Raw genomic sequence first — 288,358 nt, forward strand, 5'->3', positions numbered from 1 at the left:
TAAGAGAGGGGAAAAATAAAGAAGGAGGCAACAGTGCTTGATAAGAAATGTACTCATTACCTTGCTCATGTAATTGTAACCCCTCTGTGCGGTATTTTCACAATAAAAAACTTATTTTAAAAAAAACTATGTACAAGACGTTATGTCGAAAAGCGAACTTTACAACTTTGGCTGGGGTGGGGCGAGGTTGGGGGTTGGGGGCTGGGGGAGCGATGGAGATGGGAAGGGGAAACTAAGGAGGAGGCAACAATGCTTGATAAGAAATGTACTCATTATCTTGCCTATGTAATTGTAATCCCTGTGTATGGTATTTTCACAATAAAAAAAAAAAACAACCTAAAACTCAAAGGCAAAGGAGTGACTAATTTGAATACAGATAGTGAGTAAAGTGATGAGGAGATAAGTAGAATGAAGGACAGTAAAATAAATAAAATCCCAATAATAGAATAAAGTCATAGAACTGGAAAGGGAGAAACAAAGGCTAATCTCGGACAGGTGTGCACATTGAGGATTTGGTCGTTTCACATTTGAAGAAAATTATGCTCAGAGCGACGGGGTTCAGATGTTTTGGGTTCTATAGAGAAGATGTTGGCCCAAAGATCCACCAGCACCATACTTTTCTGGAAAACTTCAATTTGATGTTCTGGAGAGTTGCATTCAACCCTTCCTCTTAACAGGAGGACATGTTCTTCTCCTTAGAGAAGGCCTCATCAAAGATGCATGCAGTTTCCCTATAAAACATAATATGCTTATTTCCACTTTATTGTCAGGGTTCACATACCTGGTTGTGTGAAGCATTATGGTACTCACTGGTATAATAAACAGTTTCATTTATGAGTCTTCATGCCAATGAAAACAACTTTTACTCAAGCATCATGGTCTAAGGAATGAGAATGAGGATTTATGTAATATTTGAGTTCATGTTTCTGGATCAACATAGGAGACAAAGACTAGCAGCACCTTCTCAACTGCAGATTAAACTGGCACAGTAGGTCCAGTGGTTTGGGAGCATAGCTCTCAGGTCTTTGGCTGAATTAGACTATCAAAACCTTTTGATCACTGCTGCTTTTATCTCTACAGTTATTCACAAAGTTTCTTCATTTCATTCGGATTCTCTTGAAAGATGAAAAGATTGAGCTATTGGGGCTCTGTACTTATTCTTATGATTGAACAGAGAGCTTGGGATTGGGTTATGATTTAACAAAACTGGAATAAGTCATTCCCCAGCATCTCCATCAAAGAGGGTATTATATATTGTGAAATGCCCGAACAGTCCTGATCGATGGCTGCTGTGCTGGAACAATTATAATAGAGCCCCCTTTACTCTAAAGGGGTCTCACATTTAAATGATAACATCTGTGGTCATCCTACTGATAGTACATACTGTCCCTAGTGAGACTCTTTGTATTCATCACAAATGTTCTATATATAACAACAAGATACAGATTCTTTACTGAGTCCCATATCCTATTAGGTTTCTTTTCCTTCCTGCCTTGACAGGTGATAAATAAGTGAAACAAATGGCCTCTCAGGAACTCTTGTCAACTTTGCTCCCACAAGCCCCAATTTGGATTTTTTTTTTTTTGGTTCCTAGTCCCATCACTCAGGCCTTGAAAGCTGAGAGATTTCTGATTTCTTCCTTGAAACATGACATGATTAATAAGGCTGCATGCTTTCCTGCAAGAGCCAGGGAGAGAACTATAAATGGAACCATGCTGTACAATGGGGAATTGTATGTCAGCTTTGGCCTTTCGTAGGGAGAGAGGTGGAACCTACCACATAGTGTGATTTCAGGAGACAAGGAAGTGTTCATTCCCAGAGTTCTTCTGGATGGATAGCCTAAGAATGAAATATGCACGTGTACAACGAGAGAATGGACTTAAATTATAAACAATTCTGAGAGAGAGATGTGTATCCAAGTGAGACCATCATCTAGGGCAACTAAGGTACCATAAACAGAAAATAGAGCTACTGTCTCATCACAATATTGTCTGTACTTAGAGACGATTGCTTCTATTTTCTAATTTTTACCAATTAGAAGGTTTCTGAGTTATCATCAGTGGGCGGTAGGACAAAGGGAAGGATTACCAATGACTGTTAGAAACTTGAAAGGTCACAATTGTGTGACTTTGGCCCAAATGCTTTACTTATAGACTTTACTCTGGAGACCATTCAAGTGGCTGCTCAGAATCTTCAAACTCTTCAATGTACATCTCATTGTTGCAATGGGTCCATCTGTATCCCTAGATAAACGAATGTTTTTTTCCTTTCCCCTTCACAAATTATACCAACATCAAAATCAGTGGAAGTATGGGTTATACTATGGGGGAGGGACATACAAAGCAACATAGAAATCATCTTATAAATAGGATAGAAACAATTACATGAAAGGAAAAAATAAACATTTGAATTATCTTGGGGTTCATTCACCTAATATCAACTTATCTGACCTTTTCTGCCTGACTCAGACATATACTAGTTCTTGCAAATAAGGGAAACCATGGGACCTATGTTTCTTTGGGCCTGGCTTACTTCACTTAATCTAATTTTTTCCAAGTTTTTCCATTTCCTAACAAATGGGGCAATGTCATTCTTTCTGATGGAGGCATAGAATTCCATTGTGTATATATACCACATTTTCTTGATCCATTCATCTACTGAGGGTCATCTGGGTTGGTTTCATATCTTAGCCATGGTAAATAACCTCACCCCAGTTAGAATGGCTATAATCAACAACTCTAATAACAACAGATGCTGGAGGGGATGTGGACAGAAGGGAACCCTACTGCATTGTTGGTGGGAGTGTAAACTTGTTCAACCACTTTAGAAAGCAAGTATGGAGGTTCCTCAAAAGACTCCACATAGAGCTCCCCTATGACCCAGCAATCCTACTTTTGGGCATTTACCCAAATGATCACAAACAAGACCACACTAAAGCTACCAGCACGACTATGTTTATTGCAGCATTATTTACCATTGCTAAGATGTGATAACTTATTTAATGTGCATAAGCATCCAAGAAGGGAAAATATATTAATATCCACCTTTTATAATTTCAAACCTGAGACTTAGAGAGGTAAAACAGCCTATCCAGAACAGTAGTACACAAGAGAATCTGAGCTCAATCCACCCATACACTCAAGCCTACCTTCTACTGTTACTGGGCCTTGTAAGCATGGCCTTTTACTCTCACTTAAGCTGTTTTGCTCAAGACTGGTGCTCTACCACTTGAGCCATAACACCACTTTCAGCTTTTTACCGGTTAATTGGAGATAAGAGTTTATCTCAATTTGTTCATCTCAGTTTGTAGTTGCACATTCAGTAGTGTGATACCTTGATTAAATTTTCTTCTCATCTTTACTGTGAGCTCCTTCACACTGAATTCCTCACAAACCTCACAAAATTTTGGATACACTAAAACTTCCATACAAATTTAGTGTATAAAACAGCATTACCCAGAGAGAAAGAGGCTGATTTAAATAAACAAAGGAAGAGGCAACAATGCTTGATAGGAAATGTACTCATTACCTTGCTCATGTTACTGTAATCCTTCTGTACAGTATTTTTGCAATAAAAAACACACAAAAAAAAGGAAAGCTCAAGCATCCTGAAGGAAAATCATAGAGTTTACTAAACACAAGATTGTTTAAGGAAAAGCGATGGATTCCTCTCCAAAACTAAGAGCAAATTGACCATTTCCTATAACTTTAACTTACTTCAAGACACTCAGAAAATATCCTTTCACTTGGTGTTTAAACATTATTTTTAATTTTTTAATATCAAGTCAGACACAAATATAGGCATTCTTCTTTTGAAAATAGGCCAGCAAGGATGAACAAATACAACAGTCACTAGACACCATGTGGAAAATGAACTGGATATTTTATGAGTGGGCATGGGAGGGAAAGACTGGAGAAAGCGACAGGAGGGGAGAATTGTAATCAGTACTCATTGCCTGATTCATGTAACTGTAACCTCTCTATATATCAATGCTACAATAACATTAAAAAAAGATCATGTTGACATTAAGAAAATAAATACTACTACATTGGAAATAGCCCAGTTCATCTCTTTTTATTTCATCTTTACAACTGTGTTAAAGTAACTATGCTGGAACTGTGTTAATAATTTCATAAATAATAAAATATCATTGTAATTTTTTATTAACAAAAAGAACAGAATATGATGATTTGCACTTTTTTGGGGGGGGGAGTCCGGTCATGGGACCTGACCTCTGGGCCTGGGCACTGTCCCTCAGCTCTTCAGCTCAAGGATAGCTCTCTACCACTTGAGCCACAGCGCCACTTCCAGCTTTTTTCTTTTTTGCTTATGTGGTGCTGAGGAATCGAACTAGGGCTTCATGCATGCAAGGCAAGCGCTCTACCACTGAGCCACCTTCCCAGACCGATTTGCACTTCGAGTAAGAAGACAACTTTTTTTTAAACAGGCTTTTTACTATAAAGAGATAATTATATTTTAAGTGACAGATCTTTGAAAAACAATTAGTGGTTGTAAGATGAGATTTGTAGTGGAAATAACTTATTTTTTTAAACTTACAGGTAATACTTTGTCATTTGTAAGGATTTCTAGTATTTTATTCGATGGATCCTAGTATTATTTTGAATCAATAGTATCTTAAGTAATTACATAATGTTCTAAGAAACATCAGTATCCAAAAATCACTGTGATTTGTAGCTAAGTACTTTTAGCCTATGATAAAGCAGATACTGGGATACATTTGTTCATTTAGTGTGCTTATCCAGTATTATCCTATAGTTACTGTCCATTCATTTTGCCTTAAATCTAGTAGAGGGGGAGGATTAGTGGGCATGAAAAACACTTGCAAAGACTTCTTTAAAATGTGCTCTACCATCATTTTCAAAAGATATTTGGTTTTCTTCTAGGTCAATTTTAGTAAACTAGTAATCCACAGATAGGAAATTTAAAATCCCTGTATAAAAAGAGAATAGACAACAATGGGATATTCACTTTCATGGCTATTTTGAGTTCCCAAAGTAAATTGTCTTTTCATTTTTCAACACATATTCACACATAGAGTAAGTAAAAGAAAATTTTCTGTTGGTGATGAAAATTATATATATGAATAATACCCAGAAGATAGCTTATCACTGGTACATCCTTTACTGGCCTATGGACATTTGTTTAATGTGCACTTTAAGATATATAACCAATCTAAGTTTATTAGCCAAATTCCACCTAATGAGGACAATTTAAGGATTATGAGTTTTCTGAGACACTTGTTTCTAGGCATTGTGGCCAGTGTCTTTGTCATTGAGAATCATGAGACTATATTTTTTTTCTAAATTGTGACTTGTACCTTCTAAGGAAGTCCTAAAGCAAAGATGAGGATGACTGTGAATGCAGACACGATGGTTGGAGTCATTGTTACATTGATACACATTTAGAAAGTTGTGATCTAACAATGTGTTGTGCATAAACAATTGCATGAAATACAATAATAGTATAAATAAAGCCCAATAAAGTTTAGCATATGTGAACATCAAGTATTTCCAACATAGAAGATACAGAATATGTTTATTACTTGAGAAGAGTCTCCTGTTTTTAAATTAATAGTGCCCTCTTCCATCCATAACCATTAAATATGACAGAAACATACATTATGCAATTTATATGTTCAACTTTTTTATTCATTGTATCTGTAAAACTGCATTTGTCAGGTAGGTTTTAAAATATTATTGATCTGATATTGTATAGAAATATCATGGATTAGTTTATCTTTTTGTTGATTCACAATTTAAATACGTCTATTTTCTAGGCATTATAAAGCTATTATTATACACATCCTGTATTATTATATACATCCTGCTATATGTATCCATTTCTCCTTAATAAGTATCTAGGAATATAAGCTTTTTATAGAGGGGTAAATAAATTTTGAATTTATTAGATATTGGCAAACATTCTTCAGCATCTATTTACCATTTAACATTCACTAGTGTGTGAGAGTTCTACTTGTCCTTGCTCATAGTTCATATTGACCGTAAGTTTAATTTTAGCTATTTGATATGCAGGCCATTTTGTCTTGAGATTTATCATTTGACTTTCTCAGTGTCATCTTCAGATTAAGTATCTCTTGTTCTGATATCTTGATCTCTCATCCTAACCACCTTCTTGACATATTTTTCCATTATTAGTTATTGTTTCTTTTTGTTGTGATGGGTCTTGGGTTCCCACTAAGTTTCTTTGCTCATGACTCCCAATCTACCTACCACACTTCCATGCCCAGCTATTTCCTGGTTAATTGAAAGTAAGAATCTCATTCATTGGCTTGCGTAGGCTGGCTTTGAACCTCAGTTTTCAGACCTCAGCCTCCTGAGTAGCTAGAGGTTTAGGCATGAGCCACTAACATGTGGCTTATTTGTTTCTTCAGATAATCATTCTATCTATAGCACTACACCATTTATGTTTTATAACTATGTTAGGCATTAATAGGTCATTTTGGATAGATTTTAAAAATAAGGCAACCATGATATATAATAGCCATTGCAAACACGACTGTTTAATAAAAGATTGTATGATAAATTCTGACATTTATATGGTACACTTTGTCACTGGTCAAAAATCCTATGCTTTTATATTTTCAGTTCTGGTAGCAGAATTGTAAGAAATAGAATTAGCAGTAAAGACTTAATCAGGTCATATAAAGAGAGGGAAATTTGATCAATTATATCTCATGGACAATGGAGAACCAAAGCCATATTAGCACCTTTTTTGTCAAATTTCTGTTGGGCATTGTTTTAGTGTCCACATTTGTTTTATGTTTCAGTAAGGATAGTCTATTGAATGTGATTGATTTTAGTTTCTGCAAACTGAGGATCTTAAGGAGCCTTGGTGACATCTTAATGGCTTTGGATTCTCAGTGTGTTGCATTAAAAACAGAGACAGAATATGAGAAGCTCACAATGAGTTTATAATAATCACAGAGTTTGCACTTGATTTTTTGAGACAAAATTGCTTCATTCTGGTTTCCTTGCTTTCTGTCTTTTAATCCATTGAGTTGAAAAAAATGTAAGTTTTCCAGTGGTTAACTTCAGTTTTAGTTAACTGAGGACTTACCATGATTTTCCTTTTTTTAAAAAATAAAGGGCCTTCCCAAGGCAGGAGGAATGAAAACAAACAAACAAACAAACAAAAAACCAAATAAAGCCAAACAACAACAAACCAGAGCCTAAAATAAATTCACATGAGAACATACAAAGCTCACTGAAGTCTATATAAATTATGAGTTCTGAACTTGTTTTAAGACGGGAATAATTGACTTTACCAACAATATTTATGACTAAGAAACTAGCATAAGAATTAGAGTGCAAAGATCAGGTTCTAAATCCCAGAATGAGGCTGTCATTCTGCATAATATTAACCTATTTTATGAAGTAGCCTAATAATGGAAAATAGAAGTAGTAATACTTACCTTAAATACTGTTGTAAAATCAAATTAGAAGATGTACATAAAGCGGATGCTTGAAACCTTCTGACAAAAGATGTCATAATCTGAAGTGTCAAATTGATCTTAAAGAGCTGTGGCAGCGGGGAGGGGTAGATTGGAGGAGTGGTAAGTGGTGTCTACTCATCTGACTGATCACATGTATGGAGGTGAGTTGATTTCATTTTTATTGAACAATGAGTTACTCAAAATCTCCTTAAGCTGCTTGTTTGATAGGAAGCAGCTGGGTTCACCTTCCCAATTTTTGACTTAATTTCTTGTGTTATAAAAAAGAAGCAGAAGCTCACCTATTCAAGGTTTATGTCTGATGAGGGAAACATTACCTTTAAGATACCTGATTAAGAATAATTGGGGGGAGAAAAATTAGCCACCAGTGTCTTACTCTGAGAGTTAGCGAATATCCCTTGGTTATACTTAAAATACGAAGCAGGTGAAAACCTGAGTTCTGCAGACTTCCAGCAGAGGGGAGAGGAAGGTGCTGTTTGCACTGGAAAGAATGTTGGCCTGGAAATCTGGATTTATAAGAAATAGAAAGCTACTCTGGAGAATCGGGCTCTATTCTTTGGATTTCATTCTTCTCCTTTACCTCTTTTCCTGAACATGTCTCTTATTGTATCTTTCTGTTGCAAGTTAAAAATGCTCAGGAATGGATTTGAAACCTGTCCATTCTAAGGTTCAAGTAGCTGGTGTGGTTTTGGCTAATGGAATAAAGCTAGAATTTAAGACCTTCAACAGAAAGTAGAGGAATTACTTTGGAAGCAAAGGGAATCGTTCCAGTATCACCACTTAAGAGATAGATCGTCTCATTTCCATGCTATCATCTGACATGAGTCAAAAGACAAATATGGAAGAAAAAAACTAGCTCCAGTTGCTCTATGATAGTATGTGTGTAGTATATGGATGCCAGAAAAGCAAAAACAACTAGCTATTCTGCTAGTTGGATGGTTTGTTTCCCAACTTCCTCTTTAGGGTTCCAGAATACATAGTCTACAAATCACATTTCTGAGAACAAAACTGTATTTCCAAAAGAAAAGAGTTATGATTAAGCATGTTTAGTCTCTAGACCAGTGTTATGAGCCTCATTTCGGGATTAGCTAGCAATGCAGAATTGCAGGTCTACTCTAGACTCATTGAATCAGAATCCACATTTTAACAAGATCCCTAGGAGATTTCTGGGTGCATTAGGGCTTGAGAATCATTGAATTCATTTATTAGGACATTTATTCCCTAGTAATTAAAATCCCCATTGAGTGCCTCTGAAGGCTTTTTTCTTTAATTTAAGTGATTCTTCGTGCTTTCATCTTCTGGCTACTAATATACAGTTGTCAGATCCTTCGGTCCATTCAGAATGGCTGTGGAGCTCAGCCTTATTTAGTTCTTTTAATGTTTTCTCATAAATCATATTCTCCATCTCGTTAATCAGTCTAGCAAGTCTCCATTGAATTTGCAGCCATTTGTCACATCTTTCCATATCTGAGAAGTTTTAGGCCTGAATGTAATTTTCCTTGAACAGATTCAGGTATTATTTACAAGACTGAAGATTATTTTAAGTTATGTGGTCAAGGTTAATCGCCAAGCAATACCAAGATGGTGTACATGAAGGGTCAAAACAGTCAATCTGAACCCCATTTGATAATCATGATCCTTGAATTATAGCTTATTGAGTACAATAAGCTTATAGCTTATTACATTGACTATATTATATAAGAATATAAGCTTATAATATTATTATACTGACTTAATGATTATAATAAGCTTATAGCTTATCAAAGTAACTCCTCAACTTCTGAGTGCAGCCCTGATTCTCAGCAAGGTTTGCCAGGAAAATTAGCACTGAAAAGCCCAAAGAAGCATGTACTATGTATGAAATACTGAGTTGAGGGACAGAAGAGATGGGAATTACTGTAGATCAATGGTTCTCAGAAGAATTTCAGAGAGATCTTAATAATATTTAGCAGTTCATATTAGTGGAGAAAAGTTGAATGTACATTTTAGGAAGATAAATTAATGGACAGCACCAGTCTAAATGAACACACTAAAGTAAAACCTTCAAACTTTTTTCATACAGTCATACCATGTTTTTCTATGTTCCTCATAACCTGCAAATAATCTTTAGGAATCTTATCATTAAAAATGAATTTTTTGAAAAATGCCTTGTGAAACAGAATAAAAGACATTTACATTTCTTAAATTTACACTATAATTTGCACCCAAAGAAGGAAGAATATGCAGAATATAGATGGGAAAACAGATCCCTTTCGTGTGCACCCCTCCCTCTTCTCCTGGTTGAAGAACAAGACAAGATCACTAAAAATAACCTCAACACTTTCTTTTGCAAAACTTGAAATAGTATTCAGCCAGTCCTGCCATGACAAGTTGTGAGATGCTGGATGTCACTTACTTTCCTGTGTGCCAAAGGGAATTGTGTTATGGCCACTCTATGTTTCACATGACCTTAATAAGGGACTTCTAATGGTCTGAGCTCTGTCTAGGAAATAAAAATATTAGATGAGCATATAATGTACTGCTCAATGCCTTTCAGGACGAGGGGGGCTTTTGTTAATATACCAGAACATCTGGTATCAACTAGGACTGTCCCTAGTCATCCCTTTGTCTAATCAACTCACCTAGCCCATAAATGACCATCACTAAAACTCTATTTGAAGGAAAGAAGCGTTCTTCGTCTACATAGGAACAGGCTGTTCTGTGTCATAGCTCATTGTTTTATTCTCTAGTGTGTGTAGCTTGCCCAGAATCCGTATTTTTCTTGCAAGGAGAGAAAGGGGTTTGCTGGGTATAACAAATTTCCTCTTTCTCCCTCTCCCCTCTCCTCTCAAAGATTAAGTTAGACTTGTGCTCAAGGCCACAGACTCGATTGATGCACACACTAATTCCTAATGTCTGTGGGCAATAATTTAGGTGGATTCCTTCAGCTACAATAACAAGGTTTATTTTATAGCAGTTTGAATGCTGTTTAGGGCCTCAGAAAGAGAACCTGTCTCATGGTTCAAATAGGCTAAACATCTGCTAAGCTCCCTCCTCCCCTCCAGAACCTCCAACTTTCTTCTTAACTTTGCTTTATTGTTATTACCCTCAGGAGGCCAGTAAGCCAGAGTTTGAGAGAGAAAGAAAGAAAGTGACATTTGTATCATTATTCAGCACATTTAAATGTTTTATTATCTGGGAAATTATTCCCCCTCACTCCCCAAGGAACTTAATATGAAATAATATTAGCACATTAAACACATAATGTGAAGCTGCATTCATTAATACAGTGTCCAGATTGCCTACAAATTGTGGTCCAACTGTGCTTTTATTACTGAGGTCAAATGAGGGAGTGGGTCTTATCTCCATGCTTTGTAAGAGGAAGCATGGCAGTCCTGAGGGTGATCAGAGTCGTGAGATGCTTAATAAGAACTTTGTTCAGTGTGCAGAAGAACAGACGTGTAGAATTTGTCTTCTGAAACTTGAAGGGCTGCCATATGGAAGGGAGTATACTTGTGTTAGTGAGACTCCAGAAGACACAATGAAAGCAACAACATGCACTAACAGATGAACTTTGAGCCAGTCTATGCCTACGTGAGATATTTTAAACAAGGTTGCTTAGTAAGGCTGGAGAATGTTCTCACGTGTGTTCCTGTGAGGACACTCCAAATCTAGATGGATTTGAAATTTATTAATTTTCTTCACTCAGAAGCACATTTGAATCTACAGTCGTTTCTTGCGATTGTTAGCTAACCTTTCTCATACACCCTTTCTACTCTGGAGTAGTTATTTCAGAAATTTCAAGAACATTTTTTTCTAAAGTATAATAGTAGTGAACTTCCAAATGTCTATTTTCTCTGTTGATAGACATTAGGTTTTTCTCAGGGTTCATTGTTTTCCCTTATGAAGTTGTTACATTAAAGAACAGCTGAGCCCATCTGCAGTTTTGAAGATGGACTCTGACTTGCTAACATAGTCACAGGGATCTCTAATTGGTCTTTCGTCTGGGAATGGTCATGTAACATGATTTTATTTTAGTTTTATATGAACAATAAAATCTTTGGAACATTAATATATGCTAATAAAATGGACCGAGTGAAGTTTGGTTTTAGAGGAACTGCAGTTTGAATTCAATTTTTCTAAACTAGGGCATTTCTTTAACATATGAGCCATTCTCCAGCCCTTCCTTTGTTTTTGATTTGTGTGTGTGTGTGTGTGTGTGTGTCACTGAGTTTTGAACTCAAGACCTTGTGCTTGACAAGCAAATATTATAGACCCCTTGGCCACTCGACCAGTTCCACTATTGAATTTTTCTTTTACTTGTGATACTGGGGCCTTAACTCAGGGTCTCACATGTACTAAGCAAACACCCTGTCACTGAGCCACAACCTATGCCCAGGGGAAGGTACTGAGTAAGGAAAGGTGAAGAGAATTGAATGATGTTACATTTGTGTATATATATGCAACATCATATATATATATATATATATACATGCATACATACTTTTATGCTATTTGTATATGTATATATTAAATTGTATATATTCATATCCATATCTGTTTGAAAAGGGGAGGTAATAGAAGGAATATGGTACAGGGTGGTAAATTTTTTCCAAGTACACTATGTGTACCTATGGAAATATGTATGTGCAAATGTATAATAGCTTTCAAATTAAACAAATATGAAAGAAGAAGAATGCAGAGGACTAGCGTTGCTCTCTTAGAAAGAGCAGGAGGAATCAGCCTTTATGATGCTGGCATCTGTGTTAAAGACTTAGGCAAGTCACTAATGAGAAGAGGAAAAACCACAGAGATGGGCTTGGAATCCAGCCTGAATCAGTACAGGGCACTTGGTCTGAACTTCTAGGAAGTCAGTATGGCTCCTGATTGTTTAAAATAATATCAGTTAGATTTCTCTCACTTGCATCTAAAAGCATCCTAACTTGTAAGTTAATTATTTTTTAATAAGTTTTTTTTATTGTGAAAATACTGTACAGAGGGGTTATAATTATGTGAGCAAGGTAATGAGTACATTTCTTATCAAGCAATGTTGCTTCCTCCTTTGTTTTCCCCTTACCATCTCTTCCTTCCCATCATATGGATGCTGTCTGCATTTTTGTGTAGATTTCTGTTTAATTCAAATTAACTTTTTTTTTGGTCGGTCGTGGGGCTTGAACTCTGGGCTTGGGTGCTGTCCCTGCACTCTTCAGCTCAAAGCGAGCGCTCTACCACTCGAGCCACAGTGCTACTTCCAGTTTTCTTGTGGTTTATTGGAGATAAGAGTCTCACAGACTTTCCTGCCTGGGCTGGCTTTGAACCATGAGCTTCAGATCTCAGCCTCCTGAGTGGCTAGGATTATAGGCGTGGGCCACCAGTGCCCGGCTCAAATTAACTTTGGACTGACAGAAATGTTGACAAAAACAGGACAGTTCTAAAAACTCCTCACTTACTTCTTTTAAGACTGTAAACCTATATAATCACAGTGATACAAAACCAGAAAATTAACTTTCATCCAACACAAGTAACTGCACTCCTCCAGTCTTTGTTTGTACTTCATTAGTAATTTTTCACTAATGCCCATTTTTCTGTTCCAAGAACCTGTCAGAAATCCCACATTTCATTGCATTATGATTTTGGCCTTCTTTTCTTCCAGTTGGTAATAGTTCCTCAGTTCATCTTTGCTTTTCAATATCTTGACATTTGGAAATAATACCAGTGAGATATTATTATTTTTATTATTTATGATCATGACTCCAATTCTCTTCAGATGTGGCTTTTCATGGAAGAGTGTTGTATTGTCATTTTTGACACACTTAGTGTTCTTGGCTTCTTTGGTAGTAGATTGTTCTGGAAGCATTTTCATTTTCAAATTTTAAAGGGATATCAATCAACACAGTATAAGAATTTTTTAGAAATGTCCTCTAGTGTTCTAATAAAAGTGGATGGTTCATGTTTCTAGAAAGTACTTGGAAGGCGGCTGAAATTGGGAAGATCAAGGTTATAGTGCAGCAGTGGAGTATATACATGAGACTCTTTGCCAACTGGTAACTGGTTCTGTAGTATACACTTGAAATCCCTGCCACATGGGTGGCTAATGTAAGGAAGTTTATAATGCCAGGCCAGCCCAGAAAGGTAACATCTTGAGACTCCATCTCCATGGAAGAAGAAAGATGTAGTGCATATGCAATTACAGAAAGATTAAAATTGTCAGATTGTAGTCCACGTGTGCACCAATGCAAAAAAGATCATAAGGTGTGGGTCAGCAGTATAGTGGCTAGAAAAGGAAAGGCCCAATTTTAAACAATAGTATTACCAAAGAGAAATAAAAAGATGATGTTATGACTTTTTTGTTTATTTCCAATGATTATTTTTTGTTTTCCAAATTTTCATTGATTTTTAGGCCACAAAATTCACAATGAACGTATACTAAATACCCACTCTGAGCAAAAATTTAAACATTGTGAAGGATACAAATGTCATGGTTTTTTAAATGATCATTTACTGTAAGAATCATTCCTAGATTATTGGAACAAATATAAATGTAATATTATTATGCTTTTGCGAGGAGACGCTATTAGGGAAATGTACCTTGCAACAATGTCAGGATTCTAATTAATTATAATAAGAATGTATATAATATTTTCCTAGAATTTATTGTCATAGGCTGAGGCTCTAAACTTATAGTTAAAAAATTATAATTTGTTCTGAAATAGCTAAAATGTGTGAGGGTTAATCTGTAATGCCTTGCAGCAAACGAAGCTCTGTCAAGTTGCTGCCATTGATTAAATGTAGTAGCAGAGCTGGAGCATTTAATCAATCATAAAAGCCACTTTAATGCATTGTATCACTCTAAAGCTGGAGCGATTAGTGCAGTTGCACTGTAGGCTAGAATGTACAATGTGGAACCAAAAAAATATGTGAAGAAAAAAAATGATTTCTTTCAGTGCTTAGGTCTTCATTTCTTGAAACATGCAAATATATACTTCTGTATGCATTATGTGGGTAATTTTCCGTGTGTGCGTGTGTGTGTGTGTGTGTGTGTGTGTGTGTGTGTGCGAGAGAGAGAGAGAGAGAGAGAGAGAGAGAGAGAGAGAGAAAGTGATTGTCTTTTTGTATTGTGTGTATGTATCCAGACACATATGGATGCATATGTGTATATATATATAGGCATGAACAAATGTACCAGTTTGAAATATATGGTAAAGAATAAATGAGGAATATTTTACAATATGTCACTTTTGTCTGAAAATTACCTGTTCTCTACAAGTACAATTTCAAATATTATTCATACAAGTCCCCAGCAAAGAAAAGAAGGTATTGCCAGAAGAGAGAAAGGAATGGAAGCTGAATCTATATTTCCCTTAGATAATTGGCCCCTGACTTCCTGTTTCTTTCCCTAGATGCTTTGCTTTTATTTCATACTTCTATTAGGTTTAAATGTCCTCATCTGGTTTCCTTTGTGTATGTATAGCACTTTTGATAGGATAAATTCCTCACATCTTATGTGGTTTTGGCATATATATATCTATGTATATATATATATATATATATATATATATATATACATAGATATATATATATATATATGAGGCAATTGGTCTTTGAGACAAGACTCTACCACCAGCAGTCCTCAGGCTTTGCAATACTCACAATTTGTCATCTTAAGTAGTGACTTCTCTGTTTCTTGCCACTGTTTCAACATTTGGGGGCTCATCTAGGATCCCAGTCAGCAAAACCCCAGTGCCAAGGGAGCCACTTGGGTTTCTTGAAGCCACAAATGTCCTCAGAAATTCTAGCTGCCAGGGGCCGGGGGGACTCCATAGGGCAGGTGCTGCTTGAGACTTTTCTCAGGGTCCAATGGCAGTTCTGCCATTCTAACAGTAGGATCATGGATTCCAGACAGGAGACCTCAGGAGTGTCTGTTTGTCTCTGTTTTCTGTTTGTATGTTTTCCTGGTATCTGGGGCTTGATTCATCTGGAAAATGGGAAGGTAAGGGGAGCAGACATGCTCAGATCTGCCTCCTGCCTCCCTATTTTAACGAGAATTGGGGTGCTGGTTCTGTGGGGCAGGTCTGTGGACCAAGACCACCCAGCAACTGGTAACACTCTCACACTGTAGAAAATCTTGGCTCTCAGGACAGTAGAAAGTTCAAATTAAGGCAGAGAGAGGTGGGAGTGTCCCACCCACTCACCTTTGATTTCTGTGGTTCTGTCTTGTGGATCCTTGTTTTCTGTGTCATTGTTCTTCACTTGGATATCTCTGGGAGAATAAAAGTTCCAGCTTCCATCTGGGCCTGATCCTGGGCCTGCTATGTCTCCTCTCTCCACCATGTGGAGTCAGTCAGGAGGGTGTGAGGGCAGGCGGCTGTGGGCCTGGTTTAGACATCTGCCTGGACCTGGCAGTGTAAAATGTTGTAATGTGCTCTTTTGTTAGGATAAATAAATTCCTCACATGTGGTTTTGGCAGTTAGCTTTTTGGTAACTGCATTCGAGGCTGCTGGTCTTGGAGACAAGATTCCACCTGCAGCCCTCGGGCTCTCTAATAAGGACTTACAATATGACCTTTTAAGTGGTGGCTTCTCTGTTTCTCCTGGCTGAGTTTCCTTGCAGCACAATATAGGAGAGAAATAGAAACAAGAGGGGAAAAGAAGATCAAAGGTGGTGTAGGACTGGTATGTCATATTTGGTATAATAAAATGGTCCCTTCTGTAAATCACCATGGAATCATGCATGGAATGATCTGAGATCAAGATAAATAACAAATAACTAAAGAATATGTATGGATTATCTATTCAAATATATGAAGGAGAGCCTTTCCTAGAACCCAGGAGGAAATGATCAAGAATTCTGTAATAATGTAGGTATTAGTAAACTGATTTGCTCTATAGAAATATAATATCAACAATCTTTAGAATTGTTTCTCATACTACAGAACATTTGCAAGTTTAATTATAGATATAAAATATTTGCAAATTTAATTATTGCTTTGTGATAGTTGAAAGTCTTGAGGACCCATTGAAAGAATGAATGGGGAGAGATTGCTAAAAGAGTTGAATCAAAACTGACATTTGAAATGGAAACTTCTGATTCCAGAACTTACAGCAAGGCAAGCTTTCTCACTCAACAATGGCCTCTTCTGGTATTATTCTTTACTATTTACTGAGCAAATGTTTGCCTATCTGTAGAACCAATCTTAACAACAATTTGGCTGAATGATTCTAGGGAGCTTTTAGCTTCATTTTTTTTCTCTACCCAACCTGTCACACACTTGATATTCATAAAATTTTGGAATACATTTGGATTTTTATTCATTAAGTATGTAATTTTTTTCTTTTATTATTTTCATGAATGTTAATTTTGATTGTGCAGTGATAGTCATATAATAAACACAAATATTTCAAAGCAAACCCCCTAATCCATCAGGTTGAAGTTTTAGTTATAACTATGATAAATGATTATTATCTTCATGCCATTGACAATATTCAGAAAGCAATGCTAATACATGAGCTTAATACAATTACTAAATGAATACAATAATACAATTTATTAATACTATAAATAACAGTGCAATGAATTGATAACAATACAATTAACATAATTAATTAATGTTAATAAAAGAACTGAGAGAAATTAAAATGAAAATAGGACTTTTGACTGTTAAACTAGCCTAGGACAACTGCAAGTATTATAAGATTAAATCCAGGCCAATGAATTTGAATTGTTAAAATAGGAAAACTGACTAAGAGAATCCACAGAGGGATTAGAACTAAAGAAGCTTCCCCATATTTCTGATCAAACCACTAAGGGACAAAGGTCTTTTTGTTTTTTTATTTGTTTTGATTTTCAATGAGACCAGCGAGGTCAGTTGCTTATAGAACAAGTTAAGGAATGGTTTTACATGTATAGAGGGCCATCCTGAATGCCTTTTTTTGTTTGTTTGTTTTTGTTGGTTGTGGTGCTTAAACTCTGGGCCTGGGAACTGTTCTTGAACTCTTCAGCTCAAGATGAGCACTCTGCCACATGAGCCAGAGCATCACTTCTGGTTTTCTGGTGGTTAATTAGAGGTAAAAGTCTCACAGACTTTTCTGCCCCAACTGGCTTTTAGCTGCGATCCTCAGATCTCAGCCTCCCAAATAGCTAGGATTACAGGCACGAGCCACTGGTGCCCCATTCTGATTGCTTTGTTTTTGAAGAGAGTGTTTGTATTTTCATGCAAAGATATGAAAAATTCTTGCCCATTTTCCTTAAAGAACATGTCTTAAAAATTCAATACATTAATTTGGTGGCATTTCCTTGACTGAAACTTACATGAATGGCTATACCTATGTAAGTCCAAGGTGGTGGAGTTGTATTAGGTCATGGAGGTGTGTAGGGGGAAGGACTAAGGATATGGACGATGGGTATTCCTTAGTCAATATTTCATAAAAGGTTCCAGCTAAGATGGTTCTCAGTTTTCATTCTGAGATGGCTATTTTCTTTCTGTTTTCATTTCTGAAAATTATCTACTATAAATTTGAGATGGATGGATAGATGCCCCAAATAAAGGCTACAATTTCAAATCTTCATAATGGGGTCATCTTAAATTACATTCTCCTCTTTCTCTCTTCTGATTAGCTTATATTGCAGGCCTGAGCTATCATGCTTAGCCCAAGATGTCCAAATTTTGTTGTGCTTACTCCGGACTTACTGATTACTTGAGTAAATTAGAAAAACCTGTTTAGATATGCATACACACAGCATGTAATTTGATCACATTTTGCTTGTGAATAATCTGGATTTGTTTTTTTAGCCTTCTACAGAATTCACTTTACAAGAAAGATAGCAAGTTTATCCCTATTTCTTTTCTTTCATGTTGAGAATAGGGCAGAGTACCAGCCTAGTCACTAGATGAATACATCTGCCTAGTTCATAATCTTTATTTTGGAAGTTCTTTTGAAAATAATTTTAAAACATGAAAGTTTATCATGTCTCTACTTGAACTTTCAAAAGGCCACGAGAGAGAAGCAATCATTTACAAGCAGCTGTTTTGTGCGGTCATTCATGTCAGCTAAGTCATCAGAGTGACACAGAGGCTTTTTTCTCTATTGGGTTTAATAATTTCATTTCCCTGACTTCATTAACACCAATAATTGATGAGTGACATTTTAAAAGGTGTGAGTATAGAAGCCAGTGAAGTACAGACTTGGATGGTGTCCTCAGGTTAACAAGGGCTTTTTATAAGTCACTGGGTGGTAGCTCTGTCTTTGTTTTCTTTTCTACCATCAATTAATTCCAGATTCATTTCTGACTGAGACGAACAGCAACCTCGCCTTTCCAGGTTAGCAAGGAGAGAGCCTCCATAACGGCTCTCTAGAAAATTAAGGAAGAGCAGTGTGGTTTCAGTCAGGTTATAAAAGAGCTGCTTTTGATCTAATTAGAAGTGAGACATCAAGAAGGGAGTTCTTGAGCCTTCAGACTCTGTCAGAAGCAAGAGCAATTCCTATTAACAAAATATCAAAATTCTTATAATTTTTAATGAACTGCTTTGTTAAATTGCAAAAACCAATTCATAACTTAAAATTGAGATAAGTAAGTGAAGAAGTAGGTTGGGAGGGGTGGGTGAAAATGCTGACAGGGGTGACATCGATTCAACTGCAAGGTATTCATAAACTTCTCTGGTAAATTGCAACTCCCTCATACAACTACTTAAAAGATGATAAAAAATATTATAAAAAAATGAGCAAGGTGAATTTATTGAATTCTTGAGAAACCACAAAATGGTAAATGTTCAAGTAGAAAATATTCTGTTCTTCTCACTGAGATAAAAAAAAAATAGAACGCTGTAACAAGGATACAGCTTGACCCATTGTAACAATGAGATGTACAAAACACCATGTAGAAAACAAACTTTACAGTCTCGGGGCAGGAGGAGGAGTTAGGAAGGTGAGGAGGGAAGGGATGGTAGGGGAAAAACAAAGGAGGAGGTAACAATGTTCAATAGGAAATGCACTCATTACCTTATTCATAGAACTGTAACCCCTCTGTACACTATTTTTACAATAAAAACATAAAAAAGATTATTGCTTCTATTTATGCCTTTATCCCTTCACTTTCTTTTTGATCATTTTACTATCTCCTTACTGATAAAATGGGCATTCAAGCCATTCGGGTCTAGTAGGAAGAGGTCAAGGTTCAGTAATCTAAGAGTACTGTAAGGTGAAAAAGATGGGTAAACTTGACAATGCAGCTACCTGCCTCAGAAACCATCCTGCAGTCTTCACAATCAGCAAGGTATCCAGCAAAGATTCAGTGACATGCAAGTATATCAAGCAGATTTCCTAATTTATAGCTGTGGGATTTGCAAGCTTCACCATAATGCATTCTGAAATTTTGCATCCTTTCAACAAGATATATTGAATCTCTGCCCCTGTGATGTGATTGATCCCAATGCTGGGGTAATATGTTAGAGTGTCACACAGTATCTGACAGGCTTTTACTATGGATTTTAAAAGGCTAGCTGGCATCCTGGATGAAAATACTCAAAGGTCATTCCTGGAAAAATAATTTAGGGGCCTTGAACTTGCGTGTGGAATATTTTTCCACGCACAGTGTGGGAAGTAGCAATACTTAGTGTTGACATCAAGAGTCTTCGCACAAGTGTATAAACCATTGGAAGAAAGATGCCTTCACCAAAGCCCTGTGATTCCTTCTCAAATGATAGAAACTGATTTTCTTATTCTCGTTCTATAGCTCTAGAATGCTTACAACATAAGGCTGTTCAAACAAATATCCTTGGAAAAAGAAGATCCCAGAGAGTGGTTAAAATACACATGAACAGAAATATCTCTTGGGAAAAAAAATCTAGAAGGCAACAAAAATATAGATTTTATTAGTCTTTTTATCCAAATTCCTTATTTTCTCAGGTTTCTATCTAATGGTCATATCTTAAAATGTTCTGCAAAAAAATCTTGTTAATAACACAATTTGTGACTGCTAACAGGGATTTAATCAATGTCTTAAGGATTAAAAGCCCCAAGCCTCAAAGGAATAAAACTGTAATGATTGAATGAAAGCCTATTTGTGTAACATTTGAGGAGAGTAACTAGGGCACAGTCCCCATAAATCAAATGGTTGACAGCCTTACATCCAGTCTGGCTGACCCATTTTCTCCCTTGGGGTAAAGAAAACAAAACACAGATAATAGATCAAGAGAGCCAGCTACCTGCAAGGTCATCATATGTCTTAAAATGAATTATTTTAGAATTGCTATCGTGGGCTCTTTCTCAAGCTAGCTGAGTCATGAGGGTGGATGATTTTATCTAGCAATGTGAATTCTATCTATCCTTTGGCACAAAGAGAACTGAGTGAAACAATGAGTGGTAATAGGAGAAGGGCTGGCAAAAGTTTCCTTAGTGTGTGCCAGTCTCCATAGGAAAAATAAATCCTGTTTAGGGATAGTGATACGATGCTGCTTGCAACACCCTTACATTTATAGCAGTTCTCTCCTTACTTTGAAAGAGCTGCTTTTAACTTTGCCTACTGGGTTTTGAGGAATCACTGCAATGTGTCATTCTTTGCAACAGATGGTATTCCAGGTATGTGGCAAAATTACCCTATTTTATTTGAGCATCAATCAAATTTTAGGAGAGTGAAATGAAGTGGTTTGGAACAAATAAGGTATTTTTCCCCACTCCATCAAGTATAAACTTAAAAAAAATAAAATCATCCGCTGGAAAGCATACTTAAAGTTATGAAATGCTAAGGGAAACTTCCAATTGTACACTCTCAGTGTCTGTAGGCCACCCAAAACTTAAGGTGTGGTGTCAACATATTTTAGTCTGAAGGTGAAGAATGATAGAGACTAAGAATAGAGTTAGCAGTTTTAGAAAGTGTAGACCAACACTGACCTGTCTGTATGACTGGAGCAGGCAGTATCTTCATAGTACCAGGAGAATTTGTGAGTTATAGACCTTCATGTGTCAAAGATACATAATAATTGAACTGATACATAATAATAGAACATATTTATCACATGGTATGATATTCTAATATATGCATACAATCTGTGATGAACAAATGATTATAATTATCCTACCACATCAAACATTTAGTTTTTCTTTGTGTTGAAGAGCAGAAATCTTCCTTCCAGTTATTTTGAAACAAATATGAGCTAAATTATTAATGCTAGTTGCCCTACTGGGCAGTACTCCAAACTCTTAGGAAGACACAAGACATTTGCAAGTGTGACTTGTATATATGCCAAAATACCTGTCCTGCCATCTTTCCTGCAAGAAGACCAAGATGGTATTGATAGATTTATTTTGGCTAAAAATAAAAATAAATTACAGAGAGAAAGAGAGATGGGGAGAGGTGGGAAGGAGAGAAAGAGAATGGAAGAGAAAGGGAGAGAAAGACAGATAATAGATGTAGAAACAGTGTGAGAGACAAAGTCAGAAGTGATATCCTTTAAAAAGTGCTTCACTTTAGACAAGCACTGATGACTAATACTTGTAATCCTAGTTGCTCAGGAGAATGATCTGAAGGTTGCAGTTCAAAGCCAGACAAGCAGGAAAGTCTGTGAGACTCTTGTTCCCAATTACCCACCAAAGAGCTTAAAGTGGAGCTGTGGCTCAAATGTTAGAGCATCACTCCTTATGACAAGAGCTCAGGGACAGTGCCCAGGTCCTGAGTTCAAGCCCCAGGACTGGCACACACAGAGACTTAAAAAAAGACTGCTTTAGTTGGGAGATACTACCATTTAACTGGCATCTTGATGTCAAAGTGAATGTTGAACGATCTGAGAAACAACTGCAAAATATTAGTCAATCATGTCCAAAAGTAAGGTGCTAATGCTACTCTGAAAATAGAATATCATCGCGTGCTAAGCACAATAATTTCATCTACATGGAATTTCATTTTTAATGGATCACGAGTTTCCTAGAGCTGAAATGTGAAAACATTTCACTGAAATCTTCATTCCCCCCTATACACACTTGAAAACAACTCAGAGCTTAATGAAGCTTGACTTGAATCACAGACTATAGAGTTGTAGTACCTCAACTAACTTGTAAATATAACAAATAACCATCTGAAGGAAGGCAAAATTGAACATGCTTAAATGAGTATACTTAGTCTGTTGTGCCCAACACTAGATAATGAACAAAAATTTACTGCTTTGAAGTTCTAGAAGCTGGGCAGTCCAATATAAAGGTGTCTGCTTCTGATGAGGGCTTTCTTACTGCATCCTCACATGGGGGAAGACAAGAAGGAAGGAGAGGGCATGAAAACTCCTAATATCTTCTTTATATTAGCCCCGAATCTACTAGTAAGATTGAGTCCTCATAGTCCAATTACCTCTTAAATCCTCATTTCTTAATTCTGATAATGACTACTAAATTTAAGTATGAATTAAAGAGGAGTCAAACATTCAAATCAACTACAATGGCTTTCTTAATGTTAACTATTAATCTCCCTAGTCTCTGCAAAGATGTTTTTGACACATTCAAGGTTAATTAAGATCTATTAGGAAATTATCTAGTTTTTGAGGTAAAGTTGTCTAACCAGAATAGTAGTTTTGTGAGGGTGTAGATGAGACATAAATCTCAAGCGATAAAGAGAACTTAGAACAGATATGGGCACAGTGCATTCATAAATTCATTCTGTGGACATTTTTGATGATATAGCAGAGATGCATATATTATTTTTAGCATGAGGGTTAATTCTCATACTAGCCTTTGGACCTGTGGTGTCATAACTATTAAAATCCAAACAAGGCCACACTAAAGCTACCAGCACAACTATGTTTATTGCAGCATTATTTACCATAGCTAAGATATGGAACCAACCCAGATGCCCCTCAGTAAATGAATGGATCAAGAAAATGTGGTATATATACACAATGGAATTCTATGCCTCCATCAGAAAGAATGACATTTCCCCATTTGTTAGGAAATGGAAAGGCTTGGAAAAAATTATATTAAGTGAAGTAAGCCAGGCCCAAAGAAACATAGGTCCCATGGTTTCCCTTATTTGCAATATCTAGTATAGATATGAGTCAAGCGGAAAAAGTCAGAGAATGTGATGTTAGGAAAACGAACCCTCAAATATGTATTTTAATGTTTTTGTTTCTTTCATGCATGTGTTTCTAACGCATTTATAAGATTATTTCTTTGTTGCTTTGTATGTCCCTCCCCCACAGTGTAACCCCCGCTTTCACTATATTTGATGTCAGTATAACATGTGGAGGAGACGGGGACAAACAAGTCGTTTAAGGATTCAGGTGGACCTGTTGCAACAATGAGAAGTACAAAATGTCATGTCAAAACCAGCTTTACAATGTCGGTGGGGGGGGGGGTATGATTGGGTGGCGGGGAGGGGGTAGGCTGGGAAGGGAGGTCAAGGGTAAACAAAGGAGGAGGCTGCAATGCTTGGTAAGAAATGTATGCATTATCCTGCCCATGTAATTGTAACCCCTCTGTACAGTATGTTCTCAAATAAAATTAAATTAAATTAAAAAATAAATAAAAAAAATAAAATCCAAACAAAAACTTTTGTATTATATTCCTGAAAGAATTACAGAGATTAGTCCATCTTCATAGATTTTAAAGGATTCAAAGATGATTATTTCTATTATATTCCATTTAACTATCTTGCACAACAGAAGGAATTTGATTGTTTGTTTTTTTTGGGTCTGGTCGTGGGGCCTGAACTCTGGGCCTGGGTGCTGTCCCTCAGTTCTTCAGCTCAAGGCTAGCGCTCTACCACTTGAGCCACAGTGCCACTTCTGGCTTTTATTTTTCCTGCTTATGTGGTGCTGAGGAATTGAACCCAGGGCCTCATGCATGCAAGGCAAGTGCTCTACCACTGAGCCACCTTCCCAGCCCTAACAGAAGGAATTTGAGTAATGACAATGGATCATTATTGTATTATTAAATAACAACTTCAATGATAATAATTGTTCCAGTGTAGTATCATGGTTGTTAGAAGATTAGCTTAGCTTTTAGCACTTAGTATTTAGCTACTTCACTTTAAAATGTTTGTCATATTTTTTTCATTCATTCTATAAGCAGGAAATATTAGAAGTATCTTTAATGAAAGGTCTACCAAAGTACAATAACTATCCTGATCTGAGTATTATCAGTGGCTATGTGCTGTGAATTTGTCCTCAGGAACTTCATTGGTAGCATTATGTTTTGAGGACATGGTGAGCAGAAAGTAGATGTATCCTAAAGAGGTTCATAACAGATATATGTATTTGTCATTTCAATAAAGATATGTTTTAGTATTTTAAATATGCAGAGTGGTATCTTCTTTTTTAAAAATTAAGTATAACACTCTATTTCACCTGAAAACACTGTTCAGTCCTATTACAAAATCACTTCATAGATGTGGATGTAGAGGATGTGTATGAGAGAGAAATACAGACAGGACAGAGGTGTACTGGCATCAGGACCAAAGAAGATCCTAAGAGACATGTGGTTGACATGGCTCTGAGGTTTTTACGTCTCTTTTAAACCATATATTTCCTTCTTTTTAAATTTTTATTTTATTGCAAAGATGCAGAACAGAAGGGTTGCAGTTACATGAGTGAGGCAATGAGCACATTGCTTGTCCAGCATCGTTAACCCCTCCTTTGTTGTTCTCCCACTATCCCTTCCCTCCCCCACCTCCCTTTCTCCTTCCCTCCCCTGAAAGTTGTAAAGTTCATTTCCAATATACGGTCTTATAGGTATCATTGTTACAGTGGGTCATCCTGTGTCCTTGTTTCAGTGTCATGTTATTCCCCTTCCCCTCCCCAAATTAGACAAATGTATATACAAGACACAGGGTACCAAAATCAAGTGCAGTGATAAGAGGGGATGTATCATAGGGTGAAGAACATACAAAGGAAACAAGAAAATAATATAGTACATTTAAAACTACAACAACAATGAAAGACCTCTTATGTCCATATTTTGGAGTTCATCTTACTTAGCATCATCTTATATGGTCGTATGTATATGGCTTTTGAGCTTTTCTGCTCATCTGATAAAATTATTTTAATGTATACTAATTATTGCAAAGGAGGGAAACCATGGGACCTATATTTCTTTAGGTTTGGCTTACTTCACTTAATATGATTGTTTCCAAGTCTTTCTGTTTCCTAACAAATGGGGTGGTATCATTTTTTTCTGATGGAAGCATAGAATTCTATTATATATATATATATATATATATATATATATATATATATAATATCACATTTTCTTCATTTCCTTTTCTCTTCTTTTTTCCTTACAGTTTGTTAAAGAGGTCAGGTTATTTGTCCTGATTAATATATTAATAGGGCTAAGTTTAAGGTCATTATATAAGTATTAATCTGATCAACTGAATACATAGGTTCATTTATTTCATTTTGCCTTTAACATTTAATTGTTCTGCCAAGTTTAGTCAGTCATGGTGTTACCCACCTCTAATCCCAGAACTTGGGAGACAGAAGCAGGGCAATCATGAGTATAAAGCTATCCTGGGTTACAAAGCAATGTCAAGTCTCAAAAAACTTAAGTATAGCTGTAGCCCACCCCGCTTATTATGTTTATGCTTATAAATAATGGATTTGTCCTTACTTTAGAATTTGTCTTCTTTCCAATATAAAAAGTACATGCATTTGAGTATATTCCCTTCTGTTTCATAAACTTTTCTCTCCTTTAACCCTTCCCCCTTTTATGCAGTAGAGGTCAGAGCATTCTGCTTGCTAGGAAGGCAGTTGTTTCTTTTTTTTTTTTTAATTTTATTTTATTTTATTTGAGAACATACTGTACAGAGGGGTTACAATTACATGGGCAGGATAATGCATACATTTCTAACCAAGCATTGCAGCCTCCTCCTTTGTTTACCCTTGACCTCCCTTCCCAGCCTACCCCCTCCCCCCCACCCAATCATACCCCCCCTCCCCCCCCACACCGACATTGTAAAGCTGGTTTTGACATGACATTTTGTACTTCTCATTGTTGCAACAGGTCCACCTGAATCCTTAAACGACTTGTTTGTCCCCATCTCCTCCACATGTTATACTGACATCAAATATAGTGAAAGCGGGGGTTACACTGTGGGGGAGGGACATACAAAGCAACAAAGAAATAATCTTATAAATGCGTTAGAAACACATGCATGAAAGAAACAAAAACATTAAAATACATATTTGAGAGTTCGTTTTCCTAACATCACATTCTCTGACTTTTTCCGCTTGACTCATACCTATAGTAGATATTGCAAATAAGGGAAACCATGGGACCTATGTTTCTTTGGGCCTGGCTTACTTCACTTAATATAATTTTTTCCAAGCCTTTCCATTTCCTAACAAATGGGGAAATGTCATTCTTTCTGATGGAGGCATAGAATTCCATTGTGTATATATACCACATTTTCTTGATCCATTCATCTACTGAGGGGCATCTGGGTTCGTTCCATATCATAGCTATGGTAAATAATGCTGCAATAAACATAGTTGTGCTGGTAGCTTTAGTGTGGTCTTTTTTGTAAACATTAGGGTAAATGCCCCAAAGTGGGATTGCTGGGTCATAGGGGAGTTCTATGTGAAGTCTTTTGAGGAACCTCCATACTGCTTTCCAAAGTGGTTGAACAAGTTTACGTTCCCACCAACAATGAAGTAAGGTTCCTTTCTGTCCACATCCCCTCCAGGATCTGTTGTTGTTAGAGTTCTTGATTTTTGCTGTTCTAACTGGAGTGAGGTGATATCTCAATGTTGTTTTGATTTGCATTTCTTTTATGGCTAGGGATGTTGAACATTTCTTCATGTGTCTATTGGCCATCCTTCTTTCTTCTTCAGAGAAGTTTCTCTTTAAGTCTTTCGCCCACTTACTTATTGGGCAGTTGTTTCTTTGAGGATTTGTTGTTGGGTGGTTTAATTTTTTGAGTTCCAAGTATATTTTAGATATGAGACCCTTGTCCGTTGTATGGCTAGTAAAGATCTTCTCCCAATCCGTGGGCTTTCTATTGATCTTGCTAGCTATGTCATTTGCCCTGCAGAAGCTCTGCAACCTTATGCAATCCCATTTGTCCAACCTTTCTTTGATTTGTTGTGTTTCCGGGTCTCTATTCAGAAAATTTCGGCCTGAGCCAAGGAGACCTAGGGTTTCTCCTATTCCATCCTGTAATGTTTTCAGAGTGTCTGCTTTGAGTTCAAGGTCTTTGATCCATTTGGAGTTGATTCTGGTGCAGGGTGATATATAAGGATCTAGCTTTAGTTTTTACATGTAGTTAACCAATTTTGCCAGCACCATTTACTGAAGAGGCTGTCTGTCTTCCATTCTATTGTTTTAGCTCCCTTATCGAAGATTAGATGGCTATAGGTCTGTAGGTTCATTTCTGGGTTTTCAATTCTATTCCATTGGTCCTGAGGTCTGTTCTTATGCCAATACCAAGCTGTTTTGATTACTATGGCTTTATAGTAGAGTTTGAAATTTGGTATTGATATTCCTCCAGCCGTGTTCTTTCCGTTGAGGAGCGTTTTTGCTATTCGGGGTTTTTTATTGTTCCATATGAATTTTTGGATTGCCTCTTCTATTTCCTTGAAGAATGAGGGTGGAATTTTGATAGGTATTGCGTTGAATTTGTAGATAGTCTTGGGAAGTATTGCCATTTTCACGATGTTAATCTTTCCAATCCAGGAACATGGGAGGTTTTGCCATTTTTTTAAGTTCTGTGTTGTTTTCCTCTTTCAAGATTTTAAAGTTTTCATCATAGAGGTCCTTCACTTCTTTAGTTAAGTTAATTCCTAGGTATTTTATTTTTTGTGGGGCTATTACAAATGGAGTTGCTTTCCTAATTTCAGCCACACTTTTCTCATTGTTGGCATACAGAAAAGCCATTGATTTTTGGGGGTTAATTTTATAACCTGCTACTTTGCCAAAGTTTTGAATCAGCTTGAGTAATTTGGGAGTGGAGTCTATGGGATTCTTTAAATACAAGATCATGTCATCTGCAAAGAGGGAGAGTTTTATTTCTTCTTTCCCTATTTGGATCCCCTTTATGTCTGCATCTTGTCTTATTGCTGTAGCTAGGCATTCTAGTACTAGATTGAAGAGAAGTGGAGAGAGTGGGCATCCTTGTCTTGTTCCTGAGTTAAGAGGAAATGGCTTTAGTTTTTCACCATTGAGTATAATGCTGGCTGTAGGTTTGTCATATACAGCCTTTATTGTATTGAGGAATGTTCCATGGATTCCTAATTTTTCCAAAACCTTCATCATAAAGGGGTGTTGGATCTTGTCAAATGCTTTTTCTGCGTCTATTGAGATAACCATGTGGTTCTTATTCTTGCTCCTGTTAATGTGATGAATAATATTAATTGATTTGCGTATATTGAACCAGCTTTGCATCCCTGAAATGAATCCTGTTTGATCGTGGTGTATGATTTTTTGGATGAATTGTTGAAGTCGGTTGGCCAAAATTTTGTTGAGAAGTTTTGCATTAATGTTCATCAAAGAAATGGGTCTATAGTTCTCTTTCCTTGATGAGTCCCTGCCTGGTTTTGGGATGAGGGTTATGATGGCTTCATAGAATGTGTTCGGTAGTGAGCTTTCTCTTTCAATTTCATTGAAGAGTTGGAGGAGAATTGGTGTGAGCTCTGCTTTGAAGGCCTTGTAAAATTCTGCTGTAAAACCATCTGGTCCTGGACTTTTCTTAGCTGGGAGGTCTCTTATTGCTGTTTCTATTTCAATGCTTGATATGGGCCTGTTAAGCTGGTTTAACTCATCTTGGTTTAGTTTTGGCATGTCAATATTTGCTAGGAAGAGGTCCATTTCTGTCAAGTTCTCAAACTTATTAGCATAAAGTTTTGAGAAGTATTCCCTTATAATGTTCTGAATCTTGGTTGTTTCCGTGGTGATGTTTCCATTCTCATCTCTGAGTTTATTAATTTGGGTGTGTTCTCTTCTTTTTCTGATAAGATTTGCTAAGGGTCTGTCAATTTTGTTAAGTTTTTCAAAGAACCAATTCTTTGTCTTGTTGATTCTTTCTATAGTTTTTTGGATTCTAATTCATTTAATTCTGATTTAATTTTGATTATTTCTTTCCATCTACTGGATTGGGGTTTATCTTGCTGCTCTTTTTCAAGGAGGTTTAGATGTGTCATTAAATTGTTAGTTTCAGATCTCTCCAATTTGTTGATGTAGGAGCTCAGAGCTATAAACTTGCCTCTGAGTACTGGAAGGCAGTTGTTTCTGAGCCATGCCTCTAGTCCTGGTTTCCACTAGGTATTTTTGAAATCATATCTCCCTTCCTGCTCAGGTGCAGGCTACATGTGATCTCCTTACATTAGGCTTTCCTAAGTAACAGGGTAAAAGGTTCATATTACCAAGCCCTGTTTGTTTGCCTTGTTTCACTTTTTTTAAATAATTTACTTTATAATAATAATAATAATAAATAGTGTTACAATAATAACTAATAAATAATAATAATGTTAGAGTGATTATAATTATACGAGTTGGGTAATCGTATCTTCTCAAGAAAAAGTGCAAATTGTATCACATTTTGTTTCTTCTCATTGAGATAGAAGCACAATATTTAACTCATTTGGATTTTGAAGACAACATTCATTATACTTACAGGCAATAGCTCAAGTTATTTTCCCATAGCACTGATATCCTTAACTACACTGATAGCCAGTGGTGCTACTTGGGTCTCATAGTCCAGAGAACTAGTGATGCTAACAAACACATAAGACACATCAAAGTGCTCCATGACCCTTAAGACAAACTTATTGTAAACATTGTGTGTGTGTGTATGTGTGTGTGTGTGTGTGTGTGTATGAGAGAGAGACAGAGAGACAGAGAGACAGAGAGACAGAGAGAGAATGGTACTGGTGTATTTTAACTCAGGGCCCTGAACTTGTTATCAACAAGAAGTTTTACTCAGGTTTTCAAGAGTTTTGGAGCATTGTTAAATCCTCTTTGGAAACAAACACTTTTCTTTAGAGTCATATTTTTGAGTATACTATTGATATTCAAAAAGAAAGAATCATAAGACATTAAGCTAATCTACTATGTTATAAAATAGGAATGGGCTAATAAAATCTTATCAATAAATTGTACTCCATCTGAGGATATTGTGCAGAGAAGTCCTGGCACAACTCCAGCTGTTGGAAATGATGCCTAAAATACCAAAGTGCCTGTTGTACACCCATGACACCCTCTGGAGTCATGCCCTAAGTCACAGCCTTCTCAATGTCTTTTGCACTGACTCTTGAAGGATGGGAATGTTGATTGGGAGATCAGTACACTCTAAACCGTACCCAATGGGGGTCAAGTGTATTTGGGTCTATGATTTTTAGAAATGAATAATGTGACTTTCTTTCCTTTCCTTTTAGACATATGAGTGATTTAGGTTAATAAAGGTTAAATAAATTTACCAAAGTGATAGTATTTGAGTACATAAATAGTCTCACTTGACATCTAACTTATCTTCCACTTCCCTTTCTACTTCCCTTCAGCTTTACTCAACCTTTTTTAAAAAAAAACATCTAGCAGAAGATGATTTTACAGTGCTCAAAACTATTTTAAGAACCCCTTTCTCTCCTATGGTAGGGAGCTCTTTATTTTCTGATTACTGCTCCATCTTCTTCCTAATACCTATTTCTTGTATCTTCAAATTGAGCTACATTTTTTCTTAAATTTACCAGCATAATTCTTCCTTCTCATATTAGATGTGTTGGTTTCTGTTCACTATTTAATTTGTCATAAGTGGAGGGTTTATAAATTAAAGAAAAATATATGCAAATGTTAAGCAGGTGAATCACTGATGATAAAGCTATGGTCTTGGAATAGGAGAAACCTAGATCTCCTTGGCACAGGCCAAAATTTTCTTAATAGAGACCCAGAAACACAACAAATCAAAGAAAGGTTGGACAAACGGGATTGCATGAACTTGCAGAGATTTTGCATGGCAAAGGACATAGCTAGCAAGATCAATAGAAAACCCACAGCTTGGGAGAAGATCTTCACTAGCCATACAACGGACAAGGGTCTCATCTAAAATATATCTGGAACTCAAAAATTAAATTCCCCCAAAACATATCTTCAAAGAGATAACTGCCTAATAAATAAGTGGGCTAAAGAGTTAAAGAGAGACTTCTCTGAAGAAGAAAGAAGGATGGCCAATAGACACATGAAGAAATGCTCAACTTCCCTAGCCATAAAAGAAATGCAAATCAAAACAACATTGAAATTCCACCTCATCCCAGTTAGAATAGCTATAATCAAGAACTCTAATAACAGATGGTGGAGGGGATGTGGACAGAAGGGAACCCTACTGCATTGTTGGTTAAACTTGTTCAACCACTTTGGAAAGCAGTATGGAGGTTCCTCAAAAGACTCCACATAGAGCTCCCCTATTACCCAGCAATCCCACTTTTGGGCATTTACCCAAATGATCACAAACAAGACCATACTAAAGCTACCAGCACAACTATGTTTATTGCAGCATTATTTACCATAGTTAAGATATGGAACCAACCCAGATGACCCTCAGTAGATGAATGGATCAAGAAAATGTGGTATATATACACAATGGAATTCTATGCCTCCATCAGAAAGAATGACATTGTCCCATTTGTTAGAAAATGGAAAGACTTGGAAAAAATTATATTAAGTGAAGTAAGCCAGGTCCAAAGAAACTTAGGTCTCATGGTTTCCCTTATTTGCAATAACTAGTATATGTCTGAGTCAAGCAGAAAAGGTCAGATAAGTTGATGTTAGGGGAATGAGCCCCAAGATAAGTATTCAACTGTTTTTTTTGTTTTTGTTTTTTTTTCCTTTCATGCAATTGTTTCTAACATATTTATAAGATGATGTCTTTGTTGCTTTGTATGTCCCTCCCCCATGGCATAACCCATGGTTTCACTGTATTTGATGCTCGTATAATTTGTGGAGGGGAAGGGAAAAAACAAATCGTTTAGGGATACAGGTAGACCCATTGCAACAATGAGATGTACAATTCCTTATGTTGAAAAAATGAACTTTACAACTTTGGTGGGGGGGTGGGAGGAGGGGAAGTATGGGAAGGAATGAGAAGGGGAAAAAAGAGGAGGCAAATGCTTGATAAGAAATGTACTCGTTATCTTGCCCATGTAATTGTAACTCCTCTGTACGGTATTCTCACAATAAAAAATAAAAATAAATAATGTCTATTTTCTCTCAACATTTTAAGTCAAATATTGCCATATTATTAAGTAAAATGATTTTTTCTTTTTTCTGCAAGATTATAATTTGGTTAAGAGATATGGAGTTTTAATATATATCGATATATACATATTCTCATATATGTATATTCTCATATGTATGTGTACATATATATGCCTAGTCTATATATGTATTTATTTATGTCTTCTTGTTCCTGTATTTGGCATTCTGATGATGTAATATTTAGAGGCTGTCCAATGTAGTAGAAAGAAAGCCTTTGCATGGACCTAGTTTTCTCCTACACAGAAGACAGAGTCTTCACAAAGCAATACGCTTCTAAAGAGACACACATAGGTAAACAGATGTTCTGCATTCCTGATTAGATACATATGCATTTCTTTTCATGTATGGATATGTAATTGGATACAGAAAATTATAAGCATATACTAAGACTATACCTTACTCATGTAAGTGTAACCCCTTTGTTCAGTATCTATACAATAAAAAATATATATTAAATTTTAAAAAGGCAAGACTGAACCAAGGATAGAAATAACCAGGCAACACTGGTTGTTCTTCAGATAAATGAGCTATGGTGTGAGATAATAAACTAGCCTTGAACACCAAGAAGAGAATTCACTGGAGGTGTTACTTCTTGAATCCCTTCTGTGGGTGTTGTCTTGGCTTCCTCACTCCCTCACTTCATGTATCTAATTCCCTCCCTAACTATGCCCTTACTCTGTTTACATTTCTTCATCTTCAACGTTATCACTGTAAGAAGCCCCCACTCACTGTCAGAAAGACTGTTTTAATCTCTTGTTTGGTCTTCTATTATGTTAATGAACAAAATGGCATTCATTGCCTGCAAAGCAGAATTGCTACATAAATACAGATTAAATTATGTCACTACTTTGCTAAATGCTTAAGGACTTCTCTTTGTAGGATAGTATTTTACTACTGGCTTTCAATCCTGGTCTTATTTTAACCTAAATGCAGTATTACATATGGATGGAGGAGGATATTTGTAGAAGAATTGATTCTGATGATTGAAACACAGATGGACATCAGGCTGGTGCAAGGCCATTCAAGACTTGAATTTGTATTTAAAATAAAAGCACAATCTAGGTATCTAATGTGGAGGAATATTTGATTCTGACATGAGCCATATCAACTATCCTTACGTGAAGAAAAGGACTGACCCAGAATAACAAAGAGAATTCTCAAGTTATCTATGATATTAACTTTCCTGGCTACAGTTCCTTGCCCCCCCTCATCCAATAAAACCATACTACGATGGTAAAAATAGCATCTAAGTTTTTGTTTGAATTATCAAAAGACAATAAATAATGCAATGTAGTGAATCCTTCTGGTGAGATTCTTTATTTTTATTCAGGGGAGTGCTCTTTGTTTTACCTAGGTTTATTGAAAGCTTCTTGATAATTAAAGAGAAGACCTGAAAATAGATCTTTGGGTTTTCCAAGCTAAGAAATATCTTTAGGTCATCTAAGCAGCCTCTGTGAGGATGCTCACAGCAAAAGTGAAATTGTGTGCACACCCTCCTCACTCCTTCCCAACATACCTAAATCCTTCTTGGGATGGGAATTCAGAGTGCTTCAGTTTTTGGCGATCCTATGTCCAAGCAGATTGCTTTTTAGGTTTTAATACATTTTGTATCTTAAGTGGGCCTTCTCCATTAGACAGAAACTGCAACTTCAAATGCAACACAGTGTTTTATGAGTGTTCACTACAATAAACAATGAGTAAGGAAATACAAGTGTAGAGTTATCTTCCAAGATCCCAGGATGTAAATAAATAGCTGGGCTTAGAGAGGAGAGAAAAATGGAAGTGCCATGCTTAGAGATGGAAGAAAGATTAACATTTCTCAGTGAAATGTGAGTGTAAGACAAAACTACGCAACTGTATATTACTGAATGAATCTAACATATCCTAATTTACCCATGTTTTCATTTAGAGGAGTAATTAAGAAACAGTATTAAAATAATATAGGGCTGTCTCTGTCACTGTTGAAATAGTCTTTTTCTTTGAAGCATACTTATGCAAAATTTGTTCTGTACAGTATACTAAATCATGCAGAGGCCAGGTATAGCAATAAAAATGTTGCATTCCTAGTATTTTTCATGCTCTTGGATAGGTAATGCATAAACAAAAATGAAATATAAATATTTTCTGCTCTTTGAGAGCTACTGTCTTCTAGAGCATATAAGTCAATATACAAGGCAGGATTTCATCAAAGGCTGGGATTTTCATGACAGATTTCAAATCACATAAATATATATTTATTAGGAATCTGGATGGAAACCATAGTTCTGGACAAAATATTAAGGTAGGGAAAAATCTGTAAAGTGTGGCAAGATGTACCTGTCCAACCCTCTTTAAGGAGGTGGTATCATATATCCCCTACGCCATAAATTCAGGATCCTGAAAGGGTCACAAAATTGCTCTCAAACAAGCTATTTAACAGTTACTTTGTTTTTTTAAAAAAGTTAATTTATTATCAAGTTAATTTTATTATCAATGATGTACAGAGGAGTTACATTACATACATAAGGTAAAGAGTACATTTCTTGTTGAGCATTATTACCCTCTTCCTCATTTTTCTCCAATTTTCCCTCCCTCCAAGCCCCCTCTTCCCACTTAAAAATGGAATTTTGATCTCTCAGTCTAGAAATCTTACAATTAATTTTGGCCACTTCCTTGTGTTATGTCACCAAATCACACAATGTTCATGTCTGCCTCATCACCCGTCAAATCTCCTGGAGTCCTCATACACCTACAGCACTGCCAAGGGGTTCTAGAATTTGGTAAATTTATTTCTCAGTGCCTCGGGTTTCTCACTTCTCAAACAGGAATAAGGTGTTGTATATGCATACAGGAATCACTAAGGTGAAAGTTCTTTGAACAGTTAACACTCACTTAAAAAAAATTGAATGACAGAAATTGAAGTAGGTCCAGTTGGGATTTGGGCCTAGTGGAAGGGAAGGAGGTCAATAGAGAGGATACAGTGGGGCAAATGTGTTTAAAATCCTTATGTATATGTACGAGAGTGGAACGACAGAGCTTTGCGAGACTGGTTTGGATGAGAGTAGAGAGATGGAGTGTTTAAGCGTGGCTACCTCCTTAAACATTCATCATTTCTTTATGTTCAAAACACTCAAAATTCTATCTTCCAGCTTTTTAAATGTATACAGTACATTGTCATTAGCTTCAGTGCCTATACTATTCAATAACATACCAGAACTTGTTCCTCCATTATAATTATAAGGTAATACCCTGGGATCAATCTGTTCCTCCCTTTCCATGGTCTGGATAATTGTCTTCTTATTCTGATTAAAATGAAAAACACATAGTGTAACCTCTTGCTAAAGAACAGGACTCTCTGTGGTCCAGGATGTCCATCTCTGCCCCTAAGGCTACTTTGGGAAACTTTGGCATTAATGCTTTTTAACCAGATAAACAATATTTCTGTTTATCTCTTACATTGGGATTCTTTGACGTTTTGCATTGTAAGAACAAATTATGTGATTCAAAATATTTAATTTCATGCTCTATGAAATGTATCTTCCTTATTTTGGTCAACTTGTCTTAAACTTGACTCAGGGAAAAATACTACAAACATTTGGATTAACTTACATTTTAATTACATAAAATGTTAAACATTAATAAATATTACATATAAATATTTACATCTTGAAAATATTCTATATCAACCAAAGCACAAAAGGATATCATGGGTCTCATTAGAGGTTAGGAGAATTTATACAATTTAATGATACATAAAATGCTTCAAGTAGTTGAAGTTAATTCACATGTTAATTCTCACAAAAAACAGTTAAATTTAATTAGTTTTATTTTAAATATGCCCAGAGATAATAGTATGTTATTAGATCAGTAACCCAGTGAAGGCCAGCAATTGTCTATATAAAAACTGCATTTTTAATTTGAAATTTTACTTTCAATTTGAAACAGAATTCAAAGAATTCTGTAGAACACTGTGAAGTGAAATAAAGATTCCTGTATTTCCTTCATTATTATGTGATAAGACTTTAGTATCCATTCAATAAATCTTTTGCAGATAAAAATTTTTAATCTTCACTGATGTACATTATCTAGATAGGTAATCAAAAAGATAAAATATCATTTTATTCTTAAGCCATCAACAAATAAGCAACATGTTTTAAACATGAATATTCTTTTTGGAGGGGTGTTTAAAAGTTGTCATTAGCATACATTAATATTCAAAGTTGGTATAACATGCCAAACTATTCCCAGGAGTAAAACTCATAAGATTGAATTATAAGATATTTTTGTGACTTCCAATATTAACACAGGTTGGGCTTAGAGTAGCTTGAGGGGTGAGGTGGAAAACTGACCAACAGATCACAAGAGGAGGAAGGAAGACAAGGGGAAAGTCATACATCCTGATTGCAATTCTGATTTCTGGGGAAAATCATTGTACACACACAGTGACTTGTTCTCAAGCGAAGCCACAGCTGAATGTAGCCCATGCAGCTTTCTCAGTGGGGAGGAGTTGTTCTCTGGATCCATTTTCACCATTTCCACTCCCTCTGCCATGGACAGTCGTTCTCCTTAATAAATCGGATACCGTTGAATGAGTGTGCAATTTCCATCTCTCATCTGAAGCTAGGCTCAGGAAGAGATTTATCCCTATCTGTGTGGCCAAGCTGCTCTGCAGACAGTGTCAATAGGAAAGGTCACCCGCTGATTCGCTGCCAAATGGCTAGTTCTTCAGGCAATATCCATGACTGTTGCACTGAAATGTGCTCAGTACCTCCTCAGGGGCAGAGGCATTAAAGTTAAATGCTACAGATGTGAAGCGATGGCATTGAGCATGTTGGGAATGCAAAAAAATAAAAAAAAATAACTTGAGGGAGGGATGAAAATGTTGCCTACAGTGACAGATTTTATTTTCTGAATAAAAGGAGTTTGTAAGGACAAAAAGAAACACAAAGAAGAAAAATTCCCTGTCTCTATAATCCAACACCATCCTATGTGTTCAACCTTCTACTTCCTACTGCATGTCCTTAATTCTCCAGTTCAGAAAACTTGGATGCATTTTTATTCATGGCATCTTTAGGTACCTTACGGGTCTGTGTTTTGTTAATAATCATGGCAGATATTGGTGACTTGATCTGGTAAGATATTTTATATGGTCATGTTCAAAATCAAGATTATTTATTTGTTCTGAGTTTCAAATTGTTTTTTTTTTTTAATTGTGAAAATACCATACAGAGGGGTTACAATTACATGGGCAAGATAATGAGTACATTTCTTATCAAGCATTGTTGCCTCCTCCTTTGTTTCAAATTGTTTATTATTTTTAATTGTAAGGATATTTTCTAATGTCAATACTTGTTGAGTTACACATCTAGGTAATACCGAACAACCAAGGCCATAAAATAATTTCTTAGTATGCACTAATTGTTGAAGTTGTAAATGAGTTGATCATGTATAACTGAGAAATGTCAGTTCATAGACTTCCCTTGTCTAAGGTATAAGAAAGTGTTTACATCTTCTTTTCTCACTGTCAGGGTTGGGGTGATGAATGAACAAACTCCTTCATATAGAAAAGGAAAATGTCTACTCTTTATTAATGGAGAATGGATTTGTGCTGATTCTTCAGTGATGGAGAAGGTTTAAACATCCTCCATCTCTCACACAGTATTTTTTAAATCAATATTAGAAATTTATGAAGTGAATGATTAGGATGTGCCAAAATAAGTATAGCAAAATGGAAAGGGATTTAGTGACAAATATGAATCAAATGTGATCAAGGTGCCAAAAGTAGAAATGAAAAGACAGCCCCCCATAAATGAGGAATGAGTACCAAGGAATTTTTGGAGCATGTGGATTGGGTAGTGATCCCCAGTAGAGTTCAAGTTCTTGGAAGAGAAATGAGTGTGTTATAGTTTGTATGCTGAATATTCACAAAGGCTCTAAGTGTTAAAGGCTGATTTCTAAGAGTGGTACCATTGAAAGGAAGTAGAATATCTGAGAGTTGGGGACCAAGTTAGAGGCAGTTAGGCCATTCTGGGTTTTATCTTGAAGGAGACCCTGGAAACCCAACCCCTTTTTGACCAACTTACTTCACCATGTGCTCCTGGAAATTGCCATCTGGTCAACCTACCTGAAGATCGAATCAATGATCCTATTCTGTCTTGGATTAGCACCTCCAAATTTTTGGAGACAAAATAAGTCCCTCTCCCATGGTATAACCTCTGTTTTCACTGTACTTAATGTTGGTATAATTTGGGGACCAGAAGGGAAAAAACAAATTGTTTAAATAGGGATACAGATTAACCCATTGCAACAATGAGATGTACAAGGTGTTATGTCAAAAAATGAACTTTACAATTTAGGTAGGGGATGGGGTGGAATGTAGTTGTGGATATGGGGGGAAGGGATGGTAGGGGAAAAACAAAGGAGGAGGTAATAATGCTTGATAAGAAATCTACTCATTTCCTTACTCACGTGATTGTAACCCCTCTGTACAGTATTTTCACAATAAAAACTTATTAAAAATAACTCAGGCATTTCCTTGTAGTGATGAAAAACTAGCATAGAGAGTAAGAGTGGGACCCAGTTTAAAAGAATCAAGTATCTATTGAGGGCCTCATGGTAACTACATATGTCCACACTAAGACAGATATACAGTTGCTGGCGCTGAAGAAGAATATTCATCCAGTTAGGAATTGCCATACTCTCTCTATATGTAGATATAGGACAATCCTAGAGAATACGCCATATACTATCTAGTTAAATTCCAGAGTAAAGAAAAAAACTGACTTCTTTCCTTAACCCTGTATTCCCAAACTAATCTTTACCAATCATATGTGATTGTGTGTGTGTGCATGTGATTCAAATATACACCTGTCAACTTTTCACAGAATTAGTATGCAACAAAATATACTTTGAAAATGCTAGTATCTAGGAGTCCTTTGTGTCAACTGTCTTGAAGCCTAGACCTAAAGTTCTAACACTTGAGGGGGTTGAATGGCTTCAGTTATAAAGGATGAAATATTCAAGGAGCGAGTGACTAAAACGATAGCCTGATATGAAAGTTGATAAACATAAACTCTTGTCATAAATAGTGGAAAAGTTATGAATATGGGAAGCAAAGGGTGGTGGGAGAAGGAAATATTTCTCTATGGATAAACCGTGCAGGTATAACTAGAAGTAGTAGTTGGATACATTAAGAAAGAAGAATTATGATTTTGTCCAGAAAATAAGTGTAAAATTACATTAGAGTGTAGTCTACTCGGGATGCAGCACATGATGGACTGAAATAGCAGGTAGAAGATTGGACAGACAAATGATATCAAATTAACAAAATATGGGATGATAGAGTTCTGAACTCTGTTGATAACACTGTGAATGGAACCAGATGTAAAAGAGAATAACTTGTAAGTCCAGGCAAGGAGTCTATTATGGCAACTGAAAGAGAAGAGAAATATAAGTGATGTTAGAATGTAAAGCCTACGTGATGTTAAGAAAGGCAGGGACCATTTTAAAGAATAATAGTGTTACCAGGCCAGAGTTTGGAATATTATATATAAGGACTGAACGTGGGTAAATGATCACATTTTTATAAAGTGTTTAGCAGAGATTAAATAAGAATACTAGAAAACAAGAATGGAGACATAAGCATATTTAAAGGTGTGAGACATCCATATCAGGTTATATATTAATTATGCTATGTATTAGCTTATAGTTTCTTTTATTGGGTGGGGATGATTTTTTTTTATTGTAAAGATGCTATACAGAGAGGTTATAGTTACATAACATAATGAGTACATTTCTTGTTGAGCATTGTTATCTCCTTTATTTTTTCCCTACTATCTCTTTCCTCCCCCAACTCTCCCACTCATTCTCCCTCCCCCGAAGTTCTAAAGTTCATTTCCAACATAGTGTCTTGTGAGTCTCATTGTTACAATGGGTCATCCTGTGTCCTTATTTCAACCCCTTCCCCTCCCCAAATTAAATAAATGTATATACAAAATACAGGGTACCAAAATAAAAAAGAAATAAAAGAAAATCACATAGTACATTAAAAACAAAAACGGTAAAGGAAAACCTCCTGTGTCTATATCTTAGAGTTCATTTTGTTTAGTATCATCTTATATCATTATATATACATAGCTTTTGAGCTTTTCTGCTCATCTGATAAGATTATCCTAGACATATACTAATTATTGTATCATAAGGGAAACCATAGGATCTACATTTCTTTTGGTCTGGCTTACTTCATTTAATGTGATTTTTCCAAGTCTTTCCATTTCCTAACAAATGGGACAGTGTATAAGCAGAAGCCCTGAAAACATTACAGGAAGCAATAGGAGAAATTCTAGGGCTCTTTAGCACAGGCCGAAATTTCTTTAATAAAGACCCACTAACACAAGAAATTAAAGAAAGGTTGAACAAATGGAATTGCATGAATCTGCAGAGTTTCTTCACAGCAAAAGACATAGCTAGCAAGATCAATAGAGAGCCCACAGATATGGAAAAGATCTTCATTAGCCATACGATAAGGGCCTCATATCTAAAGTATACTTAGAACTCAAAAATTTAAATCCTCAAAAAACAAATTCTCAAAGAAACAATCACCCCATTAATAAGTGGATTAAAGACTTAAAGAGAGACTTTTCTGAAGAGGAAATAAGAATTGCCAGTAGACACATGAAAAATTGCTCAACTTCTCTGGCCCTAAAAAAATGTAAATCACAACAACATTGAGATTCCTACTCACCCCATTTAGAATGGATATAATCAAGAGATCTAATAACAACAGATACTGGAGGGGATGTGGCCTAAAGAGAACCCTATTGCACTGATAGTGGGAGTGTGAACTTGTTCAACCACTCTGGAAAGCATGGAAGTTTCTCAAAAGATTACACATATAGCTCCATACAACCCAGCAATCCTACTTCAGTGTATTTACCCCAATGATTACAAAGCCATACTAAATCTACCAGCACAACTATGTTTATCTCAGCATTATTCATCATAGCTAAGATATGGAACCAACCCATATGCCCCTCAGTAGATGAATGGATTAAGAAAATATAGAGCACACACACACACACACACACACACACACACATACACACTGGACTTCTGTGCTTCCATCAGAAAGATTGGCTTATATTTTCCAAATTATCCATGTTGACTATACAATTCTACCACAATATGAAAACTATGGCTAACTTCTTTTTTAAAAGTCAATTTAAAAAAAGAAATTTTCCTTTACAGTGAAGGCCAAAATGAAATTTGAAAATAGTTTTCTGAAAATTCCCTAAACTTTTCTGTTTTGGGTGTATGGCTTAAATATTTTAGACAAATGTACCATTTTTTACATCTTGAAATAATATTTTAAAATATTTACTCATTACACATTTAATAAGCTGAATATTTATGAACATATCAAATTCCATAATTATGAATATTGAATATTTATCATTTAATTGCTTCACTGATTAGTACATTTATTGGTTGGTATCCACAGTGTCATTTTCCCCTGTAAATATCAAAATCCATAAGTGCTTAAATTCCATGCAAAATGGCATAGTATTTGCATATATTGTAATCTACAGTAATCTGTGTAACCTTTTATTCTTAAAATCATTTCTGATTATTTATAATCGCTAGCAAAATGTAAATAAATGATTGTCAAAACTATATTGTTTAGAGACTATTGACAAGGAAATTTTCTATAGATATTCAGTACTGATCAACATATTTTTTAAAAATTTGTACTTGATGGAAATAAGTCTATACATTGGTTCCTCTTAAATGCTTAAAAATGCTTCAAAGTCGCTTAAAAATGCTTAAAAGTCACTTAAAATGTTGAAATAATTTAGTTGATTAAAAAGTTCTAGTGGAGAAAGTGAAATTACAAACATTTGATTTACTTGTAGAGTTTTGACAGAGTGTCTGTATAATGAATATTGATTCTGCTATACTTAGATATTTGTGGGAAATTCTCTAATATCCAGACAAACCTGTATTCCAAGGATTCTTGTGAAGAAAAACTTTGTTTTTTGAGAATCTCCTAAATTGAAGGGAAACAATTAGATTCAGTCAAATAATTGAATGGTCAGGCCTTCACATTTTCATTGTTGCCAAGTACCCGATTATTTTATTTGCACTTTTTCAACCATTTTGCTAAAGATAAATGACAATTTGACTGGATTGTAGCTACTTACAAACATAATTGCATTTGTTTGCCTTCACAGGAAAGGATCTATTTGTAAATTGGATGAACAGAATAGGAGTCTGAAAAAAAGAATACAATATAAGGAGTCCTGTGAACAGATGCTTGATAAATGAGTCCAAATTTAAAGATCAATATGTATTCTGGCTTTGAATTGGCACTTCAATATTTTGATCTGGGTGCCTTATGTATAAAATGAGGTCATTATTATTTTCTTATGTGGTGGTGATGTAATTAAATTAGGTAGTAAATATAATATTACCTTTACACTGCAACTAAATACACTGTCATCCTATGCCTTATGAATAGTATGCTAACAACTGATGCGATTCAATTTTTTTCAATTAAATAAAAACTTGAAGTGAATGCAAATGAATACTTAGAACTGTTTTTTTTTTTTTTGTTGTTGTTGTTTTGTCGGTCATGGGGCTTGAACTCTGGGCTTGGACTGTCCCTGAGCTATTCAGTTCAAAGCGAATCTCTACCACTTGAGCTACAGCAGCACTTCTTTACAGTTGTTTTATTGTAAAGTTATGTCTGTGGTCAAAATCAACACCACTTATTTCTTTTATTTGCTTCTCTTAAAAACCACAGACTTTCTGAGATACTACTTTTCCTAAAGACTGAGATTCTATGCATCCTAGAAGCCTCACAGGTATTAGAGAACTCTTGATTTTGAGAAACAATTCCAAGAAACTCCTCAAATCAAGTCGAATGAAAGCTAGAGTACCACTGCAATTTATTTAGAGCAAGTTAACAGGTATAGTTCAAACATTAGTGGCTGATCTTGCATTTCTATGACAATTCATGCTGTGCAGAAACTTTTGAGTAGAAACCATTATTTATTTAGGTGATTCCCTACCATGTCCAAGATAGTATCCTTTAAAACAAGGGTAAAAATTTAGGTCCCTTTCTGAAGATTTTGATTTCACGAATGGAAGTAGCAATACAATGAATTATGTGGAGTCCTTACAGGTTTGGTAAAGAAATGCTGTAATTTGGGGCTGAGAAGGTGGCTCAGTGGTAGAGTGCTTGCCTTGCATGCATGAGACCCTCGTTTTGATTCCTCAGCACTACATAAGCAGAAAAAGCCAGATGTGGTGCTGAGGTTCAAGTGGTAGAGCGCTAGTCTATAGCTGAAGAGCTGAGGGACAGCGCCCAGGCCCAGAGTTCAGGCCCCACGACCGACAAAGAGAAAAAGAAAGAAATGCTGCAATTTTCAGCATTTAAATATTTCAGCTTGGAAAGGGAAAATCTTTGCAGCTCACAATGACCAGAATCTGTAGGGTTTCTCCTATACACATACCTGGTGTTTTCTCTCTTTTTTCTTAATCTGTGTGTTTCTGAAAATGTTCTGGCAGCCCTAAAGTAGTAGAGAGAGGTCAGGCAGGTCCTGGAGGGCTTAGTCAGTATTTTGGCTTTTGTTTTAAATGATTTGAGAACTGCCAGATGTTTGTGTACAGCAGAATGATATGATCAGATGTAAACTATACCTTTGGCAAAATAATGAACAGATGGTAAGGGAAAGGATCAGGAAGAGACTAGAAGAAAGACAATGAGGGTTAAGATCAAAGTGAGACTCTAGACATATTTTGGAGTTGGGACAGAGAGTTACTGTCAGTTTGAGTGTGAGAGCTAGTTTGATATTAAGGATTTGAGTAGCACTTGTGTGTGAGTGTGTGAGTGTGTGTGTGTATGTGTGTGTGTTTAATTTGTAATTGAGACTTATAGAGAGGTACAAACAGTAAATCCTCTTTTGCAAGCCAGGATTATCACTTACGAACAAATATAGGACTGATGAATCAGTCTCAAAGGAAGATGTTCAAATTTAGATGTGCTAAAGTTCGAGCTGTCTATTAGACATCTAATTCATCTTTATCAGTATGCTATTGGATGTATGAATTTGGAATTCATCAGTAAAGGTGGGTATGTTGGAAAGGCAAAGGATCACAGGATGCTATTTTGTATGGGGTGTTTAATAAGCACTTGTCTGTTAATGTAACATTTAAAACATGTTTGAGGAAAAATAATTACTGACCCACTTATTTAAGAGTTTTTCAGAGCATATTTTTTATATTACTTCCACTTGACTTTGTGCGATTGTCTAGACAGCTAAGAGAGCTACAGAAGAAGAAATTCAAGTGTTAAGCCATAGGGACCTCTTAAACTAATAGGCTGGAAAAATTAGGAAAAATCAAAAGAAAAAACTGAGAAGGAGTAACCAGTGCAGAGTAAGACAAATGAAGAGAGGGATGTCTTGTAAACCAAGTGAGAGATATGTTTTACGAATAAAAGAGACAGTCAATGTGACTAATATTACACCAAATTTTTACAAGAAGACTGAGAGCTCAATGTGAAATGGACAGCATAAAGATCATTCTTGATTCTGACAAGATTTATTTCTGTGAAGTGGTAAGGGTGGATGGCAGAGTAAAGATATTTTAAGAGACAATCAAGAATTACAAAAGGGGAATACATTGTTTCAGAGAGCTATGCCATATAAAGACATATAAGATTTCATGAAACAAATATAGATCTAAGAAAAATTATTTCAAAATGGTACAATATTAAGCATGATACTGATGAGATTGACCCAGCAGAAGGGGAAACATGATTGCTATATTGGAGAGTGGGTGATTACTGAAGCTGAGTTGGCCTAAGATATGAAGCATATAATTGAAGTCTTGATTCTTCATGGCTGAGTACATGGCAGACTTTCAGAAACTGTGTGTAGATTTGAGTTATTTCTTTTCTCATTGCTTTATGTTTCACCTAGAGAAAGAAGAAGCAAGGCCATTATTTTAAACTAAGGAAAGAAAAGGAAGGAAAGGAAAATTTGATGGGGAAATAGGAGATAAAAGAAAACAACATTATAAGATTCCTTAAGAATCTAGTGTTGGAGGCTCACATCTGTAATCTAATCTAAGCTGCCTGGAAGGCAGAGAAAAGGAGGGTAGAGGTTCACTATCCTGGGGAGAAAAGTTTACAAGACCTCTCTCAACTCATAACTGAGTGCCATGGTATGTATCTATCATTCCAAGGTACCTCGGAGGCCATGATTGGGAGAATCATGGTACCAGAACAGCCTGGACAAAATCCATGAAATTCTGTCTCCACCATGCCTGCCATCCCCAGGGATGTCAGAAAAAATCATTGGATTGCAGCTCTGCTATACCAGTCACATGCTCTTTAGACATAATTTCAGGGTATGTTCAAGCCTACAGTTGTAGCTACTTGGGAGACTGAGACTGGGGAATTACAATTTGAAGTCAGTCCAGGCATAAAAGTTTATGAGACTCCATTCTACCAATGGATGTGTGAGGTAGTATACTCTCTCATGATCAGTACAAAGGGAAACACAAGTAGGAGGGCAGTAATCCAGGCTGGACCAGATATACATCAAAAACAATGTACAAAGGTTGGGGAATGACTAAAGTGATAGAGCTCAATCATGAGTTCAATCGCTAGTACCACCAAAACAAACAAGTATGCAGGGAAAATGAGAAACAATATAATGAAAATATACCCCCTGGACAGATGCAGGTGGCTCATGCCTATAATCCTAGCTACTCAGGAGACTGAGATCTGAGAATTGTGGTTCAAAGCCAGCCCAGGAAGGAACATCCATAAGACTCTTATCTCCTATTAACCACCAGAAAACCAGAAGTGGTGCTGTGGCTCAAGTGGTAGCGTGTTAGCCTTGAGCTAGCTCAGGGACAGTGACTAGGCCTAGAGTTCAGGATCCATGACTTAAAACTACTCATGGTCAAAGTGGCAGAAGCACTGGCTTTCCTTGTAATATGACCAAGATGTGGCCATAGACTCTTTTATCCACAAAAACGTATGTAAACCTCTTGAGGACAGCTAGTTCCTCATTTCATAATATAGAGGCAGCATAGAATTCACACTTTATAAACACTCTATACTGTAATGAATTCAATTTATTAGAATCTATAATGTCCCTCCAGACTAGGCCTAATCTGACTAAAATATGGTAATCACATGTATAATGTTGACAGGCCCCAGCAGAAATAGAAATAAACTCATGGCAATTGACCTGTCAGCCTGTTTTCCTTGAGTGTATTTATGTCTGATTTAGCTCAAAATAAATGTTATACCTTCTAGTCCAGGAAAGAGACTTAATGTTCACTGTTACTTATGCCCAACCCTATTCCAATATGTTTGTGATTCTTACACAATACATTTCAGCAAATAATGGAATGAACTATTAATTGTTTGGGCATTTGTGAGAATTCTGGGAAAAGGGAAAGAAGGAAATAGAGTCAATTTCTTAGTGATTTTTTTTCAAATAAACATTGGCTAAGTTTCCACAGAATTAAGGTGAAATTAAATATTACAGTAAGACTATTATCAAAAGAGGTCACAATGATGAATGGGCTATTTAAATGAGACCACCAGAAGGAATTAACGCTGAGCCTATTCATCCAAGTCAGCTTCCAAGACTCCATTTTTATGCAGATTAAACCATATTTCAGGTTGATAAATCAGCATGATGTGTTTTGTGACAGGAGTCAAATTTCTGTCTCCTTCTTTATTTCCATGCAGTTAGGGTCACAGTTTATAGAGATCATTCTAGTAATGGGGAGCAATGATTCAGATGAGTGGCAGATGATCATTTGGTTCATATTCCTAAACCCTGGACATCTGGTCTGACATCCTTTTCTTTCCAGATGACAGACAGTGAATTGAGGGCTGTCGATAATCACAAAACTATTTATAATGTGTGTGTGTGTGTGTGTTGGTACTGTGTAACTGTTTCTGTCATCCTGCTTTTCTCTAGGAATCTGTGGCTTATACCAGATTCTTTTTAATTATCACTAATATATGTATTCTTTTTTTAAACCAGGACACATACACTGAGAGTTTTCTAGAATAACTGGTGGTCTTTCATAGAATTTTGATGGAATAGTTGTCTACGTAAGGCAGAAAAGCTTATGTTATTTGCTCAACTGGTTGTAGAACATGTGATGGAATGGGATGATGGATAGCATAGCTGGGAATGAGGGCAACTAGTTTAGCCCTACAATAACCAGCTCTCTGACCTTGGACAAATGACTAAAATTAAAAAATATAGCATAGTATATTGTGCTTGATAGACTCTCAATGAATATTTAGCATTAGATGGAGTGAACTTAACTTCTCTGATCCCAGACTTCCTTCTGAATTAGGTCACATATCTTGTATGGATAAAACGTATGACAGCTGCAATTGACCCACCTGCCTAGAAAAATGAACCTGCTTGCTTTCAGTGGTCTCTACAAATGTTGTGGATGAACAACTTCCTGCCTTAATTTACTATTATTTTGGCTTTTCAAAGTTTTTAAAGTGCTTTTGTCTTTCAAATATCAGGCAATTCTGGCAGCCAGAGATGAGTGAGCATGGTTATTTGCCCCCAGGGGAAAGCACAGGGGCAGGTATGAAGACTTGTGTAAAATGACAGTTAATCTGCTCTCCTGCAGTTCTGAACTGCAGGTCTCCAATGTCTAGGGCTGTGTTCTCTCTTGTGTTGCCTTTAAAACAAGTTGAAACTGTCCTATTGCATAGTATCTTAAAGGGTGATATTACTTCATGAGAATAAAAGGGATCTAGAAAGCATTACCTTTCAGACTTGAAGGCCATGGACATCAGGGAAAGGTTTGCTGTGGTATTCTTTACCATCATCATGGCATGGCTCATCCTTTACCATTGTTATTCCTTGTTTCTATGCTGTCGATTGAGCAGTGAGTGGGCTGAGGAAGGGAAAGAAATGGCATGGTCCCCAGAAGCATCACACTGTTGTGGCATGACCCATTTGTGTCTTGAGCAGCATATCTCACAGAGGGAAATAGCCTGGAATTTGGCCAGGGCAGGAGAGAAGCCACATGGTCATTGAGTACTGGATGCTATTGCTGTAGTGCGAAGTGGCTTCCCAGCTATGCACCATCTTGGAAGTCTATGATGCTGCCAAAGCAAAGCGCAGAATCTGCTTTTACATGAAGGAGCAGATTATGTAAGGACTATATATATATATATATATATATATATATATATATATATATATAGTGTGTGTGTGTGTGTGTGTGTGTGTGTGTGTGTGTAGACATTTGACTGATATCAGTGTCTGAAATTCCTTTTTGAGGGAGCAAAGATTTATGACTGTTGTTAGAGCTTAGTTTAAAAGTGCAAAATCTTTGACCCAGAGCACATACTGGGTTAAAGTTTATTGGTTTCAGGTTGACTTCACAGGGAATTTAAAAGGTGGGATTCCCATGCATGCAAACTCATGAACACCTAAATGTAGACAAATTTACATATACTTTTGCCCTTTCTACTGATGTGTCTTATACTGGAATCTAGCTATAGTTGATTTTAAGTCATCTTTCAGGATAAATCTTCCTTATGAAGCCTGATCCCTATCCTATTGCCTGGGTTTGTGTGTATCCTCCTCCTTCAAACTCCTCCTATACCTCACTTGTGTTCTTATTGTGACCATCACTGTGATATATTTTCATGCATTGTTACTGCCAGACATACGGCATTTACAAAACATTCCGTTGGGGGGGGTAATATCATTTTGAAAATTTTTATTAAATTAAAAAGTATAGAAACTTAGTTCCAAAACATATTATATTTGTTATGGCAAAAGCTAATGACAATGGAATACAAGATGTCTTTATATTTATTAATGATTTTTTCATTTTGTATTGTATATTTTGAAATTATCTTTAGGTAGTTGTACAGAGGGGTCTAACTCAATGTGTTTATAATACAATGCATCTTGATCAGTGTCATCCCTACCCCTTTCATCATTCTCCAGAATGGGATTTTGAGAACACGGTTCTGTGTATCAATGGCATTCAGATCCAAGTATTATTATGGCTGCTCAGAACCACTTCCTTCTAGCTCACATGCAGCGAGAGGCAATAAATGTTCCTCATGAGATGAACTACAGACTTATCACACAGGAGGACACTAAAATTTGAAAACAAGATCTTATCCAGTGTCTGAGGTTGCATATTATCATTCAAGGCATGATAATTTAATCTGCTTGTCAACTTAATTGGGTAAAAAATACATCTCAGTGTCGGTGAAGATGTTTTCAGAAAGGATTAAATAAGTGGAAGGAGATTCATAATGCATCACAGTGACACCATTCTACAGGCTTTGGGTCCAGGTGGTATATAGAGGAAGAAAGCACGCTATTCCTACAGGCTTCATGGCTGCCATGTTGTCATCTGCTCTTCTCAGCTTTGCCCACTTTACAACAATGGATGTACACCTTTGAAACCCTGAGCAAAAAAATCATTATAATTATTCTCTTTCTTAAGTTGTTTAAACAGTATTTTGTCACAATGACCAAAAGTTTGACTAATACAAAAAAATGGCTAACATAGGACTGGCATTATTGATATGACTCTCTAACAAAGAGGTTCAGAAGCACTGTGGGGAGGCAGTTTAGAAAAGTTTGTAGATCTTGAAGTAGAGATGTCCAATTACATTGTAAGAAGCTGTTTATTGGTGATTCGGATGGAAATCTCAAAAGACCAGAATAGTGACAGAAACTTGGACTGTGTGATGGACAGGTTTCAGTTGTGCCTGAGTGATTTATAGGGGAATTAGATGACATACATTTTTCATTCTATCAAAATAAGACTTGTTTATATTTTGTCCAGGATCTCAGACTTTGTGGGAGCTAAATTTAAAGGTAATAGAAAACTTTGTTTGGTGCTGGACATTTCCAAGTAGCCCAGCATTGGTGATATGGCATGGTTATTGTGAGTCAGGTTGACAATGAGACTCAGGAGCAAAATGCAGAGTAGAAATTTTTTGAAAAACATGTATGTTGGTCAGAAACGCTTGTGTAAAGCTTCAAGGAAGTCATGTCTTCTGAATGTCAGGGTCATTTAAAAGGAGGCTGATAATTTGCATTGAATAAATAGGAAAGATGCCTTGAGGTTATATCAGTCATAGAGCAGACTCCACACATAATAGGTAAGAGTATGAAGGAGTAGTAAAAACTAAATAAATAAATAGAACTTTCCTTTAAGAAACAAGTACCCTTGGGTCACCTTGGGAGCAAAATGCTGCCTAAGGAATAGTTTTCCAAGCATTTATTGCACCATGCTCAGCTGTAAAGACATGCAAAAATGAAGGCAACTCAGGTCCAAGGTGATTCAGTTACTCCTTGAGTTGGCAGTGAAATTAATCATCACACACTTGAGGCTAGTGTACAGTGTGCAAAATAAAAGCAGTATAGTGCCATGGAGAGTTCCACCCAGAGTGCAAAGGAAAGCCTAGTGTGTCTTGATTCCCAGATGTAACACCTGAGAGTACAGGCATGAAGTTGTGAGAGTGAATGTGAAGGAAGATGCAGTAGATTCCTCAGGAAGCTGGAAAGGCAAGAAATGTGCAACATTTACAGGCAGTGTGCAGAGCCAACTTAGGATAGAGGATAGAGGACTTAGCAAGGCCATGGAAGTAAGGCTGTTGAAGACCTCGGACGTCCACTGGATACTGGCCAATGAAGCTACATTGCCCTGCTGAATTTCAATCTGTCTTTGGTCCCATTGCTCCTTTCTGTAGACATATTGCATTGAAACAATAGGAAAGATGTATTGAGGCCTTCTCAGTTATTGACCAGACCCCACTCATAATAGGTTTTGTTGTTGTTTTGTTTTGAATGGGAAAGTTTATTCTGTGTCTCTATATACTTCAAACATGTAATGTCCTTTTTGAATTTACAGAGGCTTTCAACTAAGTGTGCACAGACTCAGTCTCAGAGAGGAATTTGAATTTGAATTTGGACTCTTGAATAATATTGGAACTGCTAAGATTAAGTAGACTCTTGAAGGAAGACTGAAGGCAATTTGCATAATGAGATGGATTTGAGCCTTTGTGGGTCTGATATATGACCTCTGTGGGTCAATATCATGGTGTGTGTTAGAGTGTCAAGTTGAAAATGGAGTACTTATGGTAATTATTTTTTGCTTTCATACCTCTTTGAACTGAGTTTCCAACCTGTGGCTTAGTTACTCTTCTGGACTTCCTGTCCACTTGACCTGACATAGGATTGTTCAATACCAATCTCAGTACTATAAAAACCAGTAAAAGATAAAGAAATGGTAAGTAAGACTAGTCTCATAGTTTGGACCTTAATTTTTAATTTTCTCTTATATTTCCTTTGTCCTGAAAAGGACACTTTAGTTTTCTATTTTGTCTCTTAAATCAAGTTGTACTATAGTTTCTACTTGCATTTAGTGTGGAAATAAATGCTTTCTTTTGAAAATCTCTTACTACAAGTCAGTGTGTTAAATCAAAGCTAAGATAGATTCAAGAATGAAGAATGAAAGAAAAATGACATGTCCACAATACGCTGTGTGTATTAGCCCTAAGGATATGAGAGTACATTGTCCAGCTAGGAAAGCTGAAATAAGTAGGGAGACGAAAATCATGGGTCAAACAGGGAACCTGAGGCAAGTTTTTAATTTGACCTCCATTTCTTTTTGTGACTATTTTCTCTGAGCATCTAGGCTTTTCTAGTAGACCACCTATGATGCCCTAGGCTAGTTACTTGGGTTTGACATTAAGGTTAGTGGAATCCGGCTGAACTTAATATCCTGATTTTTTATAGTGAGCTGAGATTTTCATGATAAAGGTAATGGAGCAACTGCCAAAATATTACTTACATTTTTCACATACCTGCTATATGCCTGAGCAAATGCTTCGTATACATCTCACAATTCAATTCTCACAACAAACCTAGAAAGTAGCAAATTTTATTTTTTAGTTTCATCTATTGGGGGATATCCCTAGAGGTGCTCAGAAAATTATCTGTGTTCACAAAGGAATTTGTAAGGAATTTCACAATAAGTCTCTCTTTCCAAGCTACCTTATTCAGTGATCACTACCCTGATTCTTTTTTTTTTCATGTTCAGTAGCTTTATTTAGATATGATTCACATGGCATATACTTTACCCATTTAAAGTATACAGATTAGTAGCTTTAAAATATATATGCACAGATATGTATAAAAATTACCGAAGTTACTTGCAGAATACATCAAAAGAAAGCATGTTCTCTGTGACCATCAGCTGCCTAGCAATCAGTTCTACCCTTTTCCAGGGCTAAGAGACCACTTAACTCTTTTCTATGTGTAGACTTTGCCCTGTTCAGAGTATTTTAACTAAATTATTCTGATTCTTTTCCTTCCTTTGTAAATACTTTATTCTTTGTAATAACCATAACATAGGCCCCTTCCCTGGCAACCAATGGACTATTAGATATGTCCCTACAATGTGGGCCACATCCCAGCACTCTCTGCCCTATCTGGGCTGGAGTTAACCCTTCTCATCACCCATTATATCAAGGCCTGAAAGAATGCCATCCCGCTGCCTATTTCTCTAGGTGGTGGCTGCCAAATCTTTAGACAGTCATTTCAAACTCTTCATTTGTCTGGAGAAGAAAGGGATAGAAAGCCCAAGCCTACAAGTTCTTGCTGGTGCTGGACATCAGGCATCAGCAGCACGATGTGGTCTGCGGAGGAGTCCTCTAGGGGGCAAGACACCCCAGCCTCTACCTGGGCGGGTTCCACACTATCTTTAAGTTGCGCTTCTTCAAACACTTTCTGCTCCTCCCTCAATTCACGACACGTCTGAAATGGCATCAGCAGCAGTGGTCTCAGTGTGTGCTGACATCGTACCCTGGCACTTCATACCTTCATCTGCAAACGGCAACAGCAGCTCCTGCAGCTCTCTCCGCTCCACCTTCTCCTGGGATGACCTGTGGATGCACTCATCTTTCTCCTGCTACAGCTCATCCAGGACTTCCATCTGTTCTTTACGGAAAACTATGGACTCTTCAATGGTGCTGCTGTGTTCTGACAGCTGGCTGCATCCATGTTGGAGGTCATCCACTTGAATCTGGAAGTCCATCTTGTCAGGCAGGTCATAGATGAAGCAGATTTTCAGCTTCTTCTTGGGCACCTGAGGGTCCTGCTTCCTCTCTCCAGACATGTCATGGTTCCAGCTCTTGGGCAAGAGGGCCTGGTGCTCAGCTTTGTCTGGCACTGGGCTTCCAGGTTAGCCAGGCACCTGAAGCGGGGCCTGCTTCGCCTGTAGCCTCTTGCTGAGTTTTACTTTTGTTTTGGGTTGAGCAACTGATAGCACTTTAAGGTAAAAATCCCTCATGGTTTGTGGGTTGTCTACATCCTCTGGGACAGTCATGTCAGGAGGAGTCATCCCATACCCTTTTCTTCTTCATTGCTCCTTCCTTAACCTTCCCTAGGGAAAGCCAGGAAAAGCTCAGCTAGGCCTGCAGTTGCTCTCTCTGTTGCTTAGTTGCTTCCAGACACTTCAGAATGTCTTACAACTTTGGAGGCACCATCTGGTCCCCCAACTTGGTCTGCATTTGCACTTGCTTCTCCCAGCAGCTGGGTCTGCCTCAGCAGGTGCTGCTGCAGGGCCTCCTCCTCTGAGGTCAGCTGCTGATTGGAGGCCGTGTACTGACCACAAGTGGCTCTGAGCTCCTGCAGCTGGGCCAGGGAATGGTCATGCAGTTCCTGCAGATCCTGAGCTGGTTGGCTCTTTATCTAAGCCACCTCTTTCCATTCTTCTAACTTTTAATTGGTCCAGCTTCTCCTGAAGATGTAACTTCTCTCACTGCTCTGAGTTCAGATGCTGGTGAACTCTTCCTTCTCCCCAGTCACCCTGTGAAAAGCATCCTGCAGCTGGGCCAGCTGATCTTTCACTGTCTGTTGTGCATATGTGTGCATCTCATGGTCTCAAGGATTTTGTGCTGGTCCTTGGCATGCTGATCCCATTCCTCAACCTTCTTCTCCAGTGTTCACAGGTGCTCCTGCTGCTCCACGTTCTGGAGACTGAGACTCTGGTTTTCTTGTACCTGGTAGTCCTGGGCCTACAGCTGTTACTCGGCCTTGAGATATCCTACAGAGGGTTGTACCTCTGACAGCTTCTTTTCTCAGTTCCACCAGGTTGGTCTCTAGTACCAACTCTTACCTGCCTCACCTCTCGCTCCTTCTCCTCTCTCAGTTGGTTCATCTGCTCTGAGAGCTGATGGACTTTCTCCTTCCACATGGACCTCTCTACCCTCAGGTCCTCCACAAAGCTGTCTCTCCAACTTTAATGTTGTCACCTGCCTCTGCATGTTGTTTAGTTGTCTTTTCAGTGCTCCACTAGTACTTGTTGAAACTTGGGAATTCTGTTCTTCATGCTGATCTTCTGTGTCCAGAGCACTTCTAGCTTCTTCTGCATCTCAGTGTTCACTTGAGTGAACATGGTGGTGTTCTGCATGGTGGTGACTGCAGACAATGTCATCTCTAGCTCTGGGACATGGTGCTGTGAAGCCTGCAGGCAGCTGGTGAGACCTTCATGCTCCATTTCTCTTTCACTGGCCACTTGTTGCATGTGGGCCAGGGCAGACAGTAAATCACATTCTTCTAAAACTAACATCTGCATTGATGGATTTCTGGCTCTGTTTTCAGTGCTTCTTGCATGTGGGCTATCCTCTCATTCTCTTTCTCCTGTTGATCCTGCAGGTCTTTCTTTTCCTGCTTCAGTTGTTTGATCTCACTGCAGAGCTGTTGGTTTCTTATTTTGCTGGAGTACAGGGCAAGCACCAAGTGTTGGTAGCGCCTGTCCAGATCCTCAGTGTTATTGGGACCTGTGACACTCTTGACCCTGGCAGCTCTGTCTGTGTCCAAAGGCAGGGGAGGCTCAGGGTCAGCGTGATCTTCGGTTCTATCCCCAGGTGAAGTACAGTCCCCAGTGGTGTTTGTCTTCTTTTTAGTTGTCTTCTTTTTCTTGAATTTTTCAGGTCCATCAGTAATCGCTCTGCTGGTATTCTTGCAGTAGTTTCTTTCCTGCAGCTATTTTTATTTCAACTTTTGGTTCAGACATTTGAGCGCTGGGATGGGTAAGATACGCGGACCACATTCCCAGGCTCTTTGAAATCATCTCTATTCTCGCAACCACTAACAACGATGTCTATTTCCTACTGTATCTCCAAAGTTACCTCCATTCTCTCGTTCTCCACTCAGCCATCTCTACCTTCCTCAATGGCTGGTAGTGGTGTAAGCCAACAGAGGGAATACCAGTGCTATTAGGAAGCATGGAATGTGGGTGTGGTCCCAATTCTTGTAACTCATTTGTCAGAGAGAAGCATGAAATAACAAGGGGTATGGCCAGGATCATGTGATCCAGGTAGAATGGGTGGAGTCATAATGACAGCTACTCCTGCAGCCCCAGACCATCTAACTCTGTAGTTTGGTTGGGGCAAGAGTAGGACCTGCTTTAGCTGGATAGGTGCACAGTTGTGCATGTACCTTTCCTGGCTTGCCTCACACACTTGTGGCCACCAGAGTTTCCCCCAGGCTTTCAATTGTCCTCCAGGAAGTGGCACCAAGAAACACAGCTATTTGCCCACATCCATTGTCTTCCTGTTGTTACTCCATGCAGAAGTAGCTCTATTGTATTCTGATCAGGGAGTTTGATGTTCATAATGCTCTTTTTTAGGGGAGGGGAAGGGTCTGGTCATGGGGCCTGAACTCTGGGCCTGGGCGCTGTCCCTCAGCTCTTCAGCTCAAGGCTAGCGCTCTACCACTTGAGCCACAGTGTCACTTCTGGCTTTTTTCTTTTTGCTTATGTGGTGCTGAGGAATCGAACCCAGGGCCTCATGCATGCAAGGCAAGCGCTCTACCACTGAGCCACCTTCCCAGCCCCCATAATGTTTTTGATATAACCTGTTCTTCTAGTTCCAGAAGGACTGGAAGGTTCAGGGACATCACAGGTCCAGGGCTCCTTTCCATAAGTATTGGCCATGCTGCTCACCTAGGCCAGGCCTAGCACAGTACATGTTTTACATATGTTGGCTGGTGATCTCAGAGGAATCAGAAAGATAATCATGGGAGAAATGAGAATGACCGAGTAGTCTATGCTGCTGCTGCTCAGGTGTATGTGAAATCCACACCAGCACAAAAAGAAGAATAACTTGCACATGACTGAAAACAAATCTGGTAGCCAAGCAGGCTTCTTACCCAGCCACATTCAAATGATGTTATGTCCAGAATCCAGGTTCTGGGGCAGCCCTCTACCACTCCAGAGTTGGACATCTATTTCAACATGGGAGTGATTGGTTTACCCTCATAAATTGGCTGAAGTGATTGGTAAGTTCTTTGTGTGTGGCCGGTTTTTCCTTCCAATGAAAACTTATGCTGGTTGGGGTAGTACACACCTTCAGGTCTCTGTTAAAGTCACTTCTTTGGATTAAGGCATTGTCTCCAGAAGGCCACTGTGAAATACCTGTTGCAGGGACTTGGGGCGGCGGTGACTCCTCAGTCCTTTGACTAAAATGGCAACTGGTTCTGACCCACCTTTGGGCCACTTGACCAGGGCACTCTTCTCTCTGCTCTTGGCCTGGGCAGCACCTGAAGAGGCTTCCTGTCCAGCCACACCATCCGGCTCAGCCACGTTGCATGAGGTCTATCCTAATTCTTTATATGTTTACATCACCTTAATTGGATATTTGTAAGGTGAATATATTCACAATATATATAGATATAATGAATATATATGTGCATATATATAAATATATTCACATATTATTTTACCTTTATAGAGAATGAGGTAGATCTGGATACAGGAGATGGAGATTTCAAAGCTCATGGAAGATGATTATATCTTAGAGAACGGAAAAGATAATAAACCTTGTGAGCTTTAGTTCCAAGTCAGAGCAGTTGTGGGTATATAGAAGGTGAAGCCATTGCAATGTCTAAAATTGAAAAACCTAGAGAGATTCTGAGATGTCATCTAATACCTTCCTTGTATTTACATAACTTCAGATTTAAGCTATTCTTAAAGCATTTATGTGGAATTTGAAAGAAAATGTAGCTTCTCAGTCTTTAATAGAAGGCAAACAAAATGCAGAAGGCTGTGGGTCCATTCTGAGCCAGGTATCTTTTTTTTAATGCTTCACAGGAGGGGGTGAACACATATTTGAAAGGACTTAAAATGTACATAAAGGCTCCTGTTCTTTGACCTTGACTAATGCCAGAGAATGCAAATCCCCACAGCATGAAACCACTACACAGATCTATAAATATACTGAAAGGAAAAGGAGAAATAAATGAGCCACATTTTGGTGTGTTGTGACAAATCCTCTGGATTGATGAAAGGAAAACCGCTGGAACTCACCTTGGAATGCTGAGATCTATAACATATGTAAAAAATGCAAAAATCATTCTTCCTAAGCCTTTTTTATGGGCTGCTTGTCCAGGGTTTTGCTTTGAAAGAATGTTTTGGGGAGGGGAAAAAAAAGAGAAAAAGAAGCATCACTCTAGGATTTTCACTCTGCAGTGATTAATTCCTTCTCACAGTGACAAACAGAGACCACAGTTGATGCTTTTGAAGTTAGTTTAATCTAAGGAAAGATTCATAAGCTTTTAACAAGACCTCTGGATAGAAAAGCTGTATCAGGATTTTTTTTTCTTGCCTCTGAACTTCAGTGAACAAAAAAGCATTCAAAGACAGGGGAAGTATGAGGCATTATTAACTGGAGGAAAAGTGATGACTTTTCTTTTTTTGGTCCATTCTTAATAAATTATGTGCTTTCAGCTAAAATAAATGGCGCTCGGCATTCATAACCATTTCATGCTTCATGTTAACACTTTTGCTCCGTTGTTCCTCAGCTCTACACAAGCCAGCTTCTTTGTGAAGCCTAGCTTTTATTATCTGAGGTAATATGTACAGTTCTAGGAAATAGAGATTATCTCCTCGAACTAAAGATGCAAGAAAAGGGATACAGGTGAGATGCTATCCTTCTGGTCCTAGGCTTAATTGCCAGGGGCAATTTTGAGGACCATTTTGTTGGCAAGTGTTTAACAGTTGGCTCTCAGAAGAAAAGAAAAACAAGAAATGAAAAACTTTGATTTTTTTTCATGTTTGACATTATCTTTGGTATATTCTTCCCAGTGCTGATTTCAGTCTACCAGTGCTTTGATAAACTAGCTTCAAAATTTTTAAAATTTTACCAGTTGATAGGTTTAAGGGCTGATATAGAGACATTACTGACTTTGTCTCTTTGTAAGAGGTTTTCCACTCCTAGGTCAGTCAATCACCGATGAGACTAACATTTTCATAAGCAAAACAACCACCACCACAACAAGAAATATAGTAAGAAGACAATACTAAATATTGAGCCTTGCAGCATGACATTAAAGGACTTAGAGGCTGCATTTGCCAAAAACATCACCAGTGGGTGATTAAAAGTAAGGTGAACCTTGAAATCCTTTCCTTCATTTTGCCTCTCTCTCCTCATATTTCACCTCCATTCTGCTTATGGCCATGTCAATCATCACATAAAGCTGATAATCTTCCCACTTTGAGATGGAAGATATCAAGATAAGAGTAAGTAAGGTATTTTCCAACAACATGATGAAAAGACAGTCAGCTGCCAACTTTTTAAATCATCTTATTCCACATCTCTGGAAGCAAGCAAGTCTCCAGCCATTGTTCTAAACCTGCCAGGAACACTGAAGTCTATAGGCAGATCCTCCAGGATGAGACAGCTTCTCTTCCTCCATCCTGCCCCTTCTAACTCTGAGCAGCTAGGTGGGAACTGAGGCTGCTCCCTAGGCTGAAACAATCACCTGTTGATGTGAATTAGATTGTCCTTTCGGTGCTAACAACTTGTGATTTTTTCGCCCAGATCTATTCATTTCCCTGAAATGACATAATCTGACTCATGGCTTAGAGCTCTTCTTAGCTTGTGTCCCTTAAGACTCAGGACACAGATTTCTCTTATCTTCTAAACACACTATTACCATTTTTTTTTGTTTGAGTTTGGAGGAAAATGATCTAGTCTGATAAACTGGACTCTCTGGAATAACGTCACTAGGGACCATATCCCAGAATTATGCCCATTTAATGTGTGTTAAAATATATATAAGCCAGTTTTGTCTCCTTCATGATTGCAAATAATATTCAAATGTGTTTCTTTTTCCCTTTTTGGAGTTTGTTAAAAAAAAAAAAAAGCAAATCAGCTGGTGCTTGTAGCTCACGCTTGTGATTCAGGAGGCTGAGAGCTGAGGATCACAGTTCAAAGCCAGCCAGGGCAGGAAGGCCTGTGAAACTCTTATCTTTCATTAATCACCAGAAAACCTAAAGTGGTGCTATGGCTCAAAGTGTTAGCATGCTAGCATGAAAGAAAAGAGCTCAGGGAGAGTGCCCAGGCCCTGAGTTCTAGCCCCCATGGCCAAAAACAAAAAGCAAATCAATTCAACCAACTTCTATTTGAACAAAAGTCATTTATTATTTTTAACTGAAAAGTTTACACATTTTGACAGCAATATTGTACATGTCCATCATTGGACAATTCCAGCCCCAAGTGTCTGTTTACTCTCATGGAAATGCTCTCTTGACTTCCTTCTCTTGACTTGATTTCTCTGCTTTCAGATCCACAGTCAAAAATTTAACAAGATTCACCCATGGCTGGTAATACAACCTGTACATTGTGACACTGACCATCAGACCTTGGTAGACCTTCACTATGTGACTTAATTAGGCATGAGACTGACATTCTCAACAAGTTCTTAGTCACCAACAAACATCAGTGAGAACAGCTGCTCATTAAGGGAATGGGTATAGTTTTTCTTTGGATTGGAGACTACTTGTTCTGTTCCAGTACTGAGCAGAGGCAGAGTAGCATTTAAGGGAAAAGTAGGGAGGTTAGATCGCATATGTATTAATCAAGAGCAATAATTGAAGCAAACATAGTAACTCTTGTCCTAATTAATAATGAATACATCTGTGTGTTATCTCTATCTTGGAACTGTAGTTAATTACTTAGTAACAGAGCCAAAACACCAGGGCAGATATACCCTGCTGATAAGCAGAATGCACATATGTTACTCTGATAAAGTGAAAAACGTGTCCCAGTTTACCTAAGATTGTCTAGATTAGAATTAAAATCAGCACATTCCCGGATCTCTTTCATATCCCAGAGGAAGAGAGATAGTTGGTCATCCTACATCCTGTGAGTTCAGGAGACTCCATTCCTGTTGAAAATGTATGCAAATATATTGGATGAAATTTCAAATTTCTGTATAATTTTTCAACAAACACTTCTGAGTTTCCGATCATTTAAGCACATATTTTTCATTTGTTTTTGCCAAATTAAATTTATATATTTTCATTTTGTCCACAAAAATCATCACAAGACAAGAGGGTTGTTGGTCTGAAATCAGTATAATTAAATATACTAGTTTTATCATTTAAGTAGAAACAGTAAAATGTCATAAAAGGTCATGAGGTGACATTGTTGGAATTTTGACAGAAATTATGAAACCCTCCCTCAACAGAATATAGAAATAGATATGGAACCAACCCAGAAACCCCTCAGTAGATGAATGGATCAAGAAAATGTGGTATATATGCACAATGGAATTCTATACCTCCATCAGAAAAAATGACATTGCCCCCTTGTTAGGAAATGGGAAGACTTGGAAAAAATTATATTAAGTGAAGTAAGCCAGGCCCAAAGAAACATAGGTCCCATGATTTCCCTTATTTACAGTAACCAGTGTATGTCTGAGTCAAGCAGAAAAGGTCAGATAAGTTGATGTTAGGGAAATGAATCCCAAGATAAGTATTCAAATTTTTTTTTCTTTCATGCAATTGTTTTTAACATATTTATAAGATGATTTCTATGCTGCTTTGTATGTCCCTCCTCCACAGTATAACCCCTGTTTTCACTGTATTTGATGTCGGTATACTTTGTGGAGGGGAAAGGGAAAAACGAATCGTTTAAATAGGGATACAGGTGGACCCATTGCAATAATGAGATGTACAAGATGTTATGTGGAAAAACGAACTGTACAACTTTGGTGGGGGGGAAGGATTGAGTAGGGAGGGCAGGGGAGTTATGGGAAGGGATGGGAAGGGGAAACAAAGGAGGACACAACAATGCTTGATAAGAAATGTACTCGTTATCTTGCCCATGTAATTGTAACCCCTCTGTATGGTATTTTCACAAAAAAAAAAAGAAAAAGAAAAGAAAAAAAGAAATAGAATATAGAAACTAGTTGATTATGTTGTATCAAATGAGTTGATTTTGCCATTAGTTTTTGCTTTAGGTTAGGCAAACCTAACCTTGCATTTTGTACCTTCTATTTGCACAAGTCAAAGCTTTCCTGCTCAACCCCTCACCTTGTGTTACAGTTTCCTCTGTGAAGCTATTCTTCAATAAGGGCTTGTAATAATTTAGTAAGAGTCTGATCCATAATAGATGCAATGAACCTGATCCATAATGGATGTTCAGTACATATTCTCTGCCTTTAACAATTCTATTTTAAGCCATATGCTAATTCCTGTGTCCTCTCATATCTTTTTGTTGTTGTTGTTGATCATGGGGCTTGAACTCTGAGCTTGGGCTCTATCCCTCAGCTCTTCAGCTCAAGGCGAGTGCTCTACCACTTGAGCTACAGCACCACTTCCGGTTTTCTGGTGGTTTATTGGAGATAAGAGTCTCACGGACTTTCCTGCCTGAGCTGGCTTTGAACCGTGATCCTCAGATCTCAGTCTAAGTATCTAGAATTACAGGCATGAGCCACGGCACCTGGCTCCTCTCATATCTTTTCTGTAATTATAAGAAATATTTTTGTAACCAGTTTTATAGGCCAGCAAGTGCTGTACAAACAATGAACAATAGCAACTCAAAAAACTCCCAGTCCTACACACTGACCCTTCAATCTGCCTGGCAGATCATGTCTATAATCCCAGATACTCAGGAGTTCAATCAAGATAGTAGAGATGAGGTCTGAGGTTGGCTAGAGAGATTATCTGAAAGACAAAACAAAAAGGCAAACCAACAAACTGGGTTAGTGTACTTGCCTAGCAAGTTCTAGGCTCTGAATTCAATCCCCAGTGTCATTAAAAACAAAGCCAAATACAATGGAAAATAAATGAATAGAAATCTGTTTGGTTAAAAACAAACAAAAAACCATCAATATCTGAGTTTGGCTAACACTTTATGCTCAGTATAAATTTAAACACTTACTTGATATATGAATATAACTTTGATGAGGAGAATGGATTCTTGAATCTAGGCTCATCTTACAATACTTATAAATATTTTGCCAATATCTGTGTACTTTAGCAACATGAATCTAATTATAGTAAACTAAACTAACCTGAAAGATGCTGAGTGGCATACTATTTGACTGACTTGATTGGAATTTCCTATAGTTACCTCTTCATATATATAGCAGGCCAGAGTAGAAATTAATGTGAACCACTAAGTGTAAATACTATTTTTTAAGACTATATTTACTTCATATAACAACCTTCTCCTTCCCATTTGTCTTACAAAACAGATAGACATCAGAAATTAAGATGTTACATGTCTTAATCGAATTTGTTTCTTCAGCATTGCTCATTTTAAAGAAGTTTAGAAAGGGGGTGGAAAGAAACATTTTTTTCCTCTAACAATGAAGGTTCTTTCTTTTTGTTTTTCTTTGATAACAAGTATTGATAAGAAATAAAGGTTATGGGAGGGTTTCTGTATTAAATGCATACTAATATTTTAAAACTATTAAATATATGGACATTGATTTGCAGAGCGGAAAGAAAACTCACTTGACAGTCCACACAATTTTACTGCAAGGTTAATCTACTGATTGGTTTTTAGGGGTGGTTGCTTTGATCAGTTGAATGTTCCTCATCAGAGCCAGCATTGTGTAATGGATATCCATTCTTATTCTTTATCCTGCAACATGAGTTACTGTCTGTTGATACCCTTTAAACACACACACACACACACACACACACACACACACACACACACAAAGAAATAAAGAGGATAACCTATTGAGAAACGTCAAGACTGAAACTTTTCCCACATGTAAAACAAGAAATCATCAGAAATCACCAAGAAATCTGTGGCCCTGTAATAAATAATGTTACTGAATTTTACTCTGAACAACCAGAATATGCTTTTTGCAAAGACTTCTTTCATACCTTTCAAGACAGGTATGACAGTGTTGCAACTCAAGCTAAAAACAGATAAAAGAGAAAGCCTGCATTACTGAAATGGTCAGTAAAAAAAATGGAGAATGGTACAAATCTAGACTGAGAAGTGGTCATATTTCATAAGATCTTTTGGCATTGCTTTTCTTCTTATCCTTCTCTTTACTCTCCTCATTATAAACTTCTAGGACTGATTTTTCAAACATATTGTTGAAAGATCTTTGAGGCTAGTAAACAATTGAAAACTTATTGTTCAGATGGTCAAGGACAGACAAGATGAGGAGAGGTGGCTGATAGTATATAGCTGGAAGATCTTTTAGGCTTTCTGGTAGTTTTCTTTTTCATTTTAATACTTATGGAGCACTACTATGGACCATGCTCTTTGTTAGGCAAGGAACTGGGTTTGGAAAATCACTTATTGCAAAACAACTCCAAAACAGTTACTTTAAACACCAACCATTTATTATTGTTCGAGACTTCAGGAAGAATTTTGTTGCTCTTGTCTGTATCCATAAAAAATATTGGTCTCAGGACTTTTCCATTTCTATTCATTCTTAGACCCAGAATATTGACTCAAAATCTACCCATGGAAAACTTTTCTCACATTGCCAGACACACAAAAGGACATTAGAAACACACCAAACCTCAGAATGGAGCATGCATATACCACCAGTATATTGATCACTTTGCATGGCTAGCCCAACATCAACCTTAGCCTACTTATGGAAAGAAATGCAACCTCACATCACAAAGTAGAAATACAAGGGTGAAGAGAGAGTGCTGATAATATTATCCAACACAGATGGACTGAATATATGAATGTGAATAGTATGTATTCCCTCTTTTGGGGCAAATAATAATAGAGTAAGAAGAATACAAGTAGCTACAATATGAATAGCCAGGTACTTGAGACGTGTGTATAGGTAGCAAATAACTGAAAATTATCTTTAAGTCAAAATACATGTGATGTATTACAGAAGTGTTTTCACTGCTATGGTACTCTTGAAATTTTATAGGCTGCAGGAAGTTGACATTGTTTGTTTAGAGTTGAACTCAGATCTGTAATGCTAGGCAAGTGCTCTACCAGTTGAACCACTACATGGTGGCCTTCTTTGGTTTTATTATTTTCAGGCAGTATCTTGGGCTTTATGCCTGAAGTTGGCCTTAACCATGATCCTTCTGAATCTAGTTGTCTTATGGGGAGATTACCGACATGTACTAGCTTGCTTGGAGGAACAATCATTCTCAAGATCCCTGCTGATGTTTACCTCAGAAGATATTGGGATAATTACAAGGACCACATATGCTACGAGGCACTAGCATATGTATTGTTACATGACTCCCTTAACACAGCTGAAGTGTCTTGAAGCTATAGCTGGAAACCTAAGGACAAACTAGCAAACCTAAGGGCAACACTGAAGATCGGTGAGGGTAGCATGGGATGTCTACTTTTTCAAGGGTTTCTTTAACATCTGCCTGTAACAATGTCTAGTAAGTTCTATTAAAACAGGTTGGCAAAGCATAGCCAGTAGACCATATGATCCAGTGTCATTTTTCTTGTAATGTTAGTGTCACATGGCTACTTTCATTCATTAGCTGACTGCTAATAGCTGTTTTAATGTTGAGACAGCAGATTCAGTTGATGTGACAAGAGACCATATGGCTTACAAAGCCAAACATATTTACTGTTTGACCATCTACAAACCATACCTGCTGATCTCTGTGCTAGAGACACATTTCTTTGTACTGAACATAAATAGGTGAATAATTTTGCTGACTTATGGCTGGTGAATAGAGTAGAGAATATGGGTACTCTTTGGAGGATAAGGCATAATAGTCATCTTACTTTTGATGTGACTTAACTTTGCGCCTCTGTACATTGAGATATGAGTGTCTCTAAACCTTTACATATTGCTCCTATGTATTTCCTGGCCCAACCATTATTATTCACTCAATTCAGCCAAGTGAGGGCTGCCAAAATAAATTGTTTTCTTATGGAGGTGGTACAGCATCCATGGAAGTGTTCAAGTCCTTTGGAGTCTCAGCTATTGCATTTAATGGTGAGGAGACCTTGTACAAATTACTTAATTCCTCTGAGATCTAGTTCATTACATTGTTGTTGTCAACTTTACACTGTAGTAGAAATTTTTATGAGTATTAAATATAATAGTATGAGATAAGAAAAGAAATAACTGCATTAAGAATGTGAAATAATGTAATTGAGTTGAGATGAAAAATATTTATGCATGAGTCATGGAAACTAATTAGAAAATCTACCTATAAAATATGAAAGTCACTAAAGTTTAAAACCCTCTCAGACATTATGCAAATACTTGAAAAATGTAAAAGTTTCAGATATATAATTGTACACAGATCTAAATATATATTTATAATGAATATAAAAGTTGATGAATGGTAATTATTAGCATAAAGCTAACAACGTATTTTATAGACTCTTATATGCATATATGAATGTGTGTATGTATTAAATAATGACCTTAAATCATGCTTAAGAATGGTGGATTGAGCATAAGGGTTTTCTTTCTTTCTATTTGTTCCTGAAGTAGCACTTCAGGGGGAATAAGGAATATAATATCTGCTTTGGTTCCAGAGATTATGGAAGCAGAAAATAAACTAGTACTTGATACATATTTGTTATAAATATTATTATTCAAACACTTAGGTATCTGTGGAGACTGGGAAGAGACACAATAATTCATGAAAAAGTGAAGAATGGGATTAAATGGAAGGAAATGATCGGAGGCCTCCATGGAAACACTCACAGTTGGGGGCAGTGGAGTAACGAAGCAAGATGTATAAAGACTATTGCTAGGAAAATAAGGTATTAGAAGGTTTAGAAGGTCACTCGACTGTGCCATTATTATTCCTTCTGTTGCCCAAGACAGTAATAGCACTGTAAGACAAAAATTGAAAAGGAAAAACATTTAGTTTGTGTAGAGTTTCAGAGATTTTGGACCATCAAGCTAGTAGATGTCTGTTAAATCTAGTTGATCTATGCAGTTGTTTAGATCTCCGGTTTCTCTGTTGAGTTTTTGCCAAGTTGATCTATCTAGTGGGAATAGTGGTGTGTTAAAGTCCCCAACAATTAATGTCTTTGGATCTATGTGAGATTTGAGGGAAAGTATTGTTTCTTGGATAAATTTGGGTGCTCCATTGTTTGGTGAATAGATATTTAGAATTGTAATATCCTCCTGAAGGAGAGATCTCTTAATTAGTATGTAGCGACCTTCTTTATCTCTTCTCACTAATTTTAATTTGGAGTCTATTTTATCTCATATTAGGATTGCAACTCCTGCCTGTTTATGGGGGCTGTTTGCTTGGTAGATTTTGTTACAGCCTTTCACTTTCAAAATGTGCTTGTTTTTATGGGCAAGGTGTGACTCCTGAAGGTAACAGATAGAAGGATCTTCCTTTTTAATCCAACTAGACAGTCTATGTAGCTTAATTGGAGAGTTAAGTCCCTTAATGTTGATAGTTAGGACTGAGAGGTATTTGGTAGTTTCTGCCATGTTATCCACCTTCTTGGGGGCTGCGGCAACTGGGTTCTTCCTATGGCTCTTGGATTCTCAGTTTGAGTACAGTTTCTTGGCCTTTATTGTGGTCTTGTTGGTTTTCTATGTGTAGGACATCTTTAAGTATCTTTTGTAGGGCTGGTTTGGTGGAGATATATTGTTTCAGTTTTTCTTTGCTATGGAAGGTTTTTATTTGCCCTTCTGTTATGAAGGAGAAGATGTGGACAGAAGGGAACCCTACTGTATTGTTGGTGGGAGTGTAAACTTGTTCAACAACTTCGGAAAGTAGTATAGAGGTTCCGCAAAAGACTCCACATAGAGCTCTCCTATGACCCAGCAATCCCACTTTTGGGCATTCACCCATATGATCACAAACAAGACTGTACTATAGCTACCAGCACAAGTATGTTAATTGCAGCATTATTTGCCGTAGCTAAGATATGGAACCAACCCAGATGCCCCTCAGCAGATGAGTAGATCAAGAAAATGTGGTATATGTATACAATGGAATTCTATGCCTCCATCAGAAAGAATGACATTGCCCCATTTGTTAGGAAATGGAAAGACTTGGAAAAAATTATATTAAGTGAAGTAAGTCAGGCCCAAAGAAACATAGGTCCCATGGTTTCTCTTATTTACAATAACTAGTATATGTCTGAGACAAGCAGAAATGGTCAGATAAGTTGATGTTAAGTGAAACGAACCCCAAGATAAGGATTCAAATATATTTTTCTTTCTTGCTATTGTTTCTAACATATTTATAAGATATTTCTTTGTTGATTTGCATGTCACTCCCCCACGGTATAACCCCTGTTTTCACTATATTTAATGTTGGTATAATTTGTTGAGGGGAAGGGAAAAAACAAATTGTTTAAATAGGGATACAGGTGGACCCATTGGAACAATGAGATTTTCAAGATGTTATGTCAAAAATGAACTTTACAACTATGGCATGGGGGTGGGGGTAGGGGTGAAGTAAGGGGTGGGGGGGAGATAGGAAGGGATAGATAGGGGAAACAAAGGAGGAGGTAACAATGCTTGACAGGAAATGCACTTATTACCTTTCCCATGTAATTGTAACCCCTCTCTACGATATCTTCACAATTTTAAAAAAAGCTCCTTGCACACCCTAAATTACTATCTTATGGTATTTATTGTAATAAATGTGTATATATTGTAATTTTAAAAAAGGTAGTATAGCATGGAAGAGAAGCTAACATCCTGACAGACAGGAAACACAGTGTAAAGGCAGAAAGAAAATGAAGCAAAGAGATGGAGAGGGACCCAAGACAAGATTAAAGCCTCCAGTGGCAGTCACCTTTATTCTCCAGGTAGTCCCTACTTCCTTAAGTTCTCTGAATCTAGCAAAAATTGTTACCACTAGCTTGGTAGCAGCCTTTCAATACATGAGCCTTTGGGGATGATTTTTTAGATTCAAAGCATGATACTCATGACTTGGAGTTAAGGTATGTTCTGCTTACAGCAATGAGAGTGACAATGGAAGCCAGTCATGAATGTCATGTGCACTAGTACAGCCCCTCCAATGAGAGGTGTTGATGTGGGGAGCATTGTCCTCTTTCCAGGGTGATCGCTGGCAAGAGTCCCCTCACCTAGGTTCAAGTTCCTCATCTTTAAAATCAGTAGTCAAATTATCCCCTAAATTAATATAGATAACTCCCTTCATTATACCTCGAGTTTGTAATTGGTTAATTGCATATAAACTAGATTTGCATCAGCAAGTAATTTTCATTGCTGGGAGCTCTGGGTTTCTTATGATTTGATTTTTAGTGTTTTAATAGAGAATTAGGATTTTATATGAGGTATGACGTTTATTTAAATGGTTTTGTTTCTTGACTGCTCCCTTCCATGCCTGCTAGGCAAGTCTCCTCAGGGTCTGTCATCTAGTCCTGTGCTATTGCATTCATCACTCACAAAGTCATTAATTTGCCAGAGTAGCATTGCCTCTCGAGGTTTTCTGTTTCTGAGTCAATAGAGCTGAGAGCTAATGTGTATTGTACAAATATTGCTTGGAAGGAGCTTAGAGCATGAAGTGGAGACACTTTACCTTTTATTATAAGATGTCCTATAATAGTTCACTTCCCTTCTATAAGTATTTATGAAAAGAAAGCTTAGATTTGAGACAAGATTATTAAGTGAAGACTGTTATATTCAGGTCATTAAAAACCGTAAACAGCTTTTGAGCACTACAGGGTGCTGGACACTGTTGGACTGTGGAGAGGAAAGGAAGATCATAACCCTTGGGTTCGCTTCCAAGGTATTTATACTAATGAGGAAACTAAATACAAGCTAAAAGCCAGCAAGTGAATAAGGTTTTTTTTAAATAAAAGAAATAATATTTCTTCCTCATGAAAAAAGTATATTGCAAAGTAGAACTTAAGTAAGAGAGAAATGAATTATACATAAAGAAATTGCATTGGCCTTTGAAGGGAAAATGGGTTATGTGAGGCCATAATAAATTAGGAGGATCTTGAAGAGCCTGGTTTTAGATCTTATTGTTATAAACACATGTTTTATGTATGTGTAAGATCTGGGATAAAGGGAAACAAGACATAAGGTGGCTGTTTGTGAATGCCCTCAAAAACCTTCGAGAATCACAAGATGCATGCATGTCCATCATAGAAGGTGTGTAATGGAAGCATTAACATTTGGGCCAGAAATGGAAGGTAATCAAAACTAAGTTTGAAGGGTTGGGCTGACTCAATGCTTAATCCCTGCTCAGAGCAGGGAAAGTTTAGAGCGTTGATATACAAGAACATGAAAGCACGGACTCTGTAAGATTGATGACACTGTATAAAGTTCTAGTTAGTGGCTTTAAACAGAGGCAGCCCAGGAAGGGTGAGAGAAACCCTTGGAAGAAGAGGTCTGGCTGATGCACCGTGCCTGGCCTCTCCTGGTCCCTGTACACACTTTTTTCAGGGTCATTTCAACACTTGATCCTTCCATCTGTCATGCTTCTTCTACTGTGTTACATGGGTGGCTATTTTCTTAATTGTCTTCAAAATCTTGTTGTTGCAAAATGCTTCAAAGATTTTCTTTCCCATGGCATTATCTTATCTTCACTGTAATACATTTCACGACCTTTAGTCTCTTGTTTATCCTTCACCCACATTGTTTGATTGCTTATAATGTGACTCCCTTGGACGAAAGGAAAAATAGTATGCTTGCTAATCCTGGGCTACAGATGTTCACCACTATAATCTACCACACCATGAATAATGACAGCTATATAGTAGATACTCAATAAATGGTCTCAATGAATGAGTGGCAGTGGAGAGAAAGATACAATAGAGCAGGAGTAATTTCTGCAGGTTATCATCTTCATTATCATCATGAGAAGGCTTGATAATTGGTTTATGTTTAAGTGCTGGCAAATTAAAGTTTTGTGCCAATGACTAGCAGAGAATGTCACCCCCAGGAAATTAAATCTTGCATTCAAAGAAAAGAAATGAAATTTTTATCTTAAACTCACATAGGGCTGATAAAAAAAAACTTTCAGATTTATTGGAAGAATGTTTCCTACAGCTTCTAATATACAAGCAGTATCTCTAAGGTCCCCTTCCTCCCAACACTCTTATGATTTTAAGTTAGTGAATTCATAATCCAGATCAATATTACTTTCATATAAATGCTCAGCTAGGGTAGTCACATACTTATTCTACTAAAACTTCCAATATCTAAAATATTTGTGGATGTGACAACAGGGACTTATATTCATAGTATTTCCAGACCACAAAATATGTCTTATAAACTCATATATTCCAGCTCTAAGTTTTATGATAGAAATGACCAACTTTTCAAAATAAGGATTAAAATGCTTGCTAAAAATGAGATCAAGTTCTATGTATATCAAGACTGTATGCAATAATAAATGAGAAGTATAATGTGAAATTCACACAAAACCATTTATAATGAACCAAGGAAAAACTGAATCAAGATAAAATTCTAATACTTGTTTATATCCTTTATGCCAAGTAGCAATATCTTGACAGAATTCATATGGAAGATTTTATTATACTTATATTTCAGCATGATTAAAGGCTTCCAACAGAACTCTATTTGGAAAGGTTAAAGTTAAAGGCATCCATATTATTGAAAAGGAACTTAAGCTCATGGATTTCATCTCTACAGAGATGAAAGGCCAAAGGGATTCTTTACATGTGGGTGCCAGCAAGGGAGCAATAGAAGAATTTGACTGTTGGTGGTTAGTAGTGATAAAAAAAAATTGCCACTTAAATTGGTTAACTACTTGTAGAAAACTAAAGCTAGATCCTTATATATCACCCTGCACTAGAATCAACTCCAAATGGATCAAAAAACCTCGGAGTCAAAGCAGACACTCTGAAAACATTACAGGATGGAATAGGAGAAACACTAGGTCTCCTTGGCACAGGCCGAAATTTTCTTAATAGAGACCCAGAAACACAACAAATCAAAGAAAGGTTGGACAAATGGGATTGCATGATATTGCAGAGCTACTGCATGGCAAAGGACATAGTTAGGAAGATCACTAGAAAGCCCACGGATTGGGAGAAGATCTTCACTAGCCATACAACAGACAAGGGTCTCATATCTAAAATATACCTAGAACTCAAAAAATTAAATCTCCCATCAACAAATCTTCAAAGAGGCAACTGCCCAATAAATAAGTGGGCAAAAGACTTAAAGAGAGACTTCTCTGAAGAGGAAAGAAGGATGGCCAATAGACACATGAAAAATGCTCAACCTCCCTAGCCATAAAGGAAGTGCAAATCAAAATGACATTGAGATACCACCTCACCCCAGTTAGAATGGCTAAAATCAAGAACTCTAACAACAACAGATGCTGGAGGGGATGTGGACAGAAGAGAACCCTACTGCATTGTTGGTGAGAGTGTAAACTTGTTCAACCACTTTGGAAAGTAGTATGGAGATTCCTCAAAAGACTCCACATAGAGCTCCCCTATGACCCAGCAATCGCACTTTTGGGCATTTACCCAAATGATCACAAACAAGACCACACTAAAGCTACCAGCACGACTATGTTTATTGCAGCATTATTTACCATTGCTAAGATATGGAACCAACCCAGATGCCCCTCAGTAGAAAATGTGGTATATGTACACAATGGAATTCTATGCCTCCATCAGAAAGAATGAAATTGCCCCATTTGTTAGGAAATGGAAACACTTGGAAAAAAGGTCCAAAGAAACATAGGTCCCATGGTTTCCCTTATTTGCAATAACTAGTCTGAGTCAAGCAGAAAAGGTCAGATAAGTTGATGTTAGGGGAATGAACCCTAAGATATGTATTCAAATGTTCTTTTTTCTTTCATGTGATTGTTTCTAACACATTTATAAGAGTGTTTCTTTGTTGCTTTGTATGTCCCTCCCCCACGGTATAACCCCTGATTTCACTGTACTTGATGTTGGTATAATTTGTGGAGGGAAGGGGAAAAACAAATCATTTAAATAGGGATACAGGTGGACCCATTGCAACAATGAGATGTACAAGTCGTTATGTCGAAAAGGAACTTTACAACTTTGGTGGGGGGGGGAGGAGGATTGGGTAAGGGGTGCTGGGGGAGAATGGGAAGGGATGGGAAGGGGAAACAAAGGAGGAGGCTGTAATGCTTGATAAGAAATGTACTCATTATCTTGCCCATATAATTATAACCCCTCTGCACAGTATTTTCACAATAAAAAAATAAAAAAATTGCCACTTATTATAAGAAGTCTTTATTTATGCTTAGGAAACAAAGGCTAGCTTTGATTTAAAAAAAGACAGTTTTTCCTGATCCAAAATGATTTTGTTTTAAATCACTCACTGCTATCTGAACTATTTTTTTTTTATCAGAACTCTAGGATACCCTGATGTTCAAAAGAAGACATAAGCAGGATAGTAGCTGCTCACACTTACTCCTAGCTACTCAAGACACTGAAATATGAATATCTCCATTTGAAGCCAGCCACAGGAAGGAAATTCCACGAGACACTTCTCCAATAAATCACCAAAAATCCAGAACTGGATCTGTGGCTCAACTAGTAGAAGACTATAGCTTTAAGCAAAAATTATAACACTCAGGCCCTGAGTTAAAACCCCAAGACTTGCAAAGCAAGAAAGGAAGGAAGGAAGGAAGAAAAAAAAGAAAGGAAGGAAGGAAGGAAGGAAGGAAGGAAGGAAGGAAGGAAGGAAAAAGAACAAAGAAAGAATGAAAGAAAGAAAGAAAGAGAGAGGGGGGAGGGAAGGGGGAAGGATGGAGGGAGGGAGAGAGGGAGGAAGGAAGGATGGAGGGAGGGAGGGAAGAAAGCAGATGGGCAGGTAGATGGGCAAGCAAGCAGGAAAGAAAAAAGAGAGAGGAAGAGAGAGGAAGGAAGAGAGAGAGAAGAAGAAAATGAGGAAATACAAGGGAGAAAGGAGGAAAAGGAGAAAGACAGGAAGAAAACCATGACTTCTTATATTCATACAAAATTGTGGACGGCTGCTTCTATGTTAACATCTACACTAGGAGTAATTTTTTAGAAGTTTGGTTGGGGGACGAATGAAGTAGTCAAGAAGGGAAAAAGTATTCTAGAAAAAAATTGAATGAATTAAACAGGACTTTATTATTTATCTATCTTTATTTATTTATTCTAAGCTTGGCTCAAAAGTCAGTATCATCTAAGAAAGAAATTTTTAAAAAGTGATGAAAATGCCATTTTGTCCCCTTATCCAACATGAGAAAACTCCCTTGATCTAGAAACTCGTTAAATAAATTCTCATGAAGTACATTCATTATGAATTGATTACCTGCTTTGTCTCCTTAAAGGACCAGCCACCAAAATGTACTGTAGCACAATGAGTACAGTGCTTGTGGGCTGCATCCGAACTATCTCAGTAGATTCCGTGTAACAGTACTGTTACTATCCACAGAAGATCTGCTGTTCTGTAGAGAATTGTAATATCTCAGTTCACTGGCAAAAAGTTCCTCCTATCGTTTGGCCTCAGTGCCTCCTGCTATTGGAAATTTTCTCTCTCCCATGAACCCCCTTTCTTTTGGAAATGAAGAATATCCATGAGAACAAAAATGTGAAATCAAATACAGAACAATATTATTGATAAAGGACAAAACCTCTTGGTAAAGAAAAACCCCAAGCAAAGGCTGATGACTGGTCAGCTTTAGCCTTTTTTCCATCCTTGCTAAAAAACACAAGAACATCTCTCCCTCACTGAAGTTTACCAAGTTGCCAGCTTTGCCAAAGGCAACTGACAACCTTGAGGCTCATCACCAGCTGCACTGAGTGGCTGTATTTGTCAGGAGCTTATCATAAAAATAATTTCTGTAATAGTGTCAATAGCATTGATAGTATTGGTCATGCTGAGCAAGTTAAGATTATGTTTTACCTACTCGCCTGTGACTCGAGGCTATATTTTTGCTATGCTTTGCTTCTATAACCTTGCTCGTTTTCCTTAGTAACAGGGCCTTAAGCCCACCAATTGAAGACCACCACTGAGTGGTCCCACTATGAATGGGCTATTGCAAATTATTACATATGGTATTTACTATAAAGAACAAAAGAATTTAAAGGTTATATAATTATAGCCAATGAAAATGTGCCAAAAATGCTTTGCATAGCTCACCTATGTAACTCTATGTAACCTACCCCAATAAAAACTCATCCTTGGGGCTGGGAAGGTGGCTCAGTGGTAGAGCGCTTGCCTTGCATGCGTGAGGCCCTGGGTTCGATTCCCCAGCACCACATAAGCAAAAAGAAAAAAACGCCGGAAGTGGTACTGTGGTTCAAGTGGTAGAGCGCTAGCCTTGATCTAGAGCTGAGGGACAACACCCAGGCCCAGAATTCAGGCCCACGACCGGACCAAAAAAAAAAAACAAAAAACAAAAAAACCCCATCCTACCCTGAGCTCAATGCCATTTTCCTACTTTCCAGGTGGTAGGAAGCAGTCCCTGCATGGTGGTAATAAAGTTCTTATCTCCTTTAACTGGGTGTCTTGAAGTCTCCTTTGGATCCAGGATATAATAGAATAAGGTACATTTAATGCACACATTGTTTGTCAACTTTCCATAACTATAACAAATAATTAATGCAAATCAACTCATCAATAGAAAAGGTTTATTTTGGTCCACTGTTATTTTAGTTCATTGTTGCTTTGTGTCTATGGCAAGGTAGGATTTCACGGCACATGGAGAACAAATTCACTCATTCTATAACCAGAAGTAAAAAGAAAGGGGAGAGAAAGGCGGGGGCGGGAGGGGGGAGGAGAGGAGAGGCAGGAAGAGAAAGAAGCTATATAAGCCCACTGTGCCTTTCAAGACCCACCTCCTAAATATTCTGTCACAGCCCAATAACACCAAGCTGGGCTGTAAACATTTAACTATGTGTCTTTGACAAATTTTCTAGTTCTGATGTAGAGGAGACATAGCTAGAGGTACAAGGCATAAACATGTGCTTATGGCTTGACTGTATTATATGATATTCTGGGGTGCTTATAAATAATTGATAAGTGTTTTTCTGTGATGAAATTGGTTTCTTTTCTTTCTCATGATGTCAAAAGAACTCTGGGTATCTCAGTGGAACTCAGACACTGGTTGATATTGATAACAAACACTTTACAGGTTTATTCCAGGAGTGTCCCTTGAACACTTTCTTCAGAGAAGCCATGCATTCCTATTTGGTTATTTTCTTACAAGGGAAATACAACCTTGTTCAGAAGATTATTGATATTGGGTATTTGGTAAATGGTAATGTTGATAATAATGGTGGTGTTGGTGACGGTGGTGGTCTTATTTTGATTTAAAAATAAGTATAAAGGGGTGAAATACATTTCAAATTGTATTTAGCTTTGAGTAAAAACTTAAAACTGTAGATGTTGCCCTTTACACTCTATTAAATACTTCTTTTAGTTTCTCAGTTTCTGTATTCAAATTCCAGAACACATAACTGCAAACAGCTCACTGAAAATCCACCTGTTTCCATTTCTTAGAGTTCATTTCGATAATCATCATTTTATATGGCTGTATGTACATAGCTAGTTAGCTATTGTGATTCTCTGCTAAGAATATCCCGGACATTCTAGTTGTTGCAAAGGAGGGAGATCATGCAGACTATGTTTTTTGAGTCTGGCTTGCTTGGCTTAATATATTTTTTCCCAAGTCTTTCAATTTTCTTATGAATGAGGCAATGCCATTGTTTCTGATGGAAACACAGAATTCCAATGTGTATATTTTCCTGATCCATTCATCTACTGAGAGGCATCTGGGTTGAATCCTATCTTAGCTATGCTGCAATGAACATAGTTATACTTGAAGGCTTAGTTTGGCCTTGTGTGGTCATTTGGGTAAATGCCCAGGAGTAGTATTTCTGGGTCTTAGGGAAGCTCTAGACATTGTCTGTTCTTACTGGGGTGAGGTGGAATCTCAATGTGATTTTGATTTGCATTTCTTTTATGGTCAGAGATGTTGAGCATTCCTCCATGTATCTATTGGCCATTCTTATTTCTTCTTCAGAGGAGTCTCTAAGTCTTTAGCCCACTTATGAATGGTTTTGCTGTTTCTTTGAGGATTTGTCTTGGGGGCTGTTAATTTTTCAAGCTCTAAGTATATTTTAGATATGGGGCCTTTTTCTGTTGTATGGCTAGTAAAGATCTTCTCCCATTCGGTGGGCTTTCTATTGATCTTGGTAGCTATGTCCTTTGCCATGCAATTTAATGCATTCCCATTTATTCAACCTTTCTTTGATTTGTTGTGTTTCTGGATCTTCTCTTAGGAAGTTTCAACCTCTCCCAAGGAGCCCTAGTGTTTCTCCTAGCCCTTCCTATTTTCAGGGTCTCTGATCTTGTGTTGTATGTTCAATGTAAGCACTAGTAGTAGTAGCCATCATTTCTGCGCTTCACAGATAAACGTTTTTGCAAAGGGGATGCAAATTTATGAGTCCATCATTCTGGGCCAAAAATATTTTAATACTTCATTGGTTGGTAAAATATACTGAAATAGTACATTTTAAACTGTTTTTTTAAATCCAAGTCATACATCTTTTCTAAATCTTTTTTTTTTTTTTTTGTCATGGGGCTTGAACTCTGGGCTTGGGCGCTGTCCTTGTGCTCTTCAGCTAAAGGCAAGTGCTCTACCGCTTGAGCCACAGTGCCACTTCCGGTTTTCTAGCGGTTTATTGGAGATAAGAGTCTCACGAACTTTCCTGCCCAGGCTGGCTTTGAACTGCGATCCTCAGATCTCAGCCTCCTGAGTAGCTAGGATTATAGGCGTGAGCCACCGGCGCCTGGCTTCTTTTCTAAATCTTTAGAAGTCTTTAAACTTTACCATGTGCTGGGTATGCTCTTATGAAAAAGAGAAGTAGTAGGCATTCTTATTCTTCTCCAAGTCCTATGTGCTACAGGTAACCTAGAAAATTCTCATGTGTGGTTGGAAATTTCCATTTATTGGCTATTGTAGTGAAGGCAAGAAAAACTTTTTAAAATTACCTAGGAAATTATCCTCAAACTTTAGCATAGAAAGTAACCCCCGAGGTTGTCTATAGGGTGGCCTTTGAGCTTAAAGGACAAAGGAAGGGTGCTATACAGAAATAATTTGTCTGAGGAAAATAATTAAAAGAAATTTATTTTAAAAAGAGCAGCTTTCATTCAAGTATATCTTAGAAAGTAAAAGACATTTAAAAGATGCTTTGTGGCTTAATGAGTAAAAATTCAGGACTCTAATTTTCTTTCCCTTCTAGTCAGTCTGCATGATAGGCAGAGCTATCACCAATTCATTCATTTGACAACTATTAATTGATCTTCAAGTATTAGCAAGGGCCTGCAATAAGATCTACTATTTTACAGAAAATAAACCATGGTCCACAATCTTCATGGAGCCATCCGCTTATAGGAGAAGAAATAGATGCACACAGGGTAGATAGGGAAGTATGAGGTACTGACTTGAAAAGACCCAGGTGAGCACAAAGAATAAAGGAACTTATCTTGTGGAGGGGTATATTAAAACGTTTATATTTTTATTAGTGTCAGTTATTTGTACAATGGAATTTCATTTCATGTATACAATGCACCTTGATCAGAATCATCACCTCTATCATTCTCCGCATCTTCCTTCATTTTCTTCCCAAACTCTCAACAAGCTTTATTGTTCCCTAGTCCCACATGTAATACAGTAAGTTGACCATATTCATCCTCTTCTACCCTCCCATTTAGCCTCTCCTCTCCCTGAACATAGTTAGGACTAGCACCTGAACATAGTTAGGCCTCTTTTATTCATGTCTTTCAATTATTCTTGTGTGTATGTTACTTGTTTAAAGGAGTTTCGCTGTTAAATTTCACACATGTACATATGATATTTTGATCAGGTTGAACCCTTGTTGATTCTCTTTCCCCATTCCTTGGACCCCCTTTGATTCAATAGCTTTTAGTGAATGTGTTTTGTTATCTTGGTTTAGAAGATGCTGTGTATTTTGGTATTGTCAGTCTTCTAATATCCATTTCTCTTCCTGCCTTCTTAAAGCATCCAAAAACCTGTTATATGACATGTCTGTATGTGCCGATAAACAGGTTTGACCTTTAGGGTTAGCATCCACACATGAGAGAAAACATTCAACCTTTGCCCTTTTGAACCTGCTTTTCTTTGCTTAATATGGCATTTTCCAGTTGCATTCATTTCCTTGCAAAAGACATAATTTCACACTTGAAAACACTGATCTTTAAGGTGAGACCTAAAGTGTCAAGGGTATCTACACAGAGATGAAAAGTGACTGCCACTCCAGACATGTGTCAGCAGTTTGGGCATAAGCATCACGCAGCCTGGGTAATGTAGGAAGGGCAGATGTTTGGTGCAATTCTAATAGGAGTAGTTCTGAGACCAGTGAAGTTTTGATGTTAGAAAGGTAGCACACAGGGATTTATAAAAGATCATTTTTGTAAGGCTGTGGATTTGATCATCAGTTTTCACTTGCAACAAGTGGAATTCTTCTTAAAGTTTCATGGTGTCATATTTTCTGATTCACATGACAGCGTTTACTATTGAGAAAATATATAGTGTCACAAGTTATAGTTTATTTAATGATGTACTTAGAAGAATTTATACTTTTTTACAAAGTCACTGCTAAAAGGTTTTCAACACTTACTTGTAACATTTGTAGTACTAGGGAAGGGAGAAGAGAATTCTTTAAGTTGCTTAGGCATCTAGTGATGGAGTGATAGTTAACAAATCAAAACAATACATTCCAATAACGGACAAGCCTAAAAGTGTAAAAAGAATTTAAAACTTGGATCCTAAACTTCCTGGATGGTGTTAAAAATGCTATAGAATAAGGAACCAGCTAAAGAACAGTTTATTTCCTCCTTTGGAATAGGGATTTTTCATAAAGAAACGTTGTTACATAAAACAGTTGAGACTTATGTGAAGAGTTAGATGTAGGGAAAGGCGAATGATGAACTTTCTGGAATAGTAAGGTAGCTGAAGGGTTAAGAATATGAGTGCGAGAATCTAATTTTATCTGATTTGGGAAAAGCAAATGAAGAAACTGAGTTCTCCAACTGTGCAAGAGATAGTTTGAGTCTTTGACCATCTATTTTTGTATTTGCACTGATAGGCCTCAAAACATTTAATTAGAATGCCCAATTATGACTGGAATCTACTGAGATCCCTGCTTGGTTGAAATATTATAATGAAAGCAACATAGGAAGCAGCTTTGCAGAATTCAACAATATTATTGCAATAAGAATAAAACTGAAATTATATATGCCTCTAATTTGAAAATGCATATCAGAGAGAAAATATCAAAATGGTAATATCTTCATTTGAAAGCACTATTTATCTGCAGCTTACTATTATTGGACCATTACATCTATGATTAAACTTTTCAATTACATGTTGCATTGTATTAGGCTTTATGCAATCATTAATTAGTTCACTCTTATAAAACCTGGTGAAGAAGGAGAGAGATTTTATTACCCACTATTACACAGATGTGAAAACAGAAGCCACAAGGTTAAGTGGACCCTGCATTCTAGCTATTGGGTCTGGGATATACAGGATGGAAGTTTGATACCCAGTAGGGCTCACTGGTAGGGCTCCCTCAAATCTGCTCCTCTAATTGGAAATGGGTGTCCTAGTGTTCTTGAAAATTAATGATATTCCAAGCTCCTAGATGTATTTGTTTCTTACCTGTATTTGTGGCAATTAGCAACCATCTCCTCTGGAGGTGACAGTATTAGATGCTCCTTTGGAAATATTGGCTTCTAGGAAGGAGAGGCCCAGGCTATTAAGGAAGGAGAGATGACAAATGAACAGGACCTCTGGTCCTCCAGAGAAGTTCAGGAGGCTGCATGCCACACACAGAGGGAAACAAAGTGAATTGTTTGCTTTTCTTCTCTTGTGGCTTCTTCCTCCTCCTCCTCTTCCTCCTTCTCCTCCTCCTCCTCCTCCTCCTCTATCATTAATTCTCTCTCTTAAGCACATTTTCTTTTCCTAGTCAGATTCCTCATTGGACTATTAGAGAGAAAGCTGAAGAGGCAGTGTGATTTCCTGAAATTCAGCCCTTCTACTCAAAGACAACACAGTAATCTATTTGCAGTTCACTGACTCTGCATGAGGCATGACTAAAAAAATGGGGATGATATGGAGTAGCCAAGTACAAGGGCAATTTTCAGAAAGGAGACAGGAGTATGGGACAATAAGGAGTATCACTATGTACTAACTATGGGAAATTTCCAGCCTCTGGAATGATGAACTTGTAGCCAGGACTCTTCAGGTGTTAATAGTCTTGCAAAGGGACCCAACCAGAATAGCAAATGCAAAGAAGTCCTTTGTCTTCCCTTTCCCATTTCTCTTTCTTTCTCTTCCCAAGTCACTCATCACTTGATGGTCCCCTTTGGAGAGAAGCACTCATGTCTTGGAGTCATAAGTCCTGGAGATTTTCCTGTGTTCTCTCACTCGCTCATTAGAGAACACAGATCAGTTATGTCTGTGTTCACCTTTCTTATATGCTGGATGAAGACAAAAACTTACCCTTACATGACTCTTACTGGCTTATCTTGAGAAACATGTCACCCTTATAAGTCAGTTTTATGAACACACAGAATGACAAACAAGGATTTGAGAATGAGAATGAGAGGAACTTTCTTCAAAACCCGAGTCTGCCAGGTGCTGGTGGTTCTTGCCTTTAATGTTAGATACTCAGGAGGCTGAGATCCACAAAGCAGCCTGGGCAGGAATGTTCATGAGACACTTATCTCCAATTAACCACCAGAAAACCAAAAGTGGTGCTGTGGATCAAGTGGTAGAGCACTCTCCTTGAACTGAAGAGCTCAGGGACAGTGCCCAGGCCCAGAGTTCAAGACCCATGACTGACAAAACAAAAACAAACAAACAAACAAAAACCCAAGTCTGTCTACAAGGCACGCAAATATCTCCACTAGTTCAAGATGCAGCAAATGACAGTACCTTACAAAATTGGATACAATGAAAAAGGGAAATGACCTTTTAAAAATGTTCAACTCGGCTTAAGAAGCAGAGTGAGAGAGTTCCGGGAAGATGGCGGAGGAGAAGCTGGAATCTGAACAAGCTCTTGCATAGAAAACAGTTTCAGAGTTCCAGTGAACAGTCCCAAGCCAGAGAATCACACCAAGTGTGCCATCACAGGACAGAGAGTTAGTCAAGAGAGGGGAAGCCAAGCAGACACATCTGAGCAGCTGCCGCTGCGGCGGCAGGGTCGCAGCGGCGACCACCGCCGCGGAGGCATACCTGAGACGCAGTCCGGGACGAAGGAGCCAGACGCAGCGGACGAGCGGATTCTACTCAACACCAGCAAGAACCGACAAGGAGCGGACAACTTCATCCTGCACTTTGCAGACCAGAGACGACCCGAGATCCAAGACTCCGCGTGAGTAGAAGCCCCACTTCCTCACTCCTCTGGGAGCAGAGGAGGGAAGGCCACCCCTCCCCCCCCAGCACCGGTGATCTCCATCTTGGATACTGACAAAGCTCGGAGGAGCGGCTAGCTCCAGCTCAGGCCTTGGAATAGAGCTAGTCATTTGGCAGGTCACAGGAACTTGGCGGCGAGGTGACCTCACAGACTCAGTTCCATCCAGGGAGGGGTCGCCCAGCTCAGGCACCAGCCACTGGAGTGGCTCTCCTCGCTGGGTGGCCAGAGCCAGAGGCTGCCCCTCCCTCTAGCAGCCACCACAATCAATTGAAAAACAGAAACCCTGAGAATGGCTCCAGGCTGGGTGCTGTGAGTTTTTTTCACAAAATAGCCCCAGGGAAAAGCTACTGTTCGTTGAAAGGCCTCAACTCTACCCAGAACCTAGCCTCATCACTGCATCCCCCTCTTTTGTGATTCTCAAAGCAGATCACCCTCCCAGTAAACTAACCTGGGAGGGGGATCTCAAAATCTTGGGTAAAGCAGAGCATTTTCCTGCCTGTTCCAACAAACTGACTTAAGAAACCAATCAAGCCACAGGACCTCAAGCTGACCAGAGACTCCAACCAGACTCTGGTTACAGACAAAAGGGAGATACAGGACTCTTCCCACCCCTCCCAAAAAAAAAAAAAAAAATCAAAGAACTTTTTTTTTCTTCTTCTTCTTTTCTTTTTTTCTTTTTCTTGTTTTGTTTTTTTTCGTTTTTTGTTACCTTATATATATATAAAAAAATTTTTTTGCTTTTCTAAAACTTTTATTAATCTTTAATTTTTGCCTCTTCTGAAAAAATAATTGTTTTCCATTAACTTTTTTTTTTTTTTCTCCTCTTATAATTTTTATTTTAGGAATACGTGAATGTGTGTTTTCTTTTCTTTTCTTGTCTTCTTTCTCTTTTTCTTTCATTCTTAATTATCTTTTTGTTTTTTTTTCTAGCTCTACTGAACTTCTGATCTTTTCTTCTCACTTTCCTATCCTTTCCATCTTTTCCTCTTTGTTCATCTTTATGTGACTTAACTCTTGTCCTGCACATCCTCAGATAAACCCGTAGTTAACCAGTAGACCCTATCCCCCATTGTGTACACACTTAATCCACAAACTTATTACTCAATTCAAAACCTCTGAGACTTAAATTCACTAATAGCAGTACTTTATACCTATACAATATTTTAAGCATTTTTTTAAAGTTTTTCTCATCTCCTCTATGTCCCTCCCTTTCTCTCAACATATTCATATTCCTCTATAAATAGATGGTCTTTTAATCTCTAAAATAACATTAATTTTTACGTTTCTATTTTTTTTCTGGTCTCTTTTCATTCCTCTTTCCCTTTCTTCTTTTTCTCTCTCTCTCTACTTACATCCTACCCAACCTATTTCCTGCATTGTGATTAGGACATAGTTAACTCTCCCTGTGCCTCCCCACACCAATCTATTCCTATTTTTTACCCACATCTCTTCCTAACCCTAATAATTTCTGGCTTTCCAAATTCTTCTCTGCGGTTCGAAGTTCTTTAACATATAGTTGTTTGATGTCGAATAGATGTATCTGTTGAACTAGATTGTATCTGTAGACTATTGACTGTACAAATGCAAACTTTGGTTGATGGTTGCCTTAAGATAGTGTTCTAGCACAAAACTGGTGCTATCTTCATCTCAAATGGGCAGAGTAAGCCGGAAAAACACAAGAAAAATGGCAAATTCGGGTATCTCAATTCCCAATCCTGATAATCAGGGGTTAGAACAGATAATGAATAATCCAGAGGAGAGTTCCCAAACAGCTCTACAAACACTGGTGGCAAACATGATAAATGAAAAGTTTGACAACGTACAAAGGACTCTGTATGAGCGTGATAGGGAGAGAGAGGAGGCATCCCAGAAGTTTATACAGGAATATCATAAGCGTGAGGAAGCTACTCAAAAACTGATACAGGATTTGCGTGAACAACTTGAGAATACTCAAAGAGAAAGGGAGGAATGGCGTGAGCAGGCTGAGAACACTCAAAGAGATCTGCAGGAATCCCATGAACGGGAGGAAGCTAATCAAAGAGTAATACAGGAATTGAGAGACCAGGTAGAGAACACACAAAGATCACTAAAGGCATTCATGGAATCCATTAACAAAGAGCTGAAGGAAGTCAGGGAGACCACAAAGGGAATGCTGAATGGAACCCAACAGAAGGAATGGGAGCCCAAAGAAACCATAACCAATCAACTAAGTGATTTGAGGACAAACACTGAACACCAAATTAAGGAAGTAAAGAAATTCATACAAGACCTAAAACAGAGCTTCAACAAAGAACTTGAAGCCATCAAAGCTGACCAATTAGAAGGAAAAGAGATAAAAAACAAAGTAGAGAGTCTTGACAGCAGGTTAGACCATGCAGAAGATCGAATCTCAGGGATTGAAGACAGCCTAGATATTATAGAGAAAGAACATACAACCATCCAAGACAAGTCCAAGAAATATGATAGATCTATCCAACACCTGGAAGACACCATCAGAAGGCCTAATCTAAGGATAATGGGTGTAGAGGAACACCTAGAAACAGAAGTTAATGGTCTAGGAAATCTGTTTAACAGGATCCTAGCAGAGAACTTCCCAAACATGCAAAAAGATAGGCCTGTCCAGATACAAGAAGCCTTTAGAACCCCAAATAGACCAGACCAGAATAGGACATCCCACCGTCACATTATAATCCACACAGGATCAACTCAGAACAAGGAAAAGATCCTTAAAGCTGTCAGGGAGAAAAGGGTAATCACTTATAAAGGGAAACCAATTAGAATCACCTCAGATTTCTCAGCAGAGACAATCAAAGCAAGAAGAGCCTGGAATGATGTATGCCATGCCCTAAAAACAAACAACTATCAACCAAGAATACTGTACCCAGCTAAACTCTCCTTCATAACTGAAGGCCAAATAAAAACCTTCCATAGCAAAGAAAAATTGAAACAATACATCTCCACCAAACCAGCCCTACAAAAGATTCTTAAAGATGTCCTACACATAGAAAACCAACAAGACCTCAATAAAGGCCAAGAAACTGCACCCAAACTGAGAATCCAAGAACCATAGGAAGAACCCAGTTTTCGCAGCCCCCAAGAAGGTAGATAACATGGCAGGAACTCCCAAATACCTCTCAGTCCTATCTCTTAATGTTAACGGACTGAACTCTCCAATTAAGCGACATAGACTGTCTAGTTGGATTAAAAAACAAGACCCTTCTATCTGCTGCCTGCAGGAGTCACATCTTGCCCATAAAAACAAACACATTTTCAATGTTAAAGGCTGGAACAAAATCTACCAAGCAAACGGACTGCATAAACAGGCGGGAGTTGCAATCCTAATATCAGATAAAATAGACTTCAAATTAAAATTCATGAAAAGAGATAAAGAAGGTCGCTACATACTAATTAAAGGATCTCTCCTTCAGGAGGATATTACAATTCTAAATATCTATTCGCCAAACAATGGAGCACCCAAATTTATCAAAGAAACACTACTTTCCCTCAAATCCCATATAGATCCAAAGACATTAATCGTTGGGGATTTTAACACACCACTCTCCCCACTAGATAGATCAACTCGGCAAAAACTCAACAGAGAAACCGCAGATCTAAACAGCTGCATAGATCAATTAGACTTAACAGACATTTACCGAACATTTCACCCAGCAGCATCAGAATACACATTTTTCTCAGCAGCACATGGAACGTTTTCTAAAATAGACCACATTTTAGGCCACAAAGCAAACTTGTCTAAATTCAGAAACATTGACGTTATACCTTGCATTCTCTCTGACCACAAGGGAATAAAGTTAGAACTCAACACCAAAAGCCACCAAAGAAAGTCTGGTATCACATGGAGGCTGAACAACACACTGCTGAATCATGAGTGGGTCATGGAAGAGATTAGAAAGGAAATTCAAATGTTCATGCTATTCAACAAAAATGAACACACAAAATACCAGCTCCTCTGGGACACAGCAAAGGCAGTACTCAGAGGCAAGTTTATAGCTCTGAGCTCCTACATCAACAAATTGGAGAGATCTGAAACTAACAATTTAATGACACATCTAAACCTCCTTGAAAAAGAGCAGCAAGATAAACCCCAATCCAGTAGACGGAAAGAAATAATCAAAATTAAATCAGAATTAAATGAATTAGAATCCAAAAAAACTATAGAAAGAATCAACAAAACAAAGAGTTGGTTCTTTGAAAAAATTAACAAAATTGACAGACCCTTAGCAAATCTTATCAGAAAAAGAAGAGAACACACCCAAATTAATAAACTCAGAGATGAGAATGGAAACATCACCACGGAAACAAGCAAGATTCAGAACATTATAAGGGAATACTTCTCAAAACTTTATGCTAATAAGTTTGAGAACTTGACAGAAATGGACCTCTTCCTAGCAAATATTGACATGCCAAAACTAAACCAAGATGAGGTAAACTATCTTAACAGGCCCATATCAAGCATTGAAATAGAAACAGCAATAAGAGACCTCCCAGCTAAGAAAAGTCCAGGACCAGATGGTTTTACAGCAGAATTTTACAAGGCCTTCAAAGCAGAGCTCACACCAATTCTCCTCCAACTCTTCAATGAAATTGAAAGAGAAAGCTCACTACCGAACACATTCTATGAAGCCATCATAACCCTCATCCCAAAACCAGGTAGGGACTCATCAAAGAAAGAGAACTATAGACCCATTTCTTTGATGAACATTGAGGTGAAACTTCTCAACAAAATTTTGGCCAATCGACTTCAACAATTCATCCAAAAAATCATACACCACGATCAAACAGGATTCATTTCAGGGATGCAAAGCTGGTTCAATATACGCAAATCAATTAATATTATTCATCACATCAACAGGAGCAAGAATAAGAACCACATGGTTATCTCAATAGACGCAGAAAAAGCATTTGACAAGATCCAACACCCCTTTATGATGAAGGTTTTGGAAAAATTAGGAATCCATGGAACATTCCTCAATACAATAAAGGCTGTATATGACAAACCTACAGCCAGCATTATACTCAATGGTGAAAAACTAAAGCCATTTCCTCTTAACTCAGGAACAAGACAAGGATGCCCACTCTCTCCACTTCTTTTCAATCTAGTATTAGAATGCCTAGCTACAGCAATAAGACAAGATGCAGACATAAAGGGGATCCAAATAGGGAAAGAAGAAATAAAACTCTCCCTCTTTGCAGATGACATGATCTTGTATTTAAAGAATCCCATAGACTCCACTCCCAAATTACTCAAGCTGATTCAAAACTTTGGCAAAGTAGCAGGTTATAAAATTAACCCCCAAAAATCAATGGCTTTTCTGTATGCCAACAATGAGAAAAGTGTGGCTGAAATTAGGAAAGCAACTCCATTTGTAATAGCCCCACAAAAAATAAAATACCTAGGAATTAACTTAACTAAAGAAGTGAAGGACCTCTATGATGAAAACTTTAAAATCTTGAAAAAGGAAATCAACACAGAACTTAAAAAATGGCAAAACCTCCCATGCTCCTGGATTGGAAAGATTAACATCGTGAAAATGGCAATACTGCCCAAGGCTATCTACAAATTCAACGCAATACCTATCAAAATTCCACCCTCATTCTTCAAGGAAATAGAAGAGGCAATCCAAAAATTCATATGGAACAATAAAAGACCCCGAATAGCAAAAACGCTCCTGAATGGTAAGAACACTGCTGGAGGAATATCAATACCAAACTTCAAACTCTACTATAAAGCCATAGTAATCAAAACAGCTTGGTATTGGCATAAGAACAGACCTCAGGACCAATGGAATAGAATTGAAAACCCAGAAATGAACCTACAGACCTATAGCCATCTAATCTTCGATAAGGGAGCTAAAACAATAGAATGGAAGACAGACAGCCTCTTCAGTAAATGGTGCTGGCAAAACTGGTTAACTACATGTAGAAAACTAAAGCTAGATCCTTATATATCACCCTGCACCAGAATCAACTCCAAATGGATCAAAGACCTTGAACTCAAAGCAGACACTCTGAAAACATTACAGGATGGAATAGGAGAAACCCTGGGTCTCCTTGGCTCAGGCCGAAATTTTCTGAATAGAGACCCGGAAACACAACAAATCAAAGAAAGGCTGGACAAATGGGATTGTATAAGGTTGCAGAGCTTCTGCAGGGCAAATGACATAGCTAGCAAGATCAATAGAAAGCCCACGGACTGGGAGAAGATCTTTACTAGCCATACAACGGACAAGGGTCTCATATCTAAAATATACTTGGAACTCAAAAAATTAAACCACCCAACAACAAATCCTCAAAGAAACAACTGCCCAATAAGTAAGTGGGCGAAAGACTTAAAGAGAAGCTTCTCTGAAGAAGAAAGAAGGATGGCCAATAGACACATGAAGAAATGTTCAACATCCCTAGCCATAAAAGAAATGCAAATCAAAACAACATTGAGATATCACCTCACTCCAGTTAGAACAGCAAAAATCAAGAACTCTAACAACAACAGATGCTGGAGGGGATGTGGACAGAAAGGAACCTTACTTCATTGTTGGTGGGAATGTAAACTTGTTCAACCACTTTGGAAAGCAGTATGGAGGTTCCTCAAAAGACTCCACATAGAGCTCCCCAACGACCCAGCAATCCCACTTTTGGGCATTTACCCAAATGATCACAAACAAGGCCACACTAAAGCTACCAGCACAACTATGTTTATTGCAGCATTATTTACCATAGCTAAGACATGGAACCAACCCAGATGCCCCTCAGTAGATGAATGGATCAAGAAGATGTGGTATATATACACAATGGAATTCTATGCCTCCATCAGAAAGAATGACATTGCCCCATTTGTTAGGAAATGGAAAGGCTTGGAAAAAATTATATTAAGTGAAGTAAGCCAGGCCCAAAGAAACATAGGTCCCATGGTTTCCCTTATTTGCAATATCTAGTATAGGTATGAGTCAAGCGGAAAAAGTCAGATAATGTGATGTTAGGAAAACAAAACCTCAAATATGTATTTTAATTTTTTTGTTTCTTTCATGCATGTGTTTCTAATGCATTTATAAGATTATTTCTTTGTTGCTTTGTATGTCCCTCCCCCACAGTGTAACCCCTGCTTTCACTATATTTGATGTCAGTATAACATGTGGAGGAGACGGGGACAAACAAGTCGTTTAAGGATTCAGGTGGACCTGTTGCAACAATGAGAAGTACAAAATGTCATGTCAAAACCAGCTTTACAATGTCGGTGAGGGGGGGGGAGAGGGGGGTATGATTGGGTGGGAGGGAGGGGGGAGGCTGGGAAGGGAGGTGAAGGGTAAACAAAGGAGGAGGATGCAATGCTTGGTAAGAAATGTATGCATTATCCTGCCCATGTAATTGTAACCCCTCTGTATAGTATGTTCTCAAATAAAATAAAATAAAATTTAAAAAAAAAAAAAAAAAAAAAACATAAAAATGTTCAACTCAAAAATGGTTGCATCTTTTCTTAATAGTCTTTTGAAAATGCTAAGCAAACTTGGAGGCAGTTTTATTTCATCTCAAACTATGGATTATCTAATGATCACTTGTGCAAGTGCATGACCTATAACAAATGTTTAGTGATTTTGAAAGGATTTGGCACATTAAGTAGGGTTATTTTCAGTAATATTAAAATGCAGATGGTTGGCTTGCCTGACTTAACTACCACTTCACAGAGAAAAATACAGAATATTGGCTTCAGATAAAATATTTTTGACAAAGTGACTGAAAGTTGTCCTTCACGAACCTAAAAATCCTGAGTAAGTGAAGCAGGATGGTAATAAATTGCCTTAATAGATGTAAGACATTATAGATTTTGTCCTGGGGACTAATCATAAAATGGGCACACAGGTTCTAATTTCTCTGAGGACTGGTTGCAAGTGTTCTATTAGGAATTAACCTATTCACATTCAGGCTGAATAAAAAGTGAACCTGGCTAATTCCTCTAAGATAATGTACATTGAACACAATCGTGTGTTTAGGCAGTTCCACAATATGCAGTGGTACACTTTCCCTACCATCCCCAGCATAAAAATTGTTAGGAGTTTGACTATTATTCTGAGGAGGTACGGGTAAGGGAGGCTCTTATGTCATGAGAAAAATATCCAAACCTATCACGTTCAATTACTTTTTTTCCCCTTTAGGTTAATGTCTTACACCAAAGAAGAAATGAACCACAAAACAGTTACTAGGATGACAAACCATATGCTCCGGAGAAATACTGGACCTTTCTTTGAAGGAGGGGTGAAAAATGCTTCATAGAATGCTTGTTAGATGTGAGGTACCATAGACTACTGGGCAGTATTATACCGGTTCTTCAGTTTTGCTGTCCCAGTTCCTGATTTGAAATACAAATGAAACACTACTTTCTGGGCTGATGATAATGATTCAGTGAGCTCACAGTCAAGCAGTACAGTACAAAGCACAGATTGCCAAGCAAGGTAACTCCTCTAGCCAACTCCCAGAGGTTTTACTTATTAATGCCAAAGGATACATTATCCTTTATTTCTACAGAAATAATCTGCTCAGAGAAAGAACAGAAGAGACAAAAATAAATCATCTAGTGATAAAATGGTTGCCCAGAGCAGTGGGGATAAGTCTTGGCTTTCCAAGTAGCCTGCTTTGTGGCAAGAATGGGTGAATCACAAGAGCAGGGAAAAGGGGTCCATCTATGCCAATTGTTCTCTGCACTGCTGAGTGAAGTAAAGAAAGTTGGGGATGTTCTGCTCTTGATCTGCTGCAATTTTTAAATTTTAATTTTAATTAATTTATCGTATTGTTATTATAGAGGTGATGTACAGAGGGATTACAATTACATGAGTCAGGCAATGCGTACATTTCCTTTGGTAACAGTGTCTTCTGTTTTATCATTCTTTCCCAGTCCTTCTCTCCCATCTCCACTCACAAGTTATATAGTTCACTTTCACCTATGTCCAGTGAGCTCCTCTACTGTACTTTTTCATTCTTTCTCCTTCTAGTTCTGTACCCTTCCCCTTTCCCCACCCCATTTGGGAACTATATACCTGGATATAGATTACTCTTGGATATACCTATATAGTTAGGGAGATTGCAACTTGGATCACCTGCAAGAGGAAACAAATATATCTTTTTTTGACTTAGAGTCTCACCTCTAAGGTTGAACATACAGGAAAACAATAGCACTTTGTAACAGGTACTCAGGAAAATATACTTATTTTTAAAAAGTAAGCAAGACCAGCCATTTGGATGAAGATATATGGGTTAATTGCCAAACCTGCATCTCACCTGCATCTTTTATGTGACAGATATGAATGCTTTATAGGTAATGAGGTCCTCAACAGGAGAATTATGGCCTAACAGCCTGACATTTGTAAAGCTGTAAAATGTAGGGGGAGATCTAACAAGCAAGATGATCTGCCCTTGTGCATATTAACACAATTATGCACCTAGGCACACATCAAGGTGTAGTGTATTTATAGCATTAGGATTCTCGAAAGGATATTAAGCAGACATTGCAATTTGCATTTTAATTTTCTTACAAGAAAATCTTTCTATTTGTCATGAAACTTGCAGGGACTGTAAGTAGTTTCAGCTGCTTCAGTGGTCTCTGCTTCTTGCTGTGTTATGTTGCAAGGTCGGCTGGTCTGAAAACACACTGAGGCTCTGACCCCTATTGTACAGGATTGAGACTGGGGTGAAGGGCAGTTCAGTTTTTCTAACTTGAAGGTGATTTAAGTGGTAGGCTAGAGGTTTTGGAACACCAAGAAATGTCAGTGCCTAAGATGAAGTTTGCCTAAAATGTTTAGTTTTACAGTTCCTTGCTTCACTTTCTCCCCTAACAGTCTAGATACTTAATAGTCTGTTTAAACATAAATAGCTTAAGCTCTTTTAAAAATTTTTTTTGAATGGTATTGAGTTTTTAACTTAAGGCATCATGATTGCTAGGAAGATACTCTACTACTTGAACCACAGTTCTACTTCTGGCTTTTTGCTGGTTAACTGGAGATAAGGGTCTCTCAAACATTTATGCCCCAGGCTAGCTTCAAACTGAGATCCTCTGATGTTCCTGAATAAGTAGGATTATACTTGTGAAGTACCAGTATCTGACCATGTTTATAATTCTTTTTTTTTCTTTTTGCTTATGTGTTGCTGAGGAATTGAACCCAGGGCCTCATGCTTGCAAGGCAAGCGCTCTACCACTGAGCCACCTTCCCAGTCCTGTTTATAATTCTTAACTCCTGCCAGTCCAATAAGAAAATAGCCTCAATTTTTTATTTCCTCTCCAAATTCCACACCTTACCTACACTGAAATTTAGCTAGACTATTTTTTTCTGTTTTGTTTTGAGAACATCATCTACTCTCATAAAGAAATAAATATAAATGTATTATTTCACCAGCTTTGGAAGCACCTGTTACTGGGGGGGATAAAGGTGGATATTGTGCCATAAGTTAAAGTCAGAAACAAAAAATATGGCCTTTGTTCAATCAGAGCTCAGTTTTGTGTCTCTTTGTGTGGGTGAAGGGTGTAGCAAGGTGGATAGAAATCATGAGGATTAAAGATGGAGAAATGACAGTAGGCTGAAATAAATGGTGTAATAAGTACATAGTCCATGCAAATAGAATATTCACAAATAGAATCAATTTGCCATTTATTGTAAACAGAAAGACCAGGAAGGGCTTTCGGAACAAAAGAAGACTTGAAATGAACTATGAGACATTCTATACATATAACCACTCCAACTTGTGATATGAAGTTTATGGAAATAACACGTGGAGAGAGAAGGAGGTATATTTAGAGGCTAGTTATCAGTAGATATGCAATCTATTGATTGATGTTTTGAGCGGCCTTCTTTCTAGTCTAATTTTAGCTCAAGAAAAGAATGCAAATGCCCAGTGGGGTTCATTAAACTGAGTGTGAAATACATTGCACACAGAAATGTGAACGCATGCCATTGTTGGTTGTAGTGCATTTATATACATTCAGAAAGCAGAAAGAAAATCCTGGTTGCCTGTGAGGAGCTATGGGGTTCTTTTCCATTCAGTGTGATTAAAAGTATCGAATCAATGAAGTTTCTGTGCTGATTCAGATCTCTTGGGTAGCATCTATTTTCTTTTATTTGATATAGCACTGTACAAGGCCAAAAAGCCATGTGACATCAGTTGTAAAAGAGAATCTGAGTGATGAAACAAAACGGTGTAGTTCTGTGGAACTTTCAAGTTCAGGACTTGTCGTATTACCCAGTGGGTTTCTTTTTGTTTATTTATGTCTGTGATCAATCCTTGCCTTTCCAGTTAATGAAGAGAAATGTTGGATGTTATCCATTGGCTGTCCCGTGCTTTGCCTTTAAGTTCAAGACTGCATAGCTTGCAGCAGTGTCAGCAACGGTCTTTCCCTGCCATATCCTTGTGTGTCTTACTAGTTTCACAGTGTGAACGAACTTCCTGTGTGTGTGTGTGTGTGTGTGTGTGTGTGTGTGTGTGTGTGTGTGTGTGTGTGTGTGTGTGTGTAGATATATGGAGATGGTTAGGGTAGGAAAATCCTAGAGACCATCCACCAAATAATACTGAAGAGGGAGTCTGCTAAGTTTAATTGCCTGTGTAGAATGGCCAGCCATCTTCACACACACTGGATGAAGAAATGATTGTGAAGCAAAGGTAGCATCAGGGATGATAGAAAATGCCAGGGAAGCACTTTGTACGTTAAAAATAAAATATCATTTTCATAAGTGAGAGAAAGGATTGCTTACTGTGTAGCTCCAATCATCTTTTAAAATTTGGTATAGATGTTTTGGGAGGGGGGCGTATTTATTGGGAATGTTTCACAGGAAAACATTTTTCTGAAATATTTACATATTGAAGGGCATGTCTATGTTTTCAATGAGTGTTATTAAAACTCTACGTGCTTATGTAAATTCTGTCTGCTTTTCATTTTGCTTCTTCCTTTTGCTAATAGATGTAAGAGAAGGTGCTGATTTCCCAGTCTTGTTAGAAGACATGGTGCACCACACATGTCTTTATTCCTGCAAGTATGGTTAGGAACATTCATTCAATGTTTCCTCCGTAAATTGGCATTAACTAAGAAAATCTGCTAATCATCAGGTACTTGGAGATACATACGAAAGACCATGGGCTTTGCCACTTTTCACCTGAGTTTCTTGAGCTTGAGCTTGCCTATCTTTATTTGCAAACTGAGGGTGATAGCATTTTATCAGAGTCCAATATGCTGATGGCATAGCTGCTGAACCAACATATGGCAAGGCTGGCACTTAATAAATATTAGCATTTTTGCTCTTGCCATAAAACTAAGTCCCTACATGAGGTTCTGGCATTGCAGGGATTGGATGGATTTTGTGGTCCAAACCCCAGACTTCCACCAGCAGTGAATCTATAAGTGCAGATTCTTTTTATTTGTAGTGTACTTTCCTATTCTTCAGCTACTTATCAGACTCACCATTACCTCTCCACCAATTTGTTAGATACATCTTCACCCCAACCCCCTTCTTGTTTCTTATACAATCTGCTTCCAGCCTGGATTCCATGTCCTGCCCTTCCCATTTATAGCCCCTGATCCAAGTTTCTTTTTATCTCCCTGCCAAATCCAGCTGTGAGAAGCATACGAAATACACCAATAAAAGTAGAAAGTGATCATTTGAGCTCCCTCCTCCAGTTTATGATAGGCATTTTATAAGGAAAAGAAATACAACTTCCTGGGTCAGTGTTTGCCTGCAATACTTGACATTTGCATCTGGGAAATTTTGTCCAATCGTCTCTGTCATCCTATACTATTTTTCGTTCAAGATATTCTATATTGTTTTATATTGCTCTTTTCCTCAACCTAACACTGGATGTTTAAAGATTTAAGATTAGTTTCAATTTAAAGCAACCCCTACTTCTCATTGTGTGTGTGTGTGTGTGTGTGTGTAAAACTCATGGATAATAGGAGCAGTAATATTGTCATTTGTTTGTTTTAGTGTACTTTGAAATTGTAGTATGCTTATATCTTGTTAACTATTTCTTGATTCTTCAATGCGTTTACAAACTGGGGAATCAGGATTACATTCAGCTGCAGATAATAGAGATTTAAATGAAAGTATTTGGCCAAAGTAATCTAGCCAGCTATACTTATCTGAAAATGCCAAATAAATATCTTGCTTTTCACCACAATTTCACAATTTATCTAAAAATAACTTTTGATAGTCTCTGACAGACAGTGACAGTAGGAATCTTAGGGATGCTTACATGTTAAGCATGACCTTAACTAATTTTACTCAGAGAAATTACTTAAGTGTCCTGGCTATGTGCCTGGTCTATTTTTGTGGTGCTGTAAAAGAATAACTCACACTGGGTAATGTATAAAAAGGAGATGCATTTCTTCTGGTTCTGATGACTGGGAGGTTCATGACTGGAATGCCAGCCTTTGGTGAAAGCCTTCTTGCTGTGTCATGCTTTAGTAGCAGGCAGAGGGGCAAAACACAGCTGCAGAGAGGGCAAGAGGTCAGGTGGCTCACGCCTGTAATCCTAGCTACTCAGGAGGCTGAGATCTGAGGACCGTGGTTCAAAGCCAGCCCAGGCAGGAAAGTCCATGAGACTCTTATCTCCAAGAAACCACCAGGAAACCAGAAGTGGCACTGTAGCTCAAGTGGTAGAGCGCTAGCCTTGAGCTGAAGAGCTGAGGGACAGCGCTCAGGCCCAGAGTTCAGGCCCCATGACCAACCAAAAAAAAAAAAAAGAAAGAAAGAAACAAAATCTAAAAGCCTCCCATTAGGTCCCTCCTCTTAACATTGTTACATTGGAGGCAAATGTACCAACTCATGCTTTGGGGTAGCACACTCAAACTACAACACTTAGATCAGATAATGGTGATGGAATGTCCTGCTCTCACACAGTTGGACTGTTGTCTGTGTCAGGTTCTAGACTTGTTTATAATCTCAGCCACTTCCAATCATGTGTTCACAAATACTGCATAGACCGTTTGTACCGCATGCTAGATGGTTGGACACACTTAGGATAGGGAATTTTCACACATAATTTATACTTATGAGTTACTTAGGCTTAATTCTTTGGACATATGTTCACAAATACTACATAGAAAGATTGTACCACATGCTAGATTGTTGGGCATACTTATTACAGGGATTTTTCACACATAATTTATACTTACAAGTTCACTTATGTTTAACTCTTTGGATGTTGTTGATATCTTCATTTTTAAGTTATGATACCTGAGATTGAGACATGTGAATTAATCAGATTTTTAAATACCTGGTACTAAAATCTTCACACTCATGTCTGACTTGATCTGTGCAAGGAAATGCTTGCATCATTTCTGACTACTCCTGGTCTCATTCATTTCCCAGAGTCCCCAGAACTAGGGGATATTGCTGAAGGATCGGCAGACTTTTATGTCTCCTTTATACTCTGGTGGTTGATGTTCCCTTCTGTCTGCCCTGCAGTCAGGTACTACCTGGAATAGCTTTATCAGGTACAGTCCCTGTGCTGGGAACCCTGACCATATCAGAAATGATGCAGTGGAGATCTGATCTCTCATACTGACTCAGACATCTTTCTGTTGATGGCTCCACAAATCACAGACCCGCTTTTTCAGCTCCAAAGTAGAATATAAGTCTTTGGTGCCCTTTGACATCTGGTACCTTCTCTCTAAGCCAGACCATTAGTTGCAACTAGGTGGTTCTCTTTCACAGCAATTCAGCAACTACCATTATGCCTCTCAAATACTCTCAGTTTTTATAATGTTCAAAATCATATATATATATATATATATATATATATATATATATCTTTTAGAAGAGTGACATCCTCATGGCACAGTCTGTCTGTAGCTTCACCGAAGCAGAACAACCTTTAGCTAGAGGACAAGACGTTCACGAATTGCTCAGCTACAGTGCTCAATTAGTCTTTCAGTATACACCCTCCCATTCCCCCCTAATGTTCTGTCAAACATGTCAAAAACAGAGCAGCTTTGTGATGTGGACATTGGCTCATTAAGCCCCAGCTGAGATCATTAAATTCAGTTTCTTTAGGAAAGAACAGCAAGGGCAGATTTATACTTCCTATGATAGAACTAGTCTTAAATTTCCTTCCTATTGTGAGATGGATAGTGGGTGATGAATCAGTGATATTTCAGACTCCACTGGGGGCAGACTGGCTGCCCACAAGATTGAAGTTTCTAGGATAGAACATCAAACAAAGAGCTAGTGAATGAACACACATTTCTGATATTGCTTTCTGCTATGACCCAATCTTAGTGTTATTTGTTCCTGCTTTAAGGAAGGTTTCTCATCCCAGGCACTTATAGACATGATAGGTTAGGAAATATTTATTGATTGTGAGGACTGTCCTGAGGATTACAGGATGTGAGCATTGTGTCAGGCTTCTACCCACTAGCTGTCAGTAGTGTGTTTCTAGATATAATAAGCAAAACATAGTCCTAAAAGTGCAAAACAGTTCATAGAAGACCAAACAATCTCTTGTTAAGGACAGCTAATGTAAGATCTGATTAGATAGGTGATGTTGAGAAGGATGGAGAATGGCAAAAGGGGGGGATACACATCAAGATGCATTGCATTTACAACACTGACCCGCTGCCGGGTGCTGGTGGCTCACGCCTGTAATTCTAGCAACTCAGGAGGCTGAGATCTGAGCATCACAGTTCAAAGCCCACCTGGGCAGGAAAGTCCATGAGACTCTTATCTCCAATAAGCCACCAGAAAACCAGAAATGGTGCTGTGGCTCAAGTGGAAGAGTGCTAGCCTTGAGCTGAAGAGCTGAAGGACAGTGCCCATGCCCTATGACTGACAAAAACAAATAAAACAAAAAAACAAAATAACCCCAAAACCTAACATGTTGAACTGAGACCCCCTTGTACAATGACTTAAGGATTACAAAATGTATAATTTAAAAAAGATATTCCTGGTATTTGGCTCCCTCAAATCTGTTCTCTGGAGTGAATACACAATCAATGTATGTTATAGGATGGTGGGCATAAAAATATTGAATGGCTACTATCAACATGACCAGACAGGCCAAATTCTAGGGGGTAATATGTTCGCAATGTCCCCGAATTCTATCATTTTTTAGCATCTTCCATTCTGAACCCCTTTCTATGTTACTTCCTGATACATAATGCTCATCTGCTCTCTTGTAACATATAGAAGTCTCTACCAAAGTCAAGCAAGTTAGATCTCTTTGTGATACAGTGATTCTCCTAGCCTTACTATTATAACGATGGTATATTGCTTTTGTATGTTGTGTTCTCCAAGAATCTTGTGGGGACAGAAGCCCTATGCATGCTTGTAATTACTGATGCTAATGATTGTCCTAAGAATAGACTGGATTGACCTTCTTAGATAAAATATACATAATTGCAATGTGCGTTTCCTAAAAGTTCAAGTGTGTTGAGTAGCTAAGTGGATTCTTATGCCTTTCAGTTTGAGATAAAGCTGCTGGGGGGGCACCACATGTAACATGCACATGTTCACATACATGCATACATATGTCCAACTGAACAGAGCTATTTTTAAGTTAGGCAAAATGAAGAGGAGCATAAATATTAGTAACATCTTTGCTCAGACACTGTTATTTCAAAATTGTATGACTAAGAGCATAGAGTATTTTTGTCTTGTCTCGAGGCCCATTGCTTATCTCTAGTATTTAAATATCTGTGAGTATAGATAGAAGGCAGTGAGTATGAGATGTAATGCTATTACAGATGCAATGCTACTACAGATGCTGCTGTGTAGTCCACAAGTAGACTGCTGCTGTGACTCAGACATCTATTCCCTGTCCCTAGAGTTTATAGTTCCCATCTACCTTATCCTATTCGGCTTATTAAGGATACTTGGGGATTTATACCAGGAAGCAATTCTTTCAATGTGATATTCTTTGTCTGCCTAGCAAAGTGACCTTCTAACTAAGCTTGAAAATGCCTGACTTAGTCCTCCACTCTTACCAGCAATTGAAAGAGAGTAGTTTGACGATGGCCATCTCCTTTGATATGTCTGTACATCTGTTTTTCATCAGATAGTTATTGTATCCGACACTGAAACCTTGGCCTGTATTTGTCTATCTTAACAAGGAATAAAGGAGACAGTTTTGTATCTTAGCTGTACTAGTGTCTAGTTGTGTGACATAGAAAAAAGTTATTAAACCACTGTGGCTCAGTGTTTTCATCATGAATAGGGGTTGTGATAGAACCAGCATCTTGAATTTGATATAAAATTAAATGAGACAATATGCATAAGTACACATAATGACACATAAATTTATCATCCAGTCCATTCAAAATGTGGTTCTTGTGCATCTATTTATGAGAGGACTCTTCTGGTCTGAGTTACTGGAAAAGTAAGAGTCTCTGAACTCATGGATCTTTTACTGAGAGTAGTAAGATGGAAATAATGAGAAGATACAAAAAGTCAGACACTGCACATAAATGTGGGACAAAGAAATAAGCAGAAGTGAATGGAGGGATATGGGAAGGGTCATGTGAAATGGTAGTCAGACCTCCCAAAGGGAGCAATTAAGCAGGTGCCTGAATAATACAAAAGCGAAAGAATGAGAAGATCAAACCTAAGAGCATTCTAGGCCCTGGGACAGAGGGTTGAGTGTCATTATGCTTTAGAATCCTCTAGGAACAAATGGTCAGTATGGTGGGGGAGATTGAGTGGGGGAGGAGAATAGGGGAAAATAGACTAGAGATTGTAAATAATTATATTAACAAAGAATTGCAAGTCTTGAGCCTACAGCAACCATTTTCCTTGTTACATTTTCACCCTCTTCTTTTTCCTCATTCTCCTCTTTCCTTTTCTCCCCTTTCTTAGCTTTATCCTCCATATTTATCTCTAATATCTACTTTTTCCATTTACATCTCTTTAAAAAGTTTCCATATTTAGAAAAGCCACATATAGAATTACTAGTGCTAAAACTTTCTTAAGATCCAAGATTTTAAGCCTGAGGATCTGACTGAATGCAACTTCTGTGATTCTGCTTTGGTGATAGGGTTAAAATATTTGCATTTAAAATGAATGGGATAAACATGGTGAATAAGAAAGTGATTATGATAGATTATATCAATCAGCACATATCCATATTCACTCCATGTTTATTGATACTGAACCAGGCCATGTGTTTTATTTTTAACAATGGAATGTGCGTGCGGTCAAGCTATCCAATATGTTCAATCCTGGATCTCATAATGAGGAGAGCCGTGAAGAAAACTTGAATCTTATACTTAGCTTGGCACTAATCCTATAAAGAATAGTAGGACATAGCAAAAGGGAGCCATACTGAAATAAGCCTAAAGATGTATGAGTAAGGATCATCTGTTCATTGCTACAACTGATTAAATCTCTTCCTTTTTAGAAAAAATGCAACATAACTTCTGAAAAATGATTAAATAACAACTTACTGTGTTGCAGATTCTTTGGGATGATGGGAAGATGGTATTATATTCCAACGCTTTCTAATTCTGTGTATTTATAGAATAATGCATATCTGTGCAGGTTTTTCTATACGATGTATGAAATAAATAAAGTCAGATATATGAAGACAGGCAAGATAGCTTGCTCACATCACCTGTCAGGAGTGAATAAAATACTTGAATAAATTTCTGCACAGGTCTGGTATCTCAAAAACCTGTGTTTTTTTCTATCTTCACTTAGCTTGTCAATGCTACCTTTTCACACTCTTCTGACTCAAAGCAATTTCTGGGACAGGGAGCCAATAAACATTTTTTTCTTTTCATTTAAAATATTTTAAAACTGTCCTTTCCCCTCCACCTGACAGAAAGAGCAGCTTGTGGCCGAGAGTAGCAGGAATAATGTCTATCTAAGGAAACTCATGCTCCCAAGATGGCTGTTCTACTGTGGCAGCCTAGGTGTACTGTCATTAATGTTTCATTACTAGGTGAAAGAAACATTATACACACAACACAGGTTAATAAGGTGTTCATATACAGATGGAGATGTTTGTTCCCAGAAACCACCTAAGTATGCAAAATGGTGTTTCTCCAAGGACATGTCTCTCGCTGATCAAGCAGATCTCAGACTATCTGTATCTATTTACACAGTTTCACAATTTTCACAGGTCACTGGTGGTGGTGAAGTCATGTGTGATCTGGCAGGAAATACTGAGGGATGATGGGTAATAATTATGTAAATGCTTTCATACTTAAAATATCTTTCTTAAATTTCAACATATTTCACATAACACACACACACACACACACACACACACACACACACACACACACACACCAGAATTCAACTATTTTTACACAGATTACCTCATTTCATCCTTACAGCACCTTTATCATGTAGGTGAAACAGGGTTTATTTTGCAATTTGTAAGTAAGCCCAGAACTTCTGTTAATAGGCCATAGAGTACAAGTTTGGAACAGAAGCCTAATTTCCAATCCTCTGGATTTATATTCTTGGTGGTTAAAAAATCCTTAGCTACAATCTCCTTATCAGTGTTCTGAATACAGGAAGATTTCTACATTTTGTGTGTGTGTGTGTGTGTGTGTGTGTGTGTGTGTGCCAGTACTGAGGCCCTCCCTTAGCTTGGCTTTCTAAGTAGCTATGGTTACAACTGCAAGTTACCTGTGCCCTATCATTTCCACATGTTTTTAAAGACCATAGAGTTCTCTAAAGCAGAGAATTGTTGTTGCACAATTAAAGGACAGAGCTAGAAAGCCTCTGAAAAGGAAACAATTATGTTGATCAAGCTCCAAAGCAAGAGACTAGAAAGGTAAGTTTCCTAGACTGAATGGAAGATAAGTCTCCCTATATTTTTATCCTAAGTACCTAGTGTGATACCCAGGATAGAGCAAATACACATTTGTGCTAAGTGAATAAATAAATAAATGTATGGATCATTTGTTTAATCTTTTCTAATCTAACAAGTTTTTTAGCATGAAATTTTTGGGCATCCTTGCAATAACAAAATACTACTCAATACCTTGTGGAATGCACACCTGAAAATATTAATATTTTATTTGGAGTAGGATGAACACCCATATATAGACATATTTTTGATCAGTAATCTCAACCAGATTTCTATCCAACATCACTACTTTCTCCATTATTCAGCCAGGTATTTTTCCTGATGCTGAAATGCTGTTTTTGACTTACTCTCCTCATTACATTCTGTTTTCATCCGCTTTCTCTCTGATGTTAAGTTCTAAATTCACCTATCATTAAGATACATCTGAACTACATTTATGCTATAGCTTACCCCTGCAGTCTACCCGAGTTGGTTGCCAATGTTTCTCATTGGCAACGTGGAAAAATAAGTTGCCTCCTCTTAACATGTGTGCAAAATCTTGGTCAATCTGCTGATGAAACTCTCCTGCATTTACTCTCTGACTCCTCAAAAGTAAATGGGAGAGAGACAACCAAATACCAACTCGGTTCCCATCATTTACCAGAAATTTATTTATGTGTAGCTGACCCCCAAAAGGTTCAGCTGTTTGTTTTAATTTTTAGTTACACAAGGGAGTTAACAAAACAGTTTAGGACTACTATAGATCTTGATTGATGTCATCCCTTTCACTATTCTCACCGTTCTTCCCCTGCTCACCATTTCCCTTCCTCTATTTTGTAGAATATACATTGGATTCTTGTATGCATTTCCCTCCTCTTCTCTTCTTTTTTGTATTTTTTTATTGTCAAGGTGATGTACTACAGAGAGGTTTCAGTTACATAATAAGGTAAGGTAATAAGTACATTTCTGTTTGTTGTTGTTGTTGTTTTTGTCAGTCGTGGGACTTGAACTCTGGGCCTGAGCTCTTCAGCTCAAGGCAAGCACTCTACTACTTGAGCCACTTCCGGTTTTCTGGTGGTTTATTGGAGATAAAAGTTTCATGGACTTTCCTGCTTGGGCTGGCTCTGAACCACGATCCTCAGTGCTCATCCTCCTGAGTAGCTAAGATTACAGGCATGAGCCACCAGCGCCTGGTCAGGAGTATATTTCTTGTTAACCATGTTACCCCTTCCATCAATTTTATTCCACCTCAGCTCCCCCGCAAGTCGTACAGATCATTTCCTCTTCCTTATTTGTATATCCCTTTCCCCTAAGGTTCAGCTTTCAAAGATTGGATTTATAATATAAGAGAAAATACTTAGCCTTCTCTAAAATGTCCATTTGTATTGGAATGTAAAATAACATTTACTTTATCAAACATCCACATGCATAGAAGACAATTTTAGTTTCTAATTATGCAATCATAGAATCCTAAAATAGTTTTCATGTTACAGACTTTGGAACATAAATCTCCTATAGAAGGTTTGCCCAGCACCTGAATATTTGATTCTAGAGATCGTGTTCTTTTATTTTTTCTTTTCATTTCTTTTAGGTCTGAGATTGGGACTCGAATTCAGTACCTACCACTTTCAGTCATTGGAAAGCACTGTACCAACTGAGCCATACCTCCAACGCTTGTCCTTCTATTTTTTGAAAGTGAGACTCAACTCTGGGGATTTTATATCTCCCTATGGAACGTGATCTAAGCCCAGCTTCCTTGTCTGACAAGCGGGATGCTCAGAGCAACTGGCTGAAAGCTTCCATTTACGATTTCTGATCATTTGGTGTTTTTTTAACTTCCTAATATCCGTACAATATAATTTTATTATTATGCCTTCCCCATCCCAATTAAATCCAAACACCTCGTAAGCACCTGCCTAATACCTACTAGAGTGCTGAAAAAAAAAACACCAAGTCTGCTCTTGCTTATGACGAAGTGCCAAAGGAACTAAGCTAGTTCACACTAACATCCTGCTGTTTAAATAGATTTTTAGACTTGCCCTCCATTTGTTTGATTTTATTTGTGTGTTGCAAACTAAACTATAAACTCTGGAGAGCAGGTAAAAGTGGGTTTTTTTTAAAGGATTTCTCAGCACTCGTAAAGAGCTCAGAACTATAGGCAGCTTTATTCAATGAATTATTTATCCGCCATCTCTCATCAGGTAGGTTTTCCTCAGAAAGTTAACATTTTTGACTCTTCTTTGAGGACAGATATGTACTCCCTGAAGCTGTTTTTCTTTTAATAGAAGTTGACATATATTTAACACTACTGTATCTGTAGTATTATCTTCACCATTTAATCCATATTACAGCATGATGCTAGGTCAGTAAGTCAGAAGCAGAAAGGAAAATATTACATGATCTCACGTATCTGTGAAATACATACGCACGTATGGATGTATATGTCTATGTCTATATTTTCTTTTATTTTTTTTAACACAATTCCATTTTTATCTCCAGTAGCAAAATATAGATCATGAACTAATGGATTTGTTTTCTCTCCAAGGCAGAAGAGAAATGGACTACTTGAATCATTACAAAATCCTTTGAATTCTTTTTTTTTTTTGGTTGGTCGTGGGGCTTGAACTCTGGGCCTGGGAGCTGTCCCTGAGCTCTTCAGCTCAAGGCGAGCACTCTACTTCTTGAGCCACAGTGCCACTTCCGGTTTTTTAATGGTTTGTTGGAGATCAGAGTCTCACAGACTTTTCTGCCCGGGCTGGCTTTGAACCATGATCCTTAGATCTCAGCCTCCTGAGCAGTTAGGATTACAGGCATGAGCCAACGGCGCCCAGTTTCCTTTGAATTCTTTTATAGTGAAGTATACACTTGTTTGTGATTATCTCAGAATAGCTGATTTCCTCCAAAAGGTCTTAGCTCAGAAGCACCTTTTCCATCTGATGTAGGACACTGAAAGTAAGCAAAGAAGGATCACATGTCTATGTCTATATTTTCTGTGATCAAATATACACAGATAGATATGGAAGCCATAGGTGGTTACCAAGGTAGAGGTGGAGGACGAGGAAATGGGATCTGCAGGTCAAAGATGACAAATTAGCAGATACATAAGATGAACAATTTTAGTGATTTAATGCACAAGAGAACTAAAATCAATAGTCATGCATAGTATTAGAGGCTTTGTTAAAATAAGTAGATTTTTACTGGTTTTTGACATAGAAAGTAACTGTGAGATGACAGATATATTTGTTCTCTACCTATGCGTGTGTGTTCTAAAACATTGTGCTGTAGATCTCAAATATACACAATAAAATCTATTAGGGAAAACCCCAGAAACTCTCTAAAGCTGTTGAGTAGCAGAGTCTTGTTTAAATATTCTACACTCAATGCCTTCGTGTTATGTATTTGCTCAACCCACATGCACAGTCACTGAAGAAGATTTCTTCTATTATCCCTGTTCTGCAGATAAAGAAATTGAAGTCTCATGTCTAAATGTAGTGCCCAGGGCTTTACAGTTAGTGTGAAAATCAGCCAGCATACCTGCCTTCATGTCCTGTCATCTTTGAACTTTCTTGTGGCAACTGCAAACATTTTGAAGCTCCTTCCATTTGTATGCTTGTATCATGGTTTTCTGTCAGGGAGACAAAGACTACATACATTAGCATAATTAAAAGGCAATAGCAATGACTTTGCAGATCTAATAGACTATCTGTTGAGTCTGGAATTTGTAATTTTGATGAGTAAAGCCATTCTATTCTTTTGCATGAAAAAAGCTAAACGAAATGTTCCCTGACAAGATTGGTGGGGAACAGCAATCTTGGAGAGATCTAATATATATCATCTGACAATTATGAGTCTGTCCCAAAGCCAACCTTTTTGTCTCCCAATGCCACTTCTGTTCCTTTTTAAAGGTTCAAGTCATCTGTGAGGAGCATTTTTGTTCATTCAAGTTCATCCGTCAACTCACTGAAGGACAGTCAAAGGCTTTCCACTCTCAACTGTAGGAGACTGACAAGTCATTTCAACTGTAGGAGAAAATTACAGATCCCCCAAACCCTCGCAATTCTCTGAATTCAGCACATGTTCTGCAGTTTTCAATCTGATTGATTATCCTGCTAGTTCTTGCATTTGTGCTGAGGGCTATGCACTTTTGCCACATTATACAATTAAAATTTCCTCACTTATTCCATTCTTAATGAATTTGTCAGAGAGAAAGTATTTCAAGTGTTATTTAATATTAATGGAATCTGAGATAAGAAGGAAAATTATATATATATATATATATATATATATATATATATATATATATATATCCATTGAGACCATTACAGAGGGCAAAGTAGAGGCTGGCAGGCACAGGAGAAAGATTATTATAAGGTTTATTAGAGGGGCCATATTCCCCCTGGAGAGGCAGCATATGGCGTCTGCCCCTATGGAGGTGGCAGATAGGTCGAGGCAGAGAGAAGGAGTGGCCAGCTATCTGGTAGGAACCCTAAGGCAGGGAGGAGGTCAGGTCTGGATGGAGCTTAGGACCAGAGGTGGGGATAATGCTAATATATATAACACATTTATATAAGTATAAATTTCAAAACTTTACTTAAGTATGATGGAATAAATCATAATACTATCTGAATCTAGAACACCACATTTGAGGTTATTCAAGAGGATTCAAGATGTTAGAAACTTGATTTCAACCATATTTCAATTATGAATGTAGTTAAATGGCATATATCAGTTGGTTATAATTTAAAATGTAACTGTTCTTTAAACTATTCCCTTAGGATAGTGTATGTAATAAAAATAAAATATGAGTCATATATATGAATTTATATTTTAGTGGGCCCATTATAATGTAAGAGTAATAACTATCCGGCTTTCTGGTGGTTAATTGGAGGTAAGAGTCTTATGAATTTTCCTGCCTAGGTTGGCATGTAACTTCAATTCTCAGATCTCCTGAGTAGCTAGGATTACAAGTGTGAACCACTGGCACCCAGCTAATTATTTTTATGCAATACTCCAAATTCACAGATTTGTGCTATGCCAAAAAAGCACAGAAACAGATCGTATTTACAGATGTTTCAAAATAAAATAATGAAAAGGAAAAAAAAAGAATAGTCAGAAGCACAAATATGGTGAAATAGTTGGAATTAACAGATGAATAGCATGGGAATCATAATGGATAAAATACCTCTAAATAATACAAATAATTACACATTTTTAAAACATTTCTTCAACATGTTTAGAATGTTATTTGATTTATCCTGGGTATGTCAACAGGAAGGTGCCTCATACAATGGTCATAATCTGGGGGGACAAAAACCTGTAATTTAAATGGAAAATTAGTACAGGTACTTAAGATTTATTTAATTTTGAGATCCCATAGCTACAAGCGGAGTTGAGCCTTGCATAGTAGAGGAACATAGAACTAGGACTGAAACTCGAGCAATAAAGATCTATAGTGCCACACTCTTAGCAACTACAACATAAATTTGTATATTGATCACATGGCAGATAATTCACAGCCACTTGGTAATTTAAGCAATAATAAACAAATAATTTAAAAGGGATCTATGTAATTCCATACATCAAATGACTATTAATTTGACAAATTAACAATTAAAATGAAGCTGGGTGCCAGTGGCTCACACCTGTAATCCTAATTTCTCAGGAGGTTGAGATCTGAGAATTGCAGCTCAAAGCCAGCCCAGGCAGAAACATCCTCATGAGACTCTTACCTCCAATGAACCACTCAAAAACTGGAAGTGGTGCTGTGGCTCAAAGTGGTAGTGTACTAGCCTTGAGCAAAAGAGCTCAGGGACAGTGTCCAGGCCTTGGGTACAAGCCTATGACTGACAAAAATAAAATAAAATAAAATAATTTGAGATCACTTCCAATTCTGAAAATTTGGAATATGGAATAGTGATGACTTAAACATGTAACCGCAGAGTAGATAATATTTTCACAAGCTGAGGAGCACTAAAACACATTCTAGCAAAAGGAAAATAAGCAAGTGCATGAGTAATAAAATATATACTAATATATAACACATAATAAGATATATACTAATAAATAAGACAAGATACAGATAGGGCTTCAGTTTTCAGAAATCTAAGCGTGGTCTATAGCAGTGAAAAGGTAGTTCCAAGTGAGAATATGATTAAACTCATCTCATGAGCAGTGATAATTTATAGACTCCTACTTATTAATCCATCACCATTGGCTCCTTTAGGAAGGTAATAATATTCTATTGTACTTTAAAACCAATACCATAATGTAATGTAGAATAAGGTCAGTGGTCCTTTAAGCAAAATGCTATGGATGGAAAGGGGGAGAATGCAGAGGTTAAAAGATGGAGACACGGAGCTGGGAAGGTGGCTCAGTGGTAGAGTGCTTGCCTCGCATGCATGAGGCTGTGGGTTCGATTCCTCAGCATCACATAAGCAGAAAAAAGCTGGAAGTGCGTTTTTCGACATAATGACTTGTACATCTCATTGGTGCAATGGGTCCACCTGTATCCCTAGTTAAATGATTGTGGGGGAGGAAGATGGGGGGGGAGGTGAGGGGAGGATGGGAAGGGATGGGGAGGGGAAACAAAGAGGAGGCAACAATGCTTGATAAAAAATGTACTCGTTATCTTGCCCATGTAATTGTAACTCCTCTGTACGGTATTCGCACAATAAAAACAATTAAAATTTTTTAAAAAAGCTGGGAATGGTGCTGTGGCTCAAGTGGTAGAGCACTAGCCTTGAGCTGAAGAGCTGAGGGACAGCACCCAGGCCCAGAGTTCAGGCCTCACGACCGACCAACCAACAGACAGACAGACAGACACACACACACACACACACACACACACACACACACACACACACGATGGAGACACATGTTGTCCTACAAACTATAAGAAAGGCTTCATAAATCATGCTGTATTTAGAGAAAGAGCTATCCATTCATTGGAATTTTATGTCATGTAATGAGGAAAATGAAGGTAAATTGAATGGTAAGTGGCCAGACATTGTTGAATGACAAGTGTGGGTCATTTGCACTTCTTACCCAACAATGGCTCCATAGTAGGCTTCCTTAAAGTACCTTGAGCTTCAGAGCCTAGAACTATATATTTTCACATTAGTAAAATAAATCCCATAATTAGAGTTACATGAAGTACCATAGGTCAACTTATATCATAGAAGTTATATTGGTGGCTATTGAAGAGAGTTGAGCTAGAGAAAATGTTGTCCTAAGGTGACATAGTGGTCGAAGACATGGAAAGGAGAGGAATGAAAGCATTTTAGCTGCCATAAAAAATTCAGTTCTGACTATAATGAGGAAAACCACAATTCTGACAGTACGGAAATAGTAGTTTGAGATTATGTGACTTACAATTCTCTCTCTTTTCTCTCTCCCTCATGTCTATTAATACATGTTCACTCAAAAAATAAGGATGGGGAAAGTTGAAGTGTTTAGGGATGGTATATAATTTCTGTAAGAGTGACTTCTTTTTGGAAGGGTTAGGACAAGGTGTGTGAGTCATTTTTCCTGTGAACAAACACTGGAGTGAAACAATTGAAAAGGAGGAAGGATTTATTTTGGCCCATGGCTTCAGAGATTCCAGTCCATTGTCAATTCAGGCAGAATCAGTTAATATTCAAAAGTGTATGTTCTTAATATTTTCCTATTTGTATCTGGAAATTCTGAAGAACTGAAGGATCTATAGTTTTGTTTGTTTTGTTTTACCTTCACACTGGTAAGTCAGAAGACTTTAGGTAGAGGATTTGTGCTAGTAAGTATTAGGAAGAAGAGTGTATTAAGGATTTATAAGATCATTAGATTTTCCTCTTGTGGGCTCAACCTGAGCTTTTCAATGCAGTCTCTTATTGGCAGAATTGGTTTCCCGAAGACTTGTTATATCCAGACACCTTTGATTCTAGGAAGTTTTTTAAAATTTCTTTTGGTCTCTCCTATCATGCAGATCTGTCTAAAGAACTAAAATTTGGAAATGTTTTCACTTTCTCTCTTAAAGACAAGAGTAAGCCAAGCAAGAATATTCAGCTGTGTAATCCTTTTTTAGATAAGTTTTTTATTGTAAAAATACTGTACAAAGGAGTTACAATTCTTATCAAGCAGTGTTACCTCTTCCTTTGTTTTTCCCATACTATCCCTTCCCTCCCATCTCTACAACTATGTGATTCTTCTATCAGATTTTTTTCTCAATTCATATTAGGGAGTATATTTAAAAATGGTAATTCTAGCTTTATTGCAACACTCAGAAAGAAGAGGGAAAGGTAGAAGACAAACAAGGAAGAAGATTATCCTGATAGAGTTTTATTTTTTTCTTTTCTCCCAATATGAAAAATGAGCTGTTCTTTTCCAAGAGAAGAATCTAATTTTAGATTACATTTACTCTCAATAGATTAGTGAGGTACTTCACTTTTGAATGTGGAAAATATACACAGATAAAGAAGGTAGAGATGAATGTGTGTGTGTGTGTGTGTGTGTGAGAGAGAGAGAGAGAGAGAGAGAGAGAGAGAAAGAGACAGAGAGAAAGACAGAGAGAGGGAGAATAAGGGAGGAAAATAAGGAGGGAAGGAAGGAAAGAAAGTATATTTAAGAAAATAGTACTGAAAAAAGTTGGAAGATGGTTACCTTTTAAAATAACTAGCATAAGTCTTAAATCATGATTACATTATCATTTTGTTTCTATGAGTTTAAGATATACATAGAATAAACCAATCAATCCAACAAACAAAATTCTGATAAGCAGAGCCTCTGCTAACTTATCTGATACCTTTGTAACACTAGAGAAAACTATATCCTCTTCCCTCCTCAGGGCAGATAGAATCTTGTAACAAGAAGCAGGGCTTAATGAGTGCAGTATTGGCTGGGTGTCAAGTTCTATCCACCTGCCCATGACAGAGAGCCATTGTAGAATGTACACATTGTGCAACTAAGGGTATCAGCCCTATGCATATGCAGATAGATTGCAAAACTTCTTTAGGATCGCTAAATGATAAGGGCTTTCAAATATAAGTATCTCCTCTGTCTTCCCACATGCACGCCACAGCTCTAGAACTAAATTCCCACAAGCACTGCAGAATTATTTTTTCTCTTTGTCTGTGTCTGTGTACCATATCCCTGAATCTATCTTCATCTTTTCTAACAGACTATCTCCTCTCATGCAATACTCTGAATTCTCCAATTACTAGTCCATAGCTCACAGCTCCTCAGATACCACCTGGGAATTCTCGTTCCTTTCCACCAGCCATTTATCCTGAGATTAACCTCTCTCCAGAGATAAAGTGGGGTTCATTGGCCTTATTTAAATGGACTTTCAAAGCTAACTTATCATATTTTGTTTAATTTGTAGGACATCATCAATGGACTCACAACATTATATTGACCCATTACTTTGTCAAGTACTTGAGAGCTGGGAAGAAATTATGCCCTAAGTGATTTACTAACACTGTCAAGATAAAAATGAGAGGAGAGTGGGGACTTTTGCCAGTCTCAGCGAGTGATACATTGCTGTGTCTGAGTAAGAGAACAGTGCTGTATGCAACCATTATGCAGTTATGCTGCCAACTGTTGGAAAAAGCTTTAGGTAAATTTTTAATAAGTTTTTTTATTGTGAAAATACTGTACAGAGGGATTACAGTTACATGAGCAAGGTAATGAGTACATTTCTTATCAAGCATTGTTGTCTCCTTCTTTGTTTTGCCTTTACCATCCCTTCCCTCCCATCTCCACAACTCCCCCCCCCCAAACCCCCACCTAAATTGTCACGTTTGTTTTTCAACAGTGTCTTGTACATCTCATTGTTACAGTGGGTCAGTCAGTATCCCTATAAAACATTTTGTTTTTTCCCTTCCCCTCCCCAAATTAGACCGCCATCAAATACAGTGAAAATAGGGCTTATACGGTGGGCAAGGAGCATGCATAGCAACAACGAAAAAATCACATGGTACCTTATAAATACGTTAGAAACAATAGCAAGAAAGTAAAAACCACTTGTGTCCCTATCTTGGGGTTCATTTCGCTTAACTTCATCTTATCTGGTCATATGAACGGAGCTTTTGACCTTTTCTATTTGTCCCAGACATATAGTAGTTATTGCAAATAAGGGAAACCATGCAACCTATGCTTCTTTGGGCCTGGCTTACTTCCCTTAATATAATTTTTTCCAAGTCTTTCCATTTCCTAACAAATGGGGCGATGTCATTCTTTTTGATAGAGGCATAGAATTCATATATATATATATATATATATATATATATATATATATATATATATAAAATCTGGGCAACTGGGTTGGTTCCATATCTTAGTAAATAATATCTTGGTAAATAATGCTGCAATAGACCTAGTTTTGCTGGTAGCTTTAGTATGGTCTTGTTTGTGATCATTTGGGTAAAGGCCCAAAAGTGGAATTTCTGGGTCATAGGGAAGATCTATGTGGAGTCTTTTGAGGAACCTCTATATTGCTTTCCAAAGTGGTACCCTGCAACAGAATCAATTCCAAATGGATCAAAGACCTCGAGGTAAAAGCAGACACCCTGAAAACATTACAGGAAGGAAGAGGAGAAACCTTATGTTTCCTTGGCACAGGCCAAAATTTTCTTAATAGAGACCCAGAAACACAACAAATCAAAGAAAGGTTGGACAAATGGGATTGCATGAAATTGCAGAACTTCTGCATGGCAAAGGACATAGCTAGCAAGATCAATAGAAAGCCCATGGATTGGGAGAAGATCTTCATTAGTGATTCAGTGGACAAGGGTCTCATATCTAAAATATACCTGGAACTCAGAAAATTGAATCCCCCAACAACAAATCCTCAAAGAAACAACTGCCCAATAAATAAGCGTGCTAAAGACTTAAAGAGAAACTTCACTGAAGAAGAAAGAAGGATGGCCAATAGACACATGAAGAAATGCTCAACATCCCTAGCCATAAAAGAAATGCAAATCAAAACAACATTGAGATACCACCTCACTCCAGTTAGAATGGCTATAATCAAGAACTCTAATAACAACAGATGCTGGAGGGGATATGTCCAAAAGGGAACCCTACTGCATTGTTGCTGGGAGTGTAAACTTGTTCAACCACTTTAGGTAAATATTTTTAAGTAAGTTACCTTATATTTTCAATTGTGAGATAATGCTTACACTGGTTTCTGATGATGCCAATCATGCTCCTAAGAGAATATGGAGAATGTGGAGTTCTCAGTCATATATTTAAGGATAAAATAAATCTTGCTTATGTTGTTTTCAAGTTATTTGCAAGTATTTTGTTTCACTGAGGCTTTGAAGTCTTCTTTCACATTAGATTCTTGAACCACAAATTTCTCTAGGAACATTTTCAGGTGATAAGATGAAGGACTGAATTTGCCTAGGGCTACATAGGTACTTGCTCACAAACCTAAGGCAATCTTCTGAATGTTCATCTTCTATGTTTTTAATCATGTCATGTTCCATTTGGCTTTACCCAAATGTTCTTGTTAGTATTTTATTCAATAATAAATAATTGTAGCAGAAGCCACACAGTAAGTATTCCATGCATTAATATAAAAATGTATAAGCATTCTGCCAAAAGAAACTGTGGGATAAGAGGCAAGATTAAGACATTTGAGAGGCTGGGGATTTAGCCCAGCAGAAGGGCGCCCGACCAGCGCGCGCAAGGCCCTGGGTTCGGTCCTCAGCCCTGGAAAAAAGAAAAAAAGGAAAAAAAAAGCTACAAAAGACATTTGATTGTGTATGCGTATCTCTATGTATTGTTGTCTCTTTCTACATATGCATATATATATGGAGAGAAAGAAGAAAAGGAAGAAGGAGATGAAAGAAAAGAAAGAAAGAAAAGAAAGAAAGGAAGGAAGGAAGGAAGGAAGGAAGGAAGGAAGGAAGGAAGGAAGGAAGGAAGGAAAGAAAGAAAGAAAGAAAGAATAAGGAAGGAAAAGTTAAGGAAACAGGCCAAAAGTGAAGTGTGAAGCCTTGATGTTTAAGGAATTTTGGATTTACCTGATTTTTAATTTTGGTGTGAACTTAGGAAATGGAAGGAGTTATATGTTTAATTGCCTGTCTGCCAGGACCAATGTATCATCACTATATTTACTCTCTATAAAGCTCTACATTGCCATTACATTTTATTCTTATCTCTTTTATTGTGAGGAGGACAAATAATTATGCTACCATCCAAGCAGGGCATACCATCTGTGAAAGTGTTCTGCTTCCATGAGTTGGTATTGGTGATCTCTTAAAAAGAATTTTAAATCAGAGAAGACTGTCAACTGTCACAAAGAGGAATCCTTTACTTCCATGAGTGCCCACCACCTTTTCTAATGTGCCACTGCTGTCTACTGCTGTCTCCATATAGCTAAAGGAAGTCAGGCATGAAATGGTGTTCTATTTAGTTTAATGGTTAGCAGACAGCTTCAATGGCTCCATTCAGCACATTAGCCTGGTGCTGAAAGACATGATCATTTTTAATAAGGTGAAAAACTATTTGGTAGATAACCTTACTGTGTAGCAGAAGTATCCTTGACCCTCTTTTTCTCTTCATTGTCACAGACTATATTGGAGAGAGATGCTTCATAATAGTGCTTTTAGAGCATTGGCTAGGAAAGAGTAGCTCATGGCTCTTTGGAGTGCAAAAGCAGAATTAAAATGACTGAATCTCCTGTAGATTTGAGGGAAAAACTCAGCTACTTTTAAGTCCATATCCTTTTAATTCTCAGTTAGAGATAGCAAACCCATAAAAGTTCAATGACTACAGTAACTCAGCTAAATGCTAAAGCTAAAGCATTGTCTCTTTCCAACCTTCTTTCCTCTTTCTTTTCATCTTTCTTCTTTCCTTCCATTTCATTATCTTCCTTTCTTCCTTATCCTTTCTATGTTTCTTAAATCTATGAGAAATTCTATAAATTCCATAGCTCTAAAATATTTTCCTCTAAAATATTAAAAAAATGATTTTACCCACATGTAAATGTGTATTTCCTTAATAGATACATTTTCATGGAGAATAAACAAGGAGAAAATATCCAGAATATCCTGCTTCCAACCTCTAATCATTATCTCTCTTAGCCCCAATTCTGCTAACTTTCAAAGTTCCCAGGGCAACCTACCTTCTTTTCAGTAAATATTGCAAGAATAAAAATGTTTAATCATGTTACAATCCTGTTAAAACTTCAGTTTCCATCTTATAATATTCAGGACCAAGGACTGAAAGTCATAATAAACAAATACTTGATTTCTAGGGACACCCATTTAACTTTTTATATGAGGCTTATAATTCTTCAGGGTAAAATAACAAATTTGTCTTAATTTTCATGTGTATGAAAATGTAACTCTGATTTCTTTTCCATGACATGAAAACTAAAAACAAAACTTACAACAAATAAAAGTACATTGTGTAACCCAGAGCCTTATTCTTACCAATGAATTAACCACTTCTCTCATGGTAACAGTAACTTCTAGGGTGAATTTGAGTTAGAATTTGTTTGAAGAAACTATCTAGGAGGAGTTGTGGTGAGAACAACACTTGAGAAGCACAGCAGAGAATGAAAGACGGTAGGATTGTCAGGTTTACCCTCAAGTCCCTGAGGAGAAAATGGTGAGGACTCAAGTTAGTCAAGAAGGATCTGGTTCATACCAGTGCCAGTTAGGAACTGTAAGAGTGAATCAGTGTGAAAAGACGAGTTTCATCTTGAGGAAAGCATCATGACAGCCCCCAAACAAACACAGAACTAATTGCCTTAGTTTTTGTAGTCACTAGTCTGATGGAGGGAAATATCATAACTGGAATAAACAGATTTGTATGTCATATAACTGAAACATTGAACCCCTGTTTCTTTTGGTTTTAAATAGCCTTCCCAAGAAAATTTCCTGTTTTTTGTGGGTGTTCATCCAAGTTATTCTTTTTCAGCATAAACTGAATTCACCAGTGAATTCCTCTCCAGATTGCAATGAGATCAATTCATGAAACGCCTGTATTATGCACTCTTCGGTTCTGCTCATTTGCGGGCTCTGTGTTAGGGAATAGAGTTTGTGTCTTAAGAAGTTTGTGCCTTGTGTCTTAAGTATTTATTTAAAAATATTTATTACAACATATTAATTACACACAGTTGGCACTTTGATGCCTCAATATTTGCATATAATGTGACCCAATAAAATCCATCCTCCTGATCATGATTCTGATTAATCTCTCTTTTCTCATATTCGACCCACCCCATACCCTCTATCCCATCCTCTTTCTTCCCATTGTTTCCAAACAGAACTTATTCTATATTCCTATGATTTGTGTCACACACACACACACACACACACACACACATATTATGGTCCTGAGGCTTGAACTCAGGACCTAGGCACCGTTCTTCAGCTTTTTTTTGCTGAAAGCTACCACTGGCTTTTTGGTATTTAATTAGAGATGAGAGTTTCATGACTTTCTTAAAAGACCATGTAGGCTTCAGTGATTTGAGGAAACACATTCTGTGCCTTGAAAATACTGTTTATTAGTTCATAGAAGTTGCAGAGCAATTCAATGGATTACCCAAATATAAAAATATTAAGGAGATTCTTCTTTACTACATTGTGAGGAAAAAATGGTTATTTGCAAACTTCAGTTCCAATGAATTGACTGCGTCTATAGACAGATAACTAATTGCATGTATTTATTTTCAATGGTTCAGGAAAATTACTACCAAACTTTGGGTGAGCCAAGTTTGAGGGGCGGAGAAGTAGCAATGAGTATATTAAAACAAAATCATTGAAGAGAGTAATTGATGTTTCTAAAATATTTAGTTAAATGGTTTAAATAAAGGACAAGATACCTTAAAAAAGTATAGGTGTTATCAGATCAAAATAAACCTGGAAGAATGTATAAAAAAGGTAACAAGTTGTGGTGATTTGTATATATTTTGGGAATAATATGTAATCAGAAATACACAATAGAAAATGGAAAATAATTTAGACATCAGCCAAATTCCCCATGCCGAATGAGGAGGACAACCAACCAATACACTTCTCCCACGTGCCTTCTAGAATATCTCATGTCCTTTCTAAGACTGATATCATTCTATAGCCCTGAGCACTTCGGGTCCACTGAGCCCATTCATGTGTGGATAGTACTTTAATTAATTTTTTGATAAACACATTTCTTATGCTTTTTACTGGTCCTCAGGGCAGGAAGCTCAGTCCCTTCATGTGACTTACCACCCAAACTACCCTACGAATTGCCTGTGACTGTACTAAATGCATGAATCCCATACCAAAATAAAATAAAATAAAACCACAATTTCTAACTGAATCTCAACATCCCTGTTATGCTGCATTTAGGCTATTTCATCGTTTAGAATTCTGTTATGATCTTCTTCAGTATAAATCACTCTTGCTTTTAGGCTAACTCTTTTCCCGACTCGATTCATCTCCTCTAACTAGCTTTACTGAAGATGTTTGTGTTCTTCCTGTCTCTAGGTGGTAGGTAGAATCTTTATGAGGTCTATGGTCAGGATGTCCAATATGAAATAAAATGTTGCATTGTGTTTGGTGGAGCTGATCAAAAACAGTATTAACTGAGTAAAAATGTAGTCAAGTTTGGACAATAATTTTTGATTTCATCTTGATTGATGGCAATCTCTACTATTGCACATAGCAATCAAATGGTGCATTACTAGAATGTTTATAATTTGAAACTTTCAGAAGATATGACTATATACACATAATGTCTTCCAGCCTAAAAACTTCAGCTCTGAAATTCAACACTAAGCACCACGTGCAAATAAGATAAATATTACCTATCTGCAGAGAATGTGGCAGTAATTTAAAAATACATGTTCTGTCAAATAAATCTTTAGGTTAAAGTGCTAAAGTACTTTTGTATCTTTTTTGGGGGGGGGGTCCAGTCGTGGAGCCTGAACTCTGGGCCTGGACGCTGTCCCTCAGCTCTTCAGCTCAAGGTTAGCACTGTACCAGTTGAGCCACAGTGCCACTTCTGGCTTTTTTCTTTTTGCTTATGTGGTGCTGAGGAATCGAACCTAGGGCCTCATGCATGCAAGGCAAGCTCTCTACCACTGAGCCACCTTCCCAGCCCCTTTTGTATCTTTTGACCTTTTGTAGGAAGACTGTCAGGAATGCCACAGACAATGGAAACAAGTGCATGAAAATATTAGCACTGTTACTATTACTAAGTTATTATTTGATTTTTAAAGTGGGTGTGCCATATTGTAGTCTAGTTTAACATATCTGGATAAATATTCCATGGGATTACAAATTATTTTGAATTTCAGAATCCAAATTTACACATTTTCTGAGAGTTGTGTGACTTTTTTGCTCGTTGAGAAATCTTGAGTGTTTATAAAAAACAGAATTTTGAGGAAACATTGAATTAGAAAGAAGAGATAGGTGAAGAATATGGCATATGAGGCTATGTGGGGAAGGCATCTCAATAAATAGAATTATGATGAGCATCACAGGACAGCAGCCAGAAATCAGAGTGAGTGGATGGTAGAATAAAGTAGAGGAGTGAAAAGTGGAGAGTATAAGGGAGAAAGCCAGTGGGCATGGTTATATCCACTGACGGTTTAGCCATGGCCAGTACTCCTTCCTCAAAAAGAATTGTGGGCCTCTGTTTACATTGTTTACATAACACTCGCCTCACATTTGTCAGGATTATCTCCCTTGCCCCACTCACTTTTTCTGAAGATAGTTTTCTGGACCAGACTAAATTACTGAAATTTTGAAAGCCTTTTTGCATCAGGGTAAATTGGAAGGAAGATTCTGTTTTTGTTGTTTGATGTTGTTTTTCCAACTTCTAACTGCACAGAAGCATAAAAAACACAGTGTTATGTTCAGATTGAAGGACAATTAGGTGTGTGGTTCATTCAGTAAGTGAGATCTTGGGACAAGGCAAATTGCTAGACAACCAAGTGTTATTATTGCCACAGCTCTGTTACTGAAAGAATTCAAGAGAGGTGAATTTAGGAAAACTGATATCTAAGAGCTAGTAGACTTCTGGACATGTCAAAGAAATAGATTTTGCTAGGCATAAATAATAGTTACTTGAAAAATCTAAAATTGTTTATTACTAAAGTGATGTGATCTTTAATAATTAAAAAGCCTAAACTGGTCTCCAGTGGCCATGCCTGTAATCGTAGCTACTCAGTAGGCTAAGAGCTGAGGATCGCAGTTGGAAGCCAACCTGGCCAAGAAGTTCAGTGGACTCTTATTTCCAACTAACTACTGAAAAAGGTAGAAGTGGAGCTGTGGCTCGAGTGGAAGAATACTAGCTTGAGTGAAAAAGCTCAGGGATAGCACTCAGGCCCCAGAACACACACACACACACACACACACACACACACACACACACACACACACACACACACACACACACACACAGACGTAAACCAGATAATGGATATGTGTCCAACAAAAGTGAGTCCCAATTCTCCTCACTATCAACAGTTGCTCTGATAGCATCATTCCTCCAGACTTCATCTTCTCTTACGCATGTTTCCTTTGTGTTAGTCAGCTTTCTGTTGCTGTGACAGAGTGTCTGCCATCATCAGTCTGTATGGAGGAAAGATTTGTTTGGGCCCTGTTTCAGAAGTCTTAGTCCAGCCTCGGCACGTAGTACATCATGCAGGAGTGCCTGGTGGAGGAGGTGTGCTCACCACATGGTGTGGTTGAAGGAAGATTCTTAAAGGGGCATAAGAATCATAGGATGACTTGACTGACATCAACAGACCTCTCATTAAAAAAAAGAACATGAAGTAAGGAAAGAACACAGAACATCTGAGCAAATAATCATAGAAGACTTTTATTTAGCGTGGTGAATTATTTAGATTTGCATTTATTTTTCCCCCATGAGGTCACAAAGAGAGTTGTAAGAGTTCCAGTTGCAGAGTTTGCATAGGCTGCAGAGTTAGGGAATGTTAGAAAGTGCTATCAATGAACTATACATTTAGATTACCTATGCATGATCTTAAGAAATAGTAGCAAATACATGATTTTCAAAAGATCGTTAAATGCTATTCCTTGGTCCAAGCAAGAAGAAATGTCACACAGAGATCGTGATTCTATCCAAATTGCATGTTTTGTAGTGTTATTCTTTAATTGTATGCCATGTAGAGTGTCACGTGTGTGTGTGTGTGTGTGTGTGTGTGTGTGTGTGTGTGTGTGTGTGTGTGTGTGTGTGTGTGTGTGTATTGGTTCTGGGGCTTGAACTTTGGATCTCATGATTTTATTCATTTTTTTTTTTTATTCACAGTTGCTGATCTACCACTTGAACCATCCCTTAAGTTTTGGCTTTTTTTCTGGTTAATTGGAGAGATAAGAGTCTTGTGGATTTATCTACTCAAGCTGACATTGATTCTTTATCCTTAGATCTTAACCTCCTAAGTAGCTGGAATTATCAGCATGAACCAGTGGCACCCAGCGTAGTGTCCATTTTTTTTTTTTTTTTGTCAGTCATGGGCCTGAACTCTGGGCCTGGGCACTGTCCGTCAGCTCTTTAGCTCAAGGCTAGCACTGTACCACTTGAGCCACAGTGCCACTTCCGGCTTTTTTCTTATGTGGTGCTGAGGAATTGAACCCAAGGCCTCATGCGTGCAAGGGAAGCACTCTACCACTGAGCCACCTTCCCAGCTCCTTAGTGTTCACTTTTAACAGAAGCATTGTCAGAGTTCATTTGGCTGCAAAGACCAAGAAAGAAATGAACAATTTCAGAAAGTATTCTTGGCTAGAAAAACACAATACTGTTAGGCTAGCATCACTACATCTATGAACGCACAGGCCTTACAAAATAGGACTTAGGATCTGGGTATCAGTGGCTCACCCCTGTAATCCTAGCTACTCAGGAGACTTAGAACTGAGGATTGATGTGCAAAGCCTGCCCACCTATGGAATATCTGAATTATTGTTCCAAAAGTACACTGGATTTTAGTGGTATCAATTGTTAATTATGTAATAGACACTGAATTTATGATGTAATTTTTCTCACTTTGTTCTTTTAGATTCCAATTTTTAGCACCAATGTTAAATACATGCATGAAACATTATCTTCATGTCACATTTATTTTGGCATCTATTCAATGATTCTCTTTCCCTCACTAGCTATAAGATAAAGATCCATTACTTTGGCTTTTTGAGCCATAGAAAACATTATCACTTCGAAAGGCCAACTTTTTATAGGTTCCATTAATAGAGCTGGTACAAACCTAACAAGAAAGTTGACCCAAGGACTTATTCAAAATAATTTTATCTTACTTCCTAAAGGAAAAAAAACAATTGCAATACATATCTCACCTTTTAAATTCCTTTTGTGATTTCTTCCTGCCTATTCCTATTCCTAGTCTCTTCTATGAATCTTGACCGAACCTTCCATACTTAACCCAGCAATTCACACTCCCCATGTTATCTCTTACCTCTGGGTCATTGCCCCGTTGTTCTTGAAAATCTGTCTGCTGAAATATTTCACTACATATATTCATGGCAATGATTTTGTTTCTGCCACTTTCTACCCACCTTTTGGTAAATGAAGTTCAATTTATCTGAGAAACTTTTCTGGATGTTTGGGCTTGTATCAGGTATGAGCTTGTATCATGCTATGTATAACCCTTATCCTGTTCTGTCTTTATCTTATACAGATATTATCATCTACATTATAGTCTTTGCAATTGTTGCTTTCCCACAAAGGATATAGCTAGGACCATGTTTATATCCTTCATTATTTTACTTCCATGCCCTCCTCCAAATTCCTGGCTTTGAGCATGTGAATAAATGCAATTTGGAAATTGAGTTTATGAAAATGGACTCTTTTCTGTGAGCAGAAAGAAGCAGCAAAACCAAAGTGATAAATGCAAATTGTATTGCTATTCAAGTAAATTAAAATACAAATCAGCCTTGAAGAATCCTTCAACAATCAAAACCAGTTAGTCCTCATATGAAGGATAAACTGTGCTTAATTTTTAAATATAAGTAAACTTAGCTTTCTGTAGTTCTTATAAACACCTATAATAAAGAAAGACAGACCAGGTGCTGGTGACTCATGCTTGTAATTCTAGCAACTCAGATGCTGAGATCTAAGGATCACAATTAGAAGCCATCCTGGGCAGGAAAGGCTTTGAGAGCCTACCTCCAGTTAGCCAGCAAAGAGCTGAAAGTGGAGCTGCAAAAGCTCAATGACATTGCCAGGCCCCAGGACAGACAGACAACAGACAGACAAACAGATGGACAGATAGACACACACACACACACACACACACACACACACACACACACACACACTCACGCAAAGAATAAAATGAAGAAAGACAGAAAAACAACCAGAAGAAGTCAATTAATATGTAGAGTAAGAAGTTCTCAATGAGATAAGCCAAATAGGAAAACGTGTAATTATAACCAATCAAATGTTTTCCTTGCTTTACTTCTGTGTCTGTCCTATTAAAAACCTCTTCGTCATCACCCCAGCAACCCTTTCCAGTTTGGAGTTGCCCCAGTCACAAATCATTATTTGCTCAAACTCTAAACATTTTTTAAAAATCAGTTTACATTTTTATTTTTTTGGTACTAGGGATTGAACCTATTGAGCCCATGCTGGTCAAGTGTTCCATCGCCGAGTTACACTCCAAATCCTAACCTTTTACTAGCATCCAAAAAGTCAGTTTTCACATGTGTTTAAGTAGGAAGTATAACCATGAACAAAGATCTAAATTCAAAAGTATTTGGCCAAGAGATCATCTATCTTTTTCTCCTAAAGAAAATACACTTTTCATTTCCTCTGTATACCTTGGATCATTTCCACTGTATAATGTAGATTTTACTTTTATTCCCTTGTTATTTTGATTTCCAAGATTTTCTGTTACATCTCTTCCATATGTTTGAATTCTAATTTCAAAATAATATGAATTTATTTCACACTGAAAATATCCTTTGGCACAGTTTTCTTCTTCCTCTAAGCCTTAACTTCCTGTGTCCGTACTGATTTTATTAGTCACAATGTTTTCTGACCTATATTTGTCCTAAATTCTATAAGGTCAGAAGTTATGCCATGTTTACTTCTGGGTCTTCCCTCAAATTACCATGTTTGCCATCTAGCATATTGTTAGATAATCAATGAAACAACAGGCAATTGGGTTAATTTGTCTGGTAGAAAACATTAAGTTTAACAGGAGCAAAAGATATTTAATAAACAAAGGATCCATATATAAAATACTTCCTTTAGAAATCTTTGAATTTTCATAGTATTTGATTAACTGACCTAGTCTGTTTCTTATTCTGAGAGTTATATGAGTGAAAAAGTCTGCTAAATCAAAAAGTACTATGGTCCCTAATTTTTAAAAATACAGTGTAGACTGCATAAACAAAACAGTTTACCTCAGGAATCAGTTTTTTCATTTGTAAAAATTGGGTCAGAGAATTTTGATGTTTCTACAAGCTAGAACAATTTTGTGAGTGTCTCTGTTCTGTACATAGATTTTCACACTTTTAAACATCAGATGTAGCAAGTTTCTACCCCAAATATTATATATATGTATATATCTGTATCTATATCGATATAGGTACAGATATATACCCACTGGTTATTTTATCTTGAAAAGCATAGAGTAGTAGTAGACCCTTGTTGTTTAAAATCTTTTTTTTTTTGGGGGGGGGTCCTGTCATGGGGCCCGAACTCTGGGCCTGGACACTGTCCCTCAGCTCTTCAGCTTAAGGCTAGCGCTCTACCACTTGAGCCACAGCGCCATTTCCGGCTTTTTTCTTTTTGCTTATGTGGTGCTGAGGAATCGAACCCAGGGCCTCATGAATGCAAGGCAAGTGCTCTACCACTGAGCCACCTTCCCAGCCCCATTGTTTAAAATCTTTACTGAATTCCATAGATATATTTATCATGATCTGATAAATAATTTGAGAAACATTGAGCAATATAAAAATATGATCCCTGTAAAAATTACATCAGTACAATATTAAATTGTAATGTTCAACCATCAAAAGAGTAATACCATCTTGTGTCTGCGATTTGAATTAGATTGTACCTTGCATTTCTACTGCAGTGAGTTCTATAAAAGCATATTGTGCTTGGCTAATTCCAGGATACATACTCATACACACTTAATGTGGAGCATTTTGCTGGTACCATTCTCCAAAGTGGATTGAAGGAAAAGCTATCAGGATGACAAGTCATAGATAAATGCTTCCTTGAAGATTAATGGTCACTCAGAATTTTTCACCTTTCAAATATACAATTGCATTTAGCATAAATTAACTACCTCTGAGCATCATAATAGACACAGTATGTCTTTGATTTAAATCTATTTCTATCTGAATACTGATTGAAAGCCATTATCTTTTGTTACCTATTTGGTATCTTATGAAATGAGTGATTGTTCTAAATTGAGTTCATAGCATAGATGAAAACAAATACCTTCACAACTTATGGCCATTGAGAACTGTAGGAATTTGGGAAAAAAGGTCAAAGACTTAATGGGTACTAGAGATTGAATCAAATCTCCCTGATGTACCATCCAAAAATGTTGATGCTTAGCTTTTACAATTTTATGGAAGAAAGTGTTTTTAGTCATTCTCTGGACATAGTTTATTATCATAATATGATCAAAGCAACTCATTTTTCTTTAACAATAAGGAAGTACAATTACCTCAAATTTATTTTTTCAGCTGAAGAGATATCTGAGGGCTTAGTCATCTACAAAAAATAAGATTAAATCATTTTGTAGATTTAAAATGATTAAAAAAATGATTTAATCTTTTTTCTGCTGTTTAAAATCTCCCAGAATGCAGAATAACCACTGAGATGCCATAAACTTACTCATTAGTCTCTCTATGAGGACAAGAACATGTCAGTATTAGATAGTTATTTTTATCTGTAGAAAAATAGCAGTGTTCTTTCGAAAGTGTCCTTGTCATGTGAAGGATTTTGTTGACTAAATTGTTACTTCCTGCTCTGCATCAAGATCTCAAATTGAGGCCTCCCACATTTAGATAAAAGACATCAAACTATATTTCTCGGTCTCTTCTAACATTCCATTTCACAATGGCTCTAGGAAGTCTGGAGCATCTAGACACATATTTTTAATTATCAGATGGTTGCTGGGTGGGAGATTACTTCATTTGGAAGTCACTTTGAGAAACAGAAGAAATTTCACTTTAAAGGTATAGTAGGATTATTAATAGTCACAGTAGAAAATATGTAAATAAGAATTAGAGTTAGAATTTAAATGCAGTAAAGAAGCTTCAAACAATATCCCAGAAGGGAGAAATGTAACCTAGAAGTTCTAGAACAGTCCTTCAGAGATGGTAAGATGTTATGGTCACAGATGAAGCAGTCACAGACAAACACATGATGACTTGGGATGTAGAATCCTCCCTCATTTTCCCTCCTCCTTTTCTCCTTTCCACACCCTTCCCGCTCCATTCTTCTCCTTTCATTTCTTTCCATTATAAACCTCAGGGGATAGTATTGTCATGAATAGTATGGTGGATGAATTTTCACTCTCCTTTTCTCTTCTTGGCACCCTCCTTTCATCTCCTCCTCTACTCAACAGGTTGAGATTTTTAACAATTGTGGTTCTGAGTTAGCCTCGGTAGATAAATCTGACAGACTCTCTTGTCTCTAATGAATAAATAAAAAAGCCAAAACTTGAGGCATAGTTCAAATGATAGAGTGTCAGACATAGTAAAAAAAAAAAAAAAAGCCAACTGAGAACGTGAGGCACTGAGTTCAAACTACAGAACCAGTACACACACAAGATACTTCAAAAAGCTAAACAAAACAACGCAAGCTCTTAGAAAAACAGCAGTAAAAATTAATCCAAATCCAAAAGCAGTAGATGGAATGAAATAATAAGGCCAGTGCAGAAAAAGGATTGGGTGGGTGGGAAGGGAGGATGGGAAGGGATGGGAAGGGGAAACAAAGGAGGAGGCTACAATGCTTGATAAGAAATGTACTCAGTATCTTGCCCATGTAATTGTAACCCCTCTGTACAGTATTTTCACAATAAAAAAAGAAATTAATGAAATGGATACTAAAAGAATAGTTTTTTTTTGTTTTGATAGAGTTTAAGTGGTATCTTGAGGTCTTCCTCAACCTCATTTTCTACTTCTTTATCAGCTTCTTGTTCTTATGTTAAAAATATTGATAGTAGCTTTTCGAATCTGTATATCAGTTTTTACTTTCTTCTGTCTACTAGATACAACCTGTAGACCCTAGATCATTATGGAAGAATCATATCCTATCTTTGTAATGATGTGTAATCCATAGTGAGTCCTACAAAAACACTTAAGCGTACTTGGCAAACAAAATGAATTATTTAAGCTAATGTAGCATATTAGAAGGAGAACCAAACTCAAAGAATAATTTTATCATTCAAGAATTCTCAGCCATTAGCATGTCCAAGGAATAACTCTGATGCAACAGTTAAGGAATGTCTTAAGGAAAATACCAGAGCAAGCCCCAGAAAGAGGCAAATTGTCAGAGGAAAAAGTCAGATCCAATGATGAAGTAAAAAATATAAGTGTGGCCTATTGTCCAGAAAACTGTTGGGGACATGAAATTCAAAGAAATATTTGCTCCTGAGTACTAGATACCTAGAACACACAAGAATCCAACAAGCAAACAAGGTATAATTCTCAGGATTGACACACTTTGAATTTAAGTGGGAAAACAATAAAATATATGCTTATTTTCTTGTCCTATTTGAATCTTAATAATTGGGTCTCATGGCAGGCACTTAAGAAATGTTCAGAAAAATAAGCAAGACACAGCTGGTGTATACGAAAGGATGTCTAACTCATGTATGCAAAAGCAATTCGTGGTGTTGCCTGACATTGTACACTTTATTTCTTTCCTTGTTATTCTTCCCTTTTGTAAGTTTTTCCAAATCATGGCGGATCTTCCTGTAGGGTTGCTAGACAGGATGAGGATGGGTAGTTGAAGCAGTGCTAGTCACTGACTACTGCATTGCATATTTCCTACACAAAATATAAACACTGGCTATGCTTGGTTGACATTTCCTAAAGATTTTCTTAGTAAAGTGAGTTAGATTTAGCTTTGTTTAATTAATCCTGTCAAATTAGATTTAATCAAGTATCCAATTCTGTAATTTCCTTGTGCCCTGGCTTTTCTGTTCCTCTCTATTCCTTTTTTTTTTTTAATTTTATTTTATTTTATTTGAGAACATACTGTACAGAGGGGTTTCAATTACATGGGCAGGATAATGCATACATTTCTTACCAAGCATTGCAGCCTCCTCCTTTGTTTACCCTTCACCTCCCTTCCCAGCCTCCTCCCTCCCCCCCCCCCCCCCACCGACATTGTAAAGCTGGTTTTGACATGACATTCTGTACTTCTCATTGTTGCAACAGGTCCACCTGAATCCTTAAACGACTTGTTCCTTCTGGCAATGGCTCCTCTTTCTTTCTAGATTGATATCTAGTGAGCCCATTTCCCTGCCTAAGTGACATTTTCTCTAAAAGAAAAATAAGTTTTTATTCCTCTAATGCATTAGTCTCCTAGTGCAGCCAAACTGAGTTATTTTACTAAACAGAAATGTATATGACTACAGTTTTGGAAGCTGGAAGTTTGAAGTCATGATATGTTACTACACGCACGAATGCCTTTCGCTTTCCTAGGTGTGGGTGCATACACTCCGTGTCATTCCTGCTCCTGTGGTTGCATTAATTCTAGTATCTTCTTCCAGTTTTACACATCTCTTGCTCCCCTATGCCTTCTGCTTCCAGGTTTCTCTCTTGTTTAAAGATTAACCAGACAGAGGTAAGTGGCCCGGCATGCGGCTGCCCAGCGGTCCATAGAACTCCAGCGCAGAAAACTTCCACGGTGCCAGACCCAGACAGTGTCAACAGTGAGAGTCCAGAGTCCAGACACAAGGTACCGTGAAACCCAAACCCAGAGCTCCCAGCACCACCCTGCTCAGTCCACAATCATCGCAACAGAGTGTGGTGGCGACCAACGATCTTCAGCACACAGAGTGATCTGCCACAGCACTGCTGGACAGCCCCCAGCCAGTTCCAGGAAAGGTGATTACCCATGGTGGATACCCCCAGCCCCAGACTAGCGCTAGCAGTAACTTCGGGAGTACACCCAGCCCGCCATGTTTGGGCCAGAGTACCCCTGGGAGAGAACCCAAGCAACCTAGGTTGCCAGTCCCTGGCGGAAGCTGGGAACTGCAACAGCCAGCAGAAGGAGCCCCACCCGGCTGCCCCAGGGCAGGAGTCTAAATGGCCTACACTGCTGGTCCCTGGCTGAAATCGGGACCTACTCCCCGGCTGCAAATGAGTCTCACCTGTGTGAACCAGGCAGGAGATCGGGAAGCTTAGGCCTCCAGTCCCTGGCCGAAGTCAGGCTCCAGCAACTGGTGGAATATATCCAGCCCACCAGGTTTTGCAAAGTGCACCCCTGGGAGGGAGCACATGCAGCCTAGGCTGCCAGTCCTTGGTGGAAGTTGGGGACTGCCTGTGGACTCCAGCAGGTGGCTGAATGATCCACACCTGTGTGTCCTGGCCGGAACCGGAGCTGCCCCAGTTACCTAACCCTGACTGAAGTCAGGAACTGATGACATGCATTAGCAGTGGGTGGAGTGTCTGCCCACCAGAATCTAACAAGAGTGAGCCCTAAGTGGGTCAGACTAGCAGATGGAGGTTGACCCCTCCACTCAACAGAACTAAGGCTGGGTAAAGTCCCTCTGAGCCAGCCCAGAGCCTAGATACGCTTCAAAAACTGACCCAGGAACCAACCCAAGGCAGCTACCTATTGACGAAAACTGAGTTCGGGATTCATCTCCAATAATTCCTGAATCCTGGCGCAAAAATCAGCAAAAAATTACAAGATACATCAACAGCCAAGACAGCAACCCATCCCCCACAGCCAGCAGCTACCCAGGGAAGGACTCCAGTGAAAGCAAATAAGAAATGGAAGACAAAAGTTACATCAAGAGTTGATAGAGTTCTTGATTATAGCCATTCTAACTGGGGTGAGGTGGTATCTCAATGTTGTTTTGATTTGCATTTCTTTTATGGCTAGAAAGGTTGAGCATGTCTTCATGTGTCTATTGGCCATCCTTCTTTCCTCTTCAGAGAAGTTTCTCTTTAAGTCTTTAGGACACTTATTTATCGGGCAATTGTTTCTTTGAGGATTTGTTGTTGGGGGATTTAATTTTTTGAGTTCCAGGTATATTTTAGATATGAGACCCTTGTCCACTGAATCGCTAATGAAGATCTTCTCCAATCCATGGGCTTTCTATTGATCTTGCTAGCTATGTCCTTTGCCATGTAGAAGCTCTGCAATTTCATGCAATCCCATTTGTCCAACCTTTCTTTGATTTGTTGTGTTTCTGGGTCTCTATTAAGAAAATTTTGACTTTCTCTTTGTCTGTTCTCAGCCTGCTCATGCAATTCTTGTCTATCTCTTTGACTGATCTCAACCTGGGCATGCAATTCCTTTATTTCTCTTTGAGTGTTCTCAATCTGCTCACGCAATTCCTGTATCAATCTTTGAGTAGCTTCCTCACGCTCATGAGATTCCTGTATTGATCTTTGGTTTGCCTCTTCTCTCTCCCTATCATGCTCACACTGAGTCTGTTGCAAGTTTTTACTCTTTTCACTTACCATGTTTACCTATAGTGTTTGTAGAGGTTTTTGGGAACTCTCCTCTGGATTATTCATTATCTGTTCTGTCCCCTGATTATCATGAGTGGGAGTTGAGATACCTGGACTTGCCATTTTTCTTGTGTTTTTTTCCGGCTTGTTCTGCCCATTTGGGATGAAAGTAACACCAGTTTTGTGATGAAAGTAACACCAATTTTGTGCTAGAACATTATTTTAAGGCAAGCATCAACCAAAGTCCGTAGTTGCACAGTCAAAAGTCTACAGATACAATCTGGTTCAAGAGATACAATCTATTCAGCATCAAACAGCTATGTCTTAATGGCCTAAGAACAGCAAAGAAGAATTTGGCAAACCAGAAATTATTAGGTTTAGGGAGAAATGTGGGGAAAAATAGGATTAGAGAGATGTGGAAAGGTAAAGGGACAGTGAAATTAACCAAGTCCTAATCTCAAAGAGGGAAATGGATTTTACAGAGAGAGAGAAAAAAGAAAAAAAAAGAAGAAAAAGAAAAAAAGAGACAAGAAAAAATGGAAAAACAAAAATTTAAAATTAAAAAGTGAAACACTTAAAAACTGCAAGTTTAAAGAAGTAATATTTAGAGAAGAATGGGGATGGGATGAGAGGAGGTGAGGGATAGAAAGGAGACATGAAAAACTAAAAAATAAAAATGTTTCAAATATGATATGGGTATAAAGAGGTAATACTGCTATTAAGGAATTTAAGTCTAAGAGGTTTTGAATTGAGTAATACATTTCTGGATTAAGTGTGTACACAATGGGGGATAAAGTCTAATAATCGACGATGGGTATATCTGAGGATGAGCAGAACAGCAATTAAGTCACACAAAAAAGAACGAAAGAGAAGAAAAAGTGAAAAGAATAAAGAAAGAAAGAAAGAAAAAAGGACCAGTAAAAAAGGTCAGTAAAGATAAAAGAAAAGCACACACACATATACACCTAAAATAAAAATTATATGAGGATGAAAAAAATAATAGAAGACAAAATTTAAAAAATTAAAAAGAATAATTTTTTTAAAAAGGTGCAAAAAAAAAAAGAGTTCTTTGTGTGTTTTTTTTTTTTTTGAGGGGGGGGGGGGAATGGGAAGATTCTGTATCTCCCTTGTGTCCATAACCAGTCTCTTGGTGGAGTCTCTGGTCTGCTTGTGGTGTTTGGTTTCTTTGTTGCTTTGTATGTCCCTCCCCCATGGTATAACCCCTGCTTTCACTGTATTTGGTGTTGGTATAATTTGTGGAGGGGAAGGGAAAAAACAAATCGTTTAAATAGGAATACAGGTGGACCTACTGCAACAATGAGATGTACAAGTTGTTATGTCAAAAAACGAACTTTACAACTTTGGTTGGGGAGGGGGAAAATCGGGGAGGGGGTGGTATGGGTATTTTCACAATAAAAAAACAAAGAAAATTTCAGCCTGTGCCAAGGAGACCTAGGGTTTCTCCTATTCCATCCTGTAATGCTTTCAGAGTGTCTGCTTTGACTCCAAGGTCTTTGATCCATTTGGAGTTGATTCTGGTGCAGGGTGATATATAAGGATCTAGCTTTAATTTTCTACAAGTTGTTAATCAATTTTGCCAGCACCATTTACTGAAGAGGCTGTCTTTCTTCCATTCTATTTTTTTTTTATTGTGAGAATACCATACAGAGGTGTTACAATTACATGGGCAAGATAATGAGTACATTTCTTATCAAGCATTGTTGCCTCCTCATTGTTTTCCCCTTCCCATCCCTTCCCATACTCCTCCCCTCCCCCCACCCGATCTTCCACCCCCTCCCCCAACAAAGTTGTTAATTTCATTTTTCTACATAACAACTTGTACATCTCACTGTTGCAATGGGTCCACCTGTATCCCTAGTTAAACGATTTGTTTTTTTTCCCTTTCCCTCCACTAATTATACCAACATAAAATACAGTGAAAGTATGGGTTATAATGTGGGGGAGGGACATACAAAGCAACATAGAAATCATCCTATAAATATGTTAGGAACAATTGCATGAAAGGAAAAAAAAAACATTTGAGTCCTTATCTTGGGGTTCATTCTCCTAACATCAACTTATCTGACCTTTTCTGCTTAGCTCAGACATATACTAATTATTGCAACTAAGGGAAACCATGGGACCTGTGTTTCTTTGGGCCTGGCTTACTTCACTTCCATTGTATTTTTTTAGCAGATGCTGGAGGGGATGTGGACAGAAGGGAACCTTACTGCATTATTGGTGGGAGTGTAAACTTGTTCAACCACTTTGGAAAGTAGTATGGAGGTTCCTCAAAAGACTCCACATAGAGCTCCCTTATGACCCAGCAATCCCACATTTGGGTATTTACCCAAATGATCACAAACAAGACCATACTAAAGCTACCAGCACAACTATGTTTATTGCAGCATTATTTACCATAGCTAAGATATGGAACCAACCCAGATGACCCTCAGTAGATGAATGGATCAAGAAAATGTGGTATGTATACACAATGGAATTCTGTGACTCCATCAGAAAGAATGACATTGCCCCATTTGTTAGAAAATGGAAAGACTTGGAAAAAATTATATTAAGTGAAGTAAGCCAGGCCAAAGAAACATAGGTCCCATGGTTTCCCTTATTTGCAATTACTAGTATATGTCTGAGACAAGCAGAAAAGTTCAGATAAGTTGATATTAGGTGAAATGAACCCCAAGATAAGTATTCAACTGTTTTTGCTTTCATGCAATTGTTTCCAACGTATTTATGATTTCTATGTTGCTTTGTATGTCCCTCTCCCATGGTATATCTCTTGCCTCCACTGTATTTGATGTTGGTATAATTTATGGAGGGGAAGGGAAAAAACAAATCGTTTAAATAGGATACAGGTAGACCCATTGCAACAATGAGATTTACAAATCGTTATGTCGAAAAATGAACTTTACAACTTTGGCAGGGAAGGGATGGGAAGGGGAAACAAAGGAGGAGGCAACAATGCTTGATAAGAAATGTACTCATTATCTTGCCCATGTAATTGTAACCCCTCTGTATTTTCACAATTAAAAAAAAAGAGTTGATAGAGGCAATGACCAAAGACCCAAATCAATAAGATCAAGGATGCCACAGGAAAAGTTGCAACAAACATCCAAGAAATCCAAACAATTATAAAGAACTATTTCCAGAATCTATACTCACTAAGAAAGGAAGACCTAGCAGAAATGGATGCATTTTAGAGAAATACAAATTGCCCAAACTGGACCAAGAAAATATGAATCAATTAAATAAGCCAATAACGTACAATGAAATGGAGGAAACAATAAAAAATCTTCCAACAAGGAAAAGCCTATGACCAGATGAATTCACTATGGAATTCTGTAAGACTTTTAGGGAGAAACTAATACCCTTACTCCTCAAGCTCTTCCATGAAATAGAAGCAGAGCTAGAAATCCCAAAATCATTCTATGAAGCCAATATCACACTCATCCCCAAAACAGGAAAAGATCTAACAAAAAAAGAGAACTACAGACCAATTTCTTTGATAAACACAGATGCAAAGCTCCTCAATAAAATTTTAGCCAACAGAATCCAGAAACATATCAAAAAACCATACATTATGATCAAGTAGCCTTCATCCCAGAGATGCAGGGATGGTTTAACATACATAAATCAATTAATGTAATCCATCACATCAACGGATCCAAGGTTAAGAACCACATGATTATTTCCTTTGATGCAGAAAAAGTATCAATGGAATTTGATAAAATGCAGCACCTATTCATGTTAAAAGCTCTGGAGAAACTAGGAATATAAGGAGCATTCCTTAAAACAATAAAAGCCATAAACAACAGACAAATAGCCAATATTATACTAAATGGGAAAAATTACAACCAATTCTCCTAAAATTAGGAACAAGGCAACGATGATCACTCTTTCCACTCCTCTTCAATGTAGTTGTGGAATCCTTAGCCAGAGCAATAAGGCAAGAAAAGGACATTAAAGGGATCCACATAGGGAAGGAGGAAATCAAACTTTCCTTATTTGCAGATGACATCATATTATACCTTAATGATCCTCAAAACTTCACTTCCAATTTCCTAAAACTTATAAACTACTTCAGCAAAGTAGCAGGATACAAATTAACCCACAAAAATCAGTTGCCTGTCTGTACACCAACAATATACAAACAGAAAGGGAAATCAAGGAAGCAACCCCACTCACAATAACCTTGAAAAAATAGAATATCTAGGAATTAACCTAACCAAAGATGTAAAGGACCTATTTAGTGAAAACCATAAAAGCCTAAATAAAGAAATCAAAGAGGACACCAGGAAATGGAAAGACCTTCCATGTTCTTTGATAGGCAGAATCAATATGGTGAAAATGGCCATATTGCCAAAAATGATATACAAACTCAGTGCAATTCCCATCAAATTCCAATTTCTTTACTGAAATAGAGAAAACAATCCGAAAATTCAAATAGAACAACAAAAGACCTAGAATAGCCAAAGCAATTCTAGTCAGGGAGAATCATGATACCAGATTTCAAGCTCTACTACAGAGCCATAATAAAAAAGACAGCTTGGTATTGGCACAAAAACAGACCCAAAGACCAATGGAACAGATTAGAAGATCCAGAAATAAAATCACATACTTATAGCCAGCTGATATTTGACAAAGGAACTAAAGACATACAGTGGAAGAAGCACAGCCTCTTCAACTATTGGTGCTGGGAAAACTGGGCGGCCACATGCAGAAAACTAAAAATGGACTCCAGCCTGGCACCATGCACCAACATCAACTCAAAATGGATTAAAGACCTTAACATCAAACCTGAAACTCTGAAACTACTGCAGGACAGAGTCGGAAAGACACTTGAACTTATAGGCACAGGCAGGAACTTCCTAAACACAGTCCCAGGGTCACAACAAATTGGAGAGAGATGACAAATGAGACTACCTTAAAATAAACAAAAAGTTTCTGCACAGCTAAAGACATAGCTATTAAACCAGAAACACAGACAACCAATTGGGAAAAAAAATATTTACCAGCAATATATCAGACTAAGGCCTAATATCCATTATATATACGGAACTCAAGAAACTAACCCCCTTCAAATCTAACAAACCAATCATTAACTGGGAGTGGGAACTAAAGAGAGACTTCTCAGAAGAAGAGATAAAAATGGCAAAGAAACACATGAGGAAATGTTCATCACCCCTGGCCGTAAAGGAAATGCAAATAAAAACAGCCCTGAGATACCACCACACCCCTGTCAGAATATCCTAAATTCAGCCAATGACAAATTTTGTTTGGGATATGGAGAAAGAAGAACCCTACTGCACTGCTGGTGTGAATGCACACTAATACAACCACTTTGGAAAGCAGTCTGGAGGAACCTCAGAAAGCTAAATATAGACCTCCCTTATAAACCAGCAATACCACTCCTAGACATCAACCCTGAACAACAGGAACCAGGATATAAGGACACATGCACCTCCATGTTCATTGCAGCACTGTTCATATTAGCCAAGATATGGAAACAACCCAGATGCCCCACTACAGATGAATGGATCCAAAAATTGTAGTACTATATATAATGGAATACTATGCAGCCATTAGACAGGACAAGATAATGGCACTTTCAGGGAAATGGATGGAACTAGAACAAATCATTTTGAGAAAGGTAAGCCAAGATCAGAGAGACAAATGGCACATGGTCTCCTTGATATGTAGATGCTAAAGCCAAAATGCAAGAAGATATGACAAAGTAAACAAGGACTCAAGAAACAAAGGGCCCCTACTTAATTTTTCATATCATATCTAAGTGACTCTTGACCACACATATACATATGTGTGTGTGTGTGCGTGCATGCATACACACGTTAGGAGGAGGGCTCAGAATCAGATGGAAACAGGAAAATATCCAACTGAGGGACCCATCAGCTGCACTAGACATTGATGAAAACGAACTAAGCAACTCAAGGGCAGTGATGGGAGGGAGGGAATGGGAGGGAAAGAGGGAAAAGCTTACACTAAGCAAAAGGAAAAAATGTGCACATCACCTGATGTGGAAGAAATAGTACTATTGTCAAAGCTCATAGAATTCACACACTTTATATATCATGATAATGGCAATTTGCCTTGTGAAGGTTAAAACGTGTTTGTGAGTTTAACTAAATATCACGACCACACAATACTGTGAAATTTGTGAAATTTATGTATTCACTTAATCTCAGAAAAAAAATATTTAAAGAAAAGATCAACCAGACATATTGAATTAGGGAATCTCTAAATGCATTATGACACATTTGCCAGGGTTTTATTTCTAAAGGTCACATTGACAGGTTTGGGCTCAATGTGAGCTATTTACTCCTTTGGGGTCAATTTAAACCAGCATACATGGAACACACACAAAAATAGAAGTACTATTATATGTTAGGTTCAGGTTAAGGAAAGGTCTAAGGAATCCATCACAGAGAGTAGTTTTATTTCATATATGCTTCTTCCTAAGGGAAAATGAATCTTTAATGTTTAAACTTCTGAATGTTTTTATACATAACAGGTATTTGTTGAATATTTACCATTATATTGTAATTTACTATATTATAATTATGTAATATATTTATTTATACTTTTACTGTTATGAATATTTAGTATTGTAATATACTATATGAAGTACATATTATATATGTATAGTAAATTTGCTGTAATAGTGAATATCCAATAAATACTTTTCCATAAGCAAACTCAAACTAAGTTTGGCTAATGAACTTTTGCGCTCTCCACTTCTGTAGACCCCCAAGATCCTGCTGCACAAGTGTCACTGCCTTAAAGGGAATAGCATGAGAAGTGTCCATGTGTGAATACTTTGGTCTCTTGGTACTATTATCTTGTTTTCCAACACATCAGTCAGCTGGAAAAAATGTGACTTATTTGTTAATTGACTTTTTTATGGGGGTAAAGGCTGGGGAATGAAATCAGTGCCTCTGTCTCTGATTTATGTTTTTCACTCAATGCTGATGCTCTGCCCCTTGAGCCATACCTCTTCTTCAGGACTTTTGCTGACTATTTTGAGGTAAGTCCCATAGACCTACCTGCCTACACTGGTTTCACACCATGGTCCTTAGATCTTAGCCCCGTGAGTAGCTAGGATTTGAAGTGTGAGCAACTGGTACCTGGCTTGATACTCGAATGTTGGAGCAATGTCTGGAGCAATCAAGTCTGCAAGATATCAGTGTTACAGAGAGATTGGTCCTTCTATTAATCTTTCAATGAAATATTTACATAGCCAAGCATACTAAAATGTTGCTACAGGTAACTACTCACCAATTTATAAATATTTACTTAGCTCAATTAAACTGCTTTGCTTTTTTAAAATGATCTAAATAGTATAAACTTAACACTTTAAGAAAAATGAGCCACAAGACACTATGTTAAAATGAACTTTACAACTTTGGCGGTGAGGGGGTAGTTGTGAAGGTGGGAGGGAAGGGATGGTAGGGGAATAGGAGAAAAACAAAAGAGGAGGTAACAATGCTTGATAGGAAAGGTACTCATTACCTTGCTCATATAACTGTAACCCCTCTGTACAGCATTTTTACAATAAAATACATTAAAAAAAAGAAAAATGAGCTCGTAGAAAGAGATAATATTAACAATGTGTTACAATACTCTATATTGATCTCATTACTGCAAGGTAAATAGAGACACATTATTTTCTTCACATAAACAAAGAGAAGGCTGAACCTCAAAACTCTAAATGGCAATATTAAGAGAAAGGAAAGAATGAGAGAAGTAGGCCTTCATCTTATTTCCCAAACTTTTCATAACACTTCCATGGTTCTCATACCTGTATACCTAAATTATGGAGGCAAAGGCTTATTTTCATAATATCTTTTGAACCTGAATAAGTTAGTCTTATCACCCTCATTTACTTTAACCACTTTTTGGGATTTGTTCCTGGAATACTAGATTCTTCATATTTAATTTCTTCTAGTAGTTTATTTCAAAGTCTTTTTTAAATCACAACTTAAAGGAAGCAATGAAATTAAAGAATGAAGAAGGGTTGTGTACTTATGCAAAGTAACCTTAATCACTAACCTGATAACTAGATTCAGGTCCTAGGTGATTTGGGATGAGCTGGACTCCTAGGAAATGAGAGTGTATTTAGCGGCTGTGGGGTCTTGAGCTTGCCAGTCCTGTGATCTTTTAGCATTTGGATATGAATAAGGGATGGAACTTTGGCAAAAGGGATTTAGAAACAAATTGGTCATTCTCATTGTATTGCTAATTAGATTTTGCCTAGCACATGAATGACTTGGGCCTATTGATATTTGCTGTGACACTTAAATGTTCAGCACATTATTGATTCTGAATGTCAAACACTCTGCTATTTCTGTGTGATGTACAGATAACCACAGAATACTAATTGAACCCTTTAAACACACATAAGCGCACACACAACACACACACACACACACACACACACACACACACACGTCTACAGAGTGTCAACAAATAGAAATTTAGGTGCACAGTTAGTCTGAGGCTATTCCCATTCTTATTAAGACCTAAATAGCAATTTTTAATGTTATTAGTTTGTAGTTAGCAGTAGATGAAATATTTTTAAATGGATTGATTTTCATCGCCTTAAATAATTTACCATTGTAAATATAAAGTGAGATGGTTCAAAATACTTTGCAAGACAGTTAATAAGAAGATCATGAATGATCAAAAACCAGAGTGCTAACTTGAGAGGGGAAAAATATCAATTACTTTCTGATGCATGAAATGAAATGAAATGCTTCCACTGAAATCTGATACATGTAGTTGTAAATAACAAACTTTAAAGAAAATATCTAGGACGTTTTTCCAGCATGTTATAGACAGTTTGATAAAAATATTTCATAAACACTATTCAAATATTTGGAAGACTATTGGCTAATAGCTAAGAAAAGGTATGCATGTTGATTAATCTATGTTCTCAGTGTTATAGTAATCATCTTTAATATTCTTTTTTCACTTTTTAATTTTTTAATGTTTTATTGTCAAAGTGATGTACAAAGGGTTAGAGTTACATAAGTAAGGTAATAAGTACGTTTCTTTTCAAACTTGTTACCCCTTTCTTCATTTTTCTCCTACTTTCCCTCCCCTCACTCTCTGTCCCCGCCAAATTGTGCAGATCATTTCCAACATACTGTTCTGTGGAAATCACTGTTACATTGGTTCTTTGTTTCACCATTCTGTTTCTTCCTTTCTCTTCTCTAATTCAAATAAACATATATACAATACCAGGATACCAAAATCAAATACAGTGACAACAGGGAATATAACATAGAGGGAATAACATATGAAAGCAACAAAAAAAAAACCACATAGAACATTAAAAACAACAATGACAAAGAAAAACCTCTTGTGTCCAAGTCTTAGAGTTCATTTCACTTAACATAATCTTATTCTGTAAGTGATTTTTTGGTAATGGTTGTGTTGAAAGCATGGGTCAAACTAATGGATAAAATTGTTTACAATCATGATATTTCTGTTTTCCCAATAGATGAAAATCATATTAAAAATCATTGAAACTTAATCCCCTAATATCTGTGATTGTCTTTTTCCCAACAGTGCATGTCTCCACCTAACAACTTCCTGCAATTATATTGATGAAAGGTCTTAGCTATGAATTCCTCATGGCCCTTGAGCCTTCTACCCTGGTGCTTCACATACATATGGGACAAAGAGTGAACAAAATCAGCAGTGATACTCACTAGATCCCATATTGAAAATGAGCCATACAACTTGTGAAGAAGAGGGGTCAGGTGGAAAACATGGGGAGAAAATGAGAGAAGAGGTGACATTGTTCAAAAAGAAATGCACTCATTTCCTGACTTAGGTAACTGTAATCCCTCTGTACATCACCTTTATGATAAAATAAATAAATAAACAAACAAACAAATAAATAACAAATAGTATACATAGAGTCCCGTTAAACTAACAGCCCTAAAATTTACATTTTAAATTAGTAAGAAAAATAACGAATCAGACTATGTGTTGGCCATGCTCTTGACTAGCATAGGCAAGGTCCTAGATTCTCTCCCCAGCACTGCAAAACAATAAAAATGAACAAAAGCTAATAAAAATAAAATTAGCAAGAAAATCTGTGACCCACATATACTTGAAAAAAAAGGCCAGGATTTTATGCCAAAGAACCAGAAATAGCTGATGAAGATTTTAAAAGGTTCATTATGGAGTATCATATAAATTGCTTAAGATTTCTAGTTCCTCAAAGCATAGGCAATACTGTTCTAAATCTTCAATGGATTTCACACACACACACACACACACACACACACACACACACACACACACACACACAGAATCATTGCAGGTATTTTATGTAAGAAGCTGCCTCATAGTTGCAGCTAATAAGTAGCATACTGGATAGTAATACAGAAATGTTCCACCACTATGGCTCCGGATTCACCCCTCACATTAATAACACATGGAACTTCAAGCTGATATTGAGTGTTAAGGATGTCCTTTCATGTTCCTTCATGAAGATGAGGATTAACTCTGGCTTGCCAAACATTTACAGGATAATCTTGTTTTTAACTTCAAAAGACACGTTAAATGTGATAAAGCCAGATAACACAGCTCTCTTATTGCAAGGTTATCTCTACTGGTACATGCACAGAGCTCATGCATTTACACCATCAGGGCACTTTCATAGGTCACAGTACTCAGAAGAAGAAAAAAAAAAAAGATGGTGTTTAAAAGGCTGGGGCCTGCTAAATGTAATCCAATAGTGTGCACCTGATCTCATCCAGTACATGAGATAATCAGGCAGTATGAAGAGCTTCCTTAAGCTCACCTGTTTCTGTTCCTACATGAATATAAGGTCCACAAGAGAGTGGCATCCAGTCCAATATCATGAAAGGGACATCAATAATACTGTCAACATAATTAGACATTTCCTTTAGTTCTAAAGCTTGAGAGAGACACTTAAAAGGAGCACCCAGTTAACTATATTAAAACAATGACTTGTTTGTTTAAATTAATTTTGTTGCTTTTAAAAAATGAATTTGCATAGTTTCAGCTACATGGAAAACATAATGTTTTGGAGTCATGGATATCTGAATTGTTTTCTAAGAGACCATGGGACCCTTTCCTCTCCATTTCCTTATCTGGCATAGATACAGATCAAATTCATATATTCAGTTTTTAAGGACAGGGTTTTTAATTTTATTTTCTAAAATCCAATCAACTTGCAATCCCAAGAGAGTGGCTTGCTGGAATTGATGAGAAAGGTTATTTGAAGTTTATATCCAACAGGTTTGTCATAGGTTGGTCAAAATGCTCATGTGTATTTCAAGGAAGCCCAACTAGTCATGAACAGTCATGCCTATTCCAGTGAATTGTGGCAGTGGCTGTTGCTTTAGCTCCTTGGATTGTAGAACATCATTTTTCTTTGTACTTTGAGATAGACTTGGGCAATTTTGGTGGGGTTGGGGTTTGGTTTATTCCATGCACCTAGAGCCTTGAAAATCCTTCCCTATTCCCAATCATACAGGAAGAGGGATCCTGATCCACCAACAAGGAATCCAGTGGCTCTTATCTTCTATTCCCTATAGAACTGCCTTTCTCAAATCTGGTTTCCTCAGTACCCAAATCAGATACTCAAGGAATTAAAGCAATGAGTGAAATGGGTAACTGAGGACTATCCATGCCCTTAGAAAGCACATAAGCCAATGAGTCTTAGAGGTGATGTATGTACAAGTGGTAACAAATTGCTGATGTCTTTAAGATAGGTTTTTTTTTTATTATACTGATTGTGATTCTTTTATTCCTCCCCCCTATGGTGTATTCCCTTTCGTCACTGTTTTTTATTTCTGTACCCTTTGTCTTGTACATAAGTTTACTTGATTTGGGGAGGGGAAGGGAAAGCACAGAAACAGTGGGAACCAATTCAGCAGTGATATTCACTAGCCACTATGTTGGAAATGAACTATACAACTTGGAGGGGAAGGGATTGGGAGGGGAAAAACTGGGAGAAAAATGGGGGAGGGGGTGATACTGTTCAAAAAGAAATGTACTCATTACTTACGTAACTGTAACCCCTCTGTACATCACCTTTACAACATTTTTTTTTTAAAAAGCAAGATGTTGAAATAGAGATTCCCAAGTTAATTTTGCTGTTTATTTTTGAATATTGATAAGGTCAGCCAGGCCTGGGTGGCTAATGCCTGTAATCCTAGTTACTCAGGAGGCTGAGTTCTGAGGATCACAGTTCAAAGGTAGTCCAGGCAAGAAAGTCCATGAGACTCTTGTCTCCAATTAACCAACAGAAAACAGGAAGTGACACTGTGGCTCAAGAGGTAGAGTGCTAGCCTTGAGTTGAAAACTGAGGGACAGTGCCCAGGCCCAGAGTTCAATACCCATGACTGACCAAAAAACCCACAAAAACAAAAAAAATTAATAAGGTCAGCTTAAAAATAAATTATTCTATTAGTTTAAGGCCATGTTGTGACAATTCAGAACGATCATTCCAGGTAGAATGATCTGGAATGATCTCTCAATTCATTCTCTTAAGTGAAAGGGGAGGTAAGTAGCACCCGATGAGAAATCACTTCTATACCAGACCCGTTTCTCATCTTTCAGGTTCAAGGGCCAGGTTTTAAAATGAGTATATGGAGAATTGTAAGGAGAAATATGAGGAAAACAATGCTGGTAACAGAAGTGTATCCTCCCATCCTCTTAGTACAATACTATCCAGTATGGTTCAGATATATAAGTACAATGTGACATTTCTTTCTTAATTTTCATTTGAAGTTGCAATTCACTTGAATTTTGACCTGTCATTTTTCTCATAGGGCTTCTTCTTCTATGTTTTGCCATCTTTCCTTGTCCTTTATTCCCATGGTCTCAAACTGTGTCAGTCCTGTATTGAATACAACGTCTTGAAGGGAAGCTACTCATAAAGGTCAGTACAATTCTATCATCCAAATGAGTGATCATGATGCTTGCCTCAAAATCTTGCAAATTGAAAAAAAAAACCTATACTATCCTTCATCAGGTTCTTTTTCTTTGTTATATGAATGAGGTCATTATTGTGGTGTCAGTGCTGGGGCAGGGGTATGACTTCATGCAGCCATGTTGACACATCTTTGCAATGTAGGGTCCATCCTGAGTTTCTACAAATCACATTTCTTGAGGACATTCTCTTCAGTGAAAGACCATGTTTCCTAAAATCCAGCTGGGGATATGACTGTCTCCCTTAAAGCAGCTGGGCTCTAATTGCTGCACATAAACAAACATCATCTGGAACAGAGCCTCTCATCCCTCTGGATGCTATTCACTTTCAAGTCCACCAGGGTCATTTATTACTAATGGCAGGAATCTGTAGCTGGCTGCAGTTGGCAGAGGGGTCTTCCTACGCAGGCAGCATTTTAAGCTGGATATATGAATAGGGGAAAACAAACTGCTTAAACATACAGCTTTTGTACTTCTATCTAATTCACAAGTCTTGCAGGAAGTCTTCCTGGGTCATAATGTCATCTATTTGTTGTCTATTTAACAAATTCATATAGAGATGTATGTTACTGTCCCATATTGCTTTTTATATTCTTATATGACTATATCATACATCTTCATAAATGGGCTCCTTTCAAGAACAACTATTTAATATTTGAATTATTCAAAGCTTTAAGCACAGGAATTTGACATTGTTGAATGGATAGAGAAAATGATCAATGAGTGGTATAAGGGGTCATCCATCCTAACTGAAGTTTAACAATGAGACGGTAGGGGCGGGCAGAGTGGCAGAAATGCAAAGATGAAGTTAATCAGTTGTTTGTTGGGATCCCATATTGCTTCTTTGCCAGAAGCCACCCTCATCCTTCCATGTACAATGATTTGTTCATTATTTAATTATCCCTGTTTCTTTTTCCTTTTTCTTTGTCCATCCTGGGGCTCAAACTTAGGCCCTGGACACTGTCCTTGAGCTTCTTTTACTGAAAGTTAACACTCTATCACTTGAACAACAGCACCACCTTCAACTTTTTATGTAGTACTGGGGAATCGAATCCAGGGCTTCATGAATGCTAGGCAAGCACTTTACCACTAAACCACTTTCCCAGCCTTATCTTTGTTTCTTAATTGACTTAAGGGATGTTATGGCACACAGTTCAGTAATCTAAGAACTAAGACTTAGGTAGATCCTTACTAAACTTATACTAAGATCTTCCAATTTTAAAGTTTTATTCTTTATGCTTCTTGGACCAATACCTTTTGATTTGTTGACTAGATCTCATAGCAAATACCCAATTTATTAGTTTTTATAACTGTACATAATAGTTTTAGGAGACACGTATTATGTGTCAGGCATCATTGTAAGTACATTACATGCATTTCCTTCTTTGATTGGACTACTTTGTGTGGTGGATCTTATGACTTCATTATACAGGTTATAAAATTGTGAGAAAGGAAGTTGTGGTTCTTCCCAAAGTCTAATAGCAAGTGAGACACAATTTGAATCCAGTAATCTGACTCAAATTACCTTATCATAACACTGCATCAATATTTATGACTTGATTTAGAAAATGGTACCTGTAGTTACCTCAGTGGATGAAATCAGCTACTGTCAAGGTTCCATATCTGGAGTCGGGGTACAATTGGGTAGAAGGTTAGTCATAAGGACCTGCCAAAGTGCATGCCAAAGCTGACTCATAATGAGAATGGGTTAATCAGAGAGATGAAATTAATCCCTATTGAATGCAGAAAAGGTTTCTCACTAGAACTGAGGAGTTAGTACTGTCCAGGAACACTATATCAGGAAAGGAATATGAATTAACAAAGTGAACAAGTATTGAGGACAATAATCAGTAGCTAGATGGAGTACAATTCAAAAAGAAAATGCAGGATCATCATAAGAAAAGGAATGGAAAATCTAGTACGGGAGACAAAAGAAACTCAGCATGAAAACACAACATAGAGCTCTGCAGTTCTGTACAAACTTTATACAAATCCTCAGCAAACTCTGAATAAACTACTAGTTTCCAATCCTAATTATCTCTTTTCCAGCAACTAGGAGAAGAGGAACAAGTCTAAAATAGGGAAGGGTAAGGTAGTAGCAAAAGAGTTGGTCAAACCAAATTAGGATGTGTCACTTTCTCTCGAACACATTACTCCTGCCTACCATTAGAGAGGCCTCACCGAACTCCAGTCTACAGTGGATAACTCTACTTGTCATTGTTATAACATCTGGATCTTTTTTCCTTATGTATCCTAATACAATATATATATATATATATATATATGTATATGCGTGTTTATAAATGTACATATATATCTGTTTATATTTATATATGTCTGTTTATATTTATGTCTGTTTATGTTTAATATTTTTATTTTATGATTTATCTCTCTCAGATACAAACTTTTAAAGGTAGCAATCATTTTTTGTTTTGTTCATAGATCTTTATTTGATCTATTCCATAAATGTGTGTTAAATGAGTGAGTGAATAAATGAACAGAATTCAACCCTGGAAACAAATGAGTAAATTAGTGTGCTGAATCTGAGCTAAGAAGATGGGTTTAGAGACAAAAAAAAAAATCACTTACACTGAATTACAACATTGCCATTATTTAGCACTGATGAGTTACCTAAGCTGTGTGGTACTATATTTTGTAGATATATAATGAAGGCAAAAGGCACTTGTATTTGCAAAGGCCTCTGCAAAATGTCACCACATAGAGGATGTTTTGTCCCCTGAGATAAACCACTTCAGAATTCTGTTCACTAATGAGCTTTTTGTGGAATGTCCAACAGAAGCAAACATATATTCAACATGCATTTTCAACAGAACAACCTTTTAAAGTATAGAATTAGATGTGTAATGAGTTGTTATTCCACTTAGTTATAGATGACATGAAGTTTAAGTGTATCATATTCTATCTGCCCATCAAATGTAACACATATATTATAACTTCTCCTGCCAGTCCCTTTCCAGCAGCTTGGAACTTTTTCATTAAAGAACAAGCACTCTTGCAGGGTTCTCTTGAAGGTATGTGATTATAGATGTCTCCAAGAAGCACTCCAGGGGACTCTAATGAGGAAGACACAAGATAAAGCAAATGGATGCTCATTTTTCCCAGAGCAGGACCCCTGCCATGTGGAAGCACTTCAAGCTGTCTTTCCTTTTGTGTTTTTATTTGATTTTCAATGAAGAATATTAAGACAGCGAATGGCCTGTCTCCTACAAATCCCTAAACACAGACTTATGTTGGAGAGGCTAGAGGGAAAGTATAGAGCAAAGAAAATTGTATGCAATGAACTTCTCACCTCCACTCCCAGTCATGAGCCAGCTGTGAAATCAGGATGCCTCTTATGAAAGGATTGTGGACTGTATGGGGTCTTGTTAGAGGTCTGGGGCTGAGATTCGTAGGCCTGTGCAGAACCTAGTTATCTATTATTGATGCCTACTCTCATCTTCGTCCTTCTTAGAATTCTTCTTCCTTTGCCCTCTCTAATTCCCAAGATCTTTTAATTATACAAGGACTTGAGCTAAAAACAAAGGCCGTCTCAGACAAATAAGCATTATAAGCCCTTTTATTCACCAAAGCCTTTTTAAAATATCAGGGAATGTAATGTCTTCATTTAAATGGATTACTTATATTTTTCATATTTTCAAGGCAATTGTGATTACCTTAACGCTTTCCTCTATGTACTTCTATCGAGCTCTTTTCTGTAGACAATACTTAAGAGATGAAAGTGTTGTTGATTGAACATGTTTAGTGATCGAGTGACTAAAGGCTTCCTGCCTTCATTCTCTCTACCATCCTCCTTTGTTTGTATGTTTTTTTATTGTAAAAATGTTGTACAGTGGGGTTACAGTTATATGAGCAAGGTAATGAGTACATTTCTACTTGAGCACTGTTGCCTCCTCCTTTGTTTTCCCTCTACTATCCCTTTCCTCCCACCTCCACAAATACCCCTCTACCACACCCTCCTGCAGAAGTTGTAAAGTTTGTTTTCAACATAGTGTTTTGTACATCTCATTGTTACAATGGGTCAACCTATATCCTTATTTAAGTATTTTTTCCCTTCCCCTCCCTGAATTAGAGAAGTGTATATACAAGATGCAGGGCACCGACATCAAATACAGTGAAAACAGGGGTTGTACTGTGGGGGCGGAGCATACAAAGAAACAAAAAAAATCACATGGTACACTATAAATATGTTAGAAACAATAGCAAGAAAGCAAAAAGATATTTGTGCCCCTATCTTGGGGTTCATTTCACTTAACATCATCTTATATGATCATATGAACATAGCTTTTGGCCTTTTCTGCTTGTCCTACACATGTAATATTTATTGCAAATAAGGGAAATAATGGAACCTATTTTTCTTTGGGCCTAGCTTACTTCACTTAATATTATTTTTTTCCATCTTTCCATTTCCTAACAAATGGGACAATGTCATTCTTTCTGATGGAGGCATAGAATTTACATATCTATCTATCTATCTATCTAATATGAATTTTCTTGATCAATACATCTACTGAGAGGCATCTGGGTTGGTTCCATATCTTAGCTATGGTAAATAATGCTGCAATAAACATAGTTGTGCTGGTAGCCTTAGTATGGCTTGTTTGTGATCGTTTGGGTAAATTCCTAAAAGTAGGATTTCTGGGTCATAGCTCTATGTAGTCTTTTAAGGAACCTCCACACTTCTTTCCAAAGTGAACAAGTTTACACTCCCACCAACAATGCAGTAGGGTTCCCTTCTGGCCACATCCCCTCCAGCATCTGTTGTTATTAGAGTTCTTGATTATAGCCATTCTGGAATGGCTACTATTCTCCTTAAAAAGAATTGTCTGTTTCCAATGTGAGTGGCCAAACACTGAAAAGTATTTTTTTTTTCTGGGGAAGTGGAACTGCTTTTTCAGACTTCATCCAAACTTTCCCCATACATGTCATTTGATAATGAACACTTCAAATTCCATTAGTCAAAATCTTTTTGCTCTTTCTCTGTCTTGCTCTTTTTTTCTCCTTCCTTCTTTCTTTCTCTCTCCCTCTCTACTTTCCTTCCCTCTCTCCCTTCCTCTCTCCCTCTGTTTCTCCCCTCCCTCCCTCTCTCCTTCCCTCCTTCCTGCACTGAGATGTCCACATATCAGTACTACAGAAAGTAGATCTTAGAGTAAACAGAAGGATTGGCTTTCTAAACGTTGATTAGCACAGGAGGATGAGAAGGACAGTAAAGGAAAACATCAAGAGGGCTAAAATCAGAGTCCAATGAATCAGTCCAATAAGGATTATTGGCTTAACTTACATGCTTTGCCAAAACCTTGTTTCTTTTTTCATGCTGCCAGTAGAAACTGTGTGTGTGTGTGTGTGTGTGTGTGTGTGTGTGTGTGTGTGTGTGTGTGTGTGTGTAAATTTTCCTGATGACTAACCCTGGCTATCACAGAACTGAAGCAGAAAGGAGACAGTGAAGGACACGGTAGGAGATCCATTATAAGATGATATATAGTGTGACATTTAGATTTTGTTTTTAAATAGATTTACAATGCTCCCTGTACTTTTTTTCCTTGTCATATTTTTTTAAATATGCTTACACATTCTCCTCCAGGCCTGATCTCTCTAACTGTTAAGGTGAGTGCATGAAAACCAGAGATTGATTCTACAATCCGTGAGGAATGATGTTTAAAGCATATACAGAGAAGTAGTGACCAGATAATCAGGTTTGAAATGTGCTCTGTCTCCCCACAGCAAGGCTCAGGCTGCCTCCTTTCAGGCTTCAGCAGTGCAGAAGCTCCACCTATTCCCCGCCTATTCTTGCAGGAAGACCTATTAGAAGAGTAGCAGAGTTCATTCCTTAGCCAGGGGGAGGTACAAGAAACAAAATGACTTTCAAATCACTTGATCAGTTTTCCAAATAAAATTATATTAAAGTGAAGTAAGCCAGGCCCAAAGAAACATAGGTCCCATGGTTTCCCTTATTTGCAATATCTAGTATATGTCTGAGACAAGCAGAAAAGGTCAGATAAGGTGATGTTAGAGAAATGAACCCTAAGATATGTATTCAAATGTTTTTTTTCTTTCATGTGATTGTTTCTAACACATTTATAAGATTATTTCTTTGTTGTTTTTTATGTCCCTCCCCCACAGTATAACCCCTCCTTTCACTGTATTTGATGTCGGTATAATTTGTGGAGGGGAAAGGGAAAAACAAATTGTTTAAATAGGGATACAGGTGGACGCATTGCAACAATGAGATGTACAAGTCGTTATGTTGAAAAATGAACTTTACAACTTTGGTGGGGGGGGGACGACGGGATAATAGGGAGGATTGGGGGGGGGTGGGGGGAGGATGGGAAGGGATGGGAAGGGGAAACAAAGGAGGAGGCTACAATGCTTGATAAGAAATGTACTCATTATCTTGCCCATGTAATTGTAACCCCTCTGTACATTATTTTCACACAAAAAAAAGTGACTGAGTAGGTGAAGAAAATACCATTTGCAGATGAAATTGCCGGAAAGCGAACTCTGTATGGGGTGCCAGTTTCTTAAGTCCCCAACTAACTAACTAGAGAACCAATCTTGAAGTAGATATTTGTTTATTAAGTTTGTTTTTGTTATATTAGGGTCATGTGCCCCCTAATGGAATAATAAAATAAATGTTCTCTCATGTGTCTTCTCATTTTTTATGTTTTTATTATTACTTTTTAGAATTTTTATGGCAGGAAAAGAATTATCTCAGTGAATTCTTGCAACATTCCTGAACCTGGAAGCTATCCCCTCTCATCTTCTTGTGTGTCTGTTGTAGGGTAAACGCACTGCAACTCAAAAACATTTGGAACTGATCATCACCTCAATAGTAAAATTCTATCAAGAACAGCAAGTAGCAATTTATACAACTCTTTTGAGGACACACATGGCTCATATCTATAATCACAAGTATGTGGAACATGGAGGTAGTAGAATCATGGTTCAAGACAAGTCCTTGGAAAAAGTGTGAAGTCCTGTCTGAAAACAAACTAAAAAGCAAAAAAGCTGCATGTACAGCTTTCATAATATAGTACTCACCTAGGAAGAGCAAGGTCCTGAGTTCAATCTACGCTACTGCCAATTATTTTCAAAGATAACATTTTATTAGGATATTGCCATTTCATTAGGATTCTTAAAAAACAATTCCATGTAAGCCATGCGTTCATGGCTCATGCTGGTAATCCTAGCCCTTTGGGAAGCTGAAATCAGTAATATCATAGTTTGAGGCCAGTTTGATCATACATGTGAGGTGCTTACTCAACCAATTGCTGGGTGTGATAGAATGCGCCCAAATCCAGCCTCAGAGGAGGCTAAAATTAGGAAGACTAAAATTCTAGGAAAGCCTGGGTAAAATGTGTTCAAGACACCACTGTATAAGAATCAAACTGGGCATGGTGGCTCATGGCTGTCAATCCAACTTTGATGGGAAGCATAAGATAGGAGATTCATGGTTCAGGTGCAAGTCCTGGGCAAAAAGCAAGACCCTACCTCACAATAACCAGTACAAAGAAGAAATGGGAGTGTGGCTACACAGTAGAGCACCTGCCTAGAAAACATGAGGTTGTGAGTTAAAAATTCTTCACATTTCCAGAAAGAAAAGTTCCAGGAATACTTTAAATAGTTATTTCTGACCAGAGATTATTTTCATTAAATCCCAGTTGCTCATCTGCCTGTTAAAGCTAGTTATATGGAAGTGACCCACTGAATTTAGTCCATACCTCTAGGCATCCTTCATTTCCTCACTCATTCAGATTTTCTTTATTGGTCACTCAGTCACAGAATTCGTGGACAAGTATTTTATAGCCAGGACAAAAGATACAATTCCTGTCCTTAAGGAAACTTCTGTTTTCAAACAACAGCTTCCTCTGAAATTGAAGAGAAGATGTGCTATTTTCCTATTTGGCCTCTTTGCCCTTAAAATTGTCAGGAAGATATAATGGAAGGCACAGAGAAGATTCCCCTGAAGGTAGAGAAGAGGAAAATAAAAAGGAGATCTAAAAATCAATAAAGCTTTTTTTTAAAAATCAAAATGAGCAGATTTTCTGGAGGCTTACTCTGTCCCTTCACTTGAGAATTAGTAAGTGATGATTTTGATCAAAGGTTCAGGTGGAAAACAATCTTTGCCCCTTTTTGAAATAGAACCTGATTAAGTTCTAACTTGTACCATGCTCCTTGGATTCAGAGAAAAGAGGAGTCAGAATGATGAGCTATGATTATATGAAGTCCAGGGGTGAAGTTGGGGCTTGAAGGGTCAGAAGAACACCAGGAAGAAAGAAAATTTTCCATGTGAACCAGTAGTGTAAAAAAATGTTGCGCATTTGGGAGATGAACAAGGGCCTAATGATCCTTTCATCTTGATGGTGAAACATTCAAAATAAACAGAGATCAGCCAGCTTTACATGCATATATATATAGTTATAATATAGATAGATAGATAGATAGATAGATAGATAGATAGATAGATAGATAGATAGATAGATAGATAGATAGATAGATAGATAGATGCTAGCAAGAAACAAGGGGAAATCTTACCAGAATCTGGGCCCAGCAAGGATGGAGTATTTCATTATTTAAGAGATTCTAGAAATTTTCCTTTGTCTGTGCATATCAACTCCTTTAAATGTTGATAGTATAGTTAATTTTTAAAATTTATTTGATATGACCAGAGCCTATTTACAGGGTGGACCTTTTTTTTACTTACTATCAGTTTGTAACATTTTGTAAATGTATTCATGTTAGATTAGAGGACTTCTTACCAATCTTCTCAGGGATCACAGTGTACTAACAGTTAACTACTGAACTGTACACCTATAAATTGATGAGGATGAGTCTCATGTTTTCTGTTCTTACCATAATTAAGAATAAATGAGCACCAATGGGACGTAAGAAAAAGGCTGAGCAGCAAGGCCAATTAGAATGCTGTGGGAAGCAATTTACACAATGACTAGACAAAAAAGGTGAAAGGAACATTATGAACAACGGTTTACAAAATGTGCATTTTGAAGCACTGGATCTGATATTTCCACATTTTACAGTGATTGGCTTTGAAGTTGAAAAGAGAGACAATAAAAAAAAGATTCTTTTCGTATGTTAAAGGGCTTTTTACCCCTTTTACTTTTCTAAAAAACATCAAGTAATTTTATGGTATCAATACCTCTTGTTTATGCATTTCTGAGCAGTGACCTCTTGGGAGAGATAACATTTATTTGGGTAAAGTTGTAAAATGCACAATTTGTATCTGAAAACCAAAACTTGACAGCAAGTTGTTTGTATCATTTTTTTAATCAAATGTTTCCAAAGAAATAAAGAAAGAAACAAAAGGACATTTCTCATTTTTATAGCCAGGAACAGGGTATCACATAACAAGGATAAAGCTTTCCAATTGTGAAAAATGATACTAGGAATGACTGGGAAAGATAAGTTCTCCACATACACTCACAAAATATTACGACTTTCATGTCATGCATATCTATTCGTCTAAGTTGGCCTAAAGCTACAAGAAAATATATGAATTTCCCCAAAGAGGATAGGATCCAGACTGCTTGAGTTAAATGTCAGGTTTTGCTTTCTACAAGGTCTCATAGTTATAAGTATTTGCCATAATATCATGAAGTCACATCATAAATCTATGTAACTGTTACTTCTTACATTCATTATTTGGGAGCCGAGGCAAGTCTCTGAATTAGAAGCAGCATCTGTATGAGCTGTAAAGCAAGAAAGGCTTGCAATATTATGGTGTATTTAAACAAACTCAATTTGGCACATTGTATTACGAGAATGTATAAGCCCAATTATAACAGCCATAACTTGAAGATGTATCTTCTATGAAAAAATTTAGTGGATAGTTTTATACACACACACACACACACACACACACACACACATATGTTCCCATGGTGTCATTATTGTGATTTCAACAATATAAGACAAATATAGCTGTATCCATTTCCTTAATAAAAATCAATGTCTAAGTAGATTTGTGATGGTGGATCACATGTGTAATCTTAGTTATTCAAGAGGTTGAGGGCTGGAAGATCAAGGTTAGAAACCATCCAGACAAAAAGATTTGCTATATTCCATTTCCATGCTGAGGGCATGGCTTAAGTATTAAGGTACTTGCCTAGCAAGCTCACGAATTCAAACTCCAGTGCTGCTTTAAATAATTAATTAATCTAAAAGTAGAGTATATAATTAGAAATGTAGAATGCACTCAGGTCTGGTGTTCTAGAAAAATCTTAGTTAAGCAATTACTAACCCTTTCTGTTAACCACTCATATTCTCATTCAAACTCTATCTGTGCCTTTGGGCTAGTTTCTGACTGGTGCACCTGGGTCCCCCCTGGTTCTCAGAGCTTTTCAAATAAACACTTGTCTCAAGAGCTCTCACCCTTTTTCCCTTCTGCATTTTGCTCTCCAAATAGGCTTTCAAACAGCTATTTATTAATACTTCAGTGAGAATTCATCATGCCCATGTGAATGCACAATGAAAAGCTTTGGTGACCAGAATGGAATCTTAGGCATTTAAATGATAAAGGAGAACAATACGTTTAGGTAAATTGATAGATTTCCAAGACCCCTTATTTTATCATCATAGTGTTCTCATTTGTCTTCAAGTCTAGATACCTTTTCTAGATACTTTATCTTAAAGTTTTTATTGTAAAGGTTATGTCCAGAGGGGTTATTGTTCTATAAGTTAGATAATGAGTACACTTCAAGTCTACATACTTGAATGATGTATGATGTGAAATGATTACAACATAGTTGAAATAGAAGGAAGTGTTGCCTACGATATACTAGAGCATACCACAGAGTGAGAGAAAGGAAGCGAGGCTCACAGTTCTGGAGAATCATAATGAAAGCAAAACAAAATGGGAAAGTGGCTCAAGATGTAGAGCACCTGCCTGGTAAGTACAAGACGCTGAGTTCAAACTGCAGCTGCCAAACATAGATAATTATGTGAGGGATTAAATAATTAAGAAAGTAAGTAAATAAGTAAGTAAGTAATCACTGAAACACTTCTTTCCATTTCAGTTGCTTAAGTACCCAGATTTTACAGTGGGATGTACGTTGAGCTCCCTATTATTTTGATGATGAAGCAAAAGTATTTTCAATGATTTTTTTTCCCCCGACATCTCAAAATGGCTACAACATACTTAGCCCTGGCGGTGATTAGGAGACAATAGGCCAATATCTTATAGTGTCATTTACATAGATTGTGTAGATAAAGAAACCTGGGTAGACAGTGGCTCCACTCCCTCCAGCCAAAACTCATGCTAAGACTGGAAAAGTCCAGCAGCAGAAGAGTGGACAAAGAACTTGTCTGCAGAAACCTTTTGGAATGCTACCACAAAATATAAAGGGATTTAAACTCCTTGGCAAGGGGCCTTCATTGAAAAACTAATGAAAAAGTCAGTGAGGAAAATAGCGGTTAACCATGCCCTGCCTGCCTCAATTTCCATTGTGTGTTATAGTTTAATTGTACAGCTGAAATGAGCTGGAATAATAACGTATAAATAAGCTGCAGTATACAGGTAAGTTTCTAGTCAGGTTTCAGAACTTAAGCCTTTCCAGTTAGGAGAATGATTTCACTTCTTCCTTTGTGCTTTCCAGTGTGGTCGGCATGTAAGCCAGTGCCTATCATGCCGAGAATTCTGGACTCTGACCACAAGAATGCCACCACTATCATAGTACTTCTTAAAAAATAAGGTCCTTAAGGATGCTTTCTAGGTTTTTAGACAGTATTGAGACTTAAATGCAGGGCCTTATGCTCTTCCTTAGCTTTTTTGCTCAGGGCTGGTACTCTATCACCTGATTCACATCTCCAGTCTTGCTTTTTGCTAGTTAATTAGAGAGGTTGCTCATAAACTTTTCTTTTCCATGATCTTCCAGAACTCAGTCTTCTGAGTACCTGGGATTATAGATCTGAGGCAACAGATTCATTCTTTATACAGAATACTCCACAGAAACTTAATCATGAGTACTTTTTAAAAATACTAACATGATTCCAATGCTACTTGATATGTATTTTGAAATTCAGGCAGTATCCTGTTTTCTGTTGCACTTCTTTATCCTCCTTTCGAGACTTCAATGGTCTATGTTCTATGTCTACTAGGTGGAATGTCGAGATAGGTATTCAGATAATTCAGACTCAGAAGAGTGCTTACAACACTGGTGACTGATTTTTATTATTTCTCACAATCTTGATTTTATGGGTCTGAAGAGTCTTAATCCACTTGGCCTTGAAATTCACATATGAAAACCTTTTTTTGGAAATTCTTAAACAAGTTTAAAATTTTAGAAGCCTCTTTGGATTCGTTCAATGTCTTTTAATCCTGCAGCATGAAAACCACAAGCTTCAGTTTCATGGCCATGTCCATCATTGATTCCGATGAGGTAGCTTAGAAAATGGAAGAGGCAGGAAGAAAATGATCCTTGAAGCTTTTATTTCTAGGCCATGAAGCATTTCTTCAGCTGAGCCAGATCGGCACTATCTCAGAAGAGACATTTGTGAGAACTAATGATAATGTCAGGTGTGCTTCCACATTTACATTTCCTATTAAATTGAGAATTGAGTACCATCTCTCCCTCCATAAAAATGCTGGATATATGCATATTTAGATAACTTTTATTAGCCAAGGAATCAGAATCCTGTGAAAGTCAGCATCTTCCAAGTTACCAGTTTACATACTTAATTAAAAGTCTATTAACTTCATTTGTTATGCAAAACAATGATCTTGGGATTTGAGGATTACAGGGCTTTCTTTGGGAAACCAGAATGTGCTGATATCATGGGCTTCCTATGCAGACTCTCTGAATCTATTTACAGAAATAGTGCTGATAATGTTTTACATAGGTTTGAGGCAGAGAGGGGACTCAACACTCAGGGACAGCATTTTATTTTATTTTTTGCCGTATCTTCTCATATGTACATATATAGTTACTTCCATTCTCCACGAAAAGCAATAAAAACATCCCTACAATTAGCTCCTCTGCCTTTGATCACTAGGTGACTATAATGTTCAGTTCTCCCATCATAAGCCACCTCTTGGTTTGAGAACAGACTGGACCATAGGACTCCCTGTGTTTTGCTAGGGTTTTGAACTAAAGGAGAAATGCATCTCCCCTACTTCAGTTATATCTTGATGTTGCTTTTACAACCAAGTGAGGTGGTATACATTGTCCTATCAATATAGGAGGTGTAGATAGAACCTGTACACAAAAGCAACAAAAGATTTTAAGTGTTAAATGCATAATTAAGGGGTAGATCAATTGCCTAGTAAATGCAAGCCTTGAATGAAAATACAAATATTTCCAAGAAAAAAAATAAGCACAGCAATAAGATCATATACAATAAATATAGTCTGCATGATAATATCATCATATTTATTGTGTATGATCTTATTGCTGTGCAAACAGTGTCACCTCTTCCCTTGTTTTCTCCCAGTTCTCCCCGCCCCCCAAGTTGTATAGTTCATTGAGTATCCTTGAGTATCACTGCTGAATTGGTTGACACTTGGTCCACCATTTCTTTGCTCCTCCCTCCCATCCCCAAAACAACTAAACTTCCATACAAGGTAAAAGGTATAGAAAATAAAAACAGTGACAAAAGTGAAAAAAAATAACAAAAAAGCCTTTGTGATCCTCTCCTCAGAATATCTTCCTTTTGTCTCAGTGTGTAAATGTTTACAGTCCTGCGTAATTTATCATGTCCAAGTATATTTTGTTGTTGCTTACCATCCAATGTGTGTACTTGTAGATATGTAGCACATTCTAATTACCACAAATAAGGGAAAGAATGCAATCTATGTTTCTTTGGGTATGGCTTACTTCACTTATTATATTTTTTCCAAGTCTTTCCATTTTCTTACAAATGGTACAATATTATTATTTCTGATGGACATGTAGAATTCCATTGTGTATATAAACCACCTCAAAGAAACAACAATACAATTAATAATAATTAATAAATGGGCTAAAGATTTCTAAAAGAAGAAGTAAAAATAGTCAATAGACATGAAGAAATGTTCAATATCACTGGCCAAAAAGAAATACAAATCAAAACAACATTGAAATTCTACCTCACCCCTGTTAGAATGCTATTGTCAAGAAAACTAACAATAACAGATGCTGGGAGGAATGTGGCCAAAAGAGACTGCTATTACACTGTTGGTGGGCATGTAAACTTGTTCAACCACTCTGGAAAGCACTATGGAGGTTCCCCCAAAGACTAATATAGAGTTTCCCTGTGACCTAGCCATTCCACTAATGGTCATTTATCAAATTGACCACAAACCAGACACACTAAAGGTACCAGCATAACTGTGTTCATTGCAGAATTGTTTAATGTAGCCAAGATATGCAATCAGAAGAGATGCCCCTCAGCAGATGAAAGGATCAAGAAAATGTGGTATATATACACAATCATGGAGTAACTCTTAATTTCTTATAATTTACTCCCTGTCAAGTAGAGATGAGACCTATGATAAGGATTACATTTATCATTTATCAAACACTGTATCATACATAGTATGATACATACCCAATACTTATTTGCTTTTTTTATAGACTGTGACAATCCCACAGGTCTTAGTACTTGGAATAAATAGCATAGAACAAACAGTTTGGATAGGGAAGGGAATGAATTCTGGATGAGATCAGCAACTTCAGTAGTAACTGCAGTGGGAATGGAAATACAAATCCAGTGGATTTGTGTGGAAGCTAGATCATTTGGAGCAGAGGAAGACAGGAATAAGTAGTACAGAACAAGAAGGGGAGCATGGAAAAACTGGTCACCAGATGATTTCAAGAAAAGCTGATTTAGCCTGCTGTACGGGTAAAATGTGAGGCTCTTTTATTCTTGTTTCTGCATTAGGCTATTGCCCCTCTTTATGAGTTCCCCTTCCAGAGCTTTACGTTATTTGCCGCTGTTTCTCCTTGTCTTCTAGTCAACATACCCCAAGTTAAACATTTCTTTTTTTTTTTGTCGGTCGTGGGGCTTGAACTCTGGGCCTGGGCGCTGTCCCTCAGCTCTTCAGCTCAAGGCGAGCGCTCTACCACTTGAGCCACAGCGCCACTTCCGGTTTTCTGGTGGTTTATTGGAGATAGGAGTCTCACGGTCTTTTCTGCCCGGGCTGGCTTTGAACCTCGATCCTCAGATCTCAGCCTCCTAAGTAGCTAGGATTACAGGCGAAGGCCACCAGCGCCCGGCATTCTTTTTTTTCTTTTTTTGTCGGTAGTGGGGCTTGAACTCTGGGCTTGGGCATTGTCCCTCAGCTCTTAAGCTCAAGACTAGCACTCTACTACTTGAGCTATAGCGCCACTTCCCCAAGTTAAACATTTCTGATTAGTATCTAATCTCTAAGATGCTTCTGAGATATTCTACTCATACATACTAAAAAAGAAATCTGCGATATTTTCATTTATAGACATTTGTGTTACTATTTATCTTGTGTTATTTTATGTTTATTTTTACACCATGATTAATATTTTCGTGGCGATGTCATAGTAGTGATGTAAAACAATTAACACCTCAAATATATAGAGAGAGATGAATCCACAGTCCTAGCTTATATATGGTTACTTAAAATGGAAACCCCTTGAACATAAACAGGAAAAAGGGCTGAAATGGTAATTTTCACAAAATGCTAGAAGCTGAGTATGAAAGTCCAAACAATGGAAATGCCTGAAGGCCGCAGTCTTATGATATCAAGTTAAGCTGGATGTCAGTTTGGATTGGGAGATACCTGGTAGATTAGTAGAACACACTTCTGTGAGTTAGGTATAAGGATGTTTCCTAGAGACAACTAAGTGAGGAAGAACTTCCCCTGAATTAAATGTGTATGGCATCAGACAATGGGCTGGGACCTAGATGTAAAGTTAGGGTTGAAGAAGCAAGATCAATAGAATGGTATTCTCTCTCTCTCTCTCTCTCTCTCTCTCTCTCTCTCTCTCTCTCTCTCTCTCCTCTCTCACCCTCTCTCTCTCTCTCTCCTCCTTCCCCAGTCTATTCCTGGACACCATTTCTCCCACCTTGATGTTCTGTCTCATTACAGGAAAGAAATAATGGAATCAGATAATTAGAATCTTAAACCTCTTCAACTTTGAGTCAAAATATATCTTACTTATTTTAATTGTTTTTCTGAAGTTCTATCTATCTATCTATCTATCTATCTATTGCCGGTGGTAGGGCTTGAACTCTGGGCCTGGGCATTGTCCCTGAGATTTTCTGCTCAAGGCTAGCACACTACCACTTGAGCCACAGTGCCACTTCTGGTTTTCTCATGTTTAATTGGAGATAAGAGTCTCATGGACTTTCTTACCAGGGCTGGATTTGAACTGTAGTCCTCAGATCTCAGCCTCCTGAGAAGCTAGGATTACAGGTGTGAGCCACCAGTGCCCAGGTAAAGTATTTTTCTAGAAGGTTTTAGGTACATAGGGAGCCACCAAAATTTGTAAGTTCACCTGCAGAAACTCCAATGCTCTTATTTCTTTTATTGTCAAGGTGATGCATAGAGGGGTTACAGTTACCAAAGTAAGGTAATGATTACCTTTCTTGTCAAACTTGTTACCCCTTCCCTCAATGGCACTGCCCCATTTGTAAGGAAATCGAAAGACTGGAAAAAAATCATATTAAGTGAAGTAAGCCAGACCCAAAGAAACATAGGTCCCATGGTTTCACTTATTTGCAATAGTTAGTATATGTCAAGATAATCTTAGCAGATGAACAGAGGAGCTCAGTAGTTATGTACAGACAAGTGTATAAGATGATGCTAAGTGAAAGAACTCCAAGACATGGACACAAGAGGTTTTTCTTTGTTGTTGTTGTTTTTAATGGACTATGATTTTTGTTTCTTTTTCATTTTCTTTCCCCATGCTATATCTCCATGCTATGTCACTGTATTTGATTTTGGTACCCTGGTATTGTATATACGTTTATTTGAATTAGGGAGAGGAAGGGGAACAACAGAATGGTGAGACAAAGGACAAGGGGGAACCAATGCAACAGTGATATACACAAGACAATGTCTTGGAAATTATTCATTGCTCTTTTATGATAAACAGCCAAAGAATATTCCTACATGGCTGGCAGAGAGAATAATTCATGTAAAATAATCCCATAATATTCTCTATAGTAAAAAGTTTGACTTAAGAAAATAGATTTTGGATCCTTAAATGAGGTTGGAGAACAGAATTCTTTACAATCTAGCCTCTTCTGACCTTTCAGTCTCACTAAGGTGGGGGGGGGGGGGGAGCTATACACTGGAGCAATGTCTGTCAATATCACAGTCCATATACACAGGCCTACTAATGACTGGGATTTAATTGTAATGTTACAGAATACTGTGCTTCATTATTCCTCTCTCCCTTACTGCCACCCTTGACTGAATATCTCCAAGGTAGTACTAGAAAGCTAGGGATGAAAGACATGCTAGCTGTAGACTATCTGAGATGGCAAACATAGAGAACTGTCAGAAGATACAAAAATTAGAATGCTAGAAGCTTTAAAACCTCTGGCACCTTCATCTACATAAATTGTGAAACAGAACTCAACTCTTAGCCACATACATACTCTCAATGTAAAACTTATTTGCCTCTCTATCTAGGATTTTTTGTGTGTGAGTGAGTTGTGGTGCTTGAACTGTAGGCCTGGGCAGTGTCCCTGAGCTCTTCAGCTCAAGGCTAGCACTCTACCACTTGTACCACAGCTCCACTTCTGGTTTTCTGGTGGTTACTTGGAGATAAGAGTCTCACCGACTTTCCTGCCTGGGCTGGCTTTAAACTGAGATCCTCAGATCTCAGCTTTCTGAATAGCTAGGATTACAGGCATGAGCCACTGGTGTCTAGGCTCTTGATAAAAAAAATATTCCAAACCTTACCAAAAATGTATAGAAAAAAATCAAAAGAAACAAAGCAGAGATCAAGATCAGACTCTAGCAGAGGTGTTTGAACTTTCAAAAAAAATTCAAAATAACAATTATCAATTTACTAAGGACAGTAATGAATAGAGATAAGTGATAAAGATAAATAAAGTAATAAATATACAAAAACATAAAAGAATATATGAAATGTACTCATTACCTGATTCATGTAACTGTAACCCATCTGTATATCACCTTACAATAAAACCTTAAAATCATAAAAATTAATTTGTCCTAATTAAAAAAATTTCACATTCACATTCCTTCTAGTGTCTGTCCAGCAATCTGTAGTTAATTACAGAAGGAAACTTACTAGAATCTCAAACTGTACTCAGAAACCCTGGATGTATGTCAGTCCTTCTGCTTTGAGTCCCATTCTGCTTGAGGAGGAAAAAAACAAAACAGAATAAATAACCCTCCTGCATTTTCATCTTCCCTTCTCAGAATCATTGTGAGTGGCTTATATAAGAAGCGGGTGAGAAGCTTGTAGAATTGTGATTGCTTAGTCTGAAAAGCCTATCCTGCTGGGGTTTGTCTGTGGCTAATGAGACCACAGTGTAAAGATGAGATTTCTGTTTCATAGTGATGGCTCCCCAGGCTCCTGACCTTGAAGTTGTTTCATTTCTCCACTTTCTCAAGGGGTGATTTCTCCATCCCTCCCTGTGTCTGTAGTCAGCCTCAAAGACAGAGTGATGGCATGGGCTCAGGGACCAGTTTCCTGCTGTTGGGCATTTCATTCATGTGAAGAACTAGGATGTGTGAAATGGTATTTCCTTCACAGTGGATTCCCTTTCCTTATTCCTCCTTATAATTATTATTATGAAAAATGGGAGTGAGCTTTCATTTTAATTTTCCTTCTGCAATAGCATATTAAAAATATGCCACTCCATTTATATCTCCTCTATAGAGAGGGAAAACACATGCTTTCTAATATCTATCTAGACACCAGCAGCTTCCTCACTATTTCATTTCACCTCTAGGCATGGCTGTCACATTAAGGGTATGTGGAGGAGACATGGTACATCTGAGTATAAATATGAGTGTGCATGGGTGTGGATGTGTGTGTGTTGAAAGAGGAAGATGCGTACTGTTTCTCTCTCACCCCCCAAAATGAATTAACTAGCACCAGTTTGCCTTCTGCCATTTTTCAGTACTAGATATTCTGTCATTTTTCAGTACTAGATATAAGAAATGATTAAATCTAGCATCTTTATTTCCTTTACCAACACTCTGGTAAAATAATAATCAAAGCCGGGTGCCGGTGGCTCATGCCTGTAATCCTAACTACTCAGGAGGCTGAGATCTGAGGATTGCAGTTCAAAGCCAGCCGGGGCAGGAAAGTCCATGACACTCTTACCTCCAATAAACCACCAGAAAACCAGAAGTTGGCGTTGTGGCTCAAGTGGTGGAGCACTTGCCTTGAGCTGAAGAGCTGAGGGACAGAGCCCAGGCCCAGAGTTCAAGCCCCACGACGACAAAAAAAAAATTAAAAAAATAAATACATAGATTAATTAATATTTAAAAAGCGCCCTGTACTTTCCTTTCTTGTTTTTCCTTCAGCAAGCATGTTTTAGCACTCTGCACTTTTTCTTCTTCTTCCTCCCTTTATTTCAACCAACCTACTAAAAAAGGAACCTATTTATTGATATATTGCTCAATAAAATACAAATCTGTGGCAACACGGTGCACAGAATCCTATTAGCATTCTTGTAAGACCTAAAAATCAGTCCAGCCATAGATTCTCAGTCCTGTCATTTAGCATGCAGTACAAAAAAGGAAAGCTGTCTGTAAGAGATGCTAGAAAATGATGAAATTTAAGAACAAGAGGTAAGTGATGATACATTTCTGTTTCAAAATCACTAGGTAAACCTTTAGCGCCTCACTATATAAAGTCAAGAGAGGCCACTAAGACATAGCAACGTAAGATAATATTTAAGGATAGAGCTATGTTTAATTATGCTGTGTACCGTCTTGTGGGCCAGACAATGCCCATACTGATGCTGGAAGGAAAAATAAGAATGGCTCTGTCAGAGCTACCTTATATTACAGAGAGAAGTAGTCACTCCAGGGAACAAGAAGGCTCCAAATGCATCACTCCTCAATATGAAGGACAATCCTTCCACTTTCTCTTGAGCCCTTTCTTCCTTAATTTTGGTATCTTAAAATCTCTGTTCTGGATGGCGCATGTTAGGCTTTTACAAGTGCCAAATCCCTCTCCTGGGTTTGGGCATGAGTAGTTAATCTACCTAACAGCATTTTGATTAGACAAGAGCCTCTGATCTCTTCTGGGGACAGGAAAGTGGCATGAACAAAGGTTCTTTTTATGTCTCTTTTCCTAATGATTTCTTAATTTGTCCCAGAGCTCCTGGTAAAGAGTGCTCTGGTATGGCTGTCTATTCTATCAGGTTAAAAACACACAAAACCCTCTGTGGTCTATTTGTAACTGTCTTCCAAATGCAGTGAAACATTGTGTGTAGGTTCAGGAAAAGTGAACTTTTGCTGTACCTAGTCAAATATATAAAGGTTGTAAAATTATTAAAAGATTAAAAATAAATTCTGACATATTAGGACCATTTTTAAGAGAAAAAGTCAGGAAGAGATTGTATTTTTTTCTAGCAGTTATAACTCTGAACGTGAGAGCCTAAAAGCTTCTGAAAAGGATTAGGGCTTTTGTGTCTTAAAGGGCATTAGCTGCTAATTGGATTAGCTAGCTATCCTTATCAATTTTGGATTGAGAAATAGTCTTGTAATGACACAGCCCTCTCTAATGAAGTGTCATGTTAATACCACCTGTAGTCAGTCAGATAGAGTTCTGTGAAGAGTGAATAATAATGGTAGTCCTATTTTTATGAAACAAATATAAAGAGTTAAACTGAATAAAAAGCTAATTTTGATTTTCAAAGTTACCTATAAAATACATTTCTGATATTATTTCAGTGTATTTAATAAATCATACTCAATTAAAACAAAATTAATGAAACTAGAACACAACATTTTAGCATTGTCTCAGTGAGTACTTTTCAGGCAAATTTCTACTTTCTTATTATTCCTTCTTGTGATAAACTCAAAGCAGGTAGAGAGCACTACCATAGAACAAAAGATACACAAACTGCATCCTTCTACCCATTCAACAGCTATCATATATAATATATAAGAATATAGCTGGGTGCTGGTGGCTCATGCCTGTAATCCTAGATACTCAGGAGGTTGAGATCTGAGGATCACTGTTCAAAGCCAGCCCAGACAGGAAAGTATGTGAAACTCTTATCTCCAATAAACCACCAGAAAACCGGAATTGGCGCGGTAGCTCAAATGGTAGAGCTCTAGCCTTGAGCTGAAGAGCTGAGGGACAGCGCTCAGGCCCAGAGATGACCAAAATATATATATATATATATATATATATATATATATATATATATATATATATAATATATATAACATAGAATATATGTAAGAATATATATGAATACATATATTCTTTCAGTAGTTGTACAAACGAGTCGCCATTCAACCTAACAGGTTGTGAATACAACGCCTGTTGATTAATGCCACTCCTTTTAACATTCTGTCCACCCCTCCCTCTCAGCCCCTTTCCTTACTTTCCTTAATTTTTAGGTTATGTATTGAATTATTTGGCATTTAAGAAAGTAATTTGCCTTTTTTTTGTCAGTTATGGGGGCTGAACTCTGGGCCTGGGCACTCCCTGAGCTTCTTTTGCTCAAGGCTAGCACTCTACCACTTGAGCCACAGCTCCACTTCTGGCTTTTTCTGCTTATGTGGTGCTGAAGAATCGAACCCAAGGCTTCACGCAAGTGAGACAAGCACTATACCACTGAGCAATCTTCCCAGCCCCCACCTCCCAGCCAAAGAAAGTAATTTATGTATACAATGCATCTTGATCTGTGTCATTCCTTCAACACTGACCAATCCCTTTCCTTATTTTTCTCAGTTCTGTGGTTTACACAATGAAGTCTCATCTGCATTCTACTAGTTTCCCCCATTCATTCTTCTACCCCTCTCCCCTTGCTATCACTTCCCCATCCCCTGAAAGTATCCATTTCCTATTACTTATTGCATTGGGCTTTAACTTAGTCTTTCTAAAGAATTATACTATTTGAACTATGTATATATATATATATATATATATATACATATATATATATATATATATATTGAGTCTATTGTACTTCAATTTATTTATAACTGTTTGGGTGCCACCTAATGCATTTACTTCTAGATATTATAAAACATCCAATTGGTCCACAAACCCAGAATGCTTATAGATTAGAAGTCCTTTATGATTAACAGGCTAAGCTTGTGGGATTCAAGATGGCTAAGCAAGTGATACCAAGACAAGGAAAAGTTGTAACCAATAAAACCTCCCATGTCAGAAAATGTCCACTAAATCAAATCTGATATCAGATCATCTCTCCAGCAAAATCACAGCATATGCTCTTAGTTATGTTGAAAAGTCTGTAATTTGGGTAGCAATGCAGCCGAATAGATAATTGTTACCTGCCCATGACTCTCCTGTGTGATGACACTTCTGATATGTGGGTATCACTTACTTACAACTTTCCCAGAAATGTACAGATTACTTTTGTTACAACCACTGGATCTTTACTGCAGCCTCTAGGTATCTCACAGGTGATGAAAATAGACTTAGAGTAATGGCCTATATATCTTGAATGTGCCTGTCCTCTTTCCTACATCAACCTCTGAGTCAGGCTCTTCTAGCTCTGCATGTATGAGCATCTGAAAAATGTTCTAAGATTATAGTTTGGGGTTTAACTTGGTCTGGTACCTGCTAGTCATGATATGTGTCTCAAGTGTTGCCCTAAGCTTTCTTGGAAATTCAAGCTCTAAAAGTCCTTAACCTATGAGAAGACCAGTGTCAGTATAAGATAAATTAAGCTGGCAACAGGAAGGACTTAACAGTTCCCAGAGTAAGTCACCAGGCACAAGGCCTGGATGTGTGCACTTACAAAATTTGAACAGTGTTACTTTCTCTTTAATTTACTCCTTCCCCACAACTCTCCCCCCCCCCCCACAAGTTGTAGGGTTCATTTCCAACATAGTGTCTAGTAAGTATCCCTATTGCAAGTAGTTTACCCTTTATCCCACAGTTTCTGTGATTATCCTTCCTTTCCCCAAATCAGATAAACTTATTTACAAGACAAAGGGTTCAGAAATCAAAAACAGTTGACAACATGGTATAAACCAAAGGAGAAAAGAAAAACAACAAACAAAAAAGAAATAACTGCAAACAGTACACCAAAGCATCTCTTGTTTCAATTTCTTGGAGTTCATTTCAATAAGCACCATTTTATATGGTCATATGCACATAGCTATTGAGCTATTGTGATCCTCTGCTGAGAATATCCTAGACATATTCTAGTTATTACAAGTGAAGGAAACCATGAAGCCTATGTTTCTTTGGGTCTGGCTCACTGCATTTAATATGATTTTTCCCCAATTTTTTCCATTTCCTTATGAATGGGGCAATGCCATTCTTTCTTATGGAAGCATAGTATTCATATATGTATATATGAATACTATATGTATATATGAATACTATATATATACTATATATGCCATTTTCTTGATCCATTCATCTATTGATGAATACATATATATACTATACATATATATATATATATATATATGCCATTTTCTTGATCCATTCATCTATTGAGGGGCATGTGGGCTGCTTCTATATCTTAGCTATAGTAAAAAATGCTGCAGTGGACATAGTTGTGCTGATGACTTTAGTGTGACCTTGTTTGTGTTCCTTTGGGTAAAACCCAAGATGGGGAATATGGATCATAGGTAGTTCTATGTTTAGTATTTTGAGGAACCTTCATACTGCTTTCCAGAGTGGTTGAGCCAGTTTACATTCCCATCAACAGTTCAGTTGCTTTTCATTTTGGCCACATCCCCACCAGTATCTGTTATTATTAGTTTTCTTAATAATGGCCATTCTAACTGGGGTGAGGTGGAATCTCAATGTTGTTTTGATTTGCATTTCTTTTATGGCCAGAGATGTTGAACATTTCTTCATGTGTCTATTGGCCATTCTTATTTCTTCTTCAGAGGAGGCTCTCTTTTAAAGTCTTTAGTCCACTTATTAATGGGGTTGTTGTTTCTTTGAGGATTTGTTTTGGGGAAGGGTTAATTTTTTGAGGTTTTGTATATTTTAGAAATGAGCTCCTTGTCTGTTGTGTAGCTAGTGAAGATCTTTTCCCAACCTGTGTGCTTTCTATTTATCTTGGCAACTAAGTCCTTTGCCATGCAGAAACTCTGCAGTTTAATATAATGTCATTTATCAAGCCTTAAAGTACTAGGCCAATGTTGTGATTCCTTTTATTTACTAAAAATACATTATTATCTCCATAATGTATATCCAGACCTTACACTAATTGTGATGCTTTGCTCACATTGACCTGGACCCACGTTCTCCAGCATGGAGTTTCTCTTCCTGGTTTTGCTGAGTGTTTTGAGCATACTTGTGCTTCACACAGGAATGTTGCCCAGTCCTAAACTCATTAGATCTCTAATCCTTAGAGAAAATTTCACCACACTTCTTCATTTATTCATTCAACAAACATTCAGAATATGTTTAATGTCCTATGCTAGACATTTCAGTAAACAAGGGGAAAAAGTCTTCAGTGTATTTAGTGTCCTCAATGAAAGAGAAAATGTCTTTCAGAACCATTTATTTATCTAATCAATGGATTTAGTTCAGTGAAGCAAGGGGTATTATGCCCTGTACATAAAACATAGGTAAATATGACATAAGTTTATATGTTTATATTCTCTGTCTTATAGCATTCTAAAGGTGCTATGTTCTTATTCTCTGTCTCTCTTTTTCCCCTCTATCCTCTGTGTGTGTATGTGTGTGTGCGTGTGAGTATGTGTACTCTCCCTGTGCCACAACATATTTGAGTCGCCACAAACCTAACAAGATAATTCTAAAGAAATGAAGACATCTCTATAATAACATGCAAGCATGTTTTTGAAGCCATTAGGAGAGATTATTGTCAATAGCACTATCTAGATAGTTTAAATTATATGTAGCCATTTGGTGCTTTAATTATCACCATAAATTTTATACTAATCCAAACAAAATACAAAGAAAAAATTTTTTACCAGCTGAAACAGGGATTTCTCTTGAGGAAAAGCTGGGTTATTTTGTTTTTTAATTCCAATTCAATGAGAAATAATTGACAAATAAAACTTGTACAGATTTAAAATATAAACCTTGCTGTTTACACATGTATACTTAGTGGAATGATTGACTCTATCAAGTTAATTAACATTTTCCTCACTTTACATAGATACCACTTTGTATATCCAGGGTGACATTTAAGATTTTTTTCTTGGAAACTTTTACGTGTATACTACAGTATTATTAACTATGGTCTTACATCTTCTCATTCTCCCCCTTCCTCTAATGACCATTCTACTCTGTGTCTACAAGTCCAGATACTTTGAATCCACAAATAAATAAAATCATGTGGTATTTGTCTTTCTACATCAGCTTATTTCATTTAGCTTAATGACCTCCAGGTCCAACTATGCTGTCACAAATGATGAATTTCTTGATATATTTTTGAAGGGTGAATATATTCTATTATATATACATATGTATACATACATATACATATGTATATTATGTATATATGTATATATAAATATACATATATATGTATATTATACATATATAAGTATACATATGTATGTATACATATATGTATGTAATATAGCTTTGACTCTATTATTCCAATCTATATTACTATTTTTTTGCTTATCTTCACCTGATTCTAGTGTTTGAATTCAAGGGCTTGCACTTCTCAGGCAAGTGTTCTCCATTTGAGCTGCGTCATAAGAACTTCTGCATGTCTGTCTCCTGAGAAATATCTATTCAGATTTTTTAAATGGTTAACTTGTTTCCTTGCTATTGTGTTTATATGTCGTTTTTAATATTAAACTTTTATCAAATATATGGTCTACACATTTTTGTTGTTTTGATTTGTTTGTGTGTGGTGTGGTCCAAGACACTGAACACAGAATTTAGCATGCTAGGCAAGCTCTCTACCACAGGTCTTAATAGATAGCCTCAGCTGACCTAAAATTATTGAACCTACTGTCTACGACTTCTAAGTGCCCAGATTACAGACAGGTATGTGACCCTGTACCTAGCTGAAAATATTTTCATTCCATAGATCATTTCCTCACTATGCTTATTTTTTTCTTTAGAGAGGGGAATATTTTAGTTTGATGTACTCCCAGCTCTCTACTTTTACTGACATTTTTGGGGTTCATATCTCCAACAAAATATTATAACTCAGATCAATGCCAAAAAAGTATCTCTGTTTGTTTCTAAGAAAAAGAAATGTACAGGTGGACCTGTTGCAACAATGAGAAGTACAAGTTGTCATGTCCAAAACGAGCTTTACAACGTTGGTGCGGGGGGGGGGGGGGGGGGGGGCGGGGGGGGGGAAGGAGAAGGATTGGGATTAGGGGGGGAGGGGTGAGGCTGGGAAGGGATGTGAAGGGTAAACAAAGGAGGAGGCTGCAATGCTTGGTAAGAAATGTACGCATTATCCTGCCCATGTAACTGTAACTCCTCTGTACAGTATGTTCACAAATAAAATTAAATTAAATTTAAAAAAAAAAAAAGAAAAAGAAATGTAAAATGAAATTCCTAGATATGTTTCTCAGGGAGAAAGGGAAATCCTATGGCACAGTTCCTTAATTACCCCAACAGGTAATATGAATCAGGTCTATAAGACTGACACAGTAGTGGGAATTCAGGTTTCTGAGTACTACTCCAATAAATAAACTCAGAATATCTTGAAGAAACATTAGCAGGTAAGGATAGGAAAGGCCTGGGAAATTACGTTTAAGAAGTCCATATCAGACTATTGGATACTCACATGAACATTCAAGTAACTAAATCATCATATAGATCTAAACTTCTTGAGAAAAATGAGAGTAACTTGGCTGTCTGCCAAAATATTAGGAGACAGCATAAGCATATTAAAGCAAATATAGTCCACTAGATGGTGAGAAGCAGAGCTTCTCTGAGGAGTCTTTCAGCCAATCAGAAGTGACTTAGGGCAAAACTGACAAAAATCACTTAGGACCATTAACATGACTGTGGTAGAAAGTGAAAGTGCTACTTCAATGGTACTTGTAAAGAAATTTCAATTTTTCCATTCATTCGCCTATCTCTGTTTAATCAATGATAATTCTTGCATTTTTTTTAAAAAAAGACTTTTTTAAATCCTGTTTTGGTCATTGTGTGTGTGTGTGTGTTTGTGTGTGTGTGTGTGTCTGTGTGTGTGTGTGTGAGACAAAACCAGGTTGGTGGTTCACATTTAGTTCAGCACTTGGAGAACAAAGAAAACAGTCTTCCATGGAGATGAATGCAGGTAGAAGAGAGCTAGAAAAGTTGAACCTCCACAGAACTAATACTCTAAGAACACTGCATATCTACAGGGTTCATTAGTGTGACTTAGTCCACCCCCACCTTCATGATCTTGGAGATCTGAGGACAATTAGATCATACAAATAGTAGTAATTACCTTCTGTCTGGTTTGATGATGGCATCCATGAAACATACATTTGTGGATCATGTTGAATGATAACCTCTCTTGAATAATCTCCAGAGAACTGATATTTAACAAGTATGCAAGCCTGAAGATTAATAGTCCATCTCCCTTAGGCCTTACCAGTCTCCTATCATAGTAGTATTAGCTGGTCCTTTCGTTTGATAGTTTCTCCCTCAGCTGTTCAACCAGCAGTCTTAGGAAACACCATAGCAGTTCTTTCAGGAATAGGTTCTATTAAGAAGTTCAGGTATGTCAGGTTCTGGTTTCCCTATTTGTGGATTCACTAGGAACTGTACTTCAAAATGTGCTCAAGCCTTATTTGCAGTAAACATTCAAAAGATTGAATAATTTCTTTGTGGAATGTAAATAACTAGGTCATTAATTTTGGTAATCTGCATAGATAAGGGAATTGATTAGATGCTGGATTCATCCAGTTTGCTTTCATTTTAAGAGAAACTGAGGAAGTGAATGGGTTCTTCAGACTCACAGAGTTTGATTGCAGAAGAGGTAGGTAGGAAAATTAAAAAGGCAACTCAGGTTATTTTTATGTCCATTACAAGTAAATGTGATGAGCCAGTAGTCTGTCTAGAATTAAAAACAATCTGAATAAAGCAGTCAAGAGAATAGAAATATTTTCTTGATGTAGATACACTCAAATTTATGACACCTCTACAAAAAGATGTCTGAAGCAATTGGCCAGCTAATTCTCACTACATATCACGGGTTTCATTTGTTTTTGACATCCTGACATTTTGATTTAATAGATTGCCTTCTATTTGTGTTGCTTGGGATTTGTCTACATTACATTTAAAAATCTGTTCAGTCTGTTATTTTAGGCATTGCCTTAGAAAAGTGTCTGATTCTTTTCTTATCTCAACTTTGGTGATGGCTTTCAAACTAGCCTGCTTGCTCAATCTCTGATGTGTTGCCCAATGATGTCAATTTTCCTCTTCAAAACTCTGTATAATTTCACTTAAAAATTAATATGAAAGATTCATTAAAATCAGTTCCAGACATTCAGGGACTCAGTTTACAATCCTCCTTTCTTGTGTTCAGTCTTATAACCATTCACTCTTAATTTTTTTAATGAAATTCTCTTTAAGTAGATATACAAAAGCATTTCAACTATACAGTTTATGAATACAATACATCTTGAACAATGTTGCCCCTTTCATCACTCTCCTCCATCTCTTCTATCTTACCCTTCATTCTTTACCAAACTTCTTTCCTCGTGTTGCATACATGATGTGCTCTGGACATAAGAACCAGGCATGGCTCTTGAATACTACAAACAATACCCCTCTGTTTGTAATATCATTTGATTCCTTTCAAATGTCTGAGATACCACCATCAATTGAAGACCTTGGTCATGAATAACTTCTATTTCATTGAATGCCTTCTGCTTGTTTGATGCCCTGTGTCAACTTACAATGCTATATATATATATATATATATATATATATACACACACACACACACATATATATATGTACTTTTTCTGGAATAAAGGATAAAAGAAGTTGAAATTCAGATAATTTTTTTATATTTGAAAAATGAAATGACTTAGTTAAAGTCTAAAATGTTAAAAATGACAAATTTTGCAAAGATTCAAATGTAGTTCTGTGAGGGAATTATACATTTTTTATGCTTAAAAACCATATTTATACTTCTAGCACTCAAGACAGCAGAGACTCTGAGGTTGAAAGACTCAAACTTTTATTTCACCATGTACTTGCTTTATGGTACTGGGCACCTTGCTCATGATCTTTTAGCTTCTGTCTTGTAATGTGACAATTAATGGTAGGACTTTGAAGGATCAAATGGGTTAAATCATGTAACTTATTTAGAATAGGATTTGCCTCTAAGGAGTGTTCCAGAAACATCAGCTGTTCTTGTTATGGAGGAGTTAGCAAAACATATGGCCACAGTTTTTCTTCTCTTTTTTCTCTTTCTTTTTTTATAAATTTATTTTTCTTTTCTATTTTTATTTTCTTTCTGATAGGTATTTTTCCCTTGTTCCTTTAACTATTCTGTATCTATCCCTTAACAATATAGTACTTATGAGGTAAAATTTGTTATATTGCCTGGGAGCTTTTTAAGTACATGCACATACACACACACACACACACACACACACACACACACACACACACATACACACACACATTCTGTGTCTGAAAATTCCAACTTCCAAACTAAACTAGAGCTCTTTAAGTCTAATTTTAATTCCTATTGTCCTTGTTGTGTCATTTAAATGTGGTCTTGTTTGCTTGAGTTTTTAATCTGTTTATTTTTGTTTCCCTCTATTCTATTCATGATATCCTTGGAAATGAGAAGATACCTGAGAAATCCCAGAAACTAAAGATGAAGACTAAATACTATCAAAGGGTATGGAAAAAATTAAATATTTAAATAAATAATAAGGAATGCAATATTCATGAACTTTGAAATTTAACAGCGTTAAATAATATTATTATGTTTAGTGAAATACTTAAAATAATCTCAACTAGCTTTTTTTTCTTTTTTTTTTGGTCGGTCATGGGGCTTGAACTCTGGGCCTGGGGGCTGTTCCTCAGCTCTTCAGCTCAAGGCTAGCACTCTACCACTTGAGCTACAGCGCTACTTCTGGTTTTCTGGTGGTTTATTGGAGATAGGAGTCTCACAGTCTCTCCTGCCCGGGCTGGCTTTGAACCGCAATCCTCAGATCTCAGCCTCCTGAGTAGCTAGGATTATAGGCGTGAGCCACCAGCGCCCAGCTCAACTAGCTTTTTGAAGAATGGAAAAAGATGATGCTCAATGTGTGTGTGTGTGTGTGTGTGTGTGTGTGTGTGTGTGTGTGTGCGAGGTCTGGACTTGAACTCAGGGCTTAGGTGCCATCCTTGGGCTTTTTTCTTTACATCAACAGTGACTATTTTTTTTATTGTAAAGATGTTGTACAGAGGAGTTACAGTTACATGAGTAAGGCAATGAGTACATTACTTGTTGATCATTGTTAACCCTTCCCTTTCTTGTTATCACACTATCTCTTCTCTCCCCTACCTCTCACACTCCTACCGGGCCACCTCGCTGCCCTAAGTTGTAACGTTTTCAATATACTGTCCTGTGGTTATCCTTATTGCAATGGATCATTCTGTGTCCTTGTTTTGGCATTTTGTTATTCCCCTTCCCCTCCCCAGATTAGATAAATATATATATATACAAGATACAGGGTACCAAAATCAAGTACAGCGACAACAGGGGATATACCATAGGGGGAAGAACATACAAAGGAAACAAAAAAAAATCACATAGTACATTTAAAACAACAACAACAAAGACAGACCTCTTGTGTCCATATCTTGGGGTTCATTTCCCTTAGCATCATCTTATATGATCATATGTACATAGCATTTGTGCTTTTCAGCTCATCTGATAAGATTATCCTGTATTTATACTAATTATTGCGAATAAGGGAAACCATGGGACCTAAATTTCTTTGGGACTGGGTAACTTCACTCAATATGGCTTTTGTGCTCAAGGCTAGCACTCTACTCCTTAAGTCACAGCACCATTTCTGGCCTTTTGAGTTAATAATTGGAGATACGAGTCTCAGAAACTCTTCTGCCCTGCTAGCTTTGAATTGTGATCTCTAGATCTCAGATTTCTGAGTTGCCAGGATTATAGATGTGAGCCACAAGCACCTGGCTAAAATTAATGTAGAACAACAGGGCTCTGAATTGGTCAAAACAAAAATCATTGAAAAAGAAAGAATAAAGTCAGAGAACTCATTTCTTCTTAGTTTTGCAACTTGGATTAAAGCTGTGATGATCAAAATAGTGTTATATTGGTATAATTACAGGCATGTAGATTAGTGGATGTATGGCCAGCTGATGGTTTACACAGCTGCTAAGACATACACTGGGAAAGGAACAATTTTTCTCTTGTTTCAACAACAGTATGTCCACATGTCAAAGGGTGAAATACTCTTTATCAAAGTCCATATACAAAATTAAATGACATAAAATATCAAATTCATATATAAATACTAAACTTAGGAAATTTGTATAAAATTATAGTAGCGAAACTTTATGACTTTAGGTTCTTAGTTATAATATCCCATATCACTTGATACATACACCCATACTTATGCATCTGTATCTGAACAGCATAAAGAACATATACAACTAATAAGCAAGAGGAAACAAGACTTGTTTGTCTTGTATTGAGGGAAGGCAATCAGGGGTACAGAAATGGAGAGACAAAGAGTGAACAAATGCAATAGTTGTACTCATTAGACACTATGTGGAAAATTAGACACTATATGACTTGTCAGTAGGGGCAAGAAGGACAAACTGGGAGACAGCAAGGGAAGGGGTGACGTTGTCCAAAAAGATATGTACTCATTACCTGACTTATGTAACTGTAACTCCTCTGTACATTATATTTACAATAGCAATAAAAATTAAAATATTGACAAGAGACTTCAATAGGTGTTTTCTGGAAGGATGCATACAAATGACTTTCAAACCACTAAATAGATACTCATCACTATTATTCACTAGGGAAATGCAAATCAAAGCCAGTGAGATTCCACTGGAGCATCAGGATAGCATTCATAAGTAAAATAGGAACTAAGATTTGGAGAAATTGGATTTTTTATGAATTATTGGTGAAAATACTGTTTTAGCTATTATGGAAAATGTTTTGGAAATTGCTCTAAAAGTGAAACATAGCCAGGCGCTGGTGTGTCATGTCTGTAATCCTAGCTACTCAGGAGGCTGAGATCTGAGGATTGTGGTTCGAAACCAGCCTGGTGAGTAAAGACTGTGAGAACCTTATTTCCAATTAACCCCCTAAAAGACAGAAATAGAGCTGTGGCTCAAGTGGCATACCATCAGCCTTGAACAAAAAAAAAAAAAAAAAAAATCCTTGGGGGGCTGGGAAGGTGGCTCAGTGGTAGAGTGTTTGCCTTGCATGCCTGAGGCCCTGGGTTGGATTTCTCAGCACCACATAAACAAAAAGAAAAAAGCTGGAAGTGGCGCTGTGGCTCAAGTGGTAAAGCGCTAGCCTTGAGCTGAAGAGCTGAGGGACAGCGCCCAGGCCCAGAGTTCAGTCCCTATGACCAGACCTAAAAAAAAAAAATCTTTGGGACAGTGCTAAAGCCCTAGATTCAAGCCCTACAACTGACAAGGAAGAAGAAGAAGAAAAGGAAGAAGAAGAAGAAGAGGAGGAGGAGGAGGAAGAGGAAGAAGAAAGGAAGGGAGAGAGGGAGGGAGAGAGACAGAAAGTGAAGCACAGAATTAACATAGGATGTGGCAATTTCACTTCTTTTTTCTTTTAAAAACGTCTTGATTTTGTCAATAAATTCTACATACACTTAAATAACTACCTTAATAAGAGAAAAGCATACTTAACAGTTATATTACATAGGTATTCTTAGAAAGGTGTCATTATAAAAAAAGTATGGATAACAGCTTTTTTCATAAACATATTTTTCTATTTAGAAAAAAACTGAGGAAAGCATAAAATATATACACATATTTCTCTGTTTTATCTTTCTTGCTGTTGTTTTAAATATATTTATAATGTACTATGTGATTTTTTTTGTTTCTTTGTTTGTTCTTCCCCCATGGTATAACCCCTGTTTTCGCTGTATTTGATTCTGGTGCCCTGCATCTTGTTTATATATTTTCTAATTTGGAGAGAGAAAGGAAATAACAGAATGCTGAAGTAAGGATACAGCCTGACCTACTGTAACAATGAGATGTACAAGATACTATGTTGAAAACAAACTTTACAACTAGGGGGTGGAGGGAGGAGTTGAGGAGGTGGGAAGTGAGGGGATTGTAGGGGAAAAACAAAGGAGAAGGTAACAATGATTGACCACACCACTCATTACCTTACTCATGTAACTGTAACCCCTCTGTAGAGTATCTTTACAATAACAAAATATATACTAAAAAAATAAAATGCAATTTCACTTCTAAGCATAAACTCCAACTGATTTTAAACTGATACACAAGCAGATATTTGTCCACAGATGTTTTCAGTTTCATCTTGACTACTTGAATTCAAATAATCTGAATGTGCAGTAATGAGTGATGAATGAACAAAGTGTTTGGTATGCACAAAATTGCATTTCATTCAGATCAAGTGATAGTATGTGCAAGGACATGTGTTCAGTCCTCAGTACCATGAAACAAACAAATGAAAGCAATGAAGTATTGATCTGTACTATGACATAGATTAACTTTAAAACTACAGACTTCAAAACTAAATGAAACAAATGAAACAAAAAGTCAGCGACCACTGGGCATTGGTGGCTCAGGCCTGTAATCCTAGCTACTCTGGAGGATGAGATCTGAGGATTGTGGCTCAAAGCCAGCCCAGGCAGGAAAGCTGTGAGACTCTTATCTCCAATGAACCACCAGAAAACCAGAAGTGTCGCAGTGACTCAAGTGGTAGAGTGCTTGCCTTGAGCTGAAGAGCTCAGGGACAGCACCCAGACCCAGAGTTCAAGCTGCACAACCCAAAAGTCAGCTGACATATATTTACAACAGAGAAAACAATTGAGTAAAATCATAGATACAGAGAGAAGATTACTAATTGCTAGGAACTGGGATCAGACAGTTCTTTGTAGAGGGAGCAAGTTTCTCTGTAATGTCATGTTTCCAGTCTCTATACTTTAGATTTCCATAGCACTCTAATTCTAATTGTTACAAAAGTTTGTCTACTTTTCCCTTGATTTCAGGCTCTTCTGACAAAAACATGGTTTAGCTTTCTGGTGTCCATTTTGTTAAACAGATGCAAAGTAGTTGCATCACTAAAACCCTTTCCTGTATATGCCACACATTAATCCATGTGCTGTGTATACACATATATAGTCCTGTGTATTTGTTTATAATTTATATTTAAGATACACATATGAGAGAAAATATGCATCCTTTGTCACTTTGAACTTGACTTACTTCAGTTAACATACTTTTATCCCAGGTGCATCCACTTCCTTGTGAATGACATAATACACTATTGTTCTTCCTGTTCCATGAGTAAAATCCATGCATATGTGTGTATCTCATATTTTGGATTTATTCATATACTTAAGAACTACTATTCTATGCATACATATTAGCATAGATCAGAATGGTTTTTTAAAGTAATTGTACAAAGGAGCTGACACTCAGCAAAGTAGCATGTGAATACAGTGAGTCCTGATCTTTGTAAATCCTTTCTTCATTCTCCCCAAACCCTACCAATGCTAGCTCCACTCCCAACTCCACCCTTTCCCTTAATTTTCTTGATTTTGTAGCGAATATATGGAATTGTATCATTTCATTTCCTACTTCCTCTCTTCACTTGTCTATACCCTCCTGTTGGTCCCACAAGATTATGATGATGAGGAGGAGGAGAAGGAGGAGAAGGAGGAGCAGGATGATAATGATTGTTGGTAGTGGAACTTGAACTCAAGGCCTGGGGTCTGTCCCTGAGTACTTTTTGTTCAAGACTAATGTTCTATCACTTCGAGCCACAGCATCACATCCAGTTTTCTGATGGTTAATTAGAGATAAAAGTCTCATAGCTTTTCATTCCTGGTATGGCTTTGGACCTCAATCCTCAGATCTCAGCCTCCTGAGTAGCTAGGATTATAAGTGTGAGTCACCAACACCCAGCTTGTTTGTAATAATTTGAAAATCAATAGAATCTTACCAAAAGCATGCTATGAATCTCTGGAAACCAATACAATTGTCTATCCTTAAAATAGAGATAATTGTGAATTAGTTGTCATCAATACCTTCAAAAAGTAACTTTTGGAAATAGATCAATTCCGGGAATGCACATTTAACACAGACAGAAAACTGAACCTGGGCAGATATTCATGAGTACAGAATTAATTTCAACATCTAGACTACATAGATTTGAAACAAATGAATGTAAATTTGAGTATACGAAAAACAACAATGAAATCATCCCCACATTTACAAACTACACAATCTAAGGATATCATTTTCTTCAGTTCTTTGCCTTCATTCTTCCAGTTCAGGGTTCTATGAATATTTATCTTAGTAATTAGTAATTTATCTTAGCAATAATTGCAGTCAGTTGTACAACATGCCACAGCATGCTGGTTAAAGTTAACTTGAAGCAAATGGCTTATGTTTCTTGAGAGAACTAATTGCCTATTTGCCAATACTCAGATTTCAAAGTGAGAAAAAGCCGAAGATCTTTATTTTATTGAGATTCTAACATGCTAACTTCCACATGGGGCAAAAGAGCCACCACTAACATCAGACAAGTCAATTTTCCATTTGTTCTAGGCTCATGTGTAACTAATCGTAAGCCAGGGCTATGTGTGCCCTTGTCATGCTCACCATTTTGGGCATTAACATCTGGCATGGAATTTCTTTACCAAAATTTTCTCATTTCTTCTGTACAGACTGTTGGCTTTATGTTTAGATTTTGGAGAATGAATCATGGTGATATCATTTTCTGATGAGATGGCATACAAAGGAAATGAGAATTAATTCTAAATCTTAGAAATATTCTGTTCCAAGGCTGTGTGTGGGATAGCTCATGCCTTTAATCTAACCTTTGAAGACGGAGATTGGGAGAATCATGGGCAAAAAGTTAGCATATTTACAGAGAGGATATTTAAGAAATCTGTTAGGAAAAAGAAAATTTGCGATTCTTACTACTATTTCTATTAGGATTAATGATAAATATTTATTATTTATCAAATTTTGTATAGCATATACTGTAACCTGGAGAACATGGTCATGGTTTTTGTTTGTTCTGTGTGTTAAACATATATGTCAAGTAAGCCAGACTCCAAGAAACATAGGTCCCATGGTTTCCCTTATCTACACTAACTAGTATATGTCTAGCACAAGCAGAAGCGGTCAAAAGCTATGTACATATGACCATATAATGTGGTGCTAAGCAAAATGAACCCCAAGATAGGAACACAAGAGATTTTATCTTTCTTGTTCTTTTTAATGTATTTATAATGTACTATGTGATTTTTTTCTTTGTATGTTCTTCCCCCATGGTACAATGCCTGTTGTCACTATATTTGATTCTGGTGTCCTGAATCATGTATATACATTTTTTCTAATTTGGGGAGGGGAAGGGAAATAACAAAATGCTGGAATAAGGATTCAGTATGACTCATTGAAACAATGAGATGTACAAGACACTATGTTGAAAACGAAATTTACAACTTTGCTGGGGTAGGAGAGTAGAGGGAGGAGTTGGGGAGGTAGGGAGGAAAGGATGGTAGGGGAAAAATAAAGGAGGGGATGACAATGCTCTATAGGAATTGGACTGATTACCTTGCTCATGTAACTGTAACCCCTCTGGACAGTATCTTTACAATAAAAAATATAGATGATGTTAAGCGAAATGAACCCCAAGATAGGAAAACAAGTGGTTTTTTTTCTTTCTATTGTTTCTATTGTTGCAATCATATTTATAATGTACCATGTGATTTTTTTGTTTCTTTGTGTGTTTCTCCCCCATGGTATAACCCCTGTTTTCACTGTATTTGATGTCGGTGCCCTGAATCTTGGATATAGACACTTCTCTAATTTGGGGAGGGGAAGGGAATAAACAAAATGCTTAAATAGGGATATAGGTTGAACCATTGTAGCAATGAGATGTACATGACACTATGCTGAAAACTGAATTTTACAATTTAGGTATGTGGGGGGGAGTGTAGTTGTGGAGGTGGGAAGGAAGGGTTGGTAGGGGAAAAACAAAGGAGGAGGTAACAATGCTTGATAGGTAATATACTCATTACCATTCTCATTTAACTGTAACCCCTCTGTTTAGTATTTTTTACAATAAAAATGTATTAAAAAAGAACAAAAATAAAAATAAACATAAAATAATAAATACATATGTCTATTCTTTGGCCAGAAAAAAATAGCCCTTTAGGAGATTTTCATAATTGCCCAAATCATTCCATTCACAGATGGACCTTCTTCTAAAATGTAGGCTTCTAAGGCCTCACAGGCTAAGGCCAGGTAGATCGAAGGCCAGGGTGGCATCTAATTTCTTTAGCCAGACAAACAAGCTTATGCAGCCTGGCTTTAGGGTGGATATTTTCCCCAGGGGCTTGAACAGATTGGATCCAGCACTAGCACAAGGTTGGGTTGGAGGAACAATCTCCTGGAAACCTCAATTAGTGTTTGCTGTGTGAACATTAAACAATGCTGAGTGTGGAAACAAGCTCACATGGCAGATCCTGGGAAACAAGCAGAAGGCTGGCAGCGGGGCAGGGCCAGGGGCCAAATCACTCATCACAGATGATTCTTCACAGAGGACTGACAGCAAGTTTTAGGACAGCAGGTATAACCTAAAGAGATAATAAGATTAATTGCATTTTGAAAGTAGTAAGAGAACAAGAAGAAGGTGGTTTCTACTTGCCTATCTAATAACAGACTTTACTTTCTTGGCACAGCTTTCTTAGAAACTAGAAAGAAATAGATTTTGCTAACATGAATTTTGAAATACTATTAATTTATACTAAGAATTACTAAGTCAAACACTGTTCTAAGTTTTCTGACAACATGGGATGACTCATTTACTTCTTGTAAGAAGTATTTGGAATAGGTAGGATGATTAAAACCGTTTTCCAATTTAAAAAATGGAGATTAGAGAAGTTAGTCAACCTGTTCTGATACATGATATAATGATGGAAAGAGAAATCTTTAAACAGATGCAATCTGGTCCTAGATTCCACTCTCAGTAGGATAATGGTGCATTGTCTCTATATTGTCATAATAATTAAGAGAGGGAGAAATCCATCTGGATAGATAAATAATTCAATGAAACCTAAAACAGAATTCAGAAAAAGACCTGTCACATGCAGTATCTTGATGTATGACAGGTGGGAACTGGATTAGTCTAGGACAGGAATTATAAGAAACAAGTGATTTTTAGTTGATAAATATAAATTGGAGAACTTACCTCACACCCTCATGTTTGAAGGATAAAATGTGGAAGTTTCAAATGATGAGAAAATGTATCCATTTCACCCAGATACACACAAACACACACATAGAACTCATATATACTATTTATTATTAGCCTAATATTTGTCTATCTACCATCTATCTATCTGAAATATATATTAGGCTCACTACCAATAAAGAAAATTCAAATTAACCATTAAAGTTTTCAAATTTCCTTTGTCATTTTGACAAAAGTTAATATGTAATACAGTGTGTACACACACACACACACACACACACACACACACACACACACACACATTTTTAGCAAGTACTCCGATTGCTTCAATCACATCCCTATCTCCTTCATATATTGGGTATTTTGGATTTTTGAGTTGTGATCTTATTTTATGCCTGGGTTGGCCATGTGAGCTGTGACTCCCCTGTTGGGTCTCCTTATGTCTCTAGTCATGCCAGGCACTACCACTTTGTCCAGCCATGTACTTTAAGAACAGACATACATAGCCAGGCCCTGAAACAGAGTCTGATGGATTCTCATAAATTTTATTCCCAGACTGAATTGAATTACAACAATCCACTCTAGATTCTACCTCTTAAGTAGTTAGGGTTATAGGCTTGAGCCATTGTATTTGGCTGAGACATAATATTTTCTAGATGAGTAAACTAGAAAAACTTTGATAAATTTAGCAAAATTATACTTTTATTTTAATTCATCTATATATATTATAAAGTAAAAATACAACCTATGAAATAGAATAAAATATTTGGCACAGATAAAATGAAAGAAAAAGGATTTGTTTGGGTTTAGAATATGGGAAGAATTCTTAAAATGTAAATAGGCAAACAATGAAAATATTGAGATAGGTAAATAAAAGCTAGTAGGAAATGAAGTAGTAGTGTCAGTGAGCATGAAGTCATTCTCTCACTCACTATTAAGCAAGGAAATTCAAATTAAATTATTAAAGTTTTTATTTCTCATTTGTCATTTCAGAAAATGTAAAGTTCATAACAGTGCCAAAAATTAACAAAGACATGAACCAGTAGGGAATTTCATTAGCTTCTGTAGGGACAGAGTGCCTATTTGTACAACTATTATACAAAATGATTTGTTTGTACTTTGCATATTTAAAAATACACATATTTGAAATTTGGATTTTACCTTCATGTTTTCTCCTTTCTTTACATGTAGTCTAATTTACAGAGCTGGTATAATGAGTCTAATTTATAGAGCTGGTATAATGGTTCAAAGTTGCATATTTGAAATGCTCAGCTTGATGTTTAGCTTAAAGTTAGTACAGGACACATTGGTGTATATGTCCATTTTAATACTTAGTAGTCATGAATGGTGTGTGTGTGTGTGGTTATAGGGTATGCACTCAAGACTTCCTACTCTCACTTCGCTTTTTGACTCATGGCTGGTGTCTTGCCACTAAATCATGCCTTCAATCCACCTTGTTAAATGTGAAATATAAATTATATGCTAGATCACATATGTTATGAAGGTAAGCAGTTTCATACATCTATAGCTCCAGTGACAATTAAGGTCAGAGAAAAATTGAGAAGTCCAGTTACTATTTTAAACATAACTTAGGTAATAATAAAATATTTGAGCTTAAATCCTAGTTTTTAAATCCTAGGGATATTTCTTTTCCAGTCAACTGCTTCTATTTTTTTTTTTTTAAGAATCAAACGAAGTAACAGGTGGTTTTGAAATTCTACAGCGTAACATGAGTGTGTGTGTGTGTGTGTGTGTGTGTGTGTGTGTGTGTGTGTGTTCTGTTCAGAACAAAAGACTTGGAGTTAAAGCATAGATATATATTGGTCCTGACACTACTTCTGGCTAATGTGTGCATTTTATGTAAGTCATACAATTCATCTGGGTTGAGTTTCTTTAGAGTGATGAAATTAAAATCAATAATCTCATTGGTCTACTCCATGTCTAATGATGAAAAGAAAAACTTCCCTCTGTATTGACGTTTGTTATCTCCATTCGCAGGGAAGAGTAGAGCTTATAGCTATTTAGCTGCACATTAATTAAACACAGAAGCATTGTAATCACTTTATCTGAAAACCATTAAACTCCAAAATGGAAAATCACAAAAACGTTTTAACTTTGGGCCAGAGGATGACCCAAACTGTGTTCTACAGTGTCTATGCAAATTTGTACCAGAAAAAAATAAATCTTTTTTTTCCTCCTTTCAATTTGTAGTGCTAATTCATTTAGGTAGCAGGAATCTGGGGACAGGGATAAATAACAACAACAACAAAAAATGTGCTGAATAGGGTATTTTTATGATGGACAAACAAAGACCTTCATTTCCATAAATAGAGGGAGTCTTTATGGATGGAACAGATGTTTTAAAAAGAATTGTTAACATTGACTGCATTAATATTTTTGTGTGCTCATGATATTAGTGTAATTTTATACTAATTTATGATTAGCTACAAGTCTACTAAAGAATAGCTCAGAATAAAGTGGCCAAAAGACCAGAGTTGAAAGGTCAAACAAGACTACCATGAATCTGTGAGTCATGGAATCATAAATTCCCAAGGACCAGGAAACTGAGAGTTCAGACACTTTCCTTATTTCAGACCACCTATACATGACTTTCAATATTTCAGGTACTATGCTATCTACTGGGATAGCCTATGCTGTATACAATTCTGAATGTTAGGCCATTTGCAATTATAACCAAAGTCTGCTGAATTGTGATTCCTATCCTTTTATTCTATTTTTGTCCCAGTGAGAAATAAACATAAATACAAATATTGGCTTCCTTTACCATATTTGAATAACAGGAAACTTATCTGTTATCTTTGTGTTCTTCATACTTTTGTTACTGATTTTTTTACAGCCTCATTATATAACTTTATGCATGAACTAATCCTACAATTTTACTTTAAAAAATATGGTAGCCACAATGGACCACAATTATTTAGATCGAATATGATCATTGTAAAACATAGCAAAACTCACTATTTTCAAAATTCACTTACTTGGAGCATTAAGGATTAGAAAGTTTTGTATTTCCTTCCCTTAAGACTGCTAAGGTAGACATTACCAATGGTAACTTTTATAATGTATTATTTTTTCTGATTTAATTAACAAATGTGACATATGATATTTCCTTCATCTTGAGTTGTCTCTTAAAAGTTTTCTGTTCCTTACTGCATTAATGAGAACAATAACGGTGTGTTCACCCCTTAGGTCAATCATATGTCCTAATTTTACATACTTTCACCAAATACCATGGTGAAACTGTGTCTTCAATTCTAACAAAAAATTAAGATTGTAGAGTTGTTGCATTAATTTTTAGAAGGGGCTAATTTTTTTAAATTATATTTTTATTGTAAAGATACTGTATAGAGGGTTTACAATTACATGAATAAAGTAATGAGTACATTTATGATTGAGCATTTTTACCTCCTCTTTTGTTTTTTCCCAGCCATCCCTTACCTCCCCTTCTTCCCAACTCCTCCCTCCCCCGCTAAGCGGTAAAGATCGTTTTTAACATAGTGTCTTTTTTTAATGTTTTTTTATTGTGAAAATACTGCACAGAGCGGTTACAATTACGTGAGCAAGGTAATGAGTACATTTCTTATCAATCATTGTTACCTCCTCCTTTGTTTCCCCTTCCCATCCCTGCCCTCTCATCTCCGGCCCTCACCTGTATGGCTAGAGAGGTTGAGCATTTCTTCATATGTCTATTGGCCATTCTTATTTCCTCTTCAGAGAAGTCTCTTTTTAAGTCTTTAGCCCACTTATTTATTGGACAGTTGTTTCTTTGAGGATTTCTTGTTGGGGGATGTAATTTTTTGAGTTCCAAGTATATTTTAGAAATGACACCCATGTCTGTTGTATGGCTAGTGAAGATCTTCTAATCCATTGGCTTTCTATGTATCTTCCTAGCATGTCTTTTGCCTTGCCAAAGCTTTTCATTTCCATGCAATCCCATTTGTCCAACCTTTTTTTTTGATTCATTGTGTTTCTAGGTCTTTATTAAGAAAATATTGGCCTGTGCCAAGTAGCCCTAGAGTTTCTCTTATTCTTTCCTATAATGTTTTCAGGGTGTCTGGTCTGACTTCGAGGTCTTTGATCCATTTGGGGTTGATTCTGATGAAGGGTTATACATAAGGACCTAGCTTTAGTTTTCTACAGGTGGTTAATCAATTTTTCCGGCACCATTTACTGAAGAGGCTTTCTTCCATTCTATTTTTTTGACTTCTTTATCGAAGATTAGGTGGGTAGAGGTCTGTGGGTTCTTTTCTGGGTCTTCATTTCTATTCCATTGGTTCTCAGGTCTGTTCTTGTGCCAATACCAAGCAACTTTGATTACTATGGATTTGTAGTAGAGTTTGAAGTTTGGTATTGATATTCCTCCAGCACTGTTCTTTCTGCTAAGGATTGTTTTTACTGTTTGGGTCTTTTATTGTTCCATATGAATTTTTGGATTGCTTCTTCTATTTTGTTAAAGAATGAGGTTGGGATATTGATAGTTATCCCATTGAATTTGTAGATAACCTTTGGCAGTATAGCCTTTCTCCTGGTGTTAATCCTCCCAATTCAGGAGCATGGGAGGGTTTTCCACTTCCTTAGTTCTGCTTTAATTTGCTTTTTCAGGTTTTTGAAGTTTTCACCATAGAGATCCTTCACTTATATAATTAAGTTAACTCCTAGGTATTTTATTTTTTTGTGGGGCTAATAAAAGTAGAGTTGCTTTCCTGATTTCAGCCGTGCTCTTCTTGATATTGCATACAGTAAAGCTATTGATTTTTGAGGATTAATTTTATACCCTGCTATTTTGCCAAAGTTTTGAATCAGCTCGAGTAACTTGGGAGTGGAGTTGATGGGGTTCTTTAAATATAAGGTCATGTCATCTGCAAAGAGGGAGAGTTTTACTTCATCTTTCCCTATTTGGAAGACAAGATCTTGTCTCCTTGGCTCTAGCTAATACTAAATACTATATAGTAAATACTAATATACTATATACTAAATAAACTATACTAAATACTCTAATAGTAAATTGAAGAGAAGTGGAGAGAGTGTCTCATTCCTGAATATAGAGGAAATGGCTTTAGCTTTTCACCATTAAGTATAATGCTGACTGTAGGTTTGTCATACACATCATATTGAGGAATGTTCCATGGATTGTTAGTTTTTCCAGAACCTTCATCATAAAATGGTGTTGGATCTTGTCAAATACTTTTTCTGCATTGATTGAGATAATCATGTGGTTCTTATCCATTCTCTTGTTGATGTGATGAATTATATGAATTGATTTATGTATATATAACCAACTTCACATCCCTGAGATGAATCCTGTTTGATTATAGTGTATGATTTTTTTGATGAGTTGTTGAAATCGATTGGCCAGAATTTTATTGAGAAGTTTTGCATCAATGTTCATCAAAGAAATGGGTCTACAGTCTTCTTTCTTTCATGAGTCCCTGCCTAGTTTGGGGATGAAGGTTTTGATAGCTTCATTGAAAGAGTTTGATAGTGAACTTTCACTTTCAATTTCCTTGAAGATTTGGAGGAGTATTGGTGTGAGTTCTGCTTTGAAGGCCTTGTAGAATTCAGCTGTAAATCCATCCAGTCCAGGGCTTTTCTTGGGGGAGGTCTCTTATTGCTGTTTCTATTCCTATGTTTGATATGAGTCTGTTAAGTTGGTTTAACTCATCTTGGATTAGTTTGGGCATGTCAATATTTGCCAAAAATCGATCCATTTCATCCAGATTCTTAAACTTTTTAGCATAAAGGTTTTAGAAGTATTCCCTTATAATGTGCTGTTTCTTGGTTGTTTCTGATGTGATGTTTCTGTTCTCATCTCTGAGTTTATTTGGATGTGTTCTCTTTTTTGTCTGATAAAATTTGCTAAGGGTCTGTCAATTTTGTTAATTTTTTCAAAGAACCAACTCTTGTTTTGTTGATTGTTTCTATGTTTTTTTTAACCTAATTCATTTCATCCTGATTTAATTTTAATTATTTGTTTCCATCTACTGGATTGGGGTTTAGCTTGTTGCTCTTTTTCAAGGCGCTTCAGTTGCCTTGTTAAATTGTCAGTTTAGATCTCTCCAATTTGTTGAGGTAGGAATTCAGACCTATAAACTTGCCTCTGAGTACTGCCTTTGCTGTGTTCCAGAGGATTTGGTAATATGTATGTTCATTTTTGTTGAATATCATGAAAATTTGAATTTCCTTTCTAATCTTTTCTATGACCCACTGGTAGTTCAACAGTGTTTTGTTCAGCCTCCATGTGTTACAGGTTTTTCTTTGGTGGCTGCTGGTGTTGAATTCCAATTTCATTCCCTTGTGGTCTGAGAGAATACAGGGCATAATTTCAATGTTTCTGAATTTGGACAAATTTGCTTTTTGGCCAAAATGTGGTCTATTTTGGAGAATGTTCCATGTGGTGCTGAGAAGAACATTTAAGATGTCTATTAAGTCTAGTTGATCTATGCAGTTGTTTATTTCTGAGGTTTTGCCATTGATTTTATTATTTTTTTTGGCCAGGTTGATCTATCCAGCGGTGATAGTGATGTTCCCAACAATCAATGTCTTTGGACCTAGGTGTGATTTTAGGGAAAGTAGTGTTTCTTGGATGAATTTAGATGCTCTGTTATTTGGTGAATAGATACTTACAATTGTAATATCCTCATGAAGGAGAGATCCCTTGATTAGTATGTAATGACCTTCTTTATCTCTTCTCACTAATTTTAATTTGAAGTCTATTTTATCAGATATTAATATTACAACTCCCATCTGTTTGTGGTGGACATTTGCTTGGTAGATTTTATTCCAGTTGTTCACTTTCAGAATATGTTTGTTTCTATGGGCCAGGTGTGTCTCTTGAAGGCAGCAGATAGAAGGGGCTTGCTTTTTGATCCAACTAGACAGTTGCTTAATTGGATATTTAAGTCCATTAATATTGAGAATTGGGATTGATAGGTAATTTTCTAGACCTTCCTTTATATCTACATTTTTAGGGGGCTGTGCCTTGGCTGTTCTTGCTGTGATTACATAGTTCTCTGTTTGTTGGCCATTTCAGTGCCAATACCCCATTCTTGAGACATTTTTGAAAACATCTTTGAAAATGTTTTGTAAAGCTGGTTTGGTAGTGAAATATTGTTTCAGTTTTTCCTTGCTGTGGAGGTTTTTATTTGTCCTTCTGCTATGAATGAGAGCTTAGGTGGGTAAATTATTCTTGATTGGTAGATATTTGTCTTTAGGTCATGACATAGCTCTTTCCAGGCTATCCTTACCTTCATAGTCTCTGCTGAAAAGTCTGAGGTTATTCTGATTGGCTTACCCTTATAGATGAATGTTCTCTTCTTGGTGGCTTTAAGAATTTTTTCCTTAGTTTCCATTGATCCTGTATGGATTATAATGTGGCTGCGGAATAACCTATTCTGGTCTGGTCTATTTGGAGTTCAAAAAGCTTCTTGTATCTGGATGGGCCTGTCCATTTTGTATTTGGGAAGTTCACTGCTAAGATTCTTCTGAATAGATTTCCTAATCCACTGGCTTCTCTCCCTCTCCACGTACTCCTCAATACCTAATAGTCTCAAATTAGGCTTTCTGATTGTATCTTGCAGCTCCTGAAATGACCTGTCATGTTTCTTGATTTTGTTATGAATATCTATGTGCTCTTTATCTATGGATTCTAAACTATCTTCTGCCTCAGAGATTCTGCTGTCTACTTCTTCCATTCTGCTTTCAAGGTTTTTTTTGGGGGGGGCCGTCTGGTCATGGGCCTGAACTCTGGGGCTGGGTGCTGCCCCTCAGCTCTTCAGCTCAAGGCTAGCACTCTACCACTTGAGTCAAAGCGCCACTTCCAGCTTTTTTTTTTCTTTATATGGTGCTGAGGAATCGAACCCAGGGCCTCATGTGTGCAAGGCAGGCACTCTACCACGGAGCCACCTTCCCAGCCCTGCTTTCAAGGCTTTTTACTTGGCTATTTATCTCCCTTCCTTCTTGCTGGTCTTTCCTAATGGTGGCCAGTACTTTATTGATATTTTCTTTTAAGTCTTGAATAGATTGTCTTACCTCCTAGAGTTGGTTTTCGGACTTTTCTTCCACTCCTTTAACTGGGTTTCTATCTTTTCATTGGACTCTTTCTCCTTCTGTTCTGGTTCCTTATCTTTTTAATTGTGGAAGGCATGAAGTCATCTATTAGTTTCTGATTGGCCTCATCACATTCTCTTTCAGCCCTATCCAGGGCGTCCAACTTTTCATTCAGCATTTACCAACCATGCTTTTAAAATATTTTGAGTATTATTCTCTAGATCATTCTGGGACTGCTCTATAGCTTGTTTATGTGGAGATGGAGTTGGGCTTAGTTGATTGGCTATGTTTCTTGTATTTCTGTTAGTTCTACCCATTTGGAGACAAGAGCCACTCTAATATGACAATAAGACAGTCTTTTCGGCAAGAGCCAACCCAGTGTGATGTAGATGTATAGAACTTAGGGTTTCAAAATTATGGGTAGGTGTTTTCTTATTTAGCTATCTTTTTCTTTGCTTGGGGAGAGATATTGTTGTTGCAGGGTGGAGATTATGTTTAGTTGTACCTCCTGAGATGATTGATCTGGGATTGGCTGTTAAGTAGTCTGCACAAAATCTGTAGCTGGTTGTGGATTGGACCACAGAGTGGGGGTTGTGGCAGCCAGCATGGTATTAGGTAGGTTCTTAGGGGGACGGTCTGGGCATTGGCAGGATCAGGTGGGAGGGCTGGTGCTGCAAGAGCTGTAGGGTCTCACTCTGTGGGGTGGGGAGTCAGGGCAATAGGAAGACCAGGTGGAGCTTGGAACAGTGGGCTGTGGTGGGTGGCAGCCATGCATTGTTGCAGCAGTGGTGGTGGTTGAAATGGCTGCTCCCTGTATCAATGATTGCATGGGAGGGCTACCTCGTATGGCTGGTGGTGCCATCCACGGTAGCTCTAGACTGTTCTAGTAGTGGCAGTGGCGGTGAAGTTTCCAGCCTGGCTTTTGCAGGTTCCCTGGAGCCTGAAGAGTGATGTCACCATGTCTATAGGAGACCAGGGTGGGTGCCCACTAGTGGCAAGGAGGGAGCTGATCCGGGCAGAGCCCCCAGTCATTGGGATGGTCAGCTGGCGGAGTGAGGGATTGGCGGTGGCTGTGGCGTCGTAGGGGTCCATGTGTGGAGGTGGCGGGGGTCCACGGGGATCCTGCCAGCACTGTCGGCATGGGACCTTACGCTGGCTCCAGCTGTGACTTTGGGGCACTTACCTGGTGGTGCTGATTTCTGGCAGTTGCAATGGCGGTGTTCGCTGAGTCTGCTCCTCCTCCATAGCCACCCAGTGGTCAGGTTGGAGCCAGGGTCCGTTTGTGGAACTCTGAGATTTTCACCGGTTTCCCTCCTAATTTTCCACAGCTCTGGTGTTGAGCACTTTCTTCAGTTTTTGGATGCTTCTCTGCCTGAAATCTGCAGAAAATCTGGGTGCAGTGCGGAGCTGCCTAGTGTGTCTCTCAGCAGGGGTCTCACTCATGGTTTCTCGCCTTCTTTGTTGGCATGTTAAGACATTCCTTGAAGGAAAAGGCTTTAGACATTTAGGGTTTGGTTAGAGTGTGTCATTTGAGGTAAAGTGTGTGCTGTTACCCTAGATCTTAGTTTGGCCAGAGATACATAGTGGGACTACCTGGGAGAGCATTGCCAACTTGAATCCTCCTTGAGAGGGATAGCTTCTAGAACCTTAGATCTATAGTCCTGGCAAACACATGCAAGTCCTATTTTAAAATGGGATAATTCATATCCTCAAGTAAAGTACTAACATCTGTCACTTCTAAAATTGAAAAGCTTATCTTTTCTAACATTATGTTTATGCTTGTTTATTTTGGCTCAGGTTTTAGCTTTTGAATATTAAATGTTCTGATTTCTCTTCTGTTAGCTTGCTGTTCTTAAAGCCATACTAGAATGTGTCCTGTCAACTCTTAGTAGCTGTGTCATGAAGGTAAGGTGAAGGTGACAAAGCTCCTCAGACTTCTCTCATTCCTCTTCAGCTCGTGGCTGAATTTAATATTATTTTGTAGACTGAGGCAAAATGATGACTTTTTGTTAAATATTCTCCCTCTGTCATTCTCTCCTTTAATCACACCCTTTTATTCATTCTCTTTCTGTCTCCTCGTGTATGTACATCTCAGACTAATACTCCATTTGGGCTCACCTTTGGTGGAATATACACATATATCCACATTTATATATAAATATTTCCACATTAATATATATGTATTTCCAGATTAATATGTATTCCACATACATCTATTTTCATGTAGGTAACAGCCCTATTCCTGGATGTTAAAGAGCATTATTCTCAGTTCTATGCTATTTTCCTGGTATGATACTCATAGTATGCAGAGACTATCTTCATGTATCTTTGAGGGATTCCAGTGTGGTATCTCTGACACAAACTCATTCCCTAATTCTAACCTCTAGCAACTGTTCTACATCTCTATCTTTCTGTTCACCATTTTTCCTTTCTGTTCTTTTCTTTTCCTTCCTTTTCTTTTCTATAGTTGATTATCTTTTTCTATTCTTTGCTTTTCTTCTTTCTTTTCTATTCCTTCTCCATTTCTTTTTATTTTTGTGAATGGCGTTATTACTTTATGCTTAAGGTCTCCTTCTTAAGCTCCATCCAATATACATAAACTCTTCCTCAAAACAGTCTGTAACTGATACTATACCTTCTTTAATGATACATGGTGACTATGGATAGCATTTATTTATTACTGTTAGCAATTATTTATTTCTAGAAGAGCTATTCTTATTGTTAACATAATCTTCATAATAACATGATTACCATCATCAACCTTGTAGAAGTCATAGCCTCAAAGGGCTTAATTAGAGCTATTAACTTTGCTGTGGGTATGACATGATAAATGGGAAAAAGTCACAAATACCAAGCTATTATTTTCCCATCTTCTTCAATGTCAAATGAAGCCTTTCTCACCACATTCTCCATTGATTAGCATCACTTCTAAAGATGATGATTTATTTGGAATTGATAGGCCATTAATTTAACATTTTTAAAATGCCAAGATGTAATACTTACTATTAAGAGTTCATCAGCTTTATTCATATATACTGGCTTCTACAATAACACTTTAAGATTGTGGAAGTGTTTTGATTGCTCCTTCCAAACAAAAGCCTTTACTAGTCATTTTTTCCAGTATATAAATAATAAGCTTACATTTTAAATTTATTTTCCTGCCATCAGATATGTTATCTATACTTAAACTCTCACTACAACTGTGTTATCTCCATTGTACAGGTGAGGAGTCAGAAGCTCAGAGAAATCAGCTACCAAAGAACTTAATACCAAAACCAATGTGCAGACAGAGTCAGCTGATCTTAATTAGTGTTTTCTTTCCACATTCCCTTGTTTTACAAGAAGGAAGATTTCCTAATATGTTCTTGTGTTAATTTCTTTGGAAAAGTGTTTTAAGTCTTTACCTCTGGTTTTTCTCATTTGTAAAATGAGAATCAGAAGTAAGAATATCTTCAAGTTCTCAATATAATTTCTGTCATATAGGACATTAAGTGCATGTTATATACTAGTGATTAATATAATGAAGATAATTATTCCAGTAGATAAAAATTTAAAACTGATAAAAATTCTGGAGAAAGTGACATACATGATGCTTCAGAAATAGCACATTATCATCAATGTTCTCAGGAAAAGAATGAACACTAAGGTATTGCTAAGAGTTCAAGGCTGCTTGATGGAAAAATTTAGAATCACATTTTGTAAAGGAACTGTTATTGGCACATGGAATTCAATACAGTCTATCAAACTTAGGATGAGGACACTCAACTTGAGTTTCTATGCATTAATGGGCAAGACAGCAGGGAAAGCTGAAAGTTCCTGTTTACATCTGGTAACAGTAAGTAGAGTCAATGGAAAGTGTGACCATACAAATTTAAAATATGGAAGAAAATGACCTGAAACTGAAACTTTGGATATCAATATAAAGAACAGAATTGAGTAAATTTACCTGAAGCAAAATCAAGACCAAGTATGAGATTTATTGCTTGAAATTGGTGACTGCAAAGCAACTGGTGTGTGTGTGTGTGTGTGTGTGTGTGTGTGTGTGTGTGTGTGTGTGTGTGTGTAGGCAATGGAAGTGGAGCTGCTCATAATTTACCTCAAGAATTCAAACAGCTCTGGTCATCAAAGTCACTTTGGCCTCTTACCTTTCCTTCTGATTGTAAAAAGATCACAAGGTAGAACAGTTAGAAATTATACTGTTTTGTTCTGTTTTTTGTTCTTTATATTTTATCAAAAATACAGAGCATTTCCTACAGATTGATCCTTCTTCTATTTCAACACAAAAGGTTTAGGTATTTTGTTTTCTTAATATCTGAATTTGGGCATTAATTTCCAGATTAGTTGATGTTGTATGGGGATTACAGTGTCCTTTAAACTGAGTTAACTCAATGAATAGTTATCATTAACTCATGTCTCAATGTATGATAATGTGATAGAGGGGATGAGATGAATCTCTCAGCTAAATCAGTTTCAATCAGAAACTTAAGGACTTTGGTACCTTTTCTACAGTGAAACCATTACTGTAAACTAATAAATGGGAAAAAATAAGTGTAGAAAATACTACGCAGGATGGTTTTTAAGAAGTTTCCCTTTGGTGGTTGAGTGAACAAATGGGCTTCATAGAGAAAATAGAGATAGAGTAGACTAGCAAGGAGATTATTTGTTATGGCTTGTATCTAAAGTGTCCCCCAAAGACCGTGTGCCAAAGGGTGGGTTACAAGGTGATGAGAAGTAGTTAGATCATAGCTCTGACTTCGTTGATGGGTTCATAGTTTGATGATATACTTAGGATACAGAACTGAGTTGGGTCATTGGAGGTGTGTGTCCGGGGACTATATCTTGTTTCCGGTTCTTCCTTTCTCACTGTGTTTTTTCCCAGATGCCATGAGGTGAGCATCTTTGCTCTGCCACACATTTCTCACCCTTGTATTATGCCTTGCTAGAAGTTCAAGTACAAAAGCAATGAGATCAAGTGACTATGGACTATGAAAACTATGACATGAGCCAAAACAAATCACACCTCCTTTAAGTTTGTTTCATCCCAGATATGGGATAAAATACTGTATCATTGCAAAAATTCAAGCAGAAGAAGACAGTTGTTGGACAAGGGAGTTTGATACGGAGGTTGGGCCAAGAAACAGAATAGTAGATGAAAATTTAAGAGACCAGTAAAAAAAAATTTTATGAATAAAAGACCAAGTTCTAAGCCTAACCAGTGGCAGGGCACTGATTTAGTTCCAGAGCTCCTGATTCTGAGATCTGCGCTTGTTGCTCTAATCTATATGGCTCAGACTATGCTTACGTATTAGCTGAACAAATACATATTTTTTGTTGTTTATAGCCTTGGAAATAAAATTTCCCTACCACTTTCATGGTCCTAGACAGCAGTTTCAGAACATAGTTGTATGTAGGGAAGGTAAAGTTTCTAGCCATTGTTGCTGCTCATGCTTTTTTGATGTAGATTAAGCCACTTTGTTCACTTGCTCACTCCATTGATCTTGCCTTTAATCCTCATGGATTGAATTGTCTCATCTGTATATTTCTCAAGTGGCAAGTCAGGTAGTCTGGGGAAGATGGCTTACCTCTAACTGGCCCTCAAGATGAAACCACTGAGTTGAGCTCCATTGTTCAGATAATGAACAGAGCCCGTTCTTTCGATATTCCTACTTCTCTCACCACATATGGTGATTCATTTGTTGAAAACCAGTACAATCATTGCCACTATAACAAATACTTTCCTGAGAGTCAGATTAATGTTGTCCTTTGTTTCCATCTCATCTCCAGCCTGTCTTCAATAATATGCTCAACCCAAACAAGCATATTTTTCACTCACAGTCTGCATTTTATGAGTTCCATTGACAATTTCCTAATAAATAATGCATTTCTAAATGTTCCTAAGCTTTTCTCCTTATTAATAATTCCAGTAGCTTTCCCATAGCTGAAACATTTTATTTGGTCACTGGCTAGTTTTTATCTTTTTTTCAATTTCTCTATATTTTCCTTTTTTAGGCTATTGTCTGGACTAGAAGGGTGTTATAACAGTTCTTTATTCACAGCAAGTGTTCAATAATTATGAGGTAGTTCACATTACACATTCAGTAAAATATGGACTTTATTACTTTTATCCTTTTATTTTTTTGCACATATTGTTCTTTTGTCAGGAGAACAAAAGAAAATTCTTGACATCCAATAATAGAAAACTTAAGGATGGTTCTCTGGAACATATTTGGAATGATGTATGCAAAATATCTTTCAATTATTATGCATAGATATGAGAACTTTATGCTTTTAATTTTAATTTTTATTGTTATTGTAAGGGTGATATACAGAGGGGTTATAGTTACGTAAGTCAGGTAGTGAGTACATTTTTTGGACAAAGTAATCATTCCCCTCACTCTCTTCCAGTTTTTCTCTCCCAGTCCCACCTACAAGTTGTATACTTCATTTTCAATATAGTGTCTGATGAGTACCACTGCTACACTGGAAAGAAGAATAGTAGAAAGAGAAGGAGGAAGAGGAAGAAGAAAAAGAACGAGGATAAAGAAGAAGGAAAATGGCAATTAAGATGGAGAGTGTGAGGCTGCTCTCACAAAAGAACACAGACATAAATAAAAGTACAATGTGAATTGCTAAGAAAAATAAATATGCAAGAAACCTACAATGTGCTCCATGCTTCTACAATAAAATCTGAAAAATAGTAAAAGGCTATGGATGTGAGCTGACAGCAAACTTTGGGTAGGATTAAACTCTATATTAAGCCAGTAGCCAATGGATTATGCTTGTAATCTCAGGAGGCTGAAATTTGAGTACTGAAGTCCATGCTACTCATCTCCAATTAATCAAAAAAGCCAGAAGTGGATTTATGGCTCAAGTTCAGTGTTCAGGCCCTGAGTTCAAGCTCTAGGACACTTCCCTACACACGCACGCACACACACACACACACACACACACACACACACACACACACACACAAACTACACTAATTAAATTATAATTTATTTCAAAAGGGACTAAAGTGAATAATTTGAGTAACTGAATAACTCTCAGCAAAATAACATAGTCTAGTTTATGTTTTAGAAACACTGTTTCAGTTGTAGCATGGCGGTTAGATGTATAGAACCAGTCCTATGTAGAAAGAAACAGACTCAATTATTCAATTTCAAGTTTTCTGTGGAAACTGAAGTAAATGCTGGTAGATAGAAATGAAGGTATATAGGTAAGGAACAAAAACATTGCAGAGGAAAGGCATTCATGAATGGCAAATGAGTGAGATCTGTCATTATAGAAGACAGGAAGTTATGCTAGCAGAGAAACTCCAGGAGTTGAGGATGAAGACCTGTGACAAGATAAAGTGTTAAAAAAAAAATGGTCCGGGTACTGACAGATGGAAATTGATTGCTGAAGATTAGAAAAGTCATGTTAGAGGATGCAGGGTGGACATTGAAAGCATCTGCCATCATAGGATATTTGTTATACATGCCATAATAGATCTGCTTTGCAAATCAAAACTTCACAGACTTCCAATATGTTTAGGTATTTGCTACTTTTCCTCCCTTTTCATAAACTCCATATTTGTGGAATAGATGCTGTTTTTCAAAACACAAGGATTTTTTTGATACAAATTATATGTTATCTTTTACTCAGTTCTTAAAGACCTGTTTAATTTTGCAGAAAGAATTCAATTCAAAAATTTCTTCATCATTCAGCAATATCCCCTCCTCCTTTTAAAAAATATTGCATTTATTAATACCTTCTATATGTAGAATAATCTGGTTGTCAGCATAGATACAAAGAACCTGAAAACATAATTGCTGGCTTATGAATCTTTCACCAAAGCAGAAAATTTCTGACAAGCATACAAAAGAAGATACAAAACAAACACAAATGATGAAAATGTAAACAGATGTAAACAAATGAATTACTCAGAAAATGTTTTGAGTGCCTTTTTTTCAGATGTATCATTAATTTAATGCTATGTGATTCAACTAAAGCCTCATCCTACCTACAAAATTTATAATATACTAACAGGAAATAAGAAGAAGAGAACAGGAAGAGAGAAGCCAATTTCACAGCCTATACATAGTCTGTATCCTATGTATTTCAGAGAGCTGTGGATAAGGATGTGGAGAAAAAAAAGTCTGATGGAGAAAAAACAGAACACATTCAAAATTAGTGTTAGCCAAAGAATAAAAAAACACATTAAGAAGAGGGTGTCTGTAAATCTTTTCTTTTCCCCCAGGAATTGTGTGTGTGTGTGTGTGTGTGTGTGTGTGTGTGTGTGTGTGTGTGTGTGTGTTTCTGAATTAAGCCAACAATGCCTTGATAAAGATATACATTTATTTATTTATTTATTTAGTTAGTTAGTCAGTCGTGGGGCTTGAACTGTAGGCCTGAGCGCTGTCCCTCAGCTCTTCATCTCAAGGTGAGCACTCTACCACTTGAACTACAGTGCCACTTCTGGTTTTCTGGTGGTTTATTGGAGATAAGAGTCTCATGGACTTTCCTGCCTGAGTTGTCTTTGAACAGTGATCCTCAGATCTCAGCTTCCTGAGTAGCTAGGATTACAGGCGTGAGTCACCGGCGCCCGGCATAAGATATACATTTAGTTATTAGCTACTATTTCTCTCTCATACACACACACACACACACACACACACACACACACACACACACACACACAAATGTATATAAAACACATGCAATATATATATAGAGAGAGTTTGATACAAATATCAAAAATAAAACTTTATTTTTGCATGGAATTTCGTATATGTACAAGCTGCTTGTACGTATTAAACAAGTGCAAACAGACAATTGAGGAGAGTATGAAGTTGAATGTACTTTCTATTTTTTAACTTACAACCACCTAGCTCTTCTCACAGATAATCAGATTTTTAATGCTTTTGTGACACATTCCACATACTTAAAAATCTGTGTTTCCTCTTGCCAGGAATGGAAGCCTCCTTGATGCAAGCATCGAAAAATAATGTAATCAAATAATAAATAACCAAAGAAAAATGACATGTTAGGCATATACCTTAGCATTTTCTAAAAGTGACCAAAACATATTGAAAGAAAAGACTTGACTCAGGAGTTGAAACTGGTTCTGCAAGAGGAAGTGGGGTTTTGCTTTGTCACCAACTTCCTTACTCTATTGTTACAGCTACCAGATGTCCCTGTGGTGTTTTATGTTGGACCTGAATCATGTAAAAGGGAAGCAAGGTCATGAACAATTCTACCCACTGTGTTCTGCTAGGCATCCGAGCCCAATGGATCTAGAATGGACTCTAGGGAAGACATAATATACCATTTCCCTGGCCAGCTACTTCATTGTCATCTTGTCTGTGATGACTCCTTAGATGCTTGTCTAAAAAAATATGAATTTTTCCTTTCACAAAGTAGATCCTGGTACCTTGAAATAGATATTCTAAATGAAACTGGGTTTAATGGGCTTCCTGATAATCTTACGTTGCCTTCACTTTCAATCAGTGAAACAAAGAGTCTTTTATTTAATTTTTTATAGATAATTGACCAGAAAAAGATTTCAGCTTTGCCTGGAAGCATTTATCTTAGATAAAATTGGAACATCTTATTAAAATATATTGACCTATGGTAGCCACAGGCTATAGTACTAAAAATATTACTAATAAAATGAATCCTAATAGCATTTGGGCCCCTAAAATTGTATCTGAAATGCTAGCTATTTAAATACAGAAAATGTATGTGCTATTTTGTTCTCTCTTGAAAGATTTTCTTTTCCTCTGGAAACAAATTGGTCCCTAGGCCAGAGTTTATTACTCTTTCAATTTGACACCATGCTAAAAGTTTGTGTTATTCCATTTTGTTCAGAGAGGGGACTATAAGGGCTGTTAGGAGCTGTGGCTATACCACAATATCAGGAAGGATTGTGTTTTCCTGATAGTCTAAGATTGAAGATGGAGAGAAAGAGCTTAGCATTTGCTCTATATGTTACACGGGAAGCCATGCCAGGCTACACTCTAGCCACACAATCCAAAAGCAAGATATTTATATCATTTTCTCTTCCTCCATCACGCGCAATGTCAGGAAACCTACTTTATTACCACTAATGGTGCAGATCCCAGATTGTGCAATAAAATAAATCATATTTCATTAAAACACTCATGATTTGCTTGGGCTCACAGAAAACTATCATGTGGACAGAAGTTGAAAATAAAAACTATTACTTCTTAAAATAAATAACTAAAGGGGAACTAAATAAATTCAAATAGGCAAGCATTCTATCTGGTCACCATCCATGTGCTTGTGAACAAGAAATGCACTAAAACAACAAATTGCATTTTTTGACATATCCAAATGGTAAGGCCATTTTCCTTTAATATTGAGTACATTTTGCCTCCCAATAACTTCTACTCTTGGTCTTGTCTGACATTTTTAGCCTAGTAAAATAACTGTAACCTATTTCTCATGTAGGTTTATTGCACACTGAGAATATTACTTTATGCCCTCCACCCTTTCTTTCTCAGAACCTCATAGGGCTTGAACTCAGAGCTTGGGTGCTATCCCTGAACTTTTGTTGTTCAAGGCTAGAGCTCTACCATGTGGAGCCACATCCCCAGTTCCTGTCTTTTGGGTAGTTAACTGTAGATAAGAGTGTCTCTCTTAAGCCAGGCACCAGTGACTCATGCCTGTAATCCTAGCTTCTTAGGAGGCTGAGATCTGAGGACCACAATTCAAAGTCAGCCTGGCAGGAAGCTCTTATCTCCAATTAAGCACCTGAAAACCAAAGTGTTACTGCAGCTCAAGTGGTAGAGCACTAGCCTTGAGCTGATGAGCTGATCAGCCCCAGAGTTCAAGCCCCATGACCAACAAAAAAAATAGTCTCTCTCTGCTGCCTAAGCTGGCTTTGAATCAAGATCCTCATATCTTAGCCTCCTAAGTAGTTAGGATTACAGGGTTTGAGCCACGAGCACCCACCAGCTTACTTTATCTCTTTTGACTTCAATTTTCTTTTATTTCCTTTGAAAAAATGCACTTTCATATTAGTATCCATTAGTGTAGTAGTAGTAGGTTGCTAGTACTATTATTAAATTAGATGACATGTATTAACAATGACCATCATAGTATTTAGCAAAAGTTGGTATCCCAAAAAATGTTAACTAACTTTGCTATCCTTTAAAGACAATGGCATGGTATCATTAAGACTTCTCTTTCTTTATCAATGTGAGAACATTTAAGCATTCTGTTTAAATACTAGATATGTACAAACCATCGAGGTTGGGTCTGAGCACAAATATACAGTAGATTGATCTATATTAGAAATATAGGGGTATCTTTGTGAGTGCTCAGCAATCTTCTGCTCTTAGAGCAGCTACTGAATCACTGTGAACTGAAATTCTAAGCCTTTTTTACATGAATCACTTTCTAATTTTTAATCTTTACTAATGCCTTAAAGTAAAAATTTGCATCATCCTTAATAAAGTTTATCTTATTTGGCTTAATTCATTGTCTCAACTTGCTCAGAGTTCATATTTATCCAGTAGTTAGTTTTTTCTACTTGTATCATAAAAGTTAAGTATCCATGCTATTTAATTAAGCATGAGTTTCATATGACTTTTCGTATAAATAGAATCTATATAAAGGGTTTGGATTACATCTGGATGAATGTTGGTTTATTGCCCTGGTTCGTTGTGGTGTTGTTGTTCTAGTGTTGAAGATCAAATCTAGTCCCTCACACATGATAGGCAATCACTCTGCCGCACATCTTCAGCCGCAACATTTGTTTTATTCTTGATTTCCCATCTTTATGACTTTCTTGTTCCTGTTCTGTCTGTTCAGCTCTCCATATATTTTATGTTTTGCCTCATTAATATCAGTATTCATACTAACATAGTCAATCTAAAGTGTCAAAAAATGAACTCAACCTCAGAACTGAGCAAGCCACACTGCAAGGTGAAGAAGAAACAGGAATCTATAATAAATGACTGAGGTATCATATAAGCAGGCCATCCTTGCCTACAAGTTAGGTATTTTCACTTTTTTGGCTAAAGTGATATGGCCTGTCAGCTGGAATCCGGAACACCATTCATATTTACTAATTTGTTGAAGTTATCTCAATTTTGATTATGGGAAATTTTGCTTTATGTAACATCTACTTTAACCATCTTTTAACAAATGAATGTCTTTTGGTACTCTAGTCCCTAGGATGTCAATCTAACACTGAAATTGATTGGACTCTTTTCCTTTTCTTTCTTTCTTTTTCTTTAAGAAAAATATCACTGGGAACAAAGGAAGCAATCAATTTCACATCAGTGAAAGAGCTAAGGTTTCACCTTCCAGTTGGATTAATCCTGCACATCATTTCTGAAAAGGTAATTGGAAAATTGTGCACTTAGGTGGTTAAAGACTTGTTCAGTGAGGTGCCCAACCAAAAAGAAATATTTAATACTCTGTCTGTTAGTCAAAGCATTTACTACAAATTGAGACAGAGCCTGGCATTGACCATAGGTATTTAGAAGAAATAGTTTCTGAAGGGATTAGGAAAGCAAGCAAGTCAGGTCTAGGCCCAGATTTTCTTTCAGATTTTATCTACTATATCTAAATCTCCTCAATTTCTGCAACAGAAAGCAAAACATTACAGTTTAAAGAATATTTTTTCTCACTGTGACATTTCTCTGCAACAAATAAGCAGAAAGTTGCCAAAGCCAAACAAAAATATAGAAACCCATCTCCAAAAAAGCAAATTTTATTTGGACTGTAGATTGAAGAATAAGATTGTAATCTGGAACCATACATCCACAAACCAGAGTGGCCATTGGTGTGTCTAAAGAACAAAGGAAAGATTGATGGTTTTATTAGGAGAAAAATCTACACAAGTTGTTAGGGAACAAAGTTTATTAGCTTGAGTGAGCTGGCAAGCTGATTGGCCAGCTGTGCAGCTACTATTAAAAACTGTTGTTTAGTTCTTATTTGGTAGCTGTGTAGACAGTTGCTAAGAAGAATAATCTTAAAGATAAGGCAGATTGTACCATTGAATTGGGTTAGCAGGACAATTCCTGGAACAACTGTTTGTGATCTGAGCATATTCTCTTCATGGTCTCTGGACTATGTTTTACATAGATGAGACAAAAATATCTTCATTTGAATTATTTTAACTTCTACATAATATACAGATACTGTACTTATTTCTACATTCTCATAAGTTCCTTTGCATGAGTGAATTTTGTACCATCTTATTTCAACAAAATATCCATTACTTAAAATTATATCTCATAAAATGCTAATGTAATTAATTAACCCCACTGAGCACTTTTAACTGATTAATCTGCTTAACAAATTTTTAATGTGTGCCAAGTAATAGAAGACATGAAAAATATAATGCCAATATCTTTTTAAGATAGAAAGTATTTGTATGAGATGAAGTGGCTTGGCCCAACAAGGAAATGCACTCAGGAATTGTTTTAGATTCTAATTCTTCATATTTCATTGGATGAATCTATCCTTCTGCAGATAAATATAAACACAGAATTTGTTGAGCAGGTAGTAGGAGAAATGCAAGAGTAGCTTGTGTACCATGCCCCTAAGCATAGTCCCTGATAAAATTTTATTGCATGTTATTTATTTTTTTGCCAGTTGCCTTTTTCATCTGAGTCAGTACCTTTAATTGCCTCTTACTTTCTCCTACTTCTTCTTCTTTTTTTTTTTTTTGGTCATGGGGCTTGAACTCTGGTCCCTGGGCTCTGTCACTTAGCTCTTCAGCTCAAGTTTAGCGCTCTACCACTTCAGCCACAGTATCACTTACGGCTTTTTCCGCTTATGTGGTGCTGAGGAATCAAACACAGGACCTTGTGCATGCAAGGCAAGTACTCTACCACTGAGCCACCTTCCCAGCCCAACTTTCTCCTACTTCTTACAAAATATAATCACCAATGGATTTTAATCCAATCCTATTTTTTTATGATAAACACTCAAGTAAAGAAACAAAGAAACCTTCAGTTTTTACTCCATAGAAAGGAGATAAAAATTATGAGGAATATAAAAGGCATTCTAATGTAGATACTTTTATACAGAAAGAAAATTCACAAAGCAGGTAAAGACCACAGTGAGCTTATATATTTACACAACATCACCTACCATATCATTGAACAGTCATATGAATAGCTATGCCATTAAGACATTCTTGGAATGCTCTCTTGAAGCACTTTCTCAAGGATTGATCCATGGAAAGGGAAAATATACATTAATACATGAAATATATTATTTCTTAAACTTAAAGCTGGTTAGAGTGCCTGTTATACAATAAAGCTAGAGGCAGATTTTTTTTTTTCTTTAGAATCCAGTGGCCCTATTACTGAAAGGCGTCAAAGACAGAGTCTAAAGTATATGAAGAAAATCATGAATCGCCAAGGAAATAATCAAATAAAAATTAAGTATATTATCATTCTTGCTGATGGAAGTATAGAATTCCATTGTGTATATTTAACTAATTTGATTGATCCATTTGTCCACTGATAGACATCGGGGGTGATTCTATATCTTGGCAATAGTAAACAATGCTGCAACGAACTTGGTTGTTTTGGTCGTGTTAGTGTGGCTTTAGTTCTGGCCTATTGGATAAGTGGCCAGGAGAAGAATTGCTGGGTCATAGGGAAGCTCTGTGTTTAGTTTTTTGAGGAACCTGCATACTGCTTTCCAGAGTGGTTGAACAAGTTTGCATCCCCAACAAGAGTGTAGTAATATTCTAATTATGACAAATGTGTGAAACCATGCAACCTGTGTTTCTTTGGGTCTGATATTGGCAGAATTACTACACTCTTGTTGGGGATGTAAACTTTTGGGGGAGAGGGATCAAGAGGAAAAAAATGTAAAAAATGAGGGAAGAGGTGATACTGTTAAAGAAGTGTACTAATTACCTGACAAGTAACTGCAACCTCTCTGTACATCACCTTTTACAATGCAATTTTTTAAGTGAATTTTAAGCTCAAGGCATCTTTAAGACAGTAGCGGAGATGAAAAAGGTGGATCAATTTGAATACCACACTAAATAAGAAATTATTTTCTGGTTGCAATTTGACTGAATTTACTTTTTCCAATTTGGTCCACTAAATGTTTGTAGGTAAAATTCCAGGTGAATTGTTGAAAGAGTATTTATACAAGCAGGGAGAAAATGCCTGCTGGGCCAAGAGGTGAAGAAAAGCTAAAACAACCATAGTAACTGTGATCCTAGCTATCCATCAACGGAAACCATACAATCAAAACACCAGAGAAAGTGGGAGGTCAGAGAGGAGCAAGTCAGAAATCAATAATATAACGAAAGCAGTATCAACATGATGTGAGAGAAAGTCAATGGCCAATTTAGCAAAAATCTCATTAATTTTGAGAATTTTTTTCCAGGAGTGGATAGATATTCAACAATAAAGGAAGAAAATCTTTAAAGAGGCAAGATTATGCCTGATGGGAAAAGATGTCCTCATATAAAAATGTTTGACAATTTCTTTTTATTTAAGTATTTTTTATTTGTTAAATTGTATTTTTTTATTATTTTATTGTGAAAATACTATACAGAGGAGTTACAATTACATGGGCAAGATAATGAGTACTCTTATCAAGCATTACTGCCTCCTCCTTTGTTTCCCCTTCCCATCCTCCCCCCCCCCCCCACCCCGCCACCCAATCCTCCTCCTCCCCACCCCACCAAAGTTGTAAAGTTCGTTTTTTCACATAACGACTTGTACATCTCATTGTTGAAATGGGTCAACCTGTATCCCTATTTAAAATGATTTGTTTTTTCCCTTCCCCTCCACAAATTATACCAACATCAAATACAGTGAAAGCAGGGGTTATACCGTAGGGGAGGGACATAAAAACAACAGAGAAATAATCTTATAAATATGTTGGAAACAATCACATGAAAGAAAAAAAACATTTGAATACATATCTTAGGGTTCATTTCCCTAACATCAACTTATCTAAACTTTTCTGCTTGATTTAGACATACACTAGTTATTGCAAATAAGGGAAACCATGGGATCTATGCTTCTTTGGGCCTGGCTTACTTCACTACATATAATTTTTTTCCAAGTCTTTCCATTTCCTAACAAATGGGGCAATGTCATTCTTTCTGATGGAGGCATAGAATTCCATTGTGTATATACACCACACTTTCTTGATCCATTCATCTACTGAGGGGCATCTGGGTTGGTTCCATATCTTAGCTATGGTAAATAATGTTGTAATAAACATAGTTGTGCTGGTAGCTTTAGTGTGATCTTGTTTGTAAACATTTTGGTAAATGCCCCAAAGTGGGATTGCTGGGTCATAGGGGAGCTCTATGTGGAGTCTTTTGAGGAACCTCCATACTGCTTTCCAAAGTGGTTGAACAAGTTTACACTCCCACCAACAATGCAGTAGGGTTCCCTTCTGTCCACATCCCCTCCAGCAACTGTTGTTATTAGAGTTCTTGATTATAGCCATTCTAACTGGGGTGAGGTGGCATCTCAAGGTTGTTTTTATCTGCATTTCTTTTATGGATAAAGAGGTTGAGCATTTCTTCATGTGTCTATTGGCCATCCTTCTTTCCTCTTCAGTGAAGTTTCTCTTTAAGTCTTTAGCCCACTTATTTATTGGGCAGTTGTTTCTTTGAAGATTTGTTGTTGGGGGATTTAATTTTTTGAGTTCCAAGTATATTTTAGATATGAGACCCTTGTCCTTTGTATGGCTAGTGAAGATCTCCCAATTCATGGGCTTTCTATTGATCTTGCTAGCTATGTCCTTTGCCATGCAGTAGCTCTGCAATTTCATGCAATCCCATTTGTCAGAGGACCATTATTAACTCATCAAAGGTAACAAATTTCTCAGGTATGCCCATGATCAAACGGGTTCTTTTACTTACAGTTTTGTGAAATTACATATAATAATGAGCAGTTTATATGTGAGAAAAGATTCACCAAAATAAGACTGTTCAGAAATATAAAACTGAGTGAACAAAGGAAGAGTATAGGCTCAGAACCAGACTTAAGATTGTATCTTTTAGACTGTAACAATAGTTACAGAGCTATGACCCAGTGAAACTGAGTAGAAATATAGCACATATACTCATTGTGTCACTTATTTTTTCATCACATACTGTTCCAGTAATTTCTCCTAATTCTACAAGAATTGGTCCCTTTAAACTGAATTCTTTGTTATGTTCTTCATGTTAATTTTTTTCCTAAGCTGGTGTCAATTTAGATTGCTATTCATGCACAATTTACTCCCCAAATATGACTAGTTTTGCTAGAAGAGATATTTCTGTCTGGCAGCAATCCTATGGTCATCTCACTCATGGGTTGGCATGGAGTCTTCGGAATCAGCTTCTTTTCAGAAACATTCACTCAGGGGCCTTTGTCCCTAACAGTTTATGGCTCATTATGGTTTCAAAGACATGTATGGGTTTATATTCCTATTTTCCTTTTTGGTACTAATTATTCATTTGTCTGCTTCCAAGATAACACAAAGGCCCTTATTTCTCATTGGAAAAGAACGACCCTTATTTCTTTTCAGCCATGTTATGGTTAGTTTGGTTCAATGGTTATGCTGAATGGCTATTCCATCAATCATTGAGTAACTTAAAAAATATTAAACGCTCTCATGTACAACAATCTTCAACATGCAATCTAAGAAGCACAAGCCATAAACAAAGCACAGTTGTTTTTTTCCCTCAAAATTTGAAAGCCTTTGGGTTGGTCTTGTAGATCAACGGTAGAGCATTAGCTTAGCCTGTATGAGTACCTGGGTTTGATTTCCAATACATAAGTCAGTAAATTTTAAAAAATGGAGTATCTAAGATAGTGTATTTATTGGAGAAAAGGATACTTGATATTTCCTCAAATATATGTATCATGTATACATGCAAACATGTGACCACCAGAAGACTTAGACAACCCACTGCTACCATGTGGTGATTTACAAAAGCATGTATTTTGTTTCATCTTACAGCTCTTGGATAGGAAGACTAATATCAGTTACACTGAACCTAATCAATCTATCTACAAGGTCTTCTTCTTGAGACTGTAGGTTTTTTTCCCTTAAGACCTTAGGGACCCTCCTTCCCCAGACCCAGTCTCTCTATTTTCTTCTGTAAGTCTTTTCCCCCCTTCAAGGCTACCACTCTAGCCATGCCCTTGCTCTCATTTTATTTATGGTAAATTGTGGACTTTTCTTCTGGGACTGTCTTTCAACAGAGCTCCTAAGATCTCAAGTCTCCTAGCTAGGATTACAGGCATAAGCCACGAGTACCCAGCAAAATAAAGCTTTATTTTTTATTGCCAAGGTGATGTACACAGGAGTCACACAAAATAAAACTTTTGATGCTTGTTTTCAGCATCTGGCATGTTCTGCTTAACAAAATGATCCTAATTCCATCTATTTTTCTGTGGAAGATGTAGTTTTGGGGTTCTTTAAGCCCAAATGGTACTCCAGTATGTATGTATATATGTAATTTTTTTCTTCATTTACTCATCTATTGATGGACATGTAGGCTAGTTCCATAGCTGCAATTGTGGTGTACAATTAACTTTTATGTATGTCAACTTCATTTCCTTTAGGTAGATACCAAAGAATGGTATAAGTAGATCCTATGGTAATTCCACTTTTGCTTTTGCTGTAACTCCATACTGATTTCCATTATGGTTGTGCTAATTTACATTCCTAGCCATAAAATCAAGGGTTAGTTTTCTTCACATCTCTGTTGTCACTTGTTATTTGTTTCTTTATTTAATAAAAACAATACTCATTGAGGTGAGATGTAATCTCAGTGTTATTTTAATATGCATTTTTTGCTGGTTACAGATATTGTTTATTTCTGAAGTGAAGTACATCTATATGCATTTTAACTTATCCAGAACAAGAGATTAATCCATGTTTCTCCATATACCAAATATCAGTTTGCCCAAGCTTCCATATATTATCCCTGTGATTTTCTTTGGTCATTGTTTGCTCATTTACAGGACTTAAAAATTATAAGCCTCAAGTATAAATAATTTTACATCATATTTTTATATATTCATGGCAATTAATGTCATGTAATACCAAGCCAAAATAATCAAAATCATACTTCAAGTAGACACCACTGGCTGAGGAAGGGTGTGACTCTAAAGCCCAGGACCTACGTGCTAGTTATGCTGCATTAGTATATATTGCTGATCCTTTGAGAAATCTGTTCCCACCCCTGAGTTCCAAGTTTCTTATCTGTAAATTTTTCATCATGCATATTATTCAAGGTTATAGTCAGAGTCAAGGAAAGTGATAGATGAAGTGGTTTTTGAAAGGTGTTAGTGCAGGGTATTATCACTGAATCAAGTCATCTTTAGGGGAAAAAAGTAAGAATATAAAATACTTCACATTCAACCAAAATAGAATTATTAACGTATTTACCAATAGGAAGAATTTTAAAGCAGAGGAGCATCATAGGAATGCAGGGTCAATACCCCTAAGAAATAAGATAACATCCACAGTAACAGATTAAGGGAGGTAAAAACATTCTTGTACTCCACGAGACTTAGAGTAAAAACTCACTGGCTTCCTTACTTATTACTCCTACTCTCACAAGCACAGTACCTTATTAGCATTGAGTTCATAACTTTAAATCTCTGCTCTATATTATACTTAAAAATTCAATTGTTGAGGTTTTTCAATATTTTCTACTCAAAATTGGCCTTTTCTTCCTTGCTTCATCTTATCTAATCAACTTTTGCAAGAGCTTTTACTTCATAACTGAAGTGTTATTTTATGAAGGTCAGCTTCTTTAACTGCAATTGTTTATTCCGATTGTCTTGGATGGAAAGTTTAAATTCTAGATGACATTATTTTTTGTTTGTTGTTGTAGACAGGATGAGACATAATGACCAGTGTTCTGGCAATTCATTATGTATCTATGTATCGAGTTATTAAAACAGTCTACATAGCAAATGCATGATCTCTCTGCCAAAGAATAATTTTAACCTTTCTACATATCATCTGAAATGTGAGGGAAATATTATAATCAGTGAAGTGAAAATAAGCAAAAACGTTCACAAATTAGCCTGCTGGAGCACAGTTCTATGGCCAATGCTCTGAAAGTTGAGATCCCACCTGCACTGACATTATTAGAAAGGAATTAGCCCCAGCCCCACTGCAAACCTACTTGGTCCCAATTTAATGAATGTATTTTTATACCGTAGACTAAATGAACACACTTCAAGTCCAGTTGAAACAGAGCATTGGTCACTTTCATTGCTGCCTAGAATTCCTTTTTATGAGTAACTAATGGTTTGCCCATTTTCCCATCCTTGGTTTCCCTTTGGTGTACTGGGTTGCTGTTGAAGATTATGAACTTTTATAACTTGGGGGAGGCATGGATGGAGGGAGGGAAAGTGGGAGAAATTCAGGGAGGTGGTAACAATGTACAACAAGAAATGTTCTTATTACCTGACCTATGTAACTGTAAACTTTCTGTACATCTCCCTTACAGTAAAATACAATAATTTAATTGATTAAAAAAAGATTATGAAGTGAGAGACAGGTATATTCTATCCAGAATTTGAAGCATCCGCCCATCATACAGTCATTCAATGCATGACCAAGGATGAATGATTGGTTTCTAGTCTCTGTAATGACATTTAATAATAAATAAGTATATAATAATAAATCCAGGGGTGTACATCTTAAAATGTTGTTTAGAGATTGAATTAATTAATTGAGGAAATACTCCACTCAATCTGCAAGCCCTGGTAGTAATTAGAAAATGATTCTGTTTATTTTTTGCTTTTATTGTGGTACTAAGGATTGAAGCTAAGGCCTTGCACATGGTAGACAATTTTTATACCACCAAGCTACATTCTTAGCCATACATAACTCTTTAAACAGTATAAATCGGAGCTTATATTTGCAGCAAGCTTTGAAAAAATTACAGCAGCAGAGAAGTTCAAAGTTTTATCATGATGTGGGAGATATATTTGGGTCTGGCATATAAATTGTGGTAATCTCAGAGTCTTTTAAGATACCAAGGGGAATGGATAGATCTACTTTTTAATCTGTTTGGACAGCTGTCTACACAACTGCATTCTGGCTATTTATCTTCACCCAGTCACATGGCCTAGCACATCTGTCTAGGCTCCTGAGAAAACTAATGAGGTCATCAGATACACATTTTAGCTGGAAAGCTGGAAAGAGTTCAGTTAAACACTGGCATGGCTAACAGATTCTCTCTCTCTCTGTGTCTCTTTCTCTGTCTCTGTCTGTCTGTCTGTCTGTCTGTCTGTCTGTCTGTCTGTCTGTCTCTCTCATTTAATGGCAGAGACTACTTTTGTTAAATTCCTCATTGTTTTTAGAGTGGCAATCCCTAATCTTACTATGCAGGATAGATCTTTTGTTTGGAATGAGCACAACATTTTTTTCTCAGTTAATCTCAAATGCTGGCAACTGTGACTGGAAAAGCTGAATTTTTGACTGTGATTGTCAATTGGCTCTCCACTTTTGGAAAGGGAGTCTCTTGAGAATTGATACACATTTTCTGATGAAGCAACATGAGTATCTTCAAATCTGCAGTCACAAAAAGATGATATGCTTCTCACCACACTGGAACAAAAATCCTTGTCCTTAGAAATTAATAAAGGTTATCTGTATTTTCCTATTCACATGAAAAATCAATCTCTCCCCATCCCTCTTGCCTTGCCTGTGGCCTTTAGTTCTTCAGTCATTGCCATGAAAATCCTGTTCATCCTCTATCACTAATCAAAATCTCTAGGCTTTATTTGATATTTAAGTACACCCATATTCTACATCTTCTGGGCTTCCAGGGAGCTTTGATGTCAACTTGATTGACATTTGTGGTCTTCATGTTCACCTTTTTCACTTGTGAGTAATGCTGGAATAATTTTTATTCATCTTTGTGTCTCACTGGATACAGTGACAATAACTAAACAGTACATGAGACTTGTTGAATTATTTGGGTGATTTATGGAAGAATCCATTAAAATCATTAAGGAGGTCCGTTTGAAAACACATAGAAAAATATATAATCTATACTTTGTCAGATAAGCTAACTATTGCAACACATAAAAGAACTCCAACATTATTATTAATATGGAAATTCAGTATACTCTCCTCCTACTAACGCTAGGGATAAAAATCAGAATTAAGCCAGAAAATGTCCTAAAAAGGTGAAATCAAAGTAATATCAATCCAGAATGGCATATTGCTAGAAAAAATTGTGAGTTAAGGAATCTTTCAGTGTAAAATTGTAACTGGAAGACCTTCTCTCCCTCTCTCTCTCCATCTCATGTGTGTTTATTCATCTTTTGTTAAGTTGGAAAATTTGATTCTGGTGAGTCTTTTGATTGTGCAGTTTTCTATAGTTTAGATAGCCACATGTCATGAAACAGTCTTCATTGCAGCCCAATGACATCTCACCGACATGAACTAGTAGGAGCTGCAGAAATCACAAAAAAGTATTGTGGGAAAGGGGGATTTTCCTCCTTATTGAAACCAAAGGGGATTCAAGGAGTACAACAGGAGAAGGCTAAGTGTATTTTCATTTCTTGAAGTTAATTTACTCCCCTGCCACAATCATACATTTATAAATATCAGATAGCAGGTGGCAGGATACAAGAGAAGGACAGTGGGAAGACTTTGATAGACATAGAAGTACTCAAGTGGTTATCATATACCCATATGTTTTCTACTTCTTGCATCTTGATTCCTTTATTTCATTCCCAAGGCTTTAAATGGTTGTGCCAAATTTTCAGTCTAACGTTTGCTTTTCTGGAGTGATAGGGAGGCGCTTGAGGGGAGAAAGAAAGAGAGGACATATTACATTTTGGAGCAGAAAGACAAATGCAGGATAAAGAGACATTCTGAGTAGAGACTACAGACAGATAACCATCAGATATGTTCTGTTTACCTTAAAAGACTTTCACCGACGAGTGCTTAAGGAAAGAGCTGCTTGTGATACATTGGTATAAGAATTCAAAAGATAGCACCTGGTTGCTAAAGGCATGATGATCTACAGGCTAGACAACATAATCAAACAAGACTTGCACAAAACTGTGGAAAGTATTTCCTCTCAACCAAGTAAAACATAGGAAACTTGAGAGCAGTCAAGGAGAAACTAATATAATAGCTTAGTTAACTGACTTCTAGGAGACAGTTACCGATCCTGCTATGATGTTTACATTGAAACAATCAGAAAATTCAAAAACAGGGCAAAGGAGGAGTGGCTTCCTTTGTGATGGAACTTGGAGAACATTGCATAAGGCATGTGCCATTGAGCATGCCTTATGCTTTTTGATCATGGCAATGCGAAGTGAGAAAACCATCACATTAAAAAGCCCTCAAATATTTGAGCCATATGCAAAACAGAATTATATATGCATATTATCTTTTGACTCAAGGTAGCAGTATCTGCTCAATTGGATATGAGGAATCTCTGTGCACAGCCTGTTCCTGGCTCCTACTTTGTCTGTGGCAACTCTCCTCTGACCTTTCATGATGTATTGTGATATTTCCTGCACTCGCCCTGGCTGAATTAGATAGGCATAGATTCTATCTCCTGAAACTGCACAGAAATGAGAACTGAAGATGGGACAAAATTAGAGCTTCCTGGCCCTGCACAGGTTAGCTGGAGAGAGGGAGTTCGACATGAATGCCCTTATGTCATCCAAACTAAATGTCATCCTACAACACAGCATATGAACTTTGTTTTCCTTTTTGATTGTTATGATATTCAGAGGCATCTGTGAGCATTTGCAGCTATGGGGAGTAAAATGCCATGTTTTAATTTTCTTTTCTTTTTTTTCTTTTTGTGGGTTGTGGGCCTTGAACTCTGGGCTTGGGCACTGTCTTGTGCTCTTCAGCTCAAGTGAGTGCTCTACTGCTTGAGCCATAACGCCACTTCTGGTTTTCTAGTGGATTATTGGAGATAAGAGTCTCACAGACTTTCCTGCCCAGGCTGGCTTTGAACTGTGATCCTCAAATCTCAGCCTCCTGAGTAGCTAGGATTACAGGTGTGAGCCACTAGTACCCGGCTTTTTTTCTTTTCTGTAATTGATTTTATTTTATTGTAAAGGTGATATACAGAGGGATTTCAGTTACATACATAACTGTATGTACCTCTTTCCTCATTTTCTCCCCCTTTCCCTCCCTGTGACTCTCCTTCCTCCCAAGTTGTAAAATTCATTCTAATATAGTGTCTGGTGCATTGGTTCACCCTTTGTCTCACCATTTCTGTGATTTCACTTCCCTAAATCAGATAATCTTATCTACTGTTAATGGGAAAGTAAATATGTTCAACCACTCTGGATGGCAGTTTGGATCTTCCTCAAAAAACTAAACATAGAGCTCCCTTGTGATGCAGCAATCCTACACATCGGCATTCACCCAAAAGACTACAAGCCAAGGCCACATTAAAGCTACAAGTACAGTTATGGTTATTGCATCATTATTTGCCATAGCTAAGATATGGACTCGAATGAGATGGCACTCAGTATATGAATGGATCAAGAAAATATGGTTTATATGCACAATGGAATTCTATGCTTCCATCAGAAAGAATGACATTGCCCCATTCAGAAGGAAATGAAAACACTTGGGAAAAAATCATATTATATGAAGTAAGCCAGACACAAAGAAACACGGGCCCCATGGTTTCCCTCATTTGTAATAATTGGTATATGTCTAGGACAGTCCTAGCAGAGGATCACAATAGCCCAAAGCTCTGTACATGTGACCATATAAAATGTTGTTAATCGAAATTATCTCCATGATAGCTAAAAATGTTTTAATTTTCTAAAGGGTTTGTCTTATAGTAGAGGAAGAACTGAGTTTGAGGTCTTCACAGAAAGCACTTAAATCCTGGATGTGAGTGCTCTTTCTGTTTAGTAAGTGAGTTGTTATTGGCACATTGCCATAATTCTGAACCTCATATTTCACACCTGAAAGTAATGTGTGTCAAGCCTGGTGTTCACATTCTCTGGATCAAAACACTTCAAAAGTGTCTGGTATCTTCTTGAGTACAAGATAAATTGTAATGTCCAGTACTGATTACTGTCACTTCCTTGTACTGTCCTTTCCTCTCTGTTCTTATTTCTTACTCCTCTTTCTTGCTTTACTTTCCAAAATGCTCCCCTCTCTCCAGCTACCCTAGATTGTTGGATCTGACACTGTTATAGCACCCACTTTTCTACCTTTTTACTTTTGCTTCTGGTATTCTCCATGTCTAAAGTAAAACTTTGCTTCATTTATTTTTGGCCAGGTCTGTAATTAGCCACAGTTCTATTTAAAGATTGAAATTTTACCTTTTTCATTTACATGGTCTCCTTGTCTTTACTTTTTTCTGACTAGAAACAAGCACTTCTTTGAGGTCATTTTTTTGTAATTTAAGAGGTTTTGGGTTCCCAGAATGTAACACAAAATGTAGCAAAGAGAAAATGCAGTTGTTGAAAAGACAGATTAATCAGTGGAGGCAAGAAGCCAGAGTCTCATCTATCCAGGATGCCAGAATAAGCTGTAGTACTCACAAATGTGAGCATCAGCCTCAGTCCCAGCCTTTAACCCCCACTATGACATTGACATCAAGATAGAAGCTGGTGTGATGCATGCTAAGGGAAGAGATGGGCTTGAGTTGGTGCTACACAGATAGTAGGTACAATGGGAAGATTTTAGAGAGACCTAGGTAAGGATCAAAGTACAAATTCAGAAAAAAAATCAAGTGGTTACTTGTCTTGATTTGCTTCAAGGTAGTATGGTTTATTGTTAATTCACAGCCTTAGCTATGGCACACACTGGATGCTGGGATGATTTCATCTTTGCTTGATTGATGATACTTCTCTCAAGCTTTTATCTTTTGTGGAACTCATTCATTCTACCCCAGTGTGGAGGATAGAATCATTTCTATTGTGAGTTAACCACCAGCACCTCCTCTTACAACTCCAGGTCTTTGGTATAGTATTTATGGTACAAATATTTTCTGCTATGTGGCATTAATAAAAAAAAGTTCTTCCTTTCCAAGATGAGAGAGAGCAATGTTGGCCTAAGGTAAGTCCAACAATAGAAGGTCGGGTTGACTAGTGCCACTTTTTCCTTTATTTCAGAATGTGTTAGTATGTGTTCTTCTTGTACTATGTGATGTAACTATACACGTTGCCCTGTGGACCTAGAAGGCTTTCAAGAGTTTTGTTCTAGACATAAAGGTTTGGCTATGACTTCCAGGAGAAAGAAAGTTTGATAAGAAATGGCTAAATGAATTACACACACACACACACACACACACACACACACACACACACCAAACAAACAACCCTTTTGCTGAGAGGAAAACAAAACTTGTGTGTTTGTTATCTTATACCATTTATATCTTAAGTTTCTATTGAAACTTAAGTTTTACAATCTTCCTGGTGCACTTACTCGAAACACCATATTTTAGAGATGAAAGCTTAAAAACTCAATTATCAGCCCCATTTCACTTACATGAATTCCCCAATGCTTCAGAGACAAAGCATAGATAGTTTAAAGGCCACCACCACTTGACAATTCCATTTTGCTAGGATTCATAGAAAATCCTTGTTAAAACTAAGTATATATTTTTACAAAATGAAAATTATTAGTAAAGTTAACATTCATGATATTTGACTCATGAATTAAATTAAAACTTTTTGATGGATGTATTTGAAGCTCTTTGGGTCTTATATAGATAAATCCTTAAGGGGAAAAACATACATGTGAGTTAAGGGAAAAATTATTGGTGTAGCAACAATTCATCACACCATGATAACAGTCTTGGGATTCTTGGTGAAATATATCTAGCTAAACCCAAGAAACAAATGATGCATGAAGCATGTGAATTCTTTAGAGATCCAAAGCATTTGGAAATATGACCTTATGTGACCTACATCATATTGAACATCTCTACACACCTCTTCATTTTATTTCTGATACCCAGAAATGAAAAACATAAATCCATCTCTCAAAATCCACAGTGCAGTCATGTGAGTCAAAGGATGCTTCCATTACCAGTGTTTACTTTCTTGCTCAGTGGGTTCCGTGAACATCTTGGCTACATTTTAAATTGTATTTCTCTTACAGATGTAAGGAGTGACATGTTTTCATTCAGACATGAGTTTGCTTTCATATACTGAGAATAAGAGTTTCCTGTGCTGTTTTTTTTTAGTTTCTGAATTTGAGTGTCACTGAATAGGCACAGCAATTTTTTGGTCAGGTCCATTTACCTGTCATTCTTTTTCTCTGGAATGAATGATGTTGGAGATTCATACAAAATATTTCATGCTGCAACAAGAATTTCCAATTTGATTTTCAATGGCTTAATATGGGCTTTATGCAGACTTCAGTTTGAAGGATTTTGTTTCAGAGTTTCAGTGTCAGTCCAAAAAATTATTTTGCTAATGCCAATTTATCCATATTTGTAAAGAACAAAGATTTTTTCATTTATTTTAGTTTTAAAGAGTGAAAACTGGTCTGTAAGTATATTTCATTGGTATTTTGCAAACCAATCAGTGTCCAGGGAATTTAGAGGAATGAATTTATACAAGACAAAAGGGCATTCTGTAATTCTCCAAAGGTGGAAGTCACCTCTAAATTCTTTTTGCCAGATATCAAAAAGACCTAAAACTTTCTCAACTACCACTTGGGGCTGGGGTTCTTGCCTCTGAGTGTCCTCCAATGTTTTCATAAATTTATTACTCCTGATTTTATAAACTGTCATTGACTCTGATTGCCTGATCAAGCTATGTGGCTTGAGTTTTACATATATGTGTAGTAGAAAAGATATCAAATTTGGAATTAAGATTCTAGAGTCATACTTTGATAGTTGTGAGACATTTTTTCAGTAAGATTGTTGTACAATTCAAATGAGCTAACACATTTACAAAGGTAGCCTGCAAAGAAACTAGAAAACATTTGATCTCAGTCCTGTGCTAGGGAGTAGATGAAGTCCGGTAAATTGACAAAAGAGACAGAACCAGTGACTTTGGCAAAGTGGATCTGCTTTTCAGGTGACATTCTTCCCAAAGGCTCTTTTTTCAGCTACAAAGTCATAGTTAAAGTTTCTGAAAAGATGGCACATAATCCAGGACTCAAAAAGTAGGTTAGCAGTGCTATATCTGTTGTTTTAAGAACTATTTTTATCATATCAGCATGCCCTTGTTACAAAAGAACATTTAAAACTGTACAACTTCCAAGAAAAAGAAAAGAATGGCAGTATCTAAACGCACATTGTTTCCTGACCATGATTTTGAAGCCATTGGTCTGAAATCAACCCTTCTTCCTTTATCCAAAGCAGCAAATAGTTCTATTAAACACCGAAATATTGACAATCTGATTGCATTTTTCCTCTATTAAAAAAATAATTGCTTTCAGTGGATAAATCCATTGTCTTTGCTTTCTTCTTGCGTTGATTTGGCTTTTCTGGAAGAAATGATCTGCCTCTGCAGTATACTGTCTCAGCAGTGTAACCACGGGCCTTTCTTGGGATGTCCCATTACCCAAACTAGACTACTTACTCTTTGTCTCTGTGCTTCTATTTTTATTTTTATTTTGTACCTGTACTGAAGCAAGTGTCTAGGAAGTTTCTCAGTAGCAGTGGCACTGTAGTGTGTACCCTGAGAATGTGAAGTTTCTGTGCTAAATGCTGGAAGGATGAGGTTCAGCTGTATCAGACAACACGGGGCTGATTTTGTGTCAAAGCACAGTCAGGGAGTGGTCATTTCACGGCCGGGTTACTACAGTTGTCTTAACCACTGAGTTGTTGCCAACTTACGAAGAGAAGATAAATCGCTAGGAGGCTGACTTGCAAATAGTCAAAGCACTCAGCCATACAGACACAGGCAGTGCAAAATGGAGGTCAGCTACACACACACAGCTGGCAAGTGATGGAGGGGTTCTGCAGCTCTGGAGCATTTATATGAAATGAATTTTGTACTGTCAGGAAGAAGAAAAGAACTTCTTGGTGGTTTTATACTGAAATCTATAATTTATATGATTTTGAAAGGAGGCTTAGCGAGTATAGTGTCTACCTTTATTTAAAATGTTTGTTATCTTTAAGTGGTTGGAAAAAGTAATAATCTTTTTTTTAAAAAAGTTGGTTTTTATTTGTTACAGTAGGAAACTGAAATCAATAAAGTGGCCAGTGTCACTAGAGTTAAGGAGTCAATAAAGAAATTCAGGATTCTTGCTTCAAATTCAGAGTTTATGCCATAACCATAGGAAAGTACCCAGTCCTTTCTTTCAAAATTGCTATTCTCTGATTTGTACATACATAGACTCAAGATGAGGTGAACACATAATTGCAGGGCATCTCCACGATTACCGGAGGGCGCTAGGAGTTAGAGAGTGGAACAGACCTTTCTGAGTAGCTTGGGAGAGAGCACAGCATTGCTAACACCTGATTTCAGACCTTGGGTCTCAAGGTCTGTGTGACAATTAGTTTCTTTGTCTCGAAATGTGTTTATGAGTACTTTCTCCAGAAAACCAATACAAGTAATAAATACTATTTTCTAGAAAGAAAAGATGGAAGGAAGGAAGGAAGGAAGGAAGGAAGGAAGGGAGGAAGGAAGGAAGGAAGGAAGGAAGGAAGGAAGGAAGGAAGAGAAAAAAGAAGACAACGATCAAAGGAAAGGAATAAAAGAAAAAAGGGAAAAAGCCACCACCACAACAAATAAACAAAACTCTCCTACAAATTCTCATTTTTTAAAAGTTGTAACTGAGGTTTTTTTGGCCAGTATGAATTAATAAAAGTGTATGAAAAAATAGGTAGGAAGTACCCCAGTCAGAAAGTCACATTGATATTTATTCTGGGGTACCAAGAGTACATGAAGGACATTTTGATGGGAGATGGGATTTGTAGTCTTTAGCTCATGTTTTAGAATCAGATTCCATTGTGTATTTCTTAAGTATCCTTAAAATATAGTTGTATCGCATTCAACATCAAAGAGAACAAAGTATATGGGTGTTGTGCTATTTTTATTTTGATACTTAATTACGTCACATATGTGATATTTAAATACTGATCATGCATCTGTCTGAACAGTGAAATTCATGATTTTCAGTGTGGAGGACTGACAAGATAGTTCTGACCTTTTGCTGGCATTCACTGAGTGGGAGGCACGCCCCCTCTGAGTTAAACTCTTATCCATGCTCAGATAACTCATGTGCCAAAAGTATCTTTGTCTTTGCTTGGTAATTTTGTTTTTATAATATAATTTTATTGCTATTATTAAGGTGTTATACAAAGCTGTTATCACTTCATGTTTTAGGTAGTGTAGATATCTCTTTTTTGGGCAATGTCATCCCTTCCTTCCCTTTGCCTGAGTTGCTCCCTCCAGTCCCAGCCCACAACATAGTGTATACTGAATTGTAAGCTAATTTTTATAACGTTCAGCATGCATCATCAGAAAAATTTTTAAAAAAATAAGTGAATAAAATAGAACAAAGAAGGGCTGAACAATTTAAATTTACAATTTATTTGCAATATTCCTAACTTTCTGGTTACAGTGCCATATAAATATTTTCCCTCAATATTTTGGTTAATTGTAAAAAACAAAGTATGGTCAATTCAGGAGAACTCAAACAGTGTAATTCTTAGAAAGACTAACTCGCAGTCCAACAACTAAACCCTAGGAATGGGTGCTTGAAAGATGAGAAGTAGAGTAAGGGAAGGAGGGCAAAAGAATGAAGAGAGGAAGAGGAAGGAGAATGCAATCATAAAAGTCAATGCATATCCCGTAAAATTGAAAGTGGCTTTGGGTTGGGAGGGATGCAGGAGAATGATGCAAGAGGGGACATTGATCACGATGCACTGTATTTGTAAACTGCACTGTGGAATGGCAACTCCTTTGTACAACTGTTTAAAGACAGTAAAACATATTAGAGGGCTGGGAAGGTGGCTCAGTGGTGGAGCACTTGCCTTGCATGCCTGAGGCCCTGGGTTCAATTCCTCAGCACCACATAAGCAAAAAAAGGAAAAAAACAGAAGTAGCACTGTGGCTCAAATGGTAGAGCGCTAGCCTTGAGCTGAAGAGCTGAGGGACAACACCCAGGCCCAGAGTTCAGGCCCCATGACCGGACCCCCCAAAAAAATATTAGAAAATCATAAAACATGAAGGTATTAAAATTTTATTTTTCATTTAACCAAACCATTGGATGAAGTAGTATTTTTTTAAATTCCTTAACAAAGCTGTCTTCAACTGTATTCATAGTCTGTACTGTGATCTAGATCTTTAATTAAAAATTCACAAAAGAATCAGAAAAAAATAGTCAAATACTTATGAGAAAAGTTCTTTCCTCCTGATAAGTTTCAACACAAACTTGGAGGTTTGAAGAAGAAAAGCCCACAGAGAAATGACTGTTGCAGCCAGCTGCTGTAACTGCATTTATCGTAAATGTCAGAATGCTATCAGTGATAATGTCTTATTGTATAAGCAGGTAGCTTACCCAATCTCTAACTCCATAGCACCTAATAGATATTGCTGGCACAGAGATAAATCTCATTTTATGTTATGCTTGGTCACAAAAAAGAATTAGATCGTGTTGTTCTAAGAAATAGGAGGGTATAGATCCATTGTAATCATCTGCAAAACAAAGAATACTTCAAGTTGAGCTACTCTAAGCCTGTTGGACACATGCAAAATCTAGGCATCATGTTTTCTCCCATTTTATGAAGCCTTGAAAAAAAAATTATACCTCAGAACCTCAGATATGAGCCAAAATTCTTGATTTTCTTCCTCAGAAGCATATTGCAAAACAAAAATATTGATTTTATTTCATTCAGGCAAAATTGGTTATTTATTTTTACTTACGACCGTTATAAAATGGGCTGAGCTGCCTTGTTATGATCAAATAAGAATGATCTATAATATTTTCCTGGGTACTAAACAGAATCCAAAGCATATTGAGGTCGGCAGTAGTAGACATTTTTCCAGCATTGAAAAGCAGCTGGAGGATGAACATCACTGCGGACAGCACATCTGAATCAAGCAATAAACTTCATCTGTGCATGCACTTCTACCAGGAACACAAAAAAGAACCCCAGGCCTCATTTCAGACATAATCATGTGGACCAAGATGACCGCAATAACCTGGTAATTATTTTTCACTCTATTGGCCAATTAGATGATTCCAGGATGAAACAATTTACTGGTTCCACCTTAAGTGCGCACATGTGTATACACACACACACACACACACACACACACACAAAACTTAAACAATGTAATATACTAGTGTCAAGCAATCTTTTTCCTTTAATATCCCAAATGACAAAAAATAAAACATTATACATATTTACCCAGCATTGATAGAGTATTTGACATTTATAAACCAACAACTTAGTACTCAAGACGAAGAAAATGACTATTTTTTTCTCTTAGGTCTGAAATCAGTACTCAGAATCTTAAGCAACACTAGTTTGTTCCTGGCTTTCTTATGGATATTGTAGGAAATAATAGCCTTTATTCACCCTATTCACCTTGTTAGATTTCATTCCAACTTGCTTTTCTATTTCAGGTCTTGTATTCAATTTCATCTAGAAGAAGAAATTTCACTGATGATCCTATCACTCACCTGCCCATTACTCTCTGTGTTGGCACTCTGACTCTTCTCAGCAATAAGTTTAAAAAATACTAGTAAATTGTCTTTTTTATTGTATATATTTTTATTGTAAAGACACTGTACAGAGGGGTTACAGTTACATGAGTAAGATAATGAGTCTATTTCCTATGGAACATCATTACCCTGCCTTTGTTTTCCTCTACCATCCTTTCCCTGCCCCCCCGCCAACCTCAACATAGTGTCCTGTAGATCTCATTGTCATTGTTATGATGGGTCAAACTGTATCCCTATTTAATCCTAATAAATTTTCCACTATAAAAATATTCTAAGGCAGGATCCTCATCTGTATTTCCTTACTTTATTTTCAGGACACAGACAGTACCTGGGGCTATGTATGAGCTCAATTTATATGTGATAACTGAAGAAAAAAAGGGACCAAAAACAAGACCAACAAAAATAAAAACAATCTCCATCGATTTATCATGTCTGGAGGAAAGAAGTCAAGGATGTTAGCTGGTACATTTGTAGGGGCAAAAAATCCCAAGATACTTTGTGAAGGAGGGGATGGAAACTGTACATCTTTTGAATTGCTGAAAGCGGTCTGCACTGGACTGAAAAATAATTTCTTGAAATCCAACATGTCCACATTCTCACTCTTGGATCATATAGTAATATTACAAGGAAAAGATAACTTTGCAGACATGATTAATTAAAGATTATTAAGATAAGAATATCATCAGCCAGGCGCCTGTGGCTCACGCTTGTAATCCTAGCTACTCAGGAGGCTGAGATCTGAGGATCGTGGTTCAAAGCCAGCTGGGGAAGGAAAGTCCGTGACACTCTTATCTCCAATAAACCACTAGAAAACCAGAAATGGCACTGTGGCTCAAGCCGTAGAGCGCTCGCCTTGAGCTGAAGAGCTCAGGGACAGCGCCCAAGCCCAGAGTTCAAGCCCCATGACCAACCAAAAATAAAAAATATCATCCTGTACAGTTTATGGGTGTCTGTATAATCCAAAGACATTTGTCATAAAGTCAGGAAAGGAGATGTGATAGTAAAAGCAGAGAAGATGGAGAGAGATTTGAAGAATCTACAATGCTAGTGTTGAAGATGGGAGAAAAGGATCAACTTACTGAGGTCGATAAAAATATGAATTTTCCTAGAAAGCTTTTACAAGTAACAACCTTGCCAGTTTACTTTGAATTATAACCTCTAGAATTGTGGGATAGTGACTTGCATGGTTTTGGGCTACTTATCTGTGGTTATTTGTTATATCAACAATAAGAAGTTAATACAGGCTTCTTGTAAAGCTGTGACTTAAGAGCTATCTACTTTTCTCGTATAAAATTGATTATTTTGTTTGACAAAAATAACACATTCTTGCTACAAATGAATGTGAAAAATGCAAATCTATATACAAGAAAAAAAGTATTGCACTTTAATTCTATTACCCAGAAAAGAGTGTTAATCTATGTTGCTTTGCTTTCATAAATGGATTTTTGATCAATGAAGACAGGAAGTTATCAGAACTGACAATAAATTGTTGAAATAAACATTTAATCATTAAATTGTAATATTATTTCTTTGGTCCTAAATATAATGGAAGGGAGAACAGATATTTAAAAGAGCCCATCATTACTATGTTTCTCTGACTGAATTACTCTTAACGAGACATGAGCATATGATAGCTGGCATTCATCAGGGTTTCATTGACCATTGCGTTCTCTGGACGCAGCCTATATTGTGGACTTTACTACCAGCTTTGAGTTACAGAGTGAAAATCATCAGTCTGGGTGTCCAGTTCTATCTCTAAGGCCATGACTCCAAAGCCTTTTCTCTTTCCATGTTCATGATGCCTACAGAATTTTTAATTAGAATGCTTTCAAGACTCTTCGTAAAATAACATTATAAGTTCTCTCCCAAAAATCCCAGTGGTGTTCTTTCAGTGTCTATTAACCTCATTTTGTTCTAAAGGGATTCTAGAAAATTATCTGCTTCTCCACATCACATGGTAAGTAGATTTCATTTCTGGAGGAGGTTAGAGAGAAATCAGAGCCTTCTTCGAGACACAAAGGAGACTCAAGAAAGAAGTTCATGACAGAATTTTTCAGAACTGATAATATTTTCAGTTCACTCTGAACTAGATATACTTTCGAATGAACCTTTAATTCTCAAGCTTCTGTTCAAAAAGTCTAGCAGCTATCAGTATACATGTTGAATTTAATAGAATGTCTCTGCTATAATCATGTAAGCTAACAAGGATGAGTGTGGCAGGAAGAGTAACAAACATAGAACATTCCTTTGTTCTCTGGGGTTCTACAACAGGAATTCTCACCGAGAATCATCCTAAGCTTTGATCTCATTTCTAAACTCTATGAAAATAGGGAGTTGAGAAACCCAATAGTATTTAATTTGTTTCTTCATATATAACCTGTTTTGGGGAAAATTAGTTGTGAAGTTAGCTAATAGTTATTTAAGATGGAGGTTATGAATAACCAATTAAGTAATGGATGCTGCTAAATTCTGCATCTATTTATTTATTTATTTATTTATTTGCATTCTCTGTGTGCAGACCATACTTTAAAGTATGCAAAATTCCTTTAACGTTTGCAATTTTCTTTCTTTAGTCTTTTTTTAAAGGGAAGAATTCCTTCTCTATTTGGGAAAGAGTTGCTGAGTAGTTTCAAGAGCCACTCATTTTATTATGTACAGTAATAGTTGGAACATTGAGTTAGATATTTAAAGATCTGGATGAATCATCATATTCAATATCAGGATATGACTAGCTATTTTAAGTCTTGGAATTTTTTTGTTAGATTCGATAACTCAGATCAAATAAAAAGTTGAAGGAATGATCAAGTTATCGGGAAAAAATGTTTAAGGCTTTAACACATAAGCCTTTATTTCATGGGAGAGAGGAGTATCAGGACATTGCTATTTGAGAAGAAAGAAAATTCTATTTTTAAAGTACAAGAATCACTAAATGGTATTTTTTCATCTCATTTAATCAAGAACTCTGGATCAGTACATGCAGGACTGCCTCCTAATAATGACCTTGCTGCCCAGGATTCTAACAGTGACTTCACATTCTCTGACTGTACATTTGGGCTAATAGTTGCACATGATAGTCCATTCTTGGAAAGTTTATTTTTAGGGTGATGGGATATAAAATGAGATTATCCATGTGGTTCTTGGAAAACACTAACATGTTAGTAATTGTTATCTGTTTGTATCTGTGGCAAAATACGTCTTGTGCAATTATGAGACAGCATCATATTTGAGTACCATTGGATATCATGTTGTTGGCTGGAACCATAGATGTTTAATAAATAAAAGCGTTATAAGAGGAGTATATTATATGAAAACCTAAGAGAGAGATGGAAAAGACTACAAGTGAATGGGGGAATTATTGAATAATAGTACATGATAAGTTCATACTACATATGAAAGATGATAGTTGAGCCTTGATATGTAGGATTAACTGGATGAATTTTTTTTGTTGTTGTTGGTCATGGAGCTTGAACTCTGGGCCTGGGAGCTGTCCCTCAGCTCTTCAGCTCAAGACTAGCACTCTACCACTTGAGCAACAGTGCTACTTCTTGTTTTCTGGTGGTTTATTGGAGATAAGGAGGCGGGGAAAGGAGGGGGAAGGGAAGGGAGGGTAAGGGGAAACAAAGGAGGAGGCAACAATTCTTGATAAGAAATGTACTCATTGTAATTGTAACCCCTCTGTACACTGGAAAGGAGATAAAAGTCAGATTTTGAAAGGCATATTCTACTAGTCCAAGAACTTTGAATTTTTATCTTCTATACAACAAGCGGTCTTGTGACCTTTAAAACTAAAGACTGGAAATACTTCAGGGAAATTTTAGGTGAGAACGTTTTCATGCCAGAAGGAATACAGGGAGCAGTGGCACATGCCTATAATCCCATCTACTTGGGAGGTGGAGATTGGAAGGATTATAGTTAAAGGCCAACCTCAGCAAAAAGTTAGCAAGACTCCATTTCAGCCAATGACATTTGGATATTGGGTGCATGACTGTCATCTTAGCTAGACAGAAAGTATAAATAGATAGTGGTTCAAGCCAGCCCCAACATAAAGCGACAGATCTTATTTTAGAAATAACTAAAAACTAAGCCAGGTGCCAGTGGATCCCGCCTGCAATCCTAACTGAAATCTTTAGATCGAAGTTTGAAGTCAGCCCAGGCAGAAAATTCCCCATGAGATTCTTATCTCCAATTAACCACTCAAAAGAAGGAAGTGGTGTTGTGGTTCAAGTGGTGGAGTGCTACCTTTGATCACAAAGAGACTCAGGGACAATGTCCAGGCCCTGAGTTCAAGCCCCACATCTAACCAAAAAAATAACTAAAAACCAAAAGAACTGAGGGGGTATTGTTCAAGTGGTTGAGCACTCACCTGACAACTGCAAGGTCCCAAGTTCAATCTTAATATTGCCAGAAACACAAAGGAATACTGTGTAGGTTTCATGTCTAGGTGAAATGAAAGAAAAATGTAAATATGAAGGGAGGGGTTTAGTTTCATAGTTGTAGAATAAGGGAGAGACAGGGTTATATCTTGGGTTCTTAGTCACTGGGATATGTAGACTGAAACTTGGACTGGGAAGCTGAATGAGATACCAATTTCTCTTTTGGGAAGAAGGAATATGAAGTGGTTAGCCTTACATCAAATTCTATTATAAACAAAAGTCTCAGGGCAGAGGTCATACTTGACCATCCACGTTTAAGGGCTGGCAGCTTGTGGAAACTGGTGGAAATGTAGACAGCCAATGTACCCTGTTACGCAGATGTTTGGAAAGAAGATTAAAGTTATAAACATTATTAGAAGCAAGGGCCTAGATGTTGCATCAATATAAAAGGTATGTAAATCAGCCTACATTTAGGTAAATGGAACCCAAATGGGGTAGTATGTCATTAATTGGTAGTTCTCTGTAATGACTAGAATGGCTTAAATGCATATATTGGAATGACACAGTATACCACACATGTAAATATGCCTCACTTTTTTAAGTATAATAAAATGCATGAACATGTATAGTAATTCCTTGGTCTTGTAACTTTCCTCTAACTTTGAAATTATATTAAATTAAAATGCTGCTAAAATGAAAACCTTGATAACTATTCCAACAAAAAGTTCATAAATAATTACTCAAATGACTTAAGATGTAATATTTTGTGTAGGATAGAGCATATGAACAAGGTCAGTGAAATGTTTTTCTTTAATTTGATTGCTAGTCATAATAATCCAACAAAAAATATTGCAGCTATGTGAATAAGGGTTTAGATGAATGGTCTTTTGACTGCCTAACATACAATAAGGCCCTGAGTTTGATCCTTTGCATTATAAGAACAAAAGATTTTATCTGGAGAATTTTATCTTCTCTTAGGTAGATTAATAAAAATTTCCCAGTTCAATGAAATTGTGAAATTCCCTCTCCATCCAGAGTGAGAAATTACATTAATGCTTTTTCATTGTAGTCAATGGATGAGAATCACATTTTTCATGAAATTTCAGAAAGGATTCGGAAGACTGTTAAAAATCCAACATCAACACTGTAAGTTCATATTACTAGAAACAATCTCATTTTATAGTCTTTGACTTGAGGATCTTACATGAAAAATACCACAGAACATTATATAGTGCTTTTTTGTTGTAACACTTTTCCACGCCTTTAGCTTGGAAAAAAATCTACTGATGCCTAAGCGTTTGCAAGAATGCCATAGTCTTATCTGTTTTATTTGGAAGAATACGAACAGACACAAGCTTTTTTAGTTCCATGAATGTGATCATAATATACCAGCCAGATGTGACTTTTATTGGTCTTCCAAAACACGCTAGGGTAACTTTAGGTTATTAACATTTTAAGAGAGATACTTGTTAAATTTGACAACTTAATAGTATCCTCGAGTGATATAGACACAAATAAGCTTTAAAAAAATCTATACAAATATTTTAAGGAGTAAAATAGCTTAAAGAAGTGTAATGAACAACTAAAAGGAGTGAATGAGTTAAAATATATTGAAAACACATTTTAAAACTAAGGTTTTACAGTGGATATTTTAATAAAAAGTAATGTGCTAGATACAAAAATCCATATAATTTATAGTTGACCATGTCTTTTTCATCTTCATGTAAGATGCATAATATATTTTGTGTACAATTTTTGGTGACATTGGCAGAGATCACTTCATTATGTGAACTTGTGTTAATTGTACACCTATTTTAAGCATTAGTTTTATCTAAATGCCAAGAGTAAGGATATATATACCATCAACTATTAAATGAGATAATACATGTGTAATATTTAACATGATATTAGTCTATTTCAAGTGGTCAATATTTATTAACTGTTATCACGTAAGACAAAATAATGAGGGTTTATCCTTTCTGACTAATGTATAGATTAGTGGCACAATAAATCAAAATAGCTACATTTGTCAATGTTGTGAATTGACCCTTTAATTTTTTCTTACTCCCTGACCAATGTAATTAAATTTACAATGATGTTTTCTAACTAATCAACTATGTAGTCAGTGAACACTTGGTTTTTACATTGTTCTATGTTCTCCTCATCTTAGACATTACGGAGGACATAATGTCTATGTTTATCCTACAAGATGATGCCTAGATAAAAACTATAAACATGGCTACTGTTTATTTCATGCTAAACATATAACGCCTTCGATTATATTTTGTTCATCAAATAGGCTCAGCTCTATTTCCATATGTATAGAATATAAATACAGCTATCACAAGGCTCATAGGCTATTCTTAAGGAGCAAAGTGATACAGAAACAACTACAGTATATTGTATTAGCATTTTATTGCTCTATCACAATACTTGAAAAGGGAAAAAAACCACAACCTCAGAAAAGGAAGGATTTATTTTGGCTCAGAAAGTAAACAGAGGAAACCAGTACCTGTGACTGTAGGCAGGACGGAGACTGGAAGAGAGAAATGAGATGAGATGCAAAGGCAGTGTCCACCTTCACATCTATTTCCTCTAAGTACAATCTCTAGGATCTATCTCCTAATCATCTATACTGCTATCAAAACACATCCAGGGGTTGATCTAATCACCTCAATAAGATGTAGTGATTTGATCTAAGAGGTGAATGGATTGTAAGTAACATATTTTTTTTAAATTATGTTAACAACTGTTTTCTTAATTATCTTTAAGTAGTGTACAAAGGAGTTGCCATTCAACAAAGCTGTTTATAAATACAACGTATTTCCATCAGTGTCACCCCTTTTACCATTCTCCCTCATCCTTTCCAACTCTATCCATATCCTCCATGCTCTTCATTTAGTAGGATATGCACTGAATTTTATGATTGCATTCTCCTTCCTCTTCCTCTCTTCATTTTTCTATCCCCTGCCTTTATGCTACCTTTTACCATTTAAGTACTCTGTTTCTGGTGGGTGTTTTTTTTGTTGTTGTTGGACTGTAAGTTTGTCTTTCTAAGGCATTACATAATTAGAGTTCTCCCATAAATCTATCATATTTCAGTACCTTTATGTACTCTTAGAAACCATTTTTTTTTGCTTTTGTATTTTTATTGTAAGGTAATGTACTGAGGGGTTACAGTTACATAAGTATGATAATGAGTACATTTCTTGCAAAGTGTTACCGCTTCCCAAATTTTCTCCCACACTCCCCCCCACCCCGTTCCTCTTCCTCCCCCACTCCAAGTTGTAAAGTTCATTTCCAACATAGCATAGAGATCACTTTTAAATGGAAATTCTGCATCCACAGAGGGCATGGAAGCATCTGTATAAAAGGTTGAAGCAGTCGTGAGTTTCCATCTTCTCCAAACTTAACAAAGAAATAAAATGTAGATCCATTGCAACAATGAGATGTACAAGTCATTATGTGGAAAAACGAACTTTACTACTTGGGGGGGAGGAGGATTGAATGGGGGGTGGGAGGATGGGAAGGGATGGGAAGGGGAAACAAAGGGAGGAGGCTACAATGCTTGATAAGAAATGCACTCATTATCTTGCCCATGTAATTGTAACCCCTCTGTACAGTATTTTCACAATTAAAAGAAAAGAAAAAGAAATAAAATGTAGATTTCTGAGCCTCCTTATTAACTGAATGATGCTCCCAAGTAGAGGATACACACTGTGCCTCTAAGAACAGGACCCACTCCATGGACACTATCAAATAGGTTAGATAAGAACTGGAGGCCATGACACATTTAGAAAATTATTGAACTTCTAAAGAAAATTTAATGGCATGAAGACAGCTCTAAGTCTGGTTTTATGGTGGGCATCTGGCTGTTAGTCTTGATAATGAATAGAGAAGGTTGTATGCACGTTTTATTTTCATGTGCTTAAAAAAATCCTCTAGCATATGAGACCCTAAGAAAATATCCAAGTGTTTCACATGGGCATTCTTTTGCAAGAAATTATGAATTAAATATAACCATGCTACAAAGCCATACGACAGAGAATGCATTATTTTATTGGTGCTGTCACCAAAATGGATAGTCACGCATGCCACTGAGGGACACAACATTGGCTTTTGAATTTTTATATTCAGATTTGGATTATTCCAAGGGGAACATTTCAAAAAGCCCACAGAATAAAAGGCCAATAATAGGCTCAATGAACAAGAATATAAAACATGAATCAAAATTAGAGTTTGCATGGAGACAGTTATACAGACATTTGCAATACTTTTCTAGACACCCAGATAAAAACTGTCCTAGAATGTAACAGCTAAGAGATTGAAATTGTCTAATGTCATTCACTGTGAATGACTGAATAACAGATAAGCCAAGAACTTTTCTTTTTTCCTTTTTTTATTGTCAAGGTGATATACAGAGGGGTTACAGTTTTACATAAGTAAAGTAATAAGTACATTTCTTGTTAAACTTGCTACCCCTTCCCTCCTCTTTCTCCTACTTTTTCTCCCCACATCCCCACCCCTAAGTTGTACACACCTTTTCCAACATACTCTCTGTGTACAATGCTGTTACATTGATTCCCCCCTTGTCCTTTGTCTCACCATTCTGTTGTTCCTCTTCCTTTCCCTAATTCAGATAAACATATATACAATACCAGGGTACCAAAATCAAACAGAGTGACAACAGGGGATATACCATAGGGGGAAGACCATACAAAAGAAACAAGAAATCACATAGTACATAAAAAAACAACAACAAGAAAGAAAATCCTCTTGTGTCCATGTCCAGCAATCCCACTTGTGCGCATTTACTCAAATGATCACAAACAAGGTCATACTAAAGCTACCACTACAACTAGGTTTATCGCCGTATTATTCACTCTAGCTAAGATAGGGAATTTTTCAAGTTTGCAAACTAGTTAATGACAAAGTGAGAAAAAAAACCATGTCTTGCAGATTTTTTTGTGTTCCCTCATCTACAAGTTGATCTTATTTTCCACATAACAGATTGCTGGCACAAAAATGTAAACACAAGTGTTTCTACCTTGTGGGTTCTTACAGTAAGTCATTTACCAAAATATAACATAGATTCATAAAAATAACATGTGAATTGTATTTTTTATATTTGGAATTTCAAAAGGTCATACAAGGGGGTTGTTTCTTGGGCATATTCTATTTTGCTTAACAAATTTAGCATAATGAGTTTATGAAAAATGATTCTGTGAAAAATAGAGCATAGCAGTAATTCAAATTACCTCAAATTACCCACCTATTTATTATTTGTTTTCTTAGTTTTGATTTAGGGACTAGGTGAAAAAATACCATATATATTATTATATAGAGAGTTTATACATAGGGATTATGTATATGTGTATTATATAGTATATGACATATGTACACATAAATATGTATACGTACAAGATGTGTATATGGATGAGTATGTATATGTGTATATGTATATAATATGTGTGTATGTATGTGTATGTGATTAAATATACACATACACATGCATACACACATATTATATATTATATTATATTGTAATACATTATATTGTATAGTACAAAATACATAATATAGTATATACTATATTATATTACAATATATTATATAATATCTTATATATACAGATTATATTATATACATTCCTATATAATATATATTGAGACTGGGTGAAAAAAATATTTTATATATATATATATATATATATATTAGCTGTCATTTAGTGTAACATTATAGTAATTTTTCTGAAATGTTTAAGTATAGTGTTTTCATTTTAATTGATATTTAATATTTTACTGCATAGGTATTGTGCTAAACTGATTCTCAGACTATGCTTATATGTTCTGCGATTGATGATCGTTTTAGGTTCTCCAATTTGGTCCTATTAAAAGTAATATTATTTTGTTATAATTTTATACAAGAATCCTAAAAATATATGTGCTTTCCTATTGTCTGTCTACATAGGAATATGATTCCTGGATCATACTATATGAATGATGAGTTTAGCTTGCTAAATTCTGTTATCACAGGCAGATACCTGTGTGTATGTCTCTCTCTATATATGAATATAAAAATATGTGAATTATATATAAATATATACACATAAATATGTACATGTACACAATTATATATGTACTATATACACAGCATATGTACATAAATATGTATTTGTACAAGATGTGTATATGGATGAGTGTGTATATGTGTATATGTATATAATATGTGTGTATGTATGTGTATGTGACTATGATATATGTATTATATACACATACACATGCATACACGCATATTATATATATCATAATCGCAGACACACATGTATATTATCTATACATTATATTATGTGTGTGTGTGTGCATGTTTGTGATTATGGTTAGAGGTCAGCCTGGACAGAGTAGAAGTTCTTATCTGGAAAATAACTGCACTGTCAATACACTGGAGAGTGGATATAATAAGCAAGATACATAATGAGCCCAGTGCCTGGCACAGTGATCACACTTGTAATCCTAGCTACTCAGGAGGCTGAGATCTGAGGATCTGGCTCAAAGCAGGAAAGTCTGTGATGCTCTTATCTACAATTAACCACCAGAAAACTGGAAGTGGTGCTGTGGCTCAAAGTGGTAGAGTTAGCCTTGAGCTGAAGAGCTGAAGAGCTCAGGGACAGTACCCTGGCTCAGAGTTCAAGCTCTATGACCCATCCAAAAAAAAAAAAAAAAGAAAATGAATGAGTGGTTTATGGAATGCAAAGTAGATATTAGGGCTAAAGAAAAAGGGAGTGACAGAGTATAACAGTATGAGATTTGATCAAGCTGTTAGAATGGTGCTGGATTTGAAAACATATAAACTACTTATTCCTAATTTTTATGTAGTATTTTTGGTCCACAGTTACCCGCAAGTAATGGAAGATGAAGAAAGCAGAATCAGTGTAAGAGGGACTGTTGTAGTTAGTACTTATTTCTCTAATGCAATCATATCCTGAATCACAACGTCTCTGCATTTGTGAAGGAGACATCAGGACTTTATAAAATGGGAAAATATAAAATGAAATCATTTGTTTCTTTGTTCAACCCTCGTACTCACAACAGATCTTACTTCGGAAAGTCATCTGCATGCCAGATAGCAATCATCAGAAGAGATTTATCCAAGCGTGACTGACAATGATTCAAGGAGAAATGCACACTACTGGGACTGAGGCAAAAGACATTCAGGCATGTGGAGCCATTCTTGCTGTGCACGCTTGGAATCCTGAACGATCTGCCGCTCTGTTCTCTCCATCCCCGCAGACATCATCTTACTGATTACTTGAATGGGGCTTTTTACTATTCATCTTTCTCTGAAGCAATCTTCATTCTTGACCACGGTCATGGACAATTGACTCCTTGACATGCCTCTTTCTCTTTGTTGTCTCATCCTTATTCCTTCATTTTTGTTTACATGGCCTCCGGCCTCTTCATTTTACTTGTCCTGATCTTCCTATATAGGGCTTCATACTTCATCATTTAAAATCTTGTCTCTCCCAGCTTAACATAATCACTATAGATAAGCATTTATATGGGTATGACAAAGAAATATAGAGATACTGATTTTTGTATTAGGCACCAGAGACAGGGAAAACACAAAGGTTAGCAAGAAAAATAGCCAGAAAAACATGTAAAGAAACAGTAATTTTATTTTCTTGATGGAACCAAGGTTTGAATTCAGAAGCTCACACTTTTAAATCAGATACTCTATCACTTAAGCCATGCCTCTCATCCTTGTTGCTTCTTGAAGGTTATTTTTCAGATAAGGTTTCATATGTTTTGTCAGGGATTAACTACCTGTATACAAGGGTTGTATAGCAGTGATTACAATATACACCTAGGGCATGATTATTGAGATATAGGTCCTAACTTATTCTCTAGGTGGCCAGCTTCCTGAGTCTTCATCACTCAAGTTCACACTCCAGGTGTGAACCACCATACCAAATTCAAAGATATTTTAAAAGATACTTGCTTAAAGATATGATAAAGTAAAGAATTTTCCAGAAGTATTCCATATGAAGAGACAATTCAGGAAATGAGAAGAAAACATGCATTGGTTAGAGGAAGGTGATGAAAAGCTGGGTACCAGTGGATCCCATTTGTAATCCTAGCTACTGAGGAGTCTGAGGTCTGAAGATCCTGGTTCAAAGTCAGCCCATGTAAAAAAGCTCAGAGACAGCACCCAGGGCCTGAGTTCAAGCCCAGGACTGGCAGACAGAAAGAAAGAAAAAAAAGAAAGAAAGAGAGAGAGAGGGAAGGAGGGAAGGAGGGAGGAAGAAAAGAAGGAAGGAAGGAAGGAAGGAAGGAAGGAAGGAAGGAAGGAAGGAAGGAAGGAAGGAAAGAAAAAGAAAAAAGAAAGATAAATTATACCATTTAAATAAGGATACAGGTGGACCCATTGCAACAATGAGATGTACAAGTCATAATGTTGAAAAATGAACTTTACAACTTTGGCTGGGAGGGGTGGGGAGGGGAATGGAGGAGGTGGGGGGAGTGGGGGGGAGATGGGAAGGGATGGGAAGGGGAAACAAAGGAGGAGGCAACAATGCTTGAAAAGAAATGTACTCATTACCTTGCCCATGTAATTGTAACCCCTCTGTATGGTATTTTCACAATAAAAAATTAAAAAGAAAAAGAAAAAAGAAAGAGAGAAAGGAAAAGAAAGAGAGATAAGAAGGAAAGGAGGAAGGAAGGAAGGAAAGAAGGAAGGAAGGAAGGAAGGAAGGAAGGAAGGAAGGAAGGAAGGAAGGAAGGAAGGAAGGAAGGAAAGAAGGAAGGAAGGAAGGAAGGAAGGAAGGAAGGAAGGAAGGAAGGAAGGAAGGAAGGAAGGAAGGAAGGAAGGACAAAAGAAAGGTGATGCAAAGAATAAACACATGAAGCCTGTAAAGATGAATAAATTAGTGTAAGCCTAGGTCTGATTTCTATCGATGGCAGACAAAATATTTTCTTTTAAAATTAGAAGCTGGATTTGGGACTCAGAGAGAATTGGAAACAAATCCTCAGAATCAGTGTATTGCATTGATTTGAGCATGTGTAATAATAATGTTACAGCTGGAGCCGAAATTGAGGGATACAGGGTAGCAGCTTAGTAACACATCATTCATCAGTTGGATGATATGACAAGTGCTACTGGAGTTGAGATGAATGAGAGGACAGTGTGTAGGGTGCCCATGTCAAGCCAAAGCACAGAATGAGACTATGTCACCATGGATACAGTTCATGATGAAGATAACATGTGGCTCTCATTTCTCTCTATCCTCACCTGAGCTCTGATTTCTTGTCTCCCTGTATTTCCATCAAAAAGTGCAAAGCCCTTACAGACAGAGGATTTTGCATCTTACTACAAGCATAGATCTTTTAGTAGAGTTTAGTGGTGGCTCAGAGAACAGATATTGACCAGTTACTTATGCAAGAGTTGCTGTATTGAGAGGTACAATTTGCTAAGAGAGTATGGAACAGGGGAAAGATGACACATTGCAGATTCAAGGCAAGCACCTATGAGGAGCTGATACTTTGTTGCAATCGATCTAACTCATGGGGAACACTGACATCTTTCTTTAATGCCTTATGTAATCCTTGCTTATTCTCTCCCTCACCTGAGATGTCCCTTGGTTTCTCATGGCACCCAGGCTGGTAAACTTTGCTGGCATCTCTGAAAACCCACAAGGCTCTGAACAGCTTGAAACACTTCATGTCTAAGTCACGTTTGCTATATTCTTTGAGAAGCCATCCTTTATTTTATGTCCTTAAATGTATCACAATATATTAAAGTAGAATGTTTCATTCAGAACAAAAACAGCAGCAGCCACAACAACAAACCAAAAAGCTTAAGGGTGTTAATGGCAGCACTGAAGTAGAGAAGATGGGCTGTCACAAGATGTAGTCACCAAGGTAGGATCTAAACAGATTTTTGCCTTTTAACTGTACCAAGCCAATGAAACTAGCTATGGTTTCCAAGCATTTTCTCATTGAAGGTTTTTCAAACAACAATTTTCTATGCTCAGCAATATAGTGATTCCCCAACAAGACTAAAGAAACAGCATGCGTAAAAATATGAGGTTGAGCACAACAGAGTCAATGAGTGCCAAGAAAATTCCTTTTGGCTGACACAGTGCACTATCTCCTCACAAGGGGAAAAGGAGGCAATATGTTACTGTGGTTGGAATTCTAGGCTTTTGATGTTCAGAGTTTGGCTCCTTCTCACACTAGCAGCATGAACTTTCACAGGTTACCTCATCAGTCTCTGCCTCAGTTTATTTATCAAATTAGCAATAACTGTTGTACCATCCCAGATTGCTTTATGAATTGAAGATTTTTCTATGCATAGCACACATTACATACAGGTTTATGCTTGCAGCATATTCTGCTTGCAAATCCTTCAAATCCAATTCAAATTGGCTTAAACAAAGAAACATGGGAAATGAGATTTCATTTGCCATATCAGAAAAGAATAGAGGTAAGATTAGACATGTGTTCTAGATAATTCAGGATTCTCCCTTCACCAATAGCAATTTCTCTTCATCTTTCCTGCCTTGTTCCATTGAGCCCCAGTCTGATTTCGTCTACTTTTAGGAACATTCAACACAAGCTCCTTTAGCCTTCATTGCCATCAGTGCCTGCCAATGGAACCATCCGTTTCATGTGTACACTCTTCAGCAGTATGGAAACGTCCAACAGAATTTTGTTTCACCGGTCCTATACCACAGGAATATATCCTGGATTTTTTTTTCTACTGAAACAACACAGCTAGGGTATGGGAAGCAGGATAGCCCCAGGATAAGAAGATGATTGATTATGGATTGAGAGATGATTAAAAGGTAATTTTAAATAGATATCAAGTTCCGATTATGGAAGAAACTGATCATAATATTTGGAAAAATCTGAATTAAAAAATAGAAGTTATAAGTAATTTAACTATAAAGGAAAACGAGTGAAAGAAGAAATCTCAGCTAGTCCAATATGAGTAACAGAAAATCTTACATTACACAGAGTAATTTCCCCCAGTATTGTCTTTCTCTTAAATCTTCATTACAGGGAATTCAGTGTTTCACCTGTCAAAGAGACTTTACAAGTGCAATTAAGATCTTGAGGTGGAAAGATTGTCCTCGATTATCTACATGAGCCTAGTGCATAAACAAGGGACCTTATCCATGAATTAAGGGGCTCCCAGTGGTACATAGAATTGGTATAGTAAATACAGCCCAGAAGAGGTAGGACCAATGCAGCTGGTGGCTTTCAAGATGGAGGAAGAGGCCACCAGCCAAGAAACACAGCCTCTACAATCTAGACAAAGAAGAACAGATTGTCCTTAGGACAATGGGTATTCCTAGGACACAAAAAAATTCTACTAACACATTTCATTGGTTTGATCTTCAGAAATGCAAGATCATAGTTTTGAGTTTGTTTGAGTTTCAAAATCTGTGGTCATTTGTTAGAGCAATCAGATAAAACATATATTTTCTTACTCTGTCTTCTCTTTCTCTTTCCATACCAATATTCCCTATTCCTCCCTCAAATTTATTAGGTCTTCTATAAATTGGAATCACATTTATGTCTTATATTTTCCTAGAGAGTTGGATCACAATGTTGAAAATTGACTCATCACTGATTACTTGGGACCATATATGACTACTTCAGTTTCTATACATGAGCAATAGGGTTTTTTTTGGTAAAGACATCTAGATAGACCATGTTAAAAGAAACTCATTCATGGTTTTATTCAGGTGATTCAGCTTGGATAGACAGATTTATCGAGTTTTCTGACAAATCTCTGTAAAGAGATCATTTGACAAAAATTTGGATCAATGTGTCACTTACAGTTTCTGTAGTTCCAGGGGAAAGGGTAGGAGGGCAGGTTGATCTGCACCAGGAAAAGAGTTGTGACAAATATGAGAGACATGGATTCCTCCTTACCTCTGTCCCTCTGTAGCAGTCTGTGAGCCTCTTTACAGCTTTGATTACTAATTTTCCCTTTAGTTATTTATTAAATAGCAACATCTATGAATGCGATCACTGCATAAAGATACTTTCCCATCTCATTTTCCTTGTTTCTTTGTTTAACATGTATGGCGTTGCTTTTTCTACTTACTCAGATACACTCGGGTAGAACTTGATCTCTTAATTTATTCAACCCCCCACTGTCAATTACAGTTGCCAAGCAGATCTCCACATTCAGATTGTTTAATTCCATGAAAGTCAAATTATTCACTGCTACAATTGCTTTCCCTGGTTTCCCCAGCTGGAGGTTTCTGTAATGGATGATGAAGACAAGGCAGGTTCTTATTTCTTCTAGATTGTCTTCTAAAGAACAATTCCTGAGCTCTTCAGGGTTGAAGGTTAGTAAGTAAAGGAGAAATGGTGTGAGGGTGGGAGAGAAAATTTTATTTGGTTGTTAAAGTTACACACAAGTTTATACTGTCTCAGTTAGTCCATAATGGATGCTAAAGAAATCTCCAGATGAAGTAGAGGATGCATAGCTACGTTTAGATCTTAAGCAAATATCAGATTATTATTATTATTTTGTTATTATTGGTATTAGTACGGTTTTAACTCAGGAGCTGTCCTTGCTAGATAAGTGCTCTATTGTTTGTTGGCATCTTGAAGAGAAAACCATACTTTAATAATGACAGTGAACAAGTGCTCGCTGGAAAAAAATTCTGTTTAATATTCAGAGTCAAATAAGAAAGCAATTTTATGTTTTACAGCTTTTGGTAGTAGACAAAATATCCAACTAGTGAAAAGAGAACTCACTCAGAATGTAAGCATACATATTAAGAAAGATTTATTAGAAAAAGAACAATCCTCAGTTGTCCATATTCCCTTCAAGACAACATTCTACAATACCTAGTGAAATATTTCAACAAAGGAAAGGCAAATCTTTGTTTCTGTAATTATGTATGTATGTATGTTTTGTAATTATATGTAATTATAACCATCTCACTGAATAATTTTTCTACATTTTTTGAACAATCTTAGCAGAGTACCTTAAAAGTCTTCGTCCAGTTTGTACCAGATATTAGAAGTTTTGAGTTCATCTTAACACATTAATATTGTTTCATGATAAAATAATAAATTGAACTCTAGTATTTTGTAGAACTGCTAAGATTTGATTTTAATTCTGGTGGCCTAAATTATGTGAGCTTAAATATCCAAATAAAAACAATAACCAGAAAATATATAAAATAGCTCTGACTCAAAGCTGCCCAGAAAATCAACATTTTATCTGCAATAAACAATGAAGAAGAAGCTAGCTTGCTATAAATATGACTCCATGGGAACAGACTGGTATCTCTAGCAACAACCCAGAAGTAAACAGTAAATTTTATAACAATAAGAATTATTTAGCTGACATTGAATTAATAACTGTAGCTTTCCTAATTCTTGTTCTTCTTTCTAATTTGAGACCAAATAATTCTGTGTTATATATTCCATTATATATAATATAAAAAGTAACAACTTTACCAATCTATAAAGTATCAACTTTATAGAATGTTCTACATCTAGTTGGTCTGTCTAGAGCTTCATATCTTCAGGATTTATCTCAAGCTGTCTCAAATACCTCACTCTATATTGTGCTGTTATAACAAACTATCATAACCTGGGAGTTATGTAAAGAAAGTAAAGTAATTATCTCACCATTCAGGAAGCTGGTATCCAAGATTGAGGGCTCTATAACTGATGAAGACCTTCTTGCCCTAATATTTCATGGGGGAAAGATAAATTCGAGAAATTGGATCAAACTCATTCTTTTTTTTTGTCTTTTTGGAAGTGGAACCACTGCTGAAATAAAAACAAAAAGTTACATTAATATATTCAGTAGGTCAGACCTCATAATCAAATCACCTCTTATAATTATCACCTGTGAACATAGCTACTCTGGGGGACATTTTGGAGGGCACGAAGCTCTTCTACTCTTTTACTTGTCTTTGAATACTAACAATAATTGCTGATTCCCTTGCCATAGTAGGTTCTGAGTAAACAGCATTTGTCTTTCACAGTTGTTGAGCATGAATTTATTTCTGCCTGTGCAATGCTCAAATCATTATTTTTCTCAGATTATAATTCTGGGCACCTTAACATTACTATATTCACTTTTATTCTGTAATGTGGAACAGTATCAAATCATGGCTACAATTAGCAGAGTACTTTATTTTTAGATTATATTAGACTATATTTAGAATCTGGTTAGATTTTGATTTAATGTCATAGCTCTTTCTAGTTTATGCCCTTTTTATCTTACTACTCTTGATTAACCTAGTCAGTAATTGCAGCTTTAATTATACTCTCATCTCTCCCAAAGATCAGGAACCTTTTTAAGAAAAGAACAGAAATAAATATTTGTTTACAGAGAATCTCCCAAATACATTGAATTTTTATGAATAAACAGTTTCCTGTGGTTCTTTCTTCATAGCCTGTGTTTGAAAAGTTGTGTGATCGATGAGGAGACTGCAGTACAGTGTGCTTCAATATGCAAGGCACTTGGGCTGATGGATGGGAAATTACAGAGGGAATTGCTGTGATATGCAGTCTGCAAGCAACAGCAGAATAGAATGCCAGCCCCACTGAATTGTTTCCTTGGTGGATAGTCATTGAGTTGCTATCCTAGCTATTTTGGAACCACCCAGTCTTGGGAGTTATGATCATGAGATCCCTTCACAGCAGGTTTGCTGACTGATATATCTTGTTTGATCAAATGCCCCAGATGCTGGCTGAGTTGGACACTCCGGGCTTTGTGTGCTCAATTATAAACGCTATATGCACTGCTTTTTCTTTCTAAGACTGCACTTAAGGTAAGATACATTTTCACTGAAGTGGAATTTTGTGGAATAATAAGACCTGCCATGCATTTGGAGTAATACTTTGCCAAGGTTTGTCCATAGGAATCTGACACTAACACATTATATACTATATATATATATATATATATATATATATATATATATATATATGCAGAAGGAAAGGAAAAGGAAAGTATGAACACAGATATAAATCATTAGTTTCAAACTCATATGAATGTTTTTGGCTTCATGTCCTTTGCTATTTTATACCAATAAAGGCATTAAGAAATTAGCTTTTGAAGAAGAAATACACAAAGAAAGGCAATGATGACAGTTTGATATACCACTATTGTCTTTGGTAATTTATTTCCTTCTATCTCAAGGTACTTCTTCAAAAGATGCTGAGTTCTAACAGGGACTTTGGGACAGCTCCAGCTCTTGCTCTATTCTGTTCTCTGCTTTTTCCACCCAGCACCTGATCTGTGGGATATAGATTCAGGTTAGCCTGTCAAGTAAAGGCTAATACTCCTACCTACCTTTTCATTACCTTGCTATCACTTGCACTACAAAACTAAGATCACAGATCCACTATCTCAATGCGTGATATTAAGTTGAAGATCTGAGTTTTATTTTGTTCTGGAGCTAAGCTGACCAAAAGGTAGGGGTCTGTACAAAGACTTCAAGCATTGTAGAGTTCATAGACTAGATTATGTGCCCAGAACTCATACAATTGTGATCCAGCTCACTAAGCTTTTGACTCATCTTTGTGACCTTTTACTCTTGAAAACAGGTAAAATTCGCAAGCATTTGCTTTTAGAATAAAACAAATCATCTCAAGATTAAAAAGCATCAAAATATGATAAAATTAGATTAAAAATAGAGTCTATTTTTTTCTCATTGCGGAACAAATTTGGGTATCTCAATGCAAGATGACTAAGCATGGAGGCAGCATAGAGCATATACCTATTCTTGGGAAAAGAAGAAAGACTAAGTTGAAGTTGAATGATAAAGACAGAGTAACTTGATCAAATGGCTTTTTTTGGCTGAATAAATCAGCCCAAATCAGGAGTAAGCTAATCTCTGACTTATTTATTCTGTGTGTGTGTGTGTGTGTGTGTGTGTGTGTGTGTGTGTATCTCTCACACACATACATACATATGCCCTTCTCTCTCTCCTTTCTATCTTTTACCCCCCTCTCTTCTTTCTCTCTTCCTTTGAGAGAGTCACCTAGCCTGGCTTTCAACATGAGCTCTTACTTCTTCAGCTTCTTGAGTGTAGGAATTGAAGATGTAAACCATCACATCTGGCTGTGTATGTGTGTGTGTACACACTCATGCAGTAGTCAGATTTTTCCTATTCTTCCTCCTTTAAAACCTACTAGAAATGGTTAACAATCATTCAAATACCACTCCTTATGACATACTTTTTTATAATTCACTCAAGAAAGATAAGATATTAGCATGTTTAATTTTATATGTAGAAATAGAAAGATAGTTCATCACTGGGCATGGTGTCACATGCCTGTAATCCTAGACATCCAGGAAGTGGAGCCAGGAGGGTTGGGAGTTCATTTGGTGGCTTCAGCAAACCAAACATAATGAGATGTTACTGATAAAACCCAATAAAAACAATGGGGGTAAATCTCAAGTGGTCGAGCATTTGACTTGCATGTGTGAGGCTCTGGGTATAATTCCCACTCACCACAAAAAAGGAAGAAAAAGGAAAAGGGAAATTCTTTCCTGAATCTCTTAAGTAAACCAAGAGCAATGTTCAGATTCAAATTGTCTATTTTCTAAGTAGACAATTTAACTGAATAAAATGGAAGATCTGAACACGGATAGTTTAAAATTGGAAGATCTGAGCATGCATATATTGGTAAATGCATACTCTTAAAATACTTTATTTTCTGTGTATTCCTTAAAATGCCAAAAAGAAAGAATTTATGAAATATTCTGATACACATCATTCTTTGTAACATATCCAGACAGAAAATAGCACAGTTGTGGTAAGGCTCACTAATTGTAGAAAGAGGGTAAAATTATTAAATAGGAAAACATGAATATGTCATGCCTGTTGGATTGAAGAAAGAAAGTGTTCATGCATCGGAGACCATGTCTCCCTAATGCTTGGGTCTGAGGACACAAGGAACAGCTCCACTTTCTGTTTACCTGAAAGTGAAAGGAAAGTCAGCTTGTGTTTTGCTTCAGCGACTGCTATTTATTTGGTCAATTTTGGCAGTCAAATTACAGTCATAGTAATTGCTTTAATGACCCACTTTAGTTGGTTTTCCACAAAGAAATAATTTCTTTCCAATAAAATGAATTTATTAAGTAGAATTTAGTATTACTAGATGAGCCTATTTAGATGAAAGTTTATTTACAGCATTTAGGACAAAGCACACACTCACATATACACATATACACACTAAAAAGAAACCTTATTAGCTATTGTCAAGGATGAAACATGCTGCTAAAAGGTAAACACTACAATATTATTGAATTGGATTTCTTTGTTTTCTTTTCAGGGCTTATTGATTTTATTTTAAGGGTTTAAATAAGGTCTTTTGATACGATTAGAACTGTGTCTTTTTTATTGAAAAGCACCCCAAACCAATCAAAAAATGTGTTTAGTGAATATGATTAAGGTATACACTCAAGTCAGAGCAAATTTATTTATGTTTGAGAAATACAGTGCGTGTATGACAAAGTTTCTTGAACAGATAATTCACATATGGAATGAAATGTAATAATATAAATGTTCATGTTAAAGTTTTAGTTCATACCCTTCTATAGATATTTGGTCACTAGCCATAGGTAATTGAAACTATTTCTATATCCCATATGTCAAAGAGGTACAAATGAAGGAACCTGAAACTTGAGATAGATGGATAAGTCTTCTTATATACTCAGACACTTCAAGACTATAATTTTTCAATTATATAGACTATTCTACAGGTAGTTGTTTATATAAGAGAGCATCTCAAGCTTTATTCTGCATAATACCATAGATTAGGTGATTTATAAACACAAATTATAAATTACCTAGTTGTTTTTTAGTTTTGAAGACTAAAATGTCAATGAAGAAGCTGCCAGCAGATTCAGTGTCCTGTTGACTCTATCTCTGATTCCAATACAATAATTTGTTACTATGTCTTCACATGCAAAAGGTAGAAAAAACACAAGTGTACCCTATTTTTTGTTATTATTTGTTTTTTCCTAGCCTTTCTTAATTCCTCTCCCCCATGTTGCAGACCAAACTCCTGTTTTAAATGGCTGGATTTATAATAGTGTTATAAATAGTTATTATAAATTATACATACTATAGTATTATCTAACGAGATTTGTTTTACTCAGGGGTAACTAAGGCCAGCTATTATTAGAAAGTACTCCAAACCAGTCAGAAATTATACCCCTAACAAAGTCAGGAATATTTTGTTGCTCTTTTTACGGTATGGTGGAGAAAAGATAAGTTTCCTGGAAGCAGTTCAGAGTGTCTATTCAGGGCCATCTTAGGCCCTTTAAAAAAATCCATTAAATGGAGCAAAGAAAGAGAAAGCTGATTTTTTAATTACTAATTTAAATTTTTACCTTAAAAATACTTGCTAATTTCTGATTTTCTAGTTTTCACAATAGAGGTCTTTCATATCTTTGGTTAATTCCTAGAGTTTGTTTGTTTGCTTGTTTGATTTTTGAAGTGAAGCTATTACAAATGGAGTTGCTTGCCTGATTTAAGTCTCCATCTTCTCATCGTTGGCATACAGAAAAGCTGCTGATTTCTGTTGGTTGATTTTATACCCTGATATATTGCCAAAGTTTAGCTCAAGTAATTTGGAGGAGGAACATTTAGGGTTCTTTAAGTACAGGATCATTTCATCTGCAATTATGCTCTTCTGTTACAGGAGTTGAGAACTATCATAAAAATCTCAAACATATATATATATATATATATATATATATATATTTTTTTTTTTTTTTTTTTTTTTTTTTTTTGTCGGTTGTGGAGGCTGAACTCTGGGCCTGGGCACTGTCCCTCATCTCTTCAGCTCAAGGCTAGCACTCTACCACTTGAGCCACAGTGCCACTTCCAAGTTTTTTCTGCTTATGTGGTACAGAGGAATGGAACCCAGGGCTCAAGCAGGCGAGGTAAACACTCTACCACTGAGCCAACTTCCCAGCCCCTTAATTATGTTTTAATTAGTGATCTGACAACAAGCAGAGAGAGAAGATAGGAGAAATCAAAATCAAAATGCCTATGATTGTTATTCAGTGAAAAAATGCTTAGAATTAAACTTTTGCCTACAACAATTTGGGAAGCTGATTCAATAGTACAAGAGAGAACTGGTAGGTCTAGGAGTTAAAATCATTTGCACCCAGAATGTAAGTGCATTTGAAACTGCAGGAGTAGACAGCACCACCATCCAAACAGCACGGAATGACAGAGAAGTGCTCTATGGGGTTGGACCTTTGAAAAACCTTATCACTGTTAATGGTTCAAGAAGTATCTGTATGCTTCTTTGCGTCTGTCTTACTTCACTTAATATGATTTTTTTCCAGCTGGGCACCAGTGAGTGGCTCATACCTGTAATCCTAGCTACACAAGAGGCTGAGATCTGAGGGTCATGATTCAAAACCAGCCGGGCAGGAAAGGTCGTGAGACTCTTATTTCCAATCAACCACCAGAAAACCAGAAGTGGTGCGGTGGCTCAGGTGATAGGGCACTAGCCTTGAGCTGAAAAGCTGAGGGACAGCACCCGGGCCCAGAGTTCAAGCCCCACGACTGACAAAAAAATAAAATAAAATAAATATGTGATTTTTTTCCCAAGTCTTTCCATTTCCTTGTAGATGGGGTGATATCATTCTTTCTGATGGAAGCACAGAATTCATATATATATACAAATATATATATATATATATATTTGTATCACATTTTCTTGATCCATTCATCTACTGCCAGACATATCTAAAGTATACTTAGAACAAAACATAGGTCTCATGGTTCCTCTTATTTGCAATAATTAGTATATATCTAGAATAATATTAGCAGATGAGCAGAATAGCTCAATATCTACATATATATGACCATTCATGATGCTAAGCAAAATGAACTCCAAGATATGGACAGAAGAGGCCTTTCTTTGTTGTTGTTTTTGATGTACTGTGTGATTTTTGTTCTTCCCCCTATGGTTTATCTCCTGTCGTCCCTGTATTTGATTTGGTACCCTGGGTATTGTATGTACGTTTATTTGAATTAGGGAAAGGACGGGAAGCAACAAAATGGTGTGACATAAGACAAGGGGGAACCAACGCAACAGCGATATCCACAAGACAACATGTTGGAAATGATTTGTACAACTTGGGATTTGTGAAGAGGGAAAGTGGAGAAAAATGAGGGAAGAGGTAACAAGTTTGACAAGAAATGTACTTATTTCCCACTTATGTAACTGTAGCCCCTCTGTAATCACATCAATAAAATAAATAAATAAATGAAAAAAAAGAAGTATGTGTATTTAAAGGAAGCTACTAAGCGCTAGATATAGACAGGTGCAAATTCAGGATCTGGTGTCCTCATCCAAAAGTATGGGTAACACGTATTTCAGAGAAGAAGCAATCTACCATGCATAAAGGAGAGGGTTCATTAGATTGAATGAAAACCTTATTGATAATTTTCAAGATGAGTAGTTTTTGTGGAAGCAGTGCTTCTCCAGATGCTAGAAGGCTGGAGCCTCAAGTGGAAAGTAAAGAGTGTGTCAATGGTTTCCAAGAAGTTTGATGAAGGCAAGGAATGAGATAATACTATCAGTAAAAGAAGAGGAGGGCTTAAGTCTTGAGAAACTACGGACCAGCAACTCCTAATCTACAGCCGTGATTTTTAAGGAATCACATTGTACTTTACAATTTAGTCTTGTAATCAGAAGACAATTTCTATGCTTTCATCTGTAATACTGTGAAATTAGATCGTAAACTTCTTTAGTGCAAGGAATGGCTTCAATTTCTACGTGTTCTCAGGGACAAACATAAAATAACAATCCAATAAATATTTTATTGATATTTAACCACAATGGATATTGAGATTTCTTGATGGGAAATGAAATTTGAGGGTTAAGACACAGTATTATATTTCAGAAGTAGGAATGTAATAGAAATGACTCTTCAGAAATAGGGATGCTAGAAAAATGAAAAAAATCATATTTTCACTGATTTTAATGGAGACAATCTGCCAATATTTTTTATATTAATTACAGGGATCACTAGCAATTACCACATTATCAGAATGTAAAAGTGCACTGTTGTATATGTCATAAAACACTTGCATATTCTTCTAATTGTGTTTTTTAAATTACCATTCTAACTTTGTGTCTCAAGTTAATTGTATTAATACTAATAAACTACTGCGAATGAGAGCTCTTCCCTGGCATAGATTCAATTTTTACATTAGGTCTTTTAATCTTGACACAACTCAGGAATGTAGGTTAGGAAGATACCTTCATTCCTATATTCCAACAAAACTGGTATTAGAATTCATCCTGGGCTGAGGATTTCACTCTAACAAAACTTCAATAAATGCTTTTAAGGGTTTAGTTGTATACAGTCTTGCCAGTCAATTGTATCTGCCTTCCTTTACCTTGATTCTTTGCTGTATTTAAAATTAAAAATAAAAAAATTAAGAATAATCAATTAACCTACACAGAAACAACCTTTTCACACATCCATTCAACATATAGGCTTATATAGGCTATTTGACATATAAGCTATTTCCATCTAAACCCCCCCTCCTCAAGTTGCTCAAAACCTTTACAGGCCTGCAATTTACAATCATGTTTTGCCACTGTACTTAGGGGGCTGTATTGAAATTTGGCTTCATAAGGAACCACACTGCACTTGCCAAATCACATAAACTGCATGAATCCTGTCAACAACTTTGTTCAGTTTGTAATTGGGGACTGACCCTCTAAAGTCCATCCATACTTTGTTGTGTATAATGGACTACATGAAAAGTTAATCTACAGTAAAAAAAAAAAAAAAGTCATGGTAATTTCAGACTATAAAAAAATGTGAATCCTTTGAGACTGCCAAGATTGTATTTAGTTTAACAAAAAACACTGCATGCTAATAGCTTAATTTATGGTAAGTGTACTCTTCTAATCTTACCAATGGTCAATATGCATTTCAACTGTGTTTTCTATTGTCAAATTGAAGTTAACAGCCTATCTTTTCATAAAGAGAGAATAAAGTATGCCTTTGGAAAAGAGCAGAATACAGTCTAATGAAAAATTCAAATGAGTGATATATTGAGCTGCAGGCTTGCACCCAACATGGTATCCTAAATGGTATGTTCTTTGTAATTAAGTATTCTCTAAAATTACTTATAATTATGGAAAAATAATAAGTTGTCACTTGGCTAGATTTTAGAGTTTTCTAAGAGATTTTTGATCTAGGTCAAAAATACTTCACAACTGTATTTAAACTGGAGAGTTAAACTTTTCCAAAGAGTATTAGTATCTCATTGGAGAGGAATGCCTCTTAGAAATAAAGCTGATGGCTTCCATTAAGTACAAGTTGTCATGTCAAAAACGAACTTTACAACTTTGGTGTGGGGGGGGGGGAGGGGGCCGGGGGGGGGGGGGAGGCTGGGAAGGGATGTGAAGGGTAAACAAAGGAGGAGGCTGCAATGCTTGATAAGAAATGTACTCATTATCTTGCCCATGTAATTGTAACCCCTCTGTACAGTATGTTCACAAAAAAATAAAAATAAAAATTAATAAAAAAAGTAACAAAAATAAAGATCTAAACTGGTTAGAAGGTGAACATTTTACAATTAGGGTAACTTCCAGAGAACACTGTCAAAGACAGACAAGTCATGTAATATTTACATGTTTTGTTTCAGATTTTACTCACAAAATAAGGAAATAATACCTGTGTTTTCTGCATGAATTCTAATATGTAAAATGTACTTTTTTAGTAGAATAAGTAGTTAGGAAACACAGTATCATTTAACAATTGCTCACTATTAAGTTCTATGTCCTCTAGCATTATAATTCACTAGCTATTATAGCTTGAGGGTTGTTTGAAATATGATACATGGTTTTCTTTCTTTCTTTTCTTGTTTCATTTTTATATTCAAAATTGGCTCACTGTTTGGATCTGTTTAAGAAAAGCAGCATTTCCTTATGTTCCCGTTTATATGGCTCCTGATTATATAAGGAAGAATTGAAAGGAGGGGATGAGAAAATGTTACATGAAGGATTCAGTTTTCTAATTTTTTCTGTATTACCTTCTAGAAAAAGTAAAAGAGAGGGAAGTCAGATGCAGAAAGACAAAGGCACATGTTTCATGCCATTCTTAGATGCAAATGCACAGAGAGAGGCATATGCTTATATACATGAGTTGCCCAAAATATAGCTTATACATTGTCCAACGTACATCGAGTTAACCTTTCAATCACTGAACAGACAGTTTAGCATAATGAATATCAGGAAGAGATTGTACAGGGCTTAGTGGGACTGAGCTGATCAATGAAAAAGAGAACAGGGCACAAATACAGTAAGAATAGTGGAAATGTGAAAATAATTTTGGTGGGAGGAAGATACAGGCAGGATGCGTTAGAATTATGGAAAGAGTGACTCTGATCAAGATACATACATGAACATGTCAAATTGAAACCCTTCTACAACCCTTTGAAGAAATGTACTCGTTACCTGACTCATCGCATTGCAATCCCTCTGAATACCCCCTCTATAATAACAATGAAGTAAGTTAATTTAAACAAAATGAAAAACAAGGCAAAGAGAAAAAAATGTAACTTTTTCCTCTCTCCATTAGGGTATTTCTTCTCTCCATTAGGGTATTTGTCAGGTGGGTCCCCTTTGATGTTTTTTAAATTTATATCTAAGAAATGAACAAATGTGATTAGATTGAATTTTGACACTGTTGTCCCGTTCCTCAGTCTGAAGCTAGAACCTGCCTCTGAGTAGCAAAGGCTTCATTCTCAAAAACTCTTTCATGAATCACACAGTTTCAGACACTGCTGCACATTTAAGTCACCTGTTACTTCATGCAGATTCATGGAAATGAGCATTGAGGGAATCTACCCTGTTTAGGTAGAAGTAGCTCACGATGCAAACCTAGTGAATAACATTTGGTTTCCCAGATAACTGTGCCATCTTCTTAGCGTTGCTGGAGACAATGAAATATTCATGAGTTTCTTAAAGGCTTTTGGAAAGAATGTGTGTTAGAATGGAACATTAATGAGCCAATCTTTTCTGGTTTCATGCCAGGCAGGGGCTGTTAAATAATTAAGGTGTGATAAGGCAGAGCTTACACAGGAGGAGGGAGAAAGAAACAGTTCTTCAACTTTGGAAATGTTCCCCTGACATACTGAAAGAAACATCCATCTGCTCCAAGTTCTCTTATGCTCCTTGGAGTTGACTCTTTAGAACTCTCATGGTATCCCATGTATCCAATTGTTTTGATAAAACCCTATTGCTCCAACTATATATATATAATATATATATTATATATATATTATATATAATATATATATATATATATAATATATATATGGTAGGCCTCACAGAAGATGCATACCTCAAGTTTCCTACCAAACTAGGTATGGAAAAATTATACTCTGACCAAAGTTTTATATGCTTAAAGGTGAGATACAGTAACTACTAGTGACTTAAGGAAGATTTTGTGGACAATAAAAGCTCTTGGACCATGAAGAACACTTTAGATTTTCATGAATGGTGGAAAAAAATAAGAAGATAGATGCAACAGTGATACTCACAAGACACCATGTTGGAAATGATCTGTAAAACTTGGGTGGGGGATGGTGGGAGGACAAAAGGGAGAAAAATGAGGGAAGGCGTAACAAGTTTGACCAAAATGTACTCACTACCTTACTCATGTAACTGTAACTCCTCTGTACCTCACCTTGACAATAAAATTAAAAATGCAAAAAAAAACAAAAAAGAGGTTATATTGAGGAATAAACAAGTGAAAAATTGTGAAATGAGAAAAGCATAAAACATGGAGTGAAAAATGTTCTGTGATATACCAGAAAATAATGTTTGAATTTTTACACACACACACCCACCCACACACACACCTATAACTCACGTTTATGGGCTAGATAAAATGTAGAGCAGATGTTGCCAACTGTTGACTCACCAGGGTGTACAGACTGAATAGTAAGAGGGCTGTCCAGCAGAAATGGCCTCGGTCTTCCAGCAAAGGAGACAAATTGATTCTGAGGAGTTTTTACGCATGTGTATCTTTCATATCAGGTCATGAAAGCAGACATTTTCACAGCCTTGCATTAAATATGCAAAATCTCATGGTTCTTTCATAGCAGAAAGGATTCATGCTGCTTTCCTGGGCCACTCATACATTATCTTCAGAATTGTCAGTCTGAGGCTTTCTCTGCAAGGCAAGAATTTGAAGCTTTTTAATGATAATGTTTGCATGTTTGTACTTCGGCTTCACTTAAACAAATATTGCTCACTGAGTACCCACTGTGCCCAGAACACAAGGTCTGAAAAATCCATCTCTCTCCTCAGTGAAGGGAATTACAGATCATATTTTGGTAATTTTTTTTGCAACAAAGTGTAGGACTTATGATATTTTCTGAGAATGTAATCTTGTCATGTATAGAAGCTGTATCCAATTACTCCCTCTTGTGATATCTTAAAATAGTCCTTTGTTTTTAACAAAATATACTTTTAATATGACATCTTGCAATGTATATTTTTTAATGTTTTTATTGAGATTAAGTAATTACATAAATTTCACAAATTTCACAATATTGTAGGATGGTATGCCTAGTTAAAGTCACAAACACATTTTAACCTTCGCAAGGCAAATTGTCATTAACTTGGTCTATAAAGTTTGTGAATTCTATAAGCTTTGACAATCTAACTATTTCTTCCATGTTGAGTGATATGTACATTTCTTTCCTTCTGCTTAGTATTAGCTGCTCCCTCTTTCCCCTCATTACCTCCCTCCCATGGCTGCCCTTGAGTTCCTTAGTTCATTTTCATTAATGTCCAGTGCAGCTGATGGACCTCTCTGCTGCAATGTATATTTTTATTTCTCATTCAGATGTTCATAATATTTCACTTTTATTACAAGTTACACTGTCACAAACATTTCACTTAGAGTCAAATGCTGATTATCTTATTGTTAATTCCTAGATTTGCAATCTAGGGTAAAAAGATTTGACTTTTAATGACAAACTTCCCTAAAAATGTCTATGAGAAGTTTCATTTGTTTCATGAAAAATTCCATAACAGCATAGATATGACTTCTTGGTAGAAGATTATAAGTCAGTTTTACAGGTAGGAATATAAACATTGTATTTTATTATACTACATATGAAGTTAAACTTTTTGTCACATATTTAATGTGTGTTTGTGCGGACCTGGTGTTTCTTTCTGACATTTGCTCACTTCTCTATTTTTTTCTAACTGGAATTTAATTATTACACTTTAAATTTTATTTTTTTAATTTATTAACTGTTAAAGCAATGATTAAAAAATAAATATAATTATTTCATCACATTTCTATAAAAGTTCTTGTAATCCCAAATGACAAATTTTAACCATTTCACATGTATACCTAAATCTATGTAGTATAGAGAGATATTGGAAGGTTATGATTATTGTGAAATAATTTTAAAATGGTTTTAACTTACAAATTTTGGGAAGATGATTATTTACTTTAATAAGCACCCAGAACCTGAGTGTCCAAGGAAGGTCAGAACCAAGTTTGGTTTAAAGGTAGATGCTATGGTTTAAATGTTTTCCCCAATTCATGTGTTGGAATCTCTGTCTCCAACGTAATAGTGTTGGGCATGATGGCTATTAGGGATTAAGTTACTAGGTCATAATGTTCAACTTCATGAATGGGCTAATGTCATTATCACCACAGTGTGTTAATTATAAAAGAAGTACCTTTACTATAGAAGTCAGCTCTCCTCTGTCCCACATGTGTTCTTTGTCATAGTCTTGTGGTATTAAGCTGAAGCTAAAGTTATATCCCTACCCTGCCCCCCACAAAGCAGGCAAGGTAGTGGTACATTCATAACATAGTAGACAATGTTTGAAAAAATGAAACTTTATAAAATAGCTTTTAGGAAATGTCTTGGGGAACGTAGTTGCCACTTTACAAGCACTGGCTTTTCAGTTTTCAAGTCACACTGCCAAATTAAAATATAGATGTACTGGTCCCCAATTTAGCCTTTTATTTCCATTTCCCCAGTCCTTCTCATTGTCTTAATAACCAACCTGTTGATCAGATGTCTTACTAGTTTAAGGGTCACTAAAGGTATTCTAATGTAGGTAATTTTCTACCCACCCTGGCCAGCTCTCTTTTGTTGTTTCAGTAGACAGTGTGGTTTAAGGCACTTGGAAATATGGTAGAATCCAACAGAACTCAGCTCTGATACTCATCAGGAGTATGACCTTGTAAAATTATTTAACCTTTCCAATCCACAGTCTGTGAATAGGAATAATAATGCTTTTCTCTAAAGGTTTCTGTGAAGGTTAAAGAAGATGAAATATTCTCACTCAGTGCCTAGCCTAGCAGCTTTTGGTTTTTTTTTTCCTGTTTCCTTTCTATTTTCTTATTTCCTAGGAACTTAACTATAACCAGTAAACTATGCCTGAAGGAAGAAGAAAGCAGAAGCCTAGAATAGCTGAAAACAGAGTTCACTGAATTTATAAATTAGATTGATTTCCCTTGAGAATGTTTTTAAATAATCCGTTGAAAGCTGTAATTCATTAGTACTGTTGAGGATAGAATAATTTATCCCTTGGGAAATGTAGATTATGGTGTGGTCCCTAAAATCATTTATGCCTATTATTTTGTGCTCACCTAGGTATCTGTATTCAGACTATAAACACCTAAACTCTGCATAAGACCAAAATTATTGTAACTGGAAACCACTAAGAGTGTTGTTTTAAATTCATATCCATCAAGATCCTAATAAATTTCTCTCTATGTAGTATCCTTGAAGAAGTGTTTTGAAATTAAATATACACTATGAAGAAAAGCAAATTGCCCCAAAGTAAGAAGACAATTCATATTTTCTCACATCTTTCTTTGAATAATACCAAGTTCTGGGTTCATTTATTGTGGAAAAGCAATGAAATTTGGGATGCCATTTGTACTTTTCAAGTGTTGATTTGCATTTGAAGTTCTCAAGGTGGAACAGTCTAAAGTTAGTTATACTTTTATTCAGTCATTCTCCCCCACTTGCTCACGCTTTCTGATCCTGGGGCTATGAGCCTTTATTAAGGTTATAAAATGCTTCGACCTTCATCAAAGGCACAGTGACTTCCCTTGAGGTCCAAAGCATTAATGATGAGGTGAAATGCAAAATTATTATCTGAGGGCAGCATCTCTCCTACCACAGGAGCTATTCAAATCATCCAATTGAAAGGCTAACTTATCCAAAAGCTAATAAAGAATTCTCCCTGGAAGTTGAAATATTAGACAAATTGCATTTCAACCTATGATAAGATGTTAACTGGGTGACAGCCCAATGCTGCTACTGCTTTGTTATATTCTACCTCTGAAAGCTGGGTAATTGATGGCCTTTGGATCCAGAGGTTAACGGTTGATGGGGTGTTTACAGTGAGAAACTTCACTGTGGAAATGGGTCAGTGGTGAGTGTTTATGATTTGCCATTGTTTTAACACCAGAGTCCCTAAGAGGAAAGCCATACTTCACTCAGAGTTAGCCTCACATTTTCCTTTGACTGTTCACGACAACTTGTAAGTGCATTGGTAGAAAATTGAATGTTTACAACATGAGAAAATGTCACTTCTGTTGAAAAAAGTTTGTAATGATTGGATTTACTTCCTTTCTAAAACAAAAGTGTTTTCCAATTATATGTAATGCCTATAACTGCTAATAAGAATGAATTCATATTCCTAGAAGAATCATCCTGTTTATTTTCAAGCCATATTTGAAACTATATTGAAATGAGGTTCATATGTTCGAGATAGAATAGTGAAAGTTGACTCTGACCAAATTGTTATCTTGCCTTTATAAATACAAACTTACTCATGTGTGTATGGTAACATACATCAAAATTTAAATTCTGTACTAGCTAGTTGCATATGCTAAAAAGAGAGACTGATTTCATTTGGTTTCCATTAGACAATACAATGCTTTGGTATTACTATCAGACAAACAGGTATTATCTTAGCTAAAATGGATCACACATTTCACCCCATTCCTGGGTTCATAGGGTACCTAAATCTATAAAGGTAGAAATGTAACTTGATAATTATTTTTAACATTCTATAAAACTTACTTGAATTCATCCATTTACTAATTGCTGAAGTCATCACTGTAATTTGGTTTTGACTTGTTTGTCCCTAAATTATATGGCCAGTGATTTTACTGTGTATGGTTCATAGAAACTCTAGCTGACAATCAAGTGACATATAGAAAGCATAATTCGAGTTTTGCTATTCTCAGGAATGAAATTCAGCCTTAATGACTAAGTAATTTGGATATTATCAAAGTGTTTTCTTATATAAACTGGGTATTAGGACATAATACATAGCACTACACTAAAAATTAGATGACCTGGCTTCCAGTCATGATTCAGTTAATATCTTTGACAAATTTTAAAAGTTGTTTAATTTACCTAGATTCTTATTTCCTAGTCATACCAGATAATCTCTAAAATCTTTGCAAGTTTTCAATTTCCATAATGAAGGTACACTCTTTGTTGATGGATGTGTTTATTGTACACAGAAAAGACATTTAAGTGAGCATAGCTCTGGAGTTTTTGGTATGGGAATTTGAGCCTAGTGAAGCTAATAGTCAACACAGAAGTAGCTGAAATGAATCTATAAAAAATTATGGTGTCATATTAGGTAATACAGGAAATATACCTAAAACATGTAACACATCTCAAATGAAAAAGAAAGACCATTTTTCTCTGTAAAACAAAAACAATTCTACTTTCCAGTTTGAAATGAAAGTTGTTGGAAAATTGTTGTTCAGTTCTAACAACATATAAAAAACAGAACAAACTGAACATAAATTTTTCTTAGGTTCCCAAAAAGGAGTCTATATGAGCATAAATCACATAGAGAAAATTTTTAAGATTTCTGCACAGGCATGCAGATTCAAAAGATACTACTAAACACTAACAAAATAGGGGGAAATGCCAAATAAGAAGACAGGGACAGCTGGACACTGGCCGGTGGCTCACCCGTAATCCTAGTTACTCAGGAGGCTGAGATATGAGGATCATGGTTCAAAGCCAGCCTGGGCAGTTAAGTCCGTCAGACTCTTATCTCTAATAAACCACCAGAAAACCAGAAGTGGTTCTGGGTAGAGTTGAGGCCTTTCAGCAAACAAGTCATTTAACTAGGGATACAGGTGGACCCATTGCAACAATGAGATGTACAAGTCCTTATGTTGAAAAAGAAACTTTACAACTTTCAGGGTGGGGGGACTGGGGGAAGGGTGTTAATTGGAGGGGGAGATGGGAAGAGATCGGAAGGGGAAACAGGAGGAGGCAACAATGCTTGATAATAAATGTACTCATTATCTTGCTCATTGTAATTGTAACCCCTCTGTAAGGTATTTTCACAATAAAAAAAAAAACTACAAAAAAAAGTAAAAGGGCAACAACTGGGGCAGGAGGGGAATGGGAAAAGCAAATATTGAGGACTAATATTATTAAAGTATGTTATATACAAAAAAAAAACAACAACGGAAGCAGCACTGTGGCTCCAGTGGCAGAGAGCTCACCTTGAGCTGAAGAGCTCAGGGACAGTGCCCAGGCCCAGAGCTGGAGCCCTACAACCAACAACAGCAACAAAAAAAATTAGGCAGGGACAAATAAGGATAAAAAATAGAAACTAGTAAGCCAGACTGTAGAAAACAGATGTGTTTATATGTGCATGTGTGTTAATGAGTTTACTTGGACAAGGCTATGAAGGTAGCTTGGTATTATAACTGTACCTACTGTTAAACTTGAGAAATACCATAGAAAGCACAAATATTACTGGTATAAAACAGTTCATATTTGCATGTCTGCAATCTATTGATTTACAACTTGAAATGAGGAACATACAAATTTTCATTATGTGATCTATGATTGCTTATACTGAAATGAGTCATGGGAATAAAACTGTGTGAAACCCATGTGCAGTTATCCTCACCTCAGTAATAGAGACAGAAAGGTTATATTATCATAATACACATGAATATTATCATAATACACACGGATGGTGACAACGGGAAATGGAAGACATTACTTTTGAGAAAAATGAGAGACACAGGTAATGTTTTAAAACTCCAAGTGCATTTGGGATTTAGAACTATATTTTTATAATTTTCATAATGCCTACTGTTACTAAAAATTATTTTCAGGAGAAAAACTTTTCAATAGAGTGGGTCTGAAAAACTTAGTATCACTTCACACACTTTCCCGTGAGATACCATCTTGGAATTCTTTACTATCCAATCCATTACATCTTAGAAAAGCAACCTTTCAAATCAAATAAAGACAACCCTGAGATACCACCTTACCCCAGTCAGAATGGCCAACATCCTAAAGTCAGCCAACGACAAATGCTGGAGGCGATGCGGAGGAAGAGAAACCCTATTACACTGCTGGTGGGAATGTACACGGATACAACCACTTTAGAAAGCAGTCTGGAGGGTCCTCAGAAAGCTAAATATTGACCTCCCTTATGACCCAGCCATACCACTTCTAGGCATCTATTCTGAACAACAGGAACCAGGACACATGCACCTCCATGTTTACAGCAGCACTGTTCACAATAGCCAAGATATGGAAACAACCCAGATGCCCATACTATATACAATGGAGTATTATGCAGCCATTAGAAAGGACAAAATAATGGCATTCACAAGAAAATGGATGGAACTAGAAGAAATCATGTTGAGTGAGGTAAGCTAAGAGCAAAGAGACAAACAGCACATAGTCTCCCTGATAAGTGAATGTTAAATCCAAAAGTTAAGGTGATAAGGCAAAGTATACAAGACTTGAGAAACAAAGAACCTCCACTCATCTGGTCATATCATTACTAAATGACCTCATACTGCTGACCACATATACGGTGTATATGTGCACATCAGAAGGAAACTAGGAGGAGGACACAGAACCAGAGGGAAACAGGGGAAAACATACAACAGTGGAACACATCCACTGCACTGGATATTCATTAAAACAAACTAAGCAACTCAATGGGAGGGAGGTAATGAGTGGGAAAGAGGGAACAGCTGACACTAAGCAAAAGGAAAGGAATGTACATATCACCTGATATGGAAGAAGTAACTGTATTGTCAAAGCTCATAGAACTCAGAAACTTTACAGACTAGGATAGAGACAGTTTGTCCCATGAAGGTTAGAATGTGTTTGTGACTTTAACTACATATCATTAGTCCACAACACTGTGAAAGTTCTGAAATTTATGCAATCACTTAATCACAATAAAAAAATTGCAAAAATAAAAAAGCAACCTTTCAACAGGATGAGTTGACAAAGGAGAGCTTATTGTCATATAAAATGTTTCCACAGCCCAAAGCTGTGACATTAAAAAATCTTAGGTGTTGGAGTTCTGTACACTCTACACTTTATAAATGTCTATTGATTAAATAAACCAATGAGTAGATAATTTTTCATTTTTACATATTTTAATGTGGATGTAATTTTCTTTCCTTTGAGCAAAATACATGCATTTTTTTGCTATTTATATCTCCCAAAAGTCAATCCCCAGTAAGCAAAGGAATATACTACTCCTATAGTATAACTATTGTTACTTTTAGCTAGACAGAAAAAGAGTTTAATAATTTCATAAACTTTCCTCATTTAAAGTAAATTTATTATGTCTTTGATGCTTAGCATAAATTGCAGCCATGTTTCATTCTAATATATTCTATTACTAGTTTGCTCCTCAAAGATTTAAGGGATGCCAATTTCATGTACAATTTATCAGAATATATTCAGCAATTCTGTTTACAGGAAACATATAAAAATACAACTTTGAAAAGATTTATCACATTGTTTGCATTTAAGCATGTATTCAGAGCCAGTAACCTAGTTCCTCTGTCCCTTGTTTGAAAGGAATAAGTTTAATATTAAATATTAAATCCTTCAATTATGAAAAGACATATATATATATATATATTATTTCTTTAGGATGCATTTGTTACAATTTTCAATCTTTACTGTATTGCCTGCATAAAGATTATGCTTCCCTGATTTGATTGTCTTTTCTCATAAATATTAGTTAGTAACCTTGTTACTTATTCATAACCAAACAAACAACTCAAAGAAATAGAAAACAATCAAACAGGACACTCCTTTCACATGGAAGGAGAAAGTCCATTTCAGCTTTCTTGATACATCTTTGTTTCTTATGGAAAACAATCCTGTTAATCTGATGATTCCATTCCAAGGACACTGATAGGGCCATGCACACGTTGGTGTTAGGTGTCTGTATGCATGAAGACATTCAGTGCTGTTAGGGTTTATTTTATGTGTAAGTCAAAATAGTAAAATTATTTGGTCAAACTCCAGTCTACCTATTGTGTTGGCCTATATTTGGGGCTTGTCTAACATTTAAATCAGTGTATCTTTAATAAAGTAGAATACTCTCTATAGGGTGACTGGTTCTCAGGCAATGATGAAAGACCTGCAAGACAAGATGGATTTTTCCAGAGGAAATGGATCACAAGATTGTGATAGAAGCTCTCCCTAAATCTTCTTGTTGACCTGCCTCCGATAGACTGTGGACTTGCCAGTTCTTGAAATTGTATTAGAGATTCCTGAAACACTCCTCTCGGTCTCTTTCTCTGTCTCTGTCTTTCTCTCTCTGTCTCTGTCTGTATCTCTCTTTCTCTCTCCTGTCATATATACATTTGTATGTGTGTTTACACACCTACATATATATGCATGTATATATATATTATAATCAACAAAGGAGGGAAAGGGAAATAGAAATGGAAATGGGGGGATGAGAGAGAAGAAAAAAGAGGAGAAGGGAGGAGGGAGAAATGAGGAGAGAGAAGAGGAGGAGATATCTAATTCTTTGGAGAATCCTAAGAAGTACATTTCCTGATGGATATATTTGTGTGTGTGTGTGTGTGTGTGTGTGTGTGTGTGTGTGTGTGTGTGTGTGTGTGTGTGTGTGTATGTGTGTGTGTCTGACCAGAGTAATTTTCTCTATATATCTAGTTCTTTATAGTTGTTGTAGTTCACCGTTCTCCTTCCTTCATATTGGAAAGTTGTACCAGTAGAGCTTTTAATTCTTCCCTCAGTAGCAGGAAAGCCAGAGCCCTGGTTACAAAGGCTTCCACAGTGAATCTTTTGGGTGACCTTTCTCCTGATACATACATGAACATAGGACACAAAGGGACATGGACCCTTTAGGATTAAGACAAATGCCATCAAGTATAATTAAAATTGTACCTGATCAGCCAACATACCCTATCCTTAAATTTTGCTGGGAATGGGAAGGAGCCACTATATGCTGCCTGAAGTAGTCTTAATCTAGTTCCAACAAAGATGAGCCCTCTCTGGGCAAGAGATGGAACTGAATTGAAAATTGCGTTTTCACTCTGTACTTGCCACCAAGGTATTTGTTTGACTTAACTCTAGCGTCGGAATCATTACAATCCCACCACAACCTTGTGAGGTAATCATTGTTATAAAAGTAAATGAGTTTCCTGGCATTTCAGTACTAGAACTGCAGCTGGCATCCCCGTACTAGTAGGAATATTCTCCTCACAGCGCTCACTTTTGGGTGGTCTGTTGGACATGTTGATCAAGCTCCATAAACCCATACCAGGATTGAAAACTGACTGGCCTAAAGCTTTAAATCCACAGTTTTTTAGATAATATTCTTTGTTTAAAAACTATGTCCTAAATATTAAGATCCATAGTCATTATCCAAAATTATATCATTAAGCTGAGTTCAGCCATCCTCCATGGACCACAAATCTCAGTCATATCTAATTCATGGCTTGGCATAATTTGGATACCTTCATGTTTTTGTCTTCCTATTAGCTAAGATGATATATCTAAGCAGGGTCACATATGAGGCGATTTTCTGGAGGTGGCAGCGCGATTGTCCCTTGGTGTCTCTGAATCATGGCATGTAGGAGGCTGCTCTGTCACCACGAAGACTTACTCTGAAGACAAGGGATAATAAGCTTTGTTTCTTGTTTCTTGTTCTTTTTTCTTTTTTGTAACATTGGAGTTTTAAATTCATGTACCCCTGTTCAGCTTCACTTCCAGGCATTGCTACATTCTTTTTTTCCCTTTATTATATCGATATTGAAGTTTCCCTTTTTGCTTGAGTGCATGGATGGACTGTAATACAACTATGTTAGGATTCCTGTCACAGCTAGGAAGAAAAGCACACACCTTTACACATAGCTTCTTCCCATTGAGATGGAACCTATGTGCTTCCTGGTTTAGACTGAACTCCAACCATCCTCCTCCCACTTTCAGCCTTCCAAGTAACTAAGGTTACAGACATAACCACAGACCCTTGACTCAGACCTCTGTTTCTTTCTTTAAAAAAAAAAAATTATTCTGGGGAAAACATAGGAGGAGGTAACAATGCTTGATAAGAAATGTACTCATTATCTTGCCCATGTAATTGTAACCCCTCTGTATAGTATTTTCACAATAAAAAAAAAGAAATTTAGAGCAAAAAAATTTATTTCATTGTAAAGGTGCTGTACAGAAGGGTTACAGTTTCATGAATAAGGTCTGCGCACCTTTCTTGTCAAACATTGTTATCTCCTCCTTTGTTTCTCTCCCACTATCCCTTCCCTCCCCTGCCATCTCCACTCTCATCCTCCCAATGTTGTAGAGTTCATTTCCAAAATGATGTCTTGTGAATCTCGTTGCAGTGGGTCTACCTGTGTCCTTGTTTCAGCGTTTTGTTATTCCCCTTCCCTCCCCAAATTAGACAAATGTATATACAAGATTCAGGGTACCAAAATAAAGTACAGTGAAAACAGGGGATATACCATAGGGGGAAGAGCATACAAAAGAAACAAAAAATCACATTGTACATTAAAAACAACAACAAAGAAAAACCTCTTGTGTCCATATCTTAGGGTTTATTTTGCTTAGCATCATCTTATATGGTCGTATGTAAATAGCTTTTGAGCTTTTCTGCTCATCTCATAAGATTAACCTAGATGTATACTAATTATTACAAATAGGGGAAACTATGGTACATATATTTTTGGGGGTCTGGCTTACTTCACTTAATACAATGTTTTTCTTAGAAATCAAAAGTTTAAATCCCCCAGAAACAAATTCTTAAAGAAATAATCATCCCATTAATAAGGCTAAAAACTTAAAAGAGAATTCCCTTAAAGAGTTCTATGAAAAGGAAATAAAAATGGCCAATAGACACATGAAGAAATGCTCAACTTCTCTGGCCATAAAAAAATGCAAATCAAAACAACATTTAGATATCACCTATAATCAAGAAATCCAATAATAACAGATGCTGGAGGGGTTGTGGACATTGTTGGTGGGAGTATAAACTTGTTCAAACACTCCGAAAAGGAGTATAGAGGCTCCTCAAAAAACTCCACATAGATCTCTCCTATGACCCAGCAATCCCACTTCTGGGCATTTAACCAAATGATCACAAAGAAGACCATACTAAACCTATCAGCACAATTATGGTTTTCTCAGCATTATTCACCATAGCTAAGATATGGAACTAACACAGATGACCCTCAGTAGATGAATGGATCAAGAAAATGTGATACACGTGTGTGTGTGTGTGTGTGTGTGTGTGTGTGTGTGTGTGTGTGTGTGAATTCTATGCTTCCATCAGAAAGAATGAGAGTGCCCCATGTTTTAGGAAATAGAAAGACTTGGAAAAATCAGACCTCTGCTTTTCTTTCTTTCTTTTTTTTTTTTTGCCGGTTGTTGGGCCTGCACTCTGGGCCTGGGCACTTCAGCTCTTCAGCTCAAGGCTTAGCACTCTTCCCCTTGAGCCACAGGGCCACTTCCAGCTTTTTCTGTTATGTGGTACTGAGGAATCAAACCCAGGGCCCCATGCATGCAAGGCAAGCACTCTACCACTGAGCCACCTTCCCAGTTCCTGACCTCTGCTTCTTAAGACATTAAATTACTATTATATCTTTTGTCTCCAAATAACTCCTTAGTGTATACTAATTAAAGCATATGATAGTTTATTCTTATTTACAAAGGTTGTATTCTAAGATTCATGGATGGTGGAAACCATGGAAAGAACCAAGTTCAGAGACAGTATGATTTTCTTATACTGGTATCCCGCATATTTCTAGGTACATTAGCTTTTTCCTATAATATTTCCTTTACAAATTAAGTACAGTAAAAGATTAATAACATCAATAGAAAATTATATAAACATACTGTTACAAAGGCCATGTGACTATGATCTTTCTATTTTGTTCTATTTCTAAATGTGTTACAAAGTATGACACAGGATCCAAAAGGATAATTCACATCTTGGGCAGTATGCAGTGATCATGAAACTCAGAGTGGCACAAATTTAAAACATATATATTGCATATTTCTGGATTTGTTTTCATTGAATATATTGTCAGGGTTTATATATATTTAAAAATCTGTTTATCTATTTTCATTTAATATTTTTGACCTATATTTGATCATGCTAGGTTAATTTGATTAGGATATAATATTCTACTGTATACACATGTGGTCTCTGGTAAGTGAATGTTTTACTCATGATTTTTTCCTCATGATTAAATTGACATCTCATGTATGAACAAACTCACATGTTGACAAGGAAAAGTACATCAAATTGGTGAAAATCTATCAAAGATAACTATTAATTTTGACTAATTTTTTGAAAATAATATGCTGCCTTAGCAGATCTAATGTTTGATCACTGCATGCTGCAGGAATAGGTTTTTACAACATTACTTTGCTGCCCTTCATTATAGGTGTGTTCCAAGTGTGTCCTAAGCCAACTAAATCTCCAAACATTAATAACAAACATCAATGAAGATAAACGTCCATAGCATTTGATTGCTCACTTGATTCATTTTATTGAATCAAGCTCTCTGATGTCTAAAATAACAGATCTCAATTATTGGACAGATTAGTGGAAACTCACAAAAGAACTAATTATTGGGAAAATTCTCATAGATGTTTCTAAAATAACTGTGACAATGGCATGATTATTTACTTAGGTTTTTGAAATGTTGGTGTTGATCTCAAAGCCTCTCTCACTGCTAAGCAGGCTCTGCACCACTTGCACCATGCTGTCAACCATGACATGATTATTGTTACAAAAAATGATTATTATGGAAGGCTGTCTTTTCAAACTCAGTGTTTGTTTTCTTTCCCTCATAGGACAGATAAATCTGGAATCTCAGTAATACTTATTTTCTTGATCTTGGAACAGGTGTAACCATATTAGGAAATGTCAAACTCCATCAGTTTAGCTGAATATAGAAGTTCCATGTGGTGATTTTCAATGTCGTGGAAGGAGAAAAATGTTGATCTGGGAAAACAGGAAAGAAAATTGTGGGCAAATGTCTAGCTTTCCTTTCTGTTTACTCAATTCTATTTCCCCCCTCTTCTTTGGCATTTTCTTCCTTTAATTTTTCATCACACCTGAACTCTGAACTATGAGATTTAGTGTTAAAATATCCATTGATTTCTATCACACTTTTAATAACACATAAAAAATTACTTAGAAAAATAATTTATTTGGATTTCTATATACATATTTATACATATTTTCAGTATTCTCAGCCACAGCAACCTTTCTGTTCATTTATTTAAGTGCAAAAACTTATTTTTTTGTCTTGTCCTGTTCACTCACTGTACCCTTTGCTGGAACAATCTTTTCTCCAGTCTTCTCCATGCTTTAAGTTGCATGACATTTTTGCAAAAGGACCTGTCCTTACTCTGTAAAAAGTTGCTCTATTATAACTGAGCATTTTCCCTGGTTGTAATTTATTTGTTTTTGTCTTATAAGTTTAACATTTGTCAGTCCCTGCAGTGCATGCCAAGTATTTTTCTTGCTTTTCTGTGAGTCGAAATATCTTTTAAAATATTTTTGTTATCTTTATGTAGTTGTACAAAGGAGTTACCATTCAATATTTCAGTTTATGAATACAATGCAGCTTGAGCAGTGTCACCCTTTCCAACATTCTCACCATCTCTCCCGGCCCACCCCATTTTCTCACTTTTTAAAAAATTTTGTAGTATATATACAGAGAGCTTAAAAAACTAAAACCTTAGCTGGACACCAATGGTTCAAGCCTGTAATCCTAACTACTCAGGATCTTGGGATCTGAGGATTGTGTTTCAAAGCCAGCCTAGGCAGGAAAGTCTGAGAGATTCTTATTTCCAATTAACCGCAGAAAACTCTAGAAGTGCTGATGTGGCTCAAAGTGGTAGAGTGCTAGCCTTGAGCAATAAAAGCTCAGGGACAATGTCCAGGCCCAGAGTTCAAGCCCAGGACTGGGCAAACAAAACTAAACTCAACTAAATTCTCAACTAATCAATAAGTTAATTAACAGATGGGCTAATGAATTAATTAGAAACTACTCACAAGAAAAAATAAAAATGTCAAATAAACACATGAAGAAATGCTCAACATCTCTCTGGTCATAAAGGAAATGCAAATCCAAACAATATGAGTTTCCCACTCAGGCCATCATTAGTAATACAAACAATAATAGATGCTGGCATGGTTGTGGACAAATAGGAACATTAGTACACTGTTGGTGGAAATGTAAACGTGTTTAAACACCCTGGAAAACAGTAGGGAGGATTTTTTAGCAAACTATCCCTAGAACCACCCTATGATTGATCAATTCCAATCCTGGGTATTTATCCAAACGATTACAAACCAGGATACAGTAAAGCCATCAGCACAATCATGTTCATTACAGCACTACTCACCATAATCAAGGTACAAAATCAGCTCAGATGCCTCCTCTTCCCCAGAAGATGGGAGAATCAAGAAAATGTTATTCATAAAGACAATAAAATTTTACTCATCCATTAGAAAGAATGATCAATATTACATCATTTGCAAAGAAATGGAAAGACCAGTAAATGTTAAGTGTAGTAAATCAGGCCCAAAGAGACAGAGGTTGCATGTTTTCTCTCAAATGTGGAAGCTAATATTGGTTTATAAATATAAAAATAAATATCCCAGGTTGTATGCAAGTGTACATAAGTGTACACTTGATTACTCAAATAATGAAATTCCTTAGAGAGGAAAAATCAAGATGCAACAAAATTAACACCAAGACACACATATATGAAAAGCATAGGTGGGGTTAAGGAAAGAGGATTAGCTGAATGCAGAAATGTCATTAGAAGCTCATAGAAGCTCAGTTCCTTACTAGACTTAGAGGTGTTTATTGATCTATTACATAACAATTGTAAATCTATAACAACTTTGTCTAGTAGATTGAAGGACACCTAATATTAGTACAACTTCTTTTAGTTACAATTGATTGGAAAAATGTTCCAAATAGAGGTTGACCCACAAATAGGGCTTTTCAAACTACTATCATGGTTAATCTTTACTTGAATAGAAATCTGATACCCTTAACAGCTTTCCCCTGACAATTTGGACAAACACTAGATGTCCATAATGAGAGAGAATGAGGTATGATTGGGATGAGAAAAAAAGACTTGAAAGTGGCAGAATTTCTTTTGAGTACATGGTTCTTGTTCTTTCAGAGTGATCACATCGACTTGCCTTACAGACAGACTAAGATTGTGAGATTCTCTGGTCCTCTAGGTAGTTTTAAGTGAATTAATATTCTTGGTAATTTAAGTTGGTAACCATGTCTTCAGATATATAAACATGCATGCAAGAATCAAATTAGTCCATTGGCCCAACACAGAATCCTTTCTTTGGAGCAGATTTTTTTTTAATTTGCAGAAAGATGCTTTATCTGCTAACAAAATATTAAACTATAAAAGATCCACATAGTAATAATGCACCATCTTTACACATCATTTCTATCTAAATGTCCAGTATTTGCACTAAGCATTCATTATGTTTTGTTTCAATCTGAAACTTGGAAAATATCCACACTATGGATCTTGCTGAGATACCTTAATACCAGCCATTTTAGAATCTGTCTCTACCATCCATCTCCCTCTCTACCCTCCCAAAATGCAAGCCATAGTTTGAAAATATGTGTAATAATTTTCTTCATAGTATAATATCTGGTTCATTTATAGCATGTAAGGCTTTGTAAATTCTACCATTTTATATATGGATGGAGGAGGAAGGACTATGGCTATATTGTTGGAAAGGACCTGAGACTTCACTGCTACTGAAGGTTGCAAGGATCTCACTGAATGACATAAATATGTGTGCTCCATCTGTGTCTCAACATTCCTACCTCAAGAATTGCTCTTTCTACCTTAGAACAAAGTCAAATGGGAAGCCATGACTTTTTGCATACATTTTCCAACAATCTGTAAGTGTCAGGAGGAATTAAGGAGAAACTGTTCTCAAGACCAAAAACCGTGAAACACACTAAAAAACACAATGTAGAGTCTTATATTGGTCCTTTAAAAATAAGTATATTATTAACTTTAAAGCATTTAGACAATTTGGAAGTAGACTGGTCATCAGACTCATGGAAATAAAGGTTAGATGAGTAGTTGGATAGGAGTAGTAATATTCATAATGCCAATAATGACCTCTGACTAATTCCTTATATATTATACTATAATTCTTGAGTCCTTCTTAATATAATGCATCTGAAATTTCACAAGAGGCAGTATTTTATAAATGATAAAAAATAAAATTTTGTTAGTTAAAATGATAGAAATTATGTCTCTGGTAAAGTACAATGGCAAACATAGTTCATTTTTATTTCAGGAAGGCAACATGTTTTTTTATTTTTAGTTCAGATATTTAAAAAATATTTCGTGCTTTTCTGAAATTCAAATTTTGCTGCATGTCCTGAATTTTTATTTTCTTAATCTGGTAATTCTAAATAATGTTAGTAATTGGCAAAGCAGGTAAACCTTAGCCGTCAACAGAGGTTATAGCTAACAATTGAAAAGACTGAGTATACACACTGCAATGAAATTATAGTCCTTGGCAGGACATTATCCAATATTTAACTTCTTTACAGTTGAAATTTCCAGGTGAGATGCTAAGAGAAAATTTCCCTGAATACAGTCAGATTTTGATGGGTCTGCTTACAATACGCAAGATTATTGAACCAAATACCAGTGTGCAATTTAAGTTTATTTCCATAGTGCCTACCAACCTACCACATACACCAAGGGAGAACTCACAGGGCAGGAATGGTGCTAATCAGCATTTCTTGAAAATTCCATGTCAAGATACAACTTCTACAATGGACTTTCAAGGAGAAGCAGTAACAGAATTGGGAGACTACAAGTTAAAGGATCAGATGGAAAAAGTGGTTTTTTGCATTGTCTACAAAGAAATACACTTTTAATTGTTTTAAGACAACTTGCTTCAGATTCAAACTTGGGCTGTGAATTGATCTTGCTGTAATGTTGTGAGGGAAGGGAACAGGTAGTCTTCTATAATTCAGTGTCTCTTACTGACTCTAAAAAGAACTCAAGAATTAGGTTTGATCAGGTGAATTTCCTACAAATGTGGCTGATCTCTTTTAGAGGGTATTTCAGTCAATTGTATTGGCTAGGGGAAAACAATTTGGGGGAAGAGATGGAATTTTATTGCTACTTAAGTTAATGTTTCCCAAGGCATGAAAACTTCTTCAATCCCAGGCAGGCATACATGGAGCTTATATTAACAGTTTTATCTTTCTTCAGCAAATATGCAGACTGAAAAGGTATAATCTAAGGGAAGTTGCTAAGGACAAAGGAGATATTAATATGTGTGAATGTAGACTAGATGAATAAAAGAAAAAAAAGCCTTTTTTAAGCACTTTACGGTAGCTCCTTTTTGGAGGCAGAATATCGGCACCTGGGAAAGCAGCATTAAATAAATAATGCTGCCAGAGCACACAGGAGCTTAGATGCACTGTGAGCTCAGACTTACAAAGCTGAACTAATCAGGACATCTTATATTAAATCATTTGACAGCCTGGATGCTTTTTGTCCATGGAACATAACTTAAAACACATTTTTCTATGCTATCAAATGCTCACTTTTGGACTAAGTGTAACAAGTGAGAATATATACATATGCATGTGTACATATTTGCTCATATATATGTGCACACTTATTTGTGCATGTACATCAGTGCATGTACACATACAAACATAAACAAATGTACATATATGCACATGTATGTGCAATGTACATGTGCATATATATATGTAGATATACATACTTGTATGTGGATGTGTGTATATTTCTTAGCCTAATTTCCTATAGGTATTCATTCTGCAAGTGATGGCATATTTTGACAGTTAGGGCAATATAATAATTAACATGGTATTTGTGGTAACTTGAAAAACACTAATTCCTAATGATTGAGAAAGCTAGGGAGGTCAGTTTTCAGCACACAGTTCTCAGATTCATCTTTCACCTTCATATTTATTATACCTCTCTCTAATTTGTAAGAGTGCTATAGTTGCTATTTCTTCCAGATTAAATCCACATTCATTCACTTTGCAGTTCAGACATCAGAATATGTACCCTATGGAAAACCCTTTATTGAATACGATAGGGATTTTGCTATTTACAACTAGCTTGACTGTGCTTTTCTCTAGATACTTTACTGTTTGTTTTGTAAAAATCTTATTCTGAGAAAAAGGCAATGTTGGGGTGTATGTGAAGAAAGAGTAAAGATGGATGCAGCTTTCTGCTCCCTGTTTTTGTAGGTAGTCCAAGGGAGAGAAAAACTGTATACATATATATATATATATATATATATATATATGTATGTATACATATACATATATATTCTCTTTTCATAAAAAAGAAAAAAAAAGCTTCCCACAAACTCTATGGAGGCTTTCATATACAATTTACATAATCCACACAGATTCCAAGTAACTATGTTGATAAAATCAGTTGATGCAATATAAGTTCATTTGTCTCTCTCTCTCTCTCTCAGTTTCCTATATATAGCCAAGGAAAAGGTCTCTTTACCTTAAATGGAGAGAGGGTGTTGTAGGATCAGAAATTTGTTTCAGTGTGCCAAGGAAGTGACACTGTAAGTGCCCCTACTGAAATGATCAGTTATGCAAGTTTGAGTTTTATCAGTGGAATGAAAAATGCTAAGGAGAAAAATTAAGAAATGTTCAAGAAATGGATGGGAAGAGCTTTGTGCAACCCAATGAAAAAGAGTCTGGCAGAGTGCCTCTGGGTGCTCTGCCAGCCTTCCCATCTGCAGCCAGGCTGAGTTAAGGTAGATAAAATCTGTGCTCTGAAATATGTTCTTTTAATATTCCTTTCCACTTATTTTTCCAGTTAAAGATGAACGGCAACCTCAGACTAAGGCAACAATGGTGTTTTCCTGTATCTGAGATGTGTTGAATTTGGGATCAATATTTTTCAGGAGGTATAATGGGATCAGCATGACCTAAGATTCCTAAAATTCATCCAAGAAGCAAAAAGAAATGAAGAGAAACCACAGCCACATCCTTTAATTTTCCAGCAAGAAATTTTGCATGATTTGACTCTCACACTATGGTAGGCCAGAGGGATTCTGTAGAGCACTCCAAAGTTATTCTCCGTCCTCATTTAATAGCTTCAATTTCTGTCCTAAAATCCTATGTCTAATTCATACCCTCTTTCCCTTGTCTTATATATATATATATCAGTCAGTTAATGCTCAGAAGGTAATGGGCATGGTCGCAAAGTGGAATTGTGTTTGGAAGAGGAAGACATGTCCTGTGTGGTGGAATACTTGAAAATCTGGAGGACACAATTTGTAATATACTCTAAGAGGTGTTTCCTGAAAACCACTGAGTTCTTACTTGGTCTCATAAATTAACTAGAAGCAGGATAAAGAATAAGCATCCCAGAATCCTCTGCTTTCTTTCTTTCTTTTTTTCTTTCTTTCTTTCTTTTTTTTTTTTTGAATCCTCTGCTTTCTATTGTGTCCTTTTCCCTGGGCCATTTCCTCTTGAAGCCTTTTTGGCAGTCATTTTGGAAGCAGGAAGGATCAAATTTCAGCCAGAAGTCAATGACCCTTATTGGAACAAGGAGGCATCTGACCAATCCTAAAACAATGAACTGTCCATCCACCTCTGAAGCCACTTTTCACCACCTATGGACACGCTTGTGACTTCAGATTCTTTTAACTTACACACTAGCCTCAGTGGTCTCTATTTAACTCAATGTAAAATCTAGGGTATTTCTAAAATTAATTGATCTCATTTGTGCTATAGCCACTAACTGAACAACTCAGGATCCTGGCCTTCTACTGTCCTTTGTCTTAATATACTTTGCATATTTATATAGATATGAAAAGTGTGGCGACAGTCTGAAATGGGAAACTCTTCCTTGCCAAATATAACCACTATATGAGAATTGTTACTCTGAAGTTATTAGCACTAGATTTAACTTCTTGAAAAGATTGACTTGCATATGTTGAAAATTATGACTGCCTGGAAAAATTAACTTCCCTTTTCTTATATTTTAGCTGATGCAAATGACTTAAGTGTAAAATTTGCCAACAACATAGGTTTTGTTTACTATGAAAAGCATTCTTATCTATAGTGAGCAGCAAAGAGGGCCATTGGCATACACATTTGTCTAAGAAGCACAGTGCTTTTGTGGGTCTTTGCCTTTGGGGACAAAAAAAAAAAAAAACAGAACAAAGAATGCACTGTGGAATTTGAGTAGATGCACATTTAGCTGCAATTGTAGATTACCTACAGGCACTGAATTTCTAATTCTTTCCACTTTATAAATTCTCCAGGGATTAAAAGGGATTAATGAACATTTTCAGGGAAGGATACAAGAGACTTGCTTCCTTATTACCTTTCCTTGGAATTTAGCATATCCTCTGAGCATCATTGTCATAATTCTGGGTTAATTTAGTCAGGTAATTTTACTCAACACAAAACACACAGGAGGAAAAAAAAATGCATGTAATAGGCCAGAGCACTCTAAGTTGCTGTAAAAACTACTTTCATGGTTTGCTATTGTTGCATTTTTTTCCTTTGGACATTCTATTATCTTGAAATTAGGTGTATTTTAGCATGATAATCCTGGAAATACTAAGATAAATATCAAGTGTACTCCTATTATGGTCGTCCCCTAATTGGGCTGTGAGTATTGCTGTTGCATTGGTTTATCCTTTGTTCTTTGTCTCACCATTTTGTTGTTCCCCTTCCCTTCCTTAATTTAGACAAACATATATACAATACCCAGGGTACTAAAATCAAATACAGTGAGAACAGGGAATAAACCATAGGAGAAAAGCCACAAAAGAAACAAGAAACCACATAGTACATTAAAAACAACAACAAAGAAAAACCTCTTGTTTCCATGTCTTGGAGTTCATTTTGTTTACCATCATCTTTTATTGTTATATGTACATAGCTATTGAGCAATTCTGCTCATCTGCTAGGACTATCCTAGACATGTATCAATTATTGCAAATGAGGGAACCATGGAGCCTATGTTTCTTTGGGTCTGGCTTACTTAATATGATTTTTTCCAAATTTTTCCATTTCCTTATGAATGGGGTGATGTCATTCTTTCTGATAGAAGCAAAGAATTCCACTGTGCATAAATACCACATTTTTCTGGATCCATTCATCTATAGAGGGGTATCTGGGTTGGTTCCATATCTTAGCTAGCATTTATCTTCCAGTCCATAACCATTTAATGCCTACCACAAAATGCCATCTCATAATAATAATGAACTTGAATGTAACAAAGTGATTCAAGAAAGTGAGCTAACAGCTTTCAATTTTCCCTAGCAAGGAATCCTGAGATGGATTTATCCATATTTTGAGATAAAGGCAGCAAGCACTGTGGGAATCTGAAGTTAACTTCATTCTAGGCTGAACCGTTTTATTCTGCACACAACCTTGCACTTCTATATCTTTATCCAACTTTAGAAAATTTATTATCTGGACACTATCAGTGTTGCTCTGGGAAGTTTTCTGTGAGATTTTGAGAGAAAGAGTTATCACAATTGATGACAAATGACTAGAGAGAAGATCTTAATCTCTTTATGTGTTTCTTATATAACCTTTGGAGAGGGTTCGTGAGTAAAAATGCAGGTGAGCAAGTGTAGGGCTTTTATGTGTGTATTCTTTCAGATTTATTGATGCTAAAGAAAGAAGCAAGGAAAAAAAAACCTCATTGCTAGTCTGGCTAATACTTCATTTCTTACTGATATTTTAAGCTCTATGTTAATATATTTAAACTGCAACTCCATTTAAATTTTATTTAAAAATTAGATAATTTCTCCTATAATTATATCATACAGTGAGCATTTATGATGTGAGATGTTATTGGAGAGTAATAATAGTGCAATGATTGTGGGTGTATGTGCATTCTTGTAGGCACAAGCACCTTTCAAGTTTGAAATGTTGAGGAAGGTTTATTATTATGAGTTAATTAGGCCATTTGACTAATGAACACAATCATTTTTGTAAAAATCAATATTAATATACAATTATCTATGAATAAAAATATACTTTGCTTCCCCTGCATCTAAGGGAAATATATCTGTATCTAAATAAAAATTTATGAAAAAGCCACACATTAGGACTATAACTTCTTTGTGAGGCTTGAAGAAATACAACTTTGTGAGTTCCAATGGTCCTTTGGATGAAATAAGAATTTTAAATGTGCTAATATTAAAAACATCTGGATAATCATAATTGTTAGAATTTGGTTACCAAAAAGCAGTTGTTAGACTCTCTGGCAATGAAGAAGAAAGTCTAGAAATAAGTTGTGAACCAAAATCTGTGAAACACTCATTAGGTTTATATTCTAACCAATCAACACTATGGGCTGTATCAGCAATATTTTAGATAGTCTTTGTATTTGACCAAAATTAATGTCATCAAACACAAACTTCATTTTTTTGAACAACTTAAAAAGTTATTAACTTTACTAGTGCAAAATCATTTTTAATATTTATTCTGGTAAAATTCAGCAAACATCTAAGATGTAATATGGCTGGGTTTGGGATAAGTATTCATTAGGATACTAAAGTGAAGATATATGTGATTATTTGTGGTGAATCATTAAGTCAATTGACTATCCTGGTAACAGATCAAAGTTAACATGATCTTCTATGATTTACACAACTCTATTTCCTAGATACACATACACTATCTCCTACACTTAAATATGTAGAACAGGTTCTAGTCACTGTATTAATATATTTCCAGAATATTTCATGGGACTTTTTGAAATTATAAATATTTTTATGTAGCTGTGGTAATATGGGTCAACTTTGAGCAGTAATAATTTCTCAGCAATCTCAACAGCAATAAAATGTCAATGTAAGTCTAAAGATTTCCTTTACTCCTGATCTGTTCCAGTAATGGTCCAACTCAAGCTGTACTCTACATCTGGTTGTTTAAGCCCTCATATTTCTTTTAATCTCAACAGTCTGTTTGTATCGTGCTATTCTAACAACTGACTTACACATGCACACTTCAGATTTCTGTGATATTTCCTTATGCCATCATTAAATCTTTCTTTAACCTCATTACTCCTATAAGTAAAGTTAATTTAGAATATTAAATGAAATTATATTTTGTGAAAAGGGTGTTATAAGATTTAGTTTTTTTTTTTTTTATTTATTTAGCACCAGTTCTGGGACTTGAATTCAGGGCCTCGAAGCTGTCTCTGAACTTTTGTGCTCAAGGTTAGTACTCTCTCTCTTGAATAATAGTGCCACTGCCAATTTTCTGGTGGTTAATTGTAGATAAAAGTCTCATGGTTTTCCTGCCTGGGTTGGCTTTGAATAATCCCCAGATCTGTGCTTCCTGAGTAGCTAGGATTACAGGCATGAGTCACCAGTGCCAAGCTTGGGAATTTTATTTCCTATATATTGATACTCTTCAATTGGATGGAAACTTATGGAGTAATATTCTTTCTGATAGTCATATTGCTACAACTTTTCTCACTGACCTTCTTTTAAGCTAATACATTTGTTCTTTTAACATGATCATGATAATCTTTGATTTTTTTTTCTTTTCATGCTCAGAATACCTCACACTCTCCTATAATCTCTGATTCACATAAGGGACTTAGCCTTAATTGGAAGGAACCCCCAAATTTTGCATTTCAAAAATAAATTAGGAACACAAGTCTAGATTCTTATGTGTATATTATAGTTGCATTAATGGCTGATTTTTGGAAGTACATATGTGTGTGTGTGTGTGTGTGTGTGTGTGTGTGTGTATCTATCTATCTATAGATAGATAGATAGATATACAACTGTGAATATAAATTTCTCTTCCTAGGTTGGCAGAGGAGATGAGTAGGGAGTGGTGGTTTTCAGGCAAGGTTTCCATGGTAGGCCTCATAGAAAAAATGGCACAGAGGAGGTGTCTTTTAGCCAGCATTTTCTAGCTGGAGAGAGCAACAGGAACAAACCTTGGAAGTAGGAGGTTACTTAGTAAGTGAGGAAGGGTGATTGGAGAAAACCCATTGAGTCCTGGAAAAGATAAAAAGACATAAGAGCATTGAGGCTTATTTGTACTTGCAAAGAAAACCATTTAATCACCATTTCTGAAGGATATTTTGGCAATATGTATTAAAAGCTGAAATATTTATGATATTACAATCAGTTATTCTGATTTTTCTTAATAAAATAATAGTATGAATATTCAGAATTATTCATAACTAATAAATAACAATTATATAGAAATTATTTTAATTATGATTTTATTTTGATAGAGTACGATACAAATATTAAAATGTGACATGAAGTTGTACTTCTCACTTTGTAAGAAATACATCATCATGAATATTCAAGGAAAAGATAAGCAATGAATTAATGAGAGGAAGAAAATGCTATCCTACATTTTTCAAAAGTTCTCTTATGTTTGAATAGACCACTTATGGCAATTGGGATAAAAATCAAAAGACAGTTGTGAGTAAAATATTATTTACAAATTAGAAATAGGTATAAAATATACAACAATAATTTTACCTGGAAAAAATATGAAATATAGCTTCCTTTAAAAATATGAAATGCCACATTAGATAAAGATGAAACGGGAAAAGGACTAGATTGATAATTTTCCATGATAATAGAATTTTAAATTAAAATGTACTTCCCTTCCTCATCAACATATTAAAATAAGTTGGCCTAAGTGGTCTTTACCTCTCTTCAGTCAAGCTTTTGTTTTGTTTGTTAGACACAATGTTTCACTATGTACTGAATATTCAGCTCTGTCTGGTTTCAAATTCATTATGTAGCCCAAGCCTGTCTTGAACTTATGATCCTCCTATGTCAACCTCCTGAGCGCTGAGATTGCAGATGCTGGTCACCATGTCAAAACTTTTAAGAAATTAATATTTTCTGTTGCTGGGCGATGGTGGCTCATACCTGTGATCTTAGCTACCCAGGAAGCTGAGATCTAAGGATCATGGTTCAAAACTGTGTCTGGGTAGGAAAGTCCATGATAATTTATCTCCAGTGAACTACCAAAACAGCTAGAAGTGAAGCTGTGCAACCTTGAGCAAAAACACTTGGGGGCAGGTCCTACGCCCCATGACCAGTACATATCTTCTATCTGTGCAAACAATACTTTCCAGCAAACAGAGATACATTTAGTTAATTTGAGATTTTTATAAGTTTTTTTCCTAATTTTGATATAAAGCAAGACAAAATAACACATAAAATTCCAAAGGCAGCATTAACTAATAAAATCCATCTATGCAATATAAAAATGTGTTACGATTTAATAGCATTTTTGTTGGCGTTCAAGATGGTTAACCATAAATGCCACACAAATGCCTAATTGAAGACTATAAATCTCCTATAATCTGGCCCCTGTTTACTCATTTTAATGTCTTTCCTGTTGTTTCTGTTATTTGCCACTCGAATCGCTGTCTATAGCAGAAAGCTTCTTCCTGCCTCAGTTTGTGCTTGGAATTATTTTTCAACAGCTTTCCCTGATGATAAGCTAACCAACTCCCAAAGAACCCTTTCTTGACCACTTTCTCTGAGAGTAGTCTTTTGCTCACCTTACCCTCTAACAATCTTCAGGTTGTTGTATATTTGGGCATCTTGTAACACACTACTGAAATACAGGCTGCCTGCAGTCATAGATCTTGTTTAGAATAATGCAGACATATCATTGCTACATAAACTCACATAAATCTTATAAATAATGAAGAGGCATAACAGTTATTTGGTACCTCAGTTTCCTCATCTACTACTTAGCCTAATTACTAAAGAATCCAACCCAGATGCCCTTCAGTAGATGAATGGATGAAGAAAATGTGATATATATGTGTGTGTGTGTGTGTGTGTGTGTGTGTGTGTGTGTGTGTGTGTGTGTGTGTGTGTGTGTGTGTGTGTGTGTGTGTATATATGGGAATTCTATACTTCCATCAGAAAAAATGATGTCACCCCATTTGTAAGGAAATGGAAAGACTTGGAAAAAATAATATTAAATGAAGTAAGCTAGAGCCAAAGAAATATAGGTCCCATGGTTTCCCTTATTTGTAATAATTAGTATACATCTAGGATAATCTTAGCAGATAAGCAGAATAGCTCAATAGCTATGTACATATGACCATAAGCAAAATGAACCCCAAGACATGGACACAAGAGGTTTTCTTTGTTGTTGTTGTTTTTAATGTACTATGTGATTTTTTTTCCTTTGTATGTTCTCCCCTCTATGGTATATCCCCTGTTGTCACTGTATTTCATTCTGGTACCCTCGTATTGTATATACATTTATCTGAGTTAGGGAAGGAAAGGGGAACAACAGAATGGTGAGACAAAGGACAAGGACAAGGAAGGAATCAATTCAACAGTGATATTCACAAAACAATATATGGGAAATGATCTGCCCAACTTGGAGAGTGGAGGGGAGCGAAACTAAGAGAGAACTGAGGGAAGGGTAACAAGTGTGACAAGAAATGTACTTATTACCTTACTTGTATAACTGTAACCCCTCTGTACATCACCTTGAGATATTAAAAAAATAAGAAATAAATAAGACATGAGAATGTAATTTAGGAAGAGTGCATTGATTTTATCGGCACCTTCACAATTACCTTCACCTTAATTGGTATCATCATTGCATAACCAATTAAAATCACAAAAGACAATTTTCTCCTAGTTCTTGTTAGCACCATTTTTATGAGGTAGGTCACATAGAGCTTGGATGCTATAGTCATTTCTAATGCTCTCTTTTCAGGGATATCGATACATGATTCACTACTTGTCTGAAAGCCAAAATTATTACTATCATATTTTGCCACCAATGAACTGTGACAATGATGTTTATGTATGTTTTGTTGTCTTGTAAACAGATGAACAGGATCCAAAAGGAGAGCTGAGATATGCTGGGGTGAAGAGCCGGCTTGCGTTTAAAAAGCTATCAATGAAAAACACAGAGCAATATACGAACTGGTTGTAAACAGAAGATATCCAGGATACGAACAATCTGTCCAGAATGAGGCAGGCTTCCATAAATCAATCAGGAATAAGAATAATACTGGCGAGCCTAGGTTACACAAAAATGTCAAATTTTAGGCATGTTGGAGCAAGCTGATGCTTACAAAGATAAACAAATGCAGCAGTGGTAGTCGCTGGACACCATGTTGGAAATGAACTCTATGACTTGTGGGGGGATGGGAAGGAAAACCTGGGAGAGAGTGAGGGCAGAGGTCACATTGTTCAAAAAGAAATGTACTCTTTGCCTGACTTATGCAATTGTAACCTTTATGTTTAGTAATTTTTTAATAAAAAAGAGAGTTTCAGAGTGGGAGTGTCCTCAAACATTTCTGTTTGGGCAACATTGCATGAGTTTCTCATGGATCACTTATTAATGTATTAATTTAAGTGTCACTAGTATCAAGATAACAACCCATGTTTCAGGTGTTCTGTATGCCACAAGAACAGTCACCTGGATTCTGTACTTCAATTATGGAAGACAGTGTAAACACTTTGTGCATGCTTTTAAGTATGTGGTAATTTCCGAATTCATTTTTGCATTCACCATCTTATTGAAATTACAAGACAAATTCTGGAGGTTTACAAGCCAATAAATGCAAGCCTGTCTATTAGATAAATAACTTTCACTTCCTCAATGTCCTTCACTGAGAGTTATAAGTCCTGATCATTTACCTTCCTGCCCAGTATTCTTTGTATTCCACCATGCTTGTGTGAAAAAAGTTGCCTTGATGTACAAAGGAAAAATATTACATAGAAAATGCAGCATTCAACAGGGATGAAACACATGAAACAAAGGCTGAGCATATTCAAGACTAATAACCATTCTGGTACTTATGATTAGACCATATCTGGTCATTGTAGATCTGACAGCACAGCTGTTTGGTGTGAAATAGAGAGGAAATTATATCTGGAAATGTGTCCAATGAGAGTGATAGTTAGTAAAATTAAACAAGACCACTCAGAAGAATGCAAGCCTGCATGACAATGGATCTGGAGAAAACATGAGCTTGAGTTAGCAGGCAGATGTGTTCCAGAATGAGTGCAGCACCACCGTGTGTGAGGTGGATAATCTTGGAGTTGGGCAGAGACCTTAGCAGAGTAGATATTACATTGAAGACACGAAAATATTTCTTTAATTGCAATTGGTTTCTACTTTTTCTGAAATAACTAGTCAAAAATGAATTAACAAAATAACTTTACAAGACTCTATTGTGAGTCATTAAGGAAGTTCTCTTTGGTAAGGAGTTCAGGTTAGTTTTAAGCAATCCAGTGAGAATTTATAGGGGATGATGTCTTCTCATATTGTCACCATTTCCCTGCAGACGGCGCTATCAAGATGGCTATTTAAACAGTGACTATTGCTCAGGGTTTCCCCTTGTCCTTCTACTTATCACAAAAATAATAAAAACTCCAATTGTGGAAAATTTAGAAGAGGCTGACATTAAAATAACTCATAATGATAAGTGAAGTAAGCCAGGCCCAAAGCATCATTTAGGGCCCATGGTTTCCCTTATTTGCAATTACTGGTATATGTCTGAGTCGAGCAGAAACAGTCAGATAAGTGGGTGTTAGAAGAAATGAACCCCAAAATGGTTTTTTCTTGCTTGCTATTGTTTCTAACATATTTATAAGATTTTTGTTGCTTTGTATGTCCCTCCCCCACGGCATAACCTTTGTTTTCACTGTAGGTTTAATTTGTGGAGAGGGAGGGAAAAGACAAATTGTTTAAATAGGGATACAGGTGGACCCATTGCAACAATGAGATGTACAAGACATTATGTTGAAAAACGAACTTTACAACTTTGGTGGGGGGAGGAGGGAGATGGGAAGGGATGGGAAGGGGAAACAAAGGAGGAGGCAACAATGCTTGATAAGAAATGTACTCATTATCTTGCCCATGTAATTGTAACCCCTCTGTGCAGTATTTTCACAATAAAAAAAAGAAATGTACTCATTACCTTGCTCATGTATTTTCACAATAAAAAAATAAAAAAACTGATAATGATTAATTATGAATACATAACCTCATTACTAAAGGTTTAGAGTATCCATTTTAGTCTTATATATGCATATATAAGACTATATATAATAAGCATGTATGTAAGCTGAGTTTATACATGTCACACATAATTATAATCCCGTATATGTAATTATGTATGTCGAAGTTATTATAAACATGTTTACAAATGTTTATGTAGCTATTCTATTTCACTTAGGTTGTGATCACATGTTGCATGATGCTTTGATTTCTGCTTTTCCCCTTCACTTAAGAATTGTGAACATTGTTTCATGTAACCCAGGTGCTACCCTCAGATTTTTCAAGGGTCACCATCTCTCTGCTGCAGGCATTTTTGAGAAGGAGAGGTTGTCTGACAAGGTCTTAGCCCGTTCACTTAGCAGATAGATGCCTTTCCTCGCACAGATTTGCTGCCTCCCTGGTGTCACTGCCTCCTCTGCAGAGCTCAGCCTTAGGAAATACAGGGCAAACTCCCCTGGCTATCTATAGTCACCACTGTGCTAACCTCACAGAGGTTGTTATACACAGAAGCGCATATTTCTGGCACATCTGTGAACTTTCCTAAATGCCACCAAAATAAGACTGTACATATACAATGCAATTTGCTAGAGGATTGAAAATAACTAGAGATGAGCTGGATGCTGGTGGTGCGCACCTAAAATATTAGCTACTCAGGGGGCTGAGATCTGAGGATTGAGGTTCAAATCAGGCCTCTGCAGGAAAGTCTTTTAGACTCTTATTTTCAATAAATCACCAAAAAGCCAGAAGTGGAGCTGTGGCTCAAGAGGGAGAGTGCTAGCCTTGAGCACAAACGCTTAGTCAGGGACAGTGCCCAGGCCCTGAGTTCAAACCCCAGGACTGGCACAACAAGTAAAAATAAAAAATAAAAAAGATGACTGAGGTTTGGGGAACAGTGTAAAGAGTACAATACAACTGGAATACTAAATATGGCAATCTTGGAATCTAAGATAAGGAAAGGAAATTAAAACCTGTTCGCATTCCCCACTGTAATTGTGTATACTTTACAGTCTTAAAGCAGATAACTCTCCCTGCCTCTAAAACTCCTCACAAAGGACCCTACATCTCCAGGTCTCCCTTTTCCAGTGTATAATCCATTTATTGTTAGAAATAGGTGTGTAAGCTAAAGGGTCACATGGAGGAGTGCTGATGTATGTTTCTCAGAAGATTGGTATAGCCTAGGGTGATGAAACTCAGATCTGTTCCTTGTGTTGTTTTTGCACATGAACACATAGCATATATAGATACATATATATACATATATATATATATATAACACACACATATATGCATTCTTATGTACAGCATGTACCACAGTCTTACATACAGTACCAATAGTAACATAGAGACATCCAAGTCTATTTTATGGAAAGCACTGGTTTTCCTAATGCCAATAATTTAACTTTCTCACAAACAATGTAGAAAGAGGTTGATCTGGTTCTGGAAAGCAATATGGAAGTTCCTCAAAAGACTAAATAACATAGAGCTCTTCTATGACCCAGCAATCCTACTTCTAGGCATTTACCCAAATGACTACAAACAAGGTCATACTAAAGCTACCAGTACAACTGTGTTTATCGCAGCATTATTCACCATAGTTAAGATATAGAACCAACCCAGATGCCCCTCAGTAGATGAATGGATCAAAAAAAGGTGGTATATATACAAAATGGAATTCTATGCCTCCATCAGAAAATATGACACCACCCCATTTGTAAGGAAATGGAAAGACTTGGAAAAAAATCATATTAAGTGAAGTAAGCCAGGCCCAAAGAAACATAGGTCCAATGGTTTCCCTCATTTGCAATAAATAGTATACAACTAGGATAATCTTAGTGGATGAGCAGAATAGCTCAATAGCTATATACATGTGACCATATAAGATGATCCTAAGTGAAATGAACTCCAAGACATGGACACAAGAGGTTTTTCTTTGTTATTGTGGTTTTTAATGTACTAAGTGATTTCTTGTTTCTTTTGTATGTCCTTCCACCTATGGTATATCCCCTGTTGTCACTGTATTTGATTTTGGTACCCTGGTATTGTATATATGTTTGTTTTAATTAGGGGGGGCTGGGAAGGTGGCTCAGTGGTTGAGCACTTGCCTTGCATGCTCGAGGCCCTGGGTTCGATTCCTCAGCACCACATAAGCAAAAAGAAAAAAGCCGGAAGTGGTGCTGTGGCTCAAGTGGTAGAGCGCTAACCTTGAGCTGAAGAGCTGAGGGACAGCGCCCAGGCCCAGAGTTCAGGGTCCATGACTGGACCCCCCAAAAAAAAAAATTAGGGAAGGAAAGGGGACAACAGAATGGTGAGACAAAAGACAAGGGAGAACCAATCCAAAAGCGATATTTACAAAACAATATGTTGGAAATAATCTGTACAACTCAGGGGAGAGATTGGGGGGAGGGAAAGTGGGAGAAAAATGAGGGAAGGGGTAAGAAGTTTGACAAGAAATCTACTTACTACCTTAACTATGTAACTATAGCCCCTCTGTACATCACCTGGGCAATATAAAAAAGTGACAAATACCATTTCCTCTTGTATATCCTCCACTTGTGCAATTACATAAATATGATGAGATATAAATAAACAAAAGAAATGCAGTCTAACAACTGTACTCTTGAAATCATTGGCCATCTGTCTTGAAATTACATTTTTTATTTATCTTGAGATAGAAAAGTAGCTTAAGAATAATGTGATTCTCCTCTACTATTATTTCCTTAAACATTCATCAGTTACTGACTGGGTCATTTTCATCTCAGTTGTTGGAAAACACAACTACCATTAAGGGATTTTTTTTACTAGCTGCACAAGGAAAATATTATTTAGAGTCAATGAAAAACTAAATGACAAAGCAATCAAGAAGCTTTCCAATGTAAAAGTTCTGATGTTTACTATTTTATTAACAATTCTAAGAATGTTAGACCTGTCATCTGAATGTCATCCACTTAAGTCTCTTTCTTTTCACAATTATGGTAATAAATAAAGCAGTTTTGAAGAACTCTTCAAAAATTACTTTTTGACTCTGAAATATTCAGATCAATGATTCTTAAATTTAAGCTGAATAATCTGCAAATACATTATCAATAATATCAGTAAAATGACTATAGCAATAAAATTAAGTCTTTTGATTTCAAATACAATAACATCTGTCTCTGATAGATACTTATAGTGATTAATAATTGTTAAAGTCAAAGCAAGGAAGAAAAATGTGGCATTGATGGAAATGATTGGGAGACAGGCTCTCTTGTGTCATCACAAAATCTTTTTATACGTATTCCATCACTTAACATTCATTGTGGAGATCCTGTTATGAGATGGTGACTGTTATAAACACTAGAAATCCAACAGTAAGCAAAAATGACAGTCTCTTCTCCAGAGACCTTAAATTCTAGGCTGAAATCAACATTGTGGGATAGACTAAGATTGTTTTCAATATCAAGTTCTATTCTGTGAGAGCAGGGCTGAGTTTGGCCCTTATGGTGCATTTGAGAAAGGAAGGCATAGGTTCTTTCTCTCAAGCAAGATGAATGAAAACTGTTATACTACAATCCACAGTGTATCTCTCTTTGTATTTCTCTTATATTTTCTTGTACTTCTTGCCCATTTTGTGTGAAGTGCCTTTACTGACTAACTTTAGCCCTTGATACACTTTCAAATTGATGAACTTTCGCATGTATTTTGAAATGTTAACTAAACAATTTGTACCTCTGACCACATTTCTTTCTTAACGTCTTATCATTTGTTCACAAACTCATTCTGAGAGAAATTCTAATGACACATAAAAATTCATTTCTGGCTCCATATCTCCTCCATATTGTGAACAAAGCATAGGTTACATAATTTATGAGATTCCTATTAAGATAATGAGAGTGGATATTCCAAACCAAAGCTTGGAGTGTTACCATATCCATTGGAGATCAAATGATTTCCAGAATACTATTGATGTTCTGGAACATTCTTTCACCAAAAATGCCACAATAAAATTTACAGAAGCCACTATTATCATTAAAAGAATTTAGGTTAGGATGTGAAAAGATTAAAGACAGAAAAAGTTACAAAAACATATCAAATGGCAAATGTAAATCAAAACACATTTAGATTTTACTACCTAGTCTGCTATTAGTACTGTTAGTTGGTAAATCATGCTACACCTTGGAATTTTATCATCTTCAGCCATAAAATAAAATGTTTGAGAAAAATCTCTGGTACTTAAACAAGCTTCTGGGTATGATTAAAACAGTTTTATTAAGAGCAGATGGTTCCTGAACTTCTCAAGAGCTATAATCTCTTAATTCTAACATTATATTTTATTCTAGATCCAAGAAAATAAAGCTACAAACTCATCACACTTTTTAAATATAAGAAATTCTTATAAACTATATCCAGGAGTTTATTTTTCAACAACCCATTGAACAAAGAAAACAGAGTGCCTAAAGATGCAAGAGCATCTTGACTCATAGAGAAAAGGAAGTAACATCAACGGAGGTACCAAAAAAGGTAATAGATAATCAATAGTTCATCAATAGTTATTTTTTCAGTTAATTTAAAGGCAGGGAAGTTATGCTGGTATAAACATAGTCCCAAAGTTGTTTGATAATCTTACTTTTAAGAATAGAATATAGAACTATTTGTGGTGTATCACTTCTGAAATTCAATTTTAAAAAGATAGTATTCTCTCATTTCTCTGTCTCTGTTTCTGCCTCTGTCTCTCTCCCTCCCCCCCCTCACACACACATTATTTCTTCTGAAGGAAACCATTTTCAATATTAAATGCTAAATTATAGACAGAACATGTGATGAAATTCTTTTAATGTCTATTGCCAACAGCTAAGTCAGGTTTTCCTACAAGCACATAGTTGCTTGTTTGTCAAGCTTTCCTTTCCAGATGACCACTTGAGTGTAACCCCCAAAGAAAAATTAAAATACATGAAGTAGGGAAAGGAAAAAACAAATCGTTTAAATAGGGATACAGGTGGGTTCATTGCAACAATGAGATGTACAAGTCGTTATGTGGAAAAACGAACTTTACAACTTTGGGGGGGGGGGGAGGATTGGGGTGGAGGAGGATGGGAAGGATGGGAAGGGTAAACAAAGGAGGAGGCTACAATGCTTGATAAGAAATGTACTCAATATCTTGCCCATGTAATTGTAACCCCTCTGTACAGTATTTTCACAATAAAAATTTAAAAAATACGTGAAGTAAAAAGAAAAGTAATTTGAGGTATTAAGTTTTAAAGCAATATATAATGCAGTAGTAGGTAATTAATACAGAGATGAAGCCTGCATTGCTTTAGTGTCTGTAGTTGCTATAAAGTAAGGTATACAGCTACACATTTGATCTACAAAGTCTATTTCACCATATTTGATGGAAGTGTAGCCTCAGGCTGCTGAGTTTTGCATGTGGATTTCCAGAAATGGAAAACGGAAACAAAAACTCTTTCCAGCAAATTATGTTTGTGTGCAAAGCATATTTCATTTGCAGTATATCTTTATACTTGAACTTACCAAGTCTGTCTTAAATGGAACTGGCTTTGAGGTTTAGCCCTGCTCATTTCAAGTTGAATAATCTCAGGAAAATAACATTCTTAAATCTAAAAAATTAGAATAATGCTTTCCTAGCTCATGGAATTGGTACATGAATTAAGTAGATAATACGTAAAAATAGTGTTTGTTATAAAAACGTTGAATATCTCTCTTATTCTTTTCTTTGTTAACTATGGAAGGTTTTATATGTAGAAATCTTGTCCTACTCTTCTGTACTTGTTTGATGGCACATTCTTTCTATAACTATTTCCCTTACTAATTTTATGTTGTGATAGTATCTTCTTTATTCCTTGATATAAGTTGCTTATAGTAAATAAGTATAAGTAAAACACTCCATATGTCTTTGTGAAATTAAGTTGGTGGACAACCTCATAAATATTTTCAAATTATAGTTGTTATTGTAGTAGGTGATATACATTTCGGACAATGGGCACCCGTTCCCTTGCTCTCTCCCAGACATCAGACTGTAAACTTAGAATAATATGTGAAATATTCCTCTAATGCTACTAAGAGAAATGGTTCTATTAGAGTCCAGCAATGGGTGACTTTGTAGCAATTTAAGTCATTGGTCTATTTGACCTCACTTGAACATTCATTTCAGGAAATACTATCTAAATTCCTTTTCTATTCTGGATTTTGAATATTCTTATATATATGTCTATATGTAAATACATACATATAAACATACATATACACATACATATATACATATTTCCAGATATCTAGATATAGGTATATAAATTTCATATTTTCTTTGTTTAAACTTCACATAGGCAAAGAGACTGGCTTTTATAGCACTCAACTCTTTCATATGTTTCTGGTTTGAATTACAAGAAATCATTTCCTTGTGGGCCAAATAAAACTGACTTTTTTTTAAATGCTCAATTTGGTCTCCTTCCTTTGATTTTACAATACAAGCATTCTGACATGCGAATTTAATGATTCAAATAAAATCCTAGTATAGTCACACAAACGCCACATTTATATGTGTTCTGGTTCCTGAAGCAACTGAGAGCTCCTGTGCTGGGTTTGTGAAGTTAAGCGGGAAAATAGCCATCTTAAAAGTAGTACAGTTAACTTTATGTTCCGGTCTCATTCATAATACTGTCTGTGATTACATTACAGTCTTTATCTACCTACACGGATATAGCTAGATACACCTTTGATATATTCATATATACATTTTTCCTGTATAAAATAATAAAACACAAGTAATAATGTCTTAGCTGTAGTAAGTTTTGCCATTTATTAGACATATAGGAGTATTGATAAAATATATTAAAATCATAAATTTTTTTTCCTTTTTTTATTGTGAAAATACTGTACAGGGGGGTTACAATTACATGGGCAAGACAGTGAGTACATTTCTTATCAAGCATTGCAGCCTCCTCCTTTGTTTACCCTTCCATCCCTTCCCATCCTCCCCCCCCCACCCAATCCTCCCCCCCCAAGTTGTAAAGTTCATTTTTGACATGACAACTTGTACTTCTCATGTTGCAACAAGTCCACCTGTATCCTTATTTAAACGACTTGTTTTTCCCCTTCCCCTCCACAAATTATACCAAAATCAAATACAGTGAAAGCAGGGGTTATACTGTGGGGGAGGGACATACAGAGTAACAAAGAAATAATCTTATAATTGCGTTAGAAACAAATGCATGAAAGAAAAAAAAACATTTAAAATACATATCTTAGGGTTCATTTTCCTAACATCACCTTGTCTGACCTTTTCTGCTTGACTCATACATATACTAGATATTGCAAATAAGGGAAATCATGGGACCTATGTTTCTTTGGGCTTGGCTTACTTCACTTAATATAATTTTTTCCAAGCCTTTCCATTTCCTAACAAATGGGACAATGTCATTCTTTCTGATGGAGGCATAGAATTCCATTGTGTATATATACCATATTTTCTTGATCCATTCATCTATTGAGGGGCATCTGGGTTGGTTCCATATCTTAGCTATGGTAAATAATGCTGCAATAAACATAGTTGTGCTGGTAGCTTTAGTGTGGCCTTGTTTGTGATCATTTGGGTAAATGCCCAAAAGTAGGATTGC

The sequence above is a fragment of the Dipodomys spectabilis genome, unplaced genomic scaffold, assembly GCF_019054845.1.
Source record: "Dipodomys spectabilis isolate Male_0828 unplaced genomic scaffold, ASM1905484v1 ptg000024l, whole genome shotgun sequence".
In the NCBI taxonomy this organism is placed as follows: Eukaryota; Metazoa; Chordata; class Mammalia; order Rodentia; family Heteromyidae; genus Dipodomys; species Dipodomys spectabilis.